We start from the raw sequence: 261,029 nt of genomic DNA on the forward strand, positions 1-261,029 counted from the left end.
ATATGCTGCAACCAATTTATCTCAAGGTAACTGAGATTTTTCTAATGTTTCTGTTAAAGACAGCAACATCCAGAGGAACTGGGACATTACATATGAAGCTCAGAAGCTCGTTCCAGGTCCCAGTAAGTTTTCCCGTTGGCTGCATTTTTAAAAGGAAAAGAAAATGAAGTTTCCTTTTAACTGAGTTACTGACTAGCAGTAAATCATATTTATATTATAGAAATGTATTCTCTATATAGACATTTATATTGCACATGGCCAGCCTACAACACTGACGACCATTTTCTATATTATTTCAAAATTTTCTTATTTCTTGCAAAAACAGAAGGAAGAGATCACAGATTACCTAAAATGTATCCTTTGTATGTTGCTGTTGAGAGAAGGCTATAGCCTGTTTGGAAAACAAAGTTAAAATTGCAAAGTTATATGCAATTTCTCTAGAGAACTTGAGAGTTTGGGACTTCTTGGGAGTGCTCCAGCATACAAACTGGGAGGGGGACCACATACCTGGTTTGTTGTTTAGGATGTGCACTCTGTTCAGTCACACAGTTCCCCTTACTCCAAATCACCTGGCATCCTCTCCCTGTCCATAAGGGCAATATCTTTGTGCCATGCATCTCTAAATACGTAGCGTATTCACACATTGCATTTGTTCTGCTCACTGGAATAGCAGTTTAAGACACCAAGATGTTTACTCTTCCCTCAGACCCCCACCCAAAAGGTTAGAGGAAGACCACTTCCCTTGGTCAAAGGTGTGGAGTAGGGGCTGTCCCTGTGGAGGACAAGGAATCGAGATGTTTATCATGAACCTGGTTTGCTCTGCATAAAACTGCAAGGCAGAGTTGTGTCTGGAGTTTCCATGTGAAACATTGATATGACTTACTTTTTATAACTAGATTCTTATTTCTTCTGTAACTACCATTACTTCTGTGTTAAAGGGAATGATTTTAAGAGGTTTTGATATAAATGCTATTAGGCAAAACCTCCATCCATAGAGGTGTTCAGTCACGGATGCTCAGCTATGAAAATTAAGTTAGCGTAACAGTCTTCATAAAAGAGATGTCTCCCCAAATATAATCAAAACTGAAACATGATCCTTCTGATAGCTACAGCTTCACAGAACCAAACAGCCAGACTGCCCCCAACCACAGCAATTCCTCTTTACTGTTCCTTTGCAGCCACTCCACAGCACTGATTATTTCATGATTTCCCTTAAGAGACCAATATAATGATTCAGAAACTGTTCAAAATATGGTTTTACACCACAACTACAGTATTCTATGTTTTTATAAGAGATGATTCCTTTATTTCAGTTAAAACCTTTCACTTCTACAGCTGCTACAGCAAAATCTCATTCATTGCTTGTCACCTTTCTACTGAAGCCATGATTTATAGCCCCTGCCAAACCAGGGAGCACCGGCCTGACCTGCATGGCATTTCTGCTATTAGGTCCCATGCTCTTGTGACTGCAGATATTGTCTGAGGTTTTGATGTATGCAACGTTCACTGAACCTGTGGCTATTAACACCAGTGCTTTCAATGACACCCCGTAGAGCAGTGAGTTATTTTCTATGCTGTTTGGTCTGTGTATTTATTCCTTCACGTCTGTCTTACTCCATGAAGGAAGAAAGGAAAGCTTTAGAACTGCTACTACTACAGTTTGGGTTTGTGTCTTTTTGACTTCACTACTATAATACTCCTGTTACTTTTTTTCAACACAACACCTGTTTTGTGCTAATTAAGTTGTTGATGACCTAACCTTTTCTATTTGTGGACTCTGTCTTGCCAACTCTCCACTAATTTACTACCTCGTATCTCCTTTATATGAACCTTAGTGAGGTCATTCATATAATTTCATCTCCCCTGCTTTCTTTTTTTTTTTTAATCTACCTCATCATTCTTATGCCATCTGTTCCTTACATACATTGAAGAGGAACATTTTTATTTTGTCTCAATGAGATCAGTTTTATTCAACTCACTCACCATGTACATCAGCCTGGGCTAATCTTCGTGAGTGAAGTCTCTCATTCTCTCCACTCCTCTTCCACCAGTATGTGCAGTTTGTAGGCTTGGCTTCGCTGAGGCCAGCAGCTCTCCTTTCAATCTGTATTTACCATAGCAAGCTGGACAGAACTGGAACAAAGCTCCTCTTAGCCCAGCTATACTGCTGCAAACTACACGCACATCCAGTTAGCATGCTTAGGTGGTCTTCAAAGAAGAGTTGACTTCTTACTTCATATCCCCATGAGAGTGCACATCTTGTCTTGAGCAGGTAGGCCTGCCCCAGGTCCATTACCACTGAGTTTTTCTGACTTTCTGAAGTGAGATGCACGCTTTCCAGCAGTAGCAGGGGAGAAACAAGCCCTGGCACCTCCTTCCATAACATATTCTGTACAACTTCTCTGAAATGTTTTCTTTAAAGGCTGAGGAACTCGGCATGATTTTGTGTTGTCTTCCATAAAGAATCATCAAAAAGTTACTTTGGCCTTTTTAAAATAAAGTTTGAAGTAAAATGTTGGAAACTCATGAATATTTTCCTTTCAATAATCTTTCTCTAAATAGCAAATAAGTTCCAGTGAAAGTATTTCAACCAGTGTTTGTTCTAAAGATCAGTGCCAAACGCCACCAGAAGTGGCTATCCAGTGCTCACACCACTGCACAAAGGGTATTTAATTTATTTTTTTAATGAATGCAGATGGGCTTGTACTGAAGGAAGTAAACACACAGTATTAAGCTGCAGTGCTGGGTTGTGTCAGGACTATATATCCACTATAAATGCAAACATAGGCTATTTATCCTCAAAAAGATGTACACAAGTACAAATTCCAGTAAAAGTCACCCTCACCATCAGTAGCAGACTCCTTCAGGCAGCCTGCACTGCTTGGGCTGGAGAGCAATGCCTGCCCAGCACAAGCCCCCAGTTCTGAACAGCTTCAAGATCCAATTCCACACATCTTCTAAGAAGCACACTCAGTGCAAGATTGACACAAGCCAATATAAATCTTCCATTTAAAAAGTCCCAATAGCTCCAGAACTTAAGGCGTATTGTATTTCCCTCAACACCACAAAGAAAAGTACCATCCTCTATCTTAGCATTCAGAATCTATTCCCACAGAGAAAACAACTTATTAGTAAACAACTAACATTTCCCACAGTGAAAACAATTTATTTCCCACAGAGAAAACAACTTATGAGCAGGAAGCACACTGGAAAGGCAATCTGGGTTCTGCAGAGCAGCTGCTCATCAATAACACTACTTCCAAAACATGCATTATAACAACCTCTATTAGAGCACACAGAGCATGGCTTATTACACCAAATACCTACGTTCCCGTGACTTCATATCTTAAGAGCAGAAATGCATTAAATCCTCTAATATATCATGTGTAATCGTGACACAACTGGAAGTCAGGCTTTAGAAACTGGGAAGGGAAGTCTAACATCTTTACCTCCAACAACCTCCACAGGAAATAGACCCATTAAGGACAAATCTCAATTTCCATTTTTCTTTATTTGGCCACAAATGCTTGAATGAAATAAAGGCCGCTCTCAAAACATGTCTAAAATAAAGGTTTTTAGCAAAGAAGTGTCCCAAGGTGTGCTATCAGAAGGCAAAATAAGACGAAAGAAGAAAATTAAAGGTAGCTATACTAATGAGTTCATTTAAATAGTGTAAAATGCATGAGCTACATGAATCTCAGTAAAGCAAATAAAAAGATGACAAAACCTGCTTTGGCCTTTTTGAAGTCAGGTATCTAGAAATCGAGGTTGCAAGTGTTGCTTTCATTTTTTTTTTTTTAAAACATACTAGTAAATAACTTTATATTTTTTTTTTAGACAGGAGTCTTGCTCCCCATGGCATGTAATCTACACTGTTTCTTAAACCACAGTTCTGAATTTGTGCTTAACTCCCATCAAGGCAACCAACGAGTGTTTGCTTGTTTGTGCAGTGTGGTCAGGGACGCTTACAGAACTATTCATCATCTCTTTCCATCTTGCCCAGAATCAGTTTCTTGAAGCAGAACAGTTTTGAGAAAGGTCCACACACTTTTCAAGCTAGATAAATTAAACTCTGAATGCACTAGCACCTTTACTTAACATCATTCAAGATAGATCTGTCATGCTTCATCACATACAGCATATTTTCAAAACTCAAGGAGTAGCAGACTCCTTACTGTTACTTTCCTTTTCCTTTATGGTGGGTGGCAAGGAAAGGATTCCCTTTACATCCTTAGTTTCGGAAGCTCTTGTAGCACTGACTTTCTGGCATCTAACAGTTGCAACAGAGCTAGCAATAAAATTGGCTCCTCTTTCATGTTTCTGCCTTTCAGCTTTCCAATTCATCACTCAACTTTCCCTTGAGTACACGTCCCAGTCATAGACAAAGTACAGAGTAGGATCTCTAAATTTTATCCAAGATCAAACCCTCCTGAGTGACAACAACTGCAGCACAGCAGTATTAGTAGCCCTTATTCAGGAAAAGAAATGACAGCATTCACATATTTCTCAGGATGGGGATCGCACACAGTGATGCAGAGGCCATCCCAGTAGTTAGTCAAAACTGCCTGTTTTTTCCAGATGTCTGTGGATAACGGCACTGAATTTCTGATTCCCCCCTAGACCAGCTAGCACAGGAAAAAATGATCTGCACAAGATATTTTCTGCCAAGGCCCGAACAGGCCCAGATCTCCCTACTTCCAGCTTTTTCAGCATGGAAAGCTGCGGCACTAAAGCCCACCTCTTCCAGTGCCATGCAAATAGACTGCAGGCTTTGACCTAGTAATGAGGCAGAAAGAAATGGGAGTGAGAAGACAGTCTCATTCGGCAGTATGATTTATTTCAGGTTGGCAGCTCAGACAGCTACCCTGCTTTTCTCCAACCTGCTCGCTTGATGGATGGTGCCCCAGCAGAAGTGGACAGAGAAGCTGCAGAGGTGATGGCAGTCTGCCCTCAACTCATGTTTGGTTAATGAACCCCAGAAGGACTTGTACAGCCTTCAAGCGCTGAGAGAGGAAGACTGACTGCAGGAAAGAAAGAAATCCAAGAAAATCAGCTTTTAATGCAAGGCTCCCTCACAGGTATGCATATGGGAAACTATGACTTCCCATCACTTTACAATTGATGTTGGGTAAGAGCAGAACCAGACTTTTTACAATTTTATCTTTTCCCCATTACATTTCATATTCTTGAGGCTGAGCTTTCTTATAGGGAATCTATTACTGGGTCCTCACACAGGCACAGCTCCCATTAGTGTCAGAAGGAGTTACTGTACGCTCGTTTATCGAGAGGAGAGCAGACTCCCCTGTGGCAGGACTTCTTTCAAAGAAAAACCTCACAGAACGATCAAGCAAAAATACTTGAAATTTTAAAACCCTTCAGGCAATGATTATAGCTCTGCTGGCCCTTCAGAGAAGCATAAAGGGCCCCATTAACTGAAATAATATTAGCATTTGATACCTGGCAGTAACTCACCTACATTGTTTCAAAGAAGCACAAGAGCAGGCAGCCACTTTGCTGATCTGCTATCTCTTGCCATCCTGGGCGAGAAATGATTGTTTTAAATCAACATCCCCGTTCCCACCTCCACAGAGCCACGAGCCCTCGCCGTGCTCTCTAGGAGATTTTATCGCTGTAGCAGGACCAAGTTCTCCAGCTACGTGCATGCTCGCAGCCAGGGAGCCTCTCTGCTGGTTAAGTGCTTCACTTGACCCTGGGCCACTTGCAGCAGAGGAGGATATGAACGAGCTCTGCTGTAAACCCAAGGCCGAAGGCCGCCTCACGAGCACTCCTTCGGTGACAACTCGCCTCCTCACGGCACACCGCAGGTTGCACGGGGTGGCCCTGCTCCTCCCAGGGATGGGAGGAGGGCAGTGCTGCACAGAGGGGTCAGCAGAGGATGAAGACTTTATCAAAGTGGCACAAGGTAAAATTCCTTTTTTCCCCCATGATGTGAGCTCAGAGCAAATAAGAGCAGCATTCAATGAGGGGTTGTTACAGCACATGATTTTTTTTTTCTAGTTTTTGAGACTGACCTGTTATGAAAACATTTTCAGAGAGATAATTAGTGTTTTTACTTGAATATGCATAGCCATGAAGTGATGAGTTACAATATCAAAATTAAACCAAAATATTACAACAAAAATTTAAACAAGGCATTTTACGGCAGTTACATAAAGAACTTTGCTTCTACCTTCCCCTGAAAAACAAACAAACCATGTCCAAATCCAAAACAATTCTACAAAAACATCTAATGAGCTCAATAACAGTACTTGTTTATCCTTTATTTCCATTATCACTGTGTTTTCCCTTCTTTCCCTAGAACTGCAATAGCTTTTTTCCACTATAGCACAAAAACATCAATCTCCATCACAACCAGAAGGGGAACTGTTATTTTGGCCAGTTACATTGCTGGTGTCCGCATGCTTTGCTCTGTTTTGTTAACCCAAACCTTTGCTCTCAGCACTCTGCTTAAACTTTAAGTGTAGGGTTTGAAATGGGATACGTGCAGTAGACTTTCCCTACACCTTGCTTATGTCCTGGCACAGGTCAGGTCTGCAAATAAAATGATTAATAGTGAAAAACTGTAAGAACTTGAGCTTCATAGAAGGTCTGCCAGGGACAGGTGTGTGTTTGTACAGCTCTTGGGTACTTTCCCTAGTGCCCACACACCCAATGTGCACACACGCACCCCAGGAGCAATTCCCCTTTCTTCTAAGCACTGCACAGTGACAGTAAGAGGCAACTTCTGCCACAAAGAGATTGAAGCCTTACTCCTGAATCAGAGATACCAAGTGTTCACAAGCGGAAGACACAAAGAGAAGCTAACAGGGAAAAACTAAAATGATACAAGCATATCTGAACAGAAATATCAAGAAAAATGGCTTTCAGCTCTGACGATTGCATGCAGCCTGTCAAGCAATCATTGTCCCCCAACTGTTCAAAAATTGCGAGTGTCCCCAAACCTACGATAAAAAAGCAGAAGCTAAATGGAGCAGAGAATATGGCCAGAGTTCAAATTCACTTGTGGAAAGCCAGATGACAGGTTTTGCTGTCCGAAAGACACAAGGAGGACTACGTTCTCTTTTCTATATTACAATTCAAACAGATTGCAAACAAGTTTCTAATCTTGCTGCATTTCAGAATAAACTGTAGTTAATTAAAGTTGGCAGGACTTCTGAAAGAAATGCGGCAGTTACCTTCAGCAAGTATTTGCTGCAGCCACACATACAAAAGACTTGTTTATTATTCTGTAAGTATAGCTGTTGAAGCAAACCATGACAATTTTGGCCAGTGACACATAGTTGTGTGCGCTCGCTGAGATAGATGCACTGTGTGCAACCCTGTGTTACACAGCACCGGGGGTTACAAGGACATGGCTACAGCCCCACAGGCTGGTCTCAAAAAGGAGTAGGTCAAGGCAGATTTTCATATTGTGTTTCACATAAGGTTGAGAGACCTTATTGTGCTCTACAATTACTTCCAAGGGGCTATAGCAAGGTGGGGATCAGTCTCTCCTCCCAAGCACCAAGTGGTAAGGTGAGGAAATGGCCTTAAGTTGTGCCAGGAGAGGTTTAGGTTGGATATTAGGAAAAAATTATTCACTGAAAGGGTCGTGAAGTACTGGAACAGGCTGCCCAGGGAAGCAGTTGAGTCACCATCCCTGGAGGTCTTCAGAAAATACGTAGATGTAGAGCTTGGTGACATGGTTTAATGACGGACTTGGCAATGCTGGGTAAAAGGCTGGATCAGATGATCTTAGAGGTCTTTTCCAATCTAAATGATTCTACGATTCATATCTCTGAAAATAGGAAGAAATACAGACAAAGAAGAATTGAGTCTTCCTTTCTCCTGCATGGCACCAACAGGATTGGTACCACCAGGAGCCCAGATAGCCATTCCGGGCACATATTTGCATATTAATCATTAAAAACATTTCCTAATTCCCTAAAAACATTCCCTTCATTTCTTAAATGAAAAAATGTTTAGTGAAGGGCACCACTGGCAGTGAACCCACACATCTAGAGGTTTGGAGAGAAGAATATTTTCCTTTTCTTGTTTCTTAGCTTTCATCAGGGACAGCTTTAGCTGGTCTATGCACATCTTCTGAACTACAGACCTGTCCTAAATGCAGTTAACTGCTAACAGTTAAATTACTTCTTTTTAGGAAGTACTTTCCTTAGTAATTATCACAGTGAAGTTACTACATTACAGACCAACTCAAGCATGTTTGCTACTTATCAATTGCAGTGTAATTTCCTGCCCTCTTGTTTCTGCATTAGTTTCTTCAGATGAGGTGCCCATTTTAGCAACTTTCACTGCTTCAACATCAACATTTAGTGAATGGAGCTGGGGAGCTTTCCTCACCAAGATCACAACCAAGAAAAATCTAAGCACCTCTTTTCCTGCACGCAGTCTCCTGTGGTAGGACTGAGGAATAGATCAGGAAGCAGGTCCTGTCTTTCCTAATTAAGCTGTTCTTCTTCACATACAGTACCATTAGTTCTTACGCTACACTTGAACATCACCATAGGCCAGATGAGATGCTGTAAAAGCTTTCCATCCTTTCATTAGATCAAAAGAATTGATAGCCCATTTCATAACAGTCTGGATGAGTACAGTCCTTTTACCCTACGTTAGTACACCAGCTCAAAGTTAGTCTATTTATTAGTAGCCGATAAAAAAATAAAAACAAGTGCACCTCAGTTTCCCCAAAATAACACTATTAAGCATCCGATATTCTACACACAGGCTGAGAGCATCACTACATCCTCCTGCTAGACTCTTGTTTTAGAAAGCTGTGATATAACAGCTAACAAGTGTTTGCTATTTTGCATACAAGTTTAAAGAGTCCAGTGAAACTTTTTTCCCCTGGTCTCCTTTTTCAGTAGAAAGACAGATCACAGGAGATATCTTCACATGGAGCTGTCCTAAGCTTCCTGGCCATCTGGTTCAGTAGGTTTCCTAGTACTTGAATTCCAGAGATACCTTTGTCCTTTCTCAAAATGCAGAGACAAGGTGGAAAAGGAGGGTTATCTGACGTTACTAGGGAGGAAAGTCTTCCAAGTGTGTATACTACTACTGAGCTGATATAAAATCTTATTAACCTATAGAATAATCAGAAGCTGGGTACCATATGGTACTTTGTTAGCATTCTCTACATATGCTTTAGAAGTACTGTTGAAGTACTTTAGTCCTTTCAATACTGAATGGTTAATGCAAAAGTAATTAGACTTGTTTATGCAATCTCAGAGCTCAACTATGAGATGCAATTGACACTTCTGATCAAAGGAATTGAATTACTCATGCTGAATTCAAAAGGTTTTTTCATAACAATGCATCTCAAAAGACTGATTACCATAATATAATCTGGTCCTTATAGGAATGGCATCAAATGCACCTCTGCACATCACAGTATTCAAGTGATGTTTATTATCTTCCAATGACTATATTTTATTTTATGCCATGCAGCTTTAACAAAAAAGTTCTTTATATACCATGGTTATTTGGACAACCCAGTTTACTCAGTTCTTGAGGCATTATTCAGATATTGAAAGCAGCTGTTTTTCTTTGAAAACATTTAAAGAAATTGGGACTTTTTGTTCAAAGCAAGTGCATGTTGACTAAACATGTCCCTCAGGCTGTTGGGAAGACTGTATGTTGTGCTGGAGAGAGCAATAGGTGCCTTTGGTGTTAGCAGTAAAAATAACAGAGGTGGATTCTTTCACATGGAGAGGCTTTATGTTGTGCCTAGAGGGAGTGAGTCACAAAGGCTGCAGCATTCACCTCTGAAGTTCAACATTTTGTAGAGCTTAAGTCTTCAGGCTCGGCATCGCTCACAAGAGCCAGAATCATTCTCAAGCAGCAGAAATGAAACTAATGACTTTATTGGAATAAGTGAGATGAGAAGCTGAAAAAACCCTTAATAGGCATGCAGTCACAACAAATTCATCAGGAATAAAGGAACCAGGCTGCTGCACACCAGTACCTCAAGAAAAACAGTGAAAAAAGTCAGTTGTAGGAAGATCAACCTTATGTAATAAAGACTTACTGAATATATTGGCCTCCTCTGCAGTGCAAAAAATAAGGGACTACCAATGAGGGCACAATGGGCATGGGAGCCAGCACTGGAGACCTGTAACCCTCCAGGTAACAAAGTGCTAAAGCACTTGGAGCTGACACAGAGGACAATGCAGTAAGAGCTGACACCAGACAGAAAACAAAGACAAAGTCCTCAGAAAAGAATAAATAAAGCTTTATCTTGATGCAGTAGGAAGAAAGTGGACCAGTGAAAGGATAGAAAATTGATGAGGTTGTCAGTGCCAGAGACAATGGCAACGACCTTAGCGGCTTCAAAGAGGACTAGAAGGAAGTCAGGGAGATAAAGGATGAGAAACTGGATGAAGTCACAACATTAAAGATAGCGATAAGATTTTGACCATTTGTTTAGAGAGAATTTCAGAAATATTACATAAGAATTGACAAGCTAAGGACACAATAGTGGAGAACAAAGTCTTCAAGATAACTACAAGGAGATGAGCTTAAAAGGACATTTATTCACCGAAGTACAGTTACTACATAATCAATATTTCTTAGGGTTATGAAACTGCAAAGTCATGGCAAAAAAATTGGTATTTCATCTGAAGTTTAAGATGCTCAAAAAGAAATGTAACTTCCTGAACTCCTTTGAAAATCCAAGCCTAAGCACAGACATCCTTTCGTTTTAGTTAAGGTATGCAAATATATATGTATTCATGACCAAGCTCAAAACCTTTCAGTGACAGCTTCCTCAAATTAATATATTAAAATAGTTCATATTGCAACCCTGCCTGTCACATACAAGTGCTATCTCAAGACGCTACATAAGAAAATGAAATTTGAAAATGTTTTTTCATAATTCTGGAATAAATTCAGAGATAATGAAATAGCTACCATGCTGTTCCACTTGAAACTTAATTCCAGTGTAATTCAAATGCACACAACTGATTACCCATGCCATTTATGAAAAAATTAGGAGATTTCAAAACCAGCACAACTGAAAACAACATCTATATTCCTACCGAAAGCAGAGGAAGAAATATATCTCAATTAATAAAGACTCTTGGGTTTCCAGACATTGCACTCTCATACATAAAAAAATTACTTTGCTTGATTTTAAATGCGCCTGTTCCAAATAACAGACAAAGGCTAGAGGCTCACAACTGTTCAGGCCCATGTGGCTGTCATTCACCGCAGGCAACCAGCGATATGTTGGCAGAATCATTTTCTGATGAAACATCCATAATGTAGCTGAAGCCACTTTGAAATAAGATTCTTGTATCAAACTCCTCAAGCAGAAGCCTAAAGGGATCTGTGTTTGGAAAACTGTGCACTGTATTTTAAAAATATTGTAATGCACAGAAAGCCACCTCCCAACCAACAGGCTACCACACCGTACTGCCTTTAACCTGAGGCTTATAAGAACCTTTTCCCTGCGAAGAGGAGTAAAAGGAGAGAGAAATCTCCTGTGCTGTACAACATCCCTCAGGGTGACCCCAGAGAGTAAAGAACTGCAGGAATGCAGAAAAGGCTAAACTGAAGAACTCTGGAGATCACCTTGTCCAGCCTGCTGCTAGAAGCACTGCCTTACTTTTCTCTGAAATAACTTGTACCTGTTGACTCTGGTCCTGCCAATTGCACATCCTTACAAAGAGATATGCTCCATCTCCCTACAATTACATTTTAGGAAGACTAGCTCACCCAAGCCTTCACTTCTCTAGACCAAAAAAACAAATCCCAATTCTTTAAACTTGGCCAAGTTCCCAACCTCTCAAATCATCTTGGTGGCTCTCCACTGGCCCTTCTCTAGTTTTTCCACTGTCTTCAATGGAAGGGGCCTAAAACTGGACAGCTTTCCTGGTGCACCACAACACATGCCAGGTAAAGCAAAATGATCACATCTCACATTTGGCTGCTTCCAGAGTCATGGAGAGTCAGTAGGATAGGGTTATGCTACCACAGTAGCAAAATATTTTAGGCTGTTACACATCTCTTGCTAGGTGAATCTGAGCCATGCTTGTTATTGACTATTCGAGCAAAGGGACTGTTATTCTCAACTGCATATAAAGCCTGAGAACTGAAGTTTTAACAAGCTATTCAAGGATCTTAACTTGGCTCAGGATTTTAAGAGCAGATACTATAAACAGTCATAGAGCAAACACCCTCAGTAAATGTTAGCTCTCTCCCTGCTCACAGTAGCTGTGCAAATGTGCCTCAGTTGTGATGTTGAGGGTGAAAAAGCAAAAGCATTACAGACAGCAATGCTAAGACCGGATCAGCAAAAACTTGAGTAGCAGCTTATGCTACTGCAATGACATCAAATAGTATTTGTCTGGTGATAGTATTCAAGCAAACACTCCTGCATCCATAATAGCACAGTTTGGTGCTTCACTATGGACAAGGGGTTCTGCTCATATCTCAACAAACAATCCCAGTAATTTGATTTCTGCCATTTGCTTGAATTCCTGTGCTGTTGAGCCCAGCTCCCTTCTGACAGGGACATATCCATGTTTGGTTCAGCAGTGAGGACAGGATCTCAGTACTATCTGTGCTGCAAATTGATCAGATTTCTGCAGTTGTATTGGATTTCATCTTCAGTGATATTTAACAGTCCGCATGTGCTGTGATTAATATGCTGATACCACTGAAGTGACTGTCTGAGGACTTAAACCCACTAATCCTGCAGGACAAAACTTTTCAAATAGAAAATTAATGTTTTTCAGTAAAATTTGCTTTGCCAGTAAAAAAAATAATTAAAAAATTGGTCAGCCTCAGGCAGGCATCTTAGCCAGATGTTAATTTGCACCCAACCCAATTAGTTTTAAAGCAGTTTAAACAATCCAGGGAAAATTTCAAATATTAAGCACAGCTATATTCTTGATATTGGGTTGAGAAAAAGGGGGAAATAATTTCTTTGTGGTGGAATACGCTGACTCCCACGCACAAAGACAACCCAGGCAGGTGGCCTACTGCAATCTGCACAACGTAACTCAGTGTCTCCTCACTGCTCCACTCTGCCTTGACCATCAGGCAAAGCTGAAGTTTTGCCACATTCCATGGAAAAGCTAACAGCAGCTAGAACCACGCAGAGCAGCACAAAGGTGTAAGTGCAAGCGTGATCTGCAGACATGGGTCACCCAGCAGGTGGGTGGCCTTATTCATTACTGCCACTGAGGTGGCATGCTCACTCCAGCTGTCCTTCCAGCTCACTGCCATCCCACCCCAAAAAGCTTATCCATTAAAAAAATAAACCACACATCAAGAACTCTACTTTAACAACGTACAAGGGAAAAAGGACTATTGGGTACAAAGATGTTCCAAATCAGGAAAGTAAGCTGTGAAACTTCTTCCCTTACAAACCCAAAATTGCTGGGGCAGGGTGAAGCACAGATCAGAATGTATTACAAAGCAGCTCAAAATATGAGATGGAAAACAGAGTCAAACTGACCTCATCATTTCTTTTTAATTGTGTGATCTTGTACAATTCTCCTGCTCCATCTGGAAGTCACTTCCCCCTGATTAGGTGCGCTCCAACAGCCACCCTCACCCAAGCAGTGGTCAACAGCACCACCTTTCCATTTCCATTCTTGTAGCCATCCAAAACCCACTGACCAAAACAGAAATGGTCAGCTTTCAAGTTAGTGATCCATCCTAGCAGTGTATCCTTGAACAAATGTGGTTTTTTTGTTGTTGTTTTAATAAAGTGGAATTTAGCTAAATTATGTTGGCATGATTACATACAGTAATTACAACAAAACAGAAATGCAAGACCAAGAAGGCACAGCCTTTATAGATTGATCATGGGAACATGAGGAAGCCACCATCTCACATGAGGAAGCCGCCATCTCACGAGCTAATTTGGGTTCCAAAGCCAACAGGTGTAACCCCAACAGCAAACAACAAATCCTATTTCTTACTAGAGCTAATTAGCCCCAAACAAGTTTTATGCTAATGAGACTGTACTGTCACCTGAACCTGCTTGGATTGTTGAGATTATATATTCCCAGCACACTTTTATAATGTTTTCAACAGTATTTGGACAAACCAGAAGGCCCTGTCCCACCAGGGAGGTGACATAAGGTGCAGGGGATGGGGACTGGAGAAGCCCTATCACCTAAGCTGCCCATTGCTGTGTCTGCCTGGATCCACAGCAGTCAAGCTAGCTGCAAAGCCTTGCTCACTCTCCTCTCCTTCCCCAGTACAAAGGAAGCCTAAACCAAAATTGCTTTTTGAGCTGCTCTCAGACCATACTGCTCAGAAGAGACAGATGAGCTCAAGAACACAGAGCTCTGGTTAGCTGGAAAAAAAAAAGGAAAAGAAAAAAGACAGTACCACAGATTTGCTCACATGTTCACCACCGTTTACATCACACCATCACCAGGTGAAGTGAGACTATATTTATTTACAACCTTCCTTTAAAAAAAAAAGCAGCACACCACAAACAGAAACCACTTAGGGTTTCTGCACAAAGAAGCAACATCACTTCTTTAAGTGCCTGCTGCCTCTGCTAATCAATGGTAATTACTTCGCATCAGGACTTTCAGCCCAAGCAAGGGAAATGCAGGGAATTAGCTCCAGGCAGCATTTATCAAGACAGGCAGGGAATTACATCTGTGCAGCAGCTGGGGCACACAGGCATCCACTGCACCCTCACCTCTACAGCATCACACTGAACTCCAGGGTGAAAGTGGAGGATAAAGCCCAACACCGGCTACGCTGACTTAAATGAATATTTCTGTGAAACAGCCACCTTCCCAAATTACACTGCATCCATTCTGACTATTAAGACAAAAATCAAGGAACAAAAAAACAAATGGGAGGGAACCGGATAAAACCAAGAAACGTGAGCCTGATTATGAAAGTAGATTTACGGGAATGTCATCTGAAGTTCAGCTGGTTGCTACACCAGACAAGTCGACAGAGACAAAAACACTGTACAGTAACAGCAAAGGCACACACATCTGGGAGAAAGCTATGCATACTTGCATGACAAATAATCTCATTAAGGAAACAAATTATGCATTGCCAGCAGAATACCATCCATCTTAGAAGTCTTCGGTGCTGTGGGTTTTTAGATCAACCTACTTCATATATTGAGAGTATTTGAGCTTGAATAATTGGCCCAAAAATAATCCTTTTGTTTCTAGATTGATAGAATCACTTGTACTGCATCCAAAAAGTGCCAGAAGATTAAGTTGGTAATGAGATTGTACCTTTCCCTATTCTTGTTAGTTTGTCAGGACAAATAATTGGTATGCTATTTTCTGTTCTTGCCATGAGAATGGATTAGCATTTTGGCATTTTTACCTCTGAAGGTGGTTTTTTTTGTTTGTTTTTGTGTCCTTAAATAATTCTGCCACAAATACACACAGGATTTGCAGACTATAGCACAGTATCATTCTCTCCATATTCACACCCTCCCCATTTTTACAGTATTTCATGCTCTTTCCTACCAAAGAACAAGTAGGATTACTATGACGTGCTTCAAGATTTGCAACTCTTTCTCCACACATACTTCTCAAACCACTCCCTCAGAAATGCTCACATTTATGCAGAGGCAATCCACTGATCAGCACTTTGTGTGCCCCTTATACCACTTAAAGATCCATGTGTATATAGATTCATGTCCCAAGGGCACTGCATGTTTAACGCATAAGAACCTCCCAGCTATTTCAGTCAAGAACTCATTCTGATAAATGTCTGTCTTTCACCCCTCTAAACACAAGGTTTCATACACCAGCTTCTTGCATCATGACATGAAAGACAAGCATCTTATACCACACAGTGTACTGCTACAGGGACATGCAGGCATTTCTTAACACTGCATTGTTTTCATGCCATACTAACAAGACAGTGCCATCAGTCTGCAGCTGATTTAATGATATGGAGAGCCTGGCTTAAAGGTAGAAAAACAGTTCTGATAAAAACAGGATTCTACAACCTCCTTTGAAATAGTTCATATGATATGAATATGAATGAACTGTAACTGTTCATATTCAGCATGCCAGCAGAGAATAAGAGGGTTTTTATACAGTAAGTCATTTCCAGTCTCACAATCCTCAAACAAAGAGCCATCCCAAGTTCACGCCAGCTAAAATATACCAGGGGATCACAGTCAACTGGTAAATTAACACTTCACATGGATTTACAGATACCTGTATAAAATGCTGTTATATAAAGTTATGTACTCTCAATCTTGTCAGCGTTCACACAAGCTATGTTTGCCCTTATGCATGTTAACTTTTAGTTAACCTGCTTATAACATTTTTGTATTAAAACTATAACTGCATTAAAGGTGAAGATTCCTTGCAAACTTTTAAAAAATATTTTTATCCTTTAGATCATCCTGCTAAAGGTTAGGTAACAGGTTGCTTTTCTGTAACTAAGAGTCCCTTATCCCAAACTGGTACTTTCTTTGCCTTTACAGTGATGCTTATCCCCCTCTTCATCATAAATTCATTGCTCTTGTCATTTAGGTGCACCCTTAATCTTTGCTGCCGATAGAAACTACCACTCTGATTCAGTGTTTCTGTGCAGCTTGAACACTTGAAAGTGGCTACCCAAGTTCCAGTGAGTTGTCCTAAAAAATTAGTACCTAATAATGAAAAAACAATGGAATTTAAGAGGAAGGGGCACATTTGTTCTCTGGGGCTTATAATTTTCTTTTATCTGAAGTAGTATAGCTGAATGTTATCCACAGAAATGTCTGTAGAAGAGATTTCCATCTGTTTTTTCCACTGGAAAATCCTTCCTGCCTCTACCTCACTCTCCCCATTGCACAGTTGCTTGAATTCATACATCCATCCTGTATTTCCTTAGAAAAAGTGATAAGTAGACCCATCGGTAAGTATCTGTACCGTGTTTTTCCATTTCAGCTGAGAGCTGGCTGAAGGTCAAAGCATAAATTACATTTACTACAATACGTTTTGATAGGCTGAATCAATACCCATGATCAAGTACATCATGCAGGCTCCCAGCAAGGACAGATCTCCACTCCTGTCATGAATTCTTTCCATTCTTTAAATCATAGCTATCTCCATTTTTCCACTGTCAGAATAACCCTGTTTTCTGACAATATGGCAAAACACATTCTGCAAGAAATGACATTCTTCTCCTCACTCAGTTTGTGGAAAAATCCTGAAGGAATTTATTAAAGGTATCAGGAAAATAAAATGTGGAAATATATAGAAAAGTTACGAAATCCAAACATCAACTGTCTCTAGCAGAGCTATGAACAGACCTAAATCCTCACATTTCTTCTTTGTTAAAATATGCTACTAATTGTATGAAAGACCTCTTGGGTTGGAATGTTGACACTGTGTACACTGCTCTGGGAACAAACACGTCTAGAACTATATGCAACAACCACAATATTTCATACTTCTAGGATGCACAATTTAAGAAATCAGAACTAAATGCACTTGTTTTTCCAACTATAAGATACACCATTTAAAACAGACCTAAATACACTTAATTTTTCAACACAATACAGAGTAGAGATTTGTAGTTTTTGTTTTTTTTACAGTTAGGGGATGTGTACTTCAGCCTTTCCTCCATCCATCTAGGGTGGGGTTTTACATGTTTGTTTTTCAGGTGACCCTGGTGGGAATCACTCAGCATCAGAGGTTTTAAGTCACACATCCAGGCTGCAGTTTCCATTTAAGATTGGCTGTTAGGTAAGTGCTCCAGGGATTGACAGTAGACTTGTTAAAATGACTTAAAATATTTGTTCCAAAAAAAACACCATTTATTCACACACACAAAAAAAACACTACCACACAAAAATCATAGAATAGCTCAGTTGAACTCTCTTCAGTTCAAATTTTCAGTTGAAAGGGACCTACAAAGACCAAGTCCAACTGCTGATGACTTCAGGGCTAAACTGAAGTTAAAGCATGTTATTGAGGGCAATGTCCAAATGCCTCCTGAACACTGACAGGTCTGCGGCATCAACCCCCCTCTCTAGGAAACCTGTTGCAGTGTTTGACCACTCTCACAGTAAAGATTTTTTTCTTAATGTCCAGTCTGAACATCCCCTGGCACAGCTTTGTCCTGTCCTCGCATGTCCTGTCCTCAGTTCCCAGGGAACAGGGAAACTTTTGCAACTTCTATTCAGTCCAGCTATGAATGGACTAGGAAAAGAATTTCTTTCTAATATTTCTAGTTCTCCTAAGAGCCTCTCCATTCAATTAGGCAGATAACCCCAGGTATACAGAATATTTGAGTATTCCTGAGCCACATTGAAGTGTCTTCCTGAAAGCATATATCATTTCAAGTCTGCTTCCAGCATTTACAGATAATTAAACCTAAGTCAGACATGTGATTAAAAATTACATTTAAAAGTCTGGCACTTAATTTATCAACAATGACCAACTCCATAACCGCCTGCACAGACAGTCTTGTTCTCCAAAGGCTTTCTTGTGATCCTGACCAGTCTGGGGGACATACATACTATTATGTAACTTATAGAAACAGTCTTTCTTTGCAAGGTACCAATTGTCCAGATAGCTCAGGGAATGGATTTGGGGTCAAGACCACATCTGCTATAGGCTCAACACACTAAACATATTGGGAAGCAAGGGAAGGAAAGCAGGAGGGAAAGGCATCTTATATTGTACTTCGGGTATTGGCCTGGGATATGTAGAGGCCACAGGCATCACTTAAACTCAGGCCAATAACATCTTTTTCCTAGTCAATAAAGCTCATTAGCTACCTGCCTAAGAGTCACTCTTGAGAGAGTCACATATATCTTACTGCTCTGGGACATGCACAGGCTACAGTGAATTTGAAAGTTTAAGAATAAAACAAAAAATTGGTAATGCAAAGTTTCCCCATACATTAATATTTCAGTTTTTATCACATATGCAGTGAAAGTCAGAAAATTAACAGAGTCAATGGAAACTAAAGAGTTCAGAGGAGGTTGCTTTGTGACTAGTCTAGAGTCCCATGTCCCCCCCCCAAAAAAAAAGCCATTTTCAGCTCATGAAATCCAGATATCTCCAAAGATATAAGAGGTCATTCTTTCAAGGACTGTACAATTGTATTGACTATGGCAGAAAGTGACACTGAAAATGACTCTGTATTGATGATCACAGTGACATGTTCTTCTCACACTGCCTTGTACCTACCTGCACTGAGCTGGAGGAATATGGCAAGACAGAAAAGCCAGAAGATTAAAGAGAATAAGGGAAGCAAAAGAGAAGAAGCACTTTAACCTTATTCTTTGCTTTAAAATAACAATAATAGAAAGAAGTATTGAACCATTCCCCTAGAGATCTGTTCAGCACATCCAAGTAGGCAGATGAACCACATTAGACAAAATCTGTGGTTCCCATAAAGGGACATAGATTTTCAGACACTCTTTTATTGTTTCCACTAATTTGAGACCAGAAGGCGCTTTCAGGATAAAGAACTACATGTACTTGGATCACTTCCTCCTGACAAGGTACCTACCACATAACTTACAGACAACCTCCCAAAGAGGAGCAGTTCCCCACCCCACATAACCGATGTTCCTCACAGGAGCAGGGGCTCATCCAGCAACAGGATAGACTTAAATTGCTGCGGAGATTTTAAAATCAGAGGATTGCAAGAAAATTGTTTTTATTTGCCTTTTAGAAGTACAGTAACAAACACCCCCTACTCCATGGGACAGCCTTTCTGTGCTGCACACCAAAGGGAAAGGGAGGAGAACAAGAAACCCCAACAGCCTCCCTTGCCAGTGGATTTGTCTAAAATTGTTAATAAAGCAGAGTTGAACAGTTTTATTTGCCTGCAGGTTGCATTACGTAGATATACCTTGTCCTGGATAAATACCCAATCTCCTATGATAGTCAGCATGGCAACAAATATGATTCATTTTTTAGAATGTTTAGTATTTTTCAGTAGAGCAAGTTGAGGATTTCGTACTCAATTGACTGGCATTAGTAAAACAGATCTTGCCTTTTTATCAATAGCACATAAATTATGAAAAATGCAGCATTGCTTTGTAATTGTTTGACATTACATTGGACCAGTGCAGAAAAGGAAACGAGATCAGAGAGCTGAACAGGGTAGCTCTGCTGGACCCCACTGAATGCTAACACAACCTTCAGAGTCCCTGCATCGAATGTGAGCAGCAGGGACAATCCCCATCACCTAGAAGGGTTCTCCCAACCCCTTTTCTGATAAAAAGCAAAGCTCTTCTCTATTTAATGACTACAACACTCCAAACTCCTCAGATGTATTAGTTTTGATGCATTAAATCATGAAGTTCATGGCATTTCAGATCTCGGTAGGAGTCACCCATTGATAAGTACTGTACGGTACTCTGTTTTGTGGCAGCTTTTTATTTAAAAAGAAAAACAACGTCAAATTTGTGTAGCTTGTGGAGCATACATTACTGTCGCCCTAAGGCTGCAGTAACCTTGCACACTTCTCTCACTGAACACATTTCAAAGGTGGGGATTTTTTTTTTTACGGTAAGAAATAATCCATATTTTATACCCCACAGTGAGGAAAGCCCCGAGGCTCACCTCTCAGGTGTTTAACCATATCAAAGAAAGGTCCACTGGCACATGACAGCCAAAGGACTTAATAATTCACAACTTGCATTATGAAACAAAAGCAGTATCTAAAAATGCTCCCCAAGTAAAACACCGCATCTCAGAGAAACGTAAAGAACAGCTGTAAAAATAAAGGATCAGGTCTGAGATCATGGGAGTAACCCAAAGAGGTGAACAACATGAGAAGATCTCAATGCTGTAATTTAGTTCTGAAAATCTGGTGGCTCCACAGCTGGTCAAATGCACTGTGGGAAGACTCAGGTTGACGGGGAGTTCAAAAGCAGTAAGGAGAATGTCAGCATAGGAATGGAAACTGTAATAAAAATCTGATCCAAACCCATCTAACAAGAATCTATTTGCTTTCGCTTTCCTGGAGAATTATGTGCATCTTTCAAAGATTAATTGGAGTTAAATATTTAAATTCCCTAGGGTGATCAAGTATGCCAAGAAACGTGACTAGTCACGTTATCTTGTAATAAAATGCTATCTGTAGTCTCACTTGAATCATGATAAGCGGGAATACTTGAGTTACTCTATGAAACATCACTTCACGGTTTGCCACTCCTTTCAATGAGGACACGTGAATTCTCATTTTTGCGGTTGTTAAAAAATTAAAATTGTTTGTGCTAAAACAGACATTTTCTGATTGTTTCGCAGTTAAAGCATATATTGTCCCCCATTGTATAAATATCCCATATATCTTCAAACCAAGTGACTATGCTTGACCACAATGATAATACCTCATCTTCCAGCCATGAATCATCTCGTAAGCAGGACATTTGTCTCTCCAGCATGGCAGTAGCAAGCTTTAGCTCCTGCCCAACACAAACATGGTACCCTACCTGTCTGCTGGATGTGTGCTTGTTTAGTGTTACTCTGAGGCATGCACAGGGCAGTATTTTATTGAAGAAATCTAGAATCTCAAGTGTTCCTGCTGCAGATTATCACAGGCTGGGGTGGCTTAAATGCCATGCAGCACCGGAGGCTTTTGGCATTTTGTTAGCTCTGGAAAAACATATGCAACAATTCATTTAAAGTCTCAGAGGATTTAGACACCCAGGTGAAATAAGTGCATGAGAGAACACATCTGAAATGGTTATAAAGAAACCCACCCCAACAGTAGACAGTGCTAGAGAGACAAATGCCTCATTGCTGTCTGTAAGCAGCACATGCATTTCAGGTCACTGCTAACAAAGTTTAGCATAGACCCCCTAATGGACCATGAAACCAGCATACTTTGCTTTAATCAATATTGGCATTGGATTAAGGAATTGCCAGGTACAGACATGATGCTGATCAGTGTAGCATCTGCTTTGGGGAATGCACTGTCTTGCCTCAGTATCCAGAGCCCACATATAAAATCTTTCAAAAAGAAAATAGACTGACAAGGTATAATACTCAAAATGCCATTGAAAACTGAAAAAGCTTTTAAGATGTTAGACATGAACGAATTATGTTGCAGTTTTAGCAGACAAATGCACATTGTGTGGCTCCCTTTGTCCTTCTCCAGTTAAAGCCAGAAATGGAGCGTACTATGCCCCAAGATAGAGTTTAAGATGCATCTAGACTGAATGGGAATCGTAAGGACAATAAGCATTGGCATCCCCATCAAGCTGCAAGTCCTTACAGTTAAAAATGTAAAAATTTGGGTAGACCGGGGGCACGAGTCTACTGAAACTGTCTTGAGCATCCTGTGAGCATGCTCTGCACAGCTCCCATCAGCATTTGTTTCAGCAGCTCTGCTCAATGTGAGAAGGGTCACAGACCCACGGGATGCCCCTAGGCATCAGCTGGAGATGCTGAGTGCCCACCTGTCCCAGTGCCACCCAGCTCGTCACACTGCCAGCCAGCATGCGCAGAGGAAGGGGAAGGCACCTGGGCAAATGAACAGCCTCTATCACACTGCATTTCTAGAATGACTGTTTTCCAAGTAGAACGAACTAAATTAGTAGTTACAAGATGCAGTAGCCTCTTCTAATGACATATGATCAGGGAACTGAAATTCAAACCTACAGCCAAAAACCCACAGGGCTCAGGCATCTGACACTTGCTGTCACCTTCCTTCACCTTTCTGTATCTTAGTTCTCTTATCTATAAAGCATGGGTTAAAGCAGCAGTGCCTTGAGGACCCCATATACGAACTGCTGTATCAGAGCTAGGTATTACAGTGAGAGTTATTAAATAAAATGTAACTAGGCCTAACCCATTTCTTAAGGAAGATTTCAGTTCACCTAGGAATTTAAAAGTAGTAATTCCAGATAAATCTCCTCTTTTCTATTTCTGTAACACGATGTTTTTCATCCTGTGTTTCCACTGTGAAAGCTTACAAGTAAATCCCTCCCACCCCCTCCTTTTTCCTAAAGTGTGTCAGGTGTCGTTCAGCATTCAGAAATCACTCTGATCTCCTGGGTTTTATGCACCAGAATTTGGAGTGATAAATGCTTCTGCCTCACCCCCAGCAATCTCAGCTGTTTGTCTTGGGGTTTGCAGGGATGAGTGACTGAAAGAAATAATAAAATACAAAGCTGGAAAGAAAAATGTATGCTTGTATTAAAAAAAAATTCTAATATAAAAACGGCATTGATAGCAGCAATACTTCTCAATAAAAGAGCTTCTGATAGGAATTATATACTAGATGATAGGGCTTCAAACAAGGGCATAAATTATGTTTCATTACTTCATTTGATTCTTTTGGGAACATTTAACTTTAGAGTAAAACAGCAGTATAGGTTTTTGCTATTGAGACATGTCATTAATTGCAATCTACAGCATATTCACTCAAATAAATGAACTTCACTGTAAACTACCTTAGTATAAATATACCACACTACATCTCACACACACCCAGTATAAGGTTACCGGAAAAACTTACTTCACCTATTAGAAAGGCTGTGAAGCAGCAGATACTAGAATTAAATTTTGCATGATATACATACCAGCTGGTTTTGGTAACATTACAGGGAATTTCTCTTTCAGCAGGGCTTTTTTAGCCTCATTCTATCACCGTGCATCTTTCACGTGACTTGACTCAAAGCAGACGGAGATTCAAAGCAGGTAAGATGCATTTGAGCAAGTTCTCACCTCTTTTTCCAGCTCTAGACCTGACTGACTGGTCGTTCAAGCAAAACATACCTCACATCTTTCCCTACCCACCTCCCACCCCATGCTGTTTACTTCAACAACTGTTGTATGAACATCTGTTCTTAGGCTGTAAATTCAGAAGCGGTGCACGGTTTTAACACTCATTTCTTGTAGAGACAGAAGGACTGTAAATATCAGTGCCATCACCATCTATCCAGCTTAGCTTCATGTTTCAAATATCCTGGACAGTATAATTGCACTGTTAATTTCCGTGTTTTAAACAGATCAGATTTTTGTACTGGATTTTCCCCCACCACATTAGTCTAAGCTAAAATAACCATTTTTTTTTCTCCTTTTATTCTTCCTTTTAAAAAAAAATGTCCCATATCCATGAAAAATATTCCTGCCTGTATTACAAACCTAAAAACCCACCCTGCCATATCTACCACCTTGCATCCCATTTAGACTTATTTATTTGTACTAAAATATGGTCTACTGAAATATTTCACAGTTGCAACGATCCTACTTTATGGAGATGACTGCTCAGGCTTTAAGAATGAGCTATGACAACTGTTTAAGGGATGAGTCTCCTGACCTCGTAATGTGCATCCTTTTGCAAGTTTAGTACCTGAAAATGAACATCTCCTGGAATATTACTGCCACTTATGCTCTGTGCAAGATCTACTACCACTAAAGCTGCATGATTGTTGTACAGTTATGCAGATATGTATGGCGATACACATTAAATAAGTTATACTCTTATGGTCAGAATAAAGTATCTGAGTCCTTGCTGAAAGCAACGTCCAGGATTTTTCTCACATTTCACTGAAGCATGAAAGATGTATTAAAAAAATCTTATTTTTCAGAAACCTTGCACTTAGAAAGCTAAGGTATATACTGTGTGTGGTGATGGATGTACACAAGGCTTCCTTTCCTGTTGGAATAAGCATCTTATGGAGAAAGGCATGGAATGGGAAAGTCATTTAATTAAACTGTCTTTATCCTAGTTCTTATGTGCAATGACTGCCTAATAACAGCATGCGCTGCTGCAGCCATATTGATAGAGACATGCACTGCTTCTGCTGAATGTATTGGGAGTGAAAGTTTGCATTTCCCCAAAGCTCTGCTGAACAAATTAAATTTTTAATTAATATTCTTTCATTATTTCCTTCCTCTCTTCCCCCCTGCCCAGGATTATAGGTCTGAAAGCAAAACAGTGAGGTACTGACTTTATGGTGTGCTACAAGCTGAAGGCCAAACATAAGTAACTGGTTAGCACAGCAGCCGGACTCAACGCTGCCACATCAATGGCCAGTTATAAAACCCACGATTAAACAAATGGGCCTGACCGCACTCAAGAGGTTTCATAACCATACAGAGAAATAGCTTGATAACCTTATTAGATGTTAACATTTAAAAATTAACTGCATGAGATTAAAGTAAAAAAGTGACTGATTGCAGCTGAAAATTTCCAGTACACCCAGTTCAGCAGGCATTTCGCGTTGCCAGGAATACAAAGTCTCTCCTTTCATTTAGGGAATATTCTATTGGGTGCAGCAGGTCAGCAGCCATGGTACAGGAGTAGCAACAAAAGGGACAAGGAGCTGTAAGTATTTAAAATGTAATATTTTCTTAGTGGTCTAAGGAAGTTTCCAATTTTTTTTAGGATAAATAGACCTCAGCTGGACAGTTCATGTACATAAAATGGAAAAGTTTGCTATCTTGTATGATGTTATGCTATTAAAAAAACTCAGTCAAACTCAGTTAACATGTTTGAACACGTGTGAGACCACAGTTCACATACATGGTTTTTTATTTTAAAACTCCCCCAGTTAAAACCTATAACATTAATAGAATCCCGACTGCTGGAGTAGAAGGAAGAGTTAGGTCTCAGATTCTTCCTGCAGGAGTTGTTTGTTCTTCTTCAAGTGCATTACAATTTGAAACTATTTATTCAGCACTCAAGGGTTTGCTTGTTTTTCATTTTGTGTGTTTTTTCTTCTTTTTTTGTCACTTTACACTTCTATGAAAGATGCATTTCCCTATTTTCTAGGGAATTTTGATTAACTAGCTATTTTAAAAGAAGTCATGCTTCAGAGAAGCATCAGATTTATACAAATAGGTTTGATTTTAGTTCTTTAAATAGGAAGCCAGATTTTGTTGCATTTTGGTTAATCTGAGGCTTTGTTTGTTTCTTTATTAAATAGAGCTAGGGTTTTCTTCAAAGGGAGATAAAACTATCGAAGCCTGTTAGAAGTCCCACTGATACTGCAGCGATAGTTTTCAAAGATTTTGTTGATACAGCTGCCTACAGTGGAGACAATATGCAATGCCTTTTCAGAGCTCTTAATTGCATCTGAAACTGAGTATATCATGCTGTTTGCATAGAGAGTATGCACAGTAACAGTCAAAATCCAGAAGTCTTCTGTAGTCAGTTCCTATTCCCATAATATTTAAGCTTAGGATTGTCTTTAAGTTGCCAAAAATGTATCCACTAGAGTGAAGATAATAAAATATCCATGAAGTAAGGCCTGAATCAAAGATTTATCTTTGCCTTTGAATCACATTAGAGAAGTGGCAGACATTTGATGAAACCAGGATTTGTCATGTTCCTTGGAATAACACACCAACTCCTTTATCGTCTTTAAACTGAAGAGCCTCAAATATCATCAATCTCCTCAGCTCGAAGGAGCAATGTTAACTAGTATACAGATCAATACTCCTTTCATTAACCTACTCACTTGCCTTGAATGCTATTAGCCAAGAATTCCACACCTGCCCTACCACAGCAACCCAATTAGAGCATGCCAAGTGCCATTGTCTCAAAAGTTTCTCAGTCCTTGCTTTTAGAGGGGTTTGAATCCAAAAGCAAAGGAGCAGTATCAGTGAGAGTGTAATATTTAACCAAATACAAATGGAAGATTATTATGAATAACACTAAAGCAGCTAGAGATTATTCTTTGATAGCTTTTATTTACCAGACTTAAAGAACAAGGTCCTAGCTCACTGAAGTTCCCATTTCTCTCATTGCATCAGTGGGTTCCAGCAGAACACCTAATGGTAGTTACCTTAACACACATTTAGTAGTAAGAAGATTAAACAAGGTATTTATTGCACTTCCTGTGATTATCACAGAATCACGGAATCATCTAGGTTGGAAGAGACCTCCAAGATCACCCAGTCCAACCTCTGACCTAACACTAACAAGCCCTCCACTAAGCCATATCAGTAAGCTCTACATCTAAACATCTTTTAAAGACCTCCAGGGATGGTGACTCAACCAATTTTGTGGTTGTGTTTGTTTTGTTGTTGTTGTTTTTCCCCCTTCTTCTGACATTAGGAAGAAAGAAAAGAAAACACTACTTGATGCAAATCATTAAGGACAAGTTAATACTGTTTTCAGCAGAGGCAGTGGCTGCTGGACCCCCCCCATGGGAGACATTGCCAGCGCCACTCCCACGCACAGCAGCAAAGCCCAGGTATGCAAGGGAACAGGGATCAGTTCACAGCACTCCCAAAAGAGACAGCAAGAGCATCTGCTTGATTTTAAAGGCCCAGATGAGTGGTGTTTATTTTTTCCCCTCCAAATAACGTCAAACAAGCAGCAACTCCCCTTTGCAACAAGACAGAGCAGGTCTGCATTTTTCATTGAGGACAGGGAAAGGAAGCCTAGCTTCTGTTAGTGGAAACTCTCCAAGCACTGGTTTTGCTTTTAAGTTTTAACTCTAAATAGGTACATAAACCGCCACCAGTGCCCCTTTGCTACGGTTAGGGGGATTGAATTTGCTAACAACCATATGGGATATTGAGCCAAAACTGAATTTTGCTGTTGCTTGATAGCTATTATGTACCTTTACTATCTACATTGAAAAAGATAAAAATAAAAACACAGCACTCCCATCTTTTAAGAGCAAACATCCCCCAGAGCCTCTGTCACATACCCAAAGGAAAGCTGTCCGCCTGACACCTGTCATCCGCACCCGTTCCCTGCTGCCTGCCCATTCAGCATGTGCCACAGACATTTCCTCGGAGTTAATTGTCTGCTCAGCTTTTGTCCCTTTCACCCAGGCTTTCCCGAAGTGAACTGCCTGTCATTGCTCAGTTACTTCGTCTCCACAAATTAACTCACTGCTTGGCACTGCTCGGTGTCTCCGGGCGGATGCTCTGAGCCCCAGCCAAGGCAGGAGCGCATTCGTACACACCGCCTGCCATCTAGCGATGGGATATGCGAGAGCACAGCCTCACGTCCGAAGTGTTTCCAGATCTATGTTAGCTTTCCTTTCACAAATATTCCAAAGGAAACACTCAGGGATCCAAGAAAATATTTAGTTGCTTTCTCGGATATTGACAACATAAATAAAAGACGCGCAGCATCTCTTCCAGGCATCAAAGTCCTTAGCTTATTAAAAATGGGTGTCAAACATTTAAAAACAAGTGAGAAAAAAAGAAACTCATGACAATTATTTTTCTGCATATCAGCCTGATGAATGCTAATGATAAAATATAACAAGGCACTGGAGGTCACCCTCAGGGTGGCACACAGCATGACACAGTCAGCACAACATTGGTGGTGATGGCACTCCTGAACAGCATTGGAAGGCAAAGCAGGAAAACAAGACTCCTAGAGGACACGAAAATTATGCAGAAATATATACACGGGTGTTTTCATATGGTTGACAATTCCTTCAAGCTGTGTATAATAGGCAGCATTTCCTTTTCTTTTCTTCCAGAAAATTGCTCTTCTCTGAACCTGGGCCACCTCTACGTAACGCGACTGCAACTCATCTGGTCTCTGCCTTTTACCCCGCAAAGCATCCGGTTTTCTAAGATACTTGAGACTAAGGAATGAAAACACTTTTTCCTCCTCTACAGAGGAAAAGCCAGCCGATTAGGAAGGCCATGTAGGCAAGGAAGCCAAAACCTGGAGTAGAATTACCCCCAAAGGAAGCTTGCAAGAAGAGAGGTGGGACTCAGACTCATTACACAAATGGTTACAACACAGCACACGTCTCCTCTCACCCTACTGAATGCAGCAGCTAACCACTCTTTGACCCCAGGAGGTTCAGCCTGAACCCCTAATGCCACGGCACAGGAACTAATTTTTGCTATCTTAATAGCTTTGTTGGAATCCTCCTCCCAGATCAGCATTTAAGCCAGGCTTTCAACATTATTATTTTTTCTTTTTAGTATGAAAAAATACATTGAATCTGACAAATTAATTGTTAAAGGACACTTCATTAACCAGAGTACCGAGCACACAGCTCTTCATTATCTGAAGACACTTGTGCCAAAATGATTTTGAACATATGAAATCTGCTTATTTTTAACACCTTAAAGAACACCTAATACATTGGCAAAGCTGAAGCTTTCTTCCCAGGGTCTCAGTATCAAGAGATATGACAAACACTTAATAATACAAATGAGATTAAAAAAAAAAAATACTATAAAAGGTGTTACCTTAATCAGCATGAATGCTCTAGCCAAGCACAGCTCCTCTACTGCCTTCTGCAAAAGCCAAAGCAAAACTCAAGCCTCTCCCTAAACCTAAATTTAAACTCATCCCCACAGCTGATCCCAATGACTGACGAAGCCCATCTGACCCCATACCGAGACTGGTGTAGCCCATCACTTCCCAGATGTATTTCATCTCTTTTTTTTGCCCACTGCTGTAATTCCTTCCTGTATTTTTGGAAAACTCGCCAGCATCAAGTTATTATGCACCAAAGCCCTCTGGAGCAGCCTATGGCAGGACCACAGCACAGACAGGCTGCAGAAGCAAAAGATGGTGACAGCACCTTGCTGTGTGGCTGCAGGGTTGGTGCAACTTGTTTTTGCATAACTCTTCATGTGATGATTCTCCCTTACTAGGACCCCTGATTTCTCCCACTCTGACATACAGACTGCCTTTGGAAGGCACATAGGGTGACGCAGTGGTGGGCAGAGCTACTTCCATGCTACATCTAAGACATAAGCAGCTTAAGGCCAGAGTTGAAAAGTGGCAGTGGAGGAAAGGCAGGTATGGGACTGAAGCCATGGTGTTGATAGACAGCATTTCAGAAGATAAACGGGTTTGTCACTCCCATGGGGACTTCACCAAAATAATCTCTCAGCTTTTCAGTGGAGAACAGCTGAAGGGAGATCACTGCGCAAATATCAGCATTACAATAACCACTAAAACATCTCTTTGCAAAGCAATTTCAAAGCCAAACAGAACAAGTTCAGTGACTCAGGTTTCCAGGCCTCAGGGGCAGAAACTCCTGATTGTTTGCTCTGGATAAAGCCTTGACCAATAATGCCTCAGCAAAAGAAAAGACCACAGCCCCTTAAATGTTGCTCTTTCAGCATTTCTCAGGTAGATCCATTAGATTTCTAAAATTATGGGTTAGCTGAAATGAAGGATACCTCCTCCCACATTTTTTCTGCCAAATCTTGCATCAAGCAGCTCTTGACAGAACTTCCAAAGCCATGTGTTGACCAAGCCAACTCATAAGCTCAACTCATGCTATAGGTTTAGTCTTACATAAAATAGCATATAATTTTTCTGTACAAGCTGGTTTGCACAAAACATCCTCCTGATGATGAACTTGTTGAAGTCTTGTAGTCCTCAAGATAAACATGATTTCAAGATGGTAACTCCTAATATTACATGAAGCCCAAACTAATTTTCCTTGGGGTTTTAAGTAGAACACATTTGCCTGTGCCAGATGATGCTGTGTGATAATATCTGTGTTAACACTGAATTTATTCCTAGGAATGATAAAAAGTCATTTATGGTTTCCAGGTAGCATTGGTTTAGCTGTTCTGATTAGGAGACTAGATAAAGAAAATTCCAGTAGAAATTAATTTAGTAAAATATTCTTTATCATTTCTCCAGGATAATGCTCTGTAAATTTCAGAATCAAACAATTATGATGATACCTCATATATACATTTTTGTAGGGTTCATGGCAACTCAAAGATATTTTGTCAGGTGTCCTCCATGAACTGGCCAAGAGTGGAAGCTCTGCACAGCACTACCCAGTAGGGTCTATGAGAAGCTTCCAAAATGAAACCTTCAGCATGTCCCCAGTTATGGACATCACAGGCCCTTGTGGGATTACCTGCACTCAGATGAATTTGGAAATCTCGCAAAGGCTTGTAGTATTTCTCCATTGTCGTAATGCTTTCAAACATTGAATGAAATCACCTAAAAACTTTGTTTCAAATGGTATAGGCACAGAAATGGGCAAACATTTGTTGTACTACCTACAGATCAATTTTGCTATTCCCCAGTGTACCAAACTGTTAGTATGTTCTAAAAGATGAGGAATCGTAAGTGTGTCTGCATCTTAACTGGTGGTTTTCAGCCCCCAGAGAACAATTATTTTGGTATTTGTTTGCTAACTGCAAAGGATTTCTTTAAACATGAACCCTCCAGAATTTATAAGACTTGGCTGGAGCTATCCTGGTTTCTATTACTTGATACTTTTGCTCAAAAAAAAAACTTTTCAATCCAGTGTCCAACCCAAACTCCCGTCAGAGTTGGAAGGTAGCAGATATGGGGGTATTGACAGATGGATTAATGCTTTGAGGCTTGTCTCCAGTTTTCTTTAGGCTCCATTTTTCTTTAGTCACAATTATTTAAAACATAAAAGGTTAGGTTTCCCCATGGCACGATCAGGTAGGATCATGAGTATCTGTCATTTTTAATATAAATGTAATATTAGATTTTATTGTAGATATTTCAATAACTCTCAAAAGAATGACTAGGTATGTATATTCTGTAGTGTTTCATTTCCAGGCTAAGTATCTGGGGACTCTTGGCATCACTCAGGGCTGCCTGGTGTGCGCAGAGGCTGAGTTAAGAAAGGTATGCGGAGGAGAAGGCTCACGGCACAGCACAGGGTGTTGCGGGCACCACTGCTCATGTGAGCCGTCCTGGTTCTTAGAAGGGCTAAGCCTCAATGCATAACAGTACACAAAGCAGTTAACAAAAGGCTGTATTGTTCCATAATTTCTATGTGCTTTCAATAATTTACACTAAGAGATTTTTTTACTGTAATATTTTTTAGCTTTTTCACGTCAAAAGTTTTACTTAGTTTTCTCCAAGTTTATAAGCTTTTAAGCAAATTGTGAAACATAAACATACAATCATGTAGCTGTTCTCTGGACAGAATTAAAGTCATTTTTGAAGAGTATCTCCCAAGGGGATTTTGACATTATTTTGAACAACATTTGAACTTATTTAGTTCTATAATGAAGGTCTTTATTTGACAACCTAGTGAAACATATCCCGTGAATATTTTGTGCGCTGCAAAGGAGAAAGTCAAATTCAAGATACTGTGGTAGCTACCAATATACCAGGTGGTCCCAAAAGCACTTTGTCTTTGTGTGAATCTACCAGGAGCACTAATAGAGGGAAAAAAAAAATAAAAAAAATCTCCTCTTTGGTAGAAGAAAAGCTCAGTCTGCAAAGTTGAAATCTATAAAGGGAAAATGTATCAAGTGTTTTTAAAGTCAGTAGCTTCCTTACTTCTCAAAAAAAATGGAAAAAAAAAAAAAAGGAAAGAAAGAAAGAAAGAAACCTGTACAAGAATGCCTTGGGAAAGAGCATATTGTTAATTTACACTTAATGTTCCAAATGTATGACATGTGGCGAACCATTAATTATACACTGTTCCACTAACTAATCTCATTGAAAAATTCCACCTTGATAAGATTAAAATAGCCTTACAGAAGGCAGGAATAAACACCAATATGTACTTAAGTCACTTTTCTTTCTCATTTCCTAAGCTGTTTTTTCTTTTCTTCAAACAACAGAGGGGTTGGGGAAGAAGAAAAAAAAGCAGGAAAGTATAATTTCTCACTTCTAAGAAACTGAGTCTTTCAAGATATCCCCTATGCTTTCATTCTAATTAGACCATAATTAGAATAGTCATTGTCATGACAATAGATTTATTTTTATTGCTACCTAAAATTATGCATGGCATTTTTATTTTCTGTGAATGCCTCTGGGAAAGACCTGAAAACTAGAGAATTCAGTGTAGGAAATGGGTGGCAGAGTTCCTGGTTATGCCTTCCCATAAATTGCTTGGGAAGAGAAAAGAAGAAAAGCAGTGTCCCTTCAGAGTACATGATCAAAACCAAAAATTGTTCAGTGATATCTTCTCATGCCTCTTGATGGGCATTGTTGGGATTTACTTGGAAGATACTCAAAATTTAATTGACCAAAGCCCTGAGCAACCTGGTCCAATTTTTAAGCCAGCCCTGGCTTTAGCATAAGGTTTGGCTAGATGTGCTCCAGAGGTTCCTTCCAGCTGAAGTTATTCTATGACACTATGAATAGTTCACAGTGCCATGTTATTAAGACTAGTGTGTTGAATTTTTATTGATTTTATTGTTTCTATTGTGTGTTGTTTTTATTTATTTATTTACTTTATTACTAGGACTGGATCGGATTGTTTAGCAGAAGAAAGTGAAATCTGTATTCCAATCCTTGTTATCCCAAGTTTATGTTTTGACATAGCCCCAGCACTTTCAGGAGAGGGAACAGTGGCAAGTCAAAGATTACCATAGTCATTACAACCTTTACACAAAAGCAGTATATCAAAATGTAAACTGTGCCTGTGCCAAGTAAATGTTAATGAACAGTAGCTGGAAAGATTAAATATAAATACATATAATTACAGCTTGCTGGTGACAAGAAATTATTAGTTTCTTTCTTTGTCAGAAGGCATTGCTCCAAAATACTAAACTGAAATAAAAGTATATATCTAATCCTGCAATCATAATAGGACTTGGAGAGCAACAATTATATCAGTCAGAAAGAAGTTGAATATATATCACTGCTGATGTCCTCCATCAGTTCTATATTCCCCTCCTTCCAGAAAAATGTGCAGATTAGTAAGAAAGCTGTTCTGAAAACTGGAATTTAAAAATTGCTTTGAGAAACCAGTTCATTTCATTTATATTTTAAAAATATAAGCTCACAGTTGTGGGAGGGGGAAAAAAAGTACAAATCACGCAGAAAGAATAAATCTATTTTTTCATTCATAGTCAGGACAGAAGAAAATGTTTGCTAAAGAAATTATTTTAATGGTCTATATTGCATTTGATTGGAGGGGAAGAATTCATTTCTTTCCCTGAAGGGAAAAAACTAATATGCTACTAACTGCACTAAAAACACAGCCATTCCAAATCAACATTTGCAATTAAAAAGAGAAAATATTTAATGAAAGCTTGTGAATATTTTGCATTGGCAAAATTGCTTTTAGCTGTTAGAAAATTTCCCTTTCAATATAATTTGCTTAAATGACCATTGAACAGTCTTTGTCCCAGATGTAAGGTGAACTCTGTTAATCTACAGAATAGTGATGGACTGGCCAAAGTCATGTTTAAAGACACTGTAGATTGATAGCTAATTGGAGGAATGAAAATTTTATCCATTCCGGTCTATGCATAGCCAGCTACTGACACCTGCAGTTATCCTCAAACAGACCCAAGCCATCTAGTCTGGTTTAAAATGAAGATACTATTTACCACCTCCTAATTTTTTTTAAAAACCTTTTTTAGCACACATAGGTTAATAAGAGATAAAAGATACTTTTGAATTAAATGGATTGAAGGTATTTATGGAGTATGAGGTTGTCTGAATGCTTTAAGGGTTCCGGGTTGGTTTTATTTATTTAGTATGGTAAAACATAAAATTAATACTTTTTCATACTTCTACAGTTTCTACATTTTCCTCCTCCCAACAGTCCCATCAACTTCACCTGAACACACAAATGTAGGAAGGAAAAAAGCACAAAACAAGGGGGAAAGTTCAGCCAATACAAATCTACTTAAAACTTGAGTAAATCTAAATAAAGGAAGAAAAAATGAGTGCATTTGGCAACCTCTGTTTATCCAAATATGAAGTAGTTGATCAGATATATTAGACCAGTTGGAATGAATCCTACTCTGCCTGTATGGAAGTGATAGATTTTTGTTAATTTATTTATCCTTACATGGTAACAAAAAATGGAAAACCACACAAATATCCATTCCTTTTTTCTCTTCTTCCTCTTTTCTATTTTCGTAACACTGTTGATCTTTTTCAACCACATTTATTTAACTACATATGTTCTGATTACCTATCTAATGGTTTTAAGAGATGAAAACCATTAATTCTGATTATAAAGTCTTAAATAAGTCTCACTAACTCTTACTTTAATCCTGATTGCATCACCTTAACAAAACAAAGGTTTTTAAAACCACAGTTTTATCCAGTGGGACAGTACATGCTGTCACATGGCTGCCAGTGCTCACTGTGGTGGCAGTAATTACCCATTTCTGCTGCTTTTTGGAGCTGGGTACCCCACGGTGACGCCCTGGGTCACGTTGGTGGCAAGGATGCTGACCTGGCATTGTGGTACGGTGCTGTGATACACCAGCGGAGGTTAAATCTGAAAGTCCAGAATAACCAGTGGACTGTAAAAAATACAACAATCACTTTACAAAGGAAAGGCAAGTAAGAAGCATGTGCAGTTTATTGGCAAAAACTCAGGTGAGCAAGGTGGTCACTGTGGAATTGCAACATAATGGATGGACGTGAGCACAGAGATGGGACGTGCTTCAGAGGTGGCGAAGCTGGTGGAGATGCCCTGTCCCCTTGTCTGTACTCTCCTCTACCTATACACAATAAAACTACCAGAATTTTAAAAGGAATATCAATCTAGTAATAAAAGACCATTTCTGTTTTGACCTTTCAGTAGAAGGTAACCTACTTATAGAGAAATGAATCTGCAGTTTCAGTAAAGCTGGGCAAGAAATAGATTTCTCCTGCTGATATCTGTTGTCCTAAATGTTTTTGTCCCAAATTAGTATTAAAAATAAAAATTGAGCAATTTCTTGATAAATGATAATGAATAAACAGTTTTGTACCGAGCCTGCTAAAATATTTTCTTCCAGTGTCTTCCAGATACTCTGATTCAATGTTGACCTTTATGTTTTTCATCTAAATTAGTACACAATAATTAAATTACACTACAAAAAACTTGCTTCAAACTAAGAAAGCTAAAGTTTCATTTAACACATTAAAAAAAATAATTGAATCTTTTTTTAGTACTACTTCCTTTTCATAACCTGAACATTGGCCAAAGCCCCATGGCAGCACATCTTTTGAGCATAGTCCTGCCCAGCAGCTGACATGTGGCGTGAGGTCTCCCAGCACCACACAAAAGCCAGACCTGAGCAGTCTTTGATGCTCTCTCTGTCTGATCTATGAACTTAAGCCAAGCAATGGGTAAAGACCTCATTGGATCCTAAAATATGCACCATTCTCATGATAATTTTTGAGTCAGATACTTGAAATGTTAAGCGAGTTACAGTATTTATATCATTTCTATCGTGACTTTGCATTGTGCAGAATGCAGTAATTTGAAAGGTCACAATACATTTCTTTAAAATGTTTCTTATTCTAAAGCCTGTTTAAGTTTGCTTCTCTAAAACTGCAATTAAAGATTTCAGGGGAAGCCTTTCTTACTCTCTTTATATTATTCAAATTATTGCTCAGTTGCCTACACAACCTCCCACATAAGAACCTGAAATACAGACTTGTCTCCTACACCTGCGGGACGGGCAAGTGCTCTGTGCTGGAACTGTGGCAATATGGGCTCTGCCACATCTTCACCTCTCAGTATGGGTACGGGATGCTACAGAGGCCCAATCTGGCGACTCAGGTGTCAGTATGAATTACTAATTATGTCCTGTGTGGCACAAATTCATCTCCTGCTTCTTCTGAAGGCTTAACTGGGAAGTAAAATTAGACTTTGGAGGCATGGTGCAGAACCCATTGTCATTTCTAATTTGCAAGCAACAGGTCACCAGCCCACACAGGATGGCATTGCTTACTGGCTCTGGAAGATGTTGGTTAATGCATTTAATGAACTGGAAAGATTGTGTCGTATTAGTATCACTAGTGAAAATAAATTTTTCAAACTGTAAAATAAGCTGTGTTCTGCTCTGTCTTGTGTTTTCTATAATAGTCCAACAGCTGTTTCAAGAGTTACAGCAACACAAATCTGGAAGACAATGCAATTTACACTGGTTCCTACATCGAGCATGTGACAAGTATTCTCTATTTGTAGCACGCCCATATAGAATAACAAGTTTCTCACACTTGTTCACTTATTTGATCAAACGGGTGGTCTACGAATGCCAGTTTGAGAGCTCATTTGTGTGACAGAGGCATGGCGGTGCAAAGAAGAGGTGATGGTAGAGAACGGGCTACCTGAGACCAGGCCTGATGGAGAGCGATGAGATGGGAACAATGAGCAACAGGAGCTGTTGCTATGTGATCCAGTGCAGCTTCTGTAGAAAGAGACTCCTGTATTTGCAATAGGAGTTGAATTTAAAAAATAAAAATAAAAAAAGTCTCTAATATAAATCTGTTAATTAGTATTCTTCATTTTTACTTTGCTTCATTTTTATGAAGTTCTATCTCCCATAGAACTAGGGTGGGGTTGGGGAAAGGAAAATCATCCTTTCTTTTTAATTTCTATTCAAAATTGATTTGTTAACATAGCATTTTGAAGGTTGTGAAGTGGCTTCACAATTTCTGGTTTCTGAAAATGTCCATTTCCGGAAGAATGTACTGCTAAGGCTTAATCTCATGCCTTTTAATTTTGTGTCCAGGATTAAAGGTTGAATTATCCCATGGGGTATCCATCCTCTTTCTCTTCTCTCCGTTTTGGGCTTTGTCACTTTCTGTATCCATAACGCTTATTGGAAGGAGGAGGCAGAGCAGTGCCTACTGCTGGCATTCCTGTGGTGGCTGAGTTCAAGCAGGCAGCTCAGCACCACCCAGCCACTCACTCACTCTCCCCAGGTGGAGAGAATAGGGGTAAAAGTGCAAGAACTCAGGGGCTGAGATAAGGACAGTTAAAACCAATTGCTCATTAAGATGAAGACAATGGGACAATTTGCTAAGTCAGTACCATGCCAGAGGCTTTATTTTCTCATTTTAAATAATTCATACATGAACGTGTTCCTTTAAGTCTAAAACGATTGTTCAGCATCTATTCCACTCCAAACATCTCTCTCTCGCTCAAAAAAAGAACTTGAAAAACCAAACTCCCAGCCCCCAAACCACAATAAAGGCAGTTATTTATTTCAGTTCTTACAAAGCATGTTTGTAAAACACAGCCCCCTCCCCAACTGTTCTTTATACGGTCCTAGTAAGTGAATTAAAGCAAAGTTCTCTGCAATAAGTGAATTTAGGGTACCAGATGGCTGTCTAAAATAGTACATATTTCAGCCTCCTGTGTAGCAGCCAAGTTGATTTAAACCAACTAGAATTGAGGTACGCTTTAATCAGGTCAGACGACAGTTATTAGATCAAATTTGATTGAAATTCAGAAATTTAGTGAAAATAAATCTCTACAAATCCAACCTTTTCCTCCTACAGGGATCCAATGGATAAACTTTTTAAGATATGAAAATTTTTCTGATTTGGGGAATAAGATTTAGTAGATCATGTCAGGTTTTTCTTTTACTTTTTAGCCTACTCTTGACTTTGTTTCCATGTAAAAAATACCACATAAAAACAAGCATCGTGGAACAGATAGAAAAAGACGGAAAAGGTCCAGTTCTTGGCTGTGTTGTGTCAGTCTTTTACAACTGTTCAAACTAGACATAAAACGCTACAGAGATGAAATAGCTGCATTTTATACTTGATTTGCACATCTACAAATGATAATAAAGCCAAAAGGGGAGAATTTGTGCAGCAAATAGGACATAATTCCTTCTAGAGTTTGATCTGCCTGTATTATCATAAAATCTCACCATTCTTATAATATCAGTCTATTTGTTAAATATAGAGGTAACTTACAATGAGTTTATTGTGCCACCTGAGATGCCCCTGTCAGTGTCTTTTAATTTTGATATTCTTCATGGCTCTGAACCGTGGAATAGCAGCTGGGCTTTATCCTTCAGGTAGTGAAGGAAATCTCAACAGTGCTCTCTCTTATTTTGCAGATGTTGTGTACAAAGCTGGTTCAAAAACAGATTTTCCATCCTGTGGGACAATTCCAGAACTTTACTATTTATTTTCGTCTCAAAATCAAGATGACACTTCAGTATTATTTTTGGGAAAACATATTTGGGAAGGAGATCAATTTGGAAATGATGGATTTATTCCAATCATAATGGGATGTCTAAACATTTTTTTCGTTAAACTTAAAAAACTAATAAACAAACCTAACTGAGAATTGAGACCATTCAGATGATCTACAACTCCTAACTTGGTGTCCCCACAGCCCCGACAGGAGCTTTGTCTCTGTCTTGCTCTTCCAAATTCGTACAGACCAGAAAATTCTTGCAGTATTTCTTAGAAGACATATCTAGTGGCAGTGCTTTTTTATTTGTCTTACAGTAGGCCGTTTGAAAATACAAAGAGGCTGGAAAAGATTCATTCATTAGTGTTGAGGAGAAATCTGCCTTTTCTCTTGAAGTGTATGAGACCCAAAAAAAAATGTTGCTTTCATTTGATTCAGCTTACTGTAGCATGCCCTTATTAAAAATATGTTCGTAGGATAAGCTTGTGCTGCAGATTTCCATTAAAACATACTTCCAAACTTCCTTGTCTAGACCAAGCCAAAAAAAAAATGAAACAGTGATATATAGAATTGATAAATAGCATACTTTCCCTTCTTTTTTTTTTCTTTTTTTTTTTCTTTTTTTTTTTTTTCTTACCAGCACTCAGTGAGTACCTGTGTGTGCCTCAATGCTCTTCCAGGGGTGTTTCACAGCCCCTTGCCCTGTGTGGCTGAGCCACACCATACTGGAACAAAGTACAGAACTGGGGACGTCTGTGGAAGCAGGTGCTGGGGCCAAATACCCACAAGAGCTGGGCACTGAGCATGGGAAAACCATGTCAGAAGGTCTGCACTTGTATCCTACAACTCCGCAAATTTTAAAAAAGCACTAGTTCCTTGGAAACCCCTATGGTTTTCCCTCCAGTGCTTAAAGTGAAGTGTTGCTATTGTGTGCACAGAGTTGTGATAGCAGGAATGAGTGTCCAAATACTCCTGTGTGTTTTTATCTATTTACTTCTCTATCCATTTTTAGCTGTACTCGTACTTGCAATTTGTAACGTTCCAGCCACTTGTGAGTCAAAGGGAACTGAAAGCTGTAGCGCAAAACAGCATCTTGCAAAATCAAACGCTTCAAGTGGGTCCTAATCATTAGACTGCATTGAACTTCGGACTATTCATATGCATAAAAGATTACAAAAATCAAAGCTTCATATAGCATTGCTTAATTAATGTCAAGAGCAGCCACAATTATTGGCCTGTTGTTTCTAAGAATAAGCTTAGTCTGCTTTGAAAACAGGCACAATAATCTTACTTATTGGGTAGTATCTTTAAAATGTCATCTCTGATGGAACTTTATTTTAGACAGCTCAGAAAGCTGTTCACAAGTCTTAGGGGGAAAAAAAAGAATCTACCATTTTTTATACTGACATCAATGACAAATATCTATCCAGAAACATTCAGCAAGTACTTTTTTTTTCTATTACTAATATTATTATAATAAATGAGTACAAAAAAAAAAAAAAGGCAGACTATTTGTTAAAGTTTTCATGTCTCTGTGCGAGTAGGATTTCCAGGTTCTAGACGGTTTCAGGTTACTAGCACTGGAATAACTACAAATGCCTTCTGAGCTGTTTACTCTAAACCAGGAACTGTCCTGTTATATAGCAAACCACTTTTCCTGTCAAGGATGAAAATAAAATCAAATAATACTAATTCTTCATAATATACAATCTCCATATCAGCATCATTTAGAAAAAGTATCTGATGACTAACAGAAGATAAATCTGTCCAACATAAACACTGAATATTATGTCCAATACAAAAATACATTTAAAGTGCAGAAGAACATGACCATTTTATGTTATTGCTTGCCGTAAGATAATTATTAGTTATATACGATCACTTAATTTTCAGAATTTGGGGACTAAATTAATGAGTTCATCACTAGTTTATCTCGGGTGAAAGTCATGAAGGTTTGAATTCCCTCAGAACAGATTTTCACCTCTGGTTTTAACAGTGCTTGGGATATGAGCAAATAATAAATAAATAAGTAAATAAAATGAATAATAATAATAATAATACTTTTAAAAATGCAGGAAAAAAATCCTGTTTCAAGAAGATATATTTTAGCCCATATAAATTTCAATGTGGACATTTCCAGGACTTATGTGCATGCCTGAGTATTTTCTTGAGCTTGTGCCTAAACACCTTGTACTTCTCATTAGCAGAGATTCAGGCCAGTGAAAGGAGCCAGCACAAGATCTATACACAGCTTAAGGCACTTAAGTCTGTAAATTAGGCCTGAGATAGCATTAGACTGATGGCAGCTCTACTCAAGGGTTCATTTTACTCACTGGATGATTTTGAAGATATTTCTGCTATTTTATTTTATTTTATTTTATTTTATTTTATTTTATTTTATTTTATTTTATTTTATTTTATTTTATTTTATTTTATTCTTCAGGCTGTCTTAGTAAGATATAAATAGTTGATAGCCATTATAAATATATATATACATATATATATATATTCACTAATTACAGACAGTTTGCTGTTGCCATTATACCAAAGTGAAGCTTGTTTTCTGCAAGGATGGTGAGTTTTGTGGCAAAATGTTTGCAATGTTTTGGTAAACCATTTTGTTTGGCAAATCTATTTAAATTAGTGCGCATTTTATTCAATTTTTAATATAAAAAGATTAAAACATTTAAAAGAATCCCTAAACCTCGAGCCTTCTGCAATGAAAATATCAGTTTCAACAGAGTAAGTTTCTTTGGTAGCTATAGGGCTTCTATTACTTACTCTAAATTATATTGCTTACGGGGCATTTAAATGTCAAGGATTTGCATACATACACACATATATAAATAAATCATTTATATAAAGAAACCAGACCAGCAAACACATATCAACATTTTTTGTTCTTCCCAAAATGGTTGCTCATTTTTTCATACACTTCAAAAAAAAATAACGCTTTCATTTTTCATGGAACAGTTATAATTCATAAACAGTACCATGCTGAGAATCTTTTTTTTCTTTATGGTAAATAAGGATATTGCTCAGATTGTGAGCCAAGTACAAAGGAATAGACACACACACAGAAATAAGACTATAATGTTCTAGTTCTTTTTTTTATATATATATATGTTTAATATTTAAAATTTCCCTGAATTGTAATCACAGTGAGGTGGAGAGGTGGATTTTGGTGCTGTACACTAATAAATTAATTTATCAGATACTAGAGGGGGGAATTAATTTTGCTCATATATACTACTTCAATCCTTCTTGTAAGAAAAATTATGTAAACTTTTAAATTATTTTTAAATTCATTTAAATTATTTTTATTTTCTCTTTTAAAAAGAGAGCTTGCATTAAGTATTTTGTATCAAATGGAGTACTACATAAAGTGACATACAGTGACCCCACCACAGTAAGAAATTCCTAAAATATTCTGTTTTGCCTATGAATAGGGATTTCTATGCATTAAAAATACTCTTTTTCATGGAAGCAATTTCTGCTTGTAATCAAATTAACTTCAAGGTACAAGTAAGAGGAAAACACGCCTTTGCATTGCCTTGTCATTTAATAATTTCATGCTTCATACCCTTTAATATTATGTTTCACTTTCTGGAAAAATGAAAGTTAACATGAAAGATTTCTCTACTCTAAAACATAATTATTTCATTCCTTAAAAGTACACATGTAGAGCAAGTGGCTAGAGAAATCAATATGATACTGGGGTCTAGAAATGATCAATTACATGCAAAATTTAGTCAAGCAGAAACAAAAAGAAAACAGTAGGGTATCAGTGCACAAACTTAATTGCTTAGATTTCTTAAATTTCCGAAGTGAAAGGTAATACATTAGGGAACCTAATTAGATATTGATTTAAATTAATTTAGCCTCCTGGTGACTAAACAGTGTTTACTAATGGTTCTGATCGAAATTAAAAGAAAAAAAAAACAACAATTTTGTACCCCTTGTTATAAGGAAGCCAAACTAAAACAAAGTTTGCACAGAAGTTTTATTATTTTGAAATACCCTCCATTTATTGCTTTCATACATATTACATGTTTTCATAGCGTAAACACCATGAGACTTAAAAAAAAATCTAGTTCCCTGAAATCTTCTAAACAAACATAAAGAGCACTGGAACAATGCCTTGGAACTAGGAAGTGCAATTTCCTGGAAAGGAACAGAAAGCTCCTACATTTCTGTTTGCTGGAAAGCAGAAACATGCACTGGCAGAAAGGTCCTCTTCTCCTACGTGTCTCTGCACACAGCCATTACTGGGTTCCTGAGCATCCGTTCACACCTAGTGCAAGCGCACGGGCAGTAGGTCAAGGGATGAAAATATTCCCCTCTATGTAGAGTCATGAGACCCCATCTGGACTATTGCGTCCACTTCTAGGACCTGAAAGGACAAGAGGTGATGGACACAAGAGCCTGTCTTCATGATCTCCATCCCCTCCTTCAATAAGGTGATGAGCAACTTGGCCTGATGTTGGTGTCAGTCCTATGTTGTGTGGGGTGTGGGACTCATGGCTCCCTCAGCCCCTTCCCACCCAAGCTTTCTCAGGAAGGATTCTGTCCTTCCAGAAGGAAAACTTACCCAGCAAAGGAGGACTGAACCTCCCTTAATTCTTTAAGTGGGTAAAATAAAATAAAATATTAGGGAGAAAAGACATTGGGAAAAGAATCCATCTCTGTCTCTCCTTTCTCAGTCCCCAGTGTCTAGCATTCTCTTTGACAGTTTTGTTACATATTTTGTACTTTCCCTCTAATGTGCGGTTTGACTGTGCCCTATACTTTGTATGCTTCTTTGATGGTAGGATGGTTCAACATTCTAACAAGCTTCCTATAAAAAATAACCATTACGCTTTATTTGTCATGGAATCGTTTTACAGATGTATTCAGTTGTGAAGGGGGAAGTTACTGTAAATCACTATCACCAAACCGGCGTGAATTGCTACTAACAAATTGAAGTGACAGTTGCTAAAGAGACAGCTATTGTTTGTGCCAATCATTTCTTCATGCACAGGTTTTGTCTGCTGCAGCCATAACAGCACTGAAACAGTAGTTGTTTCCACTGTGGAGAGGTGCTTGGAGTCTCCTTCTTGGTTAAAGTCTATTTTATGTGCTACATGGAATACGGCAGCTAGAATGTACAAGCTGATAGAAGTAAGTCTATATACAGAACATGGACAATAGTTCAATAGGGCAGCAGTTGTTTATGCAAATGTTTGCGTTGCTCCTTTCAGCACTCAACATCAGTCTTTAGATTACCTCTTTTGAAAATGAATTATACCTTTCCTATTGGTTTCAATATTTGCAAATATTTCATAATTTTTCCCCCTTCTCAGTGCATCGCAGTCCTTTGGAGTCTTCTTTATGTCACCGCATGTGGTCTCTGAGAAGTGTTTTCATGTAGAATTGCAAACACAATGTTACCCACATTTGTAGGCAGAAAGCAAAATGTACTGTCACGTTAATCATGAGATCAGAGAAGCTAATAGGAGCTTTGAATTGACTTCCAGCAGTTGTTACTGTTGATCTTCTCTGTAGAAGTGCTATCGAGGTGCTAATAGTATTAGTTTTCTCTGATTTAAGGTTCCCCACAGATCCTAGCCAATGTTTTGGTCTTATTGACATTGTTCTCTGAACTATGACTCATTAAATTAGCTAGAAGTTTGTTTTAGATTAATTACAAAATGAGGAGCTTGACATTCTCCATCTGGAGCAGAGTTTTCAGTTGTCGCCTGCTGAGGGATGAACCATTTGATTCATAAAAAGGTACTTCATTTGCTAAAACATACCATCTCAATCTTCAGATTTTCCCATTAGGGCTGCTACTGTAAGGACGAAATTATGCTCCTGAATTACATTGAAGGAAAAGGGGCTATTAAAAAAATAATGATTATTATTATTTTTAACAGGGTGGGGAAAGGAAGGAAGAATAAAACAAAAGATGCGATTTGCTGCTCAGATGCTTAGCCACAGAATAATGCTGCATCAGTGCAAACTTTGGGACACCTTGTTGATATGATTGATGAGCATTATTTTCGCACTGTGTCCAAAGCAGAAAATATCAAAATATATCAGAATCTCTTTTTGTATAATCTTCAAAAAATAAGCCTCCCCTAAACTAGTATTAATCTGTGGGCTAGGCTAAAACGTTATCAAAAAAAGATTTATGGGACTACAGGCATTGCAAGATGTGTAAATCATGCGTACTTTCAAATTTTAATGAGGGCAGCAGCTCGTGAATGTAGCTCTGTGAGTACTGAATCATGTTGTGTACGCGAAATATCTTACCTGCGTCCTCTTCCCAGTGAGATCGGGGCACTTTCTGCAAGATGCTAACTTGCTAACGCCCTTGCTGCTCCTAAATGTGCTGCCTCTAAGGATTAACCCTTCCTTCTGTCCCAACAACTCAAAAGGAGCAGACAAAAGTGAACATTTTATGGCATTCTTTTATCGTGGGTATAATTAAAGCTTTCATAAGCAATGTGTTCATTTTCTAACATTATTTTATTATCCTTTCACATTTATACTTCTTTCTAATGGATTTTTCCAGAAACAGAAATTTTAGGTCCATCAGAAGCACTGCAACCATTTCCTACGTGCCACAGAGTGGGATTTTATTTCCAATTCCTTCATCTATCCCAATAACTCATGCTGAAATTAGATCATACATTTTAGAAAGAGATTCAATCTTAAGGAGTCTCATTGATGTTGCATGAACCACATCCATTAGTAATCTGTTCCAATGCTTAATTACCCTTGTTAAGAATACAGGCAAGAGATTGTCTGATTCCTGTTTGACCTTTCTTGCATTCAGTTTCCTTCCATTTCTCTCAAAAATTTCGGGTAATGTGTCTCCCAGATTCTCTCGTCAACACCCCTGCTGTTCTAGAACAGGCTGTTTCAGGTTTAATACCCCAGACAGTTCTATTCTAATTCAGGCTCTCTTGTCCTTGCCTAGAGTGAAAGTGGTCTACGTGGACACCAAATCCAAAAAGAGAGACAAGGGACAGACTGAAAGGACAAAGAAATATAATAAAGGCATTATTTTAAAAGGTAAGTGGTTTATTATCAAGTAACTGAGTAAGTGGCTAAGCCAGCACTGAAGCTATATTCAGATGGAAGTCAAGTATTAAAAGTTCAATTCCAGGACATTTGCTCATACCCAAAATTTATTATTTCAGCCAAAAGTACTCTGCTTCAGTACATGCAAGGTGCTTGATTGCTAAATCTGTAGTCCTATTGGATAAGATATGATCACTATCAATGGAATTATATGTTGGAATAAAGGACAATATTTCTCTAGGTACTACGGTATTTTCCAGCTTTGTACTTTATCTTACTATCACTACCACTGTATATGTATTTTTAAGAGAACAAAGCACCAGGCACGTTTTAGGTTTTTTTTTTTGTTTGTTTATTTTTTTTTTTTGGGGGGGGGGGGGGGTTGGAAACTCTAGCTTTTCCATGTTGTCTCAAAAGACAGAGATCTTCCTGCTGTTTTAACATTCTCAGCTGGGCTTCCAGATTTCACAGAATTCAGCTCATCTGCTCTGACCATCTCGTACATGCCTGTGCACCCATCCACAGCACTCTGGGCTGTCTCCAGCTTTCACTCAAGCCAACAACAGAATTCTGAAGAATTATAACCTGATGATGCAGGTAAGGGGTGGCAAGGCTGATTTCTGTTTCTGTTGAAACTCTGAAATACTAATACTGGATTACCGATCCCTCCCAAGGTGCGCATTTGCGCTAGTATGGGTGAATACTTGCAAACAATCTCAAACCCTTTAGCATGCTACCTGGGTGATAGGCAGAGCACATGTTGTTGTATGTATTTGTATCTCCTTGACTCCTACATATAGTTTCCATGGGAAAATTGCAGAATGCCTACGCATGTTAATTTTTAGTGCAGCAGGCCGCTAAACCTATCATCTCACAAAAATGTCCTTTTATAGCCTTGTCAATCAGTGTATAATTAGCTGAATTTACATGCAGAACAGATGGGAATTTTGGAAATGTTTCTTTTACTAAATGCATGTGAAGAGGAAAAAAAAAAAAGAAACATGACTTGGGGATTTAATATATATCTGTATTCCTAATGTGATATTGAATTAAATTAAGTTCTAAAAATATATGCAATAAAATGTTCAGCAAAACATGCCAAGCATTACTAATTATTAAAAAAAAAAAAGTTTCTCTGATAATCACAAGAGAAAGTAAGTAAATAACATATTCCATTGTGACAAATAAATACCAAGTTTCTGCTATTGACTTCAGCTGATGTCCTCTTGAAAGGGGAATTAGGGCTCTTAGGCACTGTCATTTGCAAGCGTGACTAGGAAGGGACAAGTCAGTCAGATGTTCAAGGCAAACAGCACTCCCAGGCAGTCCTTCAGGAGGAGCATGGGGCTTCCTTTACCTTGCTGTGTTGATCATGCTGCCTCAGCACAGCTGCAATGTTCTCTCTGGATCAGAACAACTTGCCCGTGCACTTGCCTGTGTGCATTGGGCTGCAGGGTACATCACCATACCCGTTTTTACAAGATGTACAGATTTTCAGAGGATGAAACTAAAGCAAGAGAGAGAGGAAGACACAGAAGGAGCTGGACATTGCTGAAGTCCTCAATTCCATCCATAGGGTGTCTGCCAAGTTGCTATATCCTGACAGCAATGGCTTGCGGAACATCCCATATTGCAGGGGCTGTGCTACAATCCATGCATCTACCCTTCCACTTTGAGTCGCTGCTAATTCTCTCATTCATGGATAAAGTGGAATTCTATAATCTGCTGTTCGTTTACTAATTCCATTTAGTTTGTAATGGTGTTGCGAATAAACTATATAGAATATTCTCACAAACAAGCTGACAGTATTTTGCATACATGCCAAGCCACTGAATCACTTATTTTGATGGGGTCCATGTGACTTTGGCCTCAAAGAGGATAATTGCCTATCTCACATTATGGATATACATTTTCAAGACATTCAGAGCTGACACTTGTTGCACCCAGACTTTGGACTAGGGATTTCTGTAGCTCCTTCACGACCTTGCTGCTGTTTAGTGGCACTCAGCTACTGAACATTTCTGGTGGAATATAAAGGATTATATATGTAATTCAAGAATCGTTACTACTTTATGCATATGTTAATCCAACAAAATAATGCATTTAACAGCTATTTACTATTTTCTTTCTTTTTGTGTGCTGTTTTATAGTCATATTTTCTCCCTGTTGAAGTTCTGGAGCAGACTGAGCTTTCCTTGTAAGTTAAGGAGATAAAAGAATATAGAAATCTGATTTTTTTTTTCTTCTTTCTTTCTTCCTCTGCTCTTCCTAGATACTACAGGCTACCTTTATGACAGCTCAGTTTAGAACTGGAAGAGAAACTGAAATGCCGGATTAGAAGGGAATAAAATGAATAAAAGTCTCAAGATGAAAATTGTACCAATATTCACTGGTTTGGGGGAGAAAAATCTGTTCAATCAAAATTAAAACTACTTAAAAACTTAAAAACTTACTTAAAAAATGTTTTCATTAAACTGCTAAACAAATAATGGACAAACATTCTTGTTAATTAGAATAGGAGCTCATGGCTTTGAGCATTCTCTGACAGTGAAGATTGAAGCTCTCAGATGAGGAGCTAAAGTTCAGGCTGCCAAGACAACATCTAAGTGTTTTTATGAGCTGGACTAAGAATTGTACAGCTTCTGTTGTCCCATGCAGAAATTCTGCGTCACGAAATACTTTAAAATATATAGTAGTTGACAAGCCAGCTTGAGATTTTCTTTTGAAATCACAGCCAATTCTTTCTACTCAGGCATTATGTTTGGTATTTGATTCTACAATCTCAGTTGGTGACCATCTCCCCTCCCAACTAACAGCAGTGGGAGCAGCAAGGTCAGGTCCTTTATTAGTAAGAATTACCATAATAATAAGTGGATGTAATATGATTAGTGCCTGAATTTGATTTATTACATTCTAGAAGGAAATGAAGGGCAAAGGATACAAGTTTGTTTATTATGGGTATTCAAATAAACACTGATAAGATCCCTGCTAGTAAGGCATTGAAGTGTTAGAATGTACAAGCTGATGAACATTCAGCTGCTTCTCCTTAGGGTATAAAGTATAAATTAATTATACCTTGGCAGTCAGCTTGACTACAGGGTCCTTGGCGATGAGTAGAAATAGATGGAAGAGACTTACTTGGCTGTTGGGTATATCAAAGCAATGACAGGGGGATTATTCTTACTATCAATATAATCAAGTAGCCCAGAGTAAAAAGCCCTAGAAAACATAATTAAAAAAATACATATAAGGAACATAGAACCTCCCAGCTTATTAAATCCAGTCACTTTATATTGGGTGCAGAATTCTGATATAATTCCTTCTAAGAGGTATCCATCAGCATAAGTCTTAACATAGGCATAGAGTTTGATCACATTGGATAATTTCTAAAAAGAGAGAGAGAATATCTATCCTTTCTTCCAACCGATATCCATTCTTGAAATAAATTGGATCAGATCTATATACAGTATATCCATCAACTTACCTTGGGAGTTGAATACGATGTAACGTAAAGGAGAGAGGAACTTCTTAAGTCAATAATTCTGACAAAGCCTGTGTATCACAAAACTTCAGGTATTCTTGCAACTACCAGAGTAGAAAGGTAATACTCAATAATAAGGGGAAAAGAAGATTTATACATTGGAAACACCAACAAACGCAACTTATTAAAACTACTGAGTATATTTTCAGAAACAACATGCTGTCCTTGCTTTAAATTTGAACTCTTGAGTTGTCCTTTTAAACTAAAGCACCCAACCTGAATGGCTAAATTTTTTGATGGAGCCTCTCCGTGAGTTTATCGAAGTGTTACTAGTCACAGTGAGGGACCTTCAGAATAAGATTATAAGGTTCAAATTCTGCCTATATTAACCTGTATGTTTAAGTTTCACATGAGGAATAATGAAATCCATATGTTAATTCTGATTGGAAAGCCACGTCTATTTAATGCATTGGTAGAAACCTACATTAAATTAAAATATATGTGTATTTCTTTGGATATTTGAAGCTCAAGAAAGTGATCTTGGAATAACAACAGCAAAATAAGGCTTTGGAGTACTGTAATATCTTAAACAGCAGCTTAGAAATAAGGCTAGTATGTGTTTTTTAAGAATAGATTATAGTAACATGAAACTTAAGATTTTGATTTATAAAATTATTGTATCTTTATAGAGAAGGAGAGAAAAAATTTGATCTTGTATATGAAATAGCCAGTACATATTTGCTTTGTCTCAGTGAGCAGGCTTTGCTTTACTTGCACATTTTTTACTTAAACAAAAACAAAGGAAAAAATATATCCAAAATGAGCAGAAATGCTATTTTGTGACTAACAAAAAAAAATAGATTAAGAGTGAAATACACTTCTGAAATGTGATTAAAGTTTACAGCACACATCACTGGAATCCAGGTGCCTATCTAAAATTAGATACTTACCTAAGGATTACTGGGAGTTATTTCATCTGCTAGGGTAAGAATAAACACTAATTATGTGGAGTATTAGCAAGACAGCTATGGGATTATTCCGAGTTGGTTGGGTGGATACTTCTTTTCCATTCTTCAATTCTGGAAGGGGCTGTTAGTAAACGTAGAAAGGCAAAGTAGAGATGTGAAGGCTCTGTCTGCAAGTCCTGCACAATGATTTACAACGGATCAGCAGACTGAACTGCAGTACCCTGAAACACATCACCTTAACTAGGACTTTTTGTCCCATTGCTCTTTTTATGGTTTTACATCCAGATTAATAAATTGTTATCAATATATAATACAGGTTTTATCTGTATTACCAAATTTCTACAAAGAAATCTTCTATCCAAATGAATAATTAAATAAATAAATAGAAAAAGTAAGATTTGCATGTTTTACTGAAACACTAGATAAATACACGAGGAAACATCAAATTACAGTGTTCTACCTGTGGCACCTGGTGCTGTCCTACAACTGTTTTACGCGGAGTCCTGCTTCTCCTCAGATCTGTCACATTACCACATACCTTTCTTCCACTTTAACGATGCTTTGGCAGTATGTCAGTGGGAGATCCTCTCAAATCTGCATCAAAGCAGGAGCAGGCACATGTCAAAGTATGAGGCACCATTATTAAAGAGCGCTCCGTGTTCCAGATGAAACCAGCATTCGAGATTGAAAGCTAACAGTAATATGCTCTGTCATATCCCATATCCCACAGCCAGCTCTGTCTAGTCTAAGTAGTTAGACAAAACCACGCAATGATAATCTACTCATGGAGTTTAGCAAACAGTGAATTTTGCACAATCAGCAGAAGAAAAAAAAAAATCTCCATCCTTTCACCCCTCTGCCAACTTGATAACATTTCAGTTTGAAAGATGATGTCAGCATGGTACCCTGTTGGTCTCAGATGATTAAAAGTTGTCCACATGTTGTAACAGAACACAATGCTTCTCTCTTTTTGCAAGAACAGGATTTGGAACCTTAGCCTGCGGTGCTCCTGGGTCATGCATCACGCTGACTGCAGCAGCAAGACAGGCTTCTTAAAAGCAACGATTTACACTCACTCTTACAGTGAAGAAATGCAGATTTTCTTAATGGCATTATGTTTTGTTTGTACAAATCGCCTTTGGATTTTATTAGGTAAAATGATATATTCTGGACTTCATAAAAAGGTGTGTGTTTTTGTGTGTGTACAAGTAAAATTAGATTTTAAAAGAATAAAAAATAGTAGAAGAGTGAAAAATAAAGAAGGCTTTGAAACAAGCATTCTTATTTTGACACAGCAATGGAATATTTACTTATCCAAGACCACAGGTAGTTCTTTGCCCATCTCAGATTTGAACTTTGGGGAACCAGCACCAAGAATTTGTTCAGTTTGGTGCACGCCTCATAAGGTAATGAATTTCCTCTTATTCTGTCGTGCTTTTATTTTCATTACTGAAGTCTGCAAACATGTTTAGCTAGACAGTTGAGTGGGAAACTAAACGTTCTCCAGACATACAGAGATTATTGGACTTGATCTGAGGCCTGTAGCAACATCTGCATTAAGGCAGATCTGGCCACCAGCCTTGTCTCATTGACTGGAGTTTGAGATTTTCTGTCTATGGGTTTTGGACCAAGTCCAAAAGCCACGGCGTTGCAAAGAGCCTTTCCTAAAGATGAGAGCCCAAATCCTGCTCTTGCATTTCTCTTGACAAGTCCCAGTACTGCAGGTAACATTCTCTGTCACGTTGGGCTTGTGCCGTCTTTCACCGTGCAACGCAGCAGCTGATTGCTGTCAGCGCCCGTGATGTGGCTGTAGCATCAGGGACACCTCCTCACACACGTGGCCAGAGAGGTGCCTGGCAGGCAGGTATTCAGGCACGACCAGGCATTTAATCCTTTAAACAACAATCACTTCTTGAAAGAATCATTCATGATTCATTTTGGATCATTTGCATAATAAAGTCATAAAAGAACAGTAATTCACGAGGAGCTGAGGAGGAGATTGAATGTTGCAGTTTTAGCAGGAGACCTTAAGGCTACCAAAATGCTTCATGAAATCACCAAGGATGAAATCCATATTTCCCTACTGAGTTAAACAGGACTTGACAATGTCAATGAACTTTCAGAGAAATGACAGACAAATTACAGAGTGCTTGTGCTAAGCCACGTTGAAACCCTCATTTCTAAAAGGCATCCTGTCAGGAGTTGTAAATACTGCAGACCAACACTAAAGAATTGTTTTCCTACATCAGTTGGCTTGTACTTTTTGCTCACAGACAGATTATAGGATGTACAGATTATTCAATGCATTGTGAATTAATTTTTTTTTATTTTGACCTGGAAACAAGTGAAGAATACTGAGGCATTTTTGACCTCAGTTGTTTGTCTCTGAAGATCTTCACCAACAAACCATCCCCCTTCCCAGGCTGTCCTAGAATATCTTTAATATTTTACATGTTTGGGGATCGATTTTGTTCCGTGGGTTTTATTTATTTATTTTTATTACATTTTTTTATGTTCATGTTTAGCAATTCTTCTCTGAAAGCCATACAAAACCAGAGGCAGTCCACAATTAGCTACTGCCCATATGCGAAGGACACTCAGGGTGCCTGATTAGAATTTAGATCTCAGCTGAAGCCATGAGAGGCTGCAGCATGCCAGGCTGTTTTTTCCCTCCACCTTCCACCTGGCCTTTTACCCTAATCATAAACGCTCACTACAGAGATGAGAAACAAGTAAAGGCCCTGAGGGCTGAGGCTCCAAAAGGCATTTAAAAGGTCTGTGTTGTCCATTCTGCCATGCTGTAGGGCCAGCAGCCAGCACTGCCCCACACTGGCATGGTGCTGAAGCACCCCAATATCTAGCAGGAGTGCTTTGAAGGTTGCAGTTCCCAGGTCTGAGACAGATCCGCTATAGCTCACTTCAGCTAATACTGAAAAATTATCATTAACAATACTTGCACTTTTTTTTATTCCTACTTATAAACAGCTACATGCCTAACATCTAATTCTGCAATCATTATTCATGTTGCATAATGTTTTATTCACATGCCTAGCTTCTGTCAGACCAAATAAGACTATTCAAAAGAACAAATGCTGTTTTGTGTGGGCAAAAACCAAGGAACTGGGCTCACGGTACTTCATCAAACATTTGTACTGGATGACTGACACAGCAACATTCGGGTTTGGCTAGGGCTCATCAAAAAGTGGGTTTGCTTTTATTGCATGGAAAAGCTGCACAGATTCACTGTTTCCCCTGATAAGTGAGAAACCCTGGCGGAAAAATTGACAATTTCCATTAAAAAGCTTCTAAAGCGGGCAAGCAAAAGCTGATGATTTTCTGCAAGAAGGGGAAATCATTTTGAGACCAAACTTGACCCAATTTTCAGTATATTTCTAAAAACTCTAGTTTGGGCTTCTCTCGTCTTCTTTCTCCTTTCACCATATGCTGTTCTGACATGCCAATATATCATGGAGCAAGGTTGTCAGATCCTCCCTCTAGAGCTGTTTTTTTTTTTTTCCCCACACTAAATACCACAAAAAACATCTGTACAGCTCCATCTATCTTACCTATATATATATATAAAAATAAAAAATAATAATTGCAACCAATAAGTTTCCAGTGAAAATGTTTCTCTTTAATGTTATGGTGAGCTGTGTTATTAATGGTACTAATTACGAGGCTGATGTAAGGTCAGTTCAAAGTTTGGCCTGACAGAGGAGGAGTAAAACATCTGCAGGAAACACATTTCTGTTACACTGTGCTTGACGTGGGAATTAATGGGTGCAATTCTATGGCCTGTGTTATGCAGGAGATCAGACAAGATGATCATAGTGCTGCCATCTGGCCTTAAAATCTATGAATCTACATTTAAATTCTCACTTGAACTTAGGTAACCTCTCTCTCAGCCCATCTGCATGTTGAATATTCCCTTTAGAAGGCAGTTGCAAGCAAGCCAAGTATATGTTACTAGCCTCAATCAGCTTTATTTTACGTAGCCACTGACATTCCATTTTGTATTTTTTTCTGCCTTTTTTCTATTGCCAAAGCCAAGCATTTGTACCTATAAATTCAAAGAACATAAAAATAATAAATGAACAATCGCTACAGCCACCACACCACGTTAGGGACGACCACCCAGGGCAGAACAGCCACTGGCATCAAGCTGAAGAGCAACCTGCACGACCAAGCGGTTAATGATTTTTGGGTGTGACAAACCCTGTGTATTCACTCGGCCAAGCTGGACGATGAGGACTTACATAGGGAGCAATCTGTGGGGTGACAGAAAGCTCAATCATGCAGGTTTCAAGTGAGATGAGCATAGAGGAACATACAAGAGTGCAAATATTGCCCACCAATCTTCAAGTTAATTAAACTTTTCCTTCCCAACAACATTTCACTGAAATCCTCACTACAGTAACTGGCATAAAAAGAGAATTTAAAGGAGAAGAGCGTGGAGATTTTGAAGCGTTTCTGCAGCAGAAAGGAAGATGGAAATCCTTCTTCAAGCAATGGGCTCCAGCCTATACCAAAGCTCCAAGAGGCAGTGGCTTCTCTCCAGCTATGCAGCCATGGCAAGGACAAATCTGAACCCCTCTCTGCAGAATGTCCTTACTACTCACTTGCAAAGTCTTAATGAGATTTCCTTGCCAGAAAGCTAGAACAACCCCGTAAAATTTTCAAAACAGACAGCCTTGAGCATTGCACAGGAACAGGAGGAGCCTGATCCAAAATTGATTGAAACAGTATTGTCATTTATTTTGCATTTAGAGGCCACCAGTAATGAAGGAAAAGAGAAGGGGTAGCAGTAGAATATCAGCAGGAACTTTTATTTTTGAGTATTGGGCTTGGGGTAGGGGAGGTTGTTTTTTATGGTTGGATTTTATTATTATTTTCTCTTATATTGTGGATCTAAGGTTCTTCACTCAGTTGGATTTTGGTTCCATGAACACATGTTCTGCATGATCAAATGTGGATTATTTCTGGTGAGGTTACTTGGGGAAATGTATTCATGAAGAGACTGCATCCTGCTGATGCAAAACAAACACAAATAAAAAGACAAGCCAGGAAGGAGATCTGAAGAGAAGTAATGAAAGGAACATTTTAGGCACAATCTGTTATTTGTTATTATTATACTATGTCCATACACTTCTCCCTTATTCTCAGCACTGTACGTTTTAATTGTCCCCTGAAGAAACAGTTCTGTAGATACATCCACAGGGAAGCAAAGTCTCTGTCAGTGACAACCAAATTAATTTCTCTGTTGGAAGCATAGATGTGACTTTAAACCCCAGAACAGTGCATTTTTAGCAGTTTGGACCATCTTTCTTTCTGGTAACTTTTGCCCTTAATACTCTGAAAGCAAAGAGCCCTGGTAGCACAACTCCTGTTTGGGAGGACAGTGGCAACAGTTAGTAGGGTTGACAGCAATCCTATCAACTGTGTCTCTTTTCTGTTGAATCAGCATATTGATTAGTGTTCTAACAGATAATGAAGCCTTGCTGTAAGATTTAAGCAAGATATGTACATATATACAGGTAAGGAGTCAGTTCTGGGTTCAGGTTCAAATGCACTTTGCCTCAAAGTCCAGCACAGCCGGGATCTCCCCACCACTCTCCAGCACAAAAACAGAGCCAGAGCTTTGTGTGGGAGAAAAGCAGTATTTTCTTTTATATCTGTGACTATGGCAACAAAACCTATGAGATTCTATATGCACCTATGCCTAAAAACATCTGTGGAGAACACAGCAATGTCAAAATATAATCTGCTGTACCTTACTCCTGCCGAGGGAGTCCCTTCACATTTTTATGCTTCTCCTTCACTCTAAATATTCTTTTTCTTTTCAAAAGAAACAGATGTTTTGTATCTACATATGATTCACAAGTGGTAAGAGAGAAAAAGAATATGAATTTATTGTAAAAGATAATCCTCCACTGCCCTTTAAAATATTAACTATTTCCTCGCTTTGCTGCAATAGCCAATACTGCCACACACCAGCAACACTTGCAGAGAGCCCCTCCAGCAGTTTGCGTTGTGGTTATGAATGCCTTTCAGATACAGGCTCCAGGAACAAAGGCATTTTGCTGAGTATTTTGATTATTGATCTACAACAATAACACTAGAGTGACATTAACTTCAGAGAGGCAGTGAGGCTGGGTTTTCATGCATGACTACTCGCATGAGCACGTATAATGTAAAACACATCAAATCATACTAAAGGAATGCTTTTGAGGTGGCATAACCCAGCACTAGAAGTGAAGACATTTCTGATTTAGGACTGCTCGTTCAGCTCGTTGTATTCCTTTGTGCAAGGGCATGCTGTAGTAAGATCTGCAGCAGGAAGGCCCACTGAGGGCTATTAGACACAGCGAGGTAGCTACCGCTTCCAGGTCAGTAAGCCCTTAAAGAGCAGATCACTGGAAGCCAGGAGAGCATATCCAGAGGAATTATGTCTCTGTGTTTTCCCACTTATAATACAGCCCTGGGCATCTGCTCCCAGCCACTACCAGTGGCAGGACACGATGGGTCATTGGTCTTAGTGTTGTTCCCGCAGTCTGCATCCCCCCGTCACAGACCGCCACCCCCGGGGGTAGGAGGTCTCACTGCTGCTCTGGCTCGTGTTGAACGAGGAGCTTGGATTGCCCTGTGGAAAACTGCCAGGGCAGGTGAGCATGCACAGCCCCACACACAGCACCCTTTCTTTCAGTTACTTAACAGTCCACAAAACTGACGTGGAAACAACCTAAAAATGCATACACTATGTTGTACACACACACACGTAATATCTTTTTAGCTGAAAACATCTTCTCAATTCCCCCTGCCAGGTCCTCCATCTGAGTGCAGAAGACGATCAAGGTAAAAGAGGAGCCACCACTTTTCTTTTATCCCACTGCCTCAAAATGAATGTGTTCTTAAACCTTTCTGAATACCCTTATTTCCTACAGCAAATGCTCTGGCCCAGAGCTATCCCAGCCTTTTTGACAGGAGTCATCATTCAGAATTGTAATCTGTTACTGCTGAGCATCCCACACGCCGCACAGGTTATGCATTCCTATGATCTGCAAGACCCCAAGACAGTGAAAAGCCAAGCTATTTATCAGCAGGAAGCACTAGAAAGAGACGTATCCTTAGTGGGACCAGGTACTGTGATCACATTTTAAACCATCTTTCCAGATGAACATACCTGTATAACGTTCTTTGCCGTGTATGACCTTTTCCCACAAATATTAGCCCAAAAACATGGCAAGGGAGAACCAGTTGTCCTGGAGACTGTATGCATTTCTTTTCTTAGTTCTATATATTTTTCCATTAGCAAAAATTTTTTTTTTGGTGCTGTACATGCATATATCAGTACATCACAGAAGTATTTAACTAATAACACTCTCAGTGCCATTTCAGATAGCATCACATTAATTCTCAATAGGCTACAAATTTGGGCTACACACCTTTCATAGCCCTATCTTGTGCCATTTTCTTGTGTTCATTCTACTTTAAACCGTTACTCTGCAAAAACGTTATCCCTCAGAAAAGTGAGGGAAGTATAATCCGTTATACACTCAGCTTTTGTTGAATTGTCCAGTGCAATTTGTGAAGTCAAATATCAAAGTTTAGCTACACCTGCCACCTCTACTTCTAAAACAGTTCTTATGTTTAAAACAGTATCAGTGAGTTCAGGGCACTCAGTAAAATCCCAATTTATGACAAAAAGTTCTGTTTAGTTGACACAAACCTATTAACTCAGCTGAAAAGAGTGACAGTAATTGCAACTGGCTAAGGGTTGATAAGAAAACTCGGTCTACTAATTTGAAAGAAAATTTACAGACTTGCAAAGCCATGTCAGACAAGAGAGCCAAAGATAGCTGCACTTGGTGTTTTCTAATTCAAGGAGAAGGAAAAAAATGAAAGAATTCATAATATTTGCACTATAATAAGAGAGACCTTTTCAAAGCGATAAGGTTGAAGCCCTTTGTATCTTATTCCATCAATGTCTACTCACAGAAAAATGAACTTTGTCATGGAACAGAATTGACCCTTATTGCTCAGTTAAAAAATAAACACAAATAGAGGACATTGGATTTGACCGAGTAACACTGGCATAGATTTTGTGCCACGGGAACTGAAGCTTTAATGTTTAAAATAATTGAGATTTATAACGCAGGAAAGTACAGAGTTTAACTATCCAAATTGGAAGTACAAATCAGTCACTCTGCCTTACCACATCCAACCAGCAGGAGAAGGCACTGAGTGCCCCTTCCTACCCACAGCAGGGCTGGCACTGCATCACTGCCCAACTTGCCATCCCAACAGGATGGGCAGGACAGCCGAGGGTCTAAAAGCCCTTTCATTATCCCGTCTGGAGTTTAAACAAGTGTTTAAATTATTTGTGCCCTGTTGTGTTTTTTTTGTTGTTGTTGTAGGTAGGTAGGTCTAAAGCAGCTGCTATTTACTTACTTTATTTAAAGCTTTCTGTCACACTTCTGGAATAGAATCATTTTTCCTCAGCATCCCCCTGTCCATGCAGTTTTCACCTACCATCACCCTAAAAAAATCACGTCCTTTTTCACCACGCTGACAGGTTGGCATTGGCTGTGCAGCACAGGCAGCTCAAGGTGCCACCATCATCACCTCTCCCAGTACAGAAACTTCCCACGTTTGGCGTGGGTGGGCCAGCCTCTGTGTGGTCTGTGGTTGAGAAGTCCTGTGGAGAGGCTCTGTTTTATGGGATTGAATTAAAGCATCTGTCACTGCTCTACAATGGAATTATCATTATTCTTTTATCCGAGTTTCAAAGAAGTTTGGTAGAGTGACCTTTCCTCAAGTATTTTTCTCGGATTCTTTCTGATCGGAATTTTCTGCAAAGGAAGAGCTGAAAGAAAGAAATATGCTTTACTCTCCTTTTTGTACTGTAGACACATTGCAAGGTGTATCTGTTTTCTTAGGCTTTTAGAAAGGTCTGAGATTTTGCATTACCTAGGATAAAAATAATTGTATCAAAGATAGAAAGCCTTGTGCTTCAGGCCAGAGGTCAGCTGCTAACTGACCGGGTAAGGAAAAAAACATTTCCCTGTGAGCAAATCATTCCCTAGTTGCCTGTGATGGGTTTCTCACACCCTCCTATGGAGCCACCACCAGAAACAGAGGTTAAAATAAGGGTGCTTCCAGCCTGGCTCAGCATGGCAATTCCTGGGTAGATGGCAGGGTGTTGTTTTTTTTTCAGCTGTTGTGAAATTGTTATACAGATTTAAATATATGATTTTTTTCTAGGATTTATGTATATATGGAGGTATTAAATGAGAAATACTGCTATTGAATTTATTTTTAAATTCTTAGATATTGGGCTGCATCCTCATGTTACATAAAGGTATGTAGTTAAACACTAAGTCACTTGTGGCATCTTATTCCATAAGAATTTCTTTAGAAGCTGTGAAAAATTCATTATTTGGAATAGGTAAGGTAAGAAAACCTGGCTCCAGCCACAGCAGCACCATCACACCACCACACTTCTGCTGGTAGCACTGGCTCGCATTTACAAGTATAAAAAAACCCCCTCGGACCACCTATTACCCTGCTCCTTCCTCAAGCAATAGAGTAGAAGGATGTTTCAGACATTTATTTCATCCCCTGCACGCAGTCTACCTTTAAACATATTTACATATTTCATGTTTGCAGCTGCTATGGGCTCTGATGAAGTGCTTTTCTCCAGCAACTTCTCCTGCCTGTACAGTGAATTTCCAGGTTTATTCCATACTATGATTTCCAGTGAGATTTTGCTCTTTCAAGGATATCTCAAGTATCACGTTGAAGTCATGGAGGGCTCATTTAGAGTTGGAATCTGACTAATATCCTATTATTCCAACCCTTTATGGGCTGTTATAAAATGCAAATGAATAAAATGTATACATGGTCAATGGCAACCATTTCTAGAGGAAGACAAAGTACCTGATGGTTACAGATTTGAACTTATAAAAAAAATCAATTAGCAACAGCAGAAGAAAAACAAAAAAGGAGTGAAATTTCCAATAAATATAAATATATTTAAAATTCTAAGTGAAATTCACATATTGATAGGAAAAGAATAGGAAAGACCTTTACCAAAACAGAGTAAACGTTCCCAGTTATGCAAATCTAGGCTGACTATGTGAAGCCTATAGCAAACCAGTGTGAGACCCCCAGGTACCATATGTCCTCCTGTAAAGAGAAAGGCTCGGCAGGGATACTCAGACATTTCTAGCATGCTCCCGACTCATGCAAGTGCAGGACCTATAGGTGATCACAGCTCAGGAAACCAAGGACTCAAAAATCTTCTGGAAGTTTCCAAGTACTGTAGCTTACATATGTGAATACAAGAGACAGCCCCAGCTTATCCCTGGCCAAGCACGATATCTATTTTTAATCATTCAGTAAGAGTTTGATAGCTTGCAGAGAGTTTTTATCATTAGGTTTGATAAAACATCACCTCTGGCAGAGCTCGTACATGAACTCACAAGAGTTATGCAACTCTGTTCTCACAAAAGCAGTCTCCTAAATCTGTCCGGCATCAGGAGCACAGCCCAGCACCTTATAAAGTTGTAACTCCCCATAACATTGATCTGATCCTCGGAGCAATGGTCTTCCTCAGCAAGGTATGCAAAGGGAAGCAGAGATGTGTTCCTCCCTCTCCTACATTTTGGAGGAAGTTACGGCTTTCAGGAAGAGAACTAAACCCCATGCAGAAAACTCTGCTTCCATAACAATTACCTCCCCCAAATGACAGCTCAATGTCATTTCTACGATGGCATCTGACAGCCAGGGGTTCTAAGAAAACACCAATATTGGGCAAACTAAAGCAAAAGGAAGAAAAGGACAGAACCTGAGAATAAGAATCGCAGACCTCTGTCACACATTAAACCCATCTGATTAAAAAAAAATAAAATGTAAATATCTCCTCCTTGAATGGAAACATTTAAAAGGGGACCACAAAACTCCACGTAAGTGGAATCATTTTTCACTGCACAATATTCCACTGAGAGTTGAGTTTATGAAATGACATACTTTTAAATGAAAAGCAAAAGCTATGTTTGGAAAAATATGCTGACTGGATTATTTCTTAAATTACTCCCAGATAAATGGGATCATCATACTTTTGCACCACTGCAGCCCTCAATAGGGTTCACATGGGACACGAATAGAGGAAGAGGCTTCACCTATTTTGAAGTATTGATGACTTTCATTTTGGAAATGTAGGGTTTTATTTATTTATTAACTGAAATGGGTGTAGGTAGAGAAAATACTCTTCCCTTGAGAAAAGGCAGAGCATGCTGGAGTTGGGCTTCCAGAGCACTTCCCCTGCACTAACCGTGCCCAGGGAAATGCCATCACAGCACAGCAAGGGAAGAGCTTTTGAGGTCAACCTACTGTTGAATGAGGAGGAAGCAAAAATATTCTAGGACTAATTTTAGAACTTTCAAAACCTCTAATTTTTCAAAGTGTCATTGTTTGTCCAATTAGCCTAGAAAAAACCTCCAACATGGAGGCTTATCTGTGGTGAAATCAGGGCTGTGCTCTGAAAAGGGACCCTAGCCTGTAGCAGCCTAGAGCACAACACTGAAGATAAATTTAGTACAGAACAACCTGGAGAAAAAGATGACCAGAAGCACTTAAGTATTTCACCATCTCTCCTGATTATGTAGTCAAACACAACCAGCACGCAGTTAAGCAAATGATTTCACCGAATGTGACTACTGGTCTTGAGGCTGCACTGAAGTATTCAGAGCTTTACCCTCAGTCAGTCACTAATACACTCCGTGTACAGATCAGGAGGGAAATACTTGTAGAACTGAGGTCAGAATGTTTCAGTGTGTTCTTAGAAACAGCAGCCTTGTTTGGGGTGTAACTTTGATGTCTGAAGGGTAACAGCAGAGAGATCCCAAGGACGCTTAGTGGTACACGTACATCCCTAGCAGAGTACCACAATTTAATATGAGAAGTCCTTCTGCATCAGGACTGAAATAGTTCGTATGCTATATGTATGAGAGACACAGTCAGCCTATGTATCGTAGCTGTAAAATATGAATGTGTATGATGCCCATTGTTTCCATGCACTGTTATTTAAAGGAGCCTTTAGTCGCTACCTTGTAAGCAGACAAATATACTTGCAAACACGTAGGAAACACCAAACACAGTTGCCAAAGAGCACTGGGACATGCCCAGAGCAGCACAAAGCCAGGTTGCAGAGTCAGGTGGGAGGAGAGCAGTCCCACACCTCACCCACCCGTCCCCCCACGCGCCGGGGACTAAGAAGGGATCTCCCAATCCCTGCCCACTTGAGAAGCAGCCACCTTGCCTTCCTCCAGCTGATAGCGACAGAGAGACAAGCAAAGCTTCAATCATCAACGTCCACTAACAGCATCCGATGATAGGTGGCATGCCTTCTCCTTTGACAAAAGCCAGGACTCTGGTACCTGCTTGCTTCAGCAGCCAGCCTCTGCGTGGCTCCGAGGCAGGTCAGCAGGGGTGCCCAGGGCTTTCCCGTTCACTTTAATCACTGCCTAAGCCTCTTTCAATGCACTAAAAGAGTGTTCCGGCATGCGGAAGGTCACTTTCAAGCATTCCCATGGATCATATGCTATAAATTACTTCATCTGGTATCTGAGGTAGGTTAAACATTTCCAAATTGAAACAGACATTACCTTAGCTACCATGCTGCAGGAGCCCTCCTCCCATTTGTGATGCCACCAGCTGGAGCCCAGGAAATGAGTTTTGATTAGCAGCAAACACACACCTGAAATACAAAGCAGAAAAAAAAAAATCCATCACTATTTCTCCTTCTTGTTACAGCCATGACCACACCAATTGATTTGTGCTGGTCCTGGGTTTGGTCTTTTTCAAGTTTGATTCATGAGGACAAAACAGGAAAAAAAAAAAATAAAACTCTCCATGCTTGATTTAGCAAGCAGGCAGAACAAAACCCAGGTCTGACTAACCACACTAACCTTTCCAAATGCTGTGTTTCCATTGACCAGCCATTCCCCTTCCTCGCAGGTTGCTGAGGCTGCACAAGGAGGGAACAACAATTGCCAGTTAATCCAATTACAGAGCACTCTAAAGGTTGCAGAGATAGAATAGCTTGCCATTTGATATATGATTAGCGATGAATTAAACTCTTCATTCATGTGACAAAATTTTAATAAGGGCAGTAAATGACTCTGAGAACAATACAGAATATCTGCATTTGTTTAAGGATTCTTGGTGAATAAAATCGAAATGAAATGACATGAAAGAAAAGAAGGTAAAACTTCCAACCGAGTTATAAACCATTCAAAATATTTACAAACCTTTTCCTTGACGCACATCAAGTGGCACCCTGGGAATACGCTATAACCCTAGGAACATGATATAAGACAGACAGGTTTGGAAGGGAAAACTGCCCCACCACGCTTGTGAAGCAGCAGCAAAGGTGAAACACAGAGCAGCTTTCTGCAGCCTAGGTCTGACCCTTCAAAGGAGGTTCTTAGTACCAGGATGCTTATATTGGCCCAAGAGAAAATGCTGATAACAAGCAGGTGTTTCCACAGCAGTTAGCTTTAAAAACTGGTTGTTTTAAAATTGTCTAGGCACCTTAGTAAGCCTATATGGGCTCTGTGAATATCCTGAAGGAACAAGTCCTAGGGGGTGGTTCTAAGGAATGTAAGGTCCTCACCTCCCTTATTTGCACAAATAAAGAACTCTGGCTCCTCCTTTCTTTTAGCACATTTCCCAGTGGAACAGTTTCAGCTTCAGTTGAATCTATTTGTCCACAATGGCTGCAAATTGAGTTATTCTTTGTAAAGGTCAAATGTCATCAAAATACTGGGAAATACTTTAATTCAATCTTTGTACATCCTTTAACTTTCTATCTCTTTTGCTCTTTTAACCATTGTTGAAGCAGCAAAAAACATCTTTTATTTATTTATGAAGCTGTCAAAATCAAGGCATTAGATTAGAAAACACCTGTATACTTTACCTATGGTAGCAAATATACAAGTCAATATTTTTACCTGAGAGTTTTTCAGCCCAGATTGAAGACTAGGAGCCCAAGCAAGAGTCTAAATGTCTACCTTACTAAGAGCAAGGCAGCAATATTAAAAATCCGTAATTAAAATATATATATATAATAGTTTAAAATTAAACAGGAAAAACGTTATCATTATTTCATATGAGTATTACAACTGTAGTAAACACCACACATTTATTCATATTCGTAAGGGCTTGTCATTGCCTGTGGTCAAACTCACTTCACAATGATACAGAACATAAAGTTCATAAAGTTGTTTTTAGTTATGAGATGTTCCCATTCAAATGTGAGCATAAAGTGCTCTTAGCTTCAAATTCAGATGTATGTATATTATGTGAATACTTTAAGATATGCAGAATCCTCCAAGTTAGCACTAATAAAACCTTTGGTTTAAAGGCATTGTCCAGTAAAACCCCAGGATTTTGAGAGTGAAAATGTCATGGTTTATGTCTTGTCCCAGCCTGAGAAGTTCTTTTTATGACACTCAGCAGTACTGAGTGTGTGTGTGTGTTTAACAGACTTATGAATGTGATAACTATCCATGCCATACATTTCAAAAATGAAGAAGGACAGACATACCTGTCCCACACAGGCTAAGCAAAATTTCTCCTTTTAACTTTAAAACACTGCTAACCATTTGTTCATGTTTTATGTAACACACTAACTTGTCTTTCATTTTTTTTTATTCCCAGCTCTCACCATTTATGTATATTTAATGTTGTACTCGCGACTTGTGGCTTACTCAGTGGCTTACACTGAAAAGCATATTCAGCAAAATCTGTTTTTCTTGAAGCTCTGTCATTATTTACTGTAATTTAAGATCACTAATAAGCTTCTCCCCTCCTGCAAGGACTTTTAGACCTCAAGTTCAATTTTGTCATTCCCCTACCTTTTACTGTCAAAAGTATCTATTTTTACTTTTTTTTTTTTCTTTTTCTTGTGTTCCTGTCATGGAAAAACTGGTTCTTTACTAAGATTTTAGGCAGCAGTTTAACAAGGGAATGGCTTTTTCTCTCAAAGATGAGTGTCTGCAAACCCACTGCAAAATCTGTTTCATCCTTGGAAATCTGTGGCACTCCAGCGCCATGTGCATCAAGGTCCTGAATTTTACTGATGGGATTTTATGCTAAAACAGTTTGGTTTTTTTTTTTTTGGATCCTTTGGATCTCAGTAGCTACCCTTCAGCATCCAGCGATGAAAATTTTGGCCTGTGTGACTCACTGTGGTCCTAGTGTGACCTGGGGCTGGGATTAAGGGTGAACATCCTGTAGTGAGCAGCCTGTTCTCTTCAAAGAAAACACAGCCTTGATCTCATGAAGTATGTTTATGAGTCCCAGTGAGAAGTCACTTGAGCAGAAAGGAGTTAGTAGGGAGATTTATTCATACTCAGGAACATGGAAATCGCTTCCATTTTCTCTCTAAGTTAGTGGCAAGGTTTTAACAGCACTGTTCTGGTAACATGTTAATGGCAAGCAGTTCCTTACAGTCAAGGGTTGCCTGTAACCCAAGTTTGAAACACCAAACTCAAATTTTGTAGATTTGCAATTTATATTTGGCTAGCTTACTTTTTACAGTTTCATCTAAATGTGAATGAAAGGAAGAAATAAGAGATATTTGAATTTGTGCAAATCTTTACTCACAATATCAGCGTTTCTGTTACAGTCTGTATTAGCTACCAGTTAAATGAATATGGTGTGTCAGTCTACATATAAACCAAACCTACTATTCCTATTCAAGAAATATATCACAGGATAAAAGAATTTCCTTGTTACAGCACAGTCATGGCCACCTCACTCTATCCCTGCTGGTGGGCAATGACAAATCCATTAGAGAAAATTAGAAGTTCCCCTGTCACAGGCAAGTGCAGTCAAATTTTTATTTTTATTTTTTCCTCAGAGGAAATTAGCCATCAACCCAGTTCTGGAGGGTGTGATGTGCCTGGAAGATCACCGATGCATATTTCTTCAAAAGAACCGAGGACAGATCCAGGCATCCAGGCAGTCAGGTATTGCTTTCCATCCCAGTTCAACTTTGGGTCTTGATGTACATAGACTTACAGCAAAGGGTTTCAATATTGGTGGGGTTTTTTTTTGGAATGCGTTGGTATTTCTCCTACATTAAATTGTGTGCTTGACAACGTATTGCTCTCGTTGTATTATTAAAAGAGCAAATATCAGCAGATAGTTTACTCTCAGTAGCTCATTTATTACTGGAAAATATAAATTAAGCATATCCTCTTTGATTTATATCCTGTCTTGAACAGCTTACCTCAATCTTTTCACTCAGCTCTTGAAGCAGTCTTCCGAGAAATCCAGTGTTTCACATTGCTTGCCTCAATATTCCTTAAATGCCTCAATATTATTTTTTCTATTTTTTTTTTCTTTCTGACAGACTGAATAGCAATTAATGTAATATTCTGGATGAGCACCTAGCTTTCATCAGCAGAATAGCATCTATTTCCTGGTCTGTACTGCAGTGTTTATGCTTGTGCACACAAAACTTTGATGACTGGTTTGAAAACTGGTGCACGTTGAATAAGGATCCTGTACTGATGTCCAAACACATGTGTGGGTGTCAGCAATGAGTGAGTGTATCAGCCTCTGCACTGACTTTTTACCTTGTATTTTTAAGTTCCTCTAACATTGTCTACCTTTGTCAAATATTAGGATATTTGTATGTTACAAATGCTGTGATCTCACTATTAATAATGGAACCTCTTCATTGTGTCTTGCTGTGAGGATCATTTTTTCCTCATTTTTCACGACGCCTCTTCATCTGCAATAAAACTACCTTACAACTCAGTAGCTTCCATAATATTGTCTTCTGAAAGACTTCTAACAAAGGCTTTCTCCAAAGCCCAAAAAATAACTATCAATCTCTTTCTCTTTGTTGAAAAGCCCGACAAGGACTGTTGGAGTAGAAAACCCTTACCAGGAGAATATTTAGGAAGGACTTGAAGATTTTAATAATGTATTTCCATGTGCAAATCTCTTATTAAAATCAAAGTCATTACATGACTAGATAACTTTCAGGATCAAATTCCACATCAGTAAATACATTGGGATCATGTAAATACATTACATGATATCTCCTAAGCCAGCACTATTTATTTTATGCTGGTATTTATTTATTGATTTATTTATGAAAGATATTTAAAAACATGAGTTTAAAATTTCTGGGGACCTAATCATAGAGGCAATCTCAACTTTTATCTCAGATAAGATTTTGAATAGTTTGTTTTTAATTCATACAGTCTGTTTTTGTTTTGATGGGTTGAAGTACTTAACACGCAGCAGATATTTACATTATATGTCAGAGAGGGCTGACGGCAAATCTGGGGTCTTATTTTCTTTAATAGAATATAAATTACTACTTTTGCTTTAATTTACTACTTTAGTTTTACTTGTTGAACAACCTATGTAAACGTCTGTTCTTCCCCAGGAACAATGGTTAACAGGGTTACATTACAATCTAATATATACAACTTTACAAAGCATACTGATATCAATACAGTTTCACTCCCAAATGTGAAGATCAAGAGTAGTATTTCTGTGTTTTTGTTTGTTTGTTTGTTTTTTATTTTGTTTTTCCTTCTGAAAAATACCAGAAAGATATTCAGGATTATTTTTCCGAATCAAGGATTTATTATTTTTTTTTCTGAGTTAGAGACATGGCCTAACCTAAGGGCTTTTGATTAGTTTTAATTCACCCATATCAGCATATCTGTGAGGGTAATACTGAAGCAGTCTTAAAATGTTTAAGTGTTCCAGTGTAAGGATATTTATTAGGGACTTTATAGACCATCCTTCAAATCAGACACCTTAACAAAATTCTCCCAACTGACAGAAACAATAAACTTCCAGGCTTTCTTACTGACATACATTAATATCTGATGATGATTCTACCTTGCCTTCCCTAGATCATTTCAGTAAATTAATATTGAGTTATACAACCTAATGAGGGAAATTAATTTCCTAAAATTACTTTCCGTGAATGAAACCAGGCATAAGGTGTATAATCAGTTGATTTTTTTTATTCCAGAGGAAAGATAATCACAGCAAACGGAACAAACTGGGATGTCTGAGATGGAAAAACACTTTATTTTCTTTCCGAAACAATTTTACATAATAATTCTATTTTTACCCTTCCATTGCCTTCTATCCAATCTGTCTTCATTTTGAAAAGGTACAGCAATTGCACAGATAAAGATCTTTAGCTCCTTAGGTACCTATTTGATAATAATTAACAATAAATCTAAAGATTACCCATATAGGATTTCTTTCAGGATTTTTGAATCATCTCAGACACGCTTCTTCAGATAGGAGCATTCCACATATATAACTCAAATGGGATACATTTTGCTCCTCCTGTATTATTAATAACTCCTCAAAAAGTGCAGAATTTTCTAGTTTCATTCTAGAAGGCACTTCCAAATCCAGGATTAAAGCATTAATATTAATAGCCAGAATATGACCCTATTGCATTAAATTCCTGAAGCATCTTTCTACAGATTCATGAAAGGCGATTTTACTCTTTTGGAGATAAAAAAGCCAATATTAAAAAAAAAAAAAAAAAGAGCAAAACCTATCTCAGGGTCTTTACCACTGGCCAAATCTCTGTCGTCTTTTCCGACGAAGCCAGGGGAGTGCTGCAGAGAAGGAAACCCCCTGCACAGGTCTCATATCCCTCATAAGAGGCCGTGGTGGGCTGTCCCCCCGATGGGCAGCAGGTCTCTGTGCTCTCGCTGGCATGCTTGGATGGGCAATGAGCCACCTTGATGGGCCAGCCTCACCCCCCGAGCAAAGCAGGAGTTACAGAGCCCCTGCAGCAGCCCAGGATGCTCAGGAACTGCCAGGAGGGAAAGCGTCGTGTAGATGCTTAAAGATATTAATGCTTGCGATAGCTGCCAAAAAGCTCCAGCGCAGGCAGGGAGGGGAGCAGCGCACGCTGCTCTCCCGGTTCCTGCAGCAGGATTTCGGCGTGCTTTCGGTGGCAGCCCGTTGTGTTAGTTTTAGCAGTTAATGAAAGACCTAAGGCAATCTAATTCAAGCTCTTTTCTGGGGAACCATGCCAGCTACATTCCCAGGCCAATTATTGCTTTCACAAAGTGCTCTAAATCTGTCAACAAGCAAAAGTGTGAACTACAGAATAATAACAGAGTTGAGAAGGTGACCCAGTTGTTGCAAGAGGAGTGCTTCTTCTTGCAGTGGGAGCAATGAAAGTTGGCTGCCTCGCAGCCAGCCAGCTCCCAGCACCAGCGTGTGATCAAGTGACACGCTTACATACTGTTAGTACTCACCAACATTCTCTTAATCTTAAAAAAAAAAAAAAAAAGGCATACAGTTTGGTGGTAAATGAATGCTTATTCCTACACATCAATATGACAAATAGTTTGCAAGCTACCATGGGAACACCCATGAAGGTTCAAATGACTTCTTACTGCTGGGAGCATGATCAAAGGCAGCTATAAGATTTTTAGCTACAGAATTAACAACGTCTTGATGTACATGGATATATTTTTCTTAAAAATAAATATTTAATAAGGGAAATTACTGAAATAAAATGGTTGTAATCAATTTCTTTATAATCAAATACTTGCATCTACTTCAAATATTCAATATCATTGCTGGGTATACAGTTTTCTTAAAAAGAAGAAATAAGAAAATTTCTTTACTTTTTTTTTTATTTTCGATTCAGTGTCATAAAGGCCAGCATTTGAGAAATCACCCATCTGTCTTACCGAGAACACAGGAAAGCTTCTCGCCACGTACCAGGTAACTTCTTTTCTTCAACCGTATGTGCCGTTATTAAATGGCGCATAATGTTGCCTCGGCCCCCAGAGGGCTGCTGGCACATACTCAACAAGTGCAAGTGCTTTGGCTGCGCTCAGCTCCTCCGAGAATGATTGATTTGCATCCAAAACTTCCTAGGCTTAGCTCTTCTTCAAAAATAACCACGATCTGCAAAGGCTGAAAGCTATTCCAGCTTGTCAATACGCCCCGTGCTTTGGCTCTGGTCCGAACCTCGAGTCTGGGTGCTGACCCCACACGGCCACAGCTCCGTAACTGCAGGAGTTATTCTGAGGACTCCACGAGCAGAGCAGAATTGAAAGGCAAAGCCCCAGCTTATTTTGTGGGGTGCAGTTTGGTGAGATCTCATATCGGAAAAGGAGACAAAATTTTATAACCACGTGAACTGAAATGACAGGATTGATGGTGACTGTCAACCTAATTATGAGAATGAATCATGTCTGGCTCTACAGTTATTAGTCAAGGTAATTCATTATTTGCTTAAAAATAACATTGAGATTTAACCAATAAAACCATTTATGGGTGGTTGGTCTTTTTTTTTCCTTTTTCTTCCCTAGTCTAAAATGTCAACCCCATTAAGAAAACTTAAAAGAAAAAAGTTAGAAAATTATCTTAGGCATAATAAACCATCTTTCATCATTTGAATAAATAGAAAGAGGAGGCATTATCTGATATAGATTTGGGTATATGATTTATGCAATGAAATATTACAGCTTTTCCACCAGGGGCCCAGAGGACTTAACAATTAAATAAAACATTTTTTTTTACTAAAAAAAGGTGGCCTTAATTAAAGGTGAAAAAATATCTGAAGGCAGTAAGTCTCCCCGTATTCTTTCCGTTTACACATCTAAGCCTGCGGACTCTGCCAGCAATGATTTCTACCCCAGACAGATGTGCCGTGGGGTTGTTTCCCTGCTGACTCTGCCTTTGCTGTCTGGCGATTTCCCCAGGGCAGATGATGGGAGACGCAGGGAGGGAAGCCCCCTTGTGCCGCTCACCCCAGCCCTTGCACCTATAGCTTCATCTCACCTTGGGTGCTTCTTGACAGTTCTGCAAGGAGCCACGGGCAAAACACCTCCTGGATCCGCAGTCAGGCAGAGGGGGACATGCCGGCCTGGCCTAGGGCAGAAGTAACAGAAGGGAAGCCAAGGAAAGCAAATCAAAAGGCAACCAGAAAGTTTGCCTCCACACCATCTTCTCCACGCAGTACTGTTGATGCAGTATTGATGCAGTGTCTACTGCTAGGGAAAGAGGTTCAGAAAGGTATCTGGAGAATTTCTCCCAGTCAAACTGGGAAAACGAACCACAAGAAATGGAAAAGTACAAGAGGAAAAGGAGGGTGCGTGAAGACTAAAGGCCCAAACTGAGTAGAGTTGCTGGGCTGGTGCAGTAGGGTGGATTTTGTCTCAGTTGTCAGTTGTCTGTATGATCCCCTTACTTGGAAACGAGCAGAGGCTTTCGATTGCCCATCAGACAATACATAAGCCTTACCTCCAAAGGAGCTAAACGTCTTAAAAACTGAACTCTTCAGATTTTATTAGTGATTGAATAGCTGTAGGTGTTTCTAAGCAAAAATCAATAGAGAGATTAGCTGCAAGAGTCTGCCGAGAGATTACGGGCAAGGCTTTGTCAAATGGATAGCCAACGTGTTCAGAGACGGGGTGCTGCCCTTTGGTCCGGGGACCAGGTGTGTTCGAGCCGATTCCTCGCCCTTTGCTCCGCTGGAGCGCCACGGTGAGGAGCAGCCATCGATCGCCGGCTCGCTCCAGCACACGGAGCTGCATCCGGCATGGCCACAGCGCTGAGCAGCGGCTGTGGTGCCCAGGCGAGGCTCACGTACTCAGGCAGGGATCGGTCCGGTGACTTCTATGAATTTCTGAGAGTAAAATTCTATGGCAAAATTGAGCAATAGAAACAGCAAGACCGTGTTTTTACAAGGAGGAATTGCTGTACCTTTGTACCTGCAGTCTCCGCATCACAATATCCCTAAGAGGATTTTTGTACACTCCCATAGCAAACACTTGCACAGCTTATACATGAACTATTTCATGGATGAGAGAAGTTAGAGCCTGCCATTCAATTTGATTAAAGTATTAGTATTTTTATTTCACATAGGCATCGTTCTGTAGCTCATGTTAGGGAGTATAATTCACTGTATTTTCAAAGTATATTACAAAAGTATATTACTATACCAAACTAAAAGTACTTACTATACTATACTAAAAGTATATTACTATATTCAAAGGTTTTTAATGTATTTTTGAGCAGTTTACAATAATATTCCTACTTTCAGATGAAACAAAATTTTTGAATATTTTTAACGATCTCATTAATGGAATACCAGGCATGTGTGTTTCCACAAGTAGTTTTAAACACCACTAATTGCATCACTTCAGACATTCCCTTTTTATATCATTTTGTGAAGACTAAACAGAGATGATCTGCTTCTGTAGAAACTGGATAGAGTCAGCTGTACTGACAAATTTGAATGCAACAGCAAGATACTGATGATAATTGCTTGAAAATGCATCTGAACTTGTGAAATTAAATTTGAAACAAGTTCACAACAACACAAGGGCTTTTATCATGCAAACTTAAAGCTTCTGTGCTGTTTTTCCTCTTTCAGGGTCCCCTCTGCTATCTCACTGAGGTCCTGGACCTTGATGTTTCCAGGAGAGAGGCAAAGGGGACCAGCAGCCCTTCACAGCGAGATTGCTGCCTCTTCTCCATGTGGGTCTGCTGTGTCTGCTAGTAACGGCCACAAATTGGATTAATTAGATTAATTGGTGGTGTCGGTCCAGCAGCTGGTGGACAAGCGTCCATAAAATAATCAACAATCTCAGCAAGGAAGACAAGAAGGCAGATGGACTGAAATATATCCTTGCTTTGAAAATATGAAATCAAATATTAAAAGGCAACTTTGAGACAATCGAAACAATAATGCTGGGGTTTTCTTTGATGATTTGCCTTCTTTCTATCGGCAAGTAGAAAAAAAAATGGTATGCTTTTAAATTAAACTAAGTAACCAAACTAAAATTAAAACTAAAATTAAACCTAAACTAAAAAGCAGGTTAAGTGAAATGTCCACTCTTCCACACTAAAACAAAACAAAGAAAAAAAATATCTGATACAGGATGGCTCCTGTGTGTGGCATCTAAAGTGAGTCAGAGCATGGTTCATCCATGGAAAAGGATTTAAATTTTTAGGTATAATTTGCCAGTAATTCATTCAATGTGATTAAATTTAAATGTTCATGAAGTGACAATCATACTCTGGGAACAGAAAACATAATATGTAAACTGATTCCATATGAAAATGAATTTTTAAAACTTAATATAAATAAAGTTGTCACTCTGCTCTTTCATTTCTCCTAACTCGTAGACATGTTTAAAATAAAACATAGGAAATTCACTGATCATTTATTCATGCTCATAAAACATTTCTCTGCTTGTTAAATGTAACAGAACCGGACCTTTAATTTATCTTTACCAGGAACTACTTCAAGACAGGGAGTTTCCAGGAATATTTCCAAAAAGTCTTTGCATTAGATGAAAAGAAAATTAATACAGATGCCATGCTTCTTGCCCTTGGTGAAATCCATTTGATTTTATAGTTACCATTAACATTACTGTTAAAAATTCTAGGTTAAATTAAGATTTCAAATGAAATTCCACATATAGCCCACCCATAACTATGTGAGGCATCTGGATGAGTGTCCTAGTCCAGCAAGAAGGGCACAGACTCTGTGCAGAAACACATGGCGCAGGTCTGAAGAGTTACTTGCTTTTACTTTTATTTTACCAACATATTGTTGTTCAGCCTATGAACAGGCTATAATCCAATCACTGTGATTTGAGGCAGTTGTGTTTGAAAAAAACTCAATCTTCGTTTTCTTACCTCTTCTTGCAACTAGGGACTCCATGTTTATATACAGAAAAAAAAAATTGTTTTGAAGCTGTCTTACTAAGTACTTGAATCTGTCTTCTGTAGGCACTCACAACTGACAACACAGCTTTTATCAGAGATCCTGAATATGAAATTTTGTGAAAAGAACACATCGCTGTGGAGGGTATGTGAAGTGAAGAACCTGGCTCCACAGCAAGATTTTAAGGGAGCATTCTGTACCCCAGGTCACTCACCCTCTAGGGATCCGTAAACTCCACAATTTAAGTCTACAAAGCATTCTGTAATGTCAGCATTTCTCTTTACTCTCAGCATTTAAAACAATGTCCTAAGGTTTTGTCTGGTGGATGCAGACTTCCAACAGAAGAAGCTCTACTCTCTTTTCCAAATCCAGACTCCTGCAGACATCAAAGGCAAGGCAGCTTTGTGCAGAGGTGAGGTGGTATCCCAAGGTTAAATGGTGCTGACTAGCTCTCCTGTATGCTAGTCTTCTCCAAGAGCTTTCACCCACCTTATAAATATCAGGCATTGAAAAAAGAAGAAATAATAAAACAACAAACAACTCACCCCTGACTGCCTGCTCCGAGACATTGTGGTGGTTTTGCCAATACGCAGGCTTGCCTTTTCTAGACCTACGAGGCAGTTCACAAACTCAGCTCCCGAAATCTCAGGTCAAAACTAAGATGGAGGAGAGCATTTTGCATGTTAGTAGGGCCAGGTTTTGACAGTCTACAAACACCAGCGACCAGCTTCTGCACAAGACCAGCTTATTCTCTCTGGGTTCCCTGGCTCAACAGAGCAGACTGGGGTGCTGTGTCTGCCCCCAGGCCCTGCATGAGGCTGACTTGGCCTCTGGGTGCCAAAACGGCTGAGCAGCATCGCACAGTTGGCCAGCCATTCACTGCGGTGTGGGTAACACTTCATGCTCCAGACATGTGTCTGTTGAGCTGTGCTGCTCATGCAGAGCCAGCCTTGAAACCAGTGCGTGCCACTGCATTCCTTGTGTAGCTCCATCCCTGGTGGCCCTGTGGTTGTTTTCTGCTGTACAAGGCCCTTCCTGTGCTGCGGTGACCTACTTGCATATTCTGGTTTGATAAAGATTAAAAAGAAAAAGAAAAAGAAAAAAAAAGACAAAAGCCCCGAACCCTTCAACAACAAAACCATAAACAAAGAAAGAAGTGACTACTTTTTAACTTGTTCTTTAATATTCTTAAGCTGTTATGGAAAATAAGTAAGTCTCAAATCCTGTAATTCATTCTTTATATACCTGAGGCAATGAAATATGCATTTTTGTATGTTGGATTTTTGCCTCAAATAGCTTTGTAATAGTCTTATCCCAATGATGAACTGCAAATGCTTTTTTTTTTTTATATATATATAAAATTCTTTCCACTATTGTAAGCAAAGACTTAAGAAACAAAGATTTCTTTTTAAGATCTACAGCAAATAGGACTTATATTTGAATATTTACATTTGAATATTAGGGACTTTAAATAATCTGTCTGTGAAAGACAAATAAATCAAGTCTTCAGAACAGTGAGAACAGAGTTTTAATCATGTTTTTCTGAGAGAAACAGCATAAACTATAAAATGTAGGTTGTGACTTCTGTTCTCTGAATTGTCATCACCATTGCACAGTAAGATGATGTAGAGGTCTGCCAAATACTGGAGCAGTTAAAGAAAACATTAAAAATACCTGAAGTAGTAGATAAATTGAAGGCTTATGGTACAGCATACTCCAGAGAATAAAGTACGATATAACCATCTGGATGAGTCCCACTGTCACAGGGCATGTCCACACAGGGCAATGGAGATGTCTATACTGGCAGAGACCTGAGTCAGCAAACCCAGATGATATAAAAAGAAAATTATAGCACATGCTATTTGGATTATATTGCTTTAGGTACATAGCCCTGAACTAGTAATAAACTATAGGTAAAAAGAGTATATCTTTGTTTGAATTCAAAACAATCTTGGCTATCCAACAAGTTGGGTTAACTAACAAGTTATCGATACTGCTCTCCAAGGGGTCTAAATCCCACATTCCACAGATCAGCAATGTGGAACTTCACCAGTTTTAGTGGCTCTGCAACCATGCAAGAGAACAATCTGGCCTATACAGCAATGCAGTGGGAACATTTTCTATCATAGGACATCTGGATTATCTTTGCATAGTAGCATTTCATACTGTCTTAGTGCTGACCAGGTCAACAGGGGTGCTTTTCTGAAAGCAAATGATGCAGAATTTACTTCCATTCTTCAGTATCAACTCTGTGGTTGGTATTTTATGTGGTTGTTTTTTACTGTATCACCAGACTAGCCAATGATATAAAAATGAATCTGTTGATAACTATGCTCTTCCTCCACAGGCAGTCTCCATTTTATAGACTGGAAATGGAGATACAGATACAGTTAAAGTCTTATTCACAGTGCAGATCTCCGTGTAGTTATTCCTAGTGTTGCTGCAGACTAGTTGTACCAATACTTATCCTACTAATTTTTTATTTTATTTTGAGCAGGGAAGTGAACTATTCTGGTAAAATAAATTTTTGCAGGTATACCAGGATGTCTTCATAATTGACTACCATGGCTACACCCTAAAAATCATGTTACCTCTTGAGAAGCTTGGCAAAACGTGAAGTTAGAACAAATCTGAGACATTCAAGATCACAGTAAACTCCAGATCAGCATTCAGAATCAGATATCTTACATCCGCTAACAAAACCCCAAGAGTTCAACATGATGAAAGATTTTAGGAAACTAAGGAGAAAGAAAGTATGCAAAAACCCAGATATTTCTCATACTGTCAGTCATGATAAGAGATGGAGATGTAAAGACGTTGACAAATCCTACCTCAGAGGAATCCAACATGTTCCAGGAGAAACAATACCCAGCAATCAGAAAATTTGTTTGATATTAGTCTGTGAAGAAAAGGACATTTACAAAGGGATTCATTGGAATTAGAACAGAAATCCAAAAAACAAATAGGATTTGATGATGAGGCTCCTACATATAACTTACAGAATGCTCCCCCAGTTTAAGTATATTAGAATGCATTATATAAGGTCACATGACAGATTGTCTATAATCTGTATAAATACAGTGCCAGGAGCTCTGCTCATGGACTAGGGACATGAAGAATTAGGTGTCCTACAAACAAAGTTCCCCAGCCCAGAAATTTGCTACCTAAGTAGAAGGCAACAGATGACAAGAGTACACGAAACAAGAGAACACAGGTCAGAAGGATTAGCAAGTGGTCGGAGTGCATTGGCAGCCTAGCTCCTCTTTTATATATAAGTATTGTAATAAAAAAAAAAGGGGTTTCAGAGGTATGAAAGAAGATAATGAAGTAGCTTTGAACATGAGCACACAATGGCACAGCCGATTTCATGGCTGAATACCTACTTGCTGTATGTTGGAAATGTTGTCCGGGTGTGACTGCAGCATGAATGAGACTTGGGAAATTGAAGGAGAAATAATAAACGCAGTGGCGTATATGCTGCTAATAGCACTAGAAAGGAGGAAAACTATTCCTGAAACAGCTGCAAATGGAAAACCTAAAAATAAAAATTAAAAAAAAAAATCATAGAAATAAATTACATACTCCAAGAAATGGACAAGGAAAGTTATTGTCAGCAGGTTAAAGTATGTGATTGGGACAGAAGATGTGATGTGGAAAAGACTTACATGTGGAGACGTTTAGATACCTAATTTGGAAACTCTGCAAGTGAATCATGAATATTAGATAGCTTTTTATTTTTTAATTTTTTTATTGTTTTACTCTACTTTAATCTTTACATTTAATTTCTGATGTAAAAATTTTTGACAGTGGCTTCTGTCATTCACAGATATTTTGCTGAACTTTACCTTGCAGGAAATATCTTCAACTTGAATGTGCCCCAACATGCTTTTAATGCATTTCCAGTATTCCCTGAAAGCACTGTGAATTGTTCCATTGATTTCAATAGTCTTCAGATCAGACCCATGGGACTGAAAGATAAATGTATTACATACTCTAGAATGAACGGTTAAAAAGAGAGTGCAGTAAGATTAATGCATTTGTAACTATTGTTTCCACAGTGGCAATAAAGTATAAGTAGGATAACAGATTACGAGTCAAGATAATATATCCTGAAAATATATCATTTGAAAGTGGCTGCATTGCTCTTAATTACATGGATATTTTTTCCATTCATATGACACTTCTCAAGAAAGTGAACATATATTGACATTTTGAGCTGGACGAAAGTTTTCTAAGGTACACGTATTTGGTTCACACATGGGAGCTGATAAGCACCAGTCTCATTAAGTGGCAAGGACATTTAAAATACAACAAAACTATTGTATAAATGTTTTCACAAATTGGAGTTGCAATAATGAAACAACGTGGTCAGAGATCTTAGTGGAGGAACTTCTCTTATGTATTGTTACCTTATTTCTAGCGCTTAGTTCCCATATTGACCATCATCTACGTCAAAGTTAGTTTCCGTTTTCTTTAATCTGATTTATTAACATCTTTCTCCCCACACACACACTTTTTATTGTCTGCATATTTATCATGTGAAACCCATCAATGAGAAAATGGCTGGATCACTAACTCTTTCATTTTCATTGTTTGGCCAAGACTTTTAAAATAAAGAACCCCGTCCCCGTTTACCGTACATGCATGCAATCCTGTTGATTCAAAGTGTTCATATGTAATTAAAGCTTTGCAGTGATGCAGCCCCCTGAGTTCACTTCTACTCAATATTCAAGGAGTTTCAGTGGCTTATTCCCCTCAGACAGCAACAGCCTATTTTTCGCCTTAGTTGCAGCAGGTTCATTAGGGATCCAGCGAGGAGCTGTAACTGAGCCAATTACAATGGCACCGCTTTAGAACAGTGACAAGCTTATGGGTCTTGGGGGACTTCTCTCTCGCCCTCTCTCACTATCCAAAAACGTGAGCCGTGTATTTCATTATTTATTTTTCCTTGGAGAAAAGAGTGGCAGAAGGACAGCAAGTTAACGAGGTGGCAGCGGTGGCACCCACCTCTGCAAAACAGGCCCCAGGCAACCACATGCACATCAGAACATCGCTGCTTTCTTCTGCATTTCCCGTGGCACCTCTCACTTCCTAGCCGATGTCAATGAGGGAGGCAGCTAAAGAAACAGGTCTTTTCTGCATTATTTAAATACTGCCTTCACATACCCTCAGCTACTGCTCGCAGGCACCCAAAAGCCTGATCAGCAGTCAAAGTGTTGCTTCCCAAGGTGAAGGCATGATCCGTCTGCTGTTCATTACAACCTTAAGTTGAAATCAGGCATTTAACTGTTTGTGTTCAACACGGATTTTAAAATGTGGAAGCTTAAAGCTTCGTGTGCTCATCACTCAGATGTTTTATTCAAAGCATGCCTTCAATAAATATTCATGTTCCAGTGTACATACTGAAATATCCCATCTCAGTCAACCAACTTTAAGCATTAGTTTTATGCTGCTGATACTATTTTTTAGCCCCAAGTACAATCTTAATTGCACTTATGCAACTCTACTATATTTATTCTGGTTACAGGGGGTCAGAAGTGATAAAAATTCAATTACTATTTCTGATGCGTGACAACAACTTTGTGTCTTTTCATGTTTTTTTCACTGTTTTTTTCTAAAAGAGGCCTCACTGTTATTAGCACTTTGATTACAGGCCTTCATCCTCCTCTACTATTATGCATTTGCATTTGGTAGACAAACGGAACATTTCTCTACCCCTTCACACATCCACTGTCTGCCTGATGGTGGCAGAGCAAGCAGACCATATCATGACACAAAAGACATTGTATTTTGTACTCTTCCGTGAGCATCTTCTGCTCTTCGTTTTACTTCAGTTTTCTGAGAAACATTGTTTTGTGATTCTGATACACAGCATTTGCACCAGGTTACAGATTAAGAAAAAAAATCCTTGAATTTCTTGGATTCATGTTCAGACTAGACACACACATGTAATAAAACTTTAGCTGACAATCTGTCTAAAATGCAAAAATAATCCCTAGTGCTTGCCTTGAATCCTCTTAAGAATAACGCTGCAGTATTAGTTCTGCATGCTGTTGAGCACCCCATCTCAGTCAAACACCAGGTCTCCACATCAGCTAATCGCCTTACCTGGAGGTGTGAGAAGCCCTCATGTCTTCCAGGCAGGACTTCTCGGTCAGTCTGCCTGCAGCTGTGGCAGGACTGAGCCCAGGGTGATACTGTTACAGGGAAAACCAGAGCTAGGAATTAGAAAGAGAGAAGGAAAGAAAGAATTCGTGTTGGAGTTTCTTGAATCCGCCTTTGAGCTTGGTCTGAAAGCTCACATGCTCTTGCCATGCTGTTTCTGTCAATTCCTGTTCAAAAGGAATCCATATTTTTGTTTTGCACAGAAATCATTACCATCTTAGGAAACTTGTTTGCGGTAGCAGTACTTCAGGAGTAACATTAATACAAGGATACAACTATACATGCTGTTTATAAGTTATGCCACCCTTCCATCACGGCGTGGCTTTTAACAGGACAGCAACCCCCACATTTTTTGTTCATCTGTCCAGGTAAAGCATGTGCCATAAATCTGCCCACAGCATGCTCAGAAAGCTTTGAAATTTGGAAATGCAAATGTTACACAGATAAAAAAATAAAAATAAAAAATAAAAAATAAAAAATAATCTCTGTCTTTCTAGGTACAATTCTACCTTTAAGCAGGAAGATCACCTCCAGCCAGCCAGGCCTCCCACTGAAGTGCTTTGAATGCATAGGTAGCAATTAAAGAAAAATAACTTAAAACGAGCTCAGAAGTTGCCCTGTTCCATACTTAACCTGTCTTTTTGAGTACTATAAGGCTGAGTGACACAGGAAGGTATAATGGAGCACAGTTTGGGCCACAATAGCATCTATCTTACTACAGATGCTTCTTAAGGCCAGTGAATATGACTTTGTGAGATCTTGAACTTTTTGACCTGGATTAGCACTGAATTAAACACACGTTTACCCTCAGAGTTCAAACCAGAGCTTGGCTACATTTCCATTAACAAGCATTGCAAAGTGACAGAAACAAATCCATGAGCTGAACCAGCCTGTGCTAGGGCCTAGTGCCTGTTTTGGATGTTTTGATATAAATAAATAAGGAGCAGAGCACATACAGCAAATGGTTATTTAAAATGTGTTCTGGTCAATATAGGGACTTAAATATTTACCCAAGACAATAGTCATATAATTTAAAATAATGGGTATATCTGAGAAAATTGTTCTCTGCTTGTGGATATTCTCTGAAGTCACATTGATCAAATGACTTATGAATTATTTATTCAGCTTTTCTCTTAAAGTTAAAAGCAAGAATTATTGATTTTTCTTCATATATAATATTATGGCATTGGAATATAGGGAAAAAAAAAAAAAACAAACATGACTATCATCATACCACCATCATGCACTTATCTGGTTTGTAGAGGAGAGGAGGATGTACAGAGGTTGCTACTACAAAGTTAGTGAGCAATTCTGGCTCCAGTGGCCTCTGCAAAACCCTAACAACATGAAGAAGCTCTTCCTTAAGCTACAGAATACAACATGGAGTTTGAATTAAAAAATAAATAAATAAAATTCAGTTTGACTTTGATTCAAAAATGCAAGTGTTGCACTCCCATCCTGTTGCTTTCAAACAAAGCCGCTATTTCCTATGTATGAAAGCTAGCTGAGACTTAAATATCAGAGGTGAACAACAGCAATGTAAAGTATTTACATTGCTTGAGTAATAGGCATAGTCTGAGAATACTGAGCTTAAACCTGAAAGAGAATTTCCTAGGAAGAGCTGAAGATTTTGTTTCTATTTTTAGTACTGAATCACATGGAGAATGATAGACTTTGCAAGGGAAGAAGCAACAGTATTGTAAATAAAACTTTCAGTCAAGAGAAATAATAGTGTTTTGTTTTATACACGAGTTATTAAGGTTAACCACTTGTAGATTTTTTCCTTCCCATTAGTATATTACAAGCAAAACATTGCCTTCTGAGGTGGACATCAGCTCCTTCCATGAGGCCAGGTACAAAACGAGTGTTAAACCCTTCAAGTAAGAGCCAGAGATTTCCCATGGGTTTCTGGGTCCATTAATATCCCTGTCATTCCTATCCAGCTCTTTCATATCTTAGACTTTGTGACAATGGAAAGCTTGCAAGGCTCCAAAGCACCATCGTTAAAATTAACAGATTACAAGGAATTAGTTCAGCATCACCTTACCCTGAATGATATCTGATCAGAAGAGCTTCTTAAAAATTCAGGCTTGAGAACTGTACTCCGAAATATGAGAGAGAAATCTTTCTTTTAGTTATGCCACTTCTTTTGACTTGAGACAAACGCTTGCAGTTTTTATTTTAGTGGCTTCACGCAGTAAAATCTGGGAATCTCCACTCTGAAAGTGTGCCTGTCTACAGTTACTGAATCCACTGGAAAATACAGAAACAAATACAGAAACAAATTATTAAGAAACATAATTTTAAATATTTCCACTGCGCTTTATATAAATGCACAATGGAAATAATAATTTTAATAATATGGCTGCTGCAATCCACATCATATTTGCCATATGGAGAAAAATGATGTAACATTTGGCAAGATGCTCTTCTTACTAGCTTATTTTAAAAACTGTACCTTTAAAAATAATATCTAAAGTGAATCTGTAATGAAGCTAAATGACTGGATATTATAGAAGCCTTTGGCTACAGCCCTATTTTATCAGGAGATAGTTCACAACATAGAATATTAATGGAATTTAAGATAAACCATTTGGTGATGCATGGAGTTGTTGCATCTGCAGAGGATGTAACTCTGCATCTGATTATAGGGAGCTTTTGATGAAGTATTAATACAGGAGAAGAACTGAATACTTCTGTCCCCCCATTTGGAGTAAAATCCACCTTGTATGAGGGGAAAAAAAAAAATACAAGGCCCATATATATATTTCTATTTTGAAATCACAGTTGGCAAATTAGATCCACATTTCTATGAGAGAAATTGCTTTAGCAAGAAGCATCACAAATGAGATTTCAAATACCTTGTGTTTCAAAGTTTTTCATGGTTGCTTATATAATACATTTACTGTATAGGAAGAGTTATTCTCTGTACTATATCTGTTGACATAATCTAGAGGTATCTTAGTAGCATATTTCACATTTTCAAAGATATTTTGACTACATGTGGTTATTTGGTGCACTTTGGGGACTTCAGATGTTGTATATGACATGTAAACAGCTATGACTGATGACCAACCTTTAAAACAAGAGATATACAAAAATAATTACATTTTCCTTTGCTGGTGGACACTGGGATACAAGAACCTTTTACCAAACTCACTGATACTTGAGAAGATGCAGGCACCTTGGTATACAAAGATGGCAACGCTACGAGACAGGCTTATTATTTTAATTTCTGAGATAGAAAGAATACTTGGTGCTGTCCAGAATCCTAGAGATGCTTGGAAAGTGTCACAGCAACACAGCAGAGAAGCATCAGGAGTAAGCAGTCCACCCAAAGCCACTCTTATGTCACTTACAGTGGGATCTCTCTGGATACAGCCATTAAATTGCACAGGCATGGATGAGTAATTGACAACTAGGTATCACTTGGGGTCTATTCTCCTGTGAGATCATTTTCAGCAGCTATGGAACTATGCAGCTGCTGGATTTAATAGGTTTACACCTTAAAAAATAACTTCCTTTCCTTTTCTTCTGATGAGTAAGTGGGAAGGTACCACGCAGAACAACCTGGGGGAAGAAGCATCAGTTTGGCACTACCACTACCACTGGCAGAGTGGTCACAGCAACAAATTGCAGTGGTTTACATGAGCCCTACAAACTTGAAATGCAGCCTGAACAACAGTTTGGCAACATATTTAATTATAAAATTCTTCCTTTCTCTCTACTGCTATAAAGGGCCACAGCTGAGCAAGAGACCTTGGTGATGGCTTCCTATCTACACCTTCAGGGCTCCTCCACTTGCTGAAGATGAGCATCTGCACTGACACTAGACCGCAACCCCAGGCTTTGGTAGTTTGGGTTTAATATGCGAGACGAGAGGGAGGAGAAGGCTCAGACAGTTTTGGAGCTCATTCGGTTATCTGCAATGGTACGTGCTCATCGGTGTCCCTGGTGTTCAGCTTGTAAATGACTGGCATTAAACTGTGATCTGTCCCCATGGTACAGGGTCAGAGCCAGGAATTTATTCAGAGAGAGAATTACAGCTCTTGCCTGTGGGGACCATACAGAGGAAAGGGTTTGATTTTCCTTTTGCGGGCACGGGGAGAGGCTGCAGACAGCCACCTCATTACCACTAATGGGCCCTGCAGACGGGCAGGGAGTGCAGCACGCTCGTCGGAGAGCAGGCCCTCGGTCTGCATTGCATTCCAGGACCAAATCTGCAAAAGCAAGGGAAGGTGTGGAGGTAAGTGCCATGGGTTGGAGCTGCATTAAATGACCTGAGAAATTCTCACTCACCAAGGACTCTGAGGAGCGTTCATCCTGAAGGAGGTTGGCAGCACTCTCATTCCCTCCGTTCCAGCTGGTGCTCCTCGGTCTTTTGCGTAAATGACACGACCATTATACGGTTATATTCAATTTACTGGGGAAAGCAGATAAGGTCAGTTATAGTTACATCATTAACTACCACCAAATTAACATCCTGTATCTATAAAGACCTAAATGAGGGAAGTGACTAAATGTCTTCATCTTATTTATAAAAACAAAGCATAAGTTTTCATTTCAATATCAAACTAATCGAAGAATGAATATCTTTTGATCTTTGCATCAAAAAACTTTCTCCACTGATATCTTAGGCTGCGATGTACATTTGCTGAAAGCCAATCTATTTCACAATGGGTTTTATTAAAATGATTTCACATAATTTAGAGGCAAGGAAGATAAGTGACTAAAAGGCTGGCAACATAGCTATGCTGTCTTCTATGGGATATATTGGGAGCAACTTCTTGAACCATCAAGTAATGTTTTATAGCTTCCAAGATTATATTACTTCTGCTTGTCAGTCACAAGTATGGGTAGGGAAAAAAAAAAAAGAAAAGAAAAGAAAAAAAAGAAAGGGAGCACTAGTGGAGGTAACAGGGATTTACAGGGTGATGCAGTGAATATATACACGGGGAATGAAGTATTGTATATGCATATACCAATATTTCAGAAAAGATTTTTACATATTTTAATGGTATCACTAAATATTATTTAGTAGCATCCCCCTAAGTATTCTGTTTATCTTTCTGAACATCCCCTCTCATCTGGTTGTTCTTCTTTTAAGTTGTTTATTAGTCCAATGTGTTGGCCTAAAAAGCTACATGTCCTTCTCCTATCATTACACCATTTTCTTTTTACCTGGATGTTATATTCCAAACCTTTTCGGGGAAAGAAAAAAAAAAGTTTGCATCTCATCCCACATAAGTGAGAAGATGCCAATTTTTAATGACAAAATTTATAATATGTGTTAATAGGAAAATCTGACCTCTTTGGCAGTCTACAGACAAGAAGAGTTATTAGCAAGGTATCCTGTTTTGGATAAAAAACTTCGGAGCACAGTAAAAAGAGGCTGCATAAATTCAAACAAACAGTAGCGTCATTTCTTAACGTTTTTCTCAATTTTAGTTACATTATCTTTAGTAAAAATATATATATACATATATATACAAAAGCACTCAGCTTTAATGATTTTCAACATTGGCTATTGGCATACAAATGTATTGTCAATAGGTTTTCAAGTAGCCTGCAAATTTCCAAGGAATAACAGGTCCCTGGTTGAAAATGACTGGTCTAATTCTTTTTCTGGCTTTAACTACACTTTCTACTCTTGAAAACTATCATTATTTTGCCTCCAAACAGTATTTAACACAAATACTGACTATTTAACTGATTATTTTACCCAGAAATGTATTGGCTTCCTTATTATTGTGGACTTCTTATTAGATCAGTAAGACATGTAGCTTCAAAACATCTTTGGTAAAGACTGCTAGTGCATAAACATATCTTTAGGATAAAATCAGTCATAAATAAAGCCAAAAGTGACTTTTTCTGGTTCCTAAATATAATGCACCAAGTTGCAAATGCACCAATTTAATTATTAAAATCCAGTTGACAGCAGTCACTGCATGATTGTCTTTGCTGTCGAACTCATCCAAAAAGCACATCCAGAAAGGCAATTGCTTTCAAAGGAGCAAGGATTGCATTCATACATGAATTTAGTGGAAATAAAGGGCTTGGAAGGTGGAATCAGGCTCAGGGTTTGTTATTATTATATGTTAATATATTATAATAATTTGTTGTTAACACTTAAAAAGTAAAAATTCCTGAGAAATGAAACCTCTACTAACTTTCAGTTGTGAAACCAATTATAAATAAGGTGAAAATTATGCTGTATTTTAAACATTTGGATTTTTTTTTAATTTCGCACTGTAATTTTTTAAGAAAAAAATCAATTGAATCAGAGTTCTGTAAAATTTTTGTATGCAAAAAGAGAAGTAGACTTAAAGAATCTTTTTTTTTTTTCCCATTCTCTAAAACAGGAATTATCCCTAAGAGGAAATGAACACGTTTTAAAATTAATGATGCACCTATATTCAAATAGAGTTGCTTCTGAATCAAGACTTTGCTGTTTGGAGCTGTATTCTCTGCTTCATTTAAAATCACTTTGTATCTGTAGCACAAATTATTTTCTTTTCTCTCTGATAGGTGGGATGCAGGCTACTAGCAAAAAAAAAGAAATCATCTATTCAGCTACAGAAGAATTTCTCAAAGCTTGATCTGTAGCTTACTGTCTTCTAAAAAAAAAGATGGTTCACAGAAAGTTGATGTTGGTTTTCATTTATTGAGGCAGTGCTATAGTGAATAATAGCATTTCAACATATTATTGATATTGTAACAATTCTTACATTTTAGCCCATAAAATATGTTACCCAACTTTGCTGTGATGGCTTATGAAGCCCAAATCTGGACACATTTCCCACAAAGTCAAGGCCATGCACTCACATAGATAAAGCAAATGAAACGCAAGGGGAATGTTCTGTGTGCTGTTATATTATTTGAACCTGAGAAATATTTAAAGAAATTAAAAAAAATGTATTTACTGAACAAATTCACTTATTTAACCATATTTTGTTTGGGTTAGGTTTATGAGATGCATTTAGATTTTTAAGGCCAATGTAAATCTGAAATATCTTACTGACTTCAGTCTGACTCCTCTCAATATACCCATGCAAGCTGAGAAGAGAATATGCCCAACTCAAGACAACACTCTGCACAGCTTGTATTTGAAAGATTGAAGGGTCTCTTCTTTGAACAATTTGAGACTAAATATGATGAGATCTCTTGCTCTTCTGTGAAGGACAGACACTTTTATTATTTGGGGGGGGATTGAGGGGGAGAAGCAGACAAGGCTAGAAAACAAAAACCAAATGTAGCAGATGCTCTTCCATTCAGAAAGGTAAGACATTCTTCTAGGCTTCTCACCAAGAAAGGAGTTTCTGAAATATCATCAAAGCAGTAAAATATGTCATGTAGCCAGAATGTGTCCCCAGCCTCCCAAGGAGGAGTAAAACTTGCCTGCTTGGTTTAGTTGGCCAAGGTGGAATTGCACCATAAAATTACTGCTGCATCTTCTTAACACCATGCCTGTTGGACTTGTTTTAACCCTCATTCATCTTGTATTTCACAAACTGTGCAAAGCTCACTCAGGAGGTGCTTTGGTGCACCCCAAGGCAAAAGGAGACAAGTATTTTCTTTGGTTGTGCAGGCATTTTCAGAGGCCTTCTGCTTCCTCTCCCATGAGCACCTCAAACTTGTGGGCTGCATCATTTATTGTGATCTTATCCCCTTGTGATCTGCTACGGTAATTTCCTGGGTTGTGCAGTACATAAAACTGGTCTGATACCAAGAGGGACCTAAAGAGTAGGAGAGCAGAGGTGGTTCAAAGCATTCTTCCACCCACCTCATCCTTTCTTGGATGCATGAATATGGAATAATTGTTACAGGAGAAAAAGCTCAGAATTTCACAGGTCAGCTCAGCAAATGTTTCTTGTTCTCATAAACAATTTTTGAAGAGCGTACTGCATGTGAAGAGTTGTAAATGCCTCTGCTGTAAATCAATGCCTCTCAGGCATAAAAAGGATATATTGTCACAGGATAATATCTCTCCCTTTTTCTGTGTTTTGTTGTTTCTCTTTTTTTTTTTTTTCTCAATACTGTCAAAACAAATGCTTTGCTTGAAAATAATTCTTACAGTATTTTGGATTCCCATTTGTTTGATGAATATGAACAAGTCAAAATTAAAGGGATTTGTCATCACAAAATCAACTCCAGAAACTAAACGTGAGCCACATCTGACAGGAGTGCTTTGTGTTCTGGAGAACCATTTCCTACTCAGGGAATAATTGCCCATTTGGGGATGCTACAGGTGACACATTAGACATAAGCATTCAGATCGGGTATAATAACAGCATCCCTGCTAAGTGTGAAAACATTTTTTCTGCTTGTAAAAGTTAAGAGGAATCAATATCAATAAGTGTCGTTACTATGATTCCCTTTCCTGGCGGGATTTGAGTACCCTCCTACCTCACGTTGCAGAGGCTAGCCTCCGCAGCAGAAATGAGCCCGTTGCCTCTTCAGTGCAGAGCTGGCAGGAGGGGTTTACAGGGTCTGCTTCTTCCCCAGTGTATATGTTACACGCAGGATTATCAGGTTTCCCTGTACCAGACCTGTTTGAAAGAGAGAACAGATTTATTACACAATCAAAGTTCAATCTAAGAGTCTAGTCTAGTACATCAGACAACGGTCTCCCATAAGGGAAGGCTTCTGGCCTTTCATGATTAATAAATTTATCAGAAAAAAAAAGTAAAAGCTGAGGAAAATGGATGCACGTCCAGAGGAAGGTTTAAGTGTGAGTGATAACAAGGAATAAAAGCAGGAACCATAAACAGGTAGAAAACCAGAGACTCGCACAAGAGATTATGTTGCCCTAAAAGTTCTAAATATTGAGGCCTGCCAACTGTTTAAAAGTAGTCATTTGTTGCAAAAACAAGTTGCAAACTAAAGAAAATGCTTAATTAAATTTGCCTACACAACGTCATTTTTAAAAATGTATTAAAATAGACTAATCATAACAGAAACAAAAGTCTGTAATTTTAGAAGATGATTACTAACTGCACTAATTAAGTGGCTTTAATTGACTCCATCGAAGTCAAGAGACAATTCATATGTATATTGCTGCAAGACTCAGTAATCATAATTTCTGCAAAGTAACTTTTAAATGAGTTATCCTGCAGCTTTTATTAGCTAGATAGCTGTTTTCAATCCACGATTTGCAGATCCCCAGGGGGCCACGGATTACCGCCGAGGCTCTGGAGGTAACTAAGAAAAGCATGTTTACTGTCAATACGCTTCCCTGGAAGCTTTGAAGGATCCAAAAATTGAGAAAGATAAAGAAGAAAAAGAGGGAAAGAGGGAATACATTTTTTTCTGCTTTATTACTGCATTCTAACTTTCTGAGCACTTTCAAAATATGGAAAGATATCTTCTTGATTTCCCCTGAAGAACTGTTATTTTTTTTGCCTTTCTTAATTAAATGGAAAGAATATTAAAAATAATTTTAAGGCACACATCCAAAACATTTTAATATGTGCAGCCACTGCTTCTAAAAAATAGCTTCTACTTCCTTTAACTTCTTACCTAATCATTACTGAAAATGGGCTACTTCATCTAAAACTTATTGTTTAAATGTCCTAAACCATACAGTACAGGTACATCAGAAAATAATCTAATGCACAGTGTAACTATTCAGCAAAGCTCTTAATAACTGAAAACTCACTACTGTAGCAGGAAGCATCAATGCTTCTTGTTTGGCATTGCAAGGTTGCCAAGGTCTTCCCGGTGGCTCTTATGCTCCCTATTTAGAAGAACCTCATCGTGTATTTTCGGCAGATATTTCCCATAAAACCCCCTATTTCTCCACCTGGTTTGCCCAGAGCTAACCTCTTGGATATGGAGGAGCAGCAGGGAAAAGTCCCACACCAGAATTAGGTTTTATGTTCTCTCTTTTAGCCCCATAATGCCTTTGTTTAACCTTGAAGACTGATGAGAACAATTAGTCCCTCTCCTCCCCGTGAAATCACTTTATGGGTGTGCAGCCTGTTGATTTCTTGTCATTCCTCTTCCCTAAATTGAATATGTTCAGCTTTCCCACAGTCTGACATTATAAACCCTTCACTCTTTTATTTGCACTCTTCCAAACTCTCTTATTTATCTTTCTTTTTAGAAATATCATGCTCAAAAGCTTTATGTAGCATTTTAAATGTTGCCTACCCAGTTCAAAATTGAAAGGGCTATATTTTTTCATTTATATCTGATGTTTTACAGGCGATCAAAACCTCAAAAGGTGGAGAACTGATCTAAAGATGAATAAAAGTCTTTGTACTATAGCAACTACTTCAAGACTATTTTAACTCAGATGTAAGAAAAAGCAAAATTAAAAGTACATGTATATAAAAGTAGCTCAGCCATCTCTGAATCTTTGAACATTTGCCATGACAACCTTAGAATCTAACATACTTATTTATATTTATTTCTTGTGTGGTCTTCCCTAAAAGAAGGGAGAAAAGTAGTTTTTTTTTTTTTTTTTAAAAAAAAAAAAGTTATTGCTTGTTCTCACTTATCTTTTGAAAGTCTGTAGAATTTTTCTTTGTTTAAAAGGTCCAAGAAAACAGTTTGTTGCCAGTATCCTATGGCAGGTTTCGTTTGTCCTTTTCCAGGTAAATGGAGGAAATAATTTACTCTGAAGCCTATTCCCTTCCTGCCCCCTGCAGCATGTGCTCCTCTTCAGCTCCACCCTTTTACCCTTTTTCCCGATCATTCTTTCCTTTGGGGGAATCAAACACATGAAATTACATTCTCATCAGTTCTTATATCTAGATTAATTTTAACACTTTTTTTTATCATATCCTAATACTTACCTTGGCTACAAAAACGTGTAACCATTTGTGAAAATAAAACACTATCATGCGTTGCAGCTTATACATGTTTTTCACTGAGCTATCAAAGGACCCCCCCACTGAGCACAGAGTACAACACGTGCCACTCTACAAGGCATGGAGGCAGGGTAAGCCCGAGGGGAGCTGCCACACTCCATCCATCCTGCGGTGGCCACCCATACGCAGGCTGTAACCCCCAGGTAAGTGCAGGGGAGCGAATTCTTCCAGAAGCATTGGCCCCCCTATCATGAGGTCTGGACATGAGCTTAAAGGTCTTCTTTTTTTTCTGTTTGTTTTTGTTTGTTTTTTAATCTCTTTTGTTAGGTTTTTTTTTTTTTTTCTTTAGACATATAGAGAAAATTTACATGGATCAGGATTGACAACACTGCCAACATTTTCTCATTTTTATTTACCGTTTCTGTCAAGAGAAGATATTAGTTACAGACTTAGCCGTGAGCTTGGCGGTATAGCTGCTCTTATAGGGTAAAAATAAAACCACTACCACCAACAAAAAAACAACAGAGCTACCAAACGTGAGACGTCAAACACGGGAAGGAAAACACAGTGTCGCAGAGACATGACAATGAAGCAGTATTTGCGGTAACTCCCACTGCCTGGTAAATTAAGATGTTCTATGCCCAATGGCTTGCTTTCCAGCTCTTCCTACAAGATATTGTTGGAGAAATATTAAAACTGCTGTATGCCTGAAAAAGTAGTGGATTTAAAATCAGAAGTAACTGACAGAAGTTTGTTCCCTTCATCCCGAGAGACTCAGGTTGGGCTTCAGCAGCAGATCCAACTCCAGGCAACACTGGCAGATGGTCTACATGCCATTTCCCCCAGACAGTTTTTCACGGCTAAGAACTAAGATTTGCAGAAATTCCAAAGAAATATCATCTTGATTTTCCTGATGAAACACAAGACCTCTAGACCTGAGAACTGTGCATGCCCCCTTCACCAAAGAGCTACACCAGGGCCCCACCAGTTCAAGGACATGAATAACTTCGAGAAGTTGGACTGCTCAGCAGAGTGCTGTGTGCAGCTTATGTGCCAATGAAGTCAATAAGAAAGATTTCCTCTAATAGGTTTTGAATAAGCTGGAGCACAGCACAAGGATGCCATGCTCAAAATACAGAAAGGACAATTGTAATTGGCATCAAGAGAACGATTTTATAATGTATAAAATATAAAATGTATGCATTTCTCTTTCTAACTGCAGCAAAAAAGAACACAAAAATGTTAATGCAAAATTGTGCAATATACCAGTTATTACCAGTTACTCCTTTATGCTTGACCCACTCTCCCAGCAAGTAGTTCCACTGCTCTCTACTATCCTTATGTCCATACATGTACGTGAACAAAGATACTTATGTACAAACCTGTGTGCACGTCTTTCTGTCACCACCACTGTGGGGTTAACCTGGCAAGCAGCTAGCACCACACAGCCGCTCGCTCACCCCCCACATTAGAGGAAATTAATTCTACCTCAGCCAAAATCAGGATGACCACAGACCAGCCATACTTCTCTGCCACTTCAGTAACCAGAAAACAAAGAAGGAAATATGTCTGTGCAAAGCCACAGTATTCTGCCTCACTGCTTTTTGCTATTTTTCAGCTGGGTGTCACTTCAGATTACCAAGTGCTGTCCAAATTGCGATACAAGTCCTACAGACCAATTTTTGTACTCATTTAATACTTCCAAATTCACTGACACTGCATGAGGTATAAACAAATAAGTGCAGATATTGCCCTAATATGTTTAGGGTAATATAAATGTGAAAAAAATATTTTATATATATATTTCTTTCTTGCAAAAGCAATCAAATCATATTTTGAGCTAAAATAAACCTTTAGGAAAAATACTCAAAGACTGGAAAATGGGCTAAGTATGTATAATTTGGCTAAGTAATGAGTAAAAAGATACACTACATGCATACAAATATTTGATGAATGAGCTGAAGTAGAGAAAAATTATGTAGGGTAACCTAAGGGTGTATAGCTTAAAGCAATGTGAGAAATCTCCCTGACAGTGAGACATATTAGATTGTGGAATAGTCTCTCAAGGGAAGAAGTGTCAACCCTAAAATTTAGATAACTTAATCTATGATTAGGAAAAAAAAAAAAAAATTACAACGTGTACCAAATTCTGGGATTAGAGGATTATCCAGAAGATAAACACTGGCAAAAGTCATATCTCTGCTTTTAACCTGCAGGTTTTTTAGCCCTTGCCAAATGAGCACAAGACAGAGCGTTTGTGTCCATGAAGGAGACCAAAGGGGACACCCAGGTGGAGCAGAGGACCCTGCCACCTGTAGCCAGTGGGACTCCAAGCACTGCTTGAGGTGCACAGGCACTGCACAATGTAAGGGCATGAAGACACACCAAGCAGAACACCTAGGAACCACCAGTGAGGTCACTCTTTGAGACTGGACCACAGCTCTCCAAAGGTCCCCTCCAACCCCATTTGTACGGCTCTGCAAGTCAGCTAGAGGAATCAACATTTAGAGTGCGTGCCCTACAGCTCTCTTTCCACATTGGTGATAAGTGATAAAGGACGATCTGCGTAAACAAATCGTAAAGCTTGTCTGTTTGCTGCTTCTCCTTTGGTATCTTTTTTCCCCCTCCAGCTGTAAACAATAATGGTTCCAGTTCATGAATAAATATCTTTAACCAGACAATGTCTACTGAACTCAAGGAAGGGTTTATACATACCCATTACGCAGCAATGAACAGCAAATATTCTCTAGGTACTTCACTGGTCTTTCTATAGAATACATGATTCATCATCATACGCTCACATCATTTTTCATCTCCATAAGGGGGTAGCCTATGTTTACCAAGTGCAGATGCATAAATAAAGTGAGAACTAGTACGTGTCCTGGGCTAATGTCCAGGTTTTCACCTAATTTCAAAATTTCATGTGATGTATCTTTTTTATCTTTTAGAATTGTCTATTTATATATATTTAAAATGGTGACTTGTAAATAGATATTATGTCTACATTTAAAATACATGATTTGTATAAGTATACTATTTATATATTCATATACATAATTTGAAGTGTGCAGAGGAGACAGTTCTCAAGCCAGGCTTATTGAGATTCAAAGTACAGCAGGCATTTTTTCTCATCCTATGATATACTATTCTGAGGCAAATTTGCGTCTCATAGCCAGGGGCATCATTTGCAGGTGACTGAACAATCAATTAAAATTGTTTAAGGATATTATCTGTAGGTTTTTCAATACAGCCAGTTTACTGCTACTTCCTCACATGGTTAGAGGTATTTTAGTCATTAGTAACAGAGTTTTCCTAAGGATTTCTGGTACTGTCTTACAGATTTGCATCATCTTTTCCCTGAGCTGATGGAGGACTGAACATGCAGCTTTTGAGACACTGTGACATTGGTCAGTCTTAGCAGTATTATAAATCTGTCCTACTATAATATATATATATATATAAAACTTCAATTAAAACTTAATTAAAATTCCCAAATTTAATGCAGATGACATAATCATAAAAAATTGCATCAATGGCTCCTACATAGTCTCAGACCTTGGACTCTTTGGACTTGGAATTCAATGGAAGACAAGTCAGCAGACCTGAACTGAATTCAGGATTAGTAGTGGATAAGTTTTAGGACAGTCCAGTTTGCCCGGAGCAGTTTCAAAAGCACACACTTTTTGGTCTCCATGTTGTTTATAGCCAGTTTGCTGTGATTGTTTGCAATTTCTCTTTTCAGTTACACAGTCTGATGGACACCAGCCTTGTATTTCACTTCCAAGCTGCTGTACAGTGTGAGCATGTTCACATAGGTCATGAACTCCATAGCTGTGATTACGATGGCTCTTTATTTCATTAGTGTTTGATAATTGTTTTTTCATAAGATAAATATTTTTAGTTGTCTGAACAAAGGCACTTAGGCATAACAGGGTTCAGCACTTCTGTGACTAAGCTGTCTTTTTTTTTTTAGGTTAGCTGTTCAGTCAGGGAAAAACAACAATTTTTCACTGGTGGTGAGTCAATCATACCACAAAATACATAGTTAATGTTTAGGATTTTTTCATAAACTGTTCATCAAACACTTGTGAATAATGAATGCATAAGCTAGGATTAGACATGATATGTAAATTTAGGGCTCAGTTCATCTAATAACTTATTTATCAAGAACAATTTGAGCAGTACTATCTAAAAGCATCAGTTTAGTTCTCCATTAATAGCCAGTTGAACTTTCTGATTTTGTGCATAAGCATATGCAAAACACAGGCATGAACACACAGCCCTACCCCAACACTGCTGCTGAGCCTTGCACTCACCTCCTGCAGCCACAGAAAACAAAGGGCTCCCAGCCTCAAATTTCCACCCAAAAATTGTCCAGGAACAATCACATTACTGCTAGTGGAAGTGAAATGGCACATTTTCCATACCCCTTAAAACTATGTTCAGTATGCATGTTGTTTTCTTGACTTAAGATACAATCTATCAGAGTGTACTTGCACCACCATATCCAGTATTGCTCCAGTGTAGCTAAGGTTCAGTTATCATTTTCATTATAAACATTTGCAGTGGGTTGGAATAATTTGTTGTAGAGCATATCAAGCTGTCTGCTCGGACGCGTTAAATTTTTCCTCCTTGCGATTGATTTAAATCCTATAAGACATTTTTGTAGAGCAGCCAAAAATAAAAATGTATAATTCTCAACTTTTTTTTTAATAGTTACACTTCAGTAGAGAAACCAAAAAACTTATACATAAATTATTAATTGGCAATTCTCACAAAGGCAATGCAAAACAAACAGCAGCTTCCTGTTCAGCTGATTCCAGGAAACTGTCAAACTTCTGAATATTGTAATGCAGATGGTTTGCACCACTTTAATATTTTCAGTAAATAAAATATTGTCCTTGCATTTAAAAAAAAAATGAACAATTAAAACCACTTTATCTAGTTAAGTCATATATTGCACATGTGAAGCGATGAAGTGAATCACTGTTCACTCAGGCAGCAACACGTCGAAAACTATTTTGTTTGCAGTTCATATGAAAAATTTGAAACTGAGAACATTTCTACAAATCAAACATGTTGTTTAAAATGTCAGTCTGCATCAAATGAAAGATTTTATCCGGGATTTGACAAGTTTAAGTAAGATTTGTATCTCTGTTGGGTCATATTTGAAACCAAAATTAATTTTGAACCAGAAAAGCAGATTACTTTGCTTTGTAAAATGTCAGAGTATTGCTTTTTTGCTACTGTGCTGCCAAAAAAAAAAGAATAAAAAAAAAGAAAAACTAAAAGAAAAACTAAAAAGGTTGCCAAAGTAGAGTCTTTTGTGAAAAGAGGCTGTAGTTCTGTTCTTACTATTTTTTAATTTAATTTTATTTTATTTTTTAAATGAAGAGGAGTGACTATTCAATGTGTTTCACCTGACTACAGGGTTATACCTGTAAGACTCAACAAAGTTATGGAGCCACCTCAGGTACCCAGCTCCAACAGTCACCTCTCCATGGTAGCTGACCTATGCTCAAAGCGCAACCTGTAGCTCCAAGAAGCGAGAACTAATACACTGCGAGGTGTTATGGGCAACGCTACCTCTGACTTTCTTTGGGGGAGGGAAGGAAGAAGTTAAAGTCACTGCAGAGTTAATGTTGCTATCATTAATTTTCTGTGTGTGCACTTTACTCATGCAGTCAATTTGTCATTGAAGGGCATAATTTACTCTTCTCTCCACAGATTTTTGAACAGCGAAGGAAAAGACTTCGCCTATTGCAAAGTGTGCAATACTGATGATAAGGCAGAAAAATCAGAGCTCTTGTGACCCTCCCATCACTTTGAGCCCTTTCTTCCAGCCAGGCTCTAAAGGAACTTTCCATCAAAGCCAGAAGAAAACTATATACAATTTCAAACCTTTATCTGACCTCTTGTTTCCAGAGGGTTATACCTTAAACCTCTGGGTCCTTCCAGCTTTCTTTTTTCCTGTTAGAACGCTTTCAGGTGTCCTCTGTACCCCCGTGCAGCTCGGAGCGGTGGCTTTCACGTCAGCCATCTCCTGCTCTGCTGGGAGCCCTTGCAGACGGGCGTCTTGCTGACCTTGCCTTCAAACACAAAAGACAAAAGAGAAGGGATGAAACTAGCTGAAGCAAGAGAAAGAGTTGTACAAGACAGCAGAGGAGAGAGTGAAAGACCGCAGCGACCAAGTATCGGTGAAAACTGCAAGTTACAGCAAAACACACTGCACAAAGAGCATTTTAACCCTATCTCTGCAGCACAAGCAAGGAGAGCTTTTCTCCTTGTGATAACTTAGGATAGATTTTTATACTCCAGTGAATTATAAATGTATTATATTATACTCTAATTATTATGAAGTGACGGCAAAACTGGGCTAGAATAAAGATGTTATTTCCATTAAGAGAAAAACAAACTCCCAAATCGATAGTCTGTTAAGAGAGCCTTTAGAAAGTTTGGTTCTCTAAATATGGAGCATACTGACCTCGAAAGTAGTAGAATCAAGGAAAATTGCTTAAAGTATTGCCACAAAAAAAAAAAAGGTAATTTTTTTTATACCTACTCAGCCTTATAGTATGAACCACACTGATTCCAGATGACAACTTTCTGAGAGCATATTTAACATAGACACATTTCTGCAATATATCAGAAGATATAATAAATAAATAAATAAATAAATAAATAAAATATATGAGTAAAAGTCTCTGTGAATTGTTATGGGCATATACCTGTCTTAGTATCTTCTAAAAGTAAATCCATCTCTAAGAGCACAGGCTTATGGACATGTTTAGAAATTGCATCTAAATCTGAACACTTGATAATGTTCAAATATGATCATAATAATCGAGTTCATAATGATGAGCTCTCTGTAGTATTGACTGTCTTTTCCTTTTACCACCAGAGTTAAGTACCATTTTTTGGATCTGAATGCAGTTTGATTCTCTGCAAAGTTTATTTTCACAGTTATTTTTCGCATTTGTCATTTTTAATATCAGCCCATAGCTGATTATATCCCCATTAGGGAATATAATAAAAAGAGGATACACGGAGGTGAATTTTAGCTTTCGATTTATTTATATGTTTTATTTTTATTATTATTAGTTTTTCTCTGAAATTCACATTGAGAGAAGACTTTTGAAGGTGAATCTAGTTTTCCAGACATAGCAGTTTTGAGTGGAGTTACTCTGAGTTCTGCGTTTTTCCCCCCATCGTTTGAGCCATCACGCTCATATTGTGGTTTCCAGAGTCACTCTGGCTTATTTTTACCTCGTATGACTTGAATTGGAGATGCTGCATAGCACAGTCTCTGCTGAATGCTGCCAGAGGAGCCAACACTGGGATCATGAGGAGCCCCAAGAAGGGTGAAAAGGACTTTGTCTCCCTCAGCACAGCAGAGCTGTGTGCAGAAGCACCCTTGGTTAAGGGTGGAAATTCATCTGGAATAGCTCATGGGCTACATGCATGTGTACAGATATGTGCACACACATGCAAGCGTATATCTGTCTGTTTTCTGCCATCTTGTCTTAAGCATGCAAATCTTTCTTGTTATTTATTGAACACATAGGTTGGCTAGTCACCCAAAACCCTTTTAAATCAACAGGAGAATATTTGCATTTAAAATTGAATGTTGTCCTTTCAGAGCTTTTACTGAAAATTAAGAGACACCATTCATAGAAGGAAAAAAAAAAAAAAGAGCTTCAGAACAATTAAATAAATTTACTGAAAACAAAGGTGAACAAAGTTGTCCAACATGTAAGCATTCAGATGAAGTTTTCTAACCTCCTTGAATGCTGACCTTCGAAATTACATGTAACCATCTGCTCCTGAAATCTATATATTTCTCGAGATGAGGGAATGGGAGTTCAGAGCATGAATTTCCTAGGGGCTAGATTCTTGGGGGAAGCATAACTAGGGAAGCATGACCAATAATTTCCCAGCCTGAAAATCTCTGGAGTTATCAGCAAAGATAGTGAGGAGAGGCTTTATGGTGTGGAGGGCATAGCTGATTAGAAAACTCACTTTAAATGGATGCTAAAACAGGGAGAGAAGGATCTTGGCTGGCACTCAAAATTTAAATAGAGCATAAAAAGCTGTTACTTTATTATTTCACGAGAAACTAAAAGAAAGTAATCAAGAATACTTGTGTACAACTTATTGTAGTAAAGAAAAATAGAGGGACTGCAATTCAGATTTTGGAATCCAGCAGTTTTATGAACTAAAGCAGTAATAAATCCAAAAATAACAAAATGAAACAGAATTTAGGAAGCTATTTTAAAACAATTTGAATTACAGTGTATTAGTGAGCGTTGGAAAAAAAATCTATGTAGTTTTACATTGCTGCAGTTCTTGCTTGGGTATAAAAAATAATAAAATAATAGTAAAATAATAAAAAACGGGATAAAACAAGAAAGTATAACTCCTGGAAATCACAATTACTGCATTTTGTAATGGCAGCTTATTTTTACAGTATCCATTGCGCAAAGATGAAATTGTTGCAGGTCTGTAACTACTCTATCTTTTGAACCTGTTTTTTGAACTATACACACATTTCCTGGAGGCTTATACCCAATCCCTGGTAAACGTATCACACGCAGATGGCCCTGATGTTTTATCAAGACACAGTTTTGTTCCTTTTCTCTAAGTACAACGGTATATTTTGCTATTCCCTGCCTCTGTTGTGCCGCAGGATGTTATGTTCCAAGGGGAAACGTCTTATACTGGATCACCTTTGTTATTATTTATTATTTATGCAGAAGTGCAGACAGGCATAAAGAGTGTTTAAATAAAAGGTCCCTCGCAGAGGAATGTACGAGCCTGAGTCCCAAGACTCCTGGCTGTGCTTACCTCCAACACCACAAACGGCGTGGAAAGGCAGTCTACACTGAAATCAGTGAAAAAAATTATTAAGCTTGCCTTACAGGTTTTCTCTTTCTACCACATCGTGTGCTAAGGAACAAAGGAATATCCCAGCTGTTACTCAGCTGAACTCTCACACTGCCTTTAGGTAAATGCTGTGTGCGCATCTGACCTCTCTCCACAGAGGTGGATTGGAACAGGAGGAGTTAACTAACTTGCCTAACTTTATGACAACAGCATGTCAAAAGCAAGGAGTGTATCCCAAGTGCATTGTTTTGCTCTCATGTTTTAATCAGAAAGCTCTCAATCAAGATAAATACGCGGGTGGATAGGCAGGTCTTGCACCTCTGGCGGTATTTCAGTCTGTGCAGGGAAGGTGTAAGACTTCAAACAAAATTCTCCTCTGATGTTGGTGGTAGCAGTCCACACCTCATTTGACATGTGTAATTAGTATCTCAAGGTGCAAGGTAGCGAAGAATATTAGCTACAGCCTTTATAAGAGAGAACAAAAGACCTAGAAATATGCTTATATTTAGCCTTGATGTACTTTCATTTTTTTAAAGCAAACAGAAGTAAATCACTACAAATAGATTTGAAAAAAAAAAAAAGTGGTAGACCAACCAGAGCTAGCAAATCTTAACCAAAGGAGCAAAAAGGATAGACATTTTTCTTGTACTTCGATTTCTTATCTTTCATTCCTTACTCCTTATTAACCTCTTCATCTCCTGCTTGACCCGTGTTTGCGCTATGCGGCTGTCCGTGCACAAGGCTTGGCTTTTCAGCCTGTGACTGGGTCTATCACCTGCTCTTCCCTCTTGCACTGGAGGGCCTTCTTCTTGGAAGGCAGCCCTGCTCCTTCCGAAGGTGACTCAGCTGGAAGGCACATGGCTGAGGGTATATCCCACAACCTTGTTTTCCAAAAGCTTCCACAAGCTTTCAACATAAAAAGGACCTGTCCTGTCTTACATGTGGGGTGGAGAGGTGTTTTTCCCAAAAATGCCAGTGAAAGAAGCAAGCAGAGTTGTCTAGATTCCTTCTCCTCTTCTTGTTTTCATACAGTATTACTAGTTTTGCTACAATCAGAAGAGGACAACAAATAGTAAGCTCACACAAACAGAAGGTGAACCCTACAAAACCCATCAAGAAGCCAACAGTTGTGAGATTGATTTGTCTCACGTTGCTCAGCCAGACAAAATGGCTTGGAGCCATTCAAGGGCCAGCAGGATCATAAGTCTGTATTTTGTTTCAGCAGTCTTTGTTTCATTCCTAGAAAGACATTTGTTGTGTTTTAAGATTTAGAAATAAACTTTTACAAACTTTATACTTCAGAAATAAACCTTTACAAATTTAATACTTAACAAACTATGCGAGACTTCCACTACTAGTTATCTTCTTTCTGGAAAAACAACTTTCCTGTATTAATGGTGTTTGATTCTGTACTTTTAAGTTGCAAGTGCAAATGGGAAAAAAAATAAATAAAGTGATGAAATAAGGACAAAGAAAATTTAGGCTGAAAACCAGCAGAAACTTCTCTCTCTTAACAGACGGCTATAATAAAATTTGAAATAACAGATTGGTCAAAACACTGGAAATAAGCTATAGAGAACAACTTTTGCACTGACAGGAGATGAACTTGAAACTGAATAGCTTTCATCCATGTCTAACTTCTGATCATACCAATAGAACAAGGAGAGGGTGTGGATATCAAAGAAAATTGCTTTGGGGAATTTATTCTCACTATTAGTTCTTCATCCCCAAGGATGTTGTTATGAAATGAAAAACACCTCCTACAGCTGCCATAATGATAAAATGAAAAAGAAATACTTATTTGGAAGAAAATGTATGTCAGATGTTTATACAACGGGAGTAGACAATAACGAAAGAAAGCCAGATTTGAGTAGATAGAAATGGCTCTTGTACAACTGGGGACCAGCAGGAACCTATAACAAGCCATATATCTTTGTTTAAGGATTAATTGCCACCTTTCAGCAATGCAGGGCTTCCATCAGTAGGAAGCTTGAAAAGAGAGACTCCTGAAAGGGAGTATTATCCTTGTGATGTCCCAGCTGTTTCAGAAAGGTAATTGAGCCTTCTTGAAAGAAAAGGAGCTTCTGCAAGTGGCACTGCACTGCCAGTAACAGCCTTTCATGCATCAGTAGTTCATTTCCGTTGAAGTATCATGCCATTAGCATATAGGGATATTTATTATACACAGAATATCAAAACAAGGCGACAAAGCTCTTAGAAAGAGCTTACCTTGGAAAAAAGGAGCTCAGTTTGTCTGGAGGGGAAAAGGAGTGTTAGCTTCTGTGTTAAAGTGCATACTAAAACATAAGGGAGTTTGGAGAAAGGCAGAAAATCACTGAGAAGATGCTCCTGAACATCCTTTGGGTATTCTACAGTTTTTCCTACCTTAGGGCTAGATTGTGCCACCCGGGGCCAAGCCTTTATAGGGCATGATACAAATTGTCCCAGATTTCCACTGTGTGACCATACAATAAACTGGCTGACAACACTGGAGCCTTTACAATGACAGTCTGGTCCCCTTGCAAAGCTACAGCAGTGACATTACTGTCAGCATATTTTTCCATATCCACATCCCTATTGTGCAAGGGGAGCAGACCCTGAAAAGCTGCAGGACAGCAGGAATGCACTCCATGTAAAAAGGAAAAACAAACAAACAAAAAAATCTTTCTTGTTCTCATAACCTCTCATGTTTTTAAGGAACAGACCTCCCATGGAGGTGGTGCAGAAGACAAGAAAGCAGCAAACGCTTCAAACATAGCTAATTTACCTAAGCCAAAGACAGAAAACTTGAAGTTAAATAAGGTACTGAAAAGGAAATGTATATTTAGCATTTCACAGTTTGGTGCTTTCATTTAGAAGAACACCCCTTTCAGAAATATCTCTAAGATTTCTCTGGCTAAGAAGCGAAGTCACTCAGGCTCCCAGCGATTTTTACAGCAGTAAAACTGCAGTCTCTCTCCTGCCACGTTTATGACTAGAACCATCTCCTTTTCACCTCCTTTTTGCTCCTTTCTGCTCCTCCAGTGACCTCAGCTCTGTACTCACTTAAGATGGAAGCAAAGGCATGACTGTACAGGTCTGAGCTCCACCAACTCCTTCTCCGTCCTGCTGCTGCCTCCAGTATTCTTTCTTGCTTCTTGGATCTCCAGTCTGAGAGTATTTTTGGATGAAATCTAAGTGTCAACTGTGTCAACTTCCTAGACCTTGAAAATGCTGTATGTATTGGGTTGAGATTAATCTCTCTCGCTTGACTCCCCAGGGAAGGCAATTTAAACCTCACATCACAACAGATGTGTATTAGATTCGTCACTAGCCATGCCAGCTTCCTGTATAAGTACCTTAATTCACTTTCCATATGCATTCCTCCCTGCTGAAATGAAAGACAAGATAAAAGGCATAGAGATGACACGTGGTTTTGTGACCCCGGCTCCTGTCAAGAGCTAAGAACTGGACCACGACCATAAACGCATTTAACATAAGCAACTGAACAGCAGTCATATTATAATGATTTACACAGCTGCTAAGAGCCTTGGCCTTCAGATGGTATATTGAATTTAATATTCCCTTATGCAGATATGTAATCAATTTTTAAGCTCAGAAATTTAATATCTCCCCACACTGGAGTAAATTTCCTGTGTTGCAAAGACTGCAAGGATGAAATTTGCAGCCCATATTGCAGACACTCAGCTGCCATTCTGTGGCCCACTTTATTGAGTTTTACTTATACCCAGATTGAACCAAAGGCTAAAACCTAATGACTTTTAGTATCCTGCTGACTGTGAGGCGGAATTTTTCCTTAGCCTAATCTTAAATCATGGAATGGCTTTGATTGGAAAGGACCTTAAAGATCACCTAGTTCCAACCCCCCTGCCATGGGCGGAGATGCCACCCGCCAGATCAGCTTGCCCAGGGCCTTGTCCTACCTGTTCTTGAACACCTCCAGGGATGGGGCATCCACAGCTTCTCTGGGCCACATGTTCCAGTGCCTCACCACCTTTACAGTGAAAAATGTAATCCTTATACCCAATCTAAACTTGCCCTCTTTTAGCTCAAAGCCATTACTCCTTGTCTTATCACTACGAATGGAAATACCATAATTATCAGTTGACATATATTTATAAAAATAGTAAAATATTAACAGTGCATTACATTTTTATAGTAATTTAAAATCATGCTGTTGTAAGTGAATAAGTAATCAGTTTGTCACTCCACAAAAAGCCAATGTGCACTAATATTGCTCATGTCCCTGAAGAGAAACAGCTATTAAATTCTTCAGTTTTTCTATGCAAAAAACTATTCTGGAAACATGCATGAATGTTCCTAAATACAGATCCTGTGATTCTTCTAAGCACTGCACATCATTTTGAGAAACATTTCTCTATCACCCTCCCATTTTTAGTTACAGGTGTCTTCAAAATAGTGATTTGGAGTGAATGAGTTATACATGCACTACGGAAAAAAGAGTTTTTCAGAAATATGTTGTGGAAAACTGAAGATATAAAACACTAAAGCTATGAGATATTGCACTGCATCTTTAGAATATGGAGCAACGAAGCAGTAATTTAGAATTAAATACCACATTTAGCATGCAGTGTATTCAGAGTAACAACTCAATAATATAATGCAATAATAACTCAATAATGTAATATCCAATACATTTCTCAGTAATGAATGTTAATGATTAGCCTGTTTATTAATGGCTGAAAATGAAACCACTATAAACTTTGGCTGTGGTAGTCAGCAATGATGCATTACTCATATTATTTCCCACAAAGAAAGTTAATTGTTATTGTGCATTGTACCTGAAGTCCTCAGTGGTATATTTTTGTCCTCAGTATTTTGTATGAGTAGAAAATTCTGGAAAAAAAAATAAAAATGCTTTATTCTGAATTCATATACAGCACTGCTTTGTTTTAGAGAAAGTTATTTCCAATACTGTTCACCACCCACATGGGAACCAACTATTCAAAACAGCTCCCTGGCTGCTTTCAGCCTGCTTCTGCTCCCTCTGAAACCCTCCCGGTATCCAGATTTAGGATGAAATTTGCAAAAGTTTTTTTTTAGAAATCATTTTATTAAAGTGCTAAAATTCCAGTTTATCCTCATCACCAGAACACCCAACAGCCAAACAGAGATTTTAGCAATGACTAACATCTGCTCAGTGCTGTTATTTCGGCCTTTTATCTTTTTAATTGGGAAATCACTTTATGTATCACATAGAGTTTTTCTGCAGCTGACTATGTACCTGCTGTATGTGGTAATCTTTGTGAAATTTGGGGTAAAATCTGTATATTGGTCTACAAGGAGCACCTGTTAAGCTTTTCAGTCATTTTCCAGCCCTGTTTCTCAATGTGAACCTTTTCATATCTATATGGTCTATACCATGCTGCATTGCCTGCAGGTCTTCCTGCCCCCCTCCCCTTACTACTCGTGAACACATTGACTTGTTTCAACCTAACTGATTGCTAAAGAGTAGAGGTAAAGTCTAAAAATGATCCTAGTGAGGTCAAGGCTGAAATTGTAAGAAAATGTTTACAAGAATAAGTCCGTAGGACTTCATACATGCTCATGTTCATTTAGCATTTGGGAACCCCAGTATAGCTTTCCATTTGAACCATCCAGGACGATCACCAACCTCCTGGTGGGGGGATGTGGCATGACAAGGGAGGGTGTAGCACCCACTGCTCTTCCCCAGTCACTGTGAAATGTCCAAACCTGGGTGCTTTTGCAGCTTTGGAGTGTTTTCTTATTTAGGCAAATGGGGTTTGTGATTATAGTGAGCCATTGCGTCAGAAGAAGACTGAAACCTTTCCTCCCATTCCTTGTCTGCACCTAGTCAAACACTGGCATAGCTAACATCATATTATAGTTTGTGTATATTTTGGAATGGAGAGGATCTAAATGCTCATTTCTTGAATTATCCCTGCTTCGTTTTCTACAAATCAGTCCAGGCTTTTCATTTGAGATATGAGAAAATCAGGTAAAGAGCTACAATGCCACATTTCTTCAAGCTCCTGAGACTAAAAACTTTTTCCTATTACATCTTTCTTCATATTTTGTGTAACAATAAACTTATTTCTTAGGCAGAAGCTGAAGGGGAAACTGAAAGTAGCACATTTGGTCTTTAGACTAATACATAAAAAAAAAACAAAAAACAAAAAACACATAAGCTAGAGCTAACAAGGAAATTACCTGTCCTATCAAAAGTACAAATTTTCTACAATGGGAGATTCTATTTACAGAGTGCTGGAAATGTAGTAAATCCAAAATTGAATTTAGTACAAAGACATTAATGTCAATGAAAGCTGCTGTGATGAGCACTTTTTTCACAACTGTTTCTTCTTGAAAGTCATATGAAGTACATAAATAAATACAAGGATATAAGGAAAAATAACATAAAAAATAAAACTTTCCAATAGTCTACATTACTTTGCTTGATCCAAAATGAAATGTGAAGATCTGATTGTAAAAGGCAAAAACAATTACTTCAATGACTAGAAATGAAACCCTTTAGGGTAAGGAATCACTTACCTACAATACAACTTCCACTGGTTTGCCATGGGAACATGAACACCATGGGCACATACCATGGGTGTAGCACCTTTGTTTATTCTGCCAGTAGAACGTTGGCAGTATTCTGCCATTGCTTCCTAGTCAGCCAGAAGTACAACAGCCCCCTCCCCCTGGGAATGGGTTATTACACTGCTTCATTGCTAGAAGCACCCATACTGCAATACCACATTTTCTGAAAGTTTCTGTAATAGAAATCCTTATTCCTGTGAGCGTGTTCATTTTTTTTCCTTTTACGTCCTTACGTTTAAATAAAGCTCTCGGATGATTCCATTGCAATAGCCTTACACTTCACACTTAATCCCTTGTCTTCCTTCCGACTGCTGCACAGGAGAAAGTACTTGGAATTCAATCTTTAAATTTTTATTTCCACAAACTCCTTTTTTTGCTGAGCATGTCAGTCCATCGCTTCCAATTCACTGTGCTATTTCTGCAGTTGGCAATATTCATGTTTTTCAATAAGGGTATGGTCTCTGTACAAATAACTAAACACAACTCCAATGATAATGATGTTTTCCTCTTGCCATTTCTCACATGGGGTGAAGGTGAGCATGTAAACCAGGTGTTTTTGGCGAAAACAAATTCCTAAACTCGTGACCTAGCAAAAGCTACTTCAGTGTATCTTAGCTTAGCTGGAGGAAGACCCTGTGTGATTTATAATATCAGATACAGAGCAACAAACAAAACATTATATAAAAATATGCTATCATTAATTTAATGTTGTTATTTACAAATACCTATGCAATGCTCATAACTGTTTCTCCATCTACTCAAAACAATACCTCTAATTACTTTAACTGCTCCACAATTTTATTTTTTTAATTCAGGCATGAATTTCAATCAGGTTTTGTGATTCAAGTAGGTGGGAGGAAAACAGATAAACAGCCATTTTTCATGTGTTATTTATGCAAATATATTACTCTAACCAATAGACACACTGTTTACAGACAATGCCTTACTCTTCCAAGTAAGAATGCTAGGAAATGCTCATTTAACTCTATCTCATCTGCAGGTCAGATCTGCATCAGTTTTTAAAACAGCTTACTTAGCTCAATGAAACAAATTAAATGTACTATTTCTGCACTGGTCTTATCCATGGCAAAATATAATAGCCTTTTACATTGGAGTATATAGAGAACACGTATAAGTGCAAGGAAAAACATTGCCTTTTAAAGGACTATATTAATCTCTTTCTCTGTGTCCATGGATCAAAAAAGAAAGGATTAAAATACTCTCAGTGCTCCCTTTCACACTGAAAAAAGTATGGAAACATCATCACAAATGACAGAGAACCCAGCACAGGCCCTCGAGGTACTGCTTTGTGGTTGGCCAATGATTTTCTCCTCACTACTTTTCAGCACGGTGCTGTCTCTTGAAAGGCCACTTGTAGGATTTGATTACATTCTTTTGGACATTTTAAAGAATGGGAAATATTTTTCAGTAATAATAGAAAATGAAATTGCTGTTCTGAAGAGTTTATAATCTCAGGACTTAATTGTGTGATGGTAAATGCACATAAATAAATTACACACTTGTATTTTAAATCCCTTGAAGTCATCAGACAAGAAATGAGTTTGTAGGTTACAAGTTTTGAGAAAATGTGGCAGACACATACACCTAAACAGTGACATTATTGCTGGTGGCAGCCATCCAATATGTTCAGGAAAATTGCAGGAACTAAAGCAGCTGTTGGCCTTGAAGCAGGAGCTTTTTCTGACTGTCATCATTTACCTTGAAAATGACTGTTTTGGAAACCTTTTCAGTGAAAACGGCACAAAAAATGTGTAAGCAAAAAGTCAAGATGATCATGAAAGAAATATGTAGCAATAATAACGCATGCGATTTAAAACCAATAATAAATATCATTTTTACTGTCTAGGAAAAAACACTCTACCCCTAGCAGTAGATGTAAACCAATTACTAAAGAAACTAAGATTAAAGATGTTTCTCAAGAACAAGAAAAAGTCTCATGTGATAAGCAGCTCTTACTTAATTAAAATTCTTCTTCTGAGTCTTCTGTAATAGAGGAAATGCAAACATTTTTTGTTGATATTGCCAGGGGACAATCAAGGACATCGTTTAGTTCCCCCTTCATCCCCATTACAGAAATTGTACCGGTACCCCCGGGTAACATTTGTCTATCCTGATCTCTTCTGCCAATTGAAGGGGCTTCTGCAACCTGCCTAAGAAGATTAAAAAAACCCTTATCTAATTCAAATGATGTGTTCTTATACTCAGAAAGGTCCAATTCCTGCCTGAAACATCAAAACCACCAAGGAGGAATGGCCTCAAAGGGCAAACAGGGTTACACAAACAAGGATGCAAACTCCTTTAACAATTTTAGAAAATAATCAGAGGGACAGCTATCAAAGGGGTGCCTTGCTGGAGACAGAGAAATAAATTAATAATATAATTAATAAATTAATAATATTAATTATTATTAATAATAAATCACTAATAATATTGCCCATCTTTTCCATATGTTTCTAATTTGTGCCTCCAAACTTAACTATATTCAAGGTACTGTTTTTCTATCAGGGCTTCAGGACAGCTCTGCCCACAGAAGGCAAAAAAACATACCTTAACCCTTACCTTTGAGAAAGGCAAGATATAGGGCTACACATCCAGGGGGACTATTTCCCTTACTTCCTAGACTGAATGCCTCCTTTACTTCCAGAGGATATGTAAGACTGCACAGGTTAGCAAATATTTCAGAATACCCGTCCCTTCCTCTCTGTTTCCAGATTTTATACAAATGAGGCATGGCAGTTTCCCAATAACTAACACAACAGACTCAGAGGCTTTATGTTCTATTTTCTACCTTTCAAAAAAGATGAACTGCTGCCTTCCTTTTATGACCCCTGTGAAAGGGATGATTAACTGAATCAAAACATGTTTCATCAGGTGAGTCTTGGCAGCTGTAACAACGAGGGTTATTTAGGAGCATCTGAAAGTAACCTCATGGAACAATAAAACTCAGTATTTTGTCAGGTGTGTTACTTTACTATAGACAGCATGAATGACTGACACATGAAGGGGTCAAAACACTTACTGCATATTTGTCTTCACCCTTTAGGTTTTTCTGTCTCAGACTGGTGACATTCCAGATCGAAATGACAACCCCTTATAGTCTCTTCTTTTCTGTCTTACATGTTTCGAAAATTACAGAAATACAATGGGTAATCCACATTTTTAAATAACCATTTTAAACAAAGGGTATATAACATAAAAATACATATAATGGCTTTATGCTTTCCTCTGGTTATACTGTGTTGTATGCAAATCTATTTATAGCAATTTTCAAGAGTTTATAAAGCCAGAGTGCACTGTACAAAAGAAAAAAAAAATTGCATTCAAGGCATCAGTTTTCATCATTACTGAGTGCTGTTGAAAGCCCAAACAAATTTGTTTTACCAGTTCAGAAGCGTGGCATTCTGCTAAATATAACTTTGTGAGTTGATTTATCTACAAAAAAAATGGGGAGGAGATACTAGAATAAAATTTATTCTACAGTTTTACATTCCTCCTGAAACATAGGATGCCTTTGAATGGAGCACAAAGTGATTCAATTAAATAAATCAGATGAATGCCTTTTGAAATATATCTCACGGGGAAAGAGTATCAGTTCTTTATGACATTGCATTCATGTAAATCTGAATGTTAGGATGGTCAAGGGGCCTTTTATTATCATTAATTGTTTCATTGTTTGTACTAAATTTTCACTTTGAAAGCCTCAAATGTGATAAGATCTAATGAAGATCTACATTTACTAAAACAATTCAGTATGAACTCATTAATTGAGTATCTGTATTCATAGCTCTATACATTAATTCATATTCTAAAGGGATCTGTCAGAATACAGAACAATACTGTGAATATTTTGATGTATATTAAAACACTGACAAAGTTATTTAATTTCTTTGTTAAGAGATGGGTCAACATGAGGCAAAGGTAAATATAACCAGTGGTAGAAGTTTTGGTGTGTTGCTGTTCCCTTCCCATTGTTCTAAAACCAGTTGATTCTGCAACAACAATAAAAAGTAACTAATACTAGCTGTCCAAGTAGCATTCAGGTGTTTATAATAAATGCCCCCTTAGGAACAGTGCCAGGAAATGTGTGAAACCAGACGGTTTTCTCCAAAACTAAGGAATATCCACTCAACCCAGTCAAAATTAATAAGTGACATGATCAAGACCTCTGGCTGAAAAAGGTTATACAAAATGTATTAAATGTGGTTAATTCTGATATTGACAGATTAACTGTTTGGTTAAAGAATTCTTCTACACTACATTTATAAAGTACAAACTAGGATTTTCTGTATTTGCTTCAATGAATCTCTATGGGTGTTCCAGGATGAATCTTTAAGACCTTGGGAAGAGTCTCAAAACAGCAGCTGAATATATTGGAAGACCTCAAGTTGCAGTATATCCATAATTTTTTTTTTTTTACATGTATTTTAAACATGTTTTCTTTAAAGGGCTGATCTCAAATAGCCACGTTCATCCCAACCATTTCAAGAAATGGCTTTTAAAAAGCCAATCTTTAAGCACAGTATGAGAAATTATAGTTCTGAAATAATAGGACGTAATCAGGAAAATACCAAGACATGAGTCATGACTCTTACTGATTGTTAAGTCTAGCGATCCAGTAAGCTAGATCATAAGGAAAACTTGACCCAATAGCTGTTAGTAAGTGTTCAGAAATCTCAGCATCGCTTTATCCGTTTTCACCAGCTCACTGGAGGAGGAGTCGTACCTTGAGATCAATTGCCATCACTGGGCTAAAGAATAGGAATACCTGTAGCAGCTCAAGAAACAGGGTATCTTTGCATTGTCATCAAAACAAAGATCTTTTTGGGGAAAATATTAAGTCAAGTTTTGTAAGAAATAGTCACACTCACAATAGCAGACAGTCTTATGTCTTCATAGCGAAGCTCAAGCCAACTAGTATCTTCTCTGACTGGATACCAAAACAAGCTGATGTGCAGGTGGGAGTAACTTGCTCAGGGAAGGAGGTCATGACAACACCTGGAAGAGATGGCAGAGGCTGGAAAAGTGAAAAAAAAACAGAATATTTTACTGACCATCTCTGATGTTACACGTGCTCCTGAGAATGATTGTCCTAGATTTGAGGGTAGCTTTTAGACACTAGGATTATGAGTTTGTTTCTGACCTAAATCTGTTACATTTCCCGCTGCTGTAGCACAAATATATCCTTTAATCAATTTTACTTTGCTGCCGTTTATATTGGGTCTCCCCTGACTCCTGAATTATGAAACATAGCGAATATAAAAACTTTCCTTTTTTTTTTTTTTTTTTACCACAGATACCACCAAAATATATGCAGCTCATCTTTCTTAGTTGTTTCTGATTTGAAAATGCCCATCCATTGGTTCACAACTTGTGTTATAATAATCGAGGTATAATAATTTAAAGTGCATAAGCCTTTCTTATTCTTTCTGAGCTGCACTAAAATAACCAAAAATCCTTATTTAGTTGTGCATCCAATGCTAGCAGATCATTTTCCCTTTCCAAATACATTAACCATTTGATAGCCTTAATAAGACGACTGCATGCTTCAAACCATTCCTATCAGCATGCAAGAACTTGTTACTACCAGCAGTTGTACCATTTCATCAAGCTCTTCTATATCTCATCTTTTCCCATTCAGTCAGATAAATCTGATTAATTGTATAAAACCTGTCTATTTTTACTCCTAGAGTTCAGCACTCTCTCTTAGCTCATTAAAACTGCCTTAGAACAAAACCAGAAGCTTTCTCTCTGAGAGACCTTCACCATGCAGAAAAATGTTAACCTCATTCCTAACCTCTTCTGTTTTTTAGCGTCATCTTGATATTTTTTAGCCATCTTTGACGTGTTGCAGTGAACACCTGGACTCTTGGATGAATATCACAAACAAATGCAGAAAGGAAAAAAGCAGACCATTAAGCGTTCAAAGCATGCAATTCTGTTACATATCATCTACTCAAAACTTTTTAAAATAGTTGTACTCACTAAAACAGATCTTTAATGAGAGTTGAACCATGTATGAATATTTTCTATGAATAATTTGAAGCCAAGATGTTTCCATGTCAAAACCATACCAAAAAACAATTGCTTTTAGTATTCCTATGAAACATATGAGATGCTTTACCCTTTTGGGATGTAACCCAAATAAAGTTTTTTGAGGATAAAAATAGTAAGTGACTTTAAATAACCCATTGTACAGCCATAAGCTAGCATATAAACATATTGTTTTAATTTGATTTAAATGCTCTTGGAATCTGCTTTCAAATAAAGATTCAGATCTTCTGGTTTACACAATATAGTCGAACATAAGACTAAGCAAACAGTATCACTGCTAAGACAGTTTTCCTGCCCTTTCGTTGTGGGTTCTTTGGGTATCTTCAACTTTCAGTAGTTTAAATGAGCCATTTTACTATTTCTCAGTAGCCAGAAGCTTGGAGAAGTCCCTTCTGTTTCACACTTCTTACCTGGTTGCTTTAACTCTAAGATCAACCATAACACTCTCTGACTCCAAAAAGCCTTGAAACATATGTCAGTGTTTAGGGTGAATTTCAGAAATATTTTTTTAAAACTTCGCATGCTATGGTTAGTAGGTATTTCTGCAATTTCAGAAGAGTACGATTTTCAGGATAGTCTCTTTCTTCTCTGAGACAGAAGAGACAAAGTCCTGGAGAGCTAAGTTTGATCAAGAAAAGAAGCTTAATTGAAAAGAATTGAAAAGTACCTTTTGCAAAATAACACCTTCTTCCCACATTACTGATATTTTAAAAGACTTGCATAAGGCAAAATGAAAAGCAGGTAGGGGGCAAGTGAAACACCATACTTTGGGTTTGTTTGTTTGTTTTAACCACACGTATCTCATAGACATAAGTGAAATTATCCAGCCTTCTAGCAAAAGAGAGAAAGAAGTTTGCAACACACACAAAAAAAAAGTAATAGTAGCTGCAAAAATAAGTTGAACATATACACATACACACACAAATCAAAGCTAGATGAAGGAAAATCCTTCCAAGAATATTATGGAGTAACTTGAGCACTTATGTTCCACAGATACAGCACTGTAAATCTTTAAATATATATATACATACATATAATGGATATTTCAGGGCTGTAGGTAGGAACAAACTTTTATACAGTTTTATATGTTCTCTGAACATCATAACATATTGCACTTTTCACTGATGTTAAGACCAAATTCACATATAACATTGATTGATATATAAAGTATTTTTATGGAAGAGCAGTAGCCAGTCTTTCCTGCTCATGAAAAAGGAGGGGAGAGAAGGCAAGCAAGATACAACAAATTACAAGAGATAAAGTACATCAATCAAGGCAGGCAGCAATACGCTGATGACTGACAAATACAAGGTATGTATTCTACTACAATCTCAGCACCAGAAAACTCTAAAATATAAAGTGGAAAGTTTCTATCTTATGAAATATGACAAATTTAACACCAGCAAAACTTGAAAGCTGTAGAAATTATCAACTAGGAAAGGAATAGTGAAACCACATATTACAGGAAACGCTGGTATCTAAGATGGCAGGTGCAAGAGGAGATGGGATTGGTATTTGCTGATAAAGTAGAAAAAATATATCAAATCCAGCATCAGCTGTCTTGTAGGAGTAACACACCGTTGTATCATTAGTTTTGTCACAGGCATCGTGTGGAATCAGAGCACCAGTCCGCAAGGCAGCAATATAGATATACACACTGAGAAATAGATGAGGAAGGAGAATAGGGAGGAAATCATGGTTACAGTGAAGTCATGCAGCAGAAAGACACTTTACAATTATATTTGAAGAATTTTTTCTCATCCTACTGCACCATTTTCATTCCCTTCTGAGTAGCTAGGCTGAGCCCCTAAACTCTTCCTTCAGAAAAATCCTCAGGAGAGCTCTGCTACAAATTAGATCCCACCCTGTAGAGTCAATATTATCTGTCTACAGAAAGATCATGTAATATCCCAAAGTCATTAATGTCAATTGCTTACGTCACAAATCCTGAAATACAAAATCATGCTGGTAAGCTATGTCATCGGTGCATATGAGTTTGTTTCTATGCCATTTCTATCAGGGTAGTTAATACGTGTGTATGCACATCATTTCGGCCTTCATGCTATGCTTGTTCTTTGAGATTCAAAAGCATATGCTCAGTTGCACGTTAAAAATTGAAATGATAATTGGAGGCATTCCAAAATACATGCCTGACCAAGCTATCCCAGGGAAAAAGTCAGTGCTGATGAAGCAACAAAGATAATTAAGTCTTGTAAAGACCTCATGTACTAGAGTAATCTCTGAATGTCCTGAAGCACATCCATGCCTAGCACACATGTACAACTTCCCCTGGCACAGCTTTGTGCTGTTCCCATGTGTCCTGTCCTTGGTTCCCAGGGAGCAGAGACCGGCACCTCCCTGCCCATTTCCCCTCCTCAGGAAGCTGCAGAGAAGAATGAGGCTGCCCCTCAGCCTCCTTTTCTCCAGACTGGACAACCCAAGTGTCCCTAGCCCCTCCTCACAGGATTTGCCTTCCAGCCCTTTTAACAGCTTTCTTGCCTTCCTCTGGAGGCTTTCAAGCATCTTAACAGCCTTTTTATGTTGGTAAAGCCATAACTGCGTACAATATTCAAGGTTAGGCTGCACCAATGTTAAATTTAGTGGGAATGAAAGTCAGATATTGTATTTTCCTTTGTTTTTCAGGCATTCACTTACTTATTAAGTCATTGCAGGTAAACAAGAGTCAGTAAAATTGTGAGGTTTTTTTTTATTTGATTTGTTTTTTATTTTATTTTTTTATTATTGCAACCTCAAGCCTCATCTAATGAGACCAACTTGCTGTTTGTAATTACTAGTTGCTACTTGTCAGAGTGATGCCCCTTGTCTTGAGAGGAGGACTCCTGTGCTCCTCATGCATTGCAGCTTCTTCCTCCTCCATCTGTGGGAACATTCTGCTCATTTTGATGAATTTCAAAAGCTGGCATAAACAGCGATACCATTTACTGTCCTGGTAAAATTAGATTTCATGGTCCAGTTGTCAAAGGAATAACGGGAATCCATTTGTCACATGCAAAGATCTGTCAGTGTGGGAATTACCTGTGATTGTCACAGATGACAGGCGCTAATTAATGTTTTTTTCTGAAGGTGCAATCAGGCTGATGGGACCCCTCTACCTGTCGGCTTTACAAGAAAACCCTTTTCACTCCTGACAGGTTGCTTCCAGTCTTCAGCTTCTCTTTGGTCTGTAGGAGTCCTACACTTCCAGCCCAAATGTCTACGGCTTCAGAGAGAAATTAAAAAGCAACAAAGCAATTCAGTGCACCTTTATAAATCACACTGGCAGCAAAACAGAATTGAAATGAGACATACAATGGGATGTGCAAGAGTTCAAAGGACAAAGCACAATGCAATTACATTTTAAAGCATTTGCTGAACATCCCACATTAAAGCAGACAAAACGCCTTTGCAGCCCCAGAGTCTCCCAGTCAAGCCCAGGGAGATGACTGATAGATGAAAACAACGTATTCCTCACGTTTCCATGGCAGCTTTCCCATCAGCCTGCTGATCAATGCAGGGAGTCCAATTTCCCCAAGTTGTTAATCTTGTCAGAAGTGTTAGCATCCCTCAGGTTTGGCAGCACATCGCCCGCTCCAGCTTCTCAATGACACCTCAGCTGTGCCGACACGTCCCGTTGAGGACACAGCCCTGCGTGGGTTGTGCAGCCCTGTGGTACAAAGCCATCACTCTTACACGCAACGCTTCTCTGACAGACGTGCCTCTCATTTTGGGAAGGACTTGTGAGCCATTTCCACATTAGGAGTGCGCAGCTGGGTGTGTTCCCTCGCGCGTTGTATATCGGTCCTAAAATATCCCAGGCTGTCACTCAGGGAACAGGCCTAACTCCTGGGCAGGGCCCAACTGACCTGAATTGGAGCCTGGAGGAGCAGAGTCTGTACAGCTGCTGTGGGATCCTCTTGGAAAAACGAGGAGCTGCAGAATGGACAGAGAGCAAAGAGCTGCTGTAATCAATGGTACTAAATGTAAAAGGGAAAGCTTTGGTCACAAAATCAGCTACAATATTCCTAGGAGTTTCATAAATGCTAAATTTTCACCTATCTTTAATAAAGCCTTAAAAGTGCTTGTGTGACTAAGGGCTTTATTTTCAAAGCTACTGAGGTGTGAGATTAGTTGTGAGGTTTCCAGAAGAGTTTTGGCATCTTTCAGATGTGAGGTTCAGCTTCTGTAGTAATAAAAGTCTCAAGCTTCTGACACGGCTTCATGTGAGCTCAGTACTCACTGGTCCAATAGATATTTATGCCATGCATCTGTTGGCTAAAATAAATGATTGTGAACTATATCCAGCACTGTTAGAGTCAGCTCAAAACCTTTTTTCCTTTACAACCAGAGATCAAGATGCACAGACTCATTTCCACTGCCAGAGGTATAAGATACCTGGGCATGTTCAAATGAACTTCCAATAAAGTTAAGTTCAAGTGTAGTTCACTGTGTAACTCAATAACATTTTTCCCAAAAAAAATTCCTTTAAAAGCACTGTTTATCAAAGCTTTCTTTGCATGATTATTCCCTGTAATTTTATTTGCAGTACCTGATTTATCAAAATCTATATGTGCTTAGATTTATATTTGTGGGAAAAGACAAAAATAATTAAAGAGAGAGATTCAATTAATGTAGTATTAGATGTAGCTGTTTTAAAGTAAGAGCTTTTTAAGTAGCCAATAATTAAAATAGGAGCGCATTTATTTGCATATCATATTTATCTATAAAAATACCATATATAAATGGATTTTCATGGTAGCTGAGTCACAAAAGTTTCTCAACAACTATATAGTTGCATTCAGATTAAAAAAAAATAATAACCATTATTCTTCAAGTGAATATTTGATAGTGAGTTACAAAAATGGGGATAAATACAAGGTATAGGAAAATGTGTTGGGACAGATCCTTAACAAATCTGAAGCAACATAGCATGACTGAATCTGGGAGCTGTGCTTCACACCAACTAAGCGTTTTATCTATTAAACACACGATTAAATCAGAGAAGTGAATAACAGCACAAAAAAATGTCTATGCACTGAAGGCTGTCATTTCTAACCTCTTTCTACATTTGACCAAAGAATGAAGGACTTCCAGGGCCAGCAGCAGCTAGGACACACACAGGCAAATAGTATCACTGCAAACAGTGCTAGAAACCTAAAGGTCAATACATAAACACGCAGAAAATAAAGGTGTGCATTGTTTGAAAGGTGTATGTGGAGGAGCTTGGTATCTCAGAGCACATTTATTGGGGTTTTCAATCTGGATGAAAAGATTCCTCCAGCCACCAGAGCTACCACATCACCTTCTGTAGCTTTTCTGGCAATGCTAATTAAGAGCAGATTTTGTCCAGACAATACGCTTGCAGCCCGTACTACAATAAAAACTGATAACTGACTCAAAAATTTGTAACAACGTCAGTAATGCTATCTAATGGCAGTTCAGAGTTCAAAATTTATGTTTTGCCTTGTCAAAGTTTCTCCAGATGTATTTCTCTGGATATTTCACAGGTTCTAAATTCTGAGTTTCGCAATGTCAAATGCATGGTTTAACCCCTCCTCAACACTGCCTCCTCACCACTTCCAGCAGAGCAAAGGAGCGGGGCCTAAGGTCTTGCCCTGTTCAATACTGGCTTAGATTGCCTTCTGTAAGGAGCTACAGCTGAGAATTGGAAAGAACAAAAAAAAAAAATAAAAAAATACTGAGAATGGACACAGAATACAAAATTAAAAAAAAAAAATTGTTAATAATTGACTTATTGAGAAAAAAAAATGAACCAGGAAAGTTTTCAGCTTTAAAAGGAAAACTTTTTGAATGAAATTTCAGGAAAAATTTAAGGTAGATTTATGCTTAAAATTTGAGAAGATAACAGTCATTGGCATACGTCATGGCATGAATGCCTACTGAGGGCTGACTCAGTGTCTTGGCCAAGGGACAGCATCACGCTCCCTTACTTGCTGAATGAACACATCTGCAGTCTCTGTATGACCACAGTTACTGTGGCAGATAATTCAAAGACACATTATTCAGATGAAAAATTAGAGAGAAACCTCATGGCTCGTGACCACAAGTCAGACTGCGCATCCTTCACAAGTTACTGCTTGCAGCAGACGATACAATATGCATGAGCAAACTCAGCAGAGGAATCTTAAGCCCACTCAGGACATGCAGTAACGAAGATAACAAGACGCTCTTCCTGTTAACAAGATGCTATTAAATAAAAAGATTTGTCATAGTAATAAAAAATATAAGCAAGAATAGACACAGCATCAAAATTGTACCCAAAATGAGCAATTCTTCTCAAGCAAAACAAGATAAAGGCAAGCTTGTAAGTGAAGATACATATAACAGCAAGCCTAAATAGAAAAGACAATAACAAAAGAGAAAGAAAACAAGGACATTAGCTTAGGAAAACAACAGACAAGAAAATCGAACCATATATAACAACTCTCCTGGGGAAAAGAGTATGAAGTTGAAACAAAAGGAAGTGCCTTACCAAACACAAACAAAAGATGAATAGATGGGAATATATAAATAAATAAGTAAATAAGAAATAAAATGACTCCAAACGTGGAAATATTAGCTAGTTGCAAATAGCTACCCAGTCATAGTAATTCTAAGAGGCACTTAAAATGAAAACATTATTGTGCAAGGATACGTACAAGAACAAAATGTCCCTCTCTTAAAAAAGTAGTCAGCCAGTTCCAGTGTCCTTTACCAAACTTTTCTAAGGGGATTTGAATGTACAGCTTTATTTTTCAGACACTATTATTTGCTCATGGTTCCCATCAATATCATTATCCACAATGCTTTTGTATTTTCCCCTGCAACGGCAATTTGTGAGTCAGCCAACGCAGCAGCCCAGAGATAATTGACAGGCGTCACTCAGAAATAGTAAAGCAGACTAAAGAGATGAGTGTGCGGGCAAGCGGTCATTATGTTCTACCCTTCCTAACAATATTAGAAGCAAATCTACTTAATATTTAAGAACAGGTCACTTCTTTTTGTCTGAAAGATTTAAGAAAGTTGGTTTCCCAATGTGAAAGTTTAAAAACCTAAATCTAACATCTGTTGAAATGAATGGGTAAAAAAATAAAGCGGTATTTTTGTGTTGATTTCAGAGAGATGTGAATCAGTTTCCAACACATTAATCACAAAGCACAAATAGAAATGAGACTGCTTTTTTGTATTACAATTGTTTTTTTATGAGTAGTTGTACAAAAGCCAAACAACAGGCTTAGCAGCTACATAAAGTTAATCTTCCAGAAAAATACCTTTCTCCTTTGTCCTAACCAGATACATGCAAAAAGATGGCTCATAAAGTATTAAAGCTGACCAGAAAATTATACTTTGAGCCAATCCTCATTGCTTGAGCAAAATTTGGTTTTATTCAGTGCTATATCAGAATATATCTGGAAGATATATCTGAATAATGTATATCTATCTGGAAGAATATTGTATCCACATATCTAGTTTTAAAGAAAACAACCTCAGTTAGCAGTTCAGCAAAGTGCATTTGTTCTGATGGTTCAGTTGGAACAAGACAGAAAAAAGGAAGTTCACTCTTTAGCAGAAATGATTGAACTTCCTTTGTTGGGTGGCTGCTGGACACCCTCGCTTGGCCGGAGCCGTGGTGGGAAGCAGGCACTGCCAAGACTGGTAGAGGATCATCCCTTTGCACCTCTCTGGAGACGGTCAGGCTAGCTGTGCTTCCTGCACCCCCTCTGTGTGCAGATATTTGGAATGTAAATGTATTTTCTGAATGCTGTCTAGAAAGACAAGATATTGAAGTATCCAAAAATTTCAAGCACTTACCTGAAGTTACAAAAGAACAAAAGTGGTAGAATTATAATAGTAGATAATAACCTTTCCTGACCCTCTCTATAGATCTCCACAGTAGGCATATATTTTATTCAATGCTTTGTCAAAAAGAAAAAGGGAGAGGGGAAAAAAAAAAAAAGGCAGCTGTTTATCCTTCCAGAACAACAACATGAAGCACATCTTCATAACGATTTTCCCTAAGTATCTTAAAGACAACTTTCTGGTATTTATTTTCTATGGATTTCTATTAGGCCACAAAATGTTTTTGATTGCTGAAGGCAACGCATGTTGTAATAAAATAGAGACTCCACGCTCTGTACGCATCAGGAGAGGATGTGCCTGTGCCGTAGCTGGTAGGAATGCTCTGAGCTGCTGAGGCCAACCTCAACTGCTGTCTGTAGACAAACTGTTCCTTTCCAGGGCAGTACGGAAGCAAACTTTCCTTAGATATATTTTTGGTGCCAAATCCCTTTTATAAGCCAAGAATTTTGATTTCTTTGAAGACGCCTATTCCAAATAGCTGGGCAGTCCCAGAGAGGTTTAAAGGCTTTCATTTCAGCTCACAGCCTCCTCAGGAGCAGGAGGACAGAGGTCTCCCAGCCTCTCTTTGAGGCTCCGAGGCTCTGACATCTGTTCCACGGCTCGAGGCTCTTCAGGTCCTCTCTCATGGCTTTCCAGATGGCCAGTGAACCACCTCCTCCCGAACAGATGCAAGCGAGAAATGGTGCTCTTTAATTTTGTTCAGCTGCCTATTTAGGCATTGAACAATAGCGGAAGTATTTTACGTTTACAAAAATATAACAAGGAGTCTCACATAAATCCTATATTTAAGCACCTTCTGTCCTGTGTAAGATAAATATACCAAAAATATTCTTCTGCAGAGCAGGCAAGTGAAATCAAGTTGTTCTCAGATTTGAAGACAAAGCCCTGGAACTAGAACTATGTGAATAATTTATTGTTTTGGTTCACTGCTTGATGCAAATTTTAGCAGGCATTTTTGGTGAGCATCCCCACCTGTCCAGTTTTGCCTTCTTCTGCAACCAAATCTGCTGTTCTTATAAGCATCAGTGCAAACAAAAGCACAGCATTGCTTCAAATTACTGCAAAGGGATATATGACCCCAGAAGCTGCTGCTGGCACATTTCTGGTCTCATTTCTAAGCTTTAATGACCACCGTGGTCTGCCTTGCAATTTTGTCTCGTATGTGACAGAGGAAGAAGGACACAGGTTAGGAAAGAGGGATGGTAAACCCACTACCACATTTGATAAATTACATGTTAAAAGTTCTTAAAGACTAGTGTACAAAACACGTACAGAAAACTCACCATCCCTTCCTGGATGTAGTAGCTGCACTAGTCCATGAATGTGTGCAGTCTTTTGGGACCGTGACTGTTTAGAAGTATGTGGCTGAAAAATTATATATAAGACCAATGCTTCTGAAAGTTGCTTTAGGTTCTAAAAAGAAATGTATACTTATCGGAGCTGACATCAAGAAAAAGATAGGGAAGAGCTGAGTTATCTTTAGAGTGATAACAGCAAAGGGAAAACATTATCTGCTGAATTTCAGAATGCGCATCAGGCATCCTTCACGCACTGGAAAAGCCTCAGGGTCTCCTGAGGCTGGTTTATTCTGGGTTTATTCTGTCCCACATTGATCTCAGTGTGAGAGCTAAATTTAGCCACTATTTCTTTCTTTTTCTTTTTTTTCTTTTTTTTTTTTTCCCTTTAGTCTTTTGGGATCTTTCTTAGTGATGGTGATAACAACAAGGGTTGAATACCACGATGTTTTCATGTTGGCTACTTTTAGATCCCTGATGGCCTTCTGTAATCCTACTGCTCAATAGCAGTAATGTCACACAGAAGAATGTAAGAACATTTCCTGGTCCAGAAAACTTTCTCTGCCACTTCACAGTGGGAGGTCTTGACAAGTAGTCATGTTTTAACAGTTATCACTTCGATAACCTCAATTCTCTCCTTGCCTACTTTTCTATTCCTCCTCCCTTCCTCAGTCTTCCCCTTCCCTCTAGGCTTATCTATTTTTCCAATTTTTACAGGAAAATCTTCCTATTCCATGCTCTATGATTTTTTTTCTCCATTTTTGTATTACTTGTGCAGCACCCTGTTTCAATTAAGTGTGAAATCCCTCTTCATTAATGATAATTTTATCAACAGCATTTGGTTATGCTATGTCCTTGCATTGCACCTAGTTACAGCTTCTACCTACAGCAATCCCCATAAGCATCTTTGTTCTCAACCTCTTTTAAAGGTTGCCTAAAAGGAGTAAATAGAAAGCCTGCTGGTTGACCTAATTGGCTACTGCGAGGTTGTTACTCAGCTTCACCTCCCACTAGCCATGAAGCTACAGGGCATCATTTCCTCTTATTTAACGGGCTCAGTTACAGTATTTTTATCTGGGCTTCCTTCCTCCTCATTACAACCAAGCAAAACACGACAGCCCAAACACAGGCTCTTGGCCACACAATGATCCTCAACTTAGCTCACTTTACGGCCTCCTATAGTTTGTGGAGATCTGTTCCTCAACACATTGAGGAACACATCTTCTGAACAGCTTGCAAAAAAACTTGGGAGAATTGCGCGTGCAGAACTGGTTCATCAACACATTTGTTACTTTCATCCTAGTGTCCCAAATCACTGACTCATCATGAAATTAGACTAGACAAAGGCAGACAAAAAAAATATATTAACAGTGGATATTAACCTGAATATTAAAACCCTGAAAATATTAACAGTGGATATTAACAATCCTTTTGTTCTCTTCTTGTGCAGCTTCAGACTATTCACGATCATGTATTTTCTGTCTGCTGTCAGTGCACATTTCAAAAACAATTTGCTCTTTTTTTTTTTTTTACCATATCATTTAACTCAAGAACTTTATACAACAGGAGCAAACGCAGTTGATCACTATGCATACAGTTTCATCTGATAGCGCAGACTTTAATCCCAGATGACAAATGTATCTGAAATGCTATTCCTATGCAATTGCCTTAAAGATGATGACAGAAGGAGATGCGCATGCACAGACACCCACCTGCACACCACATGCAGCCTGACCAGGAAGTGGCATTGATAAACTACCTATTGACACAGGTCAGTATGGATCAGGGAATGCTAACATGCCATAGTTGCAACAAGTCTCAACTCGTAACGCATAGGTCACTGCAAAAATCAGGACTGCTGATTTTATTTACACTTCATTCTCTGAAACAAGACCTGCGATCAGGAATCCTGACACCATGCAGCTGCCAGCAGCCTTATCCCCAGCAGCACAACCCTACAGCTACTGCACTTAAGTTTTTATCCCCAACAGCGTGCAAGTTTCACAGACAGGAAAATTATCACCAAGACAGATCCTGTGTTAACCAAACCTCACATGCTTGCAGTCGTCTGTCACGCTATGACATTATTTGGGGTTTTGATGGGCAGTGACCACACGTGCTGACGCTGCCTCGATGATGCCTGCTCTCCAGCTGGAGCCACTGGGTGCTGCCATCAAGTCTGACGAACGACGATAACATACACAAGAGCTGGCTAAGTCAATTGGAAGAAAAGAGCATCAGTGAAATGATTCAATCTGCATAAACCACCTTTTCTGGGGCGGCAATATACCCACTTGTAGTTAATAATGACATCTTCAGCAATCCCTTCATTGATCTGAAGGAGGGTGCGCTACGTGTGGGGTTCGCGATCAATTGTTCTCCTCGCGGTACATTTAACTGCCGCAGAAGGCAGCAGTATTTCATACCCCTATTTTGCTGCTCACAGAGAAATGCTCCTTGAAAAACACCTCAGACTTCAATTTATTTCAAGTCATTAGAACAAAATCTTTCACATGGACAATATGATTTATAAACTCGGAGAGATACTTTTATGAACTATCTTCTGAATTCTAAACCTTCAATATTTGCTATAGCTCTTTATTCATTTGGTCTCTGAAATGAAAGAAAAAAGCTCACCAGTGAATAAAGAAGAAAATGATTCTCAGATTCCAAAGAATAAGCACATCAAATTAAAAAATCATTTATTTCAGTGCTTCTCATGCGGCTGAGTCACAAACGCGTACAATTGTCTAGCCAGGCTCCCCAGCCTGCACGCAGCCGCTCTGTCTTTGTGGCACAAATTGAAAGTGAGCAACTGACACGGAGCTGAGAGGAACGCACAGACTCTGAAGTGGGATTAAAACAGCAAACTTCACATTTTTCTTCACTCCCCTACTCAAATATACGCAGTTTGCTTTCAGCGCATGGATACCAGCCACCTCCGTCCTCTTAGAGGCACCAAAATCTTCACCCATTTGGGTTAAAAAAGCAAAAGAGCAAGGGCAACTCATATCCAACCCCCTCTCAAGCACAGCATCCATCAGCCCAGATATTTCAATGATAAATCCTGGCCACCCAATTGCACTGACACTCGTCTTTGGGCAAAACCTCAAGGAGCACAGCCCCATGCCCCGAGACGTGCCACCCTGCCAAGACAACTCTTCAACCGCACTGGCCCTGATAGCACGAGAGGCGTAACCCTGGGCTAACCCAGCTCTGCAGCAATCCCTGCCCTGGGCTAGGTAATCCTGCAGCATGTGTGTGTTTTTTGAGTGGCCCAGGGATGCTCCTGCAGCCTCACAGCAATGCCAGCAAACCCAGGCGGACGGAGGCTCTTGGTGCTTCATGCCACGCTAGCGCTCCTTTCCCTAAGGGCAGAGTCATTGAAACAGAAAAGCAGGGAAAAGGAAGGGGTGGGAACGAATATTAAGTGAAAACAGTATATACCCTCTAAGTATGAGCTCTGCATTTGATACATTACAGCCAACATTTGCAAACTCTAAAAATCAAATTATACAGCTGAACAAGGGAGGCTGTTTCACAAGTCATTGCTTTTACATCAGTGTCCTCTAGGCTTGACCTGTGTGACCACACAGACCTTCTGACATAAAATCTGCTGGAAAAACTTGAGGTGTTCAACCCTGTTGAAATACATACATTGACTTCAGTTTTGTTCTCATTAAATTACAGCAATTATTCCTTGCAATGCGTCACTCTGGGAAACCGATCAAAACACATTTTTTGATAGAAAGCAGAAACGGTCTCAAGCATTGGGCTGTCCATTGCTGTGGAAAGTTCAAGTACTGTGCGATCTTCTATTTACATTTTCATCATGGTGTGACTCCAGTATAACAGCTCCAAAATCCTAAACAATGGCCATATTCTCTGGGAAAGAGAGCACAGCTACACAGCATGCCTTGCTACTCAAATTCTCGCATTTATTCTGAGTCCAGGCAGCTCTCTGCAGTTTACTTTTTGTTCTTTGCCATTCATCCTGTTCCCTATTTCTCCCCTTTCATTTACCAGGTAACTTGTATTCATCCTTTTTCATCCACCCACAGTCACGACTTTCTGGTGTTTTCTATCTAAGCTGTTTGAATATAACCTTTCATGGGCCTGCTGGCTCAGAATGATAGCTCTCCTTTCAGACCCCATTTATCATGTTACCATATGGCAATACTACTTGGTTATTGGTAAGGATTCAAATTTTCCCTTTATTATTATAAAAATCTGTTATGAACCTCTAGACTCTCCTGTACGGTGTGAAGAAAAATAATTATAAAAAGGACCCGCTCTTTTTAATACCAATAATTTGTCATCTACAGAGAATTCTTTTCTAGGTATAATGGTAGTCTAACTCATTAGCTTTATGCTAAATAACAGAGACTTTGCTGTCTCCTTGCCAAATATTTCTAAAATGAAATACAATTTAGATATAATGATTTAAAAGGTGTACATATAATTTATTATGATTGCATAACACAAATGGATATCTTAAATTTTTAACTCCAATCTTTCATTATTGCTTTAATACTTCTAATGATCATTCTGTAACAGTCTTGCTTTGTAAATTTCACGATGTAGCTGGACTTTAAACCACTCCTGACTGGAAAGCAAACAGGAGAAATATGCCTGGGAACACACTCACCTCTGCAGATGGAAGCAGCAAGTTGCAACGTGGAAACAGGGTAAGAGCCTTGCTGCGATTGCAGGGGGTGCCAGGAAAAACTTCTGTGTGTGCTGTATGCACAACAGCAGTACTTCAGATTCTTTGAGGGAAAAAAAAAAAAGAAAAGAAAAGAAAAAAAAAAGTATGCAGCTGCACACAAGCACAGGGAAAGTGGCTCCTGGCCGATTGCAAGGGGCCTGGGGAGGTTGCACATCCACTCCCAGGCAAGGCAGTGCTCTCTGCCACACCCTACCCTGCACATCTCGCCTTCTAGGCGACACGATGGGGGCTAGCAAGGCTATCTTCTCACCTCAAAGCCTTCCTTTGCTGGGCAAGGATAGAGGCCTCCCATCCTCCTAATTGCACAAACTGGCAGCGCTCGAGCTCTTTGCCTGTCAGCTCCTCAGAGCCAACCTGGGAAAGCACCAGGCACAGGCATCAGCTCTGTCAGGCTGCAGAGTTACGGAGTTGTGGGCAAACCCATGGCAGCAACACACCTTCCTTTTTCAGGTGTGATGTAGCACATTGCAGGTTTTAAAGATACTCACTTCATAATGACATACTGATAAAAAAATCCTATACATTATCAAGAAAAATGTTTTATTACAGAATTTTCTCATTATCCAATTCAAACACAGCTGTAGCCAGGACAGTGCTCTTTGCCCTCACTAATAACTTATCAGGAATACCTGCAACTGTTCCCCTATTACTAATTATTACTTATTGCATGGTCTGAAGCTGTTTGCTCAGCTTGAGATGGGGTTTGGGACACAAAGAGGAGTCCCTGGAAATGGTCATCTTTAGCTCCATCAGAAACAGCTGCACTACATTCTGTGCAAAACAGGAAAGTCCACAAAATCCTTGACAAATCATTCTACTTAAAAATAAATAAAACTGTTCTACCATACTCTGATTAAATTTCAAGAAATGGTCTTAAATCTTATATATACACCCCCATAAAATTAAAACCTTGAAGAAATCACCATAGACTAAAACTCTAAGTGGTGTTTGTCTTCAGTAAGTCTCCCACACACATTACCAACAGTGTGCTAAGTGATAACAGACCAAGACAATTGCACAATATTCAGAAGTTATGCTAGACTTTACTCAGCGCTCAACAGGGATGAAGAGTATATTTACAGCTCTCTTAATTTTAAAAGCTGAAGTTCTCTAGCACGTTTTGCATATGAAGTAAAATAAAAGGAGCATTAATAAGTGCAGATGATGAGCACTAATCTTAGCCTTCAGCCTCAGGATCTCTTGAAGTTTTCCCTCCTGCCTGAACAACACATGTTCAGAATAGATCCAATTTTTCCATCTTTTATTTACACAGGTAGGGACAGTTTATTCAAGCCAATTATCTCAGCAAGATTCATCATCATGATGCTCTAAAATAAAAGCAATCATGCTAGATTGGTCGCAATTAAAAAGGTATTTTTACATTTGAAGAAAAATTACCTGTTGAACCAGAAACTTTTCTCCAAACAAAATCAGGATACCTGTTGAACTGTTGAGTATGCTGTATTTTTTTTCCTCTCCCTGAAGCTCAAGAGCATGGTGCCCACTCTGTGTTTTCCCTTGATAAGCTATCTGTAAAAATGAAGTGAAAAGCTCTGGTCCATCCACTAACCGAGTATAATTTTTTTTATCGACTCATTTTAATCAATAAAACTGCCTCTATTTTGTAACATCACAAAGCAGTGCTCAGAAAGCGCTGCCAGTGATGAAACTAAAGGAATGGGTTCATCTCTCATAAATAAATAAGGCGCTCCATTGAAAAAAACAAGGAATGACTTTCCTCCTATGAGGCTTTTCCCAGAGCCTCTCTCCTTCATGCACTTCCAACTGCCAATTAAACATTGCCTAATTGAGGTACTGGAGCTCTGGCAGATTGGATCGTGCTTATAGGTGAAAGCTCAGCTGGGCACCAAACCCTACATTTCTATTTCAGTGTATGACCATGGGTCTCCCCTCGTCCCCATCACAATGAGCGGTGCAACCCCCTGCATCAAGCCCCGCGCTCTTGTCACCACAGCTCCTCAGCTTGACTGTGCCCGTGTCTGTGCATTCAGTGTTTCTCTTTCAACCCCTCAGGAAAACCCCTGCTCACTCCTTTTGAAGAGGAAGTGTTCAAACCTTGCAGAAATAATCTAAAGACTTAACTAATTTCTTACCAACCTCGGATCAGCGCGTGCAAAAATAGCGATAAGGACTAAGTAACTATGGAAATTACAGATTAAGCTACTTTTAGAGTTTATGGCTATAGCAATACACTTCATCTTTATTCTTAGTGATGGGAGAGGGATTATATATGTATATATACATATGCATGTATCTGTATGCACATACATATTGTTGGCAGCTCCCTGTGGCTACAGACAAGCGCTTTTGCATTCTTCACAGGAAAGACATTGCAAGTGTGACACCCAGAGAGAGCCACAAACCTTAAGGCTGTAAATAGAAAAATCATTGCTCAGATTTCACTTTGATTTCCAGTGAAAGCAATTTGTAGAGGCACTGGGCAGAAGGAAACGCAGACAGCCGCCTGTACACACTGAAAAGTGAACCTGCAACCTCCGAGCAGCGGTGTGCAGTGTATTGCAACTGAGCAACAGCAACTGCAGCTCATGTAAAAATTCCTGAGCTGGAAACGTGTTTATAGCCCAGGCAACATGCTTCAAACAGGAGCTGCTGCTCTGGTTATGAAGAAATGAGACTGTCTTCAAATAGACCTCCAGCTGCATCATCTTTAAATACCTGAAACGTTCAGGTACCTGATGTTTTTTGTTTTTTTTTTTTAAAGTGTCTCTCAGACTTTGATCTTTGTAGACTATGAAACAACTCATTATCATTCCACAGTTGCTCCTTCACTCTATTCGTTTCTTCTCTAAAAGAGCTGTTTTCTAGCAGAGCCGAAATAACTTTTAAGAGAGGATAAAAGCCCAGTTCTGCAGGCTGTGGTACCCCCACAAAGCGGGACGCTGTGCTGCCGTGGTGCTGGCCCCCTGCAGCCGGGCAGGCTGCTGCAGCAGTATCCCCACGGTCCCGAGGGCACCGAGCCACCTGCCCACTGCCCCACCGAACAGAAACACTTGGCCAGTGGGATGGCAAGGAGCTCTTGCACTGGGGAATAAAAGTAAAAAATTGCCTTGGTGTTTCTCCATGGCATTCACAGGGACTTGATCCATTTTTTAATATTTTTGTATTTACATATATTTATTCGCTGGCTCTTTTAACCACACTTCTTGCAGAAACAGGTGCAGGACATACCCACATGGCAGCCTTTGCTCATGCCGATCTCAAACACCAAAGCACCGAGCGGAGCAGGGCAGGAGAGCTGAGCACAGCCGGCTCTGGTCTTAAAGGCATACAGCAACAGACAAGCACCCCACAGGCTCAAAGCCAGCCTCTGGAGGCTTCATGCTCCAAGCACAGCACGCATTAACAGAAGGATCTGCATTCCCTCTCCCACCTGGTTGCCCCTGCTCTCGGGCTCTGGACACAAGCATCTGCAACCCACCTCCCTGGGTCAAGGTCTACCTCCCGGTCTCCTTTTGCTGTGCCACATCAAATTAGATTGGATCTTGGCTCTGAAAGAGAGCATGACACAAGTCCTGAAAACAGGGAATTTCTCCCCAAAAGAGCCATGAGCAGGTCCTTGTGGAAGCTCTGCTGCCTGGCTGGGCATGCACAGTGCCCTGAGCTCAGCCACAGCACTGGGCACGCTCCTCATGCCCCAGCTCAGGAGGAGTATGAAGAAGTATGCAGGACAAGCATCAGTTCTTGGTTTAGTTCCTTGCATTTCTCCCTTTCTGTTCCCAATCAGGCTGAACAAGAAAAGAAAGCTTAAAAATTAATGCTGCCGTTTCCTCTTGCCCCCCTCCCCGCCTTGTTTGTTCTTTGGAGCTGGAGAGAAAACAAAGCTACTTCATTATTTACTACCACCTTAAATTTTTGATAGTAGTCAACGTCAGCTGCACCAAATTAAAGGGTACCAACTTGCCTTATCTAACAGCGAAGTTAATTGCAGGAACATTGCAGTGTGTCAGACTTGCGTGTAAGCATATGGACACGCTCAGGTCTGAGATGAAGCCTGTGCCGCAGCAAAGGCTGAGCTTGTCAAATGAATTACCGAGGCAGTGCCTGCAAATTAACACAAATTACACACAGTTATCAGAAGTAAACTTTATACTTTTTTTTTTCCTCAAAGCTTCCAAGACAAAAAAAAAAAAAAGCTAGGAAAAAGCTTCAGAAATGCCAGCACGCGCTCTCATGCAGCTTTGCGAGCAGTGAGAGTTAAAAGACACAGCTGAAAGAGGAAAACATACTTCAGGACTACAATTATCAAGCACTATTATGCAGAAGGACCAGCACAGGCTGGCTTTGGGTATCCTGCCAGGCTGAGCTCAGGTACGGCTCCTGCCTCTCCCATCAAGTGCAAAGCCAGCACTTTTTTTCAACCAAACTGCAGTTCTTGAAGACTGATGCTTACCTATCTCCAGCTCTAACTTTAGCAGTGCTCACAGAGAAAACAGGAGTCCAAGCTGAGTTCACCACAAACACAGAAGCTTCCCAAGCCCCACGTGGAAATTAATTTCCAGCATGGCCCTTCAAAACAGAAGATTAAAGACAATGTGTTTTGCTATTATTCTGGAATGCACAGTTCCTCAAAGCTGCTTGGATTAACAGCAGGAGCTGCCTGCTTCCAGAACTTCTCTAGTCACTACAAAAACCTGTTTACAGACAAAATGTTCTTGGAATTAATTCAGCTATATTCATTACAGTAGAAATTTCTTTGTTTGTCCTGTGTATATCACTTGGGCCAAGCTGAGAATTTATGGGTATTTCCTACATTAACGAACCCCCCAAGTTTTGAAGAGCTATTTCAACCAGCCGAACTTCTCAGAAACACCTTTGAAGTCTCATGAGAAACAATTTTCTGTTCCAGCCTGAGAAATGCTCTCTGAATTTTCATTTATTCCTTCCAGTGAAAGCTCGTGCCCCTCTCACATCGCGTCGCACGCAATTTGCTCTATATTCCACTGGCCGGGCTGTTTCCCCCCCGTTCTGCTAGCACAGAATCTGTCACCTTGGGACGAAGTCTGAAGGTTGCCATCCCATCCGGGGTGCTGCAGGTGACCTTTTCACTCAGAGGCTCCCTCCTCTGGGGCAGCTTTTCAAAGTCCGTGGTTCTCGATGCCTGAGCATGATGTGATTGATGTAGACATCTAAGCCCTGGTGTTATAGTAATTGCCATTTCTGTCACTGTATCTGCAGGGTTTCCTCTCCATTATCTCAAAAGAGCTCTGGATGTCTGCAACTGTAGTGCCGTAAACAACAGATACCAAAAAGAATAAAGAAAAAAGGAAAAAAAAAAAAAGAAACAAAAAGTCTGCATCTCCAGGCACAGAGATTGTTTCTTATTGCTCAGTTGAAAATAGTTCAAGTTCACATCGCAATCTTCAATATTAAAAGAAAAACCTCAAGAATAAGTTTCCCTAACTTTTCTGGTTAGATCTCTTGTTTTCTCTGGAAGAGAAAGCTTCAGCTGGAAGGGAAAGCTGCAGCCCCAGCACCTCAGACCCTTGCAGCTCTGACACTTTTCATATTTTTTCCTAAAAATTCCTTACTCTAAGGTATCTACAGTTTATACCGTAACTTTTTGCTTCAACCTAAAACTTAACAGTAAATTTGAAATTATCATCACTTTTTCATAATAAAATCAAGAAGAAACAGTGTAGAATAACATTTTAAGATTTCAGAAAGAAAAAGAAAAAAAGAAGAAAGAAAAAACACTATAATAATATTACCAAGACAACATAGAAACAAATGCATTTGAAATCCTAGCACAAGAATTAGTATCAGGTCTTATTTGTTTAACATGGAAATCTGTACACCGATAATAGGATGAGTAAATCACGAGCAACAACCCCAGCAATTAGTACAGCAGTTAACACGTTTTCACTACAAATAAATCACAAAGCTTCCCGGATCAGTTTCCACCTAGTCCTAGATCTTGTGCAAAACTTGCCCCAAGACTCTTACGAATCATTTAGCAGCAACACTGAGAAGATGTCTTTGTTTCTTCACCCAGCCTTCCCATGAATAGGACGATATTTAATCTTACTTTACCTGAGATGTTAACCTGGGATTAAAAGAGGTTTTTGGTTTTTTTTTTGTTTTTTTTTTGTTGTTGTTTTTATCAGACCCCCCCCCATGTGCATGCTCTCTCCCCTCCAAGATTTATCTTGCTTTTTCCAGTAACACAACTACAGCCTTAAAATTCACTTCCCAACTGTTTTAGTTTTTTATTGTTGTTTTTACATTGCTTTTAAGAGAGAAGTAGTACAGCAATGGATGCTTGTAAATCAATGTTCACGGTACAAAGCAGAGGACAGGCCCTTATAGACATAGGTGAGAATACTCTTTTTTTGCACCATCTTTCTTCCAGTTACCATGGAGCATGAGTACAGTTTTTATAACTTATTTTCTACCTTTTTTTTTTTTAATTAATGCAATATAGTGTAAATATACTAGAAGAGCATAAGCAGCTAAAAAAAAAAAACTAAATAGAAATGGAAGAAATAACAGGGAAGCAAACATTAAATTCCTTAATATGGTTTCTGAAACTACTTCTGTGATCTTAGTGTAGAGGCAACTCTACAAGGGGCAACTTCTCCCCCTTTTTCAGGGAATACAGTCAGTGAAAGAGGACAGCCCGTTAACACCCTGGTGTTTTGGCGACACCAGGGGGTCAAAGCTGCTGGCCATGGCTTTGTGCAGTCCCTTTTGGAATGGCCAGGGCAATGCTCCTCCATCACCTCCCGCAGCAGCAAGCTCTGATGGTCACTGCACACACCTATAACAAACCCAGTGCATTTATTGCTCCCTGGTTCTCAACTGCAGGGTTTGGTGAAAAGCGACCTGTGCACCACTGCCTGCCAGACCAATGTCTCTGCTACAACAGTGACAAATCATGGCAATTAGTTAGTCTGGAGCCCAGCAATGCTTTGCAGTGCAACAGGATCAGGCTACTAAATTACTGCGGGCACCACCTGACCCCTGCCTATCTACTGCAGTCTCGGGAGAATTAAATTTGAAATCATCCTAATTGTCTGGAAGACATGAGATCAAGTCTGAAATCAATTCCTTCGGCTTCCCCTTCCGTGTTTCTAATACTGTTTCTGAAGCATCATGACAATTTAAAATAATTACAATTTAATTAGCGCTGATTTTCAGTGGAAGTTGTGCACAGCCACTTAACAACTTCCACATTATATGAAATAAGTTCCCCATGAGAATCTGGAGACTCAAAAGGAAAAATAATGAGATAGCTTTGTTGAGTCCTTTCAAGAGAGATATCTAACAGGCTATGAGCAGTACGTATATGTCAGACACAGAAAACTAAGCAAAGTCGTTGCAGAGAACATAAAGTAAACACAAGTAAACTAGAATACACAGTTGTCTAAAATATCTATCTTAACTTTATTATTTTTAGTAAGAAATAACGATGGTTTAAGGATAACAATATACAGTACAACAAGTATTTCACCTCTTGTTGTCAACACACACCTAGGGGTTTGATTTCAGTTCCTGGGAGTCATTTAGAGGAGGTGCCAATTCAACACCTGCTCTTTTAACTTTGCATTTCCCCTGTGGGTCCCTGAACACCCAGCTCTCGAGCAGGTTTACCATTACTGCCTTCTTTACTGAAATGCAGCTGGGACAAATGGGGTTTAAAGTGCTTTTAACTACGGATCCCGAAGCATTTTTTGCACCCCCTTTGTGAGTTCCTTGGATATGGCTGCATTCATTTCGCAGATGCAGGGTCATGGGCGTTCGCTGGGAATGAAAGTCAACTGTCCTAATTAGTTGCATAGTCCACTAATCACCTGATTATCTTCCTTTCCTGAAGCCAAAACAGTTAATTTTAAGTTTTGGGGGACTGCGCACAGCAGGATATTAGCTTGAATCAGAATATGTAGTTAAAAAGGAAGTGCGTTCATTTCCTTAGGAAAGAGATTCAGGTTGAACACAGTGCCATTCTGTATCAGGAGTACATAAAAAAACATAGCTAAGTAGCAGTGGTACATTACTGACATACCCACATACATTTTTTGTCAAACTGAATTATGGAGGTGCTTTGGCACCCAAAAGGAAGAAAAGTCAATTTGCTACTGGGCTAAAACTGTCTCTGAGCAACACATTTTTCAGAAAGAGAGAGGAGCTTTAGAGAGTGGGTATTTAAACGACATGGCATTACTCCTAAAGGAAATATCACTGACAACAGCATGCAAATGTTTGGTATAGTGTTTGGCACAAAGAGAGAACATATGGTATTTAATGCAAGCAAATTAAACAGTTCCATGCTACAGTCAACTGGAGCTGCAGCGTATAGCAGCCCCAAATCCAGTATAAACTATCTCCCTCCAGATTTGCACCTGTATGAAATTGGTTGAACATATGCATGGTTCAACAAAGTATGCATTGTTAAATTTCATCGAGGCTCTCCAGATGCATGCAAATGATGGGTTATACGTAAAATTTACGGTAAAGTACTTCTATCAGTAATTCACTGTTTCTCCATCCCTGTTCTTGTACTCAAGCAGCTGATGTGCAATCTCAGACTAGCCATCCACACGTGAAAAACTGTCTCCTCTTGCATCATCGGTAAATTTTTCCATTCTTTATTCAATCTCAATTGAATCAGTTTAAATTCTCTCATTCAAATGCACCAGCAACTATCTACAGATCAGAAGTACCCCAAACTGCATGCTGCCAAATACTGAAGTCTGGAAGAGCCTCCTGAGCATGGCCTCTTGTATCACACCACCAGCACCAAGGCTGCTCAGCACCACGCTGTGCACCAGGGTACCCGGACAGCCCTGTCGGGCAGCACTGCAGCCCTCTGACCCTCAGCAGGGGAGACTTTCCTCCCCCTAGCACTGCTCAAACCCTGTGCATGGGATGACGTGTATTACTGCATCCCTGTTATCGCCTTCTGATGGCATCACCATGCTGCAGGGGTCATTTCATCCCCTACCAAGTTAGAGAAGTTCCTTATCCTTTAATTTAACTTGTGGATTTCCTTCAGCTTGCAATTCCAGTTCTACCTTGCTAAAATCTACCATGAAATGCAAATAACCCAAACTAAATTTCCTGTGTAATGACATTATAATCACTGAATCTTCAGTTTCACCAGCGTTCATCAGATTTGGCTCCTCTTTTAGGATGAAGCCCAAAAAATCTCTCTGTTCTCATCGGCTGCTCAGTAGACTGTTCAGGGAGATAATCTTGTTTCACCTCTAGAAACACCTTAAGCTACTCTGAAAATATTCCTGCAGTCAGAGCCAATAATACAAACTGACCAAAATCAATGCTTCTGACTTCTTCTACAAAATTCAAACATCTATATTAACTAGCATTTTCTCTCCCCTTGCCCTATCCTTCAGATCTATAAACATCTAACCCATTTGAGGAAATTTGCATTAAAATATTCATTTTAACCCACCTTTGTTGTAACAAGCTAAGTTACATATTACAATTTGTAGACAAGTCTTATTATTTTAAATTAGAGCTAATTTTTGTTACCTTTACATATTTCATTACACAAGTTGTCCTATTGAAATGAAGGATTTATTTCTATACTTTGGTATTGCCGAGGGTGAGTAATAGTAGTAAAATAAGATGTTATGAACTGTAGTCTCAGAATCAATGTCAAAATGTTTCAGCTATTTTTATGCTAAACATCATCTCTATGGAAACACTGCAGTTAAATTTAATATGAATTACCATAGATTTTTCTAGTAACACAGACTAGAATTAAAGGGTCTGGACCAGTTTTTAAGGGAACAAACCAGGAATTTAGGCAGCTGGACTGACTGGATACTTTAACCTTAATCAGTTTTATCTCTGTGCATTGACTTTATCTCCTCCAAAATGAATCTATTGCTCTGATATGAACAACTCGCTGTGGCTATGATACGAACTAGCAGTGCAAGTTTCTTTGGATTCTCCACAAAAATATCTCAGACAATATTAATACTGCCAATCAACAACCTCTTTGATTAGTGAATTAACTACTACTACAAGCACTTTAATTTTGAAGGACAACTCATATTACTATTCTCTCTAGCTCTCCATATTAAATATATATATATTATCCATATTTTTTTGACATACATTTATGTGGAGAATTTGGGAATCGTGGCAAAGGGAACGTACCAGTCCCACGCTCTTATTACCTTCATATGGAAAGAGGGAAGATGTATAACAAGCAATTTTTGAACCAATCCGGTCTTGAAACCTTGAAGAAAGTTTTTCCCATCACAGATTCTGTGGACACTGAGCCATTTCCACTTGCAGGTTCACGCTGGACATGACTTCAGCTGCAGGTGCAAAGTACTGCAGCAGAGTGGGTGGCACTGTTCTGCCCACATGAAGTTTCAGTCCAGTTTAGTGCATTCTGTGACTTTCTCTTACTTCCTTTCTTTTTTAATTTTAAGAAACATTAACTTGAATTCTTTAAACAATTCTGTTACTATTTCTTACTTTCCTCCTACTTTAAACAGCGTCAGACTTGTACAAAGACAAGATTAAAAACTGCAAATTATTACTTTACCATCAAATGTTCTTACCCACAAATCAAAAGTGATATGACTTTACAAAGGTGTGTACAAAGGCTCAGTACCAGGATACCTGAAACCACGTACATTAAATAGAACAAGTGTAACTACATAGGGAGATCTGGAATAAAACAAACAAACATTAATTTCAAATTACGGAAACCTGAAATTCAAATCACACATTTAATGTTACTAGAAATAATAATAATATTCTTATTTAGATTTATTTTGATTAATATTCCTACCAATAATAAAAGGCAGCTTTCACCTGCTTGCATTAAAGGAAAGACGACTTGTGATGCTTTGTGATTAGCTTCTGAACTCAAGAAATTTCAGACCAGAAATGAGTCCAAATGGGTAAAGGCAAATATCAGGAACGGTTTTCAATCTTTGTCTCAGAAAATGCATACATTCTCTTAGTTTTCTAATGTTCTTCTCAGGTATAATAGACATTGCTTTGAAGGTCATTCATCTCTGACTTCTACGTTAACAATTTCACTATCGTGCAATCTGCAAGTGGGATTTGAGTGTGCCTTTCATGGAGTTCCAAAGAAAAATGCCATAAAAAAAAAAGCATTCAAAAAAAAAAAGTCATGTTTTTAAATGAGTATGGAGCAATAATTCATCCATTTGAAATACCTGAAAGAAATACTTACTGAAATTCCCTTACATTTTGCTAAAAGTCAAAAAAAAAAAAAAAAAGGGGGGGGTGCAGCCCCTGCTCCCAGCCTGGCAGAGCCCCTTTCGCCAGGCTCCTAGCACAGCTTCAAATCCTTCAGATCCCATATTTTGAAAAAAGAAAAATGGCATGGAAGTGCCACGTTTTGTTTTCAGAAATAAATTAGGATGAATGGCCTCACAGAGCAAGAAAAGATACTATCTGTATATTCATATATAGAGAGTGAAGAGGTTTACACAAGAGGAAGAGCTGCCAAAATAAATGGCAGCTTCTCACTCCATTTACAGACTGCTTCTCCTAAAAAAAAACCCTTTTATCACAATAAATCTGCCTTGCTAGTTTAACTCACCACTTTGCTTCCCAGGTGTGAGAAAACCCCGGGGTGTTTCTGGAGGAAGGCAGACATACAGAAAGGTTGGGGCTGAGCCTTGCATGGCCCATGGGCCATACAGGCTTAATGAACGATGTAAAGCCCCAAGGATTTGTGCGTATGTAAGAACTTTAGTGGGATGCATAGTCTAGAAGATCTCTTTAAGTTAATTTGATCAGTGGGCATCACTGCACCCAAATTAATTATTAGACTTCTGCGAACTATCCAGCCAGAGCTTTAATGGCCTGGGCATGTGGCTGACAACATGGGTAATGTCTTAGCAATGGACATTGCTTCCTGTGGGGTCTCAGTTCCTGCCTGAAACAGCTCTCCCCCTTCAGAGATACTGGAAGCAAAAGCAGGATAAGCAGATCTGCCTGTGCTCTGCTGCAAAAAAAAATAGCTCCATCCCAAGGAGCCCCTAGAGCAGGGAGCAGTAAATCCCTCTTGGCCATCGGGAATTTTAGTGTTAACTATTTTAGTGTTAAGTTTAACTTTATTTAAAAAAAAGCATTAATCACTCAGAATATCCTGAGCATCATTTAGAGTGAGCATAAGAGAACACAAGCTATTTATTAGGCATTGAAGCAACTGGGGATTCAGTCAGAGGAACAAGATTTCAGCCACTCAGCAGCTGTAACCCAGGAGAGCCAAATGATAGGGAATTTGGACCTCAAGTGCTTTCCCTGGCTTGGTTTGGGTCTGCTTCAGTAAGTCTGGATATATTTAACCAGGTAGGAAGCTGAGAGCAACTTTGCACCAGGTTACACCACGGAAAAAAATGCACTGGCAATTAAAAGGCACATTTCAGTATATTTCTAAAAGTTTAACCTGCCCAAGTATTGAAGAGGCCCCCCAGCTCTTGGGCTTCCTAACAAATACGATTATTCGAGTTTGTGATGCCAGCGCTGTGGTCACAGCAGAGTAGACCAACCCACTTTTTATGCTGCTTTAAAATGTTACTGAATTCCTGCACCCAGAAATAGAAGTTGCTCTCAGTGCCTTATTACAGCTGTAGGACAAATAGCTAAAACTGGAAAATACATTGAAATGCCCTTAAAATTACTGACATTCTAATGAATAATGGAAAAAAGGGAAGAGAAAGCATACGCAAAACCCCGAAATGCGTATCTCAATATTTTGAGAGTTTCTGTGGAGTAAGGTGAGCATCCAGCTCTGGCCCATCCTGGGGGCACGTTGATTTGCGCATTATCATCGGAGCCGTCTCTCGCTGATTTAATCAATAGACATATTATATGCTGGGAGTCAGCACCTCTGTGTCACAAGCAACAATAAATCAGATCAGCAGCTCAAATATGCTGAAGATGATCCAGGCCTGCCCAGTTTTTGCTGCCAAGATAACAGTCCCAGCAGTGACAGCTAAGGCACCGCAGTTTGCCAGAGGCACCGCATCAGCAGTGCGAGTCCTGGAGAATGGAATTAGCCGGTCTTTATAAAACATTGAAATACATGAGGATAGGAAGGAGGAAAAAGTACATTTAAAAAAAAAAAAAGTCTGCTAACTTACAGGTATGTCAACTGCCCTGAAAACGTTGTTACCCAGTATAAAAGCAGAAGGGTTCAGGACAGGAAACTACACTTTGGAGAGCAGAGCATCAACGCCAATAATCAAAGCAAAAGGTTTCAAGAAATATCAGGCGTATTACAATAATAGTAGTTCCTTGGTTACAGAAGAGTCATTCCAGTAATTTCAGCTCTGATTTTTCAAATTAACAGGTGAGTTGTAAAACAGGATCTTCAGATCAACAGAAAGGTAACTTTTTACACTGGCATGATGGTTTGTTATCGCTGGATGAGTATTTAAAGAAAGCAATAACCCTACTTGTTGTTATCACCACATGCAACTATGTGGACCCTGAGAGAAACAGAAGAAAAAGCTCAACACCAAAATAGTTTTGACATGCTTTTTTTCCCCTGTAACGAGGAACAGTAAGTTCTACAGAAACTGGTTTTTCAAACCATAAATCATATCAACAGAAAGTCTCTAGGAATTGCTATTCTTCACCTGCCAACTTTCAACACTGATATTTCTCTCCACTCAATAAATATCGTATTTATATCAGTATCATCACATTAAAAGAAAAAAATCATTTAAAAGAAAAAAAATCCAAACTGTGAGAACCAATTCTGAAATGCAACAGGCACAGAGCCCTGCATCCCTGCACGACGGCATCGCCATGCGCGTAGCGAGGTGCACCCCGGCAGAAATGGGGAAAAGGCATCGTGGTAACGATGGTGCTAACCAGAGGGGTGCGTTCCCCCCATTAAATCTGGAATTATAAAAAGTTTGCTCCATTTATTAAAAAAAATCAGGCGGGAAAGTACTATCGCTTACCGACACATCTTGTACTTACGTAAAACGAGAGGCTTCTGCAACTATCTTATGCAGTTTAGGTTTTCACTTCACAAGAAAAGTGCATCTCCTCCCGCCAGGACTATTCATTGCAAGTGTTATTTTTAAAGCAACTGCTACTATTCACCTAATAAGACACCTACACATCCAGCTAATGCAAGAAGCCTGGTGACATAAGATTACAACATTAGCATACAAGGCCTCTCATGTATAATTTATAGGTATCAGGGTTTAAGCTATTTTTTCCCCTCCTCGGACGCTAGGCATAGTGTGCAATTCCAGCTAATCCTTTCATCTTTTTCAATCTAGATTGTGAAGGTCAGGCTGAATGCAATATTCCTTATAAAATTCGAACCAAGGTCAGCCTTTGAATTTTATGATCAAAATTTCCCTCAGGAGGATGAAGTAGGAGGTAGCAATCGGTTCACCTCCTGAAACCAACCCTAGCTAATTACTGAACCCTTCCATACAGAAATGCTTGTGTTGAAAAATAAAATAACACTTGTACTTTTTTTTTTTCCTTTTCTTTAAATAGGCTGAAGGGCAAAGCTAAAGGAATTGCACAAAGCATGCGATGAGAACTTCCCTTGGCACTGTGTACAGTACGATTTGAGCGCGCGGCTCTCATACCATAAAACCAGGCTTTTTGCCTTTATGCGATTGCCTTTTCCTGAAGGATAGATTGATGCACCTATGGGCCACGCGTGGCAATGCATCTGCAGCAGTGCTTTGTGGACGAATCCAGCATTATAGGTCTTCTCAGTGGTTTCTTCAGAAGGAAAAGCATTCTCCCTGCATTTTTCTCCCTCTCAGAGCTGAGAGAGTTTGAGGTGAAGGATCAAAGCACTCATGATGTCTGGGAATTTCATTCAAACGGCTTCTTTTAATTCACAGCCTGCAGCTACAGCCAGATGTACAGGCGATGAGAGGGACAAGACCTGCCCGGCTGCCTCCTGCCGTCTGCAGCCCCAGATGCTTGCCAGGAGGAGACGAAGGAGCCAACACAGCTCTCACACCTCACATCTCCCAAACCTGCCTGCACCAAGCTGCCCTCGGCTCATGGTTGTGCTGCTCAAATGCGGTCTCTGTGTGAACCCAGCAGTGAATCAACCAGAGGTGTGAGTTCCTCAGTCCCCTGCCTGCACCTGGTCATGCTCACAACACCCAAAGATGCCTGGCTGGCATTTTTGTTTGTTAAACCTCTGCGGAGGGGTCCAGAACTCCAGAGAGTGTGAACCACCACAGCCCCAGGCGCTGCACACTTCCCAGGAGATGGGGAGGCCACACAGCAGGCCCTGGCACAAATGCCGTGGGTTAGTTGGCAAGCAACCCTCTTCTCCACCAAAACTCACGTTCAAGCAGCTATAAAATCAGTTGTTCAAAGAAACCAGAAAAAAGAAACAAGTTGTATCTGCAGCATCCTATTTTGCTAAGCAAAGCACAGCAGAACAAAAACCTAAAGCCCAGCCAAGGCTTTCTGAAGGTAAACAAGTGGAAATCACAAAATTACCCCAAACCTGCGTTTTTCTCATCTCGTAAACAGACAAGTGCCATCGGGATGAGTGCTCTGCAAAGCATGCTGCAAAAAGGGGCATCCACTCATGCGCCACACCCAATAAACCCCAGCTCCTCTCCAGTGGGCCAGGTCATCCCCGTGAGCTGCCAAAAACCATTTTAAACTAAACCACAGTGCAGAAGCCATAGGAAATATGAGCAATAGTGATCAATGCCAGCTGAGCTACTACGGCAGGTAGTCAAAAATGCGCATAGGTCTTACTAACATTACAGATAAACTTGATGGTATGCGTAATACTCACACATCGCACGTCCTAAGAGTAATTTGCATTAGGTTGGGTATTTTTTGTTGGTGGTGGTTTGTTTGTTTTGTTTGTTTGTTTGTGTTTTGTTTTACTTTCATGGCTGTAATTTACTTCTGGTGCAGGCTTCTCACTCATTTCCCTTTGTTATATAGTATGTCTTCCAGAAGTATGTTTTGTTTGTATATACACATGTGCATGCATGTATGTGTACCTGTATACACACAAACATTTATTATCGATATAAAAGGGTCAATGTTAATTCCCATCCACTTTTCATATGCTTAAAATGGAAACACTTCATTTGGACACAATGGATATTGTGGGAGAAAAAAAACAACACATTGTTATAAGGAAAAAACAAATCTCAGTTTGACTGAAACAAAAAGTTGTGCTTTACTCAATATATTTATTTTTCTGCGTAGTCAGAACTGGGGAAAAAAATCAGTTGAGAGGTTTTTATTTTAAACCAATAAAAAAGATTTTTATGTTAGTAAGGCTTTTAATCAAAACCAAAATTTACTGCAGATTAGAGACAGCATGTGGAGTACAAGAGCTTCAGATAGTGTGTAAATTGTTGTGTAATATTTTTGAAATGTTCTGATTGAAAGGCTAGAGGTTTTTTTTTCCCCTTTTTTAAGGACAGAATCTTTTAAACTATAATCGGTCTCTGTCACTGTGCAGGTCCATAATACTGTGTCTTTCACTAATCTTATTTACCTGTCTCCCTGTTTCGCCTTGCTTTTGAAATGTTATCTTCTCAAGGATAATAAAGATATACCTCCTGAAGGCCTTTTTCCTTCTCTTTTTCTAACATTTAGTTTATGGCAAAGTTCTGGAATGGAAAAATAATCGCATGAGAACAAGCTAGGCACAAAGAATTGCAGAGTAACTGGGGGGGGGGGATGTTGGACACATCCCACTCCCATGACATTGCTGCTTGGGGAATTCAGTGTTTATCAGGAAGGTTTTTCCTGAAGGTCAAGAGATCCTCAGTTTCCTTGTGAAAATTCAGCCAGCTGGAGGTGACACTTAAGTTTGAGGGGTTGAACCCCAAACGAGCAACACGTGCCTGAGTGTGTTTATATAAAGAGAAACAGATAATATACGTATGAACACATTACATATCTTATGAACAAAGACATCTCTTCATTTTCAGGAAGTCTGAAGACTTCTCTGTTTCCTGTTCATAAGCTCTCCCTGTTTTAGAGCTCTAAGAAAATCAGGTCAACCAGCACATCCTTTCCTCTCTTCAGTTTCCCCTGCACTTGGGCTATAAACCAAGAACCTCTCTAACCCAAAATAGTCAATAGCGTCACGCTGGTTTTAATTACCTCTGCACTTTCTGTGCATGCAATCCCTTCCCAACAAGCATTTTAGCTACTCAGTTTCTACACTTCTGCAGCCCTTTTTTGGAACACACAGGGCAGTTTAAAGGTTTAAATGATCTTTTACCTATACATAAAACTTACTGCCCTTGCTCGTGCTCAACAGCTGAATCCTGTCCATACATTAAGGTTTTACAGCTTCTATAATAATAGACCCAAATCATTTAATTTGCAAGTGCCAGCCCCGGAGGAGAAGGATGGAGATGGGAGCTGGAGGAACACAGCCGGCCAGTCTTGATGCTCAGGGCAGAGGATCACATCTAGTCTCCCCCAGCCCACACACTTTACTCCTCTTTTCTTCCAAGAAGCAGACGGGAGATTTATTGCAGCAGACTTTCAGAGCCGCAGGCACTGCGCATCCCTCCCCAGCCTAGGTGGTTTCTGCCTAGGAAGCAAAGCACTAAAGGCTGTATTAGTTCTCATTTGCTTAATATATCCCTTTACCGCTACACTCGCAGCATCTATCATCCTTACATCTCCTGAAGCCCTCCACTTCCTGCTGTCTCCCTACCACCACCCGCCTGCCTAGCCTCTTTTTTTTTTTTTTTCCCCTCCTTTTATTCTTTTTCTGTTTGCATTGGTTTTGTTTTCTGCATCTCAGTAGCCATGGGAGAAGTTCCCTGGCCTTCAGCAGGTCTGAGTCAAAACTTGTCTGCAGATGGTCTCCATTGAAGCTCAGGTTTCAGAATTAACTGTTTTGCCTATTTTTATGCTCCTACATCATTTTTGTTCAGTTCTAGGTCTAGATTACTAGGAAAATGTTCACAGGGAAAAATCCTAACTGCACCAGAAATCTTTCATTTCTTTTTAAATGGGATAATTTTTTCTATGAAAAGGGGTAATGACTTTTAAAGGCAAGTCCCATGAACTCAAAGCCTCGTATACATGGTCATCAGTCTGTTTGTCCTGGTTTACCCCAATTTATAGCATTACATTCAAAATACTTTTCCTGGCTTTAAGTCTGACCTGACAAAGCAGAAAGAGTGTTAATACTTAACGCTGCCTTTTTCTCACAAGCTTACATATTTTGTTTTCAAACATCAGGTACCCCACCAGACACTGCAGGCACAGGAGGGGGAAGAGCACAGGAGGCTGCAGAGCGGATTTCTTTCCCAGTCACCTCCTAAAGCACCACACCATATCGCTGGCACCGTGGGTTATTACTGAGAATACATTAGATTATTTCATTAGTTTGAATAAACAGATTATCAAGGCTAAGCTGGCTAATTGTGCCAGCTGAAAAAGCTGCCTTCTCCGTAGCACTAAGAGCAGCCAAGCTATTGCTGGAGGACAAAAGGCAGGGAACTGCCACACATAACTCAGTTTAAGCACACTATTACTCTGCAGTACTTCTCATAAGGTGCCTGTGTGCATTCTCATTACATATTTACTTGCTATTCCCCTTAATAAAATAAGTAATTTTAAAAATGACACTATGGTAAGCAAGATGGAAGGAAAGCTCATTTACAGTGTTTCTATGTTCCTTTCAAGCACAATTGTCATCAATGATTTATTGTATTATTAATAAAATCAATTTAGTTACATCCTTCTGTCAGGATGCTTAGTGCTAATATAAATATTATCGGTACTAAGATTATTTTTATGAGCTAAGAACATTACAAAACAAGATCACTCCATCAACCAGTATAGTCCATTATTAATGTACAATGATAGTATCTACCTCACACCAGGTTTTCAAATACTAATTTACCAAGGCAATATATGCAGCTTTCACTTAGACAAAACTGGAAAACACGATTTGTCATTTCTGCAATAAATGTAGATGGGGAGACATTATTCTTATATTGAAAATGTGTAGTACTCCATTATGCGGAACTTGGAGAGGAGAGAGTCGCAAGCAGTCATTACTCCTCAATGTTTTAATGAGTGCTTCTTTCGTGGGGGAAAATATAGCTGGAGCTATTTCTGTAAATGTGTATTATCGGTCTAATACTTGTGTGATGATACCATGAATATACATATGGTAGATATATTTGGCATTAACCTGCATTCACTTTATGGCAGAAGTTATCTAGCACGCTCACTACCACCATATGCTTTAAGTAAAATAAAAAAATTATGAAGGATTTAAAAATTACAAGTTTTGCAACAATATTGAAACCATATGGCACAATTATTTTCTTACCGGCTATTTACTTGGTGTGTGCCTACACTGACAACCAGCCTTGGAAACACAGAGCAAAGCATATGTTGTAGCACAGAGGAGCTGGACAATGCATGACATCTTCTTCGTGAAGAGGTACAACAGAAGATTGCCATTATATAGTGCAATTACTACACACGTTTCAAAGAAAAAGTGAAAAAGGCATACAGACTAAGTAGTATTTTAGACTACACACAGTTCAGGAAAATAAGAGTTCCCTTGATAACATAAGTAGGCATCAGAGATACCTGCTTAGCAACTTGGCCTCATTGGTGGAGATTGATGGCTTTAAGAGGGACCTAATAGTACATGTGGAAAGATATTTAGATGAAAACTTTCCATAACAGCAATAAGTTTTTGAGGAAATAAATAATAAATACACCTTCACCCAATTCTGTTAGGAACAAACAGAAAAAAAAATATCATATACATCAATGGAAAGTTGGTGCTGGCAGCATGACTGAAAAATCCGTTTTATTTGTATGTAAACAAGTGTAATTAATATTTCTCAGTAGTTTCACACATATGTGGTGGCCAGAAAACAGAGAAAAGGTGAAATTAGTTCTCAGGTTTGTTGATATTTTCAGGGACACCCAGAAAACGTCTCATTTTTTACTGCAGCCACTCTGGTCTCTGTAAGGCCAGCAGCAAGTCACACCTCTGGCTAATTTATGCGTGAGTAAATAAATGCTTTGACAATAAAACCCACAAGAGATCATTAAAATAGATTTACTTCTACCATGAAACAATGTTTAGAGATACCAGTGTATAGATTAGGCCACTGAGTCTCGTTCATCAGCTGTTTTATAAAAGCAGGTACTGGCCAGCAGGGCTTTCTCCAGCCCCCGGCATGGAGCAGGGTCAGGCATGCCCATTGCTCCCAGCCTCCAATCCATCTGCCTTCTGATGAGCGTAAATACACCAATAGGATGCTTTAGCATAAAGCTAACACAGAGGTGTGTTTTTTTTAAAATATTTTTTATTTTTTTTTAATCTATTGGCATTGACGTTTTATCCGTACTGCAAGGCCATGAGAAATGGATGCCAAGATCCTTACAAAAATTTTAGGCAGAAGAGGAAATTAGGAACAAACTCTCCAGGAAAAGAAAGAAATACATAGATAAATGAAAACCACTTTGTGGCTCCTCACTTTTCTGTTTGAGTTTTTCCATTCTTTGTGATCTAATCAGATGTTTGTCTTGACATCAGCTGGCCAAGTTGAACTTAACAAAGACACGAAACATTTCAAATGTCAGTTCCTTCAATTTAGCAAAAACACCAGCTGCATGTCTAAGTAGAAATACCACATACAGTCTACAGCCAGATGTAAAACCACATAAATACCACAAATACCATCTAGTATTTGTGCTTTTATGCCATGTGAAGGAGGTCCAGTGCTTGCTGGGAATGGCATCTCAGCACCGCTCAGGTTATTCACTGACCTCTGTGCAGCATCCTCTCCTGCTATCAGCTCCATAATGGGGAATTTCTGGTTTCCATAGCTCCATAAGGTGGAAACACTGATTCTGGCTGGCATTCAAAGAATAAATAGATAAATAAATAAGTTCACACACAAGAGAACACAAGTTGTTTTAGGAAATTATTAGGGGAAAAAAGATAGTAGTTTTTGTATAGCAGTGCAGTGTGGTTGAAATATATACCATGGGCTTTGTTTAGATGAATGATGCTTTGAAAATTGTTGGATTTATTCTGAAGAAAAAGGAAGAGTCTGGAAAGCCTAGAAAAACAGTCAGACAGCTTTTGAGCTACAAGCCACCTACAATGCTGACTTCTGATGTTGACTCTTGTCTGTCGGTTGTCTGTTATCCCACCAAACCGTCCGTGAGCTAAGCCTCTCTCAAAATGAGTTGGCTCCCTCTCAGAAACACATATGCTGCAGTTAGGCAGAGTTAATTGGTTTTGGTATGAATTATCCGGGGCCTGTATCTACTCCCTACGAACAAGATTAGATCATGTCCACAGCTTCCATCAATGGGGACGGAAGTTTGATGTTGCAGGCTAATAGCAGCCAGGGTAGGGACATGAGGGAAAGGTACGGTGTGAATATCAAGCAAGAGAAACAAGACATCAATTTAATTTATTACTGTCGTAATAAAAGCTAATTAGCATGCTTATTCACACTCTCTTCAGAAGGAATGTGAACAGAAGGGTCTAATGACCAAATTATCATCTTTTTGGGTCACTTCCAAGAAGAGATTTTGAGGACCTACAGTAGGATTTTAAGCACAGCAACCTACACACAGCCTGGCCACAGTCCCGTAGCTCTCCCACCACCAGGAGCTCAGCTTCCACCTGCACAAGGACCTGTCCCAGCCACTCTGAGCTCAGCATGAGCACAGGCAAACACCTGATCAAGAACTGCACACACAAATGTTCAAAAGGGCTTAGAACATCAGGCGTTTCCATACAACATCCATCAGGAGGAGAAAGCAAGAGTTTCCATTCTCCATTAGGTGTTTGCTGGGACAGACCTTCTGCAAGTTGTGAAATATGGCCAGGTAAAGGGAGGAATTGAACACAGGACTTCAACAAAGTGGGCACACATTTCGGCTGCAGAAAACACAGCTCACCTTCCAGCTCTGTCACCCTTATCCCTTGCAAAAGGAAACAAAAACCACTGGTGACGCTTTAACCAGTGTAAGAATTTATTCTTTTTTTTTTTTTCCAGAAACCCAAGCTCAGTCTTCATCATCAAGCCCCCCAACTAACAGTGGTAAGAATCAGCATCAGAAAAAGCACTGCAAAAAACTTTTGGCCCAGCCTCAACCACGCAGAAGTATGCGAACACAACCAGAGCCTCCTCGTTCTCCGTGCTGCTACAGCAGAAAGCGTGTACAGTTTGAAACTAACAAAGTGCGCGTGCTTCCTAATACCAACCACCTCTTTTTGCGCTGCATGAGAAATGCAGAGGTTCCAGTGAAAAGGATTTATTTATTTATTTGTTAATGAGAATCCTACATCAGAAAAAATGAAGCTGCTCGCGAGTAGAAGCTGCCAAAATGACACCGCAGAACTTCGTGATGGTGGTTACAAAAGGCCAAAAGGGATGGTTTGGCCATTCATAAAAAAAAATAAAAAAAAATCAAGTAATAAGTTGATGCAGTTTGGTAATGATAAGTGAAAGCCTTTCCTCTATGTACACATTCAGAGAGGAAGAACTGCAAACAAGGACAAACGGGGCACTCGAGGGCTGAACGTCCCCCTGCCGTCTCCTGTTGGAGGGCTTTGGCTAAGTGCAGGCCTGCTGGATGCAGATGCTGTCTCGGGCATCATGCTAAGCATTGCTTTTAGGCAGCTCTGCTGCGTGGAAAAGGTCACCTTTGGTTTTCTTTTAAACAATTGTTAAGTAGCAAGTAAATGGTTGTGACTACACTGAATTCCCTGGAAGGAGGAAAACAGAGCTCTCGCCACGGGGATGTGCCGGAGGAGCAGAGTTAAAAGCTGCTGCAGGCTTTCCCACAGTGACTTTTTCTTGATATTTTTTTTCCCCAGTCAAAAGCCAACATTTGGAGGAAGAAACTAATAAATAAGAGCAACAACAACATATTATCACAGCTAGCTCTGCCTCTGAGCAAGGTGTGCAGGACCCAGCCACATGCCATTTCCTATGGTGCCTTCGAGAAACGTGTTCATTTTGGCTCTTGTGCTCAAAATTCAATTACAGAAGATGACTACAAAATGAATGGGTTCTGTTCCAAAAAGCCATAACAAACTGATTTTTGTGTGAGGAATGAAGTGAATTAACCTAAAACAAGGAAAAGCCAAAGGCTCCACAGAACCGTCAGAAGGTTTTCAACTTCTGAAGGATTGAGAAAGATTCAGAAAAGAGGAGGAAAAAAAAAAAAACCAGACCCTAGAACAGCTCGTGTAATAGTTGTACATTTCACGTGCCCATGATTCTTGCAGATAAATCAGTGCAAGTGTGAAATAACATTCAGGAAGTTATTTTATACCTGTACTCAGATCCTATTAAAAGTTTACTGCAGGTAAAATGATACCTTTGCCTGAATATATCAGCAAATTCAGATAAGAAAAAACAGATAATTCACCTATGACCAAAATTTAAAAAACACCCATAGGAGCAATTTTAGTAACTTCAACATAAGTCATTTTAATGAAAATTCATGATGTGGACTACAGCTATGTGAAAACAAAAATAAAGAAGCTTTGCAACCTCACTTTATTAATAGTTATACTGTGCTAATTCATTATAGGACTGAAACAGAGCTGTAACCTACAGATGCAGTAAGAAGTCCTCTTTCACAAATCTAAAGAATATTTATATATAGGAAAAAAGGAATTTAGCCAGGAGAGAGACACTAGCATTTTCATAGCTGGACTGAAAGAATGACAGATTAAACAAAATAAATAAATAAATAAAAATGAAGAAAACTACACAAAACCCTATCTGTGAAGCAGAACTGCCACCTTGTGATTAAACATTGCAATTCAGGTAGCATTTGGGGGTACAAAACACTTGGGTTATAGTTGTCTCCCCCCTTCAAAAGCATCTTCAACCTTTGGAGAATAGGTTTGAAGGCAAATCAGTGATTCTTTTCCACGGACCTTCCCAAATGACTGGCACAAGGACCCAAACCACACCAAGAAAACCATAAATATTTTTGTCCTTAAGGATCTTATGTTTAAACAGCTTCTGAATTAGGACTACATTTTCTACTTCACTATTCTGTTATTCAGCAAATAGCAATCACCATTACTACATTAAAATTAAAAAAAAAAAAGATACTTTCAGAATACTGCTTTTCACATCACCCATGAATGTTACATGGGTACATGCAGGAAGGAATAGTCCTACATTAAAAAAAGAGCACTAAGAGGATGCTGACGTGGTTATATATAGAATTCAAGATGCATTCAAGCCCCTTCATTTGGGCACTCAGCAGAAGGCAGGGGGGAGCGTGGAGGGCTGTCTCACCAACGAAGTAGGGTGGAGAGCAAAGTGGGACACCAATGATTTGCCAAGGTAGCTCAAGGCAAAGACCAGGCATTTTCAAAGCCTTTCAAAAGGCTGAAGGTGAATTCTGCATGCAAGATGAGCAGTATTGCAAAATGTCTAATAAAGGCTAATAAGATGTTGAAAGACAAAAAATATGCCCTCCAAAAAATCACAGAAGACCACAACGGCAACGTGACTCCTTTGGATTCTGCAGGGCAGCACTCAATGTTGCTAGAGGAACACAGTCATTTCCATTACTTTCCCTGCACCTGCTGCCTTATTTTCATCACTGTTTGGTTTTGCATCTTTTATTCCCAGGAAACAGGAGGGATAGAGTGGGCACTCTTGACATCATTCCCATGGCGGCCAGGATGGCTAATGCCACGGGGCACAAGTGGCTCACCCCAGTCTCTCCTTGGCTCTTTGCTAGGTGGGAGCCAAGCAGGTGCCGTGCTCATGCAGGAACACCCCCAGTCTCCCTGCCACAAAGCACTGGGGAGCCAAGGCACGTCCAGACCCTGCTGCAGTCACTGGGAGCGCTCCCACTCTGGGAACTGAATCAGGCTCAGGAGAAGTTTCAGAAGCCAGCTTGCATAAGCAAACGAGTAACCTAGGAACATGGAGCATGACGACTTGAGTAGGCCACGCGTTGGGTGCGACGTTAGTGGTGCATTTGATGGATGCTTCCTGACTGTCAGACTTTAAATAGTAGGATATTTAAAGTTATCTCTATCAAATAAGTGATTGCTAATTTGATACATCAGCTTTGTTAAATCCAAATTAAATGCCTGTACAAGCCCATGAAAACTCAAAGTAATGCAATTATCATTTTAGACTTTATATAAAGGCATGCTATTACCACAGCATTTAAATGTATCTTTCACATATTAAAATAGACACGTTCAGGTAGTTCGTGCATCAAAATGCAACTTCCACTCTTTGTCTATATATAAGTTTTAAGCTTGTCATACATACACGTGTATACCCACATACATACCCACGTGCCCTTTTTTCCCCCTCTCAGGAAAAATTCTGCACAGAAATATTTGAAAGTCTGATTTCAAGTGTGGTTGCGTATGTCTCATTGACACATTACCTTTTAAATAGCTATCCTAAACTACGAGCTAAAAAAATATATACATAATTACTTTTAAAGACATTTATACATTATGAGGAAGCATTAACTGCATGAGCGAACACCACACAAAGGCTCCTTCCACTTCGGGGAGGGAAGCAGCAATGCCCACTGAAGGAAAACACCCTCCAGATCTCACATTCTTACATTACCTTCTTCTTTTTGCTTCTTTTTTTATACCCAAATCTTTGGCCAAGGTGCAATTTATTGCCCATTAACATTATTACCCTAACGAAATAAGTATTTATTTTACTCCTGGGAGTTCATCACAACAGCATCCGAGTGCTTTGTAAACACACATTTGTTTTACAACACAGCTGTGAGATGAGCAGATATTTTCTAGAGAAAGAGCCAAAGCACAGAGTCATTAAGGTCACAAGTACCTCTGAATTCTGGGTGCCAGGTGGAGCCAGGGAACACAAACCTATTGGGATATTTGGTACTTCACGTAATCCTAGGCGCTGCTTGGATCTCTGGAAGGGCTGTTCAGTGAGCAAATCTTCCCTTTGCATGGGCAACAGAAAGATCCCATCAAAGAAGAGATAATATCGCTGCACAGACAGAAAGAGTCCAACAGTGGTAGTTCCGTATTTTTTACTTTGAAGTTTGGTGACTACTACGAACCCTAGCATTCTCCATATTAGTTGCCAATAAGTTCTTGAGCAAAACAAGCAAGCAAACCAAAAACAAATGCCAAGAAACCAAAAGACAGGAATTCAGTGAAGGGCCATTAATGGGGCTGGAAGCCTGGATCCATGATACCGAGGTCTGAGCATTAAATAATGATACCAACGATACCTTTCATTGGCAGTTATGTTGCCGGAAGGAAGCAAACAAGAAGACACAAATCTCTAGTTTCCAGTCACAGCTTTTGAGATCTGCTGGGGCAGGATGGTTTTCCGCTCATTTTCCCCATTTATGTTTGCTGTGCCAGCTGACCTATTTGACTCCTTGCCCACCACATTGGCCAGGCAGGATCAGGCTCCTCCAGATTTTTGATCTCCCCATTTCAGCGCTCACTTCAAGGCTCTTCAGCGAAGCTGCCAGAATGGGTCCTACTCTTCCTCTTAGCCCCTCCTATAGAGGGTTTCAAACTTGCCTTTAGTTTTGGTCTTTTCTTTCCAAATTCAAACTACAGATTTTCAAAGGTGCGTACTCTGAAATGCTTCCTTAGCAGAATAGGAATTTTGCTTTACCAATCCACGCTTGGCAAAACAGCAGGGATTTTCAAACAAGGGCAGAACAAAACAAAAACCTCTTGTTTGTAAAAGAAAACAAAACTCCTTTTCTCAAAAGCATGAGAGAGGGTTTGTTTTGTTTGATATCTACAGAAATTTTCTTTAATGGACAAAGCAATTGACACCCTCAGAAAGGGCTGAAATTTTCCCGAGAGGTTGCAGTGATACCAACCACAGACACTTTTTGCTTAAGAGATTACATTTTAGCAGAGCCACATGCAACTCAAAATACAACCCAATAAGTTAGGAGTATTCTAAGACATTTGACAGTGTTGCAAAGTAAACAGAGCTGCACATGCCAAGAATGTCAGGTCCTGCATCCCACTACAGAATGGGTTAGCCCAATGCTGTCTTCTCTCACACACACAAAAAAAAAAAAAATAAATGCAAAAGACTGATGAGGAAAAACAAAGATGATGGGGGAAACAGGGCTGAAAAACATTTTGACTTGTATCAGGACTGCATGGTCAGGCAGACCCTACTTCCCCAGACATGTCAGGGGTAGGGTACTGCAGGTGTTGGAAATTGTGCTTCATTTGCAATAGGGTAAATCCCACACAATGGAAATAAAGCAGGGACTCGTTATATAAAATAATCCCCAAGCACCAAACACAGTTCTCTATCTGCTTCTTAACCTGAGGATTAGGTGACACCCAACAACTAAAGGCGTCATTTTTTTTGGCTGGAGAGCATCAGCTAGCAAAACTACCTTTAGGCAGAACTGTGCAGGGCAGTACTGAAGTGAGCTTTTCAGAAATACCAGGCAGTAGTTTCAGCTGAACTGTGCGGTTCACGTTGATTAAGTTGCACCCATGTACAAGGCAATTAGCAACTAAAACACTACATCAACCAAAGAGCAGATATGTTCTTTCTACGTCTTCACAAACTGCATAAAAAGGGGTTGAGCGACTGACAACACGTTCTTAGTTCTCTCCTGTAGAGCTGGAGTTGAAAGCCAAGTCTATTATTGTGGGTTACAAGTTCCCTCCTTCAATTCTGTCAACAAGTGCTGATAGCTGTGTCATTTCCAGGAATCTGGGCTCTTATCTCGGCATGTCTGTGTTGATCTGGAAGTTCATCATTTTCCGTTTCATAATGCCTGACAGCCAGGAGTAAGATTGGCTTTACTTCAAGCGCTGGGTGTTTCAGACCACTGCAAACGCTACTGCACACTCAGAGTACAGCCACGTACAAGAACCTATTAATTTTCATTCAGAAGTGGCCAAAAAAGACACAGAAGTGGTTAAAATTCATTTTGCCATCCCTGCCACAGGAATCCTCCTATAGCAGACAAAAACACCACAGAAGCCTACAGGAGGTGCAGAGGGATGATGTGTTCAGCTCACACCTCCCACGGCTCCTGGGCAAGTACCAGGGTAGAAGGATATCTAAGGTTACCACACCAGCCCGTACAGACAAAGGGATGTGGTCTGAGCTCCAGAATTAACTACAGCTAGGCCCTCTGTTTGGGCTCTTTTGGCAGTACCTTGTCGTACAAGATGCCAATGATTCAAGCTACTTTTAGAATACAAAAAAAAAAAATCCACAATATAAGTTAAAAAATATATAATTACAAGGACACTTGTTCAAGGATCCAGAACTGTGGTGGAACTGCATTTTGATAGGTGTTTTATATATTGCCTTATCATAAGAAAGACACGTCCTGAGAAAGAAAAAAAAAATTGGAGAAGCTGTGCAAAAAAAAAAAGCTGTTTTAAGTAGTGGGAGTGATATAATGAATTACAGTTTCAAACTGATTCATCCTTACTGTACCACACTTATCCAAAACTGTCTCCCTTAATCCCCTTAAAAATAACATAACATGTTTTCATGCAGATATTCGTGTGATTCTGCTAAGGTTAGAGAAATGACAGAAATATTGATGTATGATATATACAGCTACTCCGTTTTGGACCCAAACCCTAAGGCCAAAGACTACACGCTAATTAATCCAAGAATCACAATGATACAATTGGACATGTGATTTCTGAAAAGCAAGAGGTGGTAGTTTTTACTTGACAATACAGATAGAGCACATGTGTATATGAACTCAGTATTGATGCTGCTGCAAATCCAAACTTCATTACAGCTGGAACTTTTTGACAGAGGATGAGAAGATTCTCTCCCCACTGCACAGAAGTTTAATAAGCAAAACCTACCCACATTAGGCTCTTGTGAGTTTCCTGCTCTTCATTTTATGACTCCACAGCTGCAGCACTAAGTTGTTCAATTGAGCATAGGCTCAGTTTTTAAAAAAAATGTAAGTTTGATAAATACAGTCAATTTGTATTTTTTTTTTTTATATACACGCTGAAGTTTAGGCTGCTTCATAACTATATGTTCAAAAGGTGTATAAATGAGCAGCCAACGAGGAACAAGCTTCTACTCTAACACAGATCGATGCGATACAGACAGCCCAAATATTACAGCTCCTATCAAGCTGGGCTTAAGAATAGATCGGTAATTCTCCCTAACCATCAGTATCCATTTGCAAAGCCTGCTGGGGTGTAAAATGGATAACGCTGGAGCTCACATAAAACTTGCAAGTGAGTTGAAGAAAGGAAGAATCAGAAGAATAATTGACTATAAATATCCCATATGGATTTTTCTTTTCTTTTTTTTTTTTCCCTGAGAATTTTTATGGGTTTTGTTGAGCTTTAACCATATAAAAGTGAGAAATATCCCCCTTACACTTTCTTTAACAGAAATATAAAACCAAAATTGTTCAGGAAGTAAATAGAACCAATATCTAAAAGCCATAACACCAGAAGTATTACTTAATATCATACATGCATTTTCGATCTTTCCACATAACTTTGCCAGACAGCACGATGCCGGGCCTTGCAGCGCTGCTGCTATTTCAGGCTGCACCTCTTCAGCCGAGATGGCAATTCATATCCAAAAGCGGGGGCAGCTGGAGCCAGAGCGATTTTGATGTACAGTTTCCCTGTGCAGGTGAGACAGCCACAGCTTAAGAAATCACGGATCCTTCATGCTTATTCGCGATCCAGCACCGCCGCAGCACAAAGTTGGGTGGCTCAAATTAAACACGCTTTGCTATCCCCAGTTCTGAAAATCATAATCCTAAGCAGCTCTTATTTTTCATTAGATACAATCCCCGTGATTCTAGCGATGCTTTTTAAGCCTAGCAGATCCCCTGACCTCACGGCCATGAATTGTCCTCCTGCAAAGCCAGAGGCTCTGCCCCAGACCCAAGGAGCTGGCAGCCAAGGTCCGGTGCTGAGCAGTTTGGAGAGTGCCACCGTAAGCAACTCTGGAAAATCTCGTAAAGCTGAAGGAACAGCAGCTCTGTGCAGCATTCAATAAGAGAGCAGTAGAAAACACAAAGGACAGCATATAATAGAAACAGTGTCTCGTTAACCATGCTTAATTAGCAGTCAGGTTGGTCTACATTTATTTGCTGTGATTCGGTCATTAGCTGAGTGTTTGCATAAAGGAAAAAAAAAAAAAAGGAAATTCTGGCAAGTCAGAGGGCAAAGGAAGATTGTTTGCAGGCTTCCCCCTCCCCCAAAAAGATGTTAATGATCTCTGACCTCCAATTAGCACTTTTCTGAAACCCTGTACAAGAGCCAAGGGCTCAGGAGAGATGATTGCCTCTGGTTTTCACTACAGTTCATTACATATTCCTCTCAAAAATAAACCACAATGGGAAACATAATAAAGCTGTGATATTTGGAATTCAATCATTTTAATGTAGCTGTTACAACTTCAGCAGGTCAGCGTGCAGCATAATAAATACAAATGACAGAGCTAGCAGAAACCAGGGGTCTGACGTTATCATCATCTCCGTGCTATCATCTCAATTGTATCATTTTACATATAAAGATTAGCAGCCCTACAAACAGCGACTCCACAAAACTCATTAAAGAAAGGAGAATCAAGCATCCAGAAACACTCGCATTGTGGTGCCAAGCACAGGCAGAGGCTGTAGCCGACACCAACAGCAAAGCAGACCAGGTTTCAGATGCTCACTCAGGGTAATTATTAGATTCGATCTTTGCTTGATGATTTAGAGAAGCAAACAAGCAGAAGGGATGACCCCTTCTGTGTATTTTGGTACAAGGATACTGCAAAGTTCCAGGCTTCTGAAGTTCAGGAGGTCGGCATATCTATATTTTTCATACTGATAGTATAAGCAGTCTAAGTTCTTTAAGTGTTATTAGATGGAAAATAGTAATTCTGTTTTCCGCATCATTACTGAACCAATTTCTTGTTATCATATAAGGAATTAATTCAAATTTTATCTGCTTCTCAACTAAATTTCATGACTGAGCTCTCTAAGGCATCATTTATAATGCTGAAAAATCTATAAACTGTGGTTATGATATAGCCAGGAAATGTTACAGGAAAAATAAAGCTAATTTAAGCAGAAATTTAAAAAAAAGTCAAGACGTGGCAGCCAGAAAAAAAAGTTTTCTGGCCTTGGGATCATGGAACTCTACAAGCTCTTTGCAAGATGCAACTGTTATGAATTATTATGGTCTGGCCGCTGGATCTTCACTGTTTTTGTTTCCTGGAACTAATTAACCCGGATTAAAGCCAGACTAGAAGTTTCAGTCTTTCCTACAGACTGCAGCATGGACGTGGACTGCGTTTAATAGTCTGAGGCTATCATCGAAAGTCAGCATGTGCCAAACGATGCCACAAAGCAACATAAAGTGTTCAATACAGCCAGCTTCTTTCTGTCTCGAAAGCTAGAAATCTCAGATGGCCTCCACTAACTTCAATTATCGCCGCTTTGTTTGAAGTGGCAATCAATAGAAACACAAGTGATCCGTTAGCTACATCGAGCCTGGCACTACAAAAACAGCACAAAAACACAACTTCACAGAAACTGCTGAAACAGAACCATTGGTTTCTTCTCCTGCTGAGGCCTCACCTGAGGTCACAAGAACCAAATAACCAGAGGCTCCCTGAAATGTGCCAACCATGCAGAAGGCCGCAAGAATTTTCATTTTTCATGATTTTAGGCCAAACTGAGTAAAGAACGGGAAGTTCTCTGAAGAGACGTACTACTCCTGTACAGCAGAAGACAGGACTCTAGGTCAACGGGCACCGAGTGTTACCTACCATGGGCGTGCTCCAAGTCACACCTGGTATCTTGTTATCAGGACAAGGCTCTTCAAGAGCTTTATAATCAATCAGCCAAGGTTCCACGAGTGCCTCAGAAGGCCCTGGCAGCGGAGATTAACTCCAGCCTGTTCCAGAGGCAGCTGAAACACGTGCCTGTACAATCATTCTCCTAGTCAACGTACGTCCCCAGCCCCAGAGGCTCTGTGCTCCAAAGCCATGCAAGCACACCCATGGAGCAACAGGGTTAACTCTGTCCCATTCACTCTCAGAAGAAAGGAGAGCCCTAAACAAGCATGTGGGGAAAAATACGCATTTATAGTACTGATGTACTCATTTATTGACCTTTACAGCCTCCCACAAAACCAAACACAAGTTTAAATAAATAAAACGTTAAATGAATAGTGAAGAAGTTCTCTCCTGATGTAATCCCCATCTCCAACAGCTCCGATAACCAGATAATAGCAGCACTTGTGAAGCTGTTTGAGAGTTAAACCTGGCCCGAAGGGTGCTGAGGCCCCTCTTGTCACATTGCAGAGCCCCAAAAGGTCTGGTGTGCGTTACACTCATAGTAACAACACAAACAAACAAACTTTGATGGGTTTTATTTCATGGAGATTTTTCCGTTTACCTCATGGCAAATAAAACGTTCATCCTAAAAGGATGTTGTTTCAACCACCTGTAGAGCTCTTAGAGCATGCCTAATCTCTAAATCTTCCCATATCGAGGGGGGAAAAAAGCAGCAATGCCAGTACAGCTGATCCAAGTTTTTCTCAGTGTGAAACAATCTTCGATATTCTGCGTAAGAAATCAATAGCACATCTGACAACCTCTCCTGAGCTCCTGCACAGTCCTCTTCACATGAATGATATTGGCAAGGTCGCCGCCAACGTTGGCCCCGTGCTTTCAAACGCACTTTGCTTCTTCCTTTGTTCAGAGGGAGAACCAACATGGGTTTTTGCTGCTTTGATCGTCTTTTTTGCTCAGAAGAATAAATTTCATCAAGTTTGTTCTCATAGATTGCACACTTTGTGCTAAACAAATGGTCATAGTCTTTCTGGTGCTTTCAATAAATTAGAACTAGATGTTCAAGCCAATATTGAACTGACACAAATTAGATTTACAAAGCAAAATTTTCCAAAAATATAATCTTATTGAACCAGTACTGTATTTTGCACCTGTCAGAAAATGCTTATTGCTTTATTTCATTAGCATGACCTGTCAACCTTTAATTTGAAATTGCTTAGCGGAAGAGAAAAGGCATTTTGCTAAGAGAACTAACTTTTAATGATAAGAAACACGAACCCATGTGGAATAAAATACCACTTTGTCTTTAGGGTACATTTTTTGTTAGCCGCTTGAAGCACAGTTTTCCAAATGATTCATATAGCTAAAATACACAAACCCACCAGTGGACTCCCTCTGTTTTAATGTTACTTGTCAAGTCTGAATCATTTTCATTAAAATCATAATCTATTTTAAGCTATGTGGATTTTTCAGTTCTTATTCTGCTGTGACAAGCATTTCCTACCACGAGGTGTGGCTTTTGCTAGTGTTCGTTGAGAGGAAAGCTAAAAACAGAACCATAAAACCGTATTTGTATACGCTGCTGCTAAGTGAGATTTTTCATTTTAATGGATGAAAAAATGCTTTCTAAAGCAATTAAGAGTAGCAGCCTTCTTGACAGCTCTCACTGCTGTCTGGGGGCACTGGAGGAGCACCATACCTGCTCGGCACTTGGCGGTGGCTCTTCTGGGAAGGATTTCTGAGCTTCAGGCGGGCGGCACTGGCAGCTGCTGTCTGAAATCCACTTCTTGGATTGAAAGAGTCAAACGTGAGCACTCATTCGCACTTGGTTCGTGTCTGGCTCTAGCTCAACGAGGGCTTCAGTTAAGTACAGATAAGCTTTTCATTATGCTCAGTAGTGTGTTCAGGACCTAATGCATCGTGCCCCGTTGGTCATTAACCATTCCAGCTGTCAGAGCTAGCAAGAGCAAAAATAACTTCACGGAAACTCATCTTCTGCTGATCTACTACTCATCCATGTCAGTTCGTAGGACCTCCATGTTCAACAGTTTTCAGTGCATCTTGCGAAGACTGGAGGAAAGGGACTGCTTTGGGGGGGGGGGGGAGGGGGGTGTTACTGGTGAGGGCATCCAGCCATTTGTGGGTGACCTTGGCAGTAAGTCTGGCATCCTGCCTCCAGTGACAATGTATCCTTGGAACACCCCAATGACTGAAAACTTGACATTTACTTACTTATTTATTGGGAATTTTGGTCAATACCTCCAGCTGCCCATACTCTCTCCCCTAACGGAAGGGAAATACATCTCCCCAGCATACTGTTGTTGACCTCAGTAATTTACACTGGCTGAAAGTGCAACCCCTCTGTTTAAAAGTGAAAATATGGAAAAAAAAATAATATAAAAAAAAATCAATAAAAACACTGGTAGTTAATCCACACATTGTAGACTGATTATATCATTTTCATGAGCTGATGATGGCCATAGTCATTCATGGAAAAACAAGTCTGTTCTCCACAAATTTTAGTTGAGGAAAATATTACCTAAAGCCATTATTAACTCATAAGGTTTTGATTTCATTGACAGCACCATGTCAAGTGAGTTTTATTTTTTGCTGCTAATTTTGATAATTGCCTTTTTGCATTTCTTTAAAGCACTGCCGCATCTGCTTCAGACACAGTATTCTCCAGGTTGTCATTCACTTGCTGACATTAAAGCTAATTGACAGCACTTCCAAAAAATGCTCATTACAAAAGCCTTTTAAATATACGTTCTTAAGAGCACGCAACTATTTCTGTACTAGCCAACCACCATATGTTTTGGTACAAATAATATAAATTGCGTCCCTAACAAGCTGCTCAGACAGGACAGACCTCATGTGAAAAAGTGAAGTTGTATTATGTTCTTTCCACGTTTTCCAGCCTTGAAAACACTGAATCTTGTCAAGCTTTTCAAAGATAAAAAGGAAGGGAGGGGGGGGGGTTGGGTTTTTAACTAAATAAAGACTCCCCAAGCTGTAGAAGTGTGTCAAAGTGCGGTTGTTCTGAGATACTTTGACTTCCTTATTATTATTTTTAGAAATCCTTTGCACACAAACACCTATGCCCAAAATTATGACCCCTCAGCCATAGAGCAGTTGACTTACCTATTCCACACCAACAATTCCTCATCTATAGCTTTGATTTTTCAACGTGCCCAGTGGCACATCCTTAAAGGAGTGCTGCTTTATACCCACTCTGATTTGGAAAGTTTAATCAAGCAACCAGCAATGCTCATGTTTTAATCACAAAGAAGAGAAGAGAGCCTCTTTCCATAGCTTCAGCTTTAAACAGCCCCGTTCCCAGGCTTTGCCATGCCAAGCCTCTTTAAACCAAAAGTTTTCATATGATCCCTTTCATGCCAGGAGACAGGGCAGAAAGAAAGAGAATTTGTAAGGAGTACTAACATATTATTATGTTTTCTAATCACAGTTCACACATTAAATTGTAATGCTGGGCTTGTGCTGACAGGTGGTCAGGAGATTCAGCTTTTAGCAGTCCTCTGTTCAGCCAGCCCAACATTGGATTTGATTTATTTATTTATTTAAATTGTGGCCTTTGATCCTTATCTGATACCCACACACGCAGCATCTGTTTTTGCAGTGTCCAGACCAATAAGGACTGATAGTAAAACGAGGGCTGTGCCTGGCTGCAGGAGGATATATTGGCTCTTGACTGCATTTGCCCAGAGCCATCATCACACCTCCTGCCCAGCGCTCAGGGCGCAGTTAGCACTGTCACGCAGCCACTGGCTCCAGGCATCAGCCAGCGCGTTTTCATCGAGTGCCGCAATGTATTTCGAGACCTATGACACAGGTCTAATTTTACTTTAGTAAACAGTGTCCTCCCCGATTTGTCAATTTATTGTTGATACACCGTTTGCAAAGAGTTCAATTATTGAGCGGGGAACAAACAGGCAAAGTAAATGTGTTTTCCTCCAGAGGGAGCAGAAGACATACTGCTGGTCCTTTCAAGTGCTCTTCTGAGCTCTTTGGAAGGTAGATTGTTTAATTTAATGTTCAAACAAATGATAGTCTGAAAGAGCTTCTTGCATTCGGATAATACTTTCTCAGAACCTTAATTCGCTAATTTCATTAGGCGCCACGTCAGCCCGCGCAGTTTTCAGGGACACATTTAGAGGGCAACTTGTCTGAGTGTAATTTTAAAGAAACGGATTTGACACAGTGTCAATCTATTGCCGAGCTGCATGGCATCTCCCAGGAAAACAATTGAATTTAGGAACGCAGCCTGCTTGTTTTAATCTCCTCTATCTCACCAGAATAAAGTTACTCTTTTACATAAGCGGCAAATATATTCGATGTTTGATGATGTGCAAACTTCAAATTTGTCCTTCACAAAGGAAAATAATTCAAGGCATTCAGAAGCAAAGACTAAAAGCTCAACCATTACCCCCTTCAGTTTTCCAGCAGTCTTTAAGCGAAAGATCACGCTAGTAACTGCCATTCTAAATTTGATTCATCTCCTTGATTTTATAAAACACTTAATTCCACAAAACGTCCTCCCAGATGAGGCTACCCAGCCCTCCTGAACACTCAAAACCCAACTGCACGTTGTCCTCCAGTGGAAAGCAGGAATGAAAACCTCAATTCTCTACGAGTATCTGCAGCCCATGGGCCAGGGGATGCTTTCCCATTTGTTTGGGGTTCATCATTAGACCACTGCAGTGATCAACCAGGGAGCTGGCAGGTGCAGAAGAAAAGCAACGATACGCCAGGGTGACATTCAAGCCTCTAATACGTATGTCTTATTACTAAGTACTGTACGGGGTTCTTCAGAGTGAAAGGAAAAGTAGCTTTTAATAGAGAAATGTTATAACGAGTTCAGTAAGAAAATCAATGAGTTTTCAAACTTTACCAACAAGGAAAGAGAGTCGGGTTAATATAAAGCAAGCAAAGAAACAACAACAAAAAACACCCAGCTACCTGCAGCCTAAAACTCAGTCCCTTTTTGTGGCAGGACACACATCCAAATGGATGTGTTCCTTGGGGAAAGAAAAGCTCTCACCTACACGTTCCTCACACAAAAGGATGACACACACCATCCCTCTTTTCTGATGAGCGCATAGGAGAACTGGGAGATTTTGAGAAGTAGTAGCTAATGCTTCAGACCTCTTTCTGAGTAGGAGGAAACAGGCCTTGGAAACATTTAAATTCTGCTTCTGGCTTGCAGCAAGTCTGGACACAGGGAGGTCGTGGCTTGATGTTATCTCTTTTGATGATGGAGGAGAATTTTATATCTACCTCTTACAAGTTTTAATCAATCTTCTGGCTCTGCAAGCTTGTTAGTTTATATCTGTAAGCCCAGAAATATACTGTTAGTATCATTTTCTATTCTGCGAGGCATTTAATCCGTTCAAAGCAAGGAACAGGGCAAAGTGCAGCATTCGAGCACCTGCCTTACAAGCTTGGTTTTAGGGCACAAAATCTCCCGGCGGTTCAGTTGTACCAAGGGGTAAAATGGCGCAAGTGATAGCTGTAGAGGATGGCAAAGGGTTTCTGGTCCAGTTCTTGATCCTTCCTGTGAGGGAAATTCTCCAGCCCTCAAGGACCTCTGAAGCAGCAGGTTACACTTTAGTTTAGCATTTAAGGCTGAATTTCATTAGAGCACTCCAATAAAGACTTGTTAGCCTTACAGTGAGTTATGGTAGCAGCCTAAAAAGGCTAGAGGAGACCACATCCTTTCCTTAGGCTTTGTTTCTTCCCTAGTGCTTATTACCCCACTTGTTCTTAATACGTTGCCATCATATTTAGAAACTGTGACTCAGCCTTCCCTCCGCCAGGCAGCAACGAAGCGCAGTCCCCAGGGCAGCTCACAAGCATCGCAATTTGAGCCCAAGTTACACAGTCCTCACAGTAGATGTAGGGACACGCAGACAAGCAGGACCTTGCCCTTTTATCCCATCACCCTAATCCAGCGCCAAGCATGCCGGATTCACCAAACCTTTGACTGAGTACAAAGGTGACATCCGCACTCGTGCATTCCTCCCTGGATCTCGGAGCAGAGGGGAGTCACCTCTGTGACGTGCCCTCAGAAGTTGCCTGCTTGACCTCTCCCAGGCACATGAGCTGGAGAAGAGCCAGCTACTGAAGGCTTTAGCACAGAGCTTTCCTGGGGGGTACCGGGGAGAACAAGCACGTTTGGGCTTTGGGTTGGCGCAGCCAGGACGACACACAACCATCTGTTCCTGCTCATCCTTTGCTGTTTGAAAGGGATGAGAGAAGAAGAGATATTAAATACTAAGAGTCCTGTGGGATAGGGTGCATCTCAAATCCCCACGACAGAACACGCATTACATGTTGTTTCCAGCGCTGTAATTATCTGATAAAGCTATTAACCATACCCTTGAGATACTATAAAGCATTAATACTTCCCACCAAAGCAAGCTGAATCATGGCCAAGTATTAGTCAGCAGCTGTACGTTACTTTTGGAAAAAAAGAAAACGATATCAGGAGAGTCATTGCCCGGTGCTTCTGAGAAAATGAAGGTTTACAACAGGAGGTTGAGGCCGCTGTGTGCAGCTCTGCTGAGAAACTCCGAGCACACAGCACCTCTATCCTAGCAGAATTTCATAGGGAAAAGCAAGCAAATGAGGAGGAAACCTTGTTCTCAACACATTGGTGCTGAGAGAGGAGGCTGCTGCGGAGCACTGCGGTCCTGCAGGGAGGGACGGGATGCTGCAGCGGATACGGGATGTCTTCCCGATCTAACTGAGAGCCTCGGGCCATCTCCCAGGGCAGCCGGCACAAGCTGCACATCCAAATGGTTGCTGAACACCCCACAGGGCGTGGGGTGCAGGGGACAACACTGCCTGGGCTGGGGGCGGCTAACTGCTGGGGGCAGCACTCCCTGCACACACACAGCAGCCTCTTCGCTCTGTGCTGCCTCTCGTGGTACCCTGCTGGGCTGAACTCTCTAATCAGCTTGCGTCCTAGAAAACAGTGGGGAAAAATAGATTAATTTTTACACTGAGAACCTGGGAAAAGTGCATTTTAATGACAGGTGTTCCTGAGCTCTGTTGTGCTGTACAAAAGTCACCTGTTACGCATACAAGAGTGGGTGTCTCAAGCCACATTTGCCTCCTCTTCACATTGAAATCTCATTGAGAAATTCAAACGCTTGTAACCAAGCTACTATGGATTCACCCCAAAATAAAAAGCCAGAAACATGAAAGAATTCCAAGCATACATATAGGACCCCTATGCACCAACTGCCTTGTCAGTTACAAGCCAGTGAGAGCAATTTCAGTTCTCCTCTCCATTCTCTATTTCAGCTTCTTCCCTCACATTTATATTTACCTCCTCTCCCCCCCTTATATTTTTGGTCTTTAATTACACATTAGTGTATTCTTGCAATGTGCTATGAAGAGTTTTCAGGAGCATCACTGCTCCAACAAACAAGTAAATAAAGCTCTGCTGGAAGGGGCTGTAAGAGGTCAGCCAGCCTACCTCCAGTCTCAAGGCAGGCACAACGACACCTGCACCCACCGACACAGCTTCCACATCGCCTATAAGGGCTGAAGAGCAGTCTTGTCCTTGCTAATGCTGAAAATCCACATCACAATAAGAATTCTGCATTTTTTCTTCCTCCCCTCTCTCTCCACAACCCAAATTTATTTATTTTTTTGCTACCAGTACTTCTCAGCATAAATCTCTGACAATTTCCATGTCATTCCCGTACCAGCCTCCTACTCTGCCCCACTGCATCTAGGGCCAGCCAGGCGGTACAACTGCAGCATGCCGGAAAACACAACTGCAAAGCAATACTAAAACATTTTGAGCTATAATGTTTGTACTTGTATTTTGTAATTTCACATATGGAGATATCACCTAATTGTCAGTAGACTAACAACAATTCTCATCGAGGGCCTAACCCACAGCTCTTCAGAGTCAATGAGACTGTTCTATTACCTTCAAATGGCTTTGGATCACCCCCAAAAGAAAAAAAAATTAAAAAAATAAAAAATTACAAATTGTCTCATTAACTTCTCCAAATGTCTTTTGAACCACTTCCAGAAAAATAAATGAAGAAAAAAGTATCAAGCACTCCAAGAACACAACTGAAGGAGGGAAAAAAAAGCCCAGACTGCTTTCAAAATGATGTGAGATAAAACATAATCACATATTGCAAATGACTCCTGAAGTCAGGGAGAACAGAACCTGCCATAAGGCTGCCCTTCGATCCTTCTATGTCTCCATCATTCAGCCTCCCCTCGCTATTCAGTCAGGTCATGTGCGAAGCATTCACACAATCATTGTCAGAAATAACCACACTTCTCCCCATCTGCACTTGCTCCAAGCTGAGCAGAAAGAAAAAAACAAAACCCCATAGCACTGACAAAGCAGCTACATCAACAGATGTGAGTTCTGATTTAAAGAGCCATATTTCTTCCCCTAGAAATCTTTGTTGCACTAGGAGCATGTGGACTTGCATAAAGTTTTCTTCTAATCGAATGCATTAAAGAAAATCTTATAAGACAAATATGGGACAAACAAGACTATCACAGGTGCCCAAATCCAGGTGCTTTCAGATGGAAGTAAGGAACAGAAGTGCCTTCAGGAATCCTGCCTTAGGCTTTAGGAATCACAGTTTGGGGTGCAGCAAAAGCTGCGCAGCTGATGCACTCCCACCGTGAGTTTCACTTCGTTGTAGGCCTATAATTGGTTAATTTGGACCTGCCTACTAAAGCAATAAAATTACTGCCACCGTCCTGAATATTTCCTGCTCGTTGCTGAAATAAAAGCCTCTGCTGGGTGGTGATTATGAAGCATGATTGCCCTTGTAATTCTAATATCTGCCTTCCTTAATTTACAACTCTCCCACCAAATAAAACCAAGGAATAGATAGAAACCTCATTAGCATTACAAAATTAAAATTATTAAAATGATCCACAATATTATCCTTCTGGATTTTGCATCAAATGAAGCTTTGTTCTGCAACATTTTCGCTGTTTGAGAAATAGATTGCTGCCAGCCTCACACCGCGGCTCACCAGAAGTTCAGAGAGAATATCAGTCTTCATTTTCTACTTAAATTGTTTTGATACAAGATTGAGCCATTGACCACACAATTTGGGGGATGGAGCGAGACAGCACAAACACAACCAAAGCTCACGTTTAGTCTTAGTTGTCCGTACTGTGAAGTCTGATTTTTAAGATATTGCAGAACAATGCTTGGGATAGCAAATGCAGACATTTTCAAAACATCCAGTAATTACTCATAACTCACTCTGTCAAATCCCCTGAAGGCTAGGGGCCAAAGACTTGACCAAACGCATTTCTGGTTGAGCTCTCAGAGGCCCCTCACCAATCCAGGTTTCTCAGGAAAACCCCTGCAGGATGCGGACTGTGACTAAAAGAAGTTTGTAAACACAGAAAGCAACTGAAGACATTTTTGAAGCATCCAACAGACTTTTTTCCTCCGTTAAACAATATTGAAACCTTACCTACTTAAGCAGGCAGAAAACAGTGAGATATTACCTACCAAAAAAAAAAAAATATCTCAGAGGTAGGAGTACAGTATCCAGCCTGTCGTTCTGCTGGAAGTTAATGAGATCTTATGCTGGGAATGAATCATAGGGTAGACAATAGATACAACATTGCCCACAAAAATCCACGGCTGCATTCACTAGGTGTATTTCAGGGTTATCTTTAAAATATGCATTAGTAGACGAGGGCAGGACTAGCTGAAGGCTGCTGTGCTGTGAAGCTGTTCCATCTGGAAGCAGGCATCTGAAGGAGGGATGGGGGTGGGAGAGGGGAGGTGGGCAAGGGAGACCACGCAAGGGAGAGATGCTGCAGCACCTTTCTCCCTGCCCACATGACAACGCTCACATCCCCTTCCATGGATCCGCAGATCCCTCAGTGCCATCACACTGAGTTTTGTGCAATGCTCCACGGTGCCTAAGTTGCAGCCCTTCTGAACAACCCCACATCCAACATACACAAACCACCTTCCCTCATTTCAGGAAGGTTAAAAAAGCCTAAAAGAAAGGCAAAACTTCAGGCACATCCAGAGATGTGATTAAAATATCGGAGACAATTGCATGTCTTGATTCGACAAAAGCATGTGTTGGAATATTTATGGGGCACACTGAGGCCCATTGTGGAGTGATCCAGCTACTCCATGCCAGGTGAGAAACCCAAATGAGATCTGTAAGCTACACCAGGGGACAGGATGAAAAACCTGAAGCAAACACGTTCCACATTTGTCTGGTCCTAATGGCGGTTGATCCGGTTAGCATCCTGCTCAATTGCTTGATAAACTAACGATAAACACAGCTTAAGAAGAAAAGCACAGCTTTGACAAGTATAGGACAGAAAGCTTTGGAGAAGGCTTTCAGGCATTTCAGCATGTAATTACTCCTTTTCTTTTCTTGTTCCTTGCATGGAGCTTGGCCACAGCCAGTAGTCTGTAAATTAAACATTCATAACCACAATAGCTGCACAATAACAATAATACTTATTTATTTTTTCCAGCATGTTTCATCTTGAAAGGCCCCCTGAAGAGCAGCCAGCTGTCTCTGAGAAAGTCAGGCAGAGCACAGCGTGCCACAGGATCCGGCGGCCACAACACGAGGTGCCAGCAAGGCTTGGGAACAGAGACCAAGGCCAAGGCAGAAGGAAACCAAAGAGCAGAAGTTAGTCATCACTTAAGTGAAGCAGGCACAAACAGACTTCAAAACACAATCTTAAAGTTCTGTTTTTCCTCAGACACTGTGAAGTTTCAGGGTCCAACTTTTCCAGAAAACTAGCTTTCACTCCTCTTCTGTCATCTCCATGCCCTGGTTTCCCAAAAGCAAAATGGAGTTAACATCTACTCAGCCAGACACCCGTTAGAAACTCATTTAAATAGCTTTAGTTTGATATCCCAGCACTTTTAGGTCAACTGTGTTACCAGAGCATCTCCACTCCGCAGAACTCGCAAACAGCTTCCAGGCACATATTTTAACGTGCATTTGTCTATGATGGAAGAGGCACCCATCAGCCACATTTTGAGGCTACGCTGTACTTCTCACCAGCCTCTTCTAACCAAACTTCTCCTGTACGCTCCAAGGGCACCTCCTTTGCCACGTATAAGAAAAGAACCCAGAAATTCAGTAAATATAGGTGAGTAAATTTAAAAAGAAAAAACAAAACTGTGTAACAAAGTGAACAAGACTACAGGGAGTTTCTAACTGCTTCTCAGGAGTACTGGGTAAGGCATCCATACGGATCGTGTCATGATGAATTACAGGGATTTTTTCCTACACGTCACCTAATTCTAACATTTATCCACTTTATTTTACAGTTTCAGTTTTAATTTGATCATCCTTCCCATTTTCTCCCACAACCCATACACTCTTGGGACTTCTTAAAAATAGCACATGTTTAAGCCAGATTCACATGAAAATAACACACATAAATCCAGGCCAACAATAAATAATGACTGGCTTCTCTCAGATGCTAAAACCAGATTTATACAGCTAAAGTAGATATTGAACATACAGCCAGGGATGTCTTCCACCCATCAGTCACAGTGGCATTATTCCCTTCTCACGGCCTCTAGATTTGCACTATTATAGCCTCAGGTTGGGGGGCAGGATAGTTTGGTGCTTAATCAGGAGGCCAGAGAAAAGCATGTTAAAATTAGGAGTTAGGCTTGATGATTCTTGTGTTTCCCTTCCAACTCAGGATATTCTATAAGGGGAAAAAAATAGTTTGTTTTTTTTTTTTTTTTAAACAGAAAAACCAATGACATGTTCTGGAGAACTTATCAAAAATGACTACTAGAAAGTGAATAAACAAGATTTAACAAACAATATCTAAATCAGGGGATGACACCGAGCTCATTTTCCACACGGGCGGCATTATTGTTCCAGCAGAAAGGAACAGCTGCAGGCCCTGGTGTAAGGCCCACGTCTGGCCTAGTGGGCCTGATCGATTCTCTGCCGCCTCTAACAGAAGGAGGTTTTTGTCCCGAAGTTCAGTTCCTTCATACGGATGAGGCCAAGGACATCTGTAATCCCCCCCCCACCTCACCCATGGGTACTCCCCTGCTGCAGAAGCGTACCCAGTTTAACCCCTGGTGAACGTGTTGGCCTTCGCTGTTTGCTTCTGCTCACCAACATCACCTCATGACTGCTGGTTTCCACATGGTGGCTGAGCCCAGAAAACCCCACACTTATAACCCAGAGTTCAGTTTTTGTATGGGTTAAATTGGAAACCTGGCAAATGGCATGGGAAGGCCCAGGTCCCCCCTAGGCCGCACCGCCCATCGCTCTCTGCATGAGCACACCCTGGTCACAAAAAGCCAGGTGTCCCTCAGCTGTCACCCCCCTCCTTGCAAACACCGTATTTCCCATTTATCCTCTATAGCAGGGCACTTTCTTCTGTCAAAGTGAGTTAAAGAGGTTTCATTTGATTTACCACCAGGCAGCTAAAAGCTGTTGGCAGAGGCTGATGGATGTATGCAAGGCCGCAGCTCAGCAGTGGGGGATTTGGGGCATTTGCCCAACGTTTTCTTTCATTTTTCCATCAAAATTTAAATTTTTTTTCTAAGTTTAACAGAGCTGGGTGCCAGAGAGGGGCTGGGGAATCACCCTGGGAGCCCAGCACCCCACAGAGCAGGGGAGAAGGGACAACCAGGCACCAGCAGAGCCAGATCAGCGACAGCACCAGGGAGAAACCCTTTGCCCTCCACAAGAGCTGACAGTAAGCCACAGGCTAACAGAAGAGATTGAATGGGGAACAGTGAGAAAGAATGGCTGTTTTTATATTGCTCATGTTATAGTGTTATGTTGCTGTCATACATATTAATAAATGGAGTATTTGTTATAGACACACTGGCCTTTTTTTTTTTTCCAGGCTCTCTACAAAGTGGGATTGTTTAAATTTGCTCCACTCAGCAGGGGTGAAATAGGATTTTAAAAGTATCTGTAATGACACAGAGATAGAATGAGCAACCAGGGAAAGAGAGGCTGTTTTCTTTGTTTTCGTCTTTTTAAATTCAGACTTCATCACAGCCTGTCACTTGACTTTGAAGGGAAATCAAGCAACTAAAATAAGGCCTAGCGAAATGCATTTCAGTTATATCACATCCTAAAAATGAACACCATGTACATGCAGAGGATGAACATAGGAATATAGACACACAACTTCCTCTGTAGAAGAACTATGTATTTTAATAAGTATTTCTTTTTCAACTTCAAAAGTTAATTGCATTAATAGCAACTTAAAAGCTACACAAGACCATAACACAAGGATATTAATCTTATCAGAATAACCCTCCACACAGAAAACCTTCTGGAAAAGAATCTTCAAGAGTAACTTTTCCAAAGGAGATTCACTCACTTTTTAAGGTTTTTTTTTTGTTTGTTTGTTTTTCCCCCCCTGGAGCTTCTATAGCTTGTTGTGGAAATTTAGAAGAACAATGGAGATCAAATGTTAAAGTCTACTTCAGTTTCAAAAGTTTCCTATTTAATTCTAATTTCTTACATTCCATATATACTGCTTGGAACAGACACTCAAATACAAGAAGTATCTAAGTACCATGAGAAGTCAGAAATAATTATTACTGAATTAAAGAAGTTTGAACAGGCTCTGAGATGCCATACATCCAAAGAGGCCTGAACTTTATGAAGAGCCTCCATGCAGACACAGAATTCAGGTTTGCAATGTAAGTTACTCTGCAATGGTAGAGCATATATCCAACAATAATGCACACTGATTGTTATATTTCACTTCAACATTATTACATAACATCTACAGACCATGCTACAAAAAGCTCTTCCCTACGTCCCAGCATTAATCTTCAGAAACCCATGAAAGTAACAGCCCCCTTTCCTTGTTCCTCCTTACTTCCAAGGGTAGTATTTCTATTATTTTAGCAGATTTTTCCAATACCTCAACTGCTATCCAAATTAAAGTTCAACTGAAGCGATAGCATCACCTGTTATAACTCATCCTTCTCTCACTCCCAGCATGAGCCCAAGGAAAACACCAACTGCAAGTCACGTGTCTCACATACCCAGCTTTCTGAGCTTCACACTCTAATGGATCAAAAGCTTTTGACATGAAAAGCTTGTTAGCAATGCCCTGCTCACCAGCCGATTTTCAGAGAGTTCAGCATATGTCTAATCAAAAGATCATCCATATAAATCAGACTTTCCTTTTTAATTGTAACATCTCAGTGGGCCTTTCTAATAAATATTTTAAATTCATTAAACAAGTTTCATAAAAGTACCACCTTGGGCCTTTTAAAGGCTTCAGAATTTAAAATGCGAGCCTAGCTCGGTGCTAGAGCCTACTTATGTTTAATGTTGGCATTTCCCCGTGTTGACATTCGGGACCGCGCTAGGTGCAGTGCTGCGTTATCGCTCCTGGCTGCCTGCCACGAGGAGACGTTTCGGAGCAGCAGCAATTACAGTCTTTGAAGCAAAAGATTCAGAGGCAATGAATTGTCTGTGGCTTCGGATCATCCCTTAGCACGTTAACCAATGCCCACGCTAAGCATCTCATGAAGATTCAGATACCACAGTGGCGAGGACGGGGCGCTCCGGCCACGTCAGGGTTGCTGCAGAAAGGGTTTTGCACGGCTGCAGAGAGTGGTGCGTGGTGCAGCCTGGATCAGGGACAACAACTGCGTAAGATGCTCCTTTGGAGCTTTAGGATGCACTAAATACTCTCAGGAAGGTCACTATTCGTGGATAAGCAATGATTTTATAACCCCTGGTCTAGAACGTGGGCATCGCCAAGGCTTTGTGTGTAAGGGAACGCAGCTCCAACAGCAGAACCACAGAGTGGTCATTTGTAGTGCAAGGAGGTCCTGCAGACACCTTGGCCAAGGCTACAGCAACAACACACCTCAAGTTTGAGGGCCAGGACACATTCAGATTTTCTTCCTGTCTTGAGACCATAACATTCATTTGAGAGTTGTGGCTTTCTTTTTCAAGAAAGGAGCTCAATATGCAATATCTCAAGAATAAAGCACCTGTGAAGCACCTGGAGACTGTCAGGTAGCTGTTAGCATCTTACACAAACTCTTGGACATGGTAAGTCTTCACAGTTTCAAAACAAGTCTTTAAATCACAACCTATTAAGCTCAGCAAGGTTCTTACACTTCTGGATTTTTGCAGTCATGCTCATTTCATTAGTACACTCCTAAATAAGCTGCCTAAGCACAAACTTGGTAATTAATGCAAAACATTTTCCTCAAGGTAACAAAATTAGTCAACATGCCTTCATGAAAAACAGCCCAGGGACGTTTCCCATCTTCCTGTGAGCATCCCCAGGTAGATATCTACTTTGCAGAGCACAAACCCAAATGCCAAGGCACACAGCCCAAGCTTTATGCTTCAGAGTTACCAGAACCACTGTCAATCTTAATAATTTGAGAACAAGATGATCCACTGGGGCAGGACTCAGCAATTTTATTTCTTTAATACTAAACTAAGGATCAAACTCCAAAGCTTGTATAAATATCCAAAGCAACTGCTTCGCCGTATGAGAGAAATCACTAGAATATATATTTCCTTCATATTTCACTGTGATTTTTTAATATAATAGCAATAATTCTAAAAACTTTAAAAAAAACAATTTAGATGTGGGAAGGGTTCCCCTTTCTGCCTGACAACTTCATTTCCCTCCCTTATTTTGCAAACCAATTTTCTTAAGATCTTATGAGGAAAAATTGATCAAGCAAACAGATTGAACAGCTTGCTCTATGTGAATTCCTCCCCAGGTTCCATAAATACAGGTCACGTATGAGCTGAAATGAAATCAATAAAAAAAAGAATTCTACAGTATCTTATTTTCCCATCAAAATTATTTATTTGGTTAAAATCAGAAGGGGGAGGGAACCCTTTTATCTTCCCAGTAAGTATTGGCACTGCAGATTCAGTACATCATCAATAGAAGTTGCGTTTCCTTGCTGGAAACGATGTCGTGTTGCCACACGTTGAGGCACCCACAGCTCTGACCAGCCCTGCACAGCGACAACACAACACGGGGTTTCGTTCTTGTTAACATCAACATCCTTTTCAGCTTCAGTAGCGCAGAAATCATGGCTTAGACCCTGAGATACCTTCCAAAACAGCGTTGACGATGCCATTTACTCGACGAAGTGAAACTCCGTAAGAGTAAGCTGGACTGTCCCTGAGGCCTCTTTACTTGCAGCGTGCATACCTAATGCACCTCAGCAGAAACATCCTGAACCAGAGGGCATAGCTCAAGGTCAGATGTATTTGCTTAATGCACAGATACTGTGAGATAATGATGAGCCATATAAGATTTAAGTATTCAGTATAAATGGCTTGCCTAACCTTCCCTGTTCTATCAGCTACTCCTGCAACATTTTGTTACGTATAGAGGGCAGTATCTTAATACAAAGAATAATTGTTTTATATCCAAGGATTAGTATTCCCTATCTTATTAAAATTATTAAAAAAAATACTTGAGCTGTGCTGGTTAGCTTTGTTTAGTTACTAGTTAGGCTTCATGTATCTCATCTATGCCACTGTTAGGCTCTTAATGAAGTAAATTGAGTTAAAGCAAAGCAATTGAGGTAAAGGAGTGAAGTTAAATTGACTCCTTCCATTCCCTTTTGACTCCTTCCATTCCTCAGGTCAAGGAAACGCAGAAAAAAAAAAGTATTTCTAAGTTTTCAGAGACTCTACACCTACAAGCCCATCAGCAAAATTCATCACAAAATTTGAGGCAGGCAAATAGGTAGTAGCTACAACCAATTAGTAATTGTAACAAGAACATATGTCCTTCATATTGCCAACATGCAACATTGCCACCAGAAAAGTGACTTGTGCTCCAAGGACAACCTGAGTCCAGCTGCAGTCACTGCCATGCAGCATGTATTCTCACGGACCTACGCAAAGAATTCTCTCTATAAATGTAAAAATCTAATAGCATGCTTAAGTCACTCAGGCCAAGATGGGGATTTGCAAAGCACTCAATACTGCGCTAGCTCTCCTGCTTCCATTGACGCTCATCATTAATTAGCAGGAAAGAACAAAATAAAGATGAACCAAGACCAAAAATCCAGTGCCACCAGTGGGAACCACTCACCCATCCTCTCCAGATGCAGGTGTTTTTTTCACACCCCACCTTCACTATGCAAGAAGGAGGGGAGCCCAGTTCCTTTACAGCATGGCATTGTGAAAGTGTCAGTAGGTTGAAGACTAAAGAAAAGGCAAAGTCTGTATATTAAAGGATTCTTCTCTTTCAATGAGGTTTGTAACAGTGGTTACATGTCACATTAACCAAGCTATAAAAGAACCTGCTACCATTTAATTTGCTTTTATAGTCTTCCTCCACACCTACTGCTACATTATGCACGCAATAATGAAACCTGATTACACAGCTGGGTGGTATTCTCTGGACAGGGTTTCCCTTGCGGTCCTTCTCCCTAAACAACCTCATCTTCCTTTATTTCCCAAATATAACAGATGTTCTACAGTCTCATTATGAATATGTATTAACCAAGCGAAAGCTGTAGGAAAGGAAGTTTTAAAGAAAATACTGGAAGTGGGCGGCTGGGGTCTTGTTCCTTGCGTTTGGTTGTTGGTGTTTTACAGTTTTGGGTTGGCGGTTGTTGGTTTTTGATTGAGGCAGAAAGTTCTGCATTTCATTCATTTGCACATCTATAATTTAGTTGTTCCTTTGGGGTTGGTTTGAACTACTATTAATTTAAGGTTTAATTGATTGACAAAATCAGGCTACCTAGTTTAGCAAACTGACCATTCAGCGCTTCATCATGAACACGTCTCCCGTTCAGTATTAATATGCAGTGTGACAGTACCGACACCTCAACAGCATGGAAAGTGGTTCCCTCGCATTGTTTGCTGCCTGGGAAGTGAAGACTGGCAGATGTTCAGCCCTTCACTTGCCAGGAAAATTAGCACTTTCCCAACAGATATGCATACAGAGTGAAGCATCCCGTAGTCATTGACAAAACAGATCTCAGCACGGCAATGGACTGCTTGGAGACAGGAGCTCTTCAAACTCAGTAAGTCAAGAAAGTACAGGCAAAGATATTATTTGCAGTCACACAACCAAGACTTCAGAACTGTGCAATTACTGTGGCATCACAACACAGAGTTTATCATCTATCCATTGCATCTTCATAGGGCAATTGCAGAGAAACTAATTTACAAGGCCTTAGAAGTATAAAATGCATTTTTTTGATTTCATCATAAGGAATCTTATGATTAAAGATGAATAAGCAATTTTTCTGAACTTACAGTCAGATTAGATTGATTTCCTGAATATTTTGAAGTGATAAATCAGTAAGAGTTTTCTTGCCTGATCCCTGTTAAACCTTACAAGTCTTTAGTGATTTCTACATAAGCCTCAGACCTACTCACATTAGAACACTATCCAAAGCTCTGTATTTGGTATGATTTCACTTCTAAGACATTACATATATAGGAAAAAAATCCACCTTTAAGGAAATCACTTGGAAATAAAGAAAGAAATATTTGTCATTGAGCACCAAATTCTTTAGTATCCACAACCATAAAGATAGCTGCAAAAATGGCAAATTATGGACCCAAGGTAGAAAGAAGAAAGATATTTAAGTCTGATAGAAGTATTCATGAAGGAGTTATATCATTATTCCCTGGTCCGTACATCTCATGCAGAGACACAGAGCCTCCCACACAGCCCAGAGCCAAGATGAATCTAGCTGACGTTGGATTTCCTTTGAGCAGCACCCTTGTGTGGGGTGACTCTTCGGGTACCAGTGGGGCAGCCAGGGACAATACCTTTTGGGCAGTTCCCTACTTTCCATTTTTGTCTGTAGAAAATATTAAACTACAGCCAAAACTAATTCCTTCAGAACAAAGTACTTTAAAATTAGCTCAAGAAAAAAAAATCCATCAGTTCTTACAAGGGCCCCAGGTTTTCTGAGAACTCATACCAGCAGTTTTCTCCTTCCATTATGCAACTTTGAAGAGGAAGAGTGGAATGAGCAAGAGGCTTTGGGGGATATTTGACAGGTATTTGGTTTAGAAGATCAATAACAAATTGACTGTAGAGTCCAAGGCCACCACAAACAATTATTGATACCCTCAGCACAACTGAGATCTGTGAAACCTGAGGTGCTGCAAGCGGTGCTTGTTGCTGCCAGTTCTTACTGCCATCCTCAGCCCGATGAGCTAGGGAAGGGGAAGACAAAACAAGAGCCACTGGTGCACTTGGACGTGTCACCAGCTATTTTTCCAACATGGACTACAAGAAGTTGAAGACCTGAATAGTTGTGGGGACAAGCCAAAGACAGGGATCTACATCCCTCTTCAAAACACAAGACTAGGCATGCAGTCAGTACCTAGTGTGGGAACCGTCCAACATTTTCCTCCACACCTTTCCCTTTAAGGTCTCCAGCACTGCAGCAAGGAAAAATGCTTCTGTTTGTTCAGAAGACAAGCTCATTTGAACTGATGAGTCCAGGCACAAACAGGACTCTTATCAGGCATTACAGCAGCACCAGAGACAGACACCCCACCTCTGCACGCTTCACACCTGAGCTCAGCACCCCTTTCCCAAGTCCTTCGATGAGCAGCTCTAAGAGAAGTCCTCAGCTAAGGCAGCAGTTCCACGGCCCTCTGTAAATACCACTGCAGTGGTAGTGACTGGCAACACTTCATCTAACTACAGAGATAGCATAAAAGGACGATTTGTTACTGTCACCCTGATTTGATATTTCAAATAATCCTGATAGGTGGTAGTCTTATTAGTCACTATTTGACATTATCTTCTACGACGTCACATGAAACCCACAATCACTCAAAACAACATTTCCTTCCTCCCTTTTCTGTTCGTAATAGTCAGGTATTAAACACAGCTCATCTTGGGCCACTAAAGCATCAGTGTAGGACTGCAGCTACAGTTGTTTCTTCCAAAAAAAGCATTTCCTAGCAGACTGGGAGTGTTCACAGCAAAATTTATACCACTTTAGCAATAAAATCAAAGTCATGTTGTGGAAACAGCATAAAAACACATATTTTAGTGAAAAAATCTTGTAAATCCTAGCCTAAAATACTGTTGAAATCATCTTTTTCTTGCAAAAACATTGAAGAGTATATCCTTACCAAGTGAACGCAGGTCATATGTTTGAATGATTGGGATTCATGAAGTGGCTCAGAACACATTTAGCTGTCTCAGCGTTTTAGGGCTTAAGTTAAAAATATGAAGCAATAAAATCCAAATGTGATTATTCAGTAGGTGCATCTGGTCACTGCTGGAGAACAGCATCTGAACAATACTGTTCTGCAGGCAGTTCGAGTACGGGATGCTGGCCAACACAGCGCTGGGTTTTTGAACGAAGCAGCCACTTTAAATTCAAGCCAAGGCTATGCTGGAGGCGGCCCAGGAGAACCTCCCTTGGAGAGCTGCTCCCTGGTGCTCCGAGGACCCCGAGTGCCCCTGCTTGCCACCAGTATCCCCCAGCAGACTTTCTCTCCATCACCAGGTCAACCGCAAGCGTTTGCCAGAAGTTTGAGCCTGAGGATTTTTGCACTAAATGCACATAGTTTCAAGTTCTTTAAGTGATGGAAAGATGCCCAAGGTTAGAAAGAGCAAAGAGATGCAAGTTAAAAAAGAAGAGACCCACACATCATCTTCCTCCATTTCTTTTTATATGGAAAAAGAAGGAACTACTGTTATCAAGACGTATTTACAGCGTTCTGCCATCTCCTGGGCTCAGTAGGAGCAAGTTTCCCCCATGCTCTTTTTTTTTTTTATTTTAAGGGAAAAAATGGAAATAAAACTTAGGGGAGGCAGGGGAAGGACTGAAATAGTAAATAGCTCTAGAAAATGGGTTGGGAAAAAAAAATAGCAAAGAGGAAAACAGGATGGAAACCTTTGATCCTAGAGCATGCATTCAAGCCTTGGATTTATTCCCTTCATTTGAAAATTGCAGCAATGTGACCTGGAACATCAATACACTGCTTTTGCCTAGACATGTACTTTCACTTCACATATAGATTTCCTGAAGAAAAAAGTCTGAAAGACAAGACAGTCACACAGAGATAACTTACAGCTCTTCTCTCCCAAGAAGCAGAAAATCCAGCAGGAAATCCACAGCCAAAGAGAGGCCAAAAGAGGTGTTATAAATGTCCCAGGGCTTGTCTCCAAGGGAGCACTATATGGTGGTGGTCCACGCAGATGCAGCAGCTCTTTGCTGCTCACCTTCCTCACTTCATGTAAGAGAACCACTGACAATATAGACTCACAGCAGCTTTGCATTTCTAAGCACTAGAGGCTGACCTGGCTCAAGAGCTCTGCTATAAATAACTTATTTATTTTAATAGAAGGATTTTAGGGAGGAAACAGTGGAAAATAGTCCAAAAACACACCATTCCTCAAACTTCCTCAGGGTGTCAAGAAAGTGCCAAAACCAGACGGTGCTGATCAGACATAAAAATCCAAAGGGCGATGCAAATGTAGAAGAAAAACACTGTCAGGGAAGATTGGCATTGAGTCAGGGAACTCTGCCTGAAGCAGAGGAATCAGGAGTCGTCTTGTGGAGCCCATGAACCTGAAGAAATTAGAGATGCCTTCAGGAGGGCAACAGTAAAATAAAATATTCAAGCTATAAACATGCTTTCTCTGGCAGTGACACCAGCACAGCAGTTAAGATAAGCAGAACATGTCCCTAAAGACTTTCTGACCCCCAAGACACTGACCATGTCCCAGACAGCAGTCACCAGCACACGGAGATGCAGTGACCATTACAGGCCTGCCACTGGGTCCATCTGAGCCCACCGGCCGTGGAAACGCCAACACTCACACAAATGAATGAGTCTGATACAAACGAGGGGGAGCCTGCTCCAGAAACTTTGCCACAACACTAAATTCACAAGGGTCGAGCAGACAGGCAGGTCTATCAAAGAGGATTACGTGCTTTAGCTTAGCATCACTCTTCTGCTGCACACAGGCAGAAGAAAGAAGTACAAGCAACGCAACTTCCGACTCAGCTAGCATTAGCTTTACACTCTCAGTAACGACCTGCCTTACATTTCAATAACAAGTTGAACTGTACTTTAAAATACATCATATTTTACTCAAGTAATTAGAATTTTCAGCATGACCTTTAAGATACAGTGAAATGCGTAACTACACATCTTAAAAGGGTAGGGTAAAACACATTTAAAAGTAGATAGACCAAAGGAATACACACCTCAACACCACAGCTCCAAAAGCATTCAAAGCTCTTCCCAGAAGAAACTTATCAAGTCATGAAAGAATCATCCATGAGGACTAACGTGAGTCTTGTAAATTATTTACTCTGTCCTCATACTACAGGGAACAAGGGAAAGCTTGCAGCAACATCAATACAAGACATGGTTATCAGCCTTTCACTTTTGTTTTGTCAGCCTGCTCGTGTGCTTTGAAATTTTTGAATGTTTTAGCTCATTGAAGAGATACAACAATCTTGTCTATATATATGTACAACTAAAGCTGTTAAGAACTTGGATCTCATTTTAAGCACTATCTTTTCCTGTAAGCACTCCAAAGGTGATCCATAAAGAACATCCGAGATTTAATTTGGGGTCTTCCACAAAGAGCCATTAGCTTATCATGGTTATTAGCAACAAACAAATGCTGCCACTGAATAGATGTTTCAGTAAGAATAACGCCTTGTCACTCATTCCAACATATCCTTCATCTGTCTTCCACTTAATCTTCTTCATCTGTGCAATTTCCAGACAGAGAATGTAGTAATTAAAACATATGCAAAAAAAAATCTTTACATGACATTTTATTGTGATTTACTCTGCTTTCTTACTCTGATGTATAACGAGCATTTTGAGACAAGTCTTATTCTCAAGACTAGGTAAAAGGAGAGGAACCACACCTAAACTGCATGAGACACCAGCATGTGGTTCCCTGGCCATGCAACATGGGAGAAGGCGGCTGCAAGCAGCCCAGCTCCCCAACCAGAGCCAGCCGAAGATCTGCCAACCAGCAGCAGCTGCCCTGGCTGGCACGTTTCCATCCCGAGCAGTTGTACTCTCGCCAGTTAAAATCACCACTGTAAATTGCAGTTGTGTTGAACGTTATTGAGCTATAACCTCTTAACCAGCAGGCATTATTCAGAACTAAGTGACTTTCTAGCTTGCTTGTTTTATTATTTCCCAATAGCTTGCAAGACCAACACAACCAGGAAGAATATTTTAAGTCCCGTTTCTCTGCAGTCACACCGGTTACTGAGTTCCATGTAGGTACATCCATGCAGATCACCGTAAGCAGCAGCATTGTGCATGGCAGATTCTGACTACAGAGATATAATATCGTGCTTAAGATAAGGCACACAGTTTAGTATGAAATATCATCTTCAGCTTTACTTTTCAGCTATTAAAAATATTTTTAAAAATATTAAAAAGCAAAAATTTTACTGGCTGGTAGTTCATGTCAAGAGGCACATGAGGAAAAGGGCCACAACAGAAGATCATCTGTGGATTCAGAAAAAGCTGAGAACATGTAAATTGCCTGCAATTCCCCTATTGAAAATCTCCTTTTCCACCAAGATATAAATGTAAGAGTTCAGAAGCACAAGATGCTGACTTTTCCACTGAACTCACTAGCACTGAGTCTTTTCCTTCCCTGTTCTTCATTCAGCCTATATTGTGCAACTGCCCAGTTCAAGACACTCAGGGCAGGGTAGAAAATTGAAGGACCTTTCCTTTTCATTACTATTTTGACTATTTTCCTTGCTAACTTGGAAATCTTTCACTTGCCACCATCTCCTTCCATCACCGATTACGAGAACTCTATGGATAAACAAGGTAAAAGTTTCTTCTTCCATTTTTGTAGAGATTTACGCAAGTGCTCAGCACCTAAAATGTCAACAGATCACAGACCTGTGAAGAACCACGTAATACAGCAATAAGAAAAGCGTGGGGACAACCTCCTAGTCAGTCTTACTTCAAAGAGATGGACAGATCCTGATCTGACAGCCTTGCTAGGAAACTTTATACATATACAGAAGACAAATGAAAGTGTCCAGATAGGAGGGAAGAAAGAAAATATTTTCCTCTTGTCTTTACCTCTTTCATGCTTAAACATAACTGACAAACACACACCATCCCCATTTCAGAAGGAAAAAAAAAATAATAAAAAAGGCTACATTTAGGAATTAGGCCAATTGATATCTCCTAGAGTGGATACAGAAAGGAGCCTGTTTCAGAAGGGCTCAGGTCACCATCCAACAATTGAGGCACAGATGTGGGAAGAATATTGAGCTTTGGGGAATAACCAGATTTTTTTTTCCAATAAGTAGAGCACATTATTTTCAAGTGGTTAACTGAGAATAACTCTTGCAGAAGTACAATATAACAGTAATTATTCCAAAATCAATTGCACAAAAGGGTTCATTTTAAATCATATTATGATTGCTGGATTAAAGTAGTTATTATATAATCGGATAGCAATTACTCCACCTTAATAATTTCTGGGTTTCTAAGGGTGAAAGTGATAATACAAGCTACAGCAGGTGTCAAATTTTAGACTTTGTGAAATGAATATTCTAAAGGCTGGAAAGAAACAAACATATTAGCATATAACAACCACAAGCATAGAAGAGAGCTAAAAATATAGAAATACTTCAACCCCCATGCCTTGAGCAGACATTCAGGAACAGTTCACTCGTGAAAAAGGGCTTTCAACATAGCGTTTATATCGCAAGGAAAGAATCACCACAAAATGGACCTCAAAGATCCTCTATAATGCTGATAATAAACTTGAGCATCTATGATTTGGGCCCCTCTTTACCAGATCAGCAAAACAAATCTCAAACAACTCGCCGATTCACAGGACACTGTAGAGATGTGTTCCGGAAAAAAGTGTCCTTATCACACCTGTTCTTCTTCGAGCTTCTGCCAACTCATTTACTGCAAAGGCAGCATCCATATTGTTTTTCCTGTTGTTTTTTTTTTTTTTCCCTTATCTTGTTTCTCTTTAATTTCAAAGTCCCTTCTTGTTTCTTAAGTACTAGGTGCCTCTTGCTTTTCGATCATGTCTCACTCAATGAGCAGCTCTTTACCAGATCCCAACAAAACCTCTCAGAAGAGAAGAAAGGAATACAACTAAGAAACAATCCTCTTTGCAACCTACTCTGATTCTTTTTTTTTTTTTTTTGTGATGGCTTTTACTTAATCCCAACACCTGAAAGAAATGCACGCTAAAGTACCAAGGCAATGAGGTTCTTCCCAAGATTCAAGAGCCTGCCCACAAGGCTGTAGGTACAGGAACAGAAGCTTTGTTTCTCGCTTCCTTAGAGCAAAAATCTCATCCATGCCTCAATGCACACCTAACAGCTGTAGCAAGAAGGTAGAACTAAATACACAAAGTCCTTACTATTCTTTGCAACACACTGTTCTTTGGAGGAGAATATACTCTATTGGATTACAAACTAAATGGCAAGTTAAAACAGAGTCTACCTAGTTTTTAAAGGACAAATATTTGAGACATGCCACTGAATATAAAGACCATTTGGCAAAGTAAGTAGACACTGAGGTTCAATATATACTAAAAGTAAGTGCCCAAAGCTTAACACAGTTAAGACAAGGGAAAAGTAAGCTCTTGGAAAGAGGTACATTCAGTAAGTCTAAAAATCAATATATAGGTAGTTCAACACACCAATTTACAAACCATTCCATTAAAATAGGGAAAGAGAGAAAAGTAAACCTTGAAACGCAGGCAGGTAACAACATAAGTAGATTGATTTCTATCACCGTGTGTTTCTGCAGCATTGATTTCATTCTGTAAGCATCTGCAGTAACTGAACAATTACAGGTGATACATGATCAAAAACCTAACTAGTTAGGTTTCACTTCAAAACTCCCTACCAACAAAAAACATAAAGAAAAACAGTAAGAGAAATAGTGTTTTAAGAATATTGCAACTGTAGAAATCGAAAAAAATGTGAAAGAGAGATGTCAAAAAAAGTTGTGGAAAAGAAAAAAGGTGCTTTCCATTTGGATTTTGCCCTTAGGAATACATATGCCATGAGTCTTACAGAACGAACCCAGTGATCTGGGTTACAATGGTGCAGGCAGTCTCGAGAGAGCAAATATGTGCACGTAAAAGAAAAAAAGCTAGCCACCTTAGATGGAAACCTGCACAGCCACAAGCCTTCCACTAGCTGCACTTGTGCAGCAGAGTCAAAACAGATATGGGTCTAACGATCCCACAGGTGTAGGACCACAGGCTGTGAGCGTGCGCCCTGCAGCTACCAGCCCTTCCCACCCAGTACCAGCTCGTTGAGGAGCAGCAGCTGCTCAGCTCCTGTTAACCAAGGACCACTCCTCCTTTTACAGCATTCAGCACAGTGCACTCTCGCATATGAGCGAGCAGGAAGGAAAGAAGTATTCCCCAAGTCTGTGATTAATTTATGACCCACAGTGTGAGATTTGCTTATACTATTTGCATAATTAGAAGTGCTGTTATTGGTTGTAAGGAACCGGTTTAGATTCCAGCAGTGCCGGAGAGCCACAGCTTCACACGCAAGCAGGGCTGTGTCTCAGTCCTAAAGCAAGCACCGAGCTCAACAGCTGCAGGGCAATCTCTGCTGTCCGCTGCCACCACTGCGAAACCCACCGTGCTTAAAAGCATTCCTCAACGTGCTGTAAGCAGTGAGACACTAAGCATTCTTTACCCTAAAAAGCAGACATCAGTGTTATAAAACATTAGTGTAAACACACCTTTTATTATTGCAGAGGCATATCAACCATTTCCTCATCCCCCACCCAACGTTTTTCAATCCCATCTTTCTGCCTGCCTTTCATTAAGTCACCGCTGTGTCTAGCATAGGATACCAAGTTCTCCTTGAGCTCCTTGTTGACTTTACACTTGCTGAAGTGCGACAAGCCTGACACGTAGCCTTTGGAAATCTGTAAGATACTACACGAAGCTGGGAAGTCAAACTGCAGAATCCTGTTACAGATTTCCACCTCCCCACCACGCACACCTCCCAGCCTGACACGTTTGTAGCACGTAGGTAAGATTTCAGTAAGTGCAAGAGGACAAAGCAGAAAGATTTCCAGCCAAATATTTGCTCATCGCCATTCCTGAAGAAAAGCATCATAATACAGATAGGTGCTGGACTACCTGGGGAAATACATTAAAGACGATGTAGAAATAGCTGCTCTACTGAAACCATTTCAGAGGGCAGGAAATTTTAGCAACTCTACTCCAGGAAAAGAGATTCCCAAAGATGAATGCCAGCAAGATGTGTCAACTCTTCATCATAAGCAATTTTTGAAACATTAAACCAAGAGCCATAAATAAACACTCTAATATTCCTTAGAAACTGAAAATGCATACAACTAATCCTCTTTCACTAGAAAGAGAAGCCAGTCATAAAAATAGTTATCACAGCTGTTCTTTAACCTCTTTATCCATCTCGTTTAGAAATGCAGAAAGCAGTGCCATTGTGCCACTAACAAAAGTTACGGCTTTCATGTTAACACGATCTCGCATCAACAATTGTGCTGACTGGTCTGTCGTGCCCTCTGATGAGCACTTCTGAGATGCAGCAAGAAAAGTTATTATGCAAAGAAAGAAATGTCGGGTGACTCCCATCCACGTGCAATTTTTAAACCCACAAATCCACAAGCTAGAGAAATTGGCAGCTGGCACTTCGGGTTGTCAGCTGCCAACTAAGCGCATTGTTTTAATTGTTGGAAATGATTGATTATGCAGCTGAGCTACCGTGGTAGCTGAACAATTTCACGACAACACAAACAATGGTAGTGTCACTCATTCTCCTCCAGATACGTGGTCAGATGGGTAGAGCAGTGCTGTTATGCAGTGCTAAATTACAGCAGCTAGTAGGAGAGCTACGATTATTTTCCCTGTCACTAAAGTTCAGCGTGTGCTGTTGCATCCACGCGGACACCCGTTGCCTGAACCGACGTGTATCATCAGTCTGGAGGTACGAGGCAAAAGCTATATATACAATACACAAATTCTGTGTCTTTTATATCCCACGTTTTACTTTACTGTAAGGATTCAGCAAAATTACTGGGCATCCAAAAAGCTCAAGGTATTATCGAATAGTGCGGCAGGTTTTGCATTATCTTGATCAACACACAGAGGAACAGCAGCTTATTATTGAAGTATCGCGGCTGCCTTCTGTTTTCCCCACAGAAGTGAGTTCATTCAGATCAACAGGACAAGACAGACCCAATACGCAGTAGAAAAGCAAGCCGGATATCTTCATTTGACCATCTTTCAGTCTCCTGTGCACACGAGACTGCCTGCCACTGATGACCTCCCTTCCCATCCATTTAACTCCAAGTTCAACAGGGGTAAACACTAATCCAGGAACGCTGTCATGCCAGGTTTTCTTTTTCTTCTTCCTCCTCACGCTTCTGGGTTTTGTGGTTTTGTTCTACATTCTGGTGAGCTTCATCTCAGCAGCTGAGAGCCAAAAAGCTAATGGGCTGTTACAAACACAGCCTCCAGACTGTCAAGTACTGAGAACAAAGAATGGGGGGAAAAGCGGGGGAGAAAATGTTGGCCACAGGCACTTTTGAAACTCCCAGTCCTAGAGGGTTGATTCTGGAGGAGCTTCTGGTTCATCAAGCAAACCTGACTCAGAGAGGCATACTGCTGTTGTTTTTTTTTTCCCCCAGCTGCTCCATTGTTTATAATTACCAAATTTTTCATGCATCAGAATAAGGGCCTGATCCTCCAGGCTGTAAACACCAGCTGACAGATCAAGAGAAGTCAGTTCGCTACTGGAAATACCTAACAGTGATACTGCATGCTGCCCAATTACTCCCTCTCCAAAATCTCAATTTATTAGAAAGCTGTTAGGACATATACAAATTCCCTGTACCACAGGATAGTCAATGGCAATTTCAGCCATTACCAGCAAGTATTTCACTAAAGAGGGTAGTCTGGCACTGTGATGTTGAACCAGAAAGACTCCTCTGTGTTCAGCAGGCATGGATCAAGCTGAACTTCTGCTCTGAAGCCTACAAAGCCATGACACTGCTCCACCAGGATTTACACTGGGTCTTAGGCTGTCTTATTTGAACGCTTCTAGTGAGAGACTGCTTGGAGTCTTTCTGTACCTGCGCAGGTTGTCTTCTATGCCATACATCCTGCTCGTGGCTTTGCTTGCCCCTCAGCTCCCAGTCACAGCACTAAATAAGGACAGTGCACCAGGCTGTTCTGCCCCAGGCACTCACAGGCTTCACTGCCAAGCAAATGAACTGCTCCCCTTCAGGTGTTCAGAGTCAGTCATCAAAGCAACAAGCTTTAGGAGGCTTCAAAATAGCAAGATTTGGAGCTCAAAAATAATAACAATAATAATAATAATAAAGAAAAAAAAAACAGCTCCTCACCATGTCAGCCAGCCATGCCCTCCTTCTCAAGTCCCCTTCCTTCCACAGCGGTGGATGGGAATCCACCCCTAGGCTCAAGGCACAACAAGCAAGCTTCCTTCCTGCAGGATTGCTTCCCCGAGCACAAGAGAAAGCAAACAGCCAGCTGTGTCCCAGGGACAAGGCACAGACTGCCATCATGCTCAGACCCAGGAGGCCGTGGCTCTCATATCACAGATGTAGCTCCTCAGTACGTGCTCAGCCACTACAACCAAGTTGAGCTCAGCAGCCCTGGGCAGATCATCCCTTCCAAGCAGCCAAAAGACAAAAACACCCCACAATGCAACCCCCTCCTCAAGCTCGTATTTAGTGACAGGCTTATTACAGCTCAGCCCCGTTACCTTAAAGCAGCCCCCGCCTCCATCTTCAGAAACAGCCAAGAAGAAACGTCCAAACTTTCTGTAACCTTCAGCCCCCAGTCTCCACACCAACACCTAAGACAAACCTGTGCTTTCTTTTTCACTACTTCCCCTCTTCCTTCCTCTTCTGATAGGCCTCCCCAAAGCACCCTCCCTTCCTGAGCTTCTCTGCTAGCATCAGGTGTTTCTGGGCTGCATCATGGTCCCAGCTGGTAGACATCATGTTCCTCCTGAAAGTCTGCATCTTTCAAAATAAATGGTTTCAAATATTCTCATTAATAGTAGTAAACAGTGAATTGCGAGCTTCTACAAATGCAGCTGAGCTTACTAAAGATTTATTGTTACATCTTCATCATAAAACTGGACAGCAAAGAAATAGCAAAGTATTTTTTTATCCCTATCTTTCTGTGCTTCCCTTTGTCAGACGCTGGCCCAATATTTATATCCTCTTGCCTAAAGTCATTGACATAATGAATTAAGGATACTTGGAAAGTAGAACAGAAAATTAGAGGCCATTTCTGAAAGTGCAGTTGTATGTGATTTGCCAAAGGTCATACAGTTCATGAGGAGACGGAGAGCACATCGCCTTAGTTCCCTGCCCTTGGCTTTAACCCTTACACCGTGCATCATTGCTCATAGATCTCTGATTGGTAGGTGGTTTACCCAAATTACAAGGCACATAATGTGGTTACGTTTAGATACCGTATCTTTACCTAGAATAATTGTATGCGTTTCTGGTGTTGAGCAGGTAAGATGACCTCTCTATCTCCCTCTAGCTGACTTCAGCTTCATGAGGAGTTTGGTAAGATCATTAGTATTTTTTTTTCTGTTACATGTAGTATATATTTATTTCTTCATATAATATAAATATGATATTGAAAAAGCCCAGAGAATTACCAAACACTGCAATATTCAAAGTCTAATGACTAAAAACTACATTCCAGTAAAGATTCGTTCTCAAAAGAAATTAAAACTTCTCTCATCTGTAGGGTCAGTGACTCAATTGGGACAAAGTATAATCGGTTCTTTCTTGAATTGACCAATCCTAACACTATCCTTCAATCAATTCACATATAGTTTTTAAGAGCACAACCACAGCTATGATTAGTGGAAACCTTCTAATGACGTTCACTGAAATATTTGACACATTTTAATAGGCTGTGGGGTTTGTACTTTTAGGCCAATAAAGAATATGACCACCACCACAGAATGACTTAAGGGACTATTACTAAGATGAAGAACTTCAGCTGTAGAGATCAGTTCTGCCTCAGCAATAAGACTGAATGTTATGAAAAGAAAGAGAATTGGCAGCTTTATGACCATAATTAATTTCTAAGAGTACCTATTCTGGAAGAAGTGTTAGTTGTGTTTTAACTTGATGCTTCAGAGCTAATTCCCATCTTAGAAGTGCTGGATAACCACTAAAAAATCTGGATAACAGTGAAGGGAGCATCTACAGGAAATAAAATAACTTGATATGACCTGAAGTTGAATGGCAAAGAACAACCATGTGCTGCCTAAGGACAAAAAAAGATAAAACTGAAGACTGAAATCTTAGCAGACATGAATAGTATGTGGACTACTTTTAAGGAACTCCCTGCCAGAGTACTATATAACATAAAATCATGCAATGGGTTTTGTAAACAGATCAATAACAACTTGCATGTAGATAGATTTTCTGTGTGTCCCGTCATGACATAGACAGTAGGAATTTATTTTTTTTTTCCAGTTTTGGATGAATGAAAAGTATGGACTCTTCATTTGGCAGCTTCTTGATCTGCTAGTAACAGCTATTTACTGCAACTGCAGCCTAAAAAAAACACAATCCTGTTTTTAGCTAAAGAGAGACATTTGTATATCCTCCTGACAGAAATTAATGCAGGATTTGGAAGCCTCAGGATCAGACCATGAAATACCACTTGAGACACCAAAGCCTTTCAGTCCCCTAATTTTACCGGATTTTTTTTTTTTTTTTAGGGTTACCTTGTGCATCTGTGGAGTCCCGTAGGTTGTCAAACAACTCCAGTTAAAGGCAAGCAATTAAGGGCAGGAGGCTGCAATCACCATGAGGTCTAGAGTCCGAGATACTGTGGAGGAATGCCATCTTCTGTGAAACAATGTCTCTTCCTTGAGATTAAGTCCTGCATTTAGCTATCCAAATCTGGCAGCCTATGCTTCTGCCTTAAAGCTTTCTCATTCGCACAGACAAGGAGAAAATACAGAGTCCTACAATGTTCCAGGAGAGCTTGGTTTTAAAAAATGTGAGTTTTTACTATTTTTTCTCCCTCTTTGAGTTTTGCACTATTAAAGATTGTTTTTTAAGTTTCATTATTTACTTTTCTTCCCTTATACTGAACACCTGACATTTGTCTTGGCGATCAATGCTTCTGTTCGGCCTCACACCAGACTGTTTTTTTCTCTGTGGTTAACACGTCTCATTTACTGAAGTCCTCAGTTTCAAATCATTGCCACACACATCTATACCATTGGTATAACACATATACATACATATATACACATATGACATATATACATACAAATTTCCCCTTACAAAAATTATCTTTCATGGAGGGCTTATTGAGTGTGTTGTCCTCCTAAGCTCTTGCCTGCAAACTGCAAAGCTCTTGGTCACCCACAGTCTGGAAGGACTGATTTCTCTCCTAGACCCAGGAGTCCGCAGTAGATGTTCATAACTTTGACTGTGCCCAAGTTGGAAGGGGTGTTACATCTCCTCTCAGCTTCACTTTTTCAGCTTAGTCCTTTTTCATTATCATGCAGGGAAGTCAAACTCTTGTGCTGTGAAATTGCAAACTGTTTCCATGGAGATGATTAATCTGTTCATAAATCCACAATAATTCATTCACTACAGGATCAGGGAGTATGAAACATTAGCTGTGAAAAGAATAAAATGCCTTTAAAAAGACTTTTTTCCTTCTAAAAGTAATCCAAATAAAGAAAGAAAACAACAAAAAACAAGTGAAAGGCAAATGAAAATATATTTTACATTACTATGTCTCCTGTATGGTTTTCCAGTATTGTGCCAACAGATGTCATAAAATACATTTCGTTCGCAAACTTAGAAAATGCTAAAGAATACCTAGTTCTAAAGTCTTCCAATATCAAAAAGGTAAAAAATGTTTTTCAATTACAATTACAGCCTGTAGATGGTATATTGTGATTTATATAATTCTATCGTGTGATAGGTACTTCCAGGCAGATAATATTGACCTTTAATGGCGATTATCACATGTTGTGTCTTAAATAGCATAGGTATGACAGGAATCATCTTCTATTTCATGAAACTGCAGTAACTCAGAGAGAAACATGTGGCAGTTCTTGGCAAACACTGACTTTTGATGGACACCAGTGCAGACAATAATATTCTCTGTAACTAGTGGTGGCTCATCCTTAGCCAATACTGAGCCTTTCCAAATCGTTTAATGGGAATTGGAACAAGTGTCAATCATTTTGAACTGTTCTATTTTTTAAATTAAGACATAGTTTTCCTTAAGACTCAAACACATTTATATATGCAAAATGAACTTTGTTAAGTGATGTCAAGAGTTAAGCACATGGCTGCCTCCTGTAGCCACTCCAGCCCAGCACCGCTCCTGCCTGGCCACTGGGGCCTAGGCCCAGGCCGAGGCCGGGGGGTCTCTGCCCAGGCTGAGGGACATGGCTGCAGCTTTCCCCTTCGCAGGGTGAACTGGTAGCACAGCTAAGCACGTACCCCAGAGACACAGAGACAGGACGCTGGCACGACCAGCCTTGCAGACTGCTTCCAGCACCCCTGTGCAAATTCTGGGCCATTTTACACCTCAGTCACTCAGGCAGCTGGGCTGAGAGCACACACCACTCCCACCCCATGCCTTGGGAGTAGAAGACCTGGCTCCCTTCAGGAGCAGGCACCACAGGCCTATACCCCCAGCCTGCCTCCAGGAGCAGACATCGCAGGCCTACACCCCTGGCCCGCCTCCAGAGACAGGCACCACAGGCCTACACCCCCAGCCTCCTCCAGAAGCTGGCACCGGAGGCCTATAGCTGCGGCCCGCCCCAAGGAGCAGGCAGCAGCTCCACTCGCACACACACAGATCCCACCAGTGACCAGCACTGAGACCCCCACAGTCTCTCCTCTGCAGGCCAGGGTGCCCTTCACTGCCCTGACTCCAGCAGCAGGCTGGAGACCTCACACAGAGGTCTCACCAGTAGCTGGCACATCATCCTTGCAGCACACACAGATGCAAGAGAGAGTGTAAATACACAGAGAGAGAGTTAAGAAAGGATTTAATGAGAAAATATAAGAACATAGAACAGAGCGTGGTGTTCAGCTGCAGGGCTTGGCCAGACAAGTGTACTGATTGGCCCCGTTTTACACGCAACAAGCCCTTTTATGCCCTTTTTTACCTTTCCCCCCTCTTTGTTCCTTGTGATCCCCCTGTCCCCTGCACACCCCCCTGGGTCTGCAGAGCTCGGCAGTTTCTGTACCCTCACAATCTGGAGCCACTTGGTTCACAGTCTTACCAGCTGTGTGCTTCATTCTTCCTGGAAGCGGTGCCGGTAGCTTTGGTGCCCACAAATTAGTGTGACTGGGAGGTTTGTTTCTTACGATTGTCTCCCAGCTCAGAAGCCCTCCATTACATAACGTTGGCATAACCATTCCTATATTCTTACATGCTCATAAATTAGTGTGATCAACCAGACTTGGTTCCCAGCACTGCCTCCCTTTGCCTTGTCCCTTTTTGCCGTGGAAAAGGCCCTTGCCAAGGTACCTGTAGAAGAGCAGACACTCTCCTTCTGCATACCCTTACAAAATTTATTGATTTTCCACTGTATTTGACCCCAAATTAATAAAATCTATTGATGCGAATGGGTAGAAAGATGATCTATACTAGCATGTAGTCATTAAAGAAAAAAGGGGAACGGTCTAAAAAGGCTCTGGGGGTTCCACACAAAGTACACCTTTTTTACTGCATCTCTCGTTAATGAATATTTTTCTATCAAAACTATGTTTATAAAAATCATCTAACCATCCTGGTATGTGATAGACAAGCAGAGCTTCACCGCTTTCTTAATATAGCTCTCTTAACTAATGTCAGTGCTGTAAAGACGCACTTCAAAGCAAATGAGGAGAGATGAAGGGCTAGATCTGGAGGATGAAAATACTACTGGTCTAGACTCTCCAAAGAAGCAGAAGCAATTAATTTTAATTAGATTAATTAAAAGTCATTTGGAATTTGAAATTTCCAATGCAGTTCTGTCATCTTGATTCATCATGGCTAGTTACCCTTTTTCACCCCAGTAGAAGTCAGCAATTTCAAATACTTGGCAAATATACAAAACCAGGCTCTAAAAATGGCAGAAAGTAACATCACTCAGCCATCTAATTTCCTAGATGACCAACAGCATCACAATATGACCCTACAAAGGCCTATTTTCCTCTCTGGGTCTTCAAAAATTAGCTGTGATGCCTAACCATGAAAGGTTCAATGAAGCCACTCCACTTAGGCCAGAACATGACAAATCTGTTTCCCTGTTAGATGAAAAGGCCAGAACTAACACATCAGAGATCTTAGATTCACCCACTAAATCCTTCTGCTTCCTAAAAGTCTGAGAGATTTATGAGAAGGTCTCTGAAGTTTACAAATGAGGTCCCACAGAGGAGAGCTATGAGAAATTCATTATGAGATGTTAAGTCTTCTGTAGGTATGTTTGTGTACATTATAACATATGGTTCTGGAATTCTAAAGAGTGGTTCACAAAACATGTAGAAGGTCTGTCATTCAACTTCTATACGAAGGACTTCTACAGAAATTTTCAAATAATGTTGATATATGACTGTAGCAGTCTATGCTTTCATTCCCATTTGGATCAACAGGAGATTTTCAAAAAGGTAAAACCACTCTGGAGTTGTAGGTGACCTTACTAGCAAATAAATATTTTGCTAGTATTTGAGCAATGTAATCAAACTGAAATATATTCTTTCCTGAAGCCTTCATCTGTTTCTTATATAACTGATTTCATGAGAGTTCAAGGCATACGGGCAGCAGAGAGAGTTTGCACCTGGCAAACATCTTCCTTGCTAGCACTGAAAGCAGAGTTTGTATTTCTAAATCTGTTTTAATGCTCCTATATAGTGTTTGTAGCACTGACATACAGCTGCCTGTTAACAAGTACTGCAGAGATTCAGGGAATAGCTACACTGGTGAAGAGAAGAATAAATTCAACAGCACCTCAAAGTCAGAGAGGGTAACAGATGCACTGGCTCCAGCACTGATCCCGCTGCAGTGGACCAGGGCCAGTGAAACTTTTGCTCTGCCCGTGTGTGTTCAACCGTGATGTTTGGATCAGTCCATGAAATGCAACTGCTGCTCCTGGCTGGCTGATAAAAGGAAAATCCAACCCGCGGGTGCCAGATGCAGCTAAAAGCTATAGCGGGTAACCCATCTGCAGAGCACAGGCTCTGCCACTTCTCTCGGTCAGGGAGCTGGGAGCAACCTGGAAACACGAGTTTACAAAACATGAACCAAAAGGACTTGCACCTGTGTCATGCTGCTTTATGAGCATCCTGGATCTATTGTGCATGCAGGCAAATGGGGATTGTGGATGCACAGAATTCAGAAATAAGGTCCAAGGGAGTTGATTAACAAAGTACTATAGATTTCTCTTTTTCTTATGCTTTGAGTTACTCCGCCCAGGGTGTTTAAGCCTCACTTCAGACTAGTAAATTTCTTTAGATTTTTTCTGTACCTAGAGATATTTGGGCAATCCTCCCTTCACCATAGAGTTGCATTCCTAAAAAATTACTTTTGGTAGAGGAAGACATCTGATTCAGTGTTTTTCCTTCAGCTTATAAGAAACTAAGATTTCATTTAAAAGCCTCCAAACAGGTTGATTTCTGTTGCAATAATGTATTACTTATTCAGTATTTACCACCCAGTTTATTATCATTACTTCCTTATCTAGTTTCTAGGCCTGATCCAGAGATCGTCAACTGTGATGAGGTATTGAAACATGTCAGGATGCAACAATTTTCAACTTTCTGCAAGGTCCAATATCCACAAAATGTTTATGTATCTGAGTTCTTCCTCCTTTGAAAAGAGCCAATAGTACTGATAATAACCAGAAGTTCTCTGCTTCCCATGTCCCCAGGAAAACCAAATAGAATGATTTGACTTGGCCTCCAAAAAATGGGGATGACGTGGGCTTTCAGCCCCATATCTAAAGATAAAATCTGTAATCCTGAGCTCAGAGAAAACTTTATTCAATAATTCCAGGATGATATTACACCATTAGATTCTCTAAAAAGAAGCAAATATATAAAATAGACCCCAAAATCCTGACTTCACCAAGAACTAGGGTTAACCTGTAATAGCTTCTCAGCAAATCTTAATAAAACCCATTAAAAAAAGAGGAAGCCTTAAAGTATTTAAAATATATATCAATAAATCTAATTCAAAGTAATTTTCCACCTCTGTTGTAGTCCTGTTTCATTTAGGCAAATGGTATCTGGGAGCCTCCTGTGAAGTAAAGCACTTTTAGCAATGAACGAAGTGAAATTCATACTTTTCTATTAGTACGCTCAGAATTTTGTGAGCTGTGGAGAATCTTAGTATGAGAGAATTTCAGGTATAATTACCTTCACCAAGAGGCAAATGGGCCCTCGAGGTACAAACCAAACAGCAAATACATTTACTAAAACATATCATCCACTAATATCACTGGCACGATGAGATTTGGTGCTGTGAGGACAAAGTGTAATTTCAAACAGATGCCTGAATGACTAGAAAAGACAGTTCTTATCAAACTGCCTAGCAGCTTTTAAAACATATTTACTGGTAGGGACAAACTGTCTGGGTGTAAATCCAGGAGCTCGTATTCTGCTGCTTGTTACATATTTCATTTGTAGGCTCACCGATTTGCCAGTTAACTGCACAATCTGTCTTAGAAATGTGGGCAGTTTAATAAAACTACTGTTCTCCCGTAGTTCGTTTTGCTCGCTAAAACTCCGTGAGTTGCACAAAGGTCCCCTCGTCACACAGAACTGGGCACTTTGTGATTTACGATGACAATGCCTATGTGCTGCTCACCGAAAACCTGCGGAGAAAATATTCCTTATTCAGAATTATGATTTGAATATTTTTTTCCTCCCTTTAAGAACTACCACCTAATGAATTTTAAAAATAGGTAATTTCAGTAATGGAAAGACTTATGATCTCCTATCCAAGGACTGATAATGAAATGTGCTTAATGCTCAAAAGTTCCACAGAAACCAAGGGGGATTACAGGTATCTGTCAGTCCTAGATCTGGGGCCTGGATCTGATGGAATTACCCTCTCTGATAGCTTTTAAATTAACTAAAGGAGACTGCATCAAAACCCACCATCTCTTTAATCAACGTTTCTCAAGTTTTGGTGCAGTTGTGCACCCTTTCCCTTCTGTGCTGGTACAGAGGAGAATGAAGACACTATTTCACGGCAGCAGCACTTACTGTACCTCCGGGAGTCACTGGGGTCTCATATCTGCTGCAGTGGATTAAATTAAATCAAAGCAGAAGATTGCAGCTTAAACTGTAAAACAAATTTGTTCTGCTGCTGGAAGCAATGAGAGGACCACCATCTCCAAGACTAATTTCCAGTTTGTTCTACCACCCCCAAACCTTTTATTTTCCCTAAAAATTACCAGCAACCACATGGCTCTCCAAAAGGTGAATAAGTTGCCTGCATCAAATTCCAGGAATAAAAATAAAAATAACATGTTTTTTGTTGTTGGTGGTGGTTTTTCCCTACAAACCCTTACAAAATAGTTGGAGCACACAGAAGATAGACACTTAGAAAGCCATAATACCATGGGAGGAGGGGACAGGGTGAATAGGATCAGAGAGACCCCAGGCCAACCCAGAATCAAAATGTGATAGCTACATCATGCACTGCATGAAATGGCTACAGAGAAAAGCCATCCACATTAATCTTCTGCATGTGGTTTATTATTATTTTGAAGGCTTTCTTCAGGTTGGCAAAGCCACCCTTTATAGAAAACAACGTATTGGATTCCTCTCAGAATAAGTTACACAATGTTCTGTGCCTGAGTTTCCTAGAAGGAATCCTAAGTATTAATAAAGAATGTCAATATCTGAGAATAGTAGAGTATTTCAATTTTTATTTTGATGTTTTTGTCATTTGGACATTTCCTTATTGTATAGTGCACTGTGTTTTACTGTTTTGCACCAAAAAACCATCAAATTTTCAATTATACCATTTATAATGGAAACTACTGCAATGGAGATGAGGCAAGGACTTAATTTTATCAGAAATTCTGCCTGAGACTGTGTATCAAGAAGAGTGGGCATAAATCTGTTTTATTATTCACCTATGATGGGCAACTGAATTACTTCAGAAAAGCTGTGAAATAATTCAAAAAAGCAAAGGAATTTTCAAGAATTTTTGTGGCACCTCATGTGTTGAAATTCTGGGACAATATTCTTTCTTGGATAACACTGAGCTTGGGGTACTCAAAATGTTTTATTTACATCTAGTCCAACATTTTCCATCGGAAGAAAAGAAAAGCTCAAGAAAGTAAGACTTTTGATGCTAATATATCTAAAATAAATATGTATCACCAAACTATGAGTCCATTAGCACTGTCCATGCCATTTGTATTAATTATAAACGCTTATCACCAGGTTATGTTGCTTGTTTGCACCATCCTTATTCATTAATGTTAATTAGAAATAATTGTGACCGATACCTGAAATGTTTAATTAAAAGATTTATCTGCTTCTATTGTGATGTTTTTGGATGGCTGAGTACAGCAGTGCTGGGATTATAGTGCTATCTTTGGACCTTCTGTAAGACTTGACACGATCCTGTACCTATTCTCATTACAGCTAGTCTTACCAATCAGGAAGAAACCTTCCTCTTAGCCTTTAACTCGCCTCAGGAGATCAATACTCTGACAGAAGAACTGATGTATTTTTACCCCGGTTCCTGGGGAAAGGAGATCCAGCCTGCCGCTTGGGCATCCCTCTGCCCCTTCAGCAGTCTCCTCCTGGAGAGTTTGACCAGATTTGATAGAAAAGACAACATCGTTGCTTTCCTCCTGCTTTCACGAAGCTCCATGGCCAGGCAGAGGACAGGGATACACAGTGGTGGCCTCCTCCCTGAGGGCTGTCCTACAAGGGCTGAGTTCATGCGTGCACCCCGAGCACAGCTCACAGTGACAGCCATCACGTGCAGAAGGCTCTCACCTCCCTACCTTGGGGATACAGGTTTTCATTTTCAGTTTGCCAAATACCAGCATTTCCTGTCAGTATTTCCAGTCCCTCCGGTAACTGCATAAACAGATGGTTTTCTGGTTGCACAGGCCAGGAGAGATGGTGAGCCAAGGCTGAGCCAAGCCCCCTAGAAGCTGGTGCCTGAAGTCCTCCGAATCGCAAGACCTTCACGATCCCTAACAGCCTCACCTCAACCGCAGGAGGGAAAAGCAAAAACGTTAGTTCAGAAGTCATGCCCTCCTATTTCACAGCTCTCTTTTCCCCTCAGTACTCCGAAGCACTGACAGGAAGGGTGAAATATAGGTTCTGCTCCATTAACTCCCTGATCGCTCCCGCATTTCGCTTGCTCCCAGCAGTGTCTGCTCTAGATGGCGGTACGGCATCGACGGCAATGCCACAGAGGTGCTTCCCCACAGGAGGGCTTTGTTGCACACCCTGACATGGCATGGGTACAGCCTTCCATAGAGCCTGGTCACAAGGCACTACAGGGCTTCAGCGTCCTTCATAGCCTTCAAAACGCGTAGTGTGAAACAGCGCCTGCATCGTGCCCAAACTCAGCCCTTTACAGGCTGGCGAGGGTAAACTGCCTTTTATAATCTCATAAACTGGCAGGCTGAAATTATCACTGCAGTTGTCAAGAGTTTTATATAGATTAAATCTCATCTATGATAGACTGGTAGCAAAACCGAGTGTTTCTGTGTTGTTGTTTTTTTATGAGAAAAGAACAATCATAAAGAGAGAATTAGCTTCCCTCACCCTTCCAGAGCCTTGTTTGAGAGCTCTTCCTGGCAGTCCTGCCACTAATAAAAAATATTATTTCTTCCCAATTTTGTCCTTCTCTATCAAACACCCTGCTCCAGAGAGTATCATGTTCTGCAGACTGAAATGTTTCTGACTGGGATTGGGAATGTTTTGCAGTCCTAGTAGTGCCCAGTCAGTAGCGGTGCAGTCGTGAGAGTGGGTCCTTACAGTCTGGCTGAAGGGGCAGGCAGCACTTTGCGAGGATTTCTTAAGACCCTGTTTTTAAACAAACAGCTGGGAAAATAAAGCTAAGGGCACGTAATGCCATTTGGATCACAGAACCTGTAAGAATCAGTTTGCTGGGGGAAAGAACTGAGGATAGCTTTGTGAGCTGGGTGGTAGAGTTAGTCCCACAAAAGATGCTGAAAGACTTGGTAATGCACCTGCTGGTTTGATCCAGTTCACTTCACATAGGGAATTACCTTTGTTTATTCAGATAATTATTTTTGTAGGAATTATGAAGAAACCTTCTAGCAGCATGTTAATAAATGCATTGTAAAACTAGCACAGGACAAGTCCAGCATCCAGCCGAAGACAAGGGGGCACTCACCAGCCTGAGCTCTCCATCACAAGGTGGAGATCAGTGAAGGGTTTTGCAATTAACACAAAGTACTGAGGTACACGAAAAGCCTTTCCCCAGACTCACAGGATATTTTCAAGTGGAAAGTTGTGGTTAGCGTACTTTTTTTGCTAAAGGACCAGGAAAATGTCAAGTGGCCCAGAACTGTGTCCCTCAGAAGTGATTTAACAGCAGATATTCCCAGCAGACAGAGTGTAGCTTTTCCAGAGATAATGAAAGAAAACTAATAAAAGCAAAGCTTTAAAGATGAGAAAAACAGCCTGCCAAAACTCCATTCTCAGTACACTTACCCTATAACTTAACTTCTTCAAATCAAAGAGGTGACAGGATTGACAACAGCCACCTGTAAATTCATGAAAAAAAAGTCACTTTCAGAAAAGTCACTTTCCCCAGTAAATTCACATTTGGATAACATTTCCTTCATGTTAACTTTCACATGAGCCTGCCTTCCGCATCCAGCCAAAGCCTTTACTCTGACATTGCCTTGAGATGCACTGGCTCTTAGTAATAATAAGGACAAGTGAGAAATTATTAGAAGAGATTTATTGAAAGTGACTGAATGCTCCAGGGTGCCATAGTAGGAGGTTCGATCCTCAGAACAATTTTATACAACATATTGAGGCTGTTTAGACTTTCAGCTTAAAAATTTTAAACTTTCTCCTGCTTCAGAGCTACTTTGACGCAGCTTCAAAGAAGATCCATCTCAAAGCACTATGAAAGGAAAAAATGGATGCATTTTACGATGACAGCTCCAATATCCAAGCTGAACCTAAGTGTCAAATAAATTAGGAGTGATCTAGCAATTTCGGTAGTGAACTTCCTAATGTACAAGTGGCCTTAGGTTTTTAGCCTACTTTTCCAGTATGATGTATCTGCAGATTAATTTCGAAAATGCTCACTTGTGCTACCAGTTTGTGTAGCTCTGGACCATAACTGAATCATCTTCCTTAGCGAGCTCAGTAACCAAAGTTTTATGTTAAATACAGTGTTAAATGCTAAATCTATTTAAAAATATACAAGTGCAACTAATTTAATTCTTCCCAAATGCAATGACTTGGTGGCTAAACAGGTATCTGTATTCACAAAAAGGTATTTATTTTATTGTTTGCCTTTTTTTTTAATGTTTGTCTTAAAAGTCCTTCTGATGCACAAGCAAGTTCTATAATCTCATCGAAGGAAAGATAAAGTGCTAATAATGCTGCAAAACACTGCAGCAGTCTAGCAATGGAGAGTAGAAAGAGAGCCTTTGCTCAGAGAGGAAAACCTGTATACCTAGTAGAAAATATTTTTTCTTCCAGAAGGGAGGAATAGAAAGTGACTGAGAGCATAGTATTTTTAACACTATGTACTTTGATAGTGTGAGAATGTACTGGTTTGTAAAAACATACAAGTCTAGTGGCATAGTAAGTAGCTGGAACCTATTTCCTAAAAACTAAAAACAAGGTGACAACAGACAAGAGGTTTAGAAAAGTTCATTTCATTTTTTTTTTTTAGATCAGTCAAAATGTTGCTGTCAGATTATGATTTTTTATTTCAAGTGGTGATGTGCTTAGAGGAAAAAAATTGTTTCAGAACAAAACTATCCAGACATCCTTCTCAATAATGCTGTAGTGGATTTTTTTCCTCATATCCATTTTTTTCTGCAAAACAATATTTCAATTCAATCAAATTATTATTGTGGAAGTTTGCCAGTTGATGAGCAAAATAAAGTCCTTTTCCATCAAGAAAACAGATTCTGACCCATCTCAAACAAGTTGCACATTTGAGAACAAAAAAAATGTATTTATGTTGATTTGGTTCTATTTGTTCTTTTTCTATTTTCAGAAGTTATTTCATTTTTGTTATCTTTGCCACAAAAGTAAAAATTTCGAAGTAAGGTTGCTTTTTGGTCCTCCCCCCCCGCTTTTTTCCCTCTTCTCTATGTTATGATTTTACCCTAGCCTGCCTACTTCAGTCTAGCTAATTTGGACATGTCTTTGGTTTTCCTGGATATTCACTCATCCCCAACAACAGATAATGCTTCTCCTGGCCTGATTGTTCCCTTGATTTTTCCCCTTCTCCAAGGAAAAGCTAACATAGTATGCACCTCTTTAATATTTCCATGGGATCCTGCAGAGTTTAAACAGGAAAAATTGAGGTAAGTGTGCACTAAAATCACAATCTGAAAATTACCATCCCTTGTACGAGCCTGGGCAAGGATCACAGCTGCAGAGGTGACACTGCTCACTTGCTCATCTGTCTTCTCAGGAGAGGCTTCCATGGACGATATTTAACTGGATCTGGCGACAAGCAGTTTCACCCATCACCGTAGCATAAAATAAATTTTATTTTGCAAACTCACTCAACTTCGGCAAATGGGCATCTACAAAATTCTCTTTCTGTTCAAACTGTTTCTGGGTTACTATTCTGAATTGATTTCTATTACAAAAGACCGTTCCTGCCTCACTTTTCCGCACATAAATAGTATTCTGTTCTATGGCTTCACTCATGTTGAAAAAAATACATTGATTCCTCCCTTTTCTGTGTGGACCACTAATCAATAAAATCTAAATAATATAAAATCCAACCTTTTAATCTCTGTCCTTTAATGAAAATAGCACTGTAGAAACAACACAGCTATAGTAAATGTTATTCAATAAATTAAATTCTGTAAGGTCTATCTACACATGACAAAAGCAGAATTTTCCATCAGAGTTAAATCATCAGAAATATGCCCCACTGATGGTTTGCAGGCACAACCAGACTGCCTACGCTTGTGCTGGGTTACGGCAGTTCAGAGGTGGCTGCTTAAAATGAACTAAAATGCGTTTATAGGAGGAGAATCACAGAAAAGTAAGTGCGTCCATACTATCTTATGGGAGGTTAGAAATTTGCCCCCACTCCAGGTAAATCAATATGTTATACATCAGCTCATATTTTATACAGTCTCTGTCACCTTGTCCATCAAGGCCAAACACCCAACAGAAGCTGGCTTTGTTGGCTTCTTAGTTATTTCAGAGATAATCTTGAAAGCCAGCGAGCAGACGGGGGTAATCCTTGCGTCCATTTAACTATAGAAGGACCACTTATGGTCAGGCAGCTGGGAACTACTTTAGGAGATTCGGGCTTGCAAAGCACAGAGCAGGTTCACTATTGCTTTGGCTACGCAACATCAACATCTTGCAAAACCGTCACCCAGTGATTGGGTTTTGCAAACAACTTTACTGCACTGGTTTGTAGCTGAATGGCTACAACCCAGGGCTTTAGATTAACTGGATCTTATGTGGTTGCAAAGGATGCAGCCGCTAGAACTGCGGGCATCCTGTAGGGTTATCCATCCCCTTCTACAGGAGGTACACACCTCCTTCCTCCTTCATCTACAGCAAGAGATGGTCAAGTATAACAACACACTACTGTGTAAGTAGGAGAAGTGAGAGAGTCGTGAGAACTTTGTAGGAATGAAAAGCATGCCCCAACTAGAGAGAAAAATCCAGACAATCTACAAAGCAACAGGAATTATGTATTCAGAAAGCAAAGCACATCTATCTTTCCTGACATCACCAGTCCCAGGCAGACAGTGAGGGATCTCATCCTGATTCACTCAGTACCCTCCTCTAACCGTTTCCTCCTCGTTATGTTGGAAATCAGACTCTGGTAAGAGACACACCAGGGAGAGGACAGCGTCGCTGCTGCTGCACGGTACCCCTGGGACCATGCCAGCCCCTTACCTTGTCCAGTGAGCTTCGACAGCTGGACTTGTCTCAGGCAGCCTCTTCCCTACATCAAACCCCTATCGACCTTTTTCACCATGCAGTGGATTTTATGGGAATTTTTGATAACTTTCCTTGCTAATACCAAATTTTTAATAACTTTCCCTGCTAATACCACTTGCTAAGACCAGAGCTTTATACTACCAATATTCACCAGGAAGTGCTAAATATTTCAAACCATAGACATTGCCTATTGCCATGACGTTTTATCCCTGAGGAAGCAACTGCATCCTTTTATCCAATTCACAATTTAAAAACAATTTTGAAATCAAAAACTAAACTGAAATACAATTTTGATGACACCCAAGGTTGTACCCATGGCCTGGATGGGCATATTTTCAGTATGGCTCAGGTATCTTCCTGGGCCTCTTGTTCACTCACTCATAGAATTTAAGTCCTGATCAGAGTTTACAACATTAAACATGAATGTAAAATGCATAAGGATGTCAGAAACACCACAACAGCCAGAGCATTTCTGCTACAGGAGTGCCTCTGCAATTATTAAATGAACATCCCCCTGTGAGCACATCACAAATTTTTTAAGCCTTCACCTATTTACAAGTTAGAAAAATATAACTGCCAGCGTAACTCCAGATTGTGCAATTTAAATGCAAGGTAGCCTTTTGTTGGAAATTGAGTATTTGATTCTACATTAGGTAAATTATTAATTGGTATGCTTGTTTCTCTTCTGTGTCAGCACTGGAAGTGCTAAAATGCTAAACGACAACGTCTGAACGTGCTTTACACATCTATTAATTAACAAGGGTAAGATTTTAATCAACTTCCACCAGAGAAAGATTAATTGAAACATTCAGAAATTTATGTCAAAAACGCCTTTTACATCCAAAGGAATAGGAGGACAAAATCTTTGCAATTATAGTTTATTTGCTTGCTAGCAGGGAGAGTATCTGCTGCTTCGATTTTGTTCCAAGACCGCGCTGAATTTACTGCGACTACAAATCAGTTGCAGGGTTTTGACATCCAGTATAAATTTTGTTATATCAAGACTTGGGGGACTTTGCAGCAAGATATTTTAAGAAGCTTTTAGGATTATTCGGGCATTCTGAAATGTGCTCTTACCTTCCAACTGTGTTCAAGTGAAACAGGCCGAGGCGGACAGACTGGCGAAAGCCCCCAGTGTTTGCTGGGTTCATGTGGGTGCTTCCCCAGCAGAGCAAGCTCTCCCAGCCTTCATCCCTCGCTGGCGTAGCTCTTGTAGCTCCGAGCTGCAAAACTGCTGAAGTGCACGGGAGTGAAGTCGGTAAGCAACGCCATGGCCACCAATTTCCTTTGCCCCGACACAAAATCTTCTCACACGTGGGATGCTTTTCCGACGAGCAGGAGTCAGATGGTTTTCTGGAGGTATCTAGGAACACGGTTGGGATCTGGACCTCACAGCTGCCACTCTGAGGGCCTGAAACGCCACCCATCCAATAAATCCTTGTCCATCTCTGGGCATTCAGTCTTCCCAGCTTTCTGAGTTACAGAGGATTTGGTTTATTGAATTTTGGTAAGAGAAAAATTTAACGATTTGAGGTTGAAAATGCATGGGACTCCTTTCTCTTTTAGAAAAAAACTATGGTACTCTGCAGTACAATATTAACTTCTCCTTTTCCAGTGAAGCCCACTTGGATAACATCTTTAAATGGATTTTAATTAGACAAGTGAAATCTCTTTGGGACACATCTTGCCTCTGTTTAAAAAAATATAATTCTCGAATAATTTACTGAAGTGACTGTCGGCATACAGAATTGTCCAAAATAACTGCAGTTCACTGTCTTTATAACAACAGATGAAATTCAGCACTGCTTAAAGTTCATTTGAGCAACGTAGCCCTGTGTTACTATTGGGATGTAAAACCAATGTTTTGAACTACAGATAGAAAAATAAATTTTAAAGCACCAATTGTGAAGGTTTGTGAAGGATTTCCTCTGCAGCCCAGCTATTAGCTGAAGCCAGCTGCGTTGTGTGTAGCTGTGTCTCCCACGCATGCGACAGTGAATCCCCCCTCAACTTGATTTTTGGTTGTTGAAAAATGTGTTTAAATGCCAAACTGTGCAGCAGAGACAAGGGGCATGAGATTATACAAGATGTGCTGCTTCTTTCCTTTGGAAGCGTATCGATGTCTCAAAGATGCTGTTTAAGACAATATTTTCTTTGCAGTCACAGCAAGCCCCTGCTTGATCACATCAACCCCAGCAGAATCTGCTCTGCAAAAGAGGGAACAATTTGTCATAGCTTTGGATCTCGAGTACTTTGGACCTTCGATGTACCTGCAGGGAGAACCATTAAAAAAATAATATACATACTGCAAAACTTAAGACTTTTAAGTGTTTGGGAAGGGAATAAACATTGCACAAAATCAGTAACCACAGTTTCAGAAAGCAGTGGTGAGCAAGCCCCTCCAACTCACACCTGGCCACTTTCTGCTCTCTGCGGTGCCTTTTTATCAGGCCAAAGAGAGCTGGAGGCATTGCCAGATTTAAGCTGGGAAGTTTGTGTCAGAACGTAAATATTCTGTTAATGTAGTGTTTTTTAAACTGAATGTAGATTAGCACTGGGCACCAAGTCCAGGGGAAATCAATACAACCCTGTTAGTCTATGTCAAAAGCAGTGATGGAAACTTGAAAAGGGCTCAATAATAAAGTTCTCTTTGAAAGACAAAGTTAGCCCTCAAAGGCAAACTCTTCCAGGCAATTTCTTAAGATATGATTAAAGATGGCTATAAAAACTTACTTTATTAATTATTTACCTTATCGTTGTGAGTTCTACTTAAAATAGCTATACACGTTTGCTAATTGGAAAAAATAACTTGAAAATCAGTACTCAGATTCTGCTCAGGAGCAGGTTATGCTTAAACTCCTGAAATATTAAAATACATTTTAAAATAAAGGAATCCAAATGCCATGCAACTGTTTGCAAGATGCATGGCTTTTCCTACATCATATATCAAACTGAGCAGCAGTAGAGCTATGCATTCAGAATCCAAATCAGTTCTTCAAAAAAGAAATGGGGCTCAGACCAAACAAATTCATGAGCATTTTCACTCACATTGCATTCAGAATTTTATATGAAAAATGTTTGCCTTGCAGGCTGAGATATAAGATAACCCAAGACCAGAGACTAAGGGCATCTTCAACATCCTCACCCTAAGCTCAGCGGTGCCATGCTGCGAGGTCCTGGGGAACTGCTGCAAGGTTGAAGCAAACCCCACACCTTCCATCACCACACTACTCCTGACCTGCATATTGCATGACTTTCCTTCTATTCAGTCCCATTTCAGCTTCAGATATTCACCTTCCACCATTTCTGTTTTATTCCTTTCAATCCCTCCTACAGTTACTCATTCTCATACTCATCTTTTAGCTCTTTATGTCCCATAATGTTTCTGTCCAATAAACAAAATTATACAGCTATATAAACAATACAATAACTTTCAGTTTCAATCAGCTTTGACATATTTTGTGGTTCCTATTGCCCTCTGTTAAATAACAGCTCTAGGGGTCCATCCCTCCACGTCTGCCCACCCTTCACCTGCACCAGTTTCTCCAGCAGAGCCCGTCCTTCCCCCTGCTCAGACACTGTAGGGATGCCTGAAGGAACAGCCACCTCGTGCTCATGGAAAGTCTCCGCTTGTGCCTCGCAACGTCAATTATTCAACATTTTACTATTCAGTCTTAAGTTCTGCCAAAAATGTTACTTACAGAATAGAAGTGACAGAATCTGGCTTTTCCCCAGGTCTGCAAAAGAGGTAGATGCTGAAGCGTGGTTTTGCTGACACAGCTTTAAGAGTTTTGAGCATAATTCAGAGCCCAGGTAGCCAAAAAGAGTTCAGAAACTTTAAAGGATCCCTACCAGATCACACCCAAGCATTGGAGTGGGAATAATGCTAGCCAAACAATATAAAAATAAAATAGTCTGTGTAAAAAAAATATATATATATATATGCAACCTTCTTCTATATCCAAAACATATACTTAAATTCTAGTTTTACCAGTAGTCCCACTTTTGCTCCTCAGATATTACATTACTTTAGCATGAAAGGCCCCAAACATAGGTTGTCTGAAATGAGGTGGTTGCTGTTGTCCCACAGCATGAATTTAATCTAGTCTGATTTTTATATTTTATTGGAACAGACAAGGAGAGTATGTGCGCTCGGCTAACACAACTCAAGAATTTCCAATGAGGAGCCACAATTTTATAAGCCATTGAATTCCTGCCTGTGAGAACATAGCTGGTTTGCCCTGAATCTACAAAAGACAAATTGAGAAACTACAAATGAGCCAGACTCTCCAGCACTTGTGAAGAGTCCCATCGCTTGTTTAGGCCACATCTCTTGGCCTTTTTGGTTTCTGCAAAGAGGCGCGATATTCCTCCTCTCCAGCTCCATGGGGCTCTGTTAGTGAGAATGTCACCTTCTAAAAAGTGTGTAGATCACCTTTTAAGGTCACTAAAAAATAGCGTGGATCAACAGGAATATTGAGATGAACATCTGACAGTCAAATTTAATGGTGTGTCTTTAGGGGGAATAGCCCGTGGAGTCACGTTGGGGAAGGCTGACTCCACAATTTACAGATGGGACAGGAACCACAGGGAAAAGGCAATTCTCACTTCAGCAATTGCTCCCCAACAGCAGCTATTGATGCAGCTCCAAGCTACAGGATGGAGAATCCTCCCCCCAGCTTTCAGTAAGTTCAGCTGGGGACGATGCACTTTTCCTACCATCCCCTGTTCTCCAATGGCACTACCGGACAGCAGCCCCATTGCTAATGAAGGCTAATGAAGGATGTTATGGCCATGCAAATCGTGATATTAAAAAATGGACAACTGTATTGCACCCCCCCCTTCAGGCCCATAACAACACGTTTGCATTCTGAGCACACTTACAAGTTTGAACAAGGTTATTGAAAGAAACCTGAATGCCATATTAACTTAATTTTATTGTCCCACCTCTTTGGAAAATCAGGTACTTTTTTTTTAATATCATCTCCCAAGCACTTGGTGTTAGGAGCTTAATTACAGATTTGTAATTCTGTATTCATGAAACTCCACACTTTCAGTGTGTTGTAAGAAAGGGATTTACAGTCCCAGAAACGTGGAGGTTACTTAGGATGACAAAACTTGCAGGAGGAATATTGAATTAACAATACCTGGTATGTGCTATTGAAAAAGAAATCCCATAAGAATACTGAATTAAGTGACCATTTCCAGAACTGGTAGAAATGTTGCCTTTTTGCAGATGGGTAGGTGAGCATACGTCTACACTCATTTTAAGGCAAGAAAAGTAAGGCTGCACGCTAGTCTGTGGGCTGTGCCTAAACCTGATGCATCTTTGAGTGTAGGACAGAGTGTGCCTCAAACACCCATCATACAAGGTATTGCATACATTTCCCCTCACTTACCAAAGCTAAGGTTTTGGTTTTTTTCCTTGCTTTCCCCTTCTGGAAATTCAGCTCCATAACTCTTACTGGAGGTTGGTCACAGAAACAGTTGTCCTGTTTTTTTGTAGGGAGGAAAGTTGAGAGGGATGGTGTTTTGGTGCCGTCAGTATCTGTACAGGTAATAAAACTGGCAAAGCTGCACCCAGCTGCCATCCCCGTGGAAAGCTCGCTGTGCTGCAGGCACTCTTCACCTTCCCCAAAAGGTGTATGGAGCAACAACCAAGAAAGACAAGCACTGCAAACCAGATGTACTTAGGTAGAGGTGCAAACCACATACAGCTGGTTTGGGACGCCACTGCTCGGACACCCTAGGAGACAGCAGAAACAAGAGCTTCACAGGTGCCTTGTACCTACACAAGTCATCGGGCAGGTGACAGCCAACTGCTGGATTTATTTGAAGTCTCCACAGTCTTGTTTTCTGCCAAGGGCAATCAAGCAGGAGCAGGAAAATGAATGTCTGCACGGCCAAGCCTCTCGCTGGCACACCCGTCAGCCTCCCTCCATCACTCCCTCCGTCCCAGAGCTCCCTTTCTCCCCACGTCTTCAATCCCTCACAGATCTCCGCTGGGGTAGCTGTCACCTCCATGGGGCATGTGCGAGTTTCAGGGTGGACTCGAGCTGTGTTCAGAGAGTCAGCCTGGTCAGCTGTGCACACCAAGTGGAAATGCGGGGCCAAAGCAGCACACCTGCAACCAGCAACGGCTGACATTCCTTGTTTTGCTGCTAAGCAGTTGTCATTTATCACAACCTCCCAGAAAGAACACCAGAGTTGATTTCAGGTGGATAATCTGGCCTCTCACACAAGAAACTCAGACTGCCATCCTGCTCTGATGCTAACATTAACTCAGAATATAACGAATTATCCCTCCAATTTTCTGAGAAACTCAGGACCTCCCTGCATTTGACAGAAGGTGACTGCAATGTCTCAAACACCTCTGCAGTAACTGCTAGCAGATTATGATTTTCTCTGGCAAATACCAAGTCATCCAAGGCTTCCTTTGTTTTATGAACTCAAAGCATCTTTCAGACATTAATTCAGGAAAGCTGGCACCAGCTCGATCATGGAGGAAAGCAGTGCTGTCCCCTTCTTCAGGTAAGCCACAGACGCATTAAGTGCTTTGCTTAAGGCCAGAAGTGAATCACTGGAAGAGCCATGCACAGTACATCCCTCATGCTGCTGCCATCATCAGCTCCCAAAAATAAAAGGAATAATTAATGAGAGCCTCTGAATTTATATTAGAATTTAAGGAGTTCATGGTCTGAGCCCACTATATTAGATAAGACTTGCAGAGCTGTAATTTAAATGGTTATTGTTAGCTACCCATTCTCATGCAACCGCTTTTCTTTAGAGAAGGTCTACAAAGACTTTTCTGAAATATATTCTTTTTAATGCTAAAGTAACCTTAGATTAACCTGGTAGACACCTATGCTGAACGAGTTAAAAGCAAACCAAAGGGCTACCCAGCAAGCAAGCTGGAGTGCGTGTGGTTGGGGAGGCTCCACAGTGGCGTCACACCAGCTAAAAGCTGCAGTTCCTCACCAGGGCGCACCAAGTGGCACGGCTTTTCCAGGAGGCTTGAGGGAGAGGGGATTTTTTTCATTATCCTAGATTAAAATTTTGAATGTACGGCTGTCATTCATAGAAGAGAGATGTTTGTGGATCATTTACTAATATACGGTATGTTCTCTTATAATCTCAGCTATAAAAAGTAAATTGTTGGTTATGATTCATTGGTCGTACCAATGTAAATGCTACCCTTTAAATATGGTGTGATTAATTTAATAGTTCACTTAGGCTGCAGGAAATTATCCAGTGGAAATAAACACATAGTTCGATTCAGGAGGAATTTCACATTGTTTCTCCTAACACTTACAGCCATGATACAAACAAATCAGAAGTATCTCAAACATTTCCAGTCATAATTGCCATATGTTGTTAAAAATTAACCTAATTCTCGGTCAATTACGTTAATATGAAATATTTCAACAGAAATGATAACTAATGTTTGCATGGTAGTTTCCCAACCTCCTCATGTTGTGATTTCTAAAGTGACTAGGTTTTAAACTCATTTTAGAAAGGGTAGTGTAAAATATAGAAATTAGTCCAATGCACATAAAGCAGTTCAATTAATTTTCGCAGGTGAGTTTCTGAATAGAAGGGTTTTGAATAGAACTTAGCTACAGAGAAAATAATAAAAAAGGCATTGCCCAAATCCATCAATCCTCACACAGGACCTCTGTTGTAGTGTTTCATATTCATCATCCATTTGGGGACAAGCAACTCATCATTCACTTTGTTCAGTGAGTGGTATGAAATAATGCTAAGACTATTGAACATAGTTTCAGGCTGCTTTATAATGTTCCTAGGGGCAAAGACAGCAATTTTTTACATGGAAATGCAACATTAGAGAAGCGTTGAATATAAAATTATCCATGGCACTGTGCAATTTGGCTGTCAGCAGGGAGGAGGAGACACCTCCCCTGAACACAGGGCCCCGCAGGACTTCCCTGCGATGCTGCAGGAAAAGCCAGACATACAATTTGCGGAGAGATACTTGGCGCTGCAAAGACTCTTATCATCACAACTTGCCTGCACCTCCATTTGGGGATCTATAAGAGCCTACAGTTTTCACAAAGCGGCTCCACTAAGCCAATCACACTTCAAAACACTGCCTGGAGATGACTGACCGCGCTTAGAAATACAACCGTGAGGCAGCTAGCCCTGAAATAATCCCAAAAGCACTGCGCCTCATGCAAACCAGAGGAATGACAGAGGTAGGCTTAAACAGTCACTTTATTTGGCCAAGAAGGGCTGGCAGCTGCCGGAGGTTACAGCTGTGTCACCACTAACGCCATGCCACAGCCAGCCTGGAGGCCGCCCCTGCAGGAGGCACCACAGATGCCTCTAAAACCAGGAGAGATGTCGGCTTTCTCCTACAGGTAATGCCCTCTCACTGATGGATGTAACACTTGCTTGTCCAGTGCCTCATCATGAAAGAGACGAGGAACGGCCCAAACAAGGCTTGAGCTGGTAGGTGTTGCAGGAGACTTGCCATGAGCCCACGGCTGCGGGTACGGACAGACATCCGAGAGGAGGCAGGATGATCCTCCCTGTGCCAGGGAGACTGAGCCTGAACACATCAAGCTTTAATAATGAAACAAAGGGTTACATCTAGTTTGATTTGTCAATTTGGGCTGTTACTTTTCACTTGGAACGTGTTCAATTTTAATCCTTTGAAGTGCGGAAAAAAGTACGGCAGCAGCCTAAAAATCTGTGGGGGTTTAACTGCTTGGTAAATGATACGATGCAAAAAAAAAAACAATCCTGTTTGCTCTTGCAGCATGTCTTGTCTTCTAAAATCTGAAGGAGAAAGGAGAGTAGAGCTGAAAACTGCTGAAACCCTGAACTTGACTCAGGTCTATCTTCTCAACACTTCCATGTTTCTCCAAGCCCAGACCAAGCCGCCTCTCGTCCCCCGCGAGTACAACATATGGCTTCATTCAAGAGAGCCCTGCCATCTGAAAATGAGGTTGCATTAATATTTCAGTGCACATTTAAGCACTAGTCCTTAGAGTGACTTTCCTGCTCAGTTCCCTTTGCGCACAGCAGTCCTGGAGAGCCCCCACACGACTGCTTTCTTACCCCGGCACAGGCGCTGCTGCGGATCCCTGCCTGCCCTCGCTCCGTCCGTCTGCTGAGCACACCTTCTGCAGCTGGGAGCACCGACACGGTCCTGGCTGTGCTAACGTGTCTCGGCTGAAATGATGAACAGCGCTCAGACATTTTTCATGGAGGAAATCAATTACTGCTCAGTAAAAATAACTAGAACAGCTAAATTTTTCTAAAGTCAACTATTTGCCCTTTATTAATCACCTGGGCCCAATGCCATCCTTTTTTCCAACACTTTTATCAGCAGTAGGGGAAAAAAGTGTGTATGAAGTCGCTGAATCTACTCTGAAGCACACTTTTTTGTCCATTTCTGTGAGTTTGTAACTTCACTGCATTCTCTGAAGACCTTCCCAAGATACAGACCTTTTTATATGATCAATTCATATACCACCATAGCCTGCAAGCTAGAAATATGTATCTATTACATGCACCTCCTGCTGCAGGCAGTTTTCCAAAAACCTTTGCCATGAATCTCAACAAATTAAGTTATTTCCAAAGTCAAATTAAGTAATTTCCAATATTGCCTGCAAGAAGTTAATGAAATGAGTGCATGCTCCTTCAGCTAAACAAGAAAGAATTTTAACCATCATCAGGTCAGTCTCAAATTATTCATGTTCGAGGCAAAAAATGAGTCTGAATTAGCCTTAAGTTAATAATACAGTTGATAAAGTTTTTCCTGTATCTTTCTGAGCGTATGAAGAAAACCCTGGAAAAAAACATTTCAGAATTTTTACTTAATGTTTTTCTGTTGTCATTTCCTAAAGGAAAGAAACTGTACAAACACCGTCTTTGATTTGCTAAGTTTCATACAGAAATGTGCCATTATATATTTTGCATCAAATGACTTATGCTATGCGAGCTTACATGTATATCTTTTAGACACTGTATATGATGCCACACAGCCCATATGGCAGATTACATTCATCTGTCAGTAACTGATCAGTTCTGAAGACACTTTGCCCTCACCTCTGAACTGTTTCTTATACCCCACAGCTTCATCTGTGTTTCCAGCAGCTGCATAAAAACAAAGACCTGCTCAAGAAGCATTTCTTCGCATGACATATAATTAAATTGGATTCTAATTACAGATCATAAATTACAGAAACTTCTTTAGAGGAAAGATGCCCAGAATGCTATATGGAAATGCAGTGTTTATTATTGAGGTTATTCTAAAAGGATTAGGAATTGAACAAATTACACAACAGGGGGACCAAATCATGAATTCTGTATTAATAACATGTAATCACTTTTAAGGTGGTGTTAAGCACTAGCGTACACGAATATCATTCCCTGTTTACATACTTAAAAATTCAACATCGCTTCTGTAGAGCACCAGCAGAGGTAAGGTCTGTGTAGTTGTTGCTTCCTGTAGTAGGAGAAACAAATGATACCTCTGGTTAAGTTTTTTCCTATAAGAAGATGGACACCAGCATGCAGCCAAACCCCTCCAGGAAAGCTTCAGCTCTAACATAAGCACTCCATTCCCAAAGAGCAACTATGAGCCAACAAATAGATTAAAGAGATTAAAGCAACCAGCAAACGCTTAGTGCTTGCTCCAGCTGAACCCTCACCACAGCAGTAGTGTCCTTGCAGAATTCAGATACTGTGCATTGAGGAAACACAGAAGGATGTGAAACCACAGCGCTAAGTATTTGAACAAAATAAAGCCTGATGGCTGGAGGGCAGAGACCAGAGCCACGGTGGCACATAGAAATCTGTGTTTTGGCTCCTGACACCTCAACAGGGAGCCCAGCAGCCACTTGGGCTTGTTGTGCTATGAGCATGAGGAGGCAGGCACCCAAGAGTGGCTGTCTGCAAACCCACACCAAGAGGGCTCCATGGACCGGCCAAGAAGTGGCCAGCCCCAGATGGTCCCACACAAGACAGACCACCCAAAGGATGGCTGGTCCAGCTGAAGGACAGAAGCCTGAATCAGGCCTTTGTCCTCTTGTCCAAAGAAATCACCTTCACAACGCCAGGAGACAGGAGCTGCCCTGGCCAAGGTGGGCAGCCACAGCTTCCCCCCGTTGAGCGAGCTGAGCCCCCCAGCACTGCAGTGCAGCAGGGCTGCTGAAGGCTCCCAAAGGCTCCCAGCTGGTTTAATGACACCCACGGAGTCTGCTTTTGCAGGTGGTATGAAGAGATCCCCGATGAAGCATTTTTATAATAGCTGTCTGGTCAAAGGGAAGGAGAGGATGCAGCCCACCGCATTTGATAAACATTGAGTGAGGATAAAATACAGCTTTGTCCAGGGTAGCTGAAGAAGGACAACAGGTCAGTGCTAGCTCCAGCAGATCCCTCACACTGTCCCTGGCACCCTAATGACGGCAAGGCAGGATAGCAAGTGTTATGGTTCGTAAGATTTTGCTGCCATCTTCTGATGAAAAACCATTACACGGTAAGAGAGGCGGCTGCTGGACTTGAGGCAGCCCCGTGCCCCCATGAAGACAGTCCATCGGGATGCACCCATTGGAAACCCGGCTCCTTCAGCTCCCCAGCAGCCCACCGGGCTCCATTGGAAAAGTGATAACTTGATATCTGAGGCATGATAGCTAGCGAATACTCTTCATTTTTTTTTTTTTTTTTAACTTTTTTTTCCTTTTTAAGTGTTTGTTCTCCTCTGAAAATGGGTTAAATATTTCAGTGTCTCATTTAATGTAACGTTTGCACATTTCTAATTCTTGAAAAATGGGGCTTTATATAATATGCAGAAAAATCAGCCTACCATTAAAATATACTTCTTCTGAGGATAATGATGAACAGCCCACTTCTATTTTGCATTAGAGAGGCACGCTAGCCTTGCTCCTTTCTTGAATGTACCACGGGCAACTTCAGACTAAAACATACAAAACAGCCAAACTGGAGGAAGAATGGTCCCCTTTTAGTGTCTTGATCTGCAAAGCTTTTTCAGTATCTTCGAAAGAATTTATGTTTTTCTATTCCACAATATAAATCAGATCTTCCCATTCCTGTCTTAGTCCTATTTATTTTACTCTCATTCCCCATTCTTCATCGCAGATGGAGTCAAATGGAATATTCTTTTTAAAGCCACTCTCTTTTCTTGAGTAGAATGTCACATGCACTTCAGCATATGTAATAGACCACTGAGGGCTGTTTTTTTTTTCGTTGCTGTTTTGTTTTTTTCCCCCACTGCACTTAGGATAAACTTTAAATTCCCTTACAGGTACTTAGAAATTATGTCAATGTAATTACAAACAACTCAATTTTGTCAACCCCCCTCAAAAAAAAAGCCCTTTTTTTTTACCTGTACACGTTATCCTCATCACTTCCCACACAACACCTGGACTTTGGTGACTACCTACATTTATCACAGGTGCAAACACAGATCTGCACGAGGGGCAGTGGAGCACAGTGTGGCACCATGAAGACCCCTCACGTGGGCAGTAGCTGTGATTTACCAGGAGCAGCAGGAGTAATGTTGCCCCATGCACTACAAAGTCCTTGCCTTGCAGCAGAAGAGCAGTCAAGCCCAGCCATCCCAGCGTGCTCACCGCACTTCTGGGTAACTTCCGTGCCCCAGCCCAGAAACTAAATACTAAGAAAGAATAAAGCATCAGTGATGAATCTAGTTTTTAGTGGGAAGTGTATATTTACCACCAACTCTGCTTGGTGTACAAGCTGGAGAAATACTGACATTTGTTGCTATATGATAAGCACAGAGCAGAAAAATAGGCATATACATTTCTAATTTTTAACTTAATAAACCTAAATTATAGTTTATTAGAAAAATAATATAATCTAATAAGTCAAGTACTTTAATATTATCATGTTATATAACACTGACAATATTCTTTTATTTGATGGAGTTACAGACCTATCTGCAAGTTTTAGGAAATCAGTAACTGAACACTTATTGTTAAGGATCACTTCCAGCCTTATTTCCTATGAGTCTTTGAAAACGAGCATCGCAACATGTGTACATGTCAGTTGAGATCAATACAAAATGTACTCAGGGGGCCGGCAAAACTTCCTGGTGTACTTTAGTCTATGGCATTATGCATACCAGTGATATGTCCAGTTTTTGATTTTCTCACCAGATACTGCATACAACAGTCAGGGATTTGTCCTAAGCTACTATAACCTCTCAGAGAATGCATCGCCATCTTCTTTTCAGTAATGAACTCTACAACACTGAACTAAATTTGAATGATAGAAGTGATCAGAAATCCATAACATCCTGTCATTATCGCTGAGGTTTGTTTACTTCAACAAATCTAATGCCATCTGATTAAATTTTATAATGTTTGCATATCGTACCATGAACTTGCTCAAACATCAGAAAATGATTGACTCTTCAACAGAAAATGATATACAAATGAATGCAAATCCGTCGACTTAAAATGTAACAGACTGCATTGTTTGTTATGGATGTGGATCTCAATCTCTGTGTTCATACAACTTCACTGCTATATAGCAAACATTGTGAGTTGGCCTGCATCTGATCTGAAGTGCTTTAATTTAATATATTTATTCTCATGCATAATTTATTCACATTTCTTGCATAATTACTTTTTTTTTTTTTTGCCTTTCCGGGAGTTTAATGGGTTTAGTTCATCTATGCAGAATGGTTAGAGAATTTAGGCATAAAAAGTCAGGACATGCAGAAGTCATCTCAGGGTTCGTCTCAGGGTTCAGACTCCAGACCCACCTTACACGAGCAAAAGGCCACAGCTGTCAGTCCATGGAAGAGCTACATCATCATGTGAACTATGGAATAAATTACCCTGCAATGGAGCCCAAACCAGGACAACGTCTTCATTTGAGCTTCATAGGTTAGGCTTTCTATATTTTGATTAAACACACATTTGAACAGCCATATTAATAAAATAACCTATTAACTGACAACCTAATTTGAACAGGCAAAGATCACAGGAGTTCAAGATCTATCTGAAACCCTCTTCCTTATGATGTTCTTAAACACCGCAAATATCACCGACAATTGCAGCCAGTGCCTCTGAGCACTAAAAGCATTACTCCCTGCACCACAGCAATTTTCCACATGCAGAATACTGTCACAAATTAACTAAACCTGGCAGATATTGTATAGTTTATACTATACACTGCACTCCGTAGCACTCATTCTTCACGAGATATTTCTGAAGAGTCTTTTTCTTCCCCAGAAAAATGTATTCTGTTACAGTGGATCTCTTGCAAGAAGAATGGAATGATATTAGCTCTTAACAAATCTGATGAGTGAGCTGTCACATGCAGAAAATGGATCAATATTCAAAATGAATAAAAAAACCATAAAACATCTTTCTTTCTGCTTTCTTTCAAGAATACCAATCAATAATCAAGAATACCGACATGTTCTCCTTGAGGACGATTTCCCTTGTCCTTGATCAAATGACTGTTAAACTCCTTAGTTTTCCATAACAATCTCCTTCTCTGCTTGTGCTATCTGAAAGTAGACAAACTTCTGTCCTGCGCACAAGGTTTCAAGAAACTTGCGGGCAAATGAAAAACTCATTGAGATTTGAAGACAACCCACTCAGGGAGCCACAACATATAGCACGACACATACTGTGCCCCAGACTGCTCAGTGGAAATAACAAGCAATATTCCTTAAAAAAGTCTAAATCAAGATTCACTGGACAAAAAAAAGCGTTTATTGCAAAAGATTTGATCAGCTCGTGAATAAATGATAAGCAGCACTGTTTGCTTCATTCTCTGGAATAGGGCACATAAATGAGTCCATTGGCTGTCAGGTCCCATGAAGAAACATATGGCTCCAGCCTAATAATGCAAATGTATCCACATTTTGAAGCAATTAAAAAGCTGGCATTATTAGATGGCTTGTAATTTGTATATAATGCATCTTCTATTTTCACCTAGGGCTTTCCTTTTAAATTTATTTCCTCTTATTTTCCATAGTGCTCATTAGTTGAAACCTGAAAAAAGTTTTTTTGAGCACTACTGTGCTCAATATAATTTGGTATTTAATATATTTCTAACATTTTATATTCAATTATAACCTTCTCGTCACATTTAAACACAAGCTGCCTGTATTAATGTCAAATAGTATCTTCAGCACCGGCAGTTTCTCATCCCAAAATTGGATATTTCTCTGTATTCTTCCTACTCACCTTCGACCCTCTCTGACCTAGGAGCTGAAACGACCCTAAACTCATAGCTCTGTCCCTAGCCTCTTTTCCTATTATGCAGAGGCCGATTCTGGTGGAAGACTCAATGAAACCAAAAGTTGCCCCTGCTGAGAGTTCCAGCAGTCTTAAAATGTGGTAAATACATAATATGCTAAATTTGTATTCCTCTAAAGTTGCTAAACAGCACCAATTGCACCTAACATAGCATTAAATTGATGGCTACCTACCCATTTCTTAGTCTTCCTAGTTCTCAATATGCATTCTAAAAATTCTTTTTAAGTTCAGAAATAGTTCCTCCTAAAATTGCAGTGACACTACCACTGTCATTATACCACCATAAATGAATGAAGGTACAAAACAAAGAGCAGAGAAAGGCTGAAACAGAGCACGTCAGGAGACGTCAAAGCCTCAGAGAAAGTGCTGGCTGTATTCCTTCATTATTCCTTCAGACTGCAGGTTCAAAGTTTTCAACAGAAATTAATGTAATTATGGCGTAAAGAAGAGCGAGTCTATTGGAAGTTCACAAACCAATAGAAAAAAACACCCTTGTTCTTATTTGCCCACGTTTCCTATCTTTATTTTCCTGTTACCCAAAACAGAAGGGTCACCACATCAGTCCCCACTCGGAGTCATCTCAGACAATGCAAACATACTGCATATTTAGTGCACCTGATGCACATTATACTGAAGATTCGAACACAGAAGTACCTTATGCACATTTTTAAAAATAGCTACGGCTATGAAGAGAATGTAATGGCCTTATAATAGCATAGTTAATTACTAATATTTTAACTATAACTGAATCGTCATTAATGTTTCTCAACCACAGGCCAAGAAAAATGTTATGAGAATTATTAAATGTCTTGTCTAGAATGTTGCAGAGATGATGATGAATAGACGTTCTCAAGTGTGTTAAAATATAAAGTCTCTTAGCCCTTTCTGACTACTACTTAGCTATAAACAGAAAATACACTTTTTATGGATTTTCACAGATAATGAAGTTGCGGGCTCAAGAAAGATTTGCATGCTGTTTGTGTTTGATGTATTGCTTCCTGAGGTGGTGTCACCATGTAAATTTACTGTTAATGTGTTGGGGTTTTTATCCAAGATAAATCACCTTGTCCTGAGATTTAAATGAGGACCAAAAAAAATAAAGAGGCTTAAAATTAAGAAGTCTTCATGGATATTTTGTTGTAGTAGATTAATGGGAATATATCTAAACAATTAAGATAAATAATTCCATTAAAGTGTAAAAGTCAGTATATTTTCTCCTTTAACCTTCATCTAGTGTGCTGTAGATTACTACTGGAAACACATTTAGTAACTACTTGAAACGACATTAGAATGCAGGCACAAAATCTGTAAACATTTGGGTTTGGGGGTCTCAGGATGCTGTTTAAGGAGAGCCACAGCACATCTGTCAGAAACCTTAGCAATCTAAATAAAAAAGGTGTTGGCATTACAGCGTAAGTGCTGAATCAATTCACAAAACAGATCTGAAAATGAAACAATTCACAATGCAGCTGCATTTAGCAAGCCTGCAAGAGCTGCAAATCATTTTGGCCAGTGCCTGAAATCAATGGGATCTAGGGATGCAGCAAGCACCGGGGGCAGCAAGCACTCCTTTGCTTAGCGTTGGCAGAACAGAGGAGTTGGCATGCCAAGGAAAATAATACAGAAGACCTGACTACGTGCCCAGTGGTACACATGCTCATTTTTGACTACCAAAAAGCAGGGACAGAACCTGCTCTGGGGAGGGCGAGCAGCTGCAGGCAGCCCCCGCTGGGCTGGTTCCGGATCAGGCCCCTGCAGGCCAGCCTCCTGCACCGCTCCGAATTTTGTTTCTGTGGCAGGTTTCACTGGATGGGGATGTCACAGCTTCCATGGGCTCAAAGAATTAACTCTTGTATCTTGTGCTATTTACAGAGTGGCAGGTATAGGTAATATTTCTATTTAAGAGAGCGAACAATCATCTACAAACATTCCTTACATGGATGCTTAATTTCTGTCTCTGTAGTAGGTGTGAGTCAGTATTAAGCAGTGAATTAGCCTCTGTAGTCTGTTCACGCGGTCTCTGTAATATGGATTGATATACACACTTAAAAATACAGCTGCTGAATATATTTTGTAATAAAACCTACACTCCTGAATGACTGTAAAACTGTGGTCCTTTTTAAGTTTAATATTTACTCTTCCTTTTGTCACAGGGACACAATGAAGCTGATTGCTTAGATACAGATGACATTATAGCCTATCTTTACTTTGTCATGCTTTTTTTCTTTAACTCTGTGCATTTACACATGAATGGGCCGTTGGTTCTAAATGGCAAGAAGATCACAGTGAATTATATTCACTTTAGTGGTATGGTGTCAAATCCAATCTAGTATAAAATTCCACATCTTTTCAAATGGAGGAAACCATTTTAATTTGTATCCTCAGCAGCTGAACTTTCCTTTTCACCCTTTCAGTGACAGCACAGCTAGATGGGGCCAGGAACTTCATGCACACACAGTCCATTAGATATCCCTGAAATTCAGGGGTATTTGGGGAATCACTTCCATAACATTTGGAAACCTAGCACAACCTTAATTTTCTTTTCAATATCAAAAACAAAAATAGAGAACACTGATATGCTTGATTGCAGGTAAAAAGAGAAGTTGTGGCTCAGAGTTGCAGTAATAATCAGAAATGTAGTGTTGCATAGTAGGTCTAATCTGGGTGCAATTCAGCACTGATTTGGCTCTATTGATCATTTATGTGCAATTGAGCATCTCTAAACACTAGGTATGACTGATATCTTGTTGGTGCTGGGTGCTCCACTCATTGAGACACCAGGTCTATCTTGGAGCCTTTGACAGTTGCTTCCAAAGCCAGAAAGACAAAATCATGTTGGATTAAACACCTACACGACAGAATAGAAAGTAACATGGTGTGCTTGTACTTAACGTGAAATATCTTTATGGACTTTCCTAAGGGGGATGATTAGACATTAACCTCCCTACCCACGTGAATAAATACCTGGGAGACAGCAACAGAGAACACAATCACCTTCCTACAAAAATGCTGTGTTTGGCTGGGCTTGAGCCAAACTCACAGCTTGTGCATGTCAGAATAAGCCTTTGCCTGATGTAGTAGATCCTGACTTGTTTGTATACCCTGGTCCAAAGATCTTTCGATAACCAGCTTGCACCCTTCTTCAGTGTGAGGAACCCTGAAGCTCTTCCTGCAAAGCAAAACCTTCTTGTCTTGTTAACAAAAATAAAACAAACCAGCAAGCCTGGGAATTGCCGTACAAAACTGAACTATAATGGGCTGTAAACAAATAATCTTTCTGCTTGCTTCAGTGGTCTTTAGATGAGGTCCTAAGAGCTTTACCCTGCCAATCCTTCCCAGCCTGGAAAGGCTCATTAAAGCACGAGGACAGGCTGGGGGCTCATAGCACTTTCTACTGGGTAAAAACCAGTCTGAGCTCATAGAGGGCTGTTTATAATCATTACTTTCCCTGTCACCATTTATACTCTAGATATGATTTTAGAGAACAGTGCAGTCTTTTCTATTAAAAAAGTATAAAATGGGTGAATTCATTATGAGAGGTATGTGTTCTTGTATAGCTCTGCCTGGGTATGATTGCCATTCACTTTATACAGTTGTAGATGATTACAAGAGTCATTAAGCAGCATAAAATCATGCATGCTGGCTAATTAATGTGGAATTTATTCTCCTTTTAGTTACTTTTGTTATGCCTGTTGAACTCCGCTGGTATCAGTAAAGGTAACATCAGTAAAGACTGTAGTGAAACTGATGTAAGTGAAGGAAGTTGGGCTCAGCAAGTTTAATGAATAATAAAACTCTAAGAAATAGAAAAAGAAAATCAAGCTCCCAGCTACATCCATGTATTTATTGTAATTGTACATCATTACTATCATTCAGGCAATTTTCCTCAACATTAGCGTTCAAGTGACGCTTAGTAAAATTCTGGGGTTTGGTAGAAAAGTAATGAACATGTTCAGAGCAGTGTGAACAGGGATATAATCCCCAAAGAGTTCAAGCTGAGGCTCCTGAAGTTCCTATTCTTTCTTTACTGCCACCACAAAACTATTCTAGTTTTACAAAGCATCTTCCCAAACCTTCCTACCAGGTGCCAGGCATTAATACCTACAGCTCTTCTCATTAGGTGCCTTCAGCATCCACGCGGTCAGCAGTTCTGCCCATATAGACCCCAAGCCTGACTTAGGCCACCGTAACCCGATTTAAACATACATACACACGAATAAAATGCAAACTTTATCATTTTTGTTTAAAAAGTCTACATTCCAACATTAAAGGTTAATACAAACATTCCCTTGATTCACTTTCTCCTTCATCCCACACATTTTCTCTCAAGCCACGTTTTCCAGACTTGGCCTAAATAAGTGTTTTTTAGCTCTTCCAAGAGTGACATCATGCTGTGACATGTGAAGCTGAGCTAGCTCTGTCATGTCAGATTATGTGACATGACATAACAATTTGATAGGCAAACCTGATATGACACCACAACTAGAAAAGATCCACTTTTCTTCAGCCATGAACTAGTGTCAAACTTTCTGCAAGGGATATGCATAAAGATTTATCTTTTTTTAACTGAAGTCTTAGCCCTTGACCTTTTAGTAATGGTTTGAGATGATCATGGCCAGACACCTGCCATGACTGCCTTGTATATTTTGACAACAATTTTTCTGATGACAGGAGGAAGCTGTTGCCAGACTGAAAACTAACCTGCTCTTTACAGAAATGGAAAAGTGCTTCAGAAGTGCACAATATATTGCTTGTGTTATACAAGCTTGTACTAATAGCCTTAATGATTATTAGAACTGGACAAAAATGGCTTTTATCTATAGATATTCATAACCTTGGTACAAAGTAACAATGTTGATAAGTGAAAAGAGTTCTGACATTTCCTTGAGAAGTGTTAATCCTTCACAGAAAAATAAATCAATGAAATCATTTTTTTTTTTATATTCCCACCTCTCTGAAAGCGTTTTCTAGATATATTCATGGTGGTTCAAATTCAGATACCCACCAAGAGTTAGACCCAGTAATTAGGCAGAAATGCAGGACTATTCCTGACAGACACCACGATAATCACAGCAATACATCAACTCCAAAAACATAGGTACCCTAAGGAGAATTTAAGTGGAAATGCATAGAATGAGCTGATCCATTTTATTCACCCTCCTAGTCCAGCATTAGCTGCAAGAAGATTTTACCCAGCCGATACACTTGTTCATATATCATAATTTCAAAATTGTATTTTGGCCAAGGAGCTGTCTGAAGTTTATTATAAGCTGCAAATGGATTCTGTTTAATTGGTCTAAAAGTGTGTTTCTTATTTATTCTCTCAATTTTTATGTTTAATATGAATTATCTAACTTTAATCTCTGCAAATCACTTATGAGATTTAAAAAAAATCCATTTTTCTTCATTCCCAGTAGTCAACGCTATTATTTTACCTCAGCTGGCAATTTTGTCAATGAGGCTTGAACCATGATAGATCGCCGCTTATTTCGTAAGATAAATAGCACAAATTTGTCTCACTGCAACATCTGCACTATCAAGCAGTATCTAAGAGCATCCATCCTGCTACCACCTGGCACACAACACGTTATTCCCTAAATTCTGCAGCAGGATCTTATGGCAAGTTTGACTCCCCAAGACACAAACATTGACCAGTTAAGCTTGCATCACTGTAAGATTTCTTGTTGGTATCAACCTGGACTTCCATTAAACAGAACAATGTTGTTAACTTTTCCGACATATGTCCCATTTATGACAATAATGTTCAAGTCTGCCTCGCTTGTAGGCTGTGGCATAGGTTGGATAGTATACAACTTCAATTCAGTGTAGTGACACACTAATAGTTATTTTGCAATGATTCTACCTATTAATCATGAACTTCCAACTGTGTCCCTGCTGTCTGTATTTATTTTTCTCAGGACAGATGAAGTAGCAGATAGTTGCAGCACAGACAGACAAGACTGTGCAAAATCCCCTTCAGTTTGGGTTCATCTGTATCTGTTACATGCTGAGGGCAACATCAAATAAACTGTGCAAAGGGCTCAGAAAGGGCTGCTGACATGGGAGAGCCACGGCCAGCTGCTCCCATGTGGCTTCTCTCTGCTGCAGCCAACGAATTAAGGAAAACTATTTTCCACACGGACCTTGGAGATGGTCGTGACATCCAAGTTTTTTTTGGGGTGTCTTCAGCTAACCATGTCCGGATCCACTCGCAGTGACTGCTGAGTGGCTTACCAGCTCGCTCCTCACATCTCCCCCCTCTCCCCATCCCCTTTACGTCCAGTTATGAGCTTTTGCAGCAGCCACATCATTTACAGCGCTGCTGAGGCCTAGCTCCTTGCACGGAGCCCAGCCCGGCCTGCAGGCTGCCATCAGCTAGCCACCACTGGGCAAGCACAGGTGTGCTCCAGAAACACACAGCATCATCTTGGTTTATTGGTGTAGTTACCCTGCTGCAAAACTTCTCTTTACAAGCCACGGCTAGGGCATTTAACACCAGATGAGTCCGCTGCCTTGTTTGATGGGTCAAATGCCACGTGGTGACTCAGATGCCCTGAGTCATCACGAGCTGCACCACACTGTCAGCTGGTGGCCTGGAAGAAACACCTTATATAAGATGGAAATTTTGCTTCATTAAGTAACCTACACAACATAATTGGTCTTTTTATTTTATTCATTGGAGCCCTCTTGGTCACCTGGTGCTGGACAAAGCATCTGTAAGAGGAGTAATTGCATCCTCCTGAAACAAATATTGCAGGGCCATTCCTAATGCCCAAAGCAGTGTATTTGTATGTGACCACGGGTATCTTTTAGCCGCTTAATTAACTCAAAGCTACTTTTCAGACTGTTTAGTTGCTCTTGGAGGAATTTCCAGTGCTGTGAGATTATCCAAAGTAACAATAAAAAAATGTTGTTTCTACTTTTGGAATCAAATCCCCAGGCAGACAGACAGCTGCCTGCATGTTCTTGCCTCTGTCTGAGCATAATGAGGGCACACTGATCATCAGCAGTAGCTTACACAAGTGCTTGCTGTCCTCATGGCACTGTAAAACCTCGAGCCAGACCAGACGGGAAAAGTATACCACATTTCAAATGAAACCTTAGCTTGCTCTGGTGGGCAGCCTCATTTCCTGCACTTTGTAATTCAGGAATAAAGAGCTTTGACACGAAGGAAGCTATCTGGATTGACCACACTCCCCGTTCTACAACAGGCTCTGACCTCCTTGGGCCCTCAGCCTCCTGTGACACTCCCAGGGCAGGGTTTGGTGAAGCAGAAGGGGTTGTGCTGCTTTCCCTGAGGGCAAGGGGACATCTACTTCATCCCTCATCTCTTCAGCTTAACAGAGCAAGGCCACAGGCACAGAGCTCTGCCGACCCAAAACTCATCTCTGCTGTCCCCATTGGCACCATTTGTACCCAAAGGGACAAAAACAATCTCAGGAGCTTTTACTCCTCACTTCCAGCCCTGCTGCTCCAACAGCTTGGAGCTGGGTTTGGGGCTTTCATCATTAATCCAAATACATGATGCCAGCAATTTTCTGTCTTTAACTGCCTAGAACTGTTAATATTAGTATAACGATCTTGTTTATATATTTATGAACCATTAATAAATCATTAAATGCTAATTATATTTCCTTTATTTTTCTTCCATTAGAGCTGCTCCCCTTGCTGCTCTTTATTGACATGAATATTTCCAACCCACAAGCACATTCAAAATAACTATTCCATAAAGAATGTCTCTTAAATCATTTACAACTAACAAATGCTCTTAGCTATGTTAGCAGCCAGGATCTGTTTATTCAAACGATGCAAGAGGAGTCATTAATCTAGAATACACAGCACAATAATATTACCAGCAAGTGGCATGTCGTGGGTCAGAAGAGATGCTGGCTGCAGCCTTATCAGGGACCAACCAAGAAGACCCTGTCTCGTGTTAAGTATTTATAGATAACCAGAGCTGCTGGATCTCTAGCTTTTTACTGGTTTCTAGGCATGCAGTTTTAAGACTTCCAAAATACTTGCGACAGCCTCGCGGCTTCAAAAATGGTGTACCAGCAGCCACTCTTCTTACCAGAGGACTGGTACTTCAGCATTTCCTCAGGGCAGCTTCCTATTTCCTCTACACACAAACCTTTGTTGGCAGTAACAAAATGTTGCCTTAGTGGATCAGATATGATGCTGTAATTCATTTTGGCTGCCAGTTTACCTACGTTGATGAAAACACTGAAAATGTTTCAAGCCGATTTTTGCAAGGACAGTTGTCATTTTGTAATTGAGCTCATCCTAACATCTCATAATGAAAGAATCTAATGAAAGAAGAATTTAATATTCCACTCCATTTCTCAAGAACTAATAAAACTACATCATATATATTATAAAATTTTATTTCAGGAAAAATGCATGTCTAGACTTCCATAAATCTAAATGTAAACTCAAAATACAAACTATATAACACTTTCATTGCTGGAGTACACACTTCCTTCTCAAATTTCAAGAACTATAAAGACTTCTTTAATTTACAAGACAAGCTCTTGGGAGTGCCAATGTACTTAGTGGTCTGTTGGTGCTTTGCATAGGATCTCCAATGCAAACCTCCCATAAAGCTATAACTTAGCTATTTGAAATTGAAACATGAGACTGTTCTTGCATTTTCAGCTAGAACAAATCCATGGTCATCCATATTAACCCACTGCAAAATGACTATTTTCATCACAACTCTCTATATCCAAATAAAAATATTACTTCTCTAAGAAATTAGAAAGAAGTCACAAAGCAGCAGAAACTCTGTATCAAGAAAATATGAAATCATTATGTAACACACGAAATAGCTACTGAGCATGGGACAGAGCAGATGCATATACTTTGGTGTTCATATCTCATAGCACAATGTTAGTAACATTTCAATCAACTGCAGCCCTAAGTTGGAGAAGTTTCTCTGTCTTATCAAAGCTCAAGAGTCTCTCAGAATGCCTAGTTTTCTCTGAATAGACTCATCTCACATTAAAAACCTAGATTTTTCATAAATTTGAAGTCAGTACATTGGAGAAAAGCTATATTCACCACCAAGCTGAGAATTTTTAAATTGACTAGGGAGGGTTAAAGAAAAGAAAGACATGCACACCCAAGAGACCTCTTGCCACACAGCAGAAATGCCTCTAGGTACCAGCCGTGCACTAAGATGTCCCCAGCCACACATACTTGCTGTAAATAAAGTTAATAGGGCTCTAGAAGGATGGCAGGAGCCATCGTCATAGATCCAGCAGCAGCCATGCAGTAATCGCCATACGGACGGATACAGATAGGCGCTTGTTATGTGGATAAAATCCAGGAGCAATGAACTAAATCTGAAGATCTCAAGCTAAAAGTTCACTGTTGTTACCAGTACTAATTACTATTTGCTACTATAAATGCCAAGCTCTTCCACTACACCTGGTCTACTCACTTGAAGGAAAAGATCCACCCAGAAACCAGTTGATTTTGTCCATTACATCCTTTTGCTGCTTTTGCTTTTTCCTGAAGCATATTACCCTGGAGTTTAATTGAAAAAAAAAGAAAAGGTGTAATCTTATCAGTGTTTGAGTTAGTACATCTCGTAAACACAAGCTGAAATGCCATCTGCAGTAATGAGGCCATGTGTCCCCCATATCAGGACCTTTCCTGTGGCTGCACTGCTCCCAGCCTGGTCACAGAGGGATGGGGACGGGTGATGGAGCACAAGGGTTAAGGTCCAGGGACAGACCCTGGGAAGCAGCAGGAGACCCCAGGAGTCTGTCTCTCACAACACTGCACTGCTTGTTTTGAAGACTTCTATCAGGGCATTGCTGGATAAAGTGACAAAATATGATGCTGTCACACAGGTCACTGCATACCATCAGACATCACATTAATTTCCATCTAGCGCCAAGCTCTGAGCTGGAAACCTAAGCAGAAAGGTTGGGTATGCAAGGGCATTGCTGAGCCACCCAGTCACAGATACGTTTGCAGTGGGCAGATAAGGTCAGCCAGCAGGCAGAGCTGCTAGATAATAGATCTAATTCTGCCTCCAAACCTTTCTGTTTAAGTGAAAATGCAAATCTCTGATTGACAAGATGCTTCACACTGGTTAAAAATGAAAGCCCTTTTCCATCCCCAAACACATAATTTTCTGCTCATAGAGATCCCATCTTTAATTACCAGCTGCTGCAAATGATCTTCTTATGATCATTAACTGTCAAATCCTGAAGCAGCATATTTCTTATTGCCCTCAATGTTCAAATACTCCACCTGTTTCTAATTAGTCAAACTACCAAAGCCTACCTACAGTAAGGCTATTCAGACCATACACTGCAGCTGCTAAATGCTTCGGTTCCTACAATGTAAGCCAACCATATTTTTTATTATTAAACGGTATCAACCATCCCTACTACAATCGTGACTGAAGTAGGACACATTAAAAACAAAACATTTTTAATGAGATAACAGCACAGTCATTGCTAATGATGATTACTTGTATTATCATTGCAATCATTTTTAATGAATGCTCACTAGCACAAACTTTTCACTAGCTCAACTCGCATAAGTTAGTCTCATCAAAATAATAAGCAGGATTTAATAAGTTACTGTGACCTCACTCCACGTAATTTTTACTTACTGCTTTATCATTAGGATTGCTTATTGCAGCTGTTAAGATAAGGTGACTTTTCAGACTTTGATACCACTTCTCATTAAAAAAATCTATTGATTCTTTAAGATTTATATAATAAGGATATATATTTTTTTTTCTTTTCTTGTAAAACGCTCCTGCTACCCCACAATATAAGTAAGGTTCAATAAGAGCACATAACATCAGTTAAGTGGGAACCAGGAAGCATTTTCTGCCTCCAGCCTTTCAAGGGGATCTGCTCTGATCCATGTACTCCTGTGGCAAGGGCCTCTTTATATTCACAAATGAGGAAGATGGAACCATCCAGTTTTAAAACTTTGATTTGCAGATGTTAGCAGCTTATCTTGACAGCTACTTTAGCAGTGATACAAGTCAGAGCTAGGTGCTGTAGCAATGTGAATGCACTTTCGTAATGTCCAGAAAGCTGCTGCTGTAGGCAATGGGGAGAAAATAAAACACCTTTGTTTATCCAAGTAATGGCACGTTTTCATTCACACAAGACACTCATGCTGATTTAATTTTTTTTTGCCATACTTTTAAAAAGTTTGTACAAGAAGTCCCTGAAGACAGTATCTAAACAGTATATTTGCAGTTAAAATACCTTGACAGTAAGTCAAGCTTACTGCACTGGTACAAATTACAATTCCTGCAAGTTCATCAAGACAGTGGAATTATTGTATATAAAACTCCAGGAAGTTCAGAATCTGGGGCTTTAATTAGACTATAGGCATTAATAATATTACTACTAGCTACAGAAAAGAAGCAAATGACTCATGAAAACATAATATGTAACAGCCTAGCTATATCGCTTTGTGCCTCCATACTTTAAGCTTTTCGAATTTCTCCCAAATGAACAGAATTTCACAAAGAGCTGTTTAACATGTAGATTACCCTGCACTGAGACATAAAACATTTCACACCTTTCAGAGCTGCTGATTGCAGATACCAAGACAAGAATCGTGAAAATGAAACAAGCTAATGTCCTGCTGAACTGTGGATCTACAGCATGTTTAATTTAAAATGAAATCTGTAACCAGCAAAGAATAGAAACTGTAACTTTTAGTTCTATACATAATTTATAACAACCTTAAGGCACTTGCAACATCTGAAATTAAATAGGAAATGAAATTATTCCCTGAAGGTGGTGGGGTTGATGTTAGAAATGCATTTAAAAATAAGTACACAAATAGTTCATACCATTATTGTGCATATTACTCAGCATCTCTCATTATGGGTCCCTCACCACATTTCTCAAGATATTACCTTAAGCCTCCCAAGTGCAGTGCCTCCAGCACGCTCCCAGCTACCCCTCAGAGAGGCATTCCTGGTGCGGCAAATTGTTTCTCCTGACGTAAATCTGTACAAAGCACACTAGGGCTTTATGGCTGCTGAGGGCTTGCTTAAAGTATTTATTTATTTTAAAGTGCAGAAACTAAATCTGCTATAATTGTAGGCTAAAAATGGCTATCCCCTTTCCATTGAGCCCTGCTTCAGATAACCCTCACACACTTTTAGGAAATACATTGATACTTGTTGATGTCCTTCAATGCCTACCTGAGCCAAGAAAGTTATTTCTTCTCACAAAAAAAAAAAGAAAGAATTGGAATAAACTGAAAGCACTGGGACGCAGGCTGGAAACCGGCCCCATCTTCCAATGGGGGCACCACAATGGAAACTCATTTATAAGAGAATTGTTTACCACATAGCTTTTTGCTTGGCTTCTGGGCTGCAAGCACGCACTGCTGACTCACATCGAGCTTTCCATCCGCCAGACCCCACACATCCATCTCTGCAGGGATGCTCTCAGTGAATTCTCTGCCTAGTCTGTACATCCAGGATTGCCCTGACTCAGGTGCATCACCTTGGACTTGGACCTGCTGAACCTCATTAGGTTCACATGGGCCTACTTTTCTAGTTTATCCACATGCCTTTGGGTGTCTTCCCTTCCTTCTGTTGTACCAACTGCGCCACTCAGCTTGGTGTCATCTGAAAACTTGCTGAGGGTGCACTCGATCCCATGGTCTGAGTCATTGATAAAGATATTAAACAGCACAGGTCCCAGGACAGACCCCTGAGAGACACCGCTCATCACCGGCCTCCACTTGGACATGGAGCCATTGACCACTCTCTGGGTGCGACCTTCGGGCCAATTCCTGATCCACCGAGCGGCCCACCTTTCAAATCCATCTCTCCCCCATTTGGAGATCAGGATGTCATGTGGGACCATGACAAGGGCCCTGCAGAAGCCCAAGTAGGTGACATCGGTCAGTCGTTCCTTGTCAACTGCCGCAGTCACTCCACCACAGAAGGCCACCATTTTGCATTACTGCCTGCTGCAGTTTCTCACTTCCAGTTCTCAGCACCAACACCCATCTGCCTCAGTTACAGTTTTTAGCAGCTACATTCGCCAGGGAAAAAACAGCTTATGAACTGTGGAGTACAAGTAATTTATCATTAATTACAAAGCTAACTGAAGAATCAATATCATCATATTGACATATTATATTGTTAGAAGAATCATGAAACCACAGTGTAAGCAACAAGCACAACTAATCATTTTAAAAGTTGCCTGATCTAATGCTTCATCTTTTCAGACAAAACCATCTGAATTAAAATGGACAATCTGTTTTGAAACAAAGCAGCTCCCACAGCCAGAAAGGAGCGATGGAGCCGTGAGAGATGGTGGGCACTGCATCAAGGCAGCTGGTCCAGGAGGATCGAGCCCTGGCACCTCAAGGACAACCCAAGCAACAGCCACTGCCATCCCTGTCATGACACTAAGCCCCTTCTACTGAAAGATGTAACCTCTACAGGGCAGGTATGGAGGGAGGGATGCCTCCATATAGAGGTAGACAACACCCTACATAGGCAGGATGGGTCTTACAGCCCACCTCCCAACAGAGCTCATTCTCAACCTGAGTCCTACCCATGTCAAGGCAAGACTTGCCTTGTCTGCAGGAGAAAAAAAATAGGACAAAAAAATATCCCTCAGATAGGAGAAAGGTCTCTGTTCTGGAAGCAGAATTTAAAGACTTCCTTTATCTGGGGGTTTTATCTCTCATGGAGCCTCAATTTGTTCTTCCTTGATTGTTTTCTAACTTTTTCAATTATCTTGGGGGGCATCAATTTGTTTTCAAAGTCAGACATTAATTTAAAACAACATTTTTAGCAATCCCACTTGTTTGTTTCTGAAGGTCTTTTTAATGGCATAAACATCTGCATAGCCCATCAATCTTGCCTCCCTGATATCTTGAGAGCTATCTCTGTCATTATATAAGGGCTGCTTCAAGAGCATTTATTAATTCAAAAGATTCAGATATCTCATTATGCATTACCTGGAGAGTATCTTACTGACTTGGGACACATACTTAAAGTTTTGCTACAAATGTCTCCAATTTTATCTTTATTCCAACTACTTTCCCCATGCATATACACCAAAAATGTACACAGCTGTACCAGAAACCCCCAGGAGTATTGTCAGTAATTGTAAATAATAGTGATTAACAGTAATATCACTGTACTGGGTACAAAGTAACATGCATAAGGAGAGAAATACGGAAGGGAATATTTCACTTAAAAAACACAACACAACCAATGTAAGAGGTGAGTAGAGCACTAAGACACCTAAACACATTGAAATTATATTAGACGGGCAATACCCACAGGGACCAAAGGATGTTTCGGATGTTTCTTTGCTCCATTCTGACCCACCATAAAAACACTTTGTGCCCTATTAGCAATCTCAGATATGTTTGAAATGAAACACTACACCTTGCTTTGGGATGGTTCCTCAATGTGCCAGCCTCCAGGCCAAAACCCTGGGCTGATTCTTCTACCAAAAACTGGAAAACCAGCCCCAAGAGGTGGGATCCAGGCACAGTCCTGCTCACAGAGGAGCCTTGCCAACACTCACGCTCCATCTGGATGCAAACCCAGGAGCACCCCACTACATACCCAAACCTCTCATAAATCAGTAAATGGGAAGTTTCCTGAATCCCAGTACCCTTGATTCATTTTCATCACTGCCAGCAAAACCCAAGTGATGCTACTGCATTTAATCCCAAATACAAATCTAATTGCTGAAATTATTGAAGACATGCTTCTGACATGTGAGCCTTGGGAAACTTATCAGCATTTTTTGCTTTTTCTTATCACAAAAGTAATGAATGCCCATTAGGAAACACTATATTTTCTACCATAATCACACAGAAAGTATTATTGATAATAAGCAAAACAGGAAGATACTTGCTGCTGAGTTTCCCTCATTGGTTAGTCCACAAAGGTCGGTAATTGGAGTCAAAAATGAAAGATAACATTTAAGATTTGGTTGCCATTGTATTGTTATTAAAGACAGCAGGTTCCAGCTGATCATCTATACTCAGCCACATTTTGTGATTCCAAACAAAGCTCATGAAAATGGGTGAAATTCACGTTTTTGTCAAGATCTGCTCCAGTTATTTATTTGAGCGATAGCCAGCATAACAACCCAATTTAAGACGCCTTTGCTAGCAGCCCTACAAAGGCCATTATACATCCGAGCAGAACACTTGTATCAACAATATAACAGAACTGAGCTACAGGTTTTAAACCATTGCATTTCACACTTTGTTACAAAGACAGCATTGGAAAACCCATGTTATAAAAGAATTACAACATTTAGAAATAGTACATTTAAAATAACTATTTGGATCTATACACATTTTATTTAAATCAGGGCTTCCTAGCTGTTTTGGCAATACAACACAGCATTGCTTTGCAAGGGGCTTGTAAAATAAGTACATTAACCAAGTTTATCATATCATATTTCAGAAATACCAAAAAATTGCTATAACTTACCTTCTCTGCGCTAGGCCAAAAAGTTGTTATTGCCATAAAGTGAAATGAACCCTGCACTTGTCATATGACTACCATTTTTCAACTGTAAAATACCAACTTAGGGCTAGAAGCACAGAGCTCAGCACCAGCCCTTCCTGCTTCTACATCAACCTTCCTTTCACCTGAACGACCAGTTGTTGGGCTTCCCTTTAATTTCTGACTGCATTAAAGAAATTTAATTAGGCCAAAATTGAAAGCTACTGAAAATGCAGGTCCTTTCTTCTCCTCCGTTAATTTGCAGTTTTGCTTGCATTAATGCTAAATGATTACCAGTCTGTTTCATTTTATTGTCTAAATCATCACAGCGAGTTGTAATCAGCAACATTAGTAGCAGATTAATTCGAGCTAATTCAGGATTAAATTCTGCTTTCAATTACATCGTGGCAAACTGAAGTAGCACCGCTGACAGCAGTGGAAGTTACCCTAAACGAGCCTCAGCAGAATGGAGATTAGGATCTCGCTCTGAGTGCTGGGCAAAAGTGCTACCCCTGGGCACTCGCTGAGCAGCTGGGAAACATGGAGCAAAAGAGGGGGCTCAAACATCTCCGTGGAGAGGATTCTGTAGGAAAATGATCACCTGGGGCTTCTGCAAAAGCAGCATCCTGCAGCAGATGCAGTTTGCTGATGGTCACCCCAGCTCAGCAATAAAAAAAAACCTCCTCCAGAATCAGCTCTATGCTGCTGAGCTGCCTGAGCCTGCCCCTGGCAAGGGCTGCTTTTGTGTTGGGGGTTCCTCTTGCCCCTGGCCCAAATACTGCTGTCACAGCAGGGACTCAGCCCATGGGATTTCTCCATGTAAAAAGCAGCCAAGGCTCAGACTTCTTCAGCTGTGAGCTGAAAGTCGGGGCTGTGCTGCAAGTTCACTCATTACAATTGTATTCGTAATGGGGATAAGTCTTGAAACATTATATTTTTATTTTAATTTAAAGCTACCTATATCCTTAAGAGGAAAAAAAAGTCCCGCAGCTGTTAGTGTTTGCATTATGTGAGCATTTCCAGTCAGCACCACTTAAAGAAGCATTTTTAGCAGAAGTTGGTTTCCTGCCCAGAATATGGTAGTGCAGAAATCATACAAATCATTGTCAAGTGCATGCTTTTGTTCCTGTGAAAGCGCTCTGAATTAAACCCATTGCTGAATAATGAGGAACCTGCTTCATCATTTCCTTGCTCTTGTGAAGCTCAGTGTCCCTTGTCTTCATATTTCCAGCCTGTTCCCTTCAAGTTTTTTATTTTCTAATCAAATTGCTGTAGGGCTGGGCTGCAGATGGGAAAAGCTCAGAACTGACATAATTATTGTAATGCATTCAGGTACCTAATGAAAACAAATCTATCAGCATTTCCATTCCCCACTCCTGCCTAGGGGATTTCTCAGAGCTGTGCGACTTGTTTTTCTGTTTTGGGAAAATGTTCGTGTTTCTGATCATGAATTTGGACAAAATAATCAACATCTCAGGAAAATCATTAATTAAATATGCAGGAAACAGAGCACGATTAGGTTAATCAGAGCATTTGTTCTGGGGACTTCAAAATTCTGCTGTTTTGTTTACTTTTTTTTTTTTTCAGCAATTATGCTTCCAAAAAAAATTTATTACTACTTCAAGGAAGAGTAAATTTTTCATTGTGAGATTGCCAAAAACAGCAGCTCGGGTATTTGGACAAGTTGAGACCCTGCTTTGCGCATGGCGCTCGGCAGTCCCACTCTTCTCACCAGCCCCTTTCTCCATTTACAACTCATAAACATTTCCATTTTCCTACACGTTTCCCTATGTACAGATGCCATTCTCCTGGTGGAAAGTGCCTGGTGGTCTCAGGTGGCACCAGCTGACCAGCCCCAAGGTCCTCACCAAGGGGGATGGAGGCCTGGAACACCTCCCGAGGTGCCATTATGAAAATAAGAGGAAAACTTATTTTTCCTTGTTGAAATACAGACATAATTTTACACTTTCTCACAAGCAGAGTCTGAGAGTACATTTCATAAGAATACTTTTTATTCAATTAAGCATATCCATATGTTTGTACACACTGATGCATGAAAGCGGTGGTTTGGGACGTTATTCCATCACAACAGCTGTTTGGTTCTTTCCATTAAAAAGGGACAGACGGTACAAATAACACTTTTAGGAAAAAAAAAAAAAAAAGGAAAAAAAGAGCCTGCAGGATGTTTTGATAACATGCTTATCTGGTACCGTGTTTCTCAAAATGAATGCATTGTGACAATGGATTACACCTGCTGAATCTGAGATGCAGAAATCCTCCCTTTTCCTCATTCTCTGTCACTGCTGTAGCCGTCCTGCACTGTGGCAGTCATTTACTGCTTTGCTCAGCATTTTATTTTGACTGTCTTTCGTTATACCTAAACAAAGTCCAGTTTTAAAGAGTCAAAATAAGGGAAGACCATGTTTTGTGTTCCTTGGAAAGGAATCACAAAGAAACAGGACGGCCCAGCGAAGCTGCTCCTTTCCAGAGACCACGCACAGCAAAAACAGCTTAATCAGCTCGTGTCTCACTTTTAATTGACAGCCAGCGGTGCAGTCCCTAAAACCTACAGTTTAAGCTGAGTTAGCTTAAGAGGAGCACTGGTGATTTTCTGTGGGAAGATGTGCGCTGCAAACTGATTTGGCATTTGCACATTACATGTTATTTATTCTTGCTCAGAAGGATCTGAGCCACGCCGTTTCATCACTCCTGTGCATAGATACAGAAGCTTGTTGTCAGCGGCTGGCTCTTCAAAGAGGCACGCGATAGCTGAGAAGTATAAAAAACGTGTCACAGCTATATCTAGAGGGTATCTCTGTGTCACCCTTGTATAGTCAAAACAGGTTTTATTTATTGCTGTTGCTTCTTGACTTTAAAGTCTCTGGAGTTATCTTTACTTTTTCATCTTATAAACAGAGTACGTTGGGCCTCTGAGTGGCTGAGCACATCTGCAGCCCTGCCTGGGTTGTATGGGAGATCTTGGCCCTAAACTGGGCTGTGGGAGAATGAGAACAGACTGAAACCCCCAACATCCTCAACTTCTTTAGAAATCCCCAATTCCTCAAATATCATTTGAGGAGCATTTACAAGAAACGAGGTTCTTGGTGCACCCCAGGAGCAGGAGCATATTTGGTAGCAGAGACACTGCAGGGCTTGTGTTCGTCTGGTTTGAGGGTCTCCGCATGAACGGGCTTAACTTTATAAGACAGGAGACTAAAGTATGTAAAATATTGAAGTTAAAATAAAAGCAGACATCTTTTCTGAGGTTGTGGAATGAATTGGATTTGGAAGTATGGCTGGTCCCTTACACAAAATATCCCAATGAAACAGTCCAATGAAGAAATTGGTGAAAAAGTTAGACAAAGGGTGGTATCTATATTTTAATCTCTGAGCAAAGAAGCGTATTTGCTGTATATGAAGCTGTGTGCATAAAAATGCAACAATATTGTTGTGTGTCAGCTCAAGACAATAGACTACAGCATCTTATCTTTAGAGATACAAGGTACTGGTTTTGCAAGCAAGCTTGGAGATGGATAATAATATTGGTCTTCTGCGCAGACTTTCTGTGAGTGGTGTATGGGATTGTAATGTCACAGAAACAGACAAGGAAAATTCCTCCAGGGAACTGCATGGGATTTTTATATTTTTGCCATCTGTTATTGTACAGGTATAGAGTAATAGTTTAATAGTGCCCAATTCCAGGTCTGCTGGAAGCACTTCTGATTTGGCCGGACTCGGCTCAGCTGCCTGCACCCTCTTTTCCCACCTGGGAGTACGCAAGGGCTGTCTCAGCTTGCAGAGAGGCCTGATTTCAGCAGGAAAGGTAATGGGAAATTTGGACTGAAAAATAAAAAAGAGAAAACTATCTAGTGGTGGAATATTGGGCCAGACATCTCTCATTCCACTGTAAGGGGACAAATTATTCAGTTATAAGGGGCACAACCCAGTTCCGACTTCATCAAAATACAAGCAAGGCTAAAGGAAATTTGTTTTACTTCAGTCATTGCTTCCCAAGAGGGTCAGGCTGATAAGAAAACATAATTGCAGAATTGTCAGCCTTTCAATAGGAAAACCACAAGCCCATCATATCCTGTAATAGAGTATGAGCCAGTGCCTACATATCGACTGCCGAGTCCAGAGGTATTTTCACCTGGAAGCTTATTTTCAGGGACTAAGAGATTTTGACCACTCATTTTAATTATAATCTCTGAGAGCTAAGGGCACAAGTAGGGGAATTCAAGCCAACTCTTCGAGTGCCTAAAATGATGTTTTTAAATTCTTCCAGAATAAAATAAAGTAGAAATATCCCTCAGGTTTCCACCCTGCAACACATCCTAATACTGAACGTTTCAAATTCAAACCAGTATGAAGAATTAAAACACTGATATCTTCCATAGCCAGGCAGCTTAATGCTGAGCTGTAGCTGCTTAACCGTAGTTCGTGGTGTGCCACAGCCTCGTGCCCCCCCCAGGGCTGCAGTCACGTCTCCGCCACAGCCGTCCCGCAGCCAAAGCCTTGAAGGAGAAATCAGACCGGCTGGAGGTGCAGCCAGGTGCCCAGAGAGAGGGGCTGATAAAGTGCTGCAGCTCACGCTCATTTTTAGCACAGAAAAAAGTCTTCAGAAAAGTGTACTTCACCCTAACTTTATTTTCCACTGACGACTCAGCCAACCAGCTCCAATGCTAACAACAATTTCCAAAAGCTGGGAACGTTCAGTAACTCCCAGAGCATTTTTAAATGCAAGGTAGCACTGAATAAACTTAGCCCAGGTACCTGACATTTATCCAGAGCCTGCACAAAGCTCCACCACCCTCGGGTACAGCAGCAGGACACGAGCCCTGGGGAGCTGCTCTTCCTCCAGCACGGCATCAGCACAGGGAGCTGGGCTGTTATCCCGGTAAGGTTTCTTTGCTCTCAGTTAACACCAGGGATTTTCTGGAAGCTGTTAAATGAAGCCATTGGTTTTTTTCCTGCCTTGTTGGATTTTGTCCAGCAAAGCCATGAGTAAAAGCCCCGTCGGTGCGCGCGGTGTGTTGGTGCCAGGGGTGTGGGGCTGCTGCCTCCGTCCTGAGCAACAGCAGCAGAAATGCCCCAGCTGGAACGAGAGTGTCATGGTGTAAAACTCTGTTTTGGCCCTCTGTCACGTAGTTCCCTCTTGTTACCTGAATGTCACATTGCTTGCACTTGTTTTCTAATGTTTTTATGTGCAGGAGTCACCGTGCTTTCTTGCCTGTCCCCACGACCGGGACAATATTTCAGCTTTGCATTCACAGCACTCTCCTTCTCCTTTTCATCAAAACAATTATAATAATACAAAATGTCATGTCAGTAAGAAAAGTTTGCCGGTATGTTCCTAATTATGCAAAATTGCTTTCTCATCACTCTGTTTGCCTCTGTTAAGCTCAGGTTTCTAGCTGTAATGGGCCCTTTGGGCTACCCTGAGGTGGGCGCCGAGAAGCTGGTGGCTCACACCTCCGATCCCAGCAGCTCCAGAGCCCACGGAGGAGATCCCGGACTGTTGGCTGGGTGCACACAAGGTGACAGTGGAAGGGAGCTGCACTCCCAGGTTCCCCACACCACACACACACACACTCTCATTCTTTCTCCCGCGAAGAGGATATTCCTTTTTACTTTCCTAAATTATTTGGACTCGGATGGAGGGACAAATTCGAAATCTGCAGTCACAAGACTTGTTCAGAGGGATGAAAGAAAGCCTTTAGAGTTTACCTCTAACAAACCCATAAAGATTAATGGACAAGACATCTGATGATGGAATACAACAGACCATCTCAGCCTACAGTTCCCGTCCCACTTTGATCTACGTGCACAAACATGTTTGTTATGTGCAGTATGATTATGACAGTTTAATAAGAAACAAAACCGTTTTGTCCATTTGGTCCTTTAATGAATTTGGAGCATTATCTGGGATACCTCTTGCTCATGACAAATGGAGAAAGCTGGCTCGCTGAGGGCTTCTGCATGGATATAAATGTATTTTTGCACTGGGGTTGGCTCGGTCTCAGGCTTTGCCATCTGTAGCAGAAAATATTTCATGTGAAGTAGGCTCTTGACTGTGGTTAGATAATAAAGGATTATACTGAAAAGGTTTGTCAGCAAATATCTGCGAGGCTGTTCCAGCGAGCCTGTGTGGCATTGACTTCAGCAGACCCAGGGAGAGGTGATGGGGATCACAGGCACCCCCGTTGCACGCAATATGGACAGCTACCTACAGCAAGGGGTATACATAAGTGATAATACTTAAACTAGACTTCTTTTTTTTTTTTTTTAACCAAGCATGTAATTGAAAGAACACTCTTTTATACTTCTGATAATATCAGTTGCATCCAGCTGTGGACTGGAATACAAAGCTAGCTACGGTTTAACTCAGCGAGGGCCCTATTTAGCATTCCTTGCTGCCATAGAGTCCCATTGTCTCCATCAGGAGCTTTGCCTGACTAAAACAAAAGAAGTTCTGAATAGGGACAGAAATAACCCCACTCAGCACCGAAGCCTCCCTTCATGCCCCTCCTGGCCCTACGTGGGGCTGAGACATGCAGGCGCTGCCCCGTGCCCTGGCCCAGCCCGTGCTGGGCTGTCCCAACCAGCATCGCCCCTGCCCTCCTGCGCCTCCTGGGTTTGATTTGCCCTGTGCTAGCTGCTGAAGTGTGTAAAAAATCCCAAGGAAAAAAAAAATCTATAGCACTAAGAAGATCATAATCTGAAAACCTCTCATAGCTGGGAGTAATCTATATCAATGTTGCATTTAATCAAGGCAGCAGAGTTCCCTCTCCTTATGGTAATCATCTCCAAAAGGGGGAATGTCTCTGCTCTTTCAATTCTCCTAAGCAAAACCAAAGTAGTGATTTATCATCCTTATCTGGGTGTCCAAGAAATAAAGGTGCACGCTTATCATTTACTCTCCCACTTTCCAAATAGCGACGGGATTTCCTTCTGGAGGTGCAGAGCAGAGCATTATTCAGTTGCCTTCCCAGCAAGTTTGCAGAACCAGTGCTCCCAGCATACTTTCAGTATGTCGTTTTGGTTACTGGGGAGCCACCATTTCACCAGGAGGTCCAGTGAACAGGATGAACGTGGCAGGTTCCCCATCCTGATCCACGGCGTGTGTATGTGGCAGGCAGGTGATGGAGGTGGCCTGCCAGAGTGTACTCGCTCTCGACCTTCCTCAGCCTCGTGTTCAGAAACAAGAAAAAGTATAAAAAACCTAACTCACTGATTTAGTCAGACTGGATTTTTCTTTTTTTTTTTTTTTTTTTTAAGTTGCTCTAGGTTAGTTTCAGCCTCAGAAAGCTGCTGCAGGAGGGCAATGCTTCCCCACTGCCAGCCTCTGCAGATGCCCCAGCAGCAGCCAGCCCCATCCTGGAGCTGAGCGCTCTCCCCAAAAACCTCCCCACCACCAGTGCCTCTCCTGCACTGCTTGAAGCGGCGGGATGTGCCAGCTTTTTTGGATGGGCGCTGCTGTTTCATCCATCTGGCTCCATAGAAAAGCTTAATTGCGCCGTGCGGTTACGGGTACTGAGAGGCAGCTGGAGCTTCCATCGGCCTCGCTGGTCTCTAACCCAGCAAAGTATTTCCAAAATCGAAATGTCAAGAGCAGTAAGGATTCTTTACCTTCAGGGAAACCTACACGATAGGTGATCGCATCCTGATGGGAAAACAGGGAGTACCCAATCACCCTTGTAGGTACTGCCCAATGCTTGGGTAGAAACCCCAGGAATTTGCCCCCCATGTCCCTGCGCGACCAACTGGGAGTTGGATTTTTTTGCATGGGTTCTTAGGAATTGCTAGGACAGCTCTGCCTGTGTTTTTCCAAGCTGATTTTCAGTGTTTCAGTTAGGAATTTAATAAATCCAGGCTGGTAAAAACAGGCCTGTTTTATCTCTGTGTTGCTCATTGGTCTCATCTCCTTGGCCTCTATGTACAGCCGTCTCCTTGATCTGTATGTACATTAACAGATGTTATACATAGATGATACTCTGATTTTCAGAAAAAAAGAATGTGGTAAATAACTTAGAGTCACAGAATCAGAGACTGGTTTAGGTCAGAAGGGACCTCAAATCCCACCCAGCATGTCCTTGGGCACTGCCAGGGATGGGGCAGCCCCAGCTTTTTGGGGCAGTCTGTGCCAGGGCCTCATGGTGAAGAATTTCTTGCCATTAAGACACGGCATTAACTTTTTCACCTGGACAGTTCAGTTTGTTGCACCGAAAACCCCTCTCACTTGCCATTGCTCAGACCAAAAGACTCAGCAAATCAAAGGGGAAAGCCCAGGAGACATAAGAAATCCATCCCAAACGTTCTTTCGTGATAAGTACTGCTGCAATAATGTACAGCAGCACATTTTGTAGATTTAAGATGTAGTTTATAAGCCTGTAAAGGATCCTTATATAGAGCGTATTCTTTAATGGAAAATGCTACTTTCTGACAAATTTGCAAAGCTGTATCATTTATTTCAATTCCCTGAGTCCATCCCAGCTTAAAAACAGCAGAACACTCTAAATTTTAGTTGTGGTAATTACAGTAATACCAGTTTTTCCCCACACACCAGAAATGCACATAATTGTATCCACGAGGCTGCATCCCCTGATTCCATCTCTCTCACTGTTGTTAAAGCTAATGTGGGTCACAGTATGTTTCATATACATTATAAAAGCAGGTCTAGCAACTTTTTTTTTTTTTCCTAGTTCTGTATACTTTATCACTGTAGTTGAGTTCTTACAATGACTGCCAAGGTAGGATATTAAGCAGGATTAATGAAATTCATGGTCAGCTTTCCGCCTAAAGAAAAAATATCCCAATCCTTTGCCTATTTCATTTCTCATTCATTTTTTATTTTGTCTTCTAGGAATTATAAAATTGACTACCAAGGAGATTTATGGACAATTTTAGAAGCAAACTGATAGATCGGGGATTAGAACTTTTGTAGGTTTTCTGGTGATTTAATTAAATTTCCTCTAATATAATCTCGTGTTCTTTTCCTGAAGAGAAGAGCTTTTGCAGTCAATAGTATTCTTTTTTAATTTATTTTATTTTTTTTTAGATCATGGCAGTCTGCTATCAAAACAGATGCTTCAAACATGATGCTGGGCTGGCTGCCAGCTGCTTCTGCATGATTCTACTGGCTTCCATAGGGTTGTACCAATCTATACCGAAATTTTGAGAAAAGAACAGTGATTCCACCTGAGCAAGCCTCGCTCATGCGGCTTTATGTAATTAAAGGTTATTCGAGAAGGAAGCTGCAGGTTCAGGTAAGGCCATTTCTGTCTTTTTCTATTGCGCACCTTTCTGCTGATGACAGAAATATCATCTTAAACATGACTGCATGCCTCAGAATCATGCCAACAGCATTTACCTGACATGCACATCATTGTACTAAAATGTCCAGGATAATTCTGGTACAGATAAAATCCTCTGGAGTTCCAGAAGACAGGAGAAGTCAGGGGCACAAGCTCCATCACCCTAAACATCACCTTGAGCTTCGAAAGGACCTCAGAAAATTGCAATAGGTTTTTCAGTGACCACCAGACAAAAGTTACTCCAAATGGACTTTGGGCTTCTTTTGAGGGGTGTTTGTCAAGAAAATGCAGGTTGAGCACTGCTGGTAATCATCTCCTCCATATTCAAATTGGAGAGCTACAAAAATAAAAAGCAGCAGCTGGCTGCTTGGGCTGGCACGTGTTGGGATATTATTAAAGCTTTCCCTGTCTTTTCCCAAAGGCTTTCAAAGCCACGTGGGTGCTGTGGCTTTCCCTGGCACGGGGAGATCAGGTTGAAGCCCAGCTGAAGACTTCACCAAAGAAGAGCAAAAAGCAAATCCAGGGTTAAAAAGTTAAAAAACTGCCTCGTAGCCCCCTCAATTTTGCTTAATAGAAGAGTTCCTTTTCATTCATAATTAAGTTGTCTGCTTGCAAAAAAAAAAACCTTCAGTATTCCTATGGCTGCGTTTCAGTAAGGGCACAATATTGCACAGCACTCGGCCAGGGCTGGGGCAGCGACTGACTGACAGCCCCGCTGACATGGGCCCGCTCACAGCTTTGGATGTGCTCTGACAGCGCTGGCTGCCTGAGGAGCAGAACTCGACTGGAGGGGGATGGTATTTTCTTCTTCTTCTGCCACCGGTTACCTCTGCTGAGGCTGCAGACCGAGCTTTTAGCAAGCAGGGCAGCCCACGTGCACAAATTTGTGAGGATGCTGCATCTGCAGTAAGGTCCGTATTACCATACAAATCTGTTGTTCTCCCCAGAAGTCATTTAGCTGAAAATCTCATTGCTTAGTTTCCAATAAGTAGCGTGTTACTGTTCACACTTTACCGTGGGTGATGTCAAACAGAAATACGGCAATGAATTATTCTTCCTTTCTTCAGGTGGTGGTGATCTGGGGGCGATTCTGATTAATAACGTTCATAACTCATTTGTAGCTGCTCACGGTTTACATTTTGTAATGGCGACGTTGATGCTGCAAACAAGACTTGAAAGCGTCACCAGGCGAAGTCGAGGAGATGCTGATCAACCCCGTAGTGCTCTGCCACGCTCGCTACCCATGCGGAAAGCTTGTTCCTCTTGCCAGCAGCTCCCAGCCTAAAAAATATTAATATTCATTAGAACTGCCACACTTGTCTACTGAAATTAATCAGTACATCATAATTAGCTAGAGCTTTGCACAATTTAGCACACATTTTAATAATTCACAGAGAGTGACCCGAAGAGTTGGAAGCCAAAAATAAGGACGATACTAAAGGCAGGGTTTGGAGTGCGACGTTCTGGCTTGCCAAGGCAGCCAAGCCCAGCACATGCAGGCTTGCAGGCACTTCTCAGAGCAGGGCAGCGTCGTCTGGAGGTGCCCTTGCCCACGCAGAGCCAGCCCACACCTGCATCCGGACCGCAGGCGTTTACACGAGCTCCAAGGGACAGCCCCACTACCAGGAATGCCTCAGCTCAACAGCAACTCCTTTCAGCAGCCCACACTACCGATGCTTTTTCACTGTCTGCCCTTTCCCCCTTCTCCTGCCTGCCCACCGTTATTTCTGCTTTGAGAGAAGAAAGCCGGGTTCCCTAAGTTTGTGCTTTAGCTGTGGTTGGATGCAGAGGGTGTGAACTTCTGGTGCCGGAGCACAGACGTGGACTGGTTTCGCCCCAGCTTCCTCTGCAGACATTACAGGGGAGCACATTACTGATGCATTTGGGAACTCCAAAACTGCGATTCTATCCAAAAGTTCGCTGAGCAAAAACTGCATTATCCCTCCAGCGCTCACAGAGCTGTGCTCGCTGGCGTTGTCTGAGGACCCTGTCCTGGGAGAGCACAATTAAACACGTAAAGATTCACGTAAGGAACTGCACAAGCTAACCTGCTGAGAGTCCAAGCTGCTAACATTTTCAGTACTTCATTCCTGGAGTGCAATGGTTTCACTTCTTTTTCAAACTGTGAGAAAAAGAATATTGTCATTACTGACAGTAAAATCTTACCCTAATAACTATACATAACTTTACAAATGTCTATTAATCTCTGCTTGGAAAAGAAAAATAAATAAATAATAAACCTCTGTCTTTGCTTACCTGTAATCTGATTAATGTTTCCAAACGTTTTCACCTATCGTGAATTTTAAGTTTTTTCATATTCAGGATTGGCTATCTAAAACAGCACAAAGGTAAGACTGAAAAGTAGTTCATAAATTTTGGGTGAGAAAAGGGAACTTCTGAAAACTCTCTCCCTTCCTTTTTGAGGCCATTCAGGGATAATTCTGCTTTGCCATCAGGAAGCCCAGACCTGCCTTCTCCTGCTAGGTCTACCAAGAGGGGTCCTTTGGATAGAGAACTGCACGTGATGTTAATGAAAATTAAAACTATTGCAAAGGATACCTTGGAGGAAATTTGGAGTCTCTCATTTTAAATGCTACAGCTTCCCGTAGGCTATAATTTGGTCAGATATTTTAGTATTTCTAACAAAAAAGCAAGAGAAAACAGGACACTGCATCAAAGCCAGCACTCAGCATTTTCCAAGTGTAGACCTCAGCTTTCTGGGATCAGCTTCTGCGGACAGAGGGAGGAATCAAGCTGCTGTTGTACAGAGCCCAGTGCCGGGCCGGGTGTCCCTACAACACCCCTACAATCAGCAGCCTCAGAGCACCAGCTGCCTGGGGATGGGGAAACGGGTTAGTCATGTGGGTAAAGCACGCTCAGCCCTTACTCGGGTATGATTGTACGATAATGGCATGTTTTGGCATTTATGACAGCTAAGTTATTTCATTAAATTAACGTTTGAATTCAAGTAACTTAGACCATTAAACTCACTGTATTATTTACTTCCCAGTTAGAGCTGACAGAGATCTCAGCAAGTCGAGTGTTACTGGATCATTTTGCAATTATTTCTCTTGACAGGTTGAAGGTGGCTTTATGCATGATAAATACTTAGTGACTTTTTTCTCTTTTTATTTGCTTACAATCTTCATTCTGCTTGACTGAGCGCCTGACATCTACCAACAGCCAGACCAGCACTCCGTGGGCTCAGAGCCACCACAACCTTTCAAACAGGAGCCCCAACGCCTGGCCAGGCATCCTGAGCTCCTCGCTTCCCACATCTCACCCACCTTCCACCAGCACTACCCAGCAGAAGCCTGAAGCCACTCACTACTAAGAATCATTTTTTTTTAAATGTTTTCAGCTGCTGCTCTGCATGAAAAAGGAGAAATCTATGACAGTGATTAAAATTTCTTCACCTTGCCTTTGAGTCTTTGCTTGGACTTGGATTTTGTTATTATTTAGCTTATCCTTCCACTGAGGATTTCCTCCTTTACAGCAGTTGCAGGTGCAGGTTTGTGTGTGCTGACTTGGAGGAGACCCTTCTCCCTGCAGAAGCCAGCCAAGCATTTTCAGATGTAACCAGGCCTGTTTCCACCAGTTTTAAGGCATTTGAAGTTTTCATGACACCCCTAAGCTTGGGTCTAAGGGCAAAACACAGGCAAAACTGTCATTTGAATGAATAAAAAAATACCATTCACAAATGAAGGCACTTCAGGGCTTAAGATCAAATCCTGCCCTTATGAAAGCCATGTCAACAAATTCTCCAAAGAAGAGAAAGAAGAAGATGAAGAAGAGAAGAGAAGCTCAGTGTGCCACCAACACAGAGCTGCAGCCACTCTGCTGCAGCTGAGGGCTTCCCCTCACTTTTCCCTCATCCGTGGGATGTGGCAGCAGTGTGCTGGGAAGACACCTTGGCACTAGTAATAGTTACATCTGGGGCTGTGGGTTTATTCCCGAGAGACCAGAAAAGGTTACCCAGCCATCGGCAATTTCCTTCTCCTTCCATGAGAGCAAGCTAAATCTTTGCAGAAAATAACGTGCTATTAAACATGACATTAATTAAGTGAAGGATCATCATGGCTTTTTCATATGTTAGGAACCTGGAAGATCTCTGCCGTACATTTAGGCTTTCCTCTTTCTTATGACTCTACAGTAAAAAGCCCTGCATAATTTACAAGTGCTAATAAAAATACATAAATGTTTTCATAGTTGTTTGAAAGTTACAGCACAATCAAGTTTACAGCACAATCAGATCACATTCAGGGAGCAGCAGTTTCACAGCAATTTTTGATGCTGGCATTTCCATTTTTAAGCTTACACTTCTCATAACTTTATGTGCTTTATGTACTGTAATGGATGAGCACGTCCCATCAGAACTCAGTGCTAATATGACATCGTTAGCGTTTCTTCTCCCTTTCTGGAGTAAAATCTCTGAGACTGAGTTTATTATTTTGTTATTCAAAGCCTGATTTATTTAAAGTGGGTGGAGGTGAATGTGTTGGGTTTCTGTCCTAGATTTTGCAAGCTATTGTGGTCTTTTTCATGTTAACATACTAAACGTCCCGTAGCACAAGACAGCTTTTGCCATGTTTTTCTGAAATAGAGAGATTTTTAATGTGCCTTTTAAAAAATGTTCCGTAGCTGAATTTCCTCTTCTGAGCATGTTTTGTCGCCAGCTCACACAAATTCTGTACTTTTGTATGAAGTCCTTCAGCTCAAACAGCAGGGAAATGGGAGACCTGCTCCTTCCCACCGGCACCTCTGGGAAAAAAACCAGGGGCTGATTTCACTGACTATTAATTTGGACAAACCAATAGATTGCAAGTTGGATTACAAATGTATATTTCTGGCAAAACAGAATCAACCACGCCAGTTTGCAGAGATGTATGGTTATTTAGAATTATGGCAGCACTTTGATATTTCTACCACAATGTTGATGGTTTCACGGAGAAGGGTCATTTCTTGTCCGTGTAAAGTGAGCATGCACTGCATACATTTTGGCTGCCACGGAGAGGTTGGCCTACTCACCACAATGGGGTCTTCATGGGAGAGAAAATATATCTCCGAGTCTTCAGGTTTTAAGAGGAAAACCAACCCATGGACCAAAACAAGCTCCACAGGCCTCTGCCTGCTGTCTGGGGGCGTGTGTGTCTTGGGAAGCCCCTTTGAGCCTTCAGCCCCTTTGGAGAAGCCTCCAGGAGAGAAGGGAGGTGGTGGGGAGTGGGTGGCCTGGTCCATGGTGTTGCCATGTAGAGCTTGGTTTGAGGGGTCCAAGGAGGTAACAGCAGCCTGGAGGGAAACCATGTCCCTGGGGGCAGGGACCGAAGTGAGGGACAGTGCTTGATCGCTTGGCAGCAAAACGTGAAATAAATAGGTGGTGGGAAAGGATCACAAACTGTGAAAACAAAAATACTTCACCAAAAATCTGCCAGAGAGACATCCTGGTGGGGCAGCTCAGGGACTGAGCCCCAGACATCCACCACCCCACCAGCGCCAGCAGGAGCTCAGGCAAAAAGTTTGTCGAAGGCTTCCATTGCTCCAGAATATCGTGCTGAACATAAATGAAGAAAGATGACTCCCTTAGGATCAAACCAGAAAAGAAAAAACACACCAAAGATACACACAGCAGCCTGACTGATGGCTGCAGGGGAAAGCCCAAAGGAGAGCACCCGAGTTAATTACATCCAGAATATCTTCCCAGCTACAAGAGAGGTGACACCAAATGCAGCAGATACATCCGAAGGTCCCAGTGGCCACCACGTGCTCCTTTGCAACGGGAAAAAGCACAGCGTTAACTAACATTCACGCTTTCAGCCAAACAGCACTCCTATCCCAAGCAGAAAAAGCATGCATCAAAGAACAAATACAGCCCATACATTACACCAACGGCATTTCTTTCAGCCCCTTGTCTTCAAATTGTTTCTCCAGCTTTTCGCTAGAAATATATAAATAAAGTGCTCCCGGTGTGTAGGAAGCGTGCCCAGGCTGGCTGCTGCTCCATCCATGAGATCCAAGTGCCACCTCGTGTTCACACGATGCATTTCAGGGTTGATTTTCCCCTTCCATTTTCAGCAAAATACCAGCTTCTGCATGCCATGGAAGTGCCTGTAGAGTGTTTTGGGTCCTTTAATGCTGAATTAATTGCATATTGAAACGCCAGCAAAGTCATTTAATAATAAAGGCAGCTGCAGATTTTATATGCGTGAACTGCTTACACAATAAATCCTTTGTGCTTACCTCGCACGGCCGCTGTAAACCCCACTTGCATCCAGATCCCTCCAGTCTGCCACAGGTGTTGTGCTGGTCTTTGCCACCCTCTTTCCTCCCCCTGCAGCACAACAGGCTGCATCCTGGAAGAGTTACGGTTCTGTGAAATTTTTATTTTGCAGAAGGGAATCAATGGAAAGCAAAGGGAGTTAAAATTTGTATGTTTGTGCTGTCATTTCTAGGGCAAGCTCTTCTTGCTCATTTACAATGGCTCACCTGACAAACTAGTGGCAAGCTTTTCCTTCTTCCAGTACATACAGCTTTGTATGAAATCCTTCTCCAGAAGGACAGGAGGAGAATTGGGACTAATGTCAGGACAGAGGCCAGCTCCTGATGTTCTTAGGCCTAGGTCATGTATGATAACCAGTTAGAAAATATTACCTTCACGGTTTCTTTTCACTTTAAGAACCATTAGTTTTTTTTTTAAAGATTCACATTGGTGGAACAGTAATAAATATATATATATATATATATAAATAAGGGTCATTGTATACAGTCTTATAAATCCATAAAGCCTCCTGAAGACCACTGGCAGTTAGATATTTTGGGGTAGGACCGCCTCTCAGATACAAAGTTTGTCCTTTGGGCTGAGTCACCTGTGGTCCTGTCCCTTGTGCAGCCACTTGTGTTTCTGTTAGTTCAGCTTTGCCTTTTCATAGCCAGCAGCCTGCAGTTATGGGCAGCGTGGTGCTTTTACCAAGCACAGGGTGTGTCTCAGCATAACACAAGGGGTTTGGGCCAGAACCCGCTGTAACAAATGGAAAGTCTCCCTCTGACTTGAGTGGATTTTGCATCAGGCGCACGTCTCCATAGGTTTCCCAAGCTCACATAGACAGCTTGTCTTTTGTGACCGCAGCGAGCCTTTATTCCCTCCGCAGATCAGGTATTCTGCTCCTGATAATACAAGATCAACAGGCGAAACTCCACTGAAAGAGCCATGTAGTGCTGATGTTTTCTTTCAGACACAAAGGCACCTTTCTTGCAGGGAAACAGCACTAAGAGTTGCAGCAACCTTCACCCCAGGTCAGCAACAAAACCCCTGTAAAATTGGCTTCTTGTCCTGGGAGAGAGTGCAATGCGTCGTGAGGATGGCAGAGCTCAGAAATGGGCAATGGGAATTAGCCTGGGAGCTGTTGATTAAAAGAGAAGAGTTTTTACTGTTATTTTCCCATATCTCAGGAACTTGGCTCATATTTACCAGCCAGCTGTTAAAGTGCAGATGTGCTTACCCTCCCTGGGCTTGCATGGGGCACAGAAGGAGCACAAGAGCCCCGTGGATAGCACCCAACAGGAAAGGATTCGCCATAGCACTGGCCCCAGCAGTGGTACAGATATAATTTTCAATGGGAAGCTTAAAAATAAATTGAAAAAATAAAGGAAATTCAGACTGAATAGGAGAGAAACAACAATAATATGAAATTGTCTGGAAAAGCAAAACAGATACCATTGTCTGGATGCAATGAGTGGAATGGTGTACAAGTGGTTCGTGTACCAACATGGGAATGGATGAGATTGAATAATAAAGTTTTCAGTGTTGGCTGCAGAAGTTGTACTGAGTACAGAAACGGTTGTTATTTCTGTTCCAGAGCCACTGTATGTATCCTTGGGCTGGATAGTTTTTATTATCTTTGCTAACTCGTGATGTAACAGCTCAGCCAGACCCAGCAAGTCCTGGTCCTCGTGCAATACTTAGGAGTCGGGATGCAAACCAGTCCCTGGGCATTCAACTGGTGCAGGAGCGTGATGCTTCTAATACCAGCACAAAGCAGTTTCCAATTGCAAAATAAGGCTGGAATGGGATGGCAGGATAAGCGCACACAAACCATGCCACAGGAACATCAGCTGCGTTCAAGAAAATCATCTCCCAACACACCTTTGGCTCCGATGAACGTGGGTCATGCTAACAGCACTTCAGCCTGCAGGACATTTACACTTTACTGAGTTTCTTTTTTCTACAGCTCTATGCTTTACCAAGTGTTTTACTTTTACTCTTTTTCTCCAGCTTTACACTTTACACTTTACACTTTGCTGAGTTTCTTCACTCCTAATTGAAAACATAAAGGATAATAGGAATGCTATGGCCCTAAAAAATTATGTCAGGACTACTTGTAATAGATCTATAACACATAATTAGTTGAAATAAAAGAAGTAGTTTGAATTTTAGATCCACATGTACAAAAATGTACGTCAAATAACATGTGCTCTACTCAGATGCAATTTCTTTGCTGTTTCTCCCTAATTTTACATATTCATAACTGACAGACTTCACAAAGCATTGGATATTGCCCTGTTTCCCTACCAGTGAGATCAGAATGACCTGGAATGCTCCAAATTTCATAAAACACCCATGGGCATGCCCTTGCTCAGTGGTGTCCAGGAGCTACAGAACTGGGCAACAGCTTCTCAGTGGAGCTAGGGTACTGCAGACTTATTGGAGCTCTCTTCTATTTTGTATCCCTATAAACCCCCCAAAAATTAGAATGAAACTAAAGAAAGATTTAAATAGAAGTGGAAGACAAAAGTGCAAATTGTTTTTGCACAGGCTTCATTGAACATGCAAGTCACTGAGTAATAATTGTTGGAACAATGCCAGCTGAAAGATCAAACAAAACCAGAGACTGGTTAAAAAACAGACTTTTGTTTGCGCATTTTTGAGGGAAAAGTATCTGTAGTGTTTGCTTTCAGCCCCTTTAATCTTTTACCTCTGAAGAAGAGGTATTTTCTCTCTGTGTACATACATGCTACAATAGTAAAACCTTCCATCTTGGAGTAAAAAGTCTCACAATGGAAATTTCCCTAATCCTTTTAATAGTTCCTCTAAAGCAAATGGAATCTCTGCGGATTAAAGTAGCACTCGTTACACTGCGAGGCCCCAAACACAAGTTAGGTCAATGGCAATTAATTGCTGAGGAACGTGCATCTGTGTATCTGTCTTTGTGCACGTTTCCAGGGTGTGCATAACCGAGCACTCACAATGTGGTTGCCTCCTCCCCATTAAAAATTGGGAAAATGTTTGAGAATCCACGAACATGATGAACAACGTTGATTAGTGCAACTGGCTTGCAATGGTACTTGTTATCCACCTTCTTTGAGTAGCACAATGAGTTCCTTTTTGGTACCAATAATCCTATCACGCCTTCGCAGAGGACAGGTGCCCCAGATATGTTTCTTTCTGTTTTCCCCTAATTCTGCCAAATGAAGCTCCATGGCAGCTGCCTGTGACTCGGAGTGACGGACTGACAGGTGTTGTCAGCGAGGTGCCTAATGACTGCGAGATTTGTTTGCCTTTTAAAGGAATTCAATAAGGCATAAAAGCAAGACAAAGCAGCAGCATGTGCAGCTCAAGGAAGCCTTTGGCAAGTCAGCCTTGCAACATGTAAAAGCCCCGAGTATTTTGATTAGGCAATAAAAAGCATTGTCTATACAGTTGCCTTGTAATGTGCTGGCACATACCCAGTTACTTATCAGGGGCTGGGATGCGGGCGCTCCCGAATGCACTCGCTGTAGTTTGTGCTCAGAGGCCTCGAGCATGAAGCCTCATGAAGGTTAAAACGAGGTAAGAAAATAAGACTTAAAAAGGGCGTCTGGAGTTTCTAATTTCCCCCTGCTGCTTGGGAACCCCGCTGCAAGGATCTGCACATCCGATGATGTTGTTGCCTCTGAAGAACCAAGCCTGGGCACAGGACAAGCGTCATCAGAGGCCTCGCACGGCCCCCTGGCAACTCCTCACCTGCTGCCTGCGCTGCCCTTTGTTGCTCATCGGCGGCCCCATGGACCCCGTGTTCCCCTGCCCCTCTTGTGCAGAGCCCTTGGACCTGTTTTCCTCCTTAATTCCCATGCACTGGGCAGGTTGGTGGGGCCAGGAGGAGCTGCACAGAGCTGTGTCTCAGCACCTAGCTGCCGGTCCATTTAGGCATTTATTTTGCATTAAAAAAATGCTGATTAAAAAGTTAATAACTCCTTCTTCTAGCCTTCCACGAGCTTCTTGACAGTAATGAACTCTGGTTTGTAACCATATGGTTTCTGTTGTAAACAAAGGGGAAAATAACCAGAAAACTTTATCTGTCTAGTTGAAAATAAAAGAAAATTAAATTAAGTGTTCCTGCACAGGCATAATATTCTTTAGGGGGTCTCCATCCATTTCATGTAACCCACAAGACACCCCAAAAGGGAAAGCATCATGCTATGTTTCCCACACCCACAGATCCACTGTGCAGATGCAGGCTAAAGGTATAATGGCACGAATATTTGGCAGCACATAACAATGGCAGCAACTTGTTGCCGGAAATTAAAATTTTTTCACCTTCTCCCAAAAGAATTTCATGGTCTTTCCCTCATTTTTTTTTTTCATTTATATGGCATATTGGTTCCTTTTCATACAGCTATTTCTTTCATTTGCAATACCCCATGGCTCTGTTACAGGCCTCGTTCACAGGACATCACCTCCCAAGTCAGGGAAGGACTACAAGGTTTCTCCTTGAAAACTCACTTTGTTGGGCCCCGGAGCCCAGCATATTTCCACGCCTGCCAGCTATGCTGTGGTAGTTGTGACCCATGATGGGCTCCTGCCTCATCTGAATCCCACCTGGCTCAGAAACCAGGGCTGTGGCACCGTGCCTGCGGGGAGCTGCGTGGATCAGGCAGGCAGGGACAAATCCAGTTGCCATCCCCCTTTCACCAGGCCTGCCTTCTGGCCCAGTTAGGGTTGTAGGTAGCAGAGACATTAAACAAGAAAACCAGAATTTCCATTACCTGAAGAGACAACTTCAATGTTGTTTTTGTTCTTTCTGTTCACTGAGTTTAGATTTTCACGTGCTTTAACACACTAATGAGAGAAAATCCTAACGCATTACTGAAGCTCAGGAACAATGTAATAAGCATCGTTCTGTGATACATTTTACTGTTAGCCATTGTTGAGTCTTTTTTATACTATTTTTAAGCAAAATTCACATTTTCACTCCAAATTACCAGCTGCTCTCTCCACTGGAGCATTAAGACGGATGGGGGACAGGAATCAGCAGCTATAGTCAGCCTTGCAAAGGGAACGCATTTCACGGGAAAGTGGGGTATTCTCTGAAGGGAAGAATGGATGAAAAGAAGAAACCTGCACAAGAAATGCTAAAGAAAATCCTTGTTATTCCTAATACATAGCAGCCATTGTTCAATAGTTCGCCTGTGTGAAAAGTTAAACGCGACCTTTGTGTTTCTGCCAAGGTCGGAAAAGGCTGGTTGTGCAAGATGAAGTTGCCTGAGGCCTCTTTTACCTCACACAGCAAAAATTCATTTCAGAAACCTTAAAACTTCAGAAAGAAGAAGAGGTGCAAGATGAAAACTTTGCTGCCCATGGACACATCCTGCTGGGGACTCTGCTCCAAGCCAGCCCTGTCCTCAGTCACCGGCCTGCGCTTCAGGCCTGCGCTCATCCCGCTGGAAAAAGGGGACAGTCCTGGCGTGTAATTCTGTTTTCGGCACCCTGCAGGGAGGTAGTGCATGGCTAACAGGCCAGATCAGGATCTGCCAACTTTTCTGTGTTTTTTACTATCTGCATAAAAGTGATTTATCAAAGCGCGAATGGAAAAATGGGCGATTTAATCGGACAACTTTTGCCATCATAAAATTTGGATGGGACAACCCGCGTGGAAGACTAAGAACCTATAAAAACTACTCCTCACCTGTCAAGCCTGACTTGAACCAAACCAAACCCTGTTTTTTAAAGTTCAGAAACGTCTGGTAAAGTGCTTATTTTTATTTTTCATGCACCTTTGCACTTTCAGGTGCCGGTGGTGATTAAAAGAGGATGAACTGAAATACCATGACAGGATGTTTCTGTGGATTGAAACAGAAGCGTTGTCACTCTTTTCTGAGAGGTGGCTGTCATAAAGTTAAAGCCTAATTCATAGTTATTAGGGATTTGGGTAAGATTACCATGAGCAAGAAAGCTTTTGAGTGCCAGCTACTACCTAAAGTGGATCTGAATTAAAAATTTGCAAAGGCATATCTGGTGTTTATTATTAAAACAGTCAACAGCATTTTTATTTTTCACTTACCATCAAACTCCATGGACTTGTATCTTAATTGGAACTGGACTTCAGAAATCCATACACGGAGAAAAAGAAAATACAGGCCGATACTCATATCACTATCTGATATCAGCCCATTGCATAACGACGCTTTCATGAGTGGATTTACCTTCACTTTCAGCACATTTCCAAAGTTCTTCCTTCCCTTGACCTTGGCTCTGATGAATTCCTTTTATCTGGGTCCTGTAATCACTTCCTTCCTCGCCTATTGCAGTCCCATCATTTATATGCTGCCTGTTTTTAGGGAGAGGGGGTTATAACTCAGCCATAAAATTTTCCTGCAGCTGAGCCATATAACAGATTCTCAGTCTGAAAGCAGTTGTAAAGAAATATTAAAGAAATTTGTGGATGTTTTAAGTTAAAGGAGTTTACTAGCTTCAGAAGTGTGTTTGTTTGTTTTACTTCCATAATTCAAAGAAATTATTGCTGCTGTTTTTTAAATGAAATTGGGCAGATCAACGTAGTTTTTTTTTTTTTAATAAAAAATTTAAGTTTAAAACTTCAGATCAAAGGTAACCCCTAGAAACCTAGTTCTAGATTTTCTTTTCTTCAGACAGCACTTCATAATTCCCTGCTACATTTCCTTTGCACAGAGATAATCAATATCAAGGAACAGTTGGGAAGAAGGCTTAACAGCATTTATGACAAAGACCAGATAATATTCTTCCCCTTGAGCATTTCCATATGGCTCAGAAGGACGTGATATTTAGACACAGTTGGACAAATCCTGATCTGTTACCCTGTGGAAACATTCACCGATGTGCTCCAGCTCCAGCCCACCTGCTCCTGGACGCTGCCACCTCCATCAAGGCTCTCCCCAGTGATATGCTATTTCAAGTGCAAAGAGAGAAACATATTTTGCTCTTCCAGGACTCAGTTCTCTTCATCTGAAAACGGGGGGAGGGATGGGTTTTGTTTTCATTAAACTTCCTTTTGTTTTTCACAGTGTATTTTGGGGGGCAACCTGCAAAAGCTGACATTCACAGGCTGATCCCACATGCTGCCAGCCATCTGCAATTTTTATCCCATCTCCAAACAGCCTTCATTTGCACCCCTTTAGACTCAATGGGTCAGATACACCCATAACGCACTGTCTCGTCTTTGCTTTTCCAGCATTAGCTATATTGCCAGCATTATTGCCGCTCACACAATATGGTGTTTTGCTCAAACATCCCCTGGAGAAGTATCATCATCATGGAAGAGACTTAGCTCATACTTAAACAAAGGCAGCATGTCCAGCCCACAGGGTGTGGGGAATGTCTGAAAATCCAAACCCTGAAGGCTAAAATCTCATGGCTAATTTAATGTCTAACATTAATATATATATATATATATATATTCCCTGATTTTTAAATAAGCCTGGTGATACAAGAGGCATCTTGCATGTGTTTGAACATTTGAGATTGGGAAGACAAAATGATTACTAAAGTGGAGTGGTGCACTTTTGATTAAGTCTGTGATGATGATATCACCTTAAAGTACTGTAACACTGCACATCTCACACCAAAGAGAATTCTGCTTAACACCCAAAAAAAGAAAATGGGATTAAATAAAGAAGTTAGTGGATATTTCAATCACCATTTCAGCATAAAACCTGGTGAGGGAAGTGTAGAATGGAATGCTGGTAGAAAACAAATTAAGTAAAACTTGTGCTGACAACATCCTATGTATATGTCTAACCATGACACTGTTGGTGCTATGCAAATATTCATTTACTAATGTCAGTCTGTGGATGGAAGACCCAATATGTTAACTTTTGTATAGAAGAAATTCTCATTCTCATTTCTGATGGATTTTTGGTATGTATGAGAAGATGCTTTTTTATTTTCTTCTTGCAGGAGTAATAAGGTAGAAGCCTCACTCCTAAGTATAGAGAACTAATTTTACATTTTATGTACACAAGCCTCCTAATTAGTTTTTAACTATTAAAAATTATATTCTATTTCTTGATAGGACACTTTACAGAGTTGAAAATGTGTAATCTTTAAGAGTAGAAACCTCTATCTATATTCACTTGCATTACTTGAAATAGGCTGAAATTTGAGTTAAAAAAAAATCACAATTATTTGAAATCTATCCACTTTTTTTTTTTCCAGTAGCACTACACAGCCTACATTTCAGGATCATTATGGCGCAAGAAATAATGTATCCAAACCAAAATTTGGGCTGTGTTCAGTCATAGATTCATGACTAAGCACTGTTACTTTTTGTCAAAAACTCAGAATTTCCTTTGAACAGATCTCAACAGCCTTTTCTCCAATGTAGCCTCTAATGGGTTATGTCAGTCAGTCCATGTTAAGGTTTAGAAACCACATTGCTGTAGCTAAAGCAAAAGGACACAAAAACATTCACATGCTGAGCTGAATACAAGAAAAATACAGCCCAAGGAACTTTATTAAAGAACTGTGCTCCAAAATCATTATTTTTATATTTAACTAGGGCTTCATAATATCATTAAAAATTTAGGTCAAGCACATGATGTCTAAAGGTTCTTAAGTAATACAAGGATAAAATTATCTGCTAGCAATTTATGTCCACCAGTGGGTAGCAGCAGGTAGCAGTTAATTGAAAAGTGGCTTATCTCTAATTATTCTTCTATATCCTTCTTAGCAGACATATTAGAAAGAGTATATAAAAAAAATCATACTTAAGTACTACTGAGCCTATAACATTAATGTAAAAAGAATACTCAGAAATGGTGATACTTTAATATATGTTTTGCACAAAATGCTCTGCAAAATCCTTCTTTTAAGCTAGCTGTATACATGCTGTTTACTGAGTTATACACATTTTCTGATGTTGTTCCCAAAAATATGGAATTTAATTCAAGTCTACACTGTTTTCTTTCTACTAGTCTACTTTTTGTGTTAGATTCTTTCTTCTTTTTCTGAAAACAAAACAAAACAAGTGGGGTTATTGCTTGAGGTATTGCAACTAGTTATGAGCAGCTCAGAGATGTTCCACAGCCTCTAAGACTACAAAACTGTTCTTGGCCTCTCTGAGAATTTCTTTGGAGACTGAGGACATTTTGATCCATCAGCAGCCGATGGCCCTTAGCTACAGCAGTGATATGTACGCAGAGTTTCACATTTCATTATTGCAAAGTTCAACTCTAAGAAATTGCTTTTTCCCTTGTTAGGAAGAGCTATAGCTTCTCCTTAACTACACTAGCCCCAAGACCAACAGTATATCACTTCATTACCACTGCTCCCTCGTTCGCGAGGTTCAGTTTCCAGAAAATACTGCCCACAACCACAACAGCATTTTAATGCACATTGCTGTGGCATGTCCGCATGTGGGAGAAGTGGTGGCAGCTGCCCGTGGCCGGGGCCCAGCTCTTGGACAGCCTCTCACGTTTGCTGAGTGTGACGAGGTGATGTGGAACTGTATCAATTAGCAAAATGCCTCACGAGGGGCACACAGAGCTCTTAGTCCGGCTCGGAAGAAAAGAGGAAATGCAAAATTTTTCTGTCTGCTGCAGTGAGTTGCACAGCTTTTTCTGGGGAAAAATAAATAAATAAATAAAGGGGAAAGAATCAGCAAAATCACTGGTAAAGCAAAAGGTCAGCTAAGAAAATTGCCACGGAGGCATCTCTGCTTCTCCCTGCATCAGCTGTGTGAACATTACGTCTCATCCTACCAGCTGGAGGGAGAAAACTGCCTCAGTTTATACAGAGCACATCTTCTCTTCTTTCAGCAGCTCTGGAAGGAGTCCTGCAGCCAGGGCTTTCCCAGGAAGCCCCTCTGAAGTCCTCGTGCAGCTCCAGCTGCCCTCTTTAGTGTCAGTGGTGAGCCCCCCCATGGCTCAATGAAATATGCATTGCCTAGTGCTGAAGCAAAAACATTACACTGCAAAGGCAGAGAGATTTCCCCTCCAGAGCCGAGGGAGAATTCCCAGGAGATAAAAATCCCAATTAAATGTGGCTTTTCTCTAGTGGATCTGCTTGATCATAACCTTTAGAGGCTAAGGGCTGCTAACAGAGCTGAGCAAAAGTGTTTATTCTCAGACTGCAAAACAAGAGCAAAATTTTGCAGTGGCAAACTTTGACACTTGCTGAGCAAACACTAAGTGAGGATCTAAAAACCCTTGCAGGTTTCAGACTAGTATTTGCATCCAGAACACCATTTCATGACAGACAAATGGTCTTGTGCTTTTCCTGTACCGTTTGATTACAGCTGGTAGCGTAAACAAATAAACAGATTTTTCCCATCCATACATACACAAGCACTTACCTTGGATCAATAGTACTCTCCGTTCATATCATGGTCTGGATTAAAAATTCTGACCCGGGATGAAACACAAAGCAGCTCCGGCAGGTTAAAGTGCTGTTATTCTGAGCTGACAAGGGATTAACTGAGAGCCAGAACAGCAATCCTCTACTGACATACTGCTTTCCTTTACTTATTAACTGCTATGTCTACATACGTATGGTTTATATATATCTCAAAAGCAAACATCAATTCAAGACAAAGGGCTGTGCAGATATACCAGATGCAGAACAATCTCAGCTTGAGATGAGCTCCAGCAGAACATGATTTCCCCCTGGTACCTACCCCCAAGACTTCAAGTCTCAGCACTAAAAGCAATTGTATAAATTTTAAAAATATTCAGTGAGCACCAGGGAAAAAAAAAAAAAAAGATGCAACTTCCCCTTCCTGGTGCCTTGGACACAGCTGGAAGGGGCTTGATGCACAGGTTTCCTCCTTTTGTGGCTTTTGTTTGAAGTACACAAAATCAATTGGAATATGAAGATAATCAAAATATCTCTAGCCAAGATATGCATCATCACCAAAAAACTGGAACTAAGTGGAAGACAATCACTGAATTCAAAAATTCTTCTATTGCTTTCCCCCACATTTTCCTGGAGACAGCAGACAGGCTCGATCTGGCCAGCAAGGTAACTACAAAGGGCTAAGAACCTGAGGCAGTGACCATTATGTATTATAGGTGCCTTTCTTCTGCCACTTCAGCTTTATTCTGTAGATGTGTGTCTGAAGCACTGGAAAACATTTTCCACTGATTTCCAGTGGCCTTGTAATCCTGGCCCAAACCAGGATGCCAAGGGCTATCCACCCAGACATAATTTGGTCACAGACCATAAAAATACTGGAAGGGCAAAGGAGATGGGACCTATCAAAAGGACAAAATT

General features: G+C 40.2%; 1 protein-coding gene and 5 long non-coding RNA genes across 34 annotated transcripts; 1 reads left to right on the forward strand and 5 right to left on the reverse strand.

Moving 5' to 3' along the window:
* Nucleotides 1-40,908: 40,908 nt before the first annotated feature.
* LOC310903960 lies at nt 40,909-49,936 on the forward strand. 2 transcript variants are annotated; one of them, XR_014587970.1, is made up of 4 exons: nt 40,909-41,308; nt 45,699-45,793; nt 46,253-46,399; nt 48,075-49,936. It is a non-coding gene; the product is annotated as an uncharacterized lncRNA (long non-coding RNA). The 2 variants fall into 2 exon arrangements; XR_014587971.1 differs by having other exon boundaries at nt 40,920-41,308; nt 46,265-46,399.
* Nucleotides 49,937-58,539: 8,603 nt separating this feature from the next.
* LOC310903959 lies at nt 58,540-63,736 on the reverse strand. The gene is made up of 4 exons (XR_014587969.1): nt 63,562-63,736; nt 63,220-63,278; nt 62,917-63,008; nt 58,540-59,114 (listed from the first exon to the last, which is right to left on the reverse strand). It is a non-coding gene; the product is annotated as an uncharacterized lncRNA (long non-coding RNA).
* A 5,886-nt stretch (nt 63,737-69,622) lies between these two features.
* LOC310904244 lies at nt 69,623-76,917 on the reverse strand. Its single transcript, XR_014588135.1, has 3 exons — nt 76,847-76,917; nt 71,120-75,826; nt 69,623-70,434 (listed from the first exon to the last, which is right to left on the reverse strand). It is a non-coding gene; the product is annotated as an uncharacterized lncRNA (long non-coding RNA).
* A 416-nt stretch (nt 76,918-77,333) lies between these two features.
* Nucleotides 77,334-82,420, reverse strand: LOC310904245. The gene is made up of 3 exons (XR_014588136.1): nt 82,228-82,420; nt 80,124-80,233; nt 77,334-77,983 (listed from the first exon to the last, which is right to left on the reverse strand). It is a non-coding gene; the product is annotated as an uncharacterized lncRNA (long non-coding RNA).
* A 1,573-nt stretch (nt 82,421-83,993) lies between these two features.
* On the reverse strand, nt 83,994-97,306 carry LOC310904243. The gene is made up of 3 exons (XR_014588134.1): nt 96,930-97,306; nt 88,587-88,729; nt 83,994-84,603 (listed from the first exon to the last, which is right to left on the reverse strand). It is a non-coding gene; the product is annotated as an uncharacterized lncRNA (long non-coding RNA).
* A 15,189-nt stretch (nt 97,307-112,495) lies between these two features.
* LOC310904264 (uncharacterized protein) lies at nt 112,496-234,484 on the reverse strand. 28 transcript variants are annotated; one of them, XR_014588163.1, is made up of 13 exons: nt 234,204-234,484; nt 228,168-228,253; nt 213,849-213,912; nt 213,513-213,560; nt 212,520-212,633; nt 208,838-212,395; nt 207,140-207,175; nt 204,516-205,708; nt 199,977-200,029; nt 188,018-190,927; nt 126,332-126,452; nt 116,395-116,461; nt 114,556-116,176 (listed from the first exon to the last, which is right to left on the reverse strand). XR_014588163.1 is itself a non-coding variant. In XM_083848733.1 (9 exons), the coding sequence occupies exons 1-4, from the start codon at nt 234,237-234,239 to the stop codon at nt 205,576-205,578; spliced, it is 306 nt and encodes a 101-aa protein (XP_083704859.1). In that variant the 5' UTR covers nt 234,240-234,484; the 3' UTR covers nt 114,556-116,176; nt 116,395-116,461; nt 126,332-126,452; nt 188,018-190,927; nt 199,977-200,029; nt 204,516-205,575. The 28 variants fall into 28 exon arrangements, 2 of the variants coding, with proteins under 2 accessions (XP_083704859.1, XP_083704858.1); XR_014588144.1 differs by lacking the exons at nt 213,513-213,560; nt 228,168-228,253 and adding an exon at nt 112,496-114,188 and having other exon boundaries at nt 115,568-116,176; XR_014588155.1 differs by lacking the exons at nt 213,513-213,560; nt 228,168-228,253 and having other exon boundaries at nt 114,556-115,751; nt 116,004-116,176.
* Nucleotides 234,485-261,029: the final 26,545 nt, after the last annotated feature.

This window comes from Anser anser (genome assembly GCF_964211835.1).
Source record: "Anser anser genome assembly, chromosome: 9".
NCBI classification, from domain to species: Eukaryota; Metazoa; Chordata; class Aves; order Anseriformes; family Anatidae; genus Anser; species Anser anser.

Bases quoted from the DNA above. Each gene is read 5' to 3' on its own strand.
- LOC310904264 (XM_083848732.1), bottom strand. From the start codon at position 234,239: ATGGCAATAACAACTTTTTGGCCTAGCGCAGAGAAG. The intron at 228,254-234,203 runs GTAAGTTATAGC...ATTAAACTCCAG, and splicing joins TTTGGCCTAGCGCAGAGAAG to GGTAATATGCTTCAGGAAAA. The intron at 212,634-228,167 runs GTGAGTAGACCA...TCATCATTTCAG, and splicing joins GGGTGGATCTTTTCCTTCAA to CCGAGACACGTTAGCACAGC.